We start from the raw sequence: 214,382 nt of genomic DNA on the forward strand, positions 1-214,382 counted from the left end.
TGTGCTTGATCAAGGTCACAGAGTGATTTCATAGCAGAACTCAGGCTAGAAATCAGGTCTTCTGACTCAGAGGCCAGTGCTCTTTTTAGATATTGAGAAAGAATGGAATTTAGCCCAGATTTGTTCTTCAGTCTTTGATTCAAGATTCTGGTAAGACTGCCTGATTTTCAAGACAGTTTAAAAGAGGCAATAAAGAAAGGCCCAGAGCAAGACAGTTTAAAAGAGGCAATAAAGAAAGGCCCAGAGCAAACACCAGCCCCTCTGTGAGACCTTCTCAAATATTCTGGTGAGTTACACACTTTCTGTTCTGTGTGCCCAGGGATTGCTACCAGTGAATCTGATGACATTCATCTTTCACAAGTATACAGGTCTCTACTAGGCTATAAGCTCCTTGAGGGTAGGGATCATCTCTAATTCGTTTTACTATTTCCTCAGCACCCAGCAAAATCTTGTATTTAATTGGCTCACATGAAAGAAAAAAAGAGCAGGGCTGAGACCATCTTCTGCTTAGGAACCAAACCGGGCAGGGAGGTAACTGAGCTCTTGCTCATGGTAATTCTGTCCCATGCTGTGGTGCAGTCATTAGAGGTTCAGACTCTTATTCTGGTCTTACTCTTTCTTGTTCCAAAGAACCACCTAACAAGGAAATAACAAAGACGGTAGTAGCTGCCAAAATTTTAAAAGGGTGATGGACTCCAGACCTACGTAGGCCTCTCAGGCTGCCGTAGAGCAGGGATATGCCTTGACTTAAGTTCAGGACTACAGCACAGTCACATCAGCCTGTGGGCAACAGAGGGCTTTCAACACTGCTCCTTGTGCTTCCCCTGAATTCTGTTACTAAGCAGCTCATAGAAGAGAAACAGGTATTAACCTTGTAATTAGCAGAGTGATAGAAGGCTGAGTCAGGCAGGGTTGGCTGTACTCCAAAGTAAACTCAGGCCAGAAGCTATCTGAGTGTTCCTGCTGGCAAGGACAGATTCAGAAAGTACAAGAACCATGTTCTGCAGTAAATTAATATGCTCTGATTGCCCCAGAACCTACTTTTCTACTGACCACACACCCCATTTCCATTCAAAAGCTATGCTCAGCCGCTACCCTCTCCAGGATGAGATGATGTTAAGCGGTAATTTTCTTTTCCCTTTGGGGTCAGCTACTCAAAAACAAAGGACAGTAACCTTAGTTCAACAAGTATACTCCTAGGAGAGAAACCCAAGTTTCTCCCCTATTAATTTTCAGAATAGGTATAAGAGCATCAGACTAGAGAGGAAACTAACATTTATTAAACATTTATTCTAGTCAGTAGCTGGACATTTTCAGTTAATCCTTACAAGATCCCCCCAGGGTAGTTATTACTGTCCCTATTTTAGAAGACAGATTGAGATTCAGAGAGGTTAGGGAACTTGTCCAAGGTCTTACCCGTAGAAGTGGCAAAACCAGGATTGAACTTAGGTCTGATACTCCATAGGTCATGTTCTTTCTATTATGTGACTATATTCTCCCTTAAAGGAAAGTTTAGGAACCTAGTTTTCTTCAGGCCAATAGGAAATAGAAAGCATCTGAACTAATATAACACTTAGGTCATTTCTAACATGGGACAAAATTACCATCTATAATCTTTCTTTTATTTCCTCAGGCCCATGTGTGAGTTGATTTATATTCTTTCCCAGGACTGTTAGGCACATAGGACCACAATGTCTGTTTGACTTGACTTTCAAGTATACTCTTTTGGTCAGTCCTAATCTAACACAATTTCAGGGTTTCGTGCATTCCACCCATGGAAGAGAATGACACATGGTCTTTCTTGGTAAAGAAGGTGGGGATAGTAGGTAAAAGGGAGTAAGAAACATTAGCTCAACTCCTACTGTATGAGTGATTGGCTATGACTGCCTCTCAGCCTTTGTGAGTGCTATTTGCTCTTCCTGGAACTCCACCCACACTACCTACCTAAATGCTTCCTTGTTTTTCAAGGAAGCTTTCAGGACACTACCATCTATAATCTTTCTTTTATTTCCTCCAGGGTGAATAGAAAGAAATCCTCCCTTTATTTTAATAACACACTGTACACTCTAGTATTTATTATATATATCATAATAGTTTAATTAATCGTCTTCATCACAGTTTGAGCTGGTTATAGGCAAGACCCTTCTCTGAAGATTACTACTTTCAAGAATAGAGGGGTAGGTTCGGATCCCCATACTGGCCAGCTGCCAAAAAAATATTTCCAAAAAAGGAATAGAGGAGTAGACAGGTGCCAAGACAATCTGATGGAGGGAAAGAATGCAGACAGCCCTCCCCAACTTATGATGGTTCAACCTACAATTTTTCAACTTTACGATGGTGGGAAAGCAATACACATTCAGTAGAAACTATACTTCAAGTACCCATACAACCATTCTGTTTTTCACTTTCAGTACAGTATTCAATAAATTACATGAGATATCCAATACTTCACTATAAAATAGACTTTGTGGTAGGTGATTTTGCCCAACTGTAGGCTAAGGTAAGTGTTCTGAGTATGTTTAAGGTAGCCTAAGCTAAGCTATGATGTTTGGTAGGTTAGGTATATTAAATGCATTTTTGACTCATTATATTTTCAACTTGCAATGGGTCCACCAGGATGTAACCCCACCATAAGTCAAGGAGCATCTGTAGTCTTTTCAACAAATGGCTGGAACACTTGGATATTCACATGCAAAAGAATGAAATTGGATCTCTATCTCACACCATATACAAAAGCTAATTCAAAATGGATCATAGACATAAATATAAGAGCTAAAACTAGAGAATGCTTAGAAGAAAACATAGGAGTGAATCTTCATGACCTTAGGGTAAGCAACAGTTTTTTGGATAAGACACCAAAAGCACAAACAAAAAAACAGATAAATTGGATTTCTTCAAAATTAAAAGTGTCTGTGCTTCAAGGATGCCATCAAGAAAAGACAACTCACAGAATAAGAAAAAATATTTGCAAGTTATATATCTGGTAAGGGTCTTGCATCTAAAGTAAAGAACTATTACAACTCGATAATAAAAAGACAAATAACCCAATTAAAAATGGGCAATGGATTTGAATTGGCATTTCTCTAAAGAAGATATACAAATGCCCAATAAGCACATGAAAAGATGCTCAACTTGACTAACCATTAGGGAAACAAAACAAAACAATGGGCTACCACTTCACACATACTAGGATGACTAAAAGATAAAAGACAGACATAACAATTGCTGATAAGGGTGTGGAGAAATTGGAACCACCACACATTGCTGGTGGGATTGTAATATGGTACAGCTACATTGGAAAAGTCAGGCAGTTCCTCAAAATGTTAAACACAGAGTTACCACATGATCAAGCATTCCACTCCTAGATATATACCCATGAGAAATGAAAATGCATGTACACACAAGAATATCTACACAAATTTTTCTAGCATCAATATTTATAACAACCCAAATGCCCATCAACTTATAGATGGATAAACAAAATATGTATATCCATACAATGGAATATTATTTGGCAATAAAAAGGAATGAAGTACTGGTGTGTGCTAGAGCACGGATGAATCTTGAAAACATTATGCTAAGTGAAAGACGTATATTGTATGATTTCATTTATATAAACTTGTTACACTTTCCTCTGTGTAACTGAGATGGAAAAAAGAGAAAGAAAGAATTCACTCAAAGTGCCACCAATGAGGCCTGGAGGAACTGCCACCCACCAGGGGAGCAGCCCCGATTCAAAATCAGCCTTTCTTTTTATTGACAAGACAAGGAAGTTTCGCAAGAAAAATCAGTTGATTCAATCATCAGAGAAGGACATAAAAACAGGCAGTATAAAACTTGTAACAGCAGTAAATTAACAATGTGACATTCCAGAATGTAATTTGTAAAAAGCTAGGTTAATTCACCAACAAACAGCTTGTCCTTAGTAAACATTTTCTTTTCCACATACTTCCTACAGCGATTTTTTTAGCATATTTAAACAGCATTCAAGCAGTTTCCTTAATATATCTTAAGAACAATCAGTAGGTTAAATAGTTAATAATCATTCAAGCCGGAATCAAACCAGGAACCTAAAACAGTCAAAGTACACAATCCCATCCCTAAACAGTGATTAGAATTGATTAGATGCCTTTTGCCAAACTTATCTGTGGACTTTCATCTCCTACTCAAGAGTCTTTTGGCTCATTCATGCATTACCTAAAAATCCTATTCTAAGATCAAAGGAGAATCAAGATTTCTAACCCACTACATTTCCCCCTTTATTATTATTATAAAAATTGGAAGTGATGAGGGAGTCAGAGTCAAAGGTGTTCTGATGAAGAATAGTCAGCATTACTTCAGCTTGATGAGTCTGTTGGAACATGGAACGTAACAGTTTAATCACTATAAGAAAACATAAGATACATAAGACACTAATTCCAGCAATAATCCAAATTCTTATATTTAAACCAGAAAACCAATGGGTAGGATTAAGCCAATGGGCCAAATCATTTAAATGATTAATAGTAATCTTTTGAGCTTCTTCTTGAAGCTGTGTCATTTGTTGTTGAAGTTTGATTATTAAGTTCTGAATATCTCCATGTAAATCAGAATGAAAAGCTCCATGTAAAAGTTTTTTGTACGTCTTTCCATGCAGTGGAGGAATTAAAAGGAATAGAAGTTATACACACAGAGCAATATCCTGCATCACAGTTAAGCTGGCTTCGAGTCCAGAGAGCTTGTTGGTGTTTGCCAATCCAGGTTACGGCTGCCTCTAAGGCATCTAATCTTTGTAAGATTTCTTGGTCAATTTTAGTTTGAGACAGAAATTCAGAAGTTACATTTTGAAAATAATCGTTTACTGTTTGTGCTGTTTGAATAGAATGAGTTAAGGCCATGACTACAGTAGCTGTGGTAGCATTCACAGCCATTATTCCAATTATGGTGGAAGTAATTGAGCTAAAGCAAGGTCATGGGGACACTAATCCCATACAACTGGTATCCTTATAAGAAGAGGAACTTTACACACAGACACACACAGAGGAAAGACCGTGTGAAAACACAGGGAGAAGACAGCCATCTACAAGCCAGGAAGAGAGGCCTCAGAGGAAATCAACCCTGGCAGCACCTTGACTTTGGACTTCCAGAACTGTGAGAAAATAAACTTCAGTTGTTTAAGCTCCCCAGTGTGTGGTACTTTGTTACAGCAGCCCTAAGCAAGCCAATACAGATTTTGGTACCAGGAAATAGGGTTCTGCTGTAACAAATACCTGAAAATGTGGAAGTGGCTTTGGAACTGGGCAATGAGTACAGGCGGGAAGAGTTTTGAGGTGCCTTGAAGAGACTGTTGGTAGAAATATGGACATAAAAGGTGATTCTGGTGAGGGCTGGGAAAGAACAGAGGAGAGCTAGAGAGAAAGCTTCTATCATCTTAAAGAATACACATATCATCATGAACAGAATGTTGGTAGAAACATGAAGAATGTTAAAAGTACTTCTGATGAGATCTCAGACAGAAATGAAGAAAATGTTATTAGAAACTAGAAGGAGGGCCTTGTTATAAAGTTGTAAAGTGGCAAAGAATTGTTATAAAGTGGTTGAATTGTATTCTAGTGTTTTGTGGAAAGAAGAACTTGTAAGTGATGAACTTGAATATTCAGCTGAGGAGATTTCTAAGCAAAGCATTGAAGATGTGTCCTGGTTTCTCCTTGCTGCTTATACTAAAATGTGAGAGGAGAGAGATAAACTGAAAAAATTATTTTTAAGAAAAAAGGAAACAAAACTTGAAGATTTGGAAAATTCTCAGCCTATCCATATTGCAAAAAATGAGAAAGCCTGTTCTGGAGAGAACATCAAGGGTATGGCTGAACAACCTCCTCTAAAAAGATTTCCAATGTGACTCATGGATCCAACCAACCATCTCAGCAAAAGTCAGGAATAGAGATGCATTTGTCCAGGAACATCTGTGGAGGACCCTCTTGTATAATGGCTTAGAACCCTGGGAATTGCATGGGAGGCCAGCCACGTTATTGAGAATTATACCAGCACACATTCTGCCAGTTTGGATTGAAGGGGACAGAAATGGGAAGAAATTGAGGTCGGCTGTCAGACTTTTGGAATTCTGCAGGACTGACCAATAGAGCTATATGGCTGTGAACACGTTATCCTTCAAGAAAAGGGGAGAATGACCCTGAAGGCTATTCAGAGGTCTGTAAGGCTGCCGCTGCCACCTCAAGCCCAGAGGGGCAGGACTGTCTGTACCTCCATTTCAGAGGGTGGGTCCACTTCCAGTGTTTCAGAAGGCAGGTCCATCTCCTTAGTTTCAGCCGGTCAAGCTGCCCCAGGATAGAGGGGTCAGGGCCACTGCCAGGCAGGCCCAGACAACAGAACATCATGCCAAAGAGGATTATACTCAAGCCTTAAAATCAAATGGAATTTGCCCTGCTGGGTTTCAGTCTTGTTTAGGACCCATGACCACCTTCTTCTTTCCAATTTCTCCCTTTTAAAATGGTAATGTCTGTCCTATGCCTGGCCTATTTTGGAAGCAGATAATTCCTTGTCTGGTGTTAAAGATTCACAGCTAGAGAAGAATTTTGCCTCAGGATGAATCATACTTCAAGTCTCGCCCATACCTGATTTAGATGATACTTACATGAGATTTTGGACTTAGAGTTAACGTTCAAATGGGTTGACTTTTGGCACTGTTGGGGTGGAGTGAATGTATTTTGCATTTGAGAAGGACATGAATTTGGGGGGACCAGAGGGTGGGGTATTATGGGCTGAATTGTGCCCTCTCTCCAAATTCAAATGCTAGTCCTAACTCCCAGTACATCAGGATATGACTGTAGTAGGATCTTTAAAGAAGTAATTAAGTTAAAATGAGGTCGGGCCAACCCTGCAACGCACTCGGGAGAGTGCAGCGCTGGGAACACAGCAGCGCTCCCGCCATGGGTTCGGATCCTATACAGGGATGGCTGGTGCGCTCACTGGCTGGTGCGCTCACTGGCTGAGCGCAGTGCGGCCGGTCACCAAAAAGACAAAAAAAAAAAAAAAAAAAAAAAAGGGTTTTCAAGATGGCGGCGGCTGCGGCGGCTGGCGCGGAGTAGCTGAGGTAGAAAAGGTGGCCACTGGGCCTCAGGAGGCCGGGAAACTTGTGGACCTTTCTCTGGCCATCTCTTAAGGGAGGACTGCTGCTGCTGGCCGGTCGTGGGGGCTCAACGCCACTTTGCCCCCGGCAGGAGAGGCTGCCTCATTTACAGGCAACAGCTTTGAAGTGTGGAGCAGGAAAAGAACTGATTCTTAGCTGCAAAAGTGAGTCTTGAAACAGGGAACACGGCGCCAGGGCTGCTGTGGATGCAGCCACGATCCCGGAGGCTGGGGCCGCACTGAAGGCGGCCAGCTGCCCTATCCAGGATTCGAGGTTTCAGGCCGGCATTAAAGAAGACTCCTGGGAGCGCCCGAGCGGCGCCGCGACTGAACAGCCCGAGGCGGCAGCGCCGAGAACACGGAAGGCAACAAACCAGAGACAGAGCAAGCGCCCGACCTGGCACAGCACTGTGAGTGATCCCTGGCACAGCTCTGTTCGGGGGGTGGATGCCCACGCGGCTGCCCGCCTGCACCACCAGGCCACTCACTGCCCCGGTGCTGCCTCCATTTTCCCAGGTGCGGGCAGCTCCGCCCTGCTCGGCCATCACTGAGCCCATTTGCTTGGCCTGGCACGGGGCTTTCCGGACCCTGCCGGCCGACCTCCTCTCCCACTCCCTCCACGGTTCTCTGGCAGGGCTGGGGGTGTGGGGCGTCCCGACCAGTTTTGGGAGGGCTAGGAAGTACGGGCGGGCCGACTGTCACTCCACCACACCCTGGACTCCGGCCCCGGTAAACTTCCTGTTACTGGGAGGCAGATACCATCTCTGCGACCACCAGTTTGGAAAAAAGCCTAACGAATTTCTGGTTGGGAATAGTGTGGTAGGAGAGTTCCCAGGTCCGCTTGAACCTGCCGGAGAGCAGGCTGCAGGCGGGCACTAGACTCGGTTTATACCGGGGGGATACAAAGGTGAACAAGACCCGAGAAAGATCTACACAGTGCTACAAAGGCACCCAGAGAGACTGGTCGTCTGTGCCTAGCAGAAACCTGGTAGACTTCCTGGGCGAGGCGGTGCTGAGCAGGGTCTTGAAGGCCCAGCTGATAGACGAGGGGTGCAGAAGACACGCCCCAACCCAGCACAGTGTGCACAGAGGGGGGAGACGCGCGGCCAAGGAGGCGGAGACTCGACAGAAACCACACACCCGGTGGGGTCGCCACTGCACGATCTAACAGCCTGGGCCAGAGCACACTGAACGGGGAGAAGTCCTGTACAGAAAGTGAAAGCTCAACAGAGATCACACACCCTGTGGTACGTGATCCACCAGCCCAGCAGAGTACAAGCTGACCAGAAAGGTGGATCCCCGGAGAAGCCCAAGACCCGAGGCAACCACACACACAAGACACTAGAGGCCAACTGAGCAGTCACGGCGGGAGCCATACCAAATTGGCAACCACAGCAACATCCTAGTTAGTCATTAGTCTTAAACCGGTGGACTGTGAAACCCCCTGCCACAATGAATAAACACCAAAAAAAAGACACCAGAAATACAAAAAATCAAGAAAGTACACCACCAAAAGTTAATAAATCTCATACTCTAGATCCTATAGAACAAGAAGCCCTTGAAATAACTGATAAGGAATTTCGAGTGATAATTCTAAGGAAACTGAATGAGATACAAGAAAACTCAGCTAGACATCATGATGAAATGAGGAAAAGTATACAGGATCTGAAAGAGGAAATATACAAGGAAATCAATGTCCTGAAAAAAAATGTAGCAGAACTTGCTGAACTGAAGAAGTTATTCAGCGAAATAAAAAACACAACGGAGAGTTTAACCAGCAGGCTTGTCGAAGTTGAAGAGAGAACCTCTGAACTTGAAGATGGGCTGTTTGAAATAACACAAGCAGACAAAAAGAAAGAAAAAAGAATCAAGGACATGGAAGAAAATCTGAGAGAGATATCAGACAACCTCAAGCGCTCAAATATCCGAGTCATGGGTATTCCAGAAGGGGAGGAAAATGGAGATTCCATTGAAAACATATTCAACAAAATAGTGGCAGAAAACTTCCCAGGTATAGGAAAAATCACAGATCTTCAGATCCAGGAAGCTCAACGATCTCCAAACGTATTCAACCCAAAAAGGCCTTCTCCAAGACATGTCATAGTCAAATTGGCAAAACTCAGAGACAAAGAGAGAATCTTAAAAGCTGCAAGAGAGAAGCGTCAAATCACCTATAAGGGAGCCCCAATCAGGTTAACATCAGACTTTTCATCACAAACCCTAAAAGCTAGAAAGGAATGGGATGATATTTTCAAAATACTAAAAGACAAAGATTGCCAGCCAAGAATACTCTACCCTGCAAGGCTATCCTTCCGAAATGAGGGGCAAATAGTATATTTCTCAGACAAACAAAAACTGCGGGAGTTCACTACCACAAGACCACCCTTACAAGAAATCCTCAAGGGAGTACTGGGTTTGGTTCCTGAAAAATAACTACCACTGCCATAAAAACCTAAGAAAAATCTAAACCCGCTAGTACAATAAAAATGGCATTCATGAAGAGAAAACAAGCTAACAAAAACACTATCTACAACCTAAGGAACCAACAAACAAAGAAACCAAACAGTAAATCAGAAAGCAAGGAACAAAAGACACCTAAGACAACCAAACAACCAATAAAATGCTAAGAATAAATCAACACCTTTCAATAACAACTCTTAATGTTAAAGGCTTAAATTCCCCAATTAAAAGACACAGACTGGCTGACTGGATCAAAAAGCAGGACCCAACTATATGCTGCCTACAAGAGACCCACCTCACCCATAAAGATTCACACAGACTAAGAGTAAAAGGATGGAAAAAGATTTACCATGCAAACAGAAAAGAAAAACGAGCTGGAGTGGCTATTCTTATATCTGACAAAATAGACTTTAAACTAAAAACCATAAAAAGAGACAATGAGGGACACTACTTAATGATAAAAGGACTGATCCATCAAGAAGACATAACAATCATAAATATGTACGCACCCAATGTTGGAGCAGCCAGATTTATAAAACAAACTCTATTAGACCTAAAGAAGGAAATAGACACTAATACCATAATAGCAGGGGACCTGAACACTCCACTGTCAATATTAGACAGATCATCTAGGCAAAGAATCAGTAGAGAAACACAAGATCTAAACAAGACTCTAGACCAATTGGAATTGGCAGATATCTACAGAACATTCCACCCAACAACCTCAGAATATTCATTCTTCTCATCAGCACATGGATCATTCTCCAAGATAGATCACATATTAGGTCACAAATCAAGTCTCAATAAATTCAAAAAAATTGGAATTATCCCATGTATCTTCTCAGACCACAATGGATTAAAACTAGAAATTAATAACAAACAAAACTCTGGAAACTATACAAACACATGGAAATTAAACAGCATTCTACTTAATGACATATGGGTCCAAGAAGAAATCAAGCAGGAAATCAAAAAGTTTATTGAAACTAATGAAAACAATGATACATCATACCAAAACCTGTGGGATACTGCAAAAGCAGTATTGAGGGGAAAATTTATTGCATTAAATGCTCACTTCAGAAGAATGGAAAGATGGCAAGTGAACAACCTAACACTTCACCTTAAAGAACTAGAAAAACAAGAACAATCCAATCCTAAAGTTAGCAGACGGAAAGAAATCATTAAGATCAGAGCAGAACTGAATGAAATTGAAAACCAAAAAACAATTCAAAAGATCAACGAATCAAAAAGTTGGTTTTTTGAAAAGATAAATAAAATTGACAAACCATTAGCATGGCTAACAAAAAAAAGAAGAGAGAAGACTCAAATAACAAAAATTAGAAATGAAAAAGGCGATATTACAACTGATTCATCTGAAATACAAGGAATCATTCGAGACTACTATAAACAACTATACGCCAACAAATTTGAAAATCTGGAGGAAATGGATAAATTTCTGGACACACACAAGCTCCCAAAACTGAACCGTGAAGACGTAGAAAATTTGAACAGACCAATAACAATAAAGGAGATTGAAGCTGTTATCAGAAGGCTCCCAACAAAGAAAAGCCCAGGACCAGATGGATTCACAGCAGAATTTTACCAAACATTCAAACAGGAATTGACACCGATTCTTTACAAACTATTCCAAAAGATTGAAACGGACACAAATCTCCCAAACTCATTCTATGAAGGAAACATCATCCTGATACCAAAACCAGGTAAAGATATAACCAAAAAAGAAAACTACAGGCCGATATCCTTGATGAATATAGATGCAAAAATCCTCACTAAAATACTAGCAAACAGAATACAGCAACACATACGAAAAATTATTCATCACGATCAAGTGGGATTCATCCCAGGGATGCAAGGTTGGTTCAACATACGCAAATCAATAAATGTGATACACCATATTAATAAACTCAAACACAAGGACCATATGATCATCTCTATAGATGCTGAAAAAGCATTTGATAAAGTTCAGCACTCATTCATGACAAAGACCCTCTATAAGTTAGGTATAGAGGGAAAGTATCTCAACATAATTAAAGCCATATATGCCAAACCCACTGCCAATATCATCCTGAATGGGGAAAAGCTGAAAGCTTTTCCTTTAAGAACAGGCACTAGACAAGGATGCCCACTCTCACCACTCCTATTCAACATAGTGTTGGAGGTACTAGCCAGAGCAATCAGAGAAGAGAAGGAAATAAAGGGCATCCAGATTGGAAAAGATGAAGTCAAACTGTCCCTGTTTGCAGATGACATGATCCTATATATCGAACAGCCTAAAACCTCTACAAAAAAACTGTTGGAATTGATAAATGATTTCAGCACAGTAGCAGGATACAAAATCAACACACAAAAATCAGTAGCATTTCTTTTCTCCAATAGTGAACATGCAGAAGGAGAAATCAAGAAAGCCTGCCCATTTACAATAGCCACCAAAAAAATAAAATACTTAGGAATTGAGTTAACCAAGGATGTGAAAAATCTCTATAATGAGAACTACAAACCACTGCTGAGAGAAATTAGAGAGGATACAAGAAGATGGAAAGATATTCCATGCTCTTGGATTGGAAGAATCAACATAGTGAAAATGTCCATACTACCCAAAGTGATATACAAATTCAATGCAATCCCCATCAAAATTCCAAAGACATTTTTCTCAGAAATGGAAAAAACTATTCAGACATTTATATGGAACAATAAAAGACCACGAATAGCCAAAGCAATGCTCAGCAAAAAAAATAAAGCTGGAGGCATAACAGTACCTGACTTTAAGCTATACTACAAAGCTATAATAACCAAAACAGTATGGTACTGGCATAAAAACAGACACACTGACCAATGGAATAGAATAGAGAATCCAGAAATCAACCCTCACACTTACTGCCATCTGATCTTTGACAAAGGCACCAAGCCTATTCACTGGGGAAGGGACTGCCTCTTCAGCAAGTGGTGCTGGGATAACTGGATATCGTTATGCAGGAGAATGAAACTAGATCCATACCTCTCACCATATACTAAAATCAACTCAAAATGGATTAAGGATTTAAATATACACCCTGAGACAATAAAACTTCTTAAAGAAAACATAGGGGAAACACTTCAGGAAATAGGACTGGGCACAGACTTCATGAATACGACCCCAAAAGCACGGGCAACCAAAGGAAAAATAAACAAATGGGATTATATCAAACTAAAAAGTTTCTGCACAGCAAAAGAAACAATTAAAAGAGTTAAAAGACAACCAACAGAGTGGGAGAAAATATTTGCAAAATATACATCTGACAAAGGATTAATATCCAGAATATATAAGGAACTCAAACAACTTTACAAGAAGAAAACAAGCAACCCAATTAAAAAATGGGCAAAAGAGCTAAGTAGGCATTTCTCTAAGGAAGATATCCAAATGGCCAACAGACATATGAAAAAATGCTCAACATCACTCAGCATCTGGGAAATGCAAATCAAAACCACATTGAGATACCATCTAACCCCAGTTAGGATGGCTAAAATCCAAAAGACTATGAACGATAAATGCTGGCGAGGCTGCGGAGAAAAAGGAACTCTCATACATTGTTGGTGGGACTGCAAAATGGTGCAGCCTCTATGGAAAATGGTATGGAGGTTCCTTAAACAATTGCAAATAGATCTACCATACGACCCAGCCATCCCACTGTTGGGAATATACCCAGAGGAATGGAAATCATCAAGTCGAAGGTATACCTGTTCCCCAATGTTCATCGCAGCACTCTTTACAATAGCCAAGAGTTGGAACCAGCCCAAATGCCCATCATCCGATGAGTGGATACGGAAAATGTGGTACATCTACACAATGGAATACTACTCAGCTATAAAAACGAATGAAATACTGCCATTTGCAACAACATGGATGGACCTCGAGAGAATTATATTAAGTGAAACAAGTCAGGCACAGAAAGAGAAATACCACATGTTCTCACTTATTGGTGGGAGCTAAAAATTAATATATAAATTCACACACACACATACACACATACACACACAAACCGGGGGGGGGAGAAGATATAACAACCACAATTATTTGAAGTTGATACAACAAACAAACAGAAAGGACATGGTTGGGGGGGAGGGGGGGAGGGGGGGAGGGAGAAGGGAGGGAGGTTTTGGTGATGGGGAGCATTAATCAGCTACAATGTATATCGACAAAATAAAATTAAAAAAAAAAAAAAAAATGAGGTCATTGGGGTGGGCCTGAATTCAAAATGACTGATGTACTTGTAAGAAGATGAACATTGGACACAGGCACACACAGAGGGAAGACCATGTGAAGACACAGGGAGAAGACCATCTACAAGCCAGTGAGAGAGGCCTCAGAATAAATCAACCCTACCATCACCTTGATCTTGGACTTCTAGCCTCCAGAACTATGAGAAAATAAATTTCTGGTGTTTAAGCCCCCCAGTCTGTGGCACTTTGTTACAGTAGCACTAGCACACCAATACATGCAGTATTTCCATATAATAAAATATTATTAAGCCATAAGAAGGAATAAGTAGTGATACATGCTACACATGGATCAACCTTGAAAACATTATACTGACAGAAAGAGCCAGATTACCAACTTCCAGGATCAGCGAAGGTTATTTGTGGAGATTTCCCCACAGTCTTATAAGGTTTCTTCCCATGACCCTCTCTTTCTTCATCTTTCCTCTTCCCCAGCAGCCACACCAGGAAGGTCGAGCTGTGCAGTTTTGGTGGGTACAAGATCTATCCTGGACATGGGAGGCGCTGCGTCAAGACCTAGGGGAAGATTTCTCAATTTCATTATGCAAAATGCAAATCAGCATTCCTTTCCAGGAGAAATCCTTAGCAGATAAACTGGACTGTCCTCGGCAGAAGAGAGCACAAAAAGTGACAGAAGAACTTCAAAAGAAAAAAGCCCAACATCCAGTCAAATTCCAGAGGGCCACCAGCAGCGCACCTATTGCTGATATAATGGCCAAGAGGAATCAGGAATCTGAAGTCAGAAAGACTCAACAAGAACAAGCTATCAGGGCTGCCAAAGAAGCAAAAACAGCTAAGCAAGCATCTAAAAAGACCACAATGGCAGCTAAGGCTCCCACAAAGGCAGCACCTAAGCAAAAGATTGTGAAGCCTGTAAAGGTTTCTGTGCCCTGAGTTGGTGGAAAATGCTAAGTTGGTGGATCAGATTTTTAAATATAGAGCCAACTATAACTCTAGTTTGTGCTGGATTTTTTGCTCCCATAACAGGCTTGTTGATTGTATTAGTCCGTTTTGTGTTGCTATAACAGAATACCTGAGACTGGGTAACTTATAAAGAACAGAGGCTTATTTAGCTTATGATTCTGGGACAGCTGCATCTGGCATGGGCCTCAGGCTGCTTCTGCTCATGGCAGAAAGCAGCAGGCAGCCAGCAGGTACAAGCAGATCACATGGCAAGAAGAAGCAAGAGCGAGAGAGAAGGGAAGTGCCAGGGTCTTTTAAACAACCAGTTTTCTCGGGAACTAATAGAACGAGAACTCACTCACTACCCCCAATGCCCAGGGACAGCATTAATCCATTCATGAGGGATCCGCCCCCATGACTCAAACTGCCACACTGGGCATCAGATTCCCACATGAGTTCTGGGAGGACAATACATCCAAACTCCATCACTGGTCATAGGTGAACTACAAGTTAAGAATTTAAGAGGTGGGAATTTTTTTTTTAAAGTTCATTTCTCAGGAATAATGTCTTCTAATGTAAGCCTCTTAGTTGGAGAGATATTAAGCAAAATGATGTAAAAAGAACTATATGGGTGAACGCTAGTTTTGCTTGGCTGAGTTGTGTAGAGCACATCACACAGACAGCATTGTCTTAACTTTTTGGTTACATGGTTGCAAGTGCTAGGATGTTACATAGATTTATTTAGTACAAGTTGATTATTAAAAGATGCACTTTCCTGCCATTTGTGTTTGCAGAAAGTAAATTTTCTTGTTAAATTTGTTTTTTCCATGACAGAGACACATTCATTTAAAATAGAAACACAAAACAGAAAGAGCCAGTCACAAAAGACCACATACTGTATGATTCAGTTTATGAACTGAAATACAATGCTATAGTAATATAAAGTAGACTGGCGGTTGCTGCTGGGGATGTGGGCTTTCACTTCATAAACAGACATAATAAATAGTGTTCTTTTCCCTTCTAAACTAAGAGGGAATGAATGATGACATAAGGAAGTGAGAAAGGCAGCCTGATCTCTGTTTCTTTCAGGACAAAAGGAGTGTAGGAAGCTGGCTAGACTAGACCAGCATCTCATTACCTCAGCATTATTGACACTTTGGGCCACAGAATTCTTTGTTTTGGGGCTGACCTGTACATTATAAGGTGTTTAGCAATGTCGGTGGTCTCTACCCACTAGATACCAGTAGCAACGCCACCACCTCCCATTGTGACAAACAAAAATAACCTCCTGCTGGAACCACTGGACTACAGAACTGGATTTAAAGGCTTAACCTTGCAATGTGACAAATCTCTGTTTGCCTGAATTTTAATTATGTGGTTTAAGGCAGGGCAGGCGGTGGAGGAACTTGGCACCCTTTCAAAAAAGAAAATGTAGTGCCGGCCCATGGCTCACTCGGGAGAGCGTGGTGCTGACAACACCAAGTCAAGGGTTAAGATCCCCTTACCGGTCATCTTTAAAAAAAAAATAATAATAATAAAAATAAAATGTGCCCATTTGATATCATGTAGTAAAGGAGGAAGTCAGGGCAGTTCCACATAGAATTGCCAGAATTGTCTTTGGCACCATTTTGGTATGATTCCTGCCATTCTTATGGCACCATAACTGCTTCTCTGGATTTAATAAAGTGTTTTGGCATTTTTTTTTTAACTGCATGAGCCTGCGTGTCCTACCCCATAACATATGTTAACTTAGTATATAGCTGTATGATTCCAAACAAGCCAGGGTATGCTGGATAAAAACAGCCCACAAAGCTTAGTGGCTCATTACAGCAGCTTTATTTCTCTGTCATGCCATGTGCTCATCATGGTTGGTCTTGGGTTGTGCTGCATGGCTCTTCATTCTGGTGTGCAGGCTGATGGAGGAGCCACCAGCATGAACAATGACAGTGTGGTAGAGGGAAACGTGTTCAAGGGAGTCTTGATCTTGCAATTACGTGCTTCAGCCCAGACGTTACATATGGCCAGAACTAGTCCCATGACCCCACCCAACCACAAGGGGCCAGGAAATACAGTCACACCACGTGCCTGGAAGAGAGCCAGAAATGCTTAATGAATAGCATTGGATACCTTCAAAGAACTCTTCCATAACGCCTTCCTCAGTCTTATAGTCATATATCCACACACATGTGTACACCCATGTGAGGAACGTTATCATCATTTCACAAAATAGTCATATTGATGTTGGAGGAGAGAGTCTGGAAGGCTCTCAACCCACCCCACCCTCTTACCAGGTTCTTGACTCTGCCACAGGAAAGAATTCAAGAGCAGAGTCATGGTGGAAGATGAAAACAGGTTTAATGTAACAGATAAGAAATGCATATTTCCCAGAGAAAGTATGGTCTAGCTCCAGACACTGAGCAGGGCCCACAGCAAGTTTAATACAAAAGTAAGAAATACACACTTAAAGTTTAGTAGTACAGCATGCAGCCTGGCTCAAGAGAGTGAGCAGCTGCTTGTTGAAAGTAAGCTTGATACAAAAAGAAAGAATACACACTCCACAGGCAAAGTGTGGACTGGCCTCAAGAAAGTAAGCAAGAGACCTACCTTTTGCAGGGATTTAGCTTTTATAGTTTTGCTATCTAAATACTAATATTCAACTAAGGGGGTAGTTCCCTGTTATGTAACATAGACTTGCACATGCTCAGTTGGTCTCCTTTTGGAGTGTGTTCATTGGTCAAATCCTATCACATGTACTGAACATATTCAAGAATATTCTGTGCTCTTTAGCACCTCTAGTGGAAGGTCATTCAGAGGATAAATTCCACTTTAGTGAGCAAGCTCAGCTACCAGCCCCTTGTGGTCTCAACTTCCCCATGTTGGTGCCAAAAATAGGTCTAACTAACAACAGTAACTCTCCTCTTCGGGAGGGCCTAGAGGAGAGGCCTGAGACCATGGGGGGTGGCTTGAAGCCCAGAGCTGTGTCCTGAAACTCAAGCCCAGGGAAACTGAGCACCTCCTATCTCAATATTGTAAGTAGTTTTTCATCTTTCTTGTCTCAGTCAAAAATACCTCAGGGAAAACCTTCCAAGACAGCTGGTATAGCTCTATTCTTTTTAATGGTTACATAATATTCCATGCTAAAGATAAAATACAAATTTTTTAGTCAAAGGTATGAGTGGAACTAAGTAGAAGTCCAGGCTGTCTGTGATATTTGGTGTTCTATATATTTTGTATCCTGTCAACACAAATTGGAAGAGATTGGAAGCCAAGTCCTTCATTCTCATACTGTTGGAGGGTGCTGGTTGCTAAGCCTAGGCACTGAGGAGAAAAATAAAATTCAGTCCCCTTCTTCTGATTCTCCCACACATGTAGATACCTCCTTTCCTTCACCATTCCCACTTTCCCCCTCTAAAATAAGAGGAAATGCATGACTTTTTTTAAAAATCACCTTATCAAGCTTTATTTTCAACTACAATACAGGGAAATAGCATCAACCATAAATTCTCCTTTGCTCTGCACCATTTCCTCGCTCTACTTCTGTGACTCTCCTTTCCCCTTATTTCTTCGTTCCCCACTCTACCTTACTCTTTCCTCCTTCTCTCTTTGTGACACCTACCTTGTCTTTCATTTCAATTACCTCAAATGAGAGAGAAGGAGAGAGTGCACATGTGATTGGGGGAAATGATTAAAAACAAGGAGTAGAGTTTTTCATGATGGCGGCGGCTGCGGCGGCTGGCGCAGAGTAGCTGAGGTGGAAAAGGTGGCCACTGGGCCTCAGGCAGCCAGGAAACTTGTGGACCTTCCTCTCACCATCTCTTAAGGGAGGACTGCTGCTGCTGACCGGTCGTGGGGGGTGACCGCCACTTTGCCCCCGGCAGGAGAGGCTGCCTCATTTACAGGCAACAGCTTTGAAGTGTGGAGCAGGAAAAGAACTGTTTCTTAGCTGCAAAAGCAAGTCTCGAAACAGGGAACACGGCGCCAGGGCTGCTGTGGATGCAGCCAGGATCCCGGAGGCTGGGGCCGCGCTAAAGGCGGCCAGCTGCCCTATTCAGGATTCGAGGTTTCAGGCCGGCATTAAAGAAGATTCCTGGGAGCACCTGAGCCGCGCCGCGACTGAACAGCCCGAGGCGGCAGCGGCCGAGAACTGGGAAAGGCGGCAAACCAGAGACAGAGAGCGAGCACCCGACCTGGCACAGCACTGTGAGTGATCCCTGGCACAGCTCTGTTCGGGGGGTGGATGCCCACGTGGCTCCCGCCTGCACCACCAGGCCACTCACCTCCCGGTGCTGCCTCCATTATCCCAGGTGCAGGCAGCTCCGCCCTGCTCGGCCATCACTGAGCCCTCCCACTTGCTGGCCTGGCGCCGGGCTTTCCGGAGCCTGCGGACCGGTCTCCACTCCCACTCCCTCCGCGGTTCTCTGGCGGGGCTGGTGGTGGGGGGTGTCCCGGGCCAGTGTCGGGAGGGCAAGGAAGTACAGGCGGGCCGACTGTCACTCCACCATACCCTGGACTCTGGCCCCAGGTAAACTCCCTGTTACTGGGAGGCAGATACCATCTCTGCGGCCACCAGTTTGGAAAAAAGCCTAACAAATTTCTGGTTGGGAATAGTGTGGTAGGAGAGTTCCCAGGTCCGCTTGAACCTGCCGGAGACCAGGCTGCAGGTGGGCGCAAGACTCGGTTTATATTGGGGGGATACAAACGTGAACAAGACCCGAGAAAGATCTACATAGTGCTACAAAGGCACCCAGAGAGACCGGTCGTCTGTGCCCAGCAGAAACCTGGTAGACTTCCTGGGCGAGGCAGGGTGCCGAGCAGGGTCTTGAAGGCCCAGCTGATAGACGAGGGGTGCAGAAGGCACACCCCAGCCCAGCACAGTGTGCACAGAGTGGGGAGACGTGCGGCCAGGGAGGCGGAGACTCGACAGAAACCACACACCTGGTGGGGTCGCCACTGCACGATCTAACAGCCTGGGCCAGAGCACATGGAACAGGGAGAAGTCCTGCACAGGAAGTGAAAGCTCAACAGAGATCACACACCCTGTGGTACGTGATCCACCAGCCCAGCAGAGTCCAAGCTGACCAGAAAGGTGGCTCCCCGGAGAAGCCCAAAACCCGAGGAAACCACACACACAAGGCACTAGAGGCCAACTGAGTAGTCACGGAGGGAGCCATACGAAATTGGCAACCACAGCAACATCCTACTTAGTCATTAGTCTCAAACCGGTGAACTGTGAAACCCCCGGCCACAATGAATAAACACCAAAAAAAAGATACCAGAAATACAAAAAATCAAGAAAGTACACCACCAAAAGTTAATAAATCTCAAACTCTAGATCCTATAGAACAAGAAGCCCTTGAAATGACTGACAAGGAATTTCGAGTGATTATTCTAAGGAAACTGAATGAGATACAAGAAAACTCAGCTAGACATCATGATGAAATGAGGAAAAGTATACAGGATCTGAAAGAGGAAATGTACAAGGAAATCAATGTCCTGAAAAAAAATGTAGCAGAACTTGCTGAACTGAAGAAGTTATTCAACGAAATAAAAATCACAACGGAGAGTTTAACCAGCAGGCTTGTCGAAGTTGAAGAGAGAACCTCTGAACTTGAAGATGGGCTGTTTGAAATAACACAAGCAGACAAAAAGAAAGAAAAAAGAATCAAGGACATTGAAGAAAATCTGAGAGAGATATCAGACAACCATAAGCAATCAAATATCCGAGTCATGGGTATTCCAGAAGGGGAGGAAAATGGAGATTCCATTGAAAACATATTCAACAAAATAGTGGCAGAAAACTTCCCAGGTATAGGAAAAATCACAGATCTTCAGATCCAGGAAGCTCAATGATCTCCAAATGTATTCAACCCAAAAAGACCTTCTCCAAGACATGTCATAGTCAAATTGGCAAAACTCAGAGATAAAGAGAGAATCTTAAAAGCTGCAAGAGAGAAGCATCAAATCACCTATAAGGGAGCCCCAATCAGGTTAACATCAGACTTTTCATCACAAACCCTAAAAGCTAGAAAGGAATGGGATGATATTTTCAAAATACTAAAAGACAAAGATTGCCAGCCAAGAATACTCTACCCTGCAAGGCTATCCTTCCGAAATGAGGGGCAAATAGTATATTTCTCAGACAAACAAAAACTGCGGGAGTTCACTACCACACGACCACCCTTACAAGAAATCCTCAAGGGAGTACTGGGTTTGGTTCCTGAAAAATAACTACCACTGCCATAAAAACCCAAGAAAAATCTAAACCCGCTAGTATAATAAAAATGGCATTCATGAAGAGAAAACAAGCTAACAAAAACACTATCTACAACCTAAGGAACCAACAAACACAGAAAACAAACAGTAAATCAGAAAGCAAGGAACAAAAGACACCTAAGACAACCAAACAACCAATAAAATGCTAGGAATAAATCAACACCTTTCAATAACAACTCTTAATGTAAAAGGCTTAAATTCCCCTATTAAAAGACACAGACTGGCTGACTGGATCAAAAAGCAGGACCCAACTATATGCTGCCTTCAAGAGACCCACCTCACCCATAAAGATTCACATAGACTAAGAGTGAAAGGATGGAAAAAGATTTACCATGCAAACAGAAAAGAAAAACGAGCTGGAGTAGCTATTCTTATATCTGACAAAATAGACTTTAAACTAAAAACCATAAAAAGAGACAATGAGGGACACTACTTAATGATAAAAGGACTGATCCATCAAGAAGACATAACAATCATAAATATGTATGCACCCAATGTTGGAGCAGCCAGATTTATAAAACAAACTCTATTAGACCTAAAGAAGGAAATAGACACTAATACCATAATAGCAGGGGACCTGAACACCCCACTGTCAATATTAGACAGATCATCTAGGCAAAGAATCAGTAGAGAAACACAAGATCTAAACAAGACTCTAGGCCAATTGGAATTGGCAGATATCTACAGAACATTCCACCCAACAACCTCAGAATATTCATTCTTCTCAGCAGCACATGGATCATTCTCCAGGACAGATCACATATTAGGTCACAAATCAAGTCTCAATAAATTCAAAAAAATTGGAATTATCCCATGTATCTTCTCAGACCACAGTGGATTAAAACTAGAAATTAATAACAAACGAAACTCTGGAAAATATACAAACACATGGAAATTAAACAGCATTCTACTTAATGACATATGGGTCCAAGAAGAAATCAAGCAGGAAATCAAAAAATTTATTGAAACTAATGAAAACAATGATACATCATACCAAAACCTGTGGGATACTGCAAAAGCAGTATTGAGGGGGAAATTTATTGCATTAAACGCTCACTTCAGAAGAATAGAAAGATGGCAAGTGAACAACCTAACACTTCACCTTAAAGAACTAGAAAAACAAGAACAATCCAAACCTAAAGTTAGCAGACGGAAAGAAATCATTAAGATCAGAGCAGAACTGAATGAAATTGAAAACCAAAAAACAATTCAAAAGATAAACGAATCAAAAAGTTGGTTTTTTGAAAAGATAAATAAAATTGACAAACCATTAGCATGGCTAACAAAAAAAAGAAGAGAGAAGACTCAAATAACAAAAATTAGAAATGAAAAAGGCGATATTACAACTGATTCATCTGAAATACAAGGAATCATTCGAGACTACTTTAAACAACTATACGCCAACAAATTTGAAAATCTGGAGGAAATGGATAAATTTCTGGACACACACAAGCTCCCAAAACTGAACCGTGAAGACGTAGAAAATTTGAACAGACCAATAACAATAAAGGAGATTGAAGCTGTTATCAGAAGGCTCCCAACAAAGAAAAGCCCAGGACCAGATGGATTCACAGCAGAATTTTACCAAACATTCAAACAGGAATTGACACCGATTCTTTACAAACTATTCCAAAAGATTGAAACGGACACAAATCTCCCAAACTCATTCTATGAAGCAAACATCATCCTGATACCAAAACCAGGTAAAAATATAACCAAAAAAGAAAACTACAGGCCAATATCCTTGATGAATATAGATGCAAAAATCCTCACTAAATTACTAGCAAACAGAATACAGCAACACATACGTAAAATTATTCATCACGATCAAGTGGGATTCATCCCAGGGATGCAAGGTTGGTTCAACATACACAAATCAATAAATGTGATACACCATATTAATAAACTCAAACACAAGGACCATATGATCATCTCTATAGATGCTGAAAAAGCATTTGATAAAGTTCAGCACTCATTCATGACAAAGACCCTCTATAAGTTAGGTATAGAGGGAAAGTATCTCAACATAATTAAAGCCATATATGCCAAACCCACAGCCAATATCATCCTGAATGGGGAAAAGCTGAAAGCTTTTCCTTTAAGAACAGGAACTAGACAAGGATGCCCACTCTCACCACTCCTATTCAACATAGTGTTGGAAGTACTAGCCAGAGCAATCAGAGAAGAGAAGGAAATAAAGGGCATCCAGATTGGTAAAGATGAAGTCAAACTGTCCCTGTTTGCAGATGACATGATCCTATATATCGAACAGCCTAAAACCTCTACAAAAAAACTGCTGGAATTGATAAATGATTTCAGCACAGTAGCAGGATACAAAATCAACACACAAAAATCAGTAGCATTTCTTTTCTCCAATAGTGAACATGCAGAAAGAGAAATCAAGAAAGCCTGCCCATTTACAATAGCCACCAAAAAAATAAAATACTTAGGAATTGAGTTAACCAAGGAGGTGAAAAATCTCTATAATGAGAACTACAAACCACTGCTGAGAGAAATTAGAGAGGATACAAGAAGATGGAAAGATATCCCATGCTCTTGGATTGGAAGAATCAACATAGTGAAAATGTCCATACTACCCAAAGTGATATACAAATTCAATGCAATCCCCATCAAAATTCCAAAGACATTTTTCTCAGAAATGGAAAAAACTATCCAGACATTTATATGGAACAATAAAAGACCACGCATAGCCAAAGCAATGCTGAGCAAAAAAAATAAAGCTGGAGGCATAACACTACCTGACTTTAAGCTATACTACAAAGCTATAATAACCAAAACAGTATGGTACTGGCATAAAAACAGACACACTGACCAATGGAATAGAATAGAGAATCCAGAAATCAACCCACACACTTACTGTCAGCTGATCTTTGACAAAGGCACCAAGCCTATTCAGTGGCGAAGGGACTGCCTCTTCAGCAAATGGTGCTGGGATAACTGGATATCCATATGCAGGAGAATGAAACTAGATCCATACCTCTCGCCGTATACTAAAATCAACTCAAAATGGATTAAGGATTTAAATATACACCCTGAAACAATAAAACTTCTTAAAGAAAACATAGGAGAAACACTTCAGGAAATAGGACTGGGCACAGACTTCATGAATACGACCCCAAAAGCACGGGCAACCAAAGGAAAAATAAACAAATGGGATTATATCAAACTAAAAAGCTTCTGCACAGCAAAAGAAACAATTAACAGAGTTAAAAGACAACCAACAGAGTGGGAGAAAATATTTGCAAAATATACATCTGACAAAGGATTAATATCCAGAATATATAAGGAACTCAAACAGCTTTACAAGAAAAAAACAAGCAACCCGATTAAAAAATGGGCAAAAGAGCTAAGTAGGCATTTCTCTAAGGAAGATATACAAATGGCCAACAGACATATGAAAAAATGCTCAACATCACTCAGCATCCGGGAAATGCAAATCAAAACCACATTGAGATACCATCTAACCCCAGTTAGGATGGCTAAAATCCAAAAGACTATGAACGATAAATGTTGGCGAGGCTGCGGAGAAAAAGGAACTCTCATACATTGTTGGTGGGACTGCAAAATGGCGCAGCCTCTATGGAAAATGGTATGGAGGTTCCTCAAACAATTGCAGATAGATCTACCATACGACCCAGCTATCCCACTGTTGGGAATATACCCAGAGGAATGGAAATCATCAAGTCGAAGGTATACCTGTTTCCCAATGTTTATCGCAGCACTCTTTACAATAGCCAAGAGTTGGAACCAGCCCAAATGCCCATCATTGGATGAGTGGATACGGAAAATGTGGTACATCTACACAATGGAATACTACTCAGCTATAAAAACGAATGAAATACTGCCATTTGCAACAACATGGATGGACCTTGAGAGAATTATATTAAGTGAAACAAGTCAGGCACAGAAAGAGAAATACCACATGTTCTCACTTATTGGTGGGAGCTAAAAATTAATATATAAATTCACACACACACACACACACACACACACACACACACACACACAAACCGGGGGGGGGGAAGAAGATATAACAACCACAATTATTTGAAGTTGATACGACAAGCAAACAGAAAGGACATTGTTGGGGGGGAGGGGGGGAGGGAGAAGGGAGGGAGGTTTTGGTGATGGGGAGCAATAATCAGCCACAATGTATATCGACAAAATAAAATTAAAAAAAAAAAAAACTTACAAATGAACAAAAAAAATAATAAATAAATAAATAAATAAAAACAAGGAGTACAAGGAAAATTAGGTCAGACCTTTTACTCAATTATATTCTTTTTCCAATGATCTCCTTAGATATGAAATGAAAAGGAACAGTTGCCTGAACCACCAATCTTCTTGATTGCCAGCTTTAATTTAGAGCTACTTGCTCTCCACATCAATCCTCCCTTCCCACTCCCATCATATCTCATATCCCATCAAATAAGAAACCAGGGAAATTTGTCTTTGTGGAAGTACTTTCTGATGTTTGTTTTCCTATTTGTGGGTTCTTCCTTAGATGGAAAAGTTTTACAGTGTAACAGCCACACCATCTGTGTGTATTAGGGAGCACATCACTTAAGTGTTTCCTTTTTTATTTTATATATATTTTAAATAAATATTTAAATTATTTTTTAAAAGTAGAATTCTCAAGGGCTTACCCTATTTATGTGGAGTTTTCCAAACTATTAGAAGCCTAGATTTTTATTGTTCTATTAGAAGTTAGTTATTGACTTGTTCCTCCTTTTACTAAAACTCACCCATCCTATATCTCTACCATGTGTTCCATAATGTAACTAATCTAATGAACTAATATATTAATTTGTTAATGGAAGAAAAATACCTCCCCTACCACTCTCCCCCACCAAATCAAAGTATTCAGTCTTCCATGTAGCATACATGAATTTCAAAGAAGTTTCTACAGACATGCTGCAGGCCCTACTTTCAACTGATGTGAATTTCAGACCAATTAAAGGGAAGGGTGGAGATTGACAAACTGGTATCAAGTATATAGATGCAAGCAAAGACTCTGCCTTTATTTAAGGAACTGCTTTACAGAAGAATGAGGAAGGGCAGAACGTGGGGAATGCCAGTTAGTCAGTGTACAGTTTTGACACACAATTGCAAAGCTGGTTTTTCTACACCTTTGACTAGGAAAACAAATGAGTACAACAGGCCTGATCTTGAAAGGGACCTATGTTAAACATTAAACACAAATGGAGATTTTTTTTATGTTGATCAAAAGAGTGTTAAAAAGAATGAGAACAGGGCCTTCCAGGTTTGGCAGCAAAAAGAGGTAGGCAATTCTTTTCTGCAAAAAACAAAAAAAGTATAAAACTAAACTAAATTGTCAAAACCCAGCCATTTGGGGGAACTGGAAATTGACTAATGGCAGACAACAAACTGAGAAGCATCTATTCTTGAAAAACTATGAGATCTCCAGGTATGAACAGTAGATCATGGCCTTGTTGCCTGGAATGCTCCCATCACCCTCTACAGTAGTCAGCAACTTAAGTAAAATGGGACTGACCATGAAAACTGTAGCTTTGCTGCCAATGAATGGACTCAATTCAGAGTAATGGTTGGGAGACTGAAAATCCTTGGCTTCACTGGCTAAATGTGTGAATGAATACTTGGGAATTAGTCAGGAAAATCCACAGCTTTGCTAGCCTGATGTTGTACTCACACTTGGGGTAAGCAGAAGATCAACCAGGAATTTAAAAGGGAGGTCCTGGAAATGACAGATTTATAAAAGGTTGAGATAAGAACTCCACATGTCCCCAACTGACTGAGAAACTATGCATATATGGGGGAGACCTGACAGAATCCAGCAAAAAGTTAAAGACAAGGGAGAATTGAATACTGGGCTTCTCCCACCCACACACAGATGGATCAAGAGAGGCTGGAAGCCTTGTAGGCTTGAAGTATTTAAGCAAACCTCTTCCCAAATAATTGGCCAACTACTCTAATTGGCTATGCAAACAAAGAAGTGACCTCTAGGAAGCCAAGCTAAGAAATAAAAAACAAGAATAACAAAACTGAGCAAAGACATCAGCATCTTCACACTGTGTGAGAGACAGATTCCAATTATCCAGACTAAATGTGGTGGGGGAAGGGGTGGGGAACACTTCTTGGAAATATAACACAGATTCCAGAATTGCTGCAATATAATTATCTAAAAAATGTTCAGTTTTCAACCAAAAATTACAAGACATGGAAAGAAACAGTAAAGTGTGACCCAGACAAAAGGGGAAAAAAGCAGAAGTAGAATCCATATCTAAGTAAGCTCAAATGTTGGATTTAGTAGACAAACACTTCAAAGTAGTTGTTTTAAATATGTTTGGAGAAGTAAAGAAAACTGTTCAAGAATTAAAATATGATGAAAATGACTAAGCAAAAGGGAATCTCAATAGAGAAATACAAACTATAAAAAGAATTCAATGGAAATTCTAGAGTTAAAAAGTACAATTACCAAAATTAAGAATTTACTAGATGGACTCAATAGCAGGTAGTGGAATAAATAATAAATTTGAAAATAGACCAATAGAAATGATCCAGTTTGAAGAACAGAGAAAGAGAAAAAACACACACAAACGAACAGCCTCAGAGACACATGGAACAATGTTAAATGTCCCCACATACATGTAATGGCAGCCCCCAAAGGGGGGGGGAGGGATAAGTGATTGAAGAAATAATGGCTGAGGGCCGAGCCTGTGGCGCACTTGGTAGAGTGCTGCGCTGGCAGCGCAGCGACGCTCCCGCCGCAGGTTCGGATCCTATATAGGACTGGCCGGTGCACTCACTGGCTGAGTGCTGGTCACGAAAAAACGACCAAAAAAAAAAAAAAAAAAAAAGAAATAATGGCTGAAAACTTTCCAAGTTTGATGAAAAATATTAAGTTCCAAGAATCTCAACCAAATTTTAAAAACACAAAGAGAACCACACATAGATATAACATCAAACTGTTGAAAGCCAAAGACAATGAGAAAATCTTAAAGCAGCAGCAGAAAAATGAGGCACCACCTATAGGGGAATGACAATATGATTAATTGCTGATTTCTCATCAGTAACACGAAAGGCCAGAAGCCAGTGGAATAACATATTCAAAGTGTTGAAAGGAAAAACTGTCAACCAATTACTCTCCAAAATGAAGATGAAAAAAAGATATTTCCAGACAAGCAAAACTGAAAGAATTCATTGTTAACGGAACTTCCCTACCCTATAAAAAGGGGGAAGGAGACTTCAGCAAGACGGTTGAATACAAACTTTCTACCATCATCCCCGCACAGAAGCATCATTTCAGACAACCATCCACGGACAGGAGTACCTTTGTAGGAGTCCAGGATTCTAGTATGAAAGTTCCAGCATGCTTCTGAATTATAAAATCCAAGAGTACATACACTAAAGTGGGTAAGAAAAATGGTTTTAATTTATGTGCATCATCCCTCCCCCAAGGTGGCCACTTTAGTGTCAAGAGAGACCCTCTCAGCCTGTGATTTTTTCCCATGAGGAAAAGTGAGAGTATAGTGAGTGAGTATCCAGCTCCCCCAGCCACAAGGGACACTACCCAAAAAGACCACTTCTTTCTCACCTGTCCCAGAATACTGAAGTGATCAGCACAGCTAAGTGGCTGGCAGAAGCCAAGAGAAGGGAAGAAAGACTGCAGAACCTATTAACTGTTCCTTCAACTCCATCAGGAAGCCCACTCATGAGCTCCTGTGATGCCCCACTTGTATACCCCTGAAACTGGCCCACAGGCACACTAAATGCTACACACACTCATCCCCAGTCCAGCTCTTCAAGTGTACCCCCTCAGACAGCAAGTGTCTTGGGCAGACAACTGGTTTGACTCTGTAGGATTGGAGGAAGGAAGACAACTTAAGCATTTCTGGATACCACCCTAGGGAAAACAAATGGGAGGTTCTTAGCACTTGACCTGGATTTACAGGATCAAAAGAAGACATGCAATCTTAAGAATTCCTCTACAAGAAAGAACACAGATGTGGAGTGGGCATATTCACAGAAAAGATTTGAGACAGCCTTTGAATCCCTAGCCAAACTGTTTGGTGAAGGTGTTTATCTCCCAAAGATAGTCCATAAAGACTGGAGGAGGTAACTGCTTCAAATGTGAAACAGCAACACAAAACTTCAAGGAACACAAATAAAATCAAGGAACCATGGTACCACCAAAAGAACACAACAATATTCCAGTAACCAACCCCCCAAAAATGAAAATCTACAAATTGCCTGGCAAAGAACTCAAAATAATTGTTTTCAGGAATCTCAGTGAGCTACAAGAAAGCAGACAATTCAAAGAAATCAGAAAAGCAATATAAAAACAAAATGAGAAGTTCAATAAAAAGATACAAATTACGAAAGAGAATCAAACAGACATTTTAAAGCTAAGGAATACCTTGAATGAAATGAAAAATACAGTAGAGAGCATCAGCAGCAGACTTGATTAAGCATTATAAAGAATCTGTAAACTTAAAGACAATTCACTTGAAAATATCCAGTCAGAGGACAAAAAAACTAAAAAAAAAAAAAAAATGAAATGAAGAATGCTTATGAGATTTATAAGACACCATCCAGAAAGCTAACTCTGACATTATAGCAGTTCCAGAGGAGAATGAGAGAAAGGGGATGAAAGCTTACAGAAACAAAGGCTGAAAACTTCCCAAATCTGGGAGGAGATATGGACATCAGTACATGAAGCTTAAAAGTCTCCAATCAGGTTCAACCAAAAGAAGACTACACCAGGATATATTAGAATCAAACTGTCAAAAATCAAAGACAAAGAATATTGGAAACAGCAAGGGGAAAAGGGTTCCTTCTGTACAAAAAACTGCCATAATTCTATCAGCAGATTTCTCAGCAGAATCTTTGCAGACCAGAAGAAAGAAGGATGATATATTCAAAGTGCTGAAAGAAAAGTCTGCCAACCAAAAATAATTTACCTGGCAAAGCTGTACTTTGGAAGTGAAGGAGAGGTTCTGGTGGGTTAGCTCAGTTGGTTAGAGCATGGTGTTGTAACACCAAGAACAAGGGTTTGGCCCCCATAGCAGCCAGTCACAAAAAAGAGAAAGAAAAAGAAAGAAATGAAATGAAATGAAGGAGAGATCAATACTTTCCTAGACAGAAGCCTAGGGAGTTCATCAACACTAAATACGCCTTACAAGGAATGCTAAAGGGCGTTCTTTAAGCTGAAATAAATGGTTGCTAATAAGTAACATGAAAACATATGAAAATACAAAATTCACTGGTAAAAGTAAGCATATAGTCAAATTCAGACTACTCTAATATTGTAATTGTGGTGTGCAAATTAATTATATCCCTAGTATAAGGGTTAAAAGAAAAAATATTTAAAATTACTATATCTATAATAATTATTTAATGGATATGCAATATAAAAATATATAAACTGTGACATCAAATACATAACATGGGGGGAGCAAACATAGAACTTTTATATGCAATTGACACTGTTATTATCAGCTTAAAATAGACTGTTATACTATGAAATGCTTATGTAAGCTTCATGATAACCGCAAAGTAAAAATCCATAGTAGATACACAAAACATAAAGAGAAAAGAATCAAAGCATACCACTAAAGAAAATCATCAGATCACAAAGGAAGACAGCAAGCAAGAAAGAAAAGAACAAAGGATTTACAAAATGGCCTGAAAACAATTAATGAAATGGAAATAGTACGTCCTTACCTCTCAATAATTACATTGAATATAAATGGATTAAATTCTCCAATCTAAAGACACAGAGTGGCTGAATTGATAAGAAAAAAATGAGACCCAAATGTACTGACTACACAAGACTCGCAACAGCTTTAAGAACACACATAGTCTGAAAGTGAAGGGATAGAAAAAGATATTCCATACCAGTAGAGAGCTGGGGTAGCTATACTTACGTCAGATAAAATAGACTTTAAGTCAAAAATTGCAAAAAGAGAAAAAGAAGATTATTATATAATGATAAAGAGGTCAATTCATCAAGAGGATATAACAATTGTAAACATATATGTACCCAACACTAGAGCACCTAAATATATAAAGCAGATACTAATAAATCTAAAGAGAGAAAAAAACAGCAATACAATAATAGTAGGGGACTTCATACCCCACTTTCAACAATGGATAGATCATACAGACAGAAAAATCAATAAGGAAACATAGGATTTGAATACACTTTAGGCCAAATGGACCTAATAGAAACATACAGAACATTCCATCAAACAGCAGCACAATATACATTCTTCTCAAGTGCACAAGGAACATCCAGGACAAACCATATGTTAGGATACTAAACAAGTCTTAACAAATTTAAGAAGATTAAAATCATATCAAGTATCTTTTCTGACCACAATGGTATGAAACTAGGAATCAATAACAGGTGGAAGACTGGAAAAGTCATGAACATGCCCCTGAACAACCCTTGGATCCAAAATTTTTAATGTCCTGAGACAAATAATAGAAACACAACATATCAAAACTTATAGGATGCAGCAAAAACATCCCTAAGAGAGAAATTTATAGCAATAAATGCCTACATGAACGAAAAAAAGTTCTTTAATATTAGCCTAACTTTATTCCTGAAAGAACTTAGAAAAAGAACAAACTAAGCCCAAATCTAGTATAAGAAAGGAAGTTAAAAAGATCACAGTAGAAATAAATGAAATAGACTCTAAAAAATCAATAGAAAAGATCAAAGAAACTGAGTTGGTTTTTTGAATAAATAAGCAAAACTGACAAACCTTTAGCTAGACTAAGAAAAAAAGAGAAGACTCAAATGAAAAAAAAATCAGAAATAAAAGAGGAAAATTACAACTGATACCACAGAAATACAAAGGATCATAAGAGACTATTATGAATAATTATATGCCAACAAATTGGTTTATGTAGAAAAAAGTAGATAAATTCCTAGAAACATATAACCTACGAAGGCTGAATTATGAAGAGATAGAAAACCTGAACAAACCAATAATGAGTAAGGAGATTGAATCAGTCATTTTAAAATCTCCCATCAAAGAAAAGCCCAGTACCTGATGGCTTCATAGCTGAATTCTACCAAATATTTAAAGAAGAACTAATACCAATCCTTCTCAAACTCTTCCAAAAAATTGAAGAGAAGGGAATACTTCCAAACTCATTTTATGAGGCCAACATAATCCTGACACCAAAGTCAGACAAGGACAATACAAGAAGATTACAAGCCAATATCCTTGATAAACATAGATGCAAAAATCCTCAACAAAATACTAGTAAACCAAATTTAACTGCTCATTAAAAGAATCATGCACCATGATTAACTTGATTTTATCCCTAGGATGTACAGAAGTTTCAACTTATTCAAATTAATAAATGTGATACACCACATTAACAGAGTGAAAAACAAAATTCATATGATCATCTCAATAGATGCAGAAAAAGCACTTGACAAAATTCAACATCCTTTCATTATTAAAAGCTATCAATTAGGTATAGAAGGAATATATCTTAACACAATAATAGCCATTTACAAGCCCATAGCTAACATCATACTCAATGGTGAAAAGTTTAAAGCTGTTCTTCGAAAATCAGGAATAAGACAAGGATGCCTACTCTTGCCACTTTTATTCAACATAGTGTTGGAAGTCCTAGCCAGAGAATTTAGGGAGGGGAAATTATAAAGGAGCAATTAGACATCCAAACTGGACGAAGTTAAATTGTCCCTGTTTGCAGACAAAATGATCTTATATATATAAAAACTCCATCAAAAAACTTTTAGAACTAATAAATAGTAAAGTTTCAGGACACAAAATTAACATGTAAAAATCAGTTGTGTTTCTATATACTACCAGTGAACTATCTGAAAAAAAAGTGTTTTAATCTCATTGACAATAACATCCAAAAAAAAATTCATAGGAATAAATTTAACCAAGAGGTGAAAAATCTGTACACTGAAAACTATAAAACTTTCATTGATGAAAGAAATTGAAGAAGACACAAATAAATGGAAAGATATCCTGTGTTCATGGGTCAGAAGAATCATTGTTGTCAAAATCTCAATATCACCCAAAGTGATCTACAAGTTTAATGCAATTCCTATCAAAATTCCAATTTTTCATAGATATAGAAAAAACAATCCTAAAATTTGTATGGAACCACAAAGACTCCAAATAGCTAAAGCAATCTTAGGAACAGGAAGAATAAAGATGGAGGCATCACACTTTCTGATTTTAAATTATATTACAAAGCTGTAGTAATCAAAACAGTTTAGTACTGGCATAAAAACAGACACATAGACCAAGAGAATAGAATAGAAAGCCCAGAAACAGGCTCACCCGTGTAAGTTTGACTAATCTTCTATAAAGGTTCCAAGAACACACAATGGGAAAAGGATAGTCTCTTCAGTAAACGGTGTTGGGACAATTGGAAATCCACATGCAAAAAACAATGAGGTCTGGCTAGATAGCTCAGTTGATGACAGTGTGGTGTTATAACACCATGGTCAAGGGTTCAAATCCCAGTACTGACCAGCCTCCCAAAACAAACAAACATACAAACAAAAACAATGAAATTGGACTTCTACACCATACACAAAAATCTTACACCATACACAAAAATCTTACACCATACACAAAAATCTTACACCATACACAAAAATCTTACACCATACACAAAAATCAACTCAAAATAGATTAAAGACATAAACATAAGACCTAAAACCAAAAACTCTTAGAAGAAAACATAAGGGGAAGCTCCACAACGTTGGTCTTGGCAATGATTTTTAGATAAGACACCAAAAGCACAGGCAACTAAAGCAAAAATGAACAGATGGGATTGCATCAAATGAAAAAGCTCCTGCACAGCAAAGGGAACAATCAACAGAGTGAAAAGACAAACCACAGAATGGGAGAAAATATTTGCAAATCATGTATGTGATAAGAGGTTAATATCCAAAATATACAAGGAATTCCTACAACTCAAGAGCAAATAACAAATAACCCTATTAATAAACAAGCAAAGGACCTGAATAGACATTTCTCCAAAGACAAATAAATAGTCAACAGGTAAATGAAAAAATGCTAGCTATTGCTAATCATCAGGCAAATGTAAATCAAAGCCCCAATAAGATAGCACGTCACATTTTTTGGATGGCTTTTATCAGAAAGTCAAAGGATAACAAATATTGGCATGGATATGGAAAAAGGGAATACTTGTACACAGTTGATGGGAATGTAAATTGGTATAGACATTATGGATAACAGTGTGGAGGTTCCTTGAAAAATTAAATATGGAACTACTATATGATCAAACAATTCCACTTCTGGGTACATATCCAAAGGAAATAACTGTCTCAAAAAGGTATGTGCACTCCCGTGTTCATTATTCACAGCATTGTTCACAACAGCCAAGATATAGAAACAACCTAAGTGTCCATCAATGAATGAACATATAATAAAAATGTGGTATACATACACAATGAGATATTATTCAGCATTAAAAAAAGAAGTAAATCCTGCCATTTGAGACAACATGGATAATCCTGGAAGACGTCATGCTAACTGACATTATGGTTGCTTCAGACAGCAAAATAAACCCTGCATGATCTCACTTACATGTGAAATCTATAAAAGTCAAACTATGAAAACAGAGAGTAGAACAGTGGTTACCAGGGGTTCAGGGGATGGGGAAAATGGGGAGATGTTGGTCAAAGGGTATAAACTTATATCTATAAGATGAATAATTTCTGGAGACCTAATGTACAGCATGGGAACTATTGTTGATAATAATGTAGTATATACTTGAAATTTACTGAGAGTGGATCTTAAGTATTCTCATCATGAAGAAAAAGAAAAGGTAACTATGTGAGGTGATAGATGTGTGAATTAGCTTGATTATGGCAATCTTTTCACAATGTATATGTATATCAAAATATTGCATTGTATATCTTGAACATATACAATAATTACTTGTCAATTATACCTCAATAATGTTGAGAGAAAATGAGATTAGAGTTTTTCAAATAAACAGGAAGAAATAAAGAGCACTGGAAATGGTAAATATGTGATTAAACATGAAAGAACATACATATATTTTTATTCTTTGAAAAAATATAAAATCGTTTAAAGCAATAATTGCAACACTGTTGTTTTATAACCTAGATTTTATATACATATACAATTTCTGCCTTTTTATTGGAATGGTTAATTTAGCCCACCATATATATATATAGTATATTCATAGTAATGGTTTATTTAGTCCATATATATATGAAGGAGTGGGTAAGAAATGGAGCTATTTTGGGACAAAGTTGCTATATTTTATCAGAATTAAGTTAGTATTAACCTAAAGGAGACTGTGGTAACTTAAAGATGTATACTGTTATCCTTACAGCAAACACTAGAGGAAAATTAAAAATGTAGCTAAGAAAATGAAAAGAGGATTAAGATGGTGTAGTGGATTGAGTTATGTCCCCCCAAAACTCACTAAAGCTTGAATTTTGTCTCCCAAGTTTTGTGTTTTAGAAATTTAGTCCCCACTGTGACTGTTAAGAGGGTGGGAAATCCTATTATGGTAATTGAAAGGTGGAGCCTTGAAGAGGTGATTACATTATAGGACCACTGCCATAGTGAATGGATTAAAAATGGTGATCAGGGGTGTGGTTCTGAGGGCTTTAAGAGAAAAGAGAGGAGAGTCTCTCTTTGCTTCAACCATCTTGCAATGTGAGACCCTTGGGTCACTGTCACCAACACCAGATGGACTTTGGACTTCCCAGCCTCAGTAACTGTAAGCAATAAATTTCATTTCTTTTATAAATCACCCAATTCCATGTATTTTGTTATAATCAACAGAAACCGACTAATATAAATGGTATACTAAAATTATTTGTTCTACAAAGAAGGCAGCAGAAAATGAGGAACAGAAGAACAAAAAATGCACGAGAGACAAACAACAAAGAGCAAAACAATAAATGTAAATATAACCACATCAATAATCACATTTATATGAATGGACTAAATAAACCATTCCAATAAAAAGGTAAAGACTGTCAACCATGCATTCTCATGCAGTTTCAAAGAATCTCCCTTTCATGCATATTTTGGGGAATACTAGAGACATTATTAATAGAAGTAAACCAAGAAAGAAAAATAAATGGCATCCAAGAAACAGGGCGTCCAAAATGTAAAAGGCAAAGGAAATTTGGAAGATGGTGCTAAATGTTCCAGGCTGTCTAGTTAGCTCACTGGGTTACAGCATAGTGCTACCACCACCAAGGTCAAGGGTTCAGATCCCCTTACCGGCCAGCACCAAAAAAAAGTGCTGACTCACTTGAATGATGCTAAATGCATCAGGATAACATACAACCAGTTCAGTTTTGGAACAGGAGGAGAGAAGGCTCTGAAAAAGAGGTCTCCGGGAATAAAATAAAACTGATAGGCTATCTGATGTTAAAATGTCTACAATTTAATTTGATAGACATTTGACAGATCTGTTAGCTCTTTTGTGGAAAAACATAGTGATAGGTCTATAGAAAACTAAACAAATAAAAAACAGGGCAACTGTTAACTCCAGAATAAAACAACAATGTTGAAGAAAACATAACCCATAATATACTACTTGGATCAGCATTTATTCATTCCACAAATATTGAGTGTGGTTAGCTCCATGCTATGGTTGCAATGACAAAATAGATCAAATCTCTGTTTTCAAGGGGTTTACATTTTAGTGGATGGACATAAATACCAAGAGAATATAGAAAGAATCAGTTTGTAATACCAGATAATGATTCATACTTTACAGAAAATTTACAAGTATACATGGATTGAAAAGTATACATGGGGCAGGCCTGCTATTTTACATAGTGAGTAGGGGAATTAAATGACATTTTAACAGGAGACCCGAGTAAAGTGAAGGAGAGAACTGTCGGCATCTGTGGGAACACCATTCTAGAAAGAACAGATAGTGCACAGTCTTGAGGCACAAATGGATTATACTCAACTGTTTGAAGGAATGGAAGTGATCCAATGTGGCAGGGGAAGAATGCTGGGAGAGATCAAAGAGGTGGCCCAGGACTAGATCACATAGGACCTTATTGGGCCAGGTAAGGACTTTGGACTTACAGAGCCATAATAATGAAACTAATGATTAAACAAATGAGTATACTGTAACCATGACAATGAAGAGGTGAAGAGGAGGCAAAGGTTGTTAAGAGAGCACTAGGAAATTGGTAGAGATTGCTCGAACGTGATAAATTAACAAACGGCAGCATGCACAAACTACTAGCGTTATGGAAGTAAATACCAGAGGAAACAGCTGGGACAGTTCAAAGTGGCTTCACTAGGCAAGGGATGGAGCATGGAACTGTTGCATTTCATCATAAGCCTTTAATGCTATTTCATTTTTTGAAAACTATAAGCATTTTTTTTAAACCTGTGGAAGTTCTTGATGAAGGATGGGACCCTCAACTGTCAGTGTGTAAGAAGTGAAACAGCCCTGACAATCTAGCCAGCGATTGAACGATGGATCAATGCACAGGGTTGGAATAGGCTGTGCAGATCATAGCGGTCTTTTCTAGCTCACTCTGTCTGTTTGGTGTTGCTGTAACAGAATACCACAGCCTGGGTAATTTTTAAAGAGCAGAAATTCATTTCTCACAGTGCTGGAGGCTAGGAAGTCCAAGACCGAGGTGCTGGCATCTGGTGTCTGGTGAGGGCTGCATCCTCACATGGCAGAAGGAGGAAGGGCAAAAAAGGGGAACCAAGTCCCTCTGCCAAGCTCCTTTGTAAGGACACCTCATCTTACTCATGAGGGAGGAGCTTTCATGGCCTAATCACCTCTTAAAGTCCCCTCCTTTTAATACTATCACATTGGCAGCACCTGAATTTTGGAGGGGACACATTCAGACTATAACAATCATCAACAACTGCTATTTTTCTCCCACCCTACATATTCTTTAAGTCACCTCCCAGGCCACAGGAGAAAATAATCATTTTTCTTCTGAACAAATACTAACAGACATAATTTTGATCCTATAGTCTCATGCTTCTGTATATGGAATAAAAGCAATTCATGCCTGAAATCTTTTTTAGAATTAGGTGATGGTTATATAATTATTTTGATTTTTACAAAATTTGAGTCATAGTGACCATATTCATTTGCATTCAAGTGCCACACCAAGACTCTTATTTTTTAAATTATTTTCAAATTAGATGAAATGGTATCATACTTCCATTTGTATACCTCTAATTATGGTGAGATTTATTATTAATTTGTATTATTTTTTGAATCATTTGTTCATGTCTTTTGCCCATCCTTCTTGGTCTTTTCTAATTAATTTGTAAAGGCTCTCTAATGTAATAGCAATTTACCATATAGCTGCTATGCACATTTTTTCTGATTTGTTGTTTGCCTTTTGATGTTGTTGATATTAAAAATGCTTATGTAGTTGATTGTTTTGGGGTTTTTTTTTTTTTAGTTCCCTCCTTTACATTTATGCTTAGAAAGTTTTCTCTACTCTGAGATCAATAAATATTTACCTATCCTCCTCTTTCCCCACACCAGTGTTTTTATTTTACCCACATTCTAAAAGCCTTACGGCCAGTGGTATTCTCTTAGTCATTTAACTCACTTAACAGACAACACTTCAGTGATATAACATACAGGCTTTATTTTGTATAAGAATGAGGCTGGCTGGTTAACTCGGTTAGAGCACAGCCTTATAACACCAAGGGCACCAAGTTTGGATCCCCATACTGACCAGCCACCACAAACAAAACAAAGAATGAGTTGTTCCTTCTTAATGTGGCTTATAATTTGGAATCCTTGGGTATGTATTGTGTTTCCTGCCAAAAATATACATTTATATGTTTTCTTCACTCAGCCACCTAACAGATGTCCCCTAATTTTTTAGGTGTCCTAAAACCCTGATGGCGAACTTCAAGGGCCACGCTCTCCCAGGGAGTTTCTTCTTGATAGTTGGATTATGGTGGTCCGTGAAGTACCCATTGAAGTACTTTCACCAAAAGGGGAAGAAGAGCCGACTGAATCATCATCACCAGCGTCTTGAGATCATTGAAGCTGCAATCAGGACTTTGTTTTCAGTCACTGGTAAGAGCGAGCTCGTTTGGTCCAGGAAAACGAGCTGGAGTTTTGGTCACACCCAAAACTTTAATCTCCTTTTTGGGCTCTGTGAGACAGATGTTTCCACTGGCAGAGATAACAGGACAAGGATTTCCAGTTGGCCAGTAGGCTGTTTTATCATAATACCCATTATGTGCAGCACTTTATAATATTAATAGCTAATAGCATCTTATATCATAGTGCACTATGAAAAACTATCAAACTATATTTTTTTGCCCTATGAGGACATAGGTATAAAAAGTCATAGGCACAGAACACACACTGTATGAAAAAATATAACACAAATTAGAAAAAAGAACAAATTAAAATAGATTAGACTCATGTGCCTGAGTTATAATACAGTAAACAGAGTTTAGAGTTTTAGAAAAATCGTCTCCTTTTCTCAATTGTCTCTAGAGTCTCAAAGCAGTTAACACCCAACTCATTGGCTTACCCCCCATCCTCAAATCTGCAGCAGTTACAGAGAGGGGGAGTTTATGCTGGAAGGATAGTAAGACGGGCAGTGGTAGAGAACAAAGCCAGGAGAGAGCTGTTGGAGAGATTTTCCTTTACTGCCCACTTCTTACAATATCCACCCCTTCCACTGTTACTTGTCACCCACTCCACTCCACTGGTGGCCCTCAAGGAACAAGCAGTGGCTACAGTCGTAAGTGGGCTTCCTCAGGATCAGCCCGACACATGGGCAGTGAGGGATCTTACTCTGCAGCTGCATTCTGCCACTTGTCATCTTCAGCAGGTTTCTCAGGAGGGAACGAAGCAACAGCAGCAGCTTCTCTTGGAGTAGGCAAAGCTTCCGGGGTTCTGTTTGCCTAGTCCAGCTGAGCTTTCCCACTCACCAGCCACTCAGGAATCTTTCTGGAGCTGAGAAGTGACAGGTTAAAATGGAAAGCATCAACTTTGCCTAAATAAAGCTAGAAAAATATCTGGCCTCTCAGCTGGGTGAAAATAATACTCACTCAACAGCTATCCCTTGAGCTTCTATCACGTAACAGAAACTCACTATTCTAGATACTGGGGACACCATGGGAACCAAGCATGGTCCCTGCTGTCAGAGCTTCCACCCTAGTGTCACTGGGACTTTTCCTGAGTCATTTTCACCAACTCCCTGATCCTTTATACATGAATTCAGAAAGGGGTTGGTTTGAGAAACAGATGTTTAGGGAATAGGGTCCAGAATGTTGTCATGGAGGATGTCTTCTCAGCTTCCCCAAGAACGTTATGGACACCAGGCATGATGGCAAACCTTCTGCCTTTCAAATTGGTGATAGAAGTAGAAGGGTAAGAACAGAGCGCTCCCCTGTGGCACAGCTTCATCTGTTTTCTGGCCAGTCTGTAAAGCTTGCCTCTCCTAAGATACAGAATGGCCGGAAGCACACTGAGGGGCCTGCACCTTCTCCTAGTGTTTTGTTTTTGTTTTTAATGTTTTGTTTTTATTGGTTATGAATATTCTTGGAGTACAAAGCAAATTGTCACCACTCATGCCTAAGATGTGATGGCCCGGTCCATACGGGCAGCATGTCCATTACCACAAATTGTGATTATACCCCATGTCCCCCACCCAATTATCCCCCTTTCCCCACTCCACTTTGTATCCCTAGGTATGTTCTCTCCTTCTGCAAGCTTGGAGAAATTTTTGTTGAGTGAAATAAGCAAAGCACAGAGGGATAAATACCATATGTACTCACTCATAAGAGGGAGCTAAGAGATGAAGGAAAGACCACAATGGTGCATTGGACTTGCAGAGGGATCTCCCAGTATTTTAAACACAGAGCTGGAAGGAAGCCAGAGCTCACAGGGCCCGTGTCTAGCGAAGGCCCTCACCTGATGTCTGCCCTGGCACACACCTGGGAGCTGAGTCCCATTCTTAGGCGTGTACAGGTGTCTTCATCACCAGCATGTCTCTGCTTGGATTCTATTTTCCACCTAATGGTTTCTTCCTGGGGTTTCTTTCACTGCTCACTTGGCAGGGGAGCCCAGATTAGTGTATCATCTACACTCTCACTTAAGTGATGATACCTTGCTTTCATTTCTGCTACTGGACAAATCGCCAGGGACCTGTGTGTGGCTGCACTTCTGTTGCTTCTTTCCCGGCCCCCAACCCCCTAAAAGGAACAAAGGCAAGATGTCTACACAGGTTACTCAGCACTCTATTTTATACTGAAGTAGCTGCACCTGTGGCAGCAAAGTTGGTCTGCTGACCCGTAAGGCCACTGTCACCCATATCTTGACTTCGTTCGTACCTTTGGGTTCATTTTCACTGTCTCCTATTTGTCTTGGAACTACTCTTGCCTTAATTTCCACTCATTTTTTAACGTTTACTCGTAGGTATTTGTGGGGCACAGTGAGTTGTTCCAATGCATGCATGCATATCCTGCGCTCCATCTCATTTCCCTGCAGGGATCCTGGCAGAGCAGTTTGTTCCAGATGGACCCCATCTGCACCTCTACCATGAAAACCACTGGATGAAGTTAATGAATTGGCAGCACAGCACCATGTACCTGTTCTTCGCTGTCTCAGGAATCGTTGATATGCTCACCTATCTGGTCACCCACATTCCTTTGGGGATAGACAAACTGGTTATGGCTGTGTCGATATTCACTGAAGGTAACTTAGTGGAACAGATGGAGGAAAAGAAGAGAGACTGACAAGTTGTATTATGAGGAATCAGAGTATGAAAGACCAGAAATATATAACAACCTTCCCCAGAAAATTCAAATCTCTGGACTTCCAAAAGCTAAGTAGGACTCAGTCCTATGCTCTGGGTGGTCCAGATGACATATTCCATAAAGCAGCCCATGAAAGCTTGAGGCTTTTAGGCAGTTCCCAAGCCCTCTGCTGCCAGCACCCCCTGCTCATGCATGTGCACACACACTCTGAGGCGGGGAGGGAAGGTGTGCACATGTACATGCATACATATAAAAAGTCCCAAAACTGGTTGAATGCCACAATGCAGGAAAGAGAAACTGCATGCCACCCCTCACCCTGGGGCTACTGTCTTGCCTCCATCACAAATCTCAAGAGACCCACCCAGCTGCTGAGAGCTCTCCCAATGACTCGCATTAACTGGGGTATGAAAGAATCCAACCACCTTACTTCTGGACCTCCCAGAAAGTGTTGAAAAAAGAAAGTTGAACAAGGGCAGTGCTGAAGTTCAGTACACACATATGTGATTTGTTACCAATCAGCAACATGTTCCTACACATCCTGAATTGAATCCGACCATGGATTCTGTATTTACATTCTTTGCTGCTTATACTCAAACTTGATCTGCATGTTTGTTGCCTGTAAAGCTAGGTAAACTGACTTCCTAAATGCTGAAGAACCTAGTTTTGAGACAAGTGTGGGAGGAAATTCCAATAATGGGATAAGTCCAGAGTGTCTCCTCTGAAGTAGGAAAAAAGCACATCTCTGATGGCTGTCATTTGGTTTGCGGCAGGTTTTCTCTTCTACTACCACGTTCATAACCGACCGCCACTGGACCAGCACATCCACTCTCTCCTGCTGTTTGCTCTGTTTGGAGGGAGTGCCAGTGTCGCCCTAGAGGTGATCTTCCGGGACAATATTGTGCTGGAACTTTTCCGAACCAGTCTCGCCATTCTTCAAGGAACCTGGTTCTGGCAGGTGATTATTCACATCAGTGCTCCTTGCATAGTCTGACTGAAGAGCACATTGAGCATGTCCAGAAGAGGTCCTGAGGGGAACATGTTGCTGGAAATGGCAGCACCACTGTACCACCCTTCTCCCCACGCCCACCCTTTGACCTGTGTAATTTTATCCATTAATATCCTGCTGATACATTAACAAGCAAAAATCTAGGGAACATATACAGTGAGCAGATAAAGTTATTTCCCAAGCTGCCCTCCCCAGTGGAAGCACTGAGACCTTTTACAGGCTCCACTTCCTAAATTGCTCACTCTGAAATGTGGGCCCTGCAGTTTTGTTTTTAAATGAGCCTATAGTAAAACCAAAATTAACTTAAAGCAGTCTTCCTGTGTGGAAAGGCCTTCCTATGCTAATGGCAGTGCGGGAACTGTGAGGTAGTGGGAAAGTACGAGACACAGTTGGCCTCAGGGAGGCGGCTAGGTCACTTCTCAAGACAACTAACCGTAAGACCAACTTTGTATTACCCACCAGATTGGGTTTGTGCTGTTTCCACCTTTTGGAACCCCTGAATGGGACCAGGAAGATGAGGCAAACATCATGTTCGTCACCATGTGCTTCTGCTGGCACTACTTGGTTGCCATCTGCATTGTGGCCACCAACTACGCTCTTGTCTACTGGTATGTTTGAACGATGACTCGCTTTTTCCTACCTAACCCCTAAGCAGTACTGATTACCTTCCACCACTTAATGATCGCCAACTATGCCAATTTCCCTGCAAGGTATTCTGCACCCGCAGGGGAAGAATCACTACTCTTTTTTGCAAATGATCATGAGGTTTTGCAAAATTAAAGGACCTGTCTGGGTCATAGTAGCCTAATCATTTCAAATGCAGTTCTGACAGATTTTAAGCCTTCGGTGTTATGGGGAAAGTTCTGCATTAGTAATCAGTACTGGGTTTAGTCCCTGCTGTCACTGGTTCACTGTGGCCCCAGCACCTTATTTCTGGACCTGCCCTGCCTACTTCCCACAGAGGTGACAATCAAAAAATACGCCAGAGCAGAAAGTGCTCTTTAGAGGTATACAGATTAATAGCTATGAATTCCTATGCACGTGCTGTGATACAGGCACTTCGGAAAGTTTACACTCTATCATCCCACTTCACCCTCACAGTTTTATAAAGTTTGTACTGTTATCTCTTATAGATGGGGAAACTAAGGCTTCAAAAGGCTGAGTAACTTGCCCAAGGTCATCCAACTAGTAAATGGCAGAGCCCTGGTCTTAACCACAATGCAAGGGTAACTTTTAAGCATATGGTATTACCAGCTCTATTGCTGTTGAGCTGTCCCTATGTTTCTCTCTAGGTCCTTATTTCCCTAGACCTAAAGCAGATACAATTCACTCACAAAAAGACCAAATAGAAGGGAACTCAAGCCAGTTTCTTTGAGTTCTACTGCCCAGTAAGTGAAACTAAACTGGAAGAGACCTAAGTTGCCTCAATAGCAACATTCAGTAATTTTAACCACAAGCCTCTACCTACTGATGAATAAAATACTGTCTGAGAACTCAGATATGCAAACATTCAATCACAATATCTGTTAGAGACATAAAAGAAAATGCTTTAAGAACCAGCAGATGCCTTCACATCCTTGGGTGAAGGAGTAAGAGAATTTTTCTGGCTCACTGGCTCTTATCCTCTGTTACAGCCTTTTGAGTCGGTTGAAGACACATGGAGGAGGAGAAATCATTGGGATTCAGAAGCTGAAGTCGGATGACACTTACCAGACTGCCCTCTTGAGTGGCTCAGATGAGGAATGAGGTCAGGCCATGGAGAGGGCAGAGAAGCCCCTTCCTGTGGAGCCTGAAAAGCTGGAGCAAACGTAGCATATCCCCTCCATTGCTGTGCTTGCTTTGGTCTGCTCTTAAGGTTCTATACATTTGTACCACCTCATTTAATACAAAGTTGGAGGTTCTAAATCAGGAACCTCCACCAAAGTTGGTGTTCAGTGTATCTCGCTATATGGATATCTGAACATAACAATTTAAAGTCTGTGCTGGTGTAGTATCCTTCACAGAGAAAAATGAAGTAATACCTGTAAGCAGCAACCATTTGTCCTAGTGTAAAGAGAAATTAAGACCCTGAAAACCATAAAACAGGAAGTGGTTTCATAAGTAAATCCAGAATATAAATCCAGCAAGAGAATTTACTGCTTCTGATAACAAACCCCTTCTTCTCTCAAGAAAGCAGGTACTTTATTACCAGAAAGATATCAGAATGTAAGTGAATGATGCCTTTATTTTTGAGAAAACAATTCTAACTTATATACTTTTTAAAAGTAAAATAATCTGCAAGCTTTTGTATTTTAAATATTACTTGTTAAAACATTTCCTAACTAATCACACTAGAATACTGCAATACTGCGTTGATAAGTGACAAAATTAGACCAAAGGTGGTTTTTTGGTTTTTTTTTTTCAGTCAGGAAGCTAGTGACCCAGGTGAGAGTTGAAACTCAGATGTTCTGACTCCTCAGAGTTACCCTAACAGATGATCTGAGAAGAAATCTGTATAATGGGGTTGAGAGAAAAATGTCAGGTTATGGGAAAGCCTTGCATTGTAATGTAGCTGAGAGCAACGGATATAAATCTTACAAAGAATATGAATTCTGAATTAGTAATATAAAATCCTGATACTCTAGTCTTGGTTCTGGAACTGTTTGGTTTTTGTTTGTTTTTTAACTTCCTTCAACAAATATCTCTTAAACACTATGCACCAACACTGAAATGGTTGTAAGGATTAGAGATTGTGTTTCCAGCAAGGAGTTTACAGTCCTATGGGAGAGACATGCAGACAGTTGTATACAATGTGATGGGCACTGTGGGAGGTGAGACAGAAAGGGGACTGGAGAAATGGGGAGCTTGCCCGTTCCAAATGTGCCGAAAAAGTACATTCCAGCAGAGGGAGTAGTAGGCACAAAGACAGTGAACGCAGCAAAGAACATGGAGAGTCAAATACATGAAGTTCTATAAACTGACAGAAGTGAGTTAGGACACAGTTGAAGGGTCTCAGGGATCAAATTATACCCTTCATTTGCATAGCATTTTTCAGACTCTGAGACACACTCTACCTCATGCAGTTCCCATAACCGCCTATGATCCAAGTGCGGAAGGTCCTTCTGAGAAGCCGGTCAGCCGGGGGTCACACATCTGCTACGTGGCAGAACCGGTCTTCAGCATCACTCAAAAACCCAGCGCCTCCCTCACCACTGCACCTTGCTACATCACACACGCACTGCAGGAGAGACTACTTACATGCACCATGTGCTCTTTGGGAGGAATGCTGTGCTTGGGTGAAAGGTAACCTCCCATGGTTGGCCAGCCTTTCAGAGCTGAAGTCACAGCTTAGCAATTTCAAATGAGCCACTAAAAGCAGTGATTTGTTATTAGAGAAGAGAACTCCCTTTCAGGATCCACCTTGGTTTGCTGGCTGAATAAGAATGCAAACGTTCATTCGACAAGAAATGGAGGACCTATCACTGGCAGTTAATATGTGTTCTCTCCCTGGGGGCTGGAGGTAGTAGGAAGAAGGAAACTATTCAGTTTTACTTTCATAGAAAAGATCTCTATTTGAGATTTTTTTTCTTTAAAGCAGAATACTTTAAGGTTGTCTTTTCTACAGAGTGAGGGGTTGAGGTGTGAAGATCGGATATAAAATATAAAAATTTATTTTGAATCCCTTTAGATAGCATGGTTTAGGAGACCTCCATGAAGTGCTCAACCCTCTTGTAAACATTCTTAAATGTGGCATTAAAGTAAAAACTGATCACAGTGCTATTCACCAAATCCCACCTCAAATACACCGTCTGAATAATTTTACCAAGCTGTCAACCAGAGGCTCAGGGGCTCAATGGCTGCCACCAGAAGTTCTTCTGGAATGGCTCCCCACAAAACACATGCCACAGCTACCCCTTCTCCAGGAGACCCTGAGGTCAGCATCCAAAGGAAGCAAACATGGTGCAAATCTGGTGCTGTCACTGTGAACGCCTTCAGTGGGGGTCTCCATTCTACATCATTCCGCTGACAGGCTAGGTAGTACCACAATTATACTCACCAGGGAGTCAACCCCACCACCCACCAAAAGCAGACCCATACCTCACAGCCCTGCTCTCCAGGACGTGCACATCTGCGTGCCCAAAGGAGACAGGCAAAGGCAGGGAACTTCAGGAAATCAAAGTGCAGGGTGGGGCTGAGGCTGAAGAACAGAGCTACTTTTATACAATCATTTGTTAAGTAAATTCAGAAGAGGCTTACTTTTAACCAGCAATGAATACCTCAGAAAGGATCTCTCAAATTCTTAACTTTTTCTCATTTAGAAACTGTCACATGGCTTTGCGGGGAAACATGACTCTTGGAAATAACACTGATATGCAAATACCAAAGCATTATAAAGCACAGATGCACTCTCCTTTCCTCTCTCTGCAGCCCCAACCCTTACCCCCACCAGTTGGGCCTGTGCCAGTCCTCTCCGCACCCCTCCAGAGCTCACCCTTACCTCAGCTTACTCCACACCTCCTGACTCAGGCTGTCCCCAGGGACATCACAGCCACCCTCCCCTTAGGAAGGAAGCAGAGGGAACCTGACTTATAATCAGAAGGCTGGATTTATCCCTTGGTTCTCTTTAACTTTCAACTCAGCCTCGCATCTTCTCACAGATACAGGGGGATCACATCTGTTTTACAGAATTGCTTAAGAATTAAATGAAATGTCTGTAAAACCACTGTATAACCAATAAGCTGTTCTAACCCTTCTCTGCTCCTCTGCAACCTGCCTAACCACCCAACTCCAAACTAGGCCATTCCATTCAGTGCCCTCCAGCTCTTCTTCCACACCTAGAACCCACAAAAGATCATCACTAAATGTCCACAAATTAGATACATTTTCAATAATTTGGATACTTTTTAAGAGAGAAAGGGAAGCCCTGTCACTACAGAAAAAGCTTCACCCCGCCCCGCCCCAAGACAAAATAGACATATATTGTTAACAACCAGTGCTTTAATTACTTACTACATTTTAAAATACCATTGTGAGCTCACCCTGTAGCTGACAGAGGCTGAGAAGTGTGAAATGGCTAGGATTAAATGACTTGCAAATCCAGATCTACCTCTTTTGTGGTTGGTACTGCCAGGCAGACAGATCCCTGTCCCTGCACACCCCACTCTTCTCCTGCCATCTCCACTATGGAGCAGGAGTCAGCAAACCTTTTCTTAAAGGGCCATAAAAGAAATAGTTTAGGCTTGAGGACCATACTGTCCTTATGGCAACCGCTCAAGTCTACCTTCTGATAACCTATCCTTCTGCAGGCAGAGATAATACATAAACAAATGCGTCTGGGCTGTTCCAGTAAAACTTTATTTACAAAAACAGGTGACCAGACCCAAGGGCCCAGTTATGATTCCTACTCTGGAGCAAAACAAAATGTATAATCTCTGAACTGCAACAAAGTCTGTGCTGCAAAAGCAGCATCTCTGCTATCATCTTGCTACTCTTGTCCACCAGCCCCGGACTTGCCTGTGAACCTGCTTCCTGAGAAGAACGAAGTCAGCAGGTGAAGGCATGGACCATAATCAAGATCCAACACCCCATCTTTCAGAGGCACTGCCAAACTAGTCCCATTTCAGGGAATCCACACCACCTTCATATGTTTTTTCCCCATCTTATAGCCTCTCGATTACTATGTAGATATCAAGTCAGCCACCGATTCACTAAGATTCTTGCTATTCGCTCATTCTGGTCAAAAGAATAAGTAACGAGTTTACAGGGGCTAAAGCCAGGTTGCTATTTGATAAGGATGTACAATAGGTTCTTTAAAAAAATAAGTTACATAAAATTTTCTGGACACAAAACTCATATCCATACCACTAGTCACGGAGAAGACCAGAAGCTAAAAACACAATCCTCATATACAGCAAGGCTTATTCACTGTGCACTCTGCAACCAAGAAGCTGTCCCTGGGTGTCTCAATCTTGGGAGAGAACTCTGGCTCGTATGACATAACTGTGACCTCCCACAATTTCAACAGAATCTTCTCCTGGATTAGCACAAAGCAGACCTTGAAACCGTGGAATAAACCTTTCTCAGGATGCTCCACTGTGGAGCGTGGCAGCAGAATTCAGGCCACTGTTGTCACCAACCCCCTCCCGGCCTGCCTTAGACAAGCTTAGAGGAATGATGCAACCTCCCTGCTCCCTTCCTTTCAGCTAGAGGGACAGACCAGGTCTGGTCTTTCGTGGAAGCCATCTCACTCTCCTAATCACTGTTGTTCAGGTGCCTGTTTAGGAGATGGAGCCGTGGTGACAACAACAGTGGAGACCGCCTTGGAGGAACCAGAAGCGGTTCCTTGTTGGAGATGGGATGTGGGGACAGTCTGGATGCGCACCTGTTTGCAAAGAGAGAATGTCTGGTCAGCAGATTTCAAGTGGGCTCATTAGTTAAGAACAACAAAGGAAACAGAGAAGCCTGATATGGCCAAGAGTTTGCCTTAGACCTTACCTGTGCAGCCTGACCTTGTTGCTGAAGCTGCTGCAACTGCTGGGCAGTAAGGAAACTAACAGGCTTATTGCCAGCAATGAGCTTAGTACCTGCTGGCATGGTCGTAAGGATGATATTGCGGCCCAACCCGCTAAGGCTGTGGAGGGAAAGCAGGAGTAAGGTATAACAATATTATGGGATATTCTCCCTGGCCCAAATTCAGGCAGTGCTCTGAAAGGCAACAGGGAGGTCTGGTGCCCAGTAAAAATTCCAGCATTCTGGACCGAAATGGAAACCACCTGCTGATACTACCTTTCTTCCAGCTTCTATGCTTCCCATGGTGGGAGGAAAGACAGAGCACAGAAGTCCCCCGGTGCTCTGGATAAAAGGGCCCTAGGCTCCACACCCTGACCAGCAAAAGTAATGAACACACCCCAGACAGGTATGTGCTCCTGGCAAGAAACTCTCCCCCGAGTAGCCTTGGCACACAAGCAGCCCTGATACTGCCAGACTGATTTCACCATGTCCTTTGCCACCATTTCAGTCAGGGCCACAGGAAGCCCTCATCCTCTGAACTGTTTTAGGTTCAGTGCTCAAATGTCAGAGGGAGGCTTCCCTCATACCCACATGAGCCCCATCTCACCAACCCCATCCCAGTACCTCTCACCCCGCTTCCTCGCTTTTCTCCACAGTATGTACCACCGCCCAATATCTTTTTTATTATTTCTCTCTCCACTCTACAATGTAGCATGGATTTTTTGTCTTTTTTAATCACTGCACCTAAAACAGTACTAAGTGCTCAATAAATACTGATGATGAGGACAACAGAGGAGGGTATCAAAGAAGTACCCCACAAAGCCAGCTGCCTTCCCATTCTGCAGTAAGGACTGACCTTACACCTCGTCCCCCCACCTCCAGCCTGAGTTCGTCCCTCCACAACAGTGCAGCACTCACTTGGCTCCGAGGTTGCCTTTGATGATGGGTGCTGTGACCACACCTTTGCCCTTCATTGGCTGGCTAATCACAGAGAGTGGAACTGTGATCCGTGTAGGCAGCTTTCCCTAAAGAGAAAAAGTAATCAGGTTTGGTAGGTTAGGAGGAGACAAGGGAAACCCCAAATGTAAACTACAGGGGGACAAGAACTGAGCAGCAAGCACTATAGACACTTTCAGTCTTCATACCCACCAGGGTCCCAAACATTCCTGAGGTTTGGGCCCACATACCCTAATAAAATGACTCATATACCATAGTTAGGCATCACTTGATCTGTTATCCTCTTTCGTGCTACCTAATGCAGCTGTAATCATATATATTTGCTTTCATCAGGATAAAACCTGCACCTAAATCACACAGGCAAGTGCATGTTCTCTTATGCACAGTCCTGGAGTCTGAGTTCCTAGAGGGTAGAGTCTTACTCATCTCTGTATCCCTATACCTGGCACGGTGCTGGGCATGCAGTATCTATTTGGTGAAATAGATGTGAGGAAAGACAGAGGAACACAAGAGTTAACACAGAAAGTGCATAACTACCGCTTCACTGGAATGCAGGTGCACTGGTGGGGACAAATGGCAGGCACACTGGATCAGGAGCAGGTCACATTCTCCAGGTGCTTTCCATTTCTCCCACAGATAAGAGAGGTTAGCTAGGGAACATTAATAATAAACTCAACCAAGTGAAAAGTCTAACCCCAAAGCTAATAAGGCCTAGGAAGAACAAGAAAAAAACTTAAAATGGCCTAGAGTCTTTGGGACTTCAGAATGGTTAAAACAGGTCACTGCATCACCTGTTTTTAGGCTGCCTGGTTTTAAATGCTTGTTTGGTAATAAAATTCATACATAGTAAAATCATATGTAAACTAAATCTAATTTTTAAAAAAATAATTCAAGAGAGGTGGTTGATAGACTGCTAAGAAAAGGAATCAACCTTCCTATGAGCAGGCAAACCCTAAAGAAGCCGGCGCGCAGCCGCAAGCCACGCTGCAGCTGTGCCCGCACCAGCCTTGTGTGGTTTGCTCACAACCTACAGCTATTAACAGAACTTACGACGTGAAAAGGTAATAGAGCACCTCTGAGATGGAACCTCCACATAGATTTACTTCTTACTTACGTAAGCATGCCTTAGTTGCTTAAAACATCTCAGACCACCAGTATATCAACTGGAATAGTCCCTTCAGGAACCAGCCTAACTAGCTGACTAGACAGGGAAAAAAGCACCATTCAATACTTCCTGCCCCACCCGACGCTCCCCAGCTGTGCTTACCTAGATTGATTAGAATGGGGTAGATGCCACTGGATACTACGCTGCTGTGTCAGGAAAAGGATTCAGCAGAAACAAGTGAATCAAGCAAGCACAGCTTCCTAGTTTCAACTTCTGTAATATGGAAGCCTATATATGTCCTTTTAAACCACTCTATGTCAAGGTTTTTTGATTTGTTTAATTAATGGGTATATCCTTCCTTCATCACTCTGACATTCCAAATTACTGAGGTTTTCCTATGTAGCTTGCTTAAAAACTGAACCTATGTTTTATACTCTCCATGCACACCCCACTATTCAGAACAGGGCTCCTTATCTAGAGGCTAAAAAAATAAACATACGTGTATCCAGAAACACACCTTTGTTGATATGGGGATTTGGCTTATAATAAATGTAGTATTACATGTTAATGGGGAAAGGAAAAATTAGTCAATGATTTGGAATAATTTGAAAACTATGAAATGAGATTCCTACCTCACACCATTCACAAAAATATATATTTTTATCTTGGCTTTTTATTTTTTTGGCATCTGGCCAGTATGGGGATCCAAAGCCTTGACCTTGGTGTCATGACACTGTGCTCTAATCAACTGAGCTAACCAGCCAGCCCACCTTCACAAAAATATATTTCAAATGGATTATCAATTATGCCTTTTTTTAAAACTCAGAATATTTTATGGAAATAAAGGTTAATATCCCACTCGGGTAAGGAAGGCGCAGGTACAAAGCCTAGAAACCATAAAAGATGATGTTGATAGATCTAACCATATAAAATTACAAATACCTTTAGAGCAAAAGGCTCTATATGCAAGGTTAAAATATGACTTGAAAAATATATTTTCTATACATATAGAAAACATCCAGAAGAATTAACATCCAGATAATATAAAGGGCCACCTCAAACAATATGAAAAAGCCAAATATCTCAATAGAAAAGTGGCAAAGACTTATTCACCACTAGAGAGCACATGTCAATCGCCATATAAATGGAAGCTCAACCTCACTCATTATCAGGGAAATGAAACAAAAAGAACTCCCTTTTCACTAGTAAGACAGATACATAAGGTTAAATATATCAGCACTGGTTAGGGCCTGGGTGAAACAGACCTGTTGATGGGAGCATAAGCTGGTATGGCCTTTTGGGTAGCACAATGAGGGTAAACTTCCAACATGTATACTCTGAGACTCATTCTAGCAGTCTCCACTTCAGAAATACTTATGCAAGAACATTCACTGTAGTACTGGTTAACAGTGCAAATGTATCCTTCAACAGCATCTCTTCAATGGATTACTACGATACTATTAAAAAGAAGAGTCAGTTCCTGTGTATGGCCTCGAAAAATCCCCAAGACATTTTTTTGAATAAAGCAGATTCCAGAACAATATATAAAATAAGGTCTCTCAATAGGATTTTTTTCTTTAAACTATGTGTATTTGTATGAAAATGCTCAGGAAAAGGACAAGAAACATAAATACCAAATTACCAGTAGTAATCAGCCCTCATGAAGGGCGATGTGGAGGGTGGGGAAAGAAATTTTATATTTTACTCTGTACTTCTGCACTGTCCTTTAATATTTTATAAGAATGTACGCATATCCTATACTTTTAAAATTGTGTTTCAAAAAACAAAAAAATCTGGGCCAGCTCACTTGGGAGAGGTAGCGCTGGTAGCGCCAAGGCCATGGGTTCGGATCCTACATAGGGATGGCCAGTGCGCTCACCGGCTGAGCGTGGTGCAGACAACACTGTGCTGAGGGTCGCGATCCCCTTACTGGTCAAAAAAAAAAAAAAAAACCAAAAAACTATCAGTTAATAAATCTGTGTCACACGAGATGATACAAACAGGGCTTCTAATTTCTATTCCCAAAAAGAAGTTTTCTGGTTCTTAGGGAATCTCTTGTGTGATGGGAGTTAAACAGCCTTAAGAAGCCTCCCAAACAGAAGGGCTACTCTTTACCACTACTGTTACTCACAGCCTGGGACGTGGACACAACTGTGGTGCTGACAGGGACCTGCCGCACAGTGGGGGCTCCTGTCCCGATGCTGATGGGAGTGCTTGCAACCCCAGAAGCCACAGCCACAGTCTTGGATACAGCAGCATTCATACTGGGCAGGGACACTGCTGAAGTATGGACAGTTCCAGACCCACTGGCCACTGAGGCCCCTTGCTTGGCATGGGCTGCGACTGTGATGGTCTGGCCTGCTTTGGGAGGCATCACTCCCAGGCCCTGCACGATGCGGATTGTGGCAGCTGGTTTTGCTTCTGAAGAAGCCACTGTGTTTTTTCCCTTCTGGTCAGCCACACTCACACCAAGGGCTGGCATCAAGCGGAAAGCTGAACTTGAGGCTTCTGTTGGTTTGAGGTCAGGAGTCACTTTGACCACAGTGGTACCTGTTGGAGCTGACGAAGGGGCACTGGCTGAACTGGCCTTGGCAGAGCTATCAGCTGCATGGACTGGATTGGAAGTGACGTGTAAGGTTGCAGAGATGCCTTTGCCTGTAGTACCGCCTCCTGTCCCGAAGAGATCCTGGGTCAATTTGACTGTGGTAACCTGGGACTTGGCTAATGTGGCCATCATGTCCGGAGTGATTCGCAGAACTGTCTGGCCCTTGGCATCTGTGGTGATGGAAGAGGGTGGCAGGCGCAATACATCCTTACCCTGGATACAGAAGTTAGTGGCTGTGAGTGGGATGCTGTTGCCTGTCTGGGGCTTCACCCCAAGTTGCCCAGTGATGGCCACCTGCATGGGGAGGAAGCAGCATTGATGAAGGGATTCACTGGGCTAAGGGGGTTACACAGTAGAATCAGGCAAACCTCCGTTTCATGGGTGTACGTTTCATACTTTTTTAAAACTTTTTATTCTGAAAAATGGTAAACATTCACAAAAGTAGAAACTAGTATAACAAACCCATTTCTTTTACCCACCTTCAAAAGTTACCACTTATCAATCTTATTTTATCTATCTTTCCCCACTTGGGGAGGGGGAGGAAATTGGAATATTTTAAAGTAAATCCAAGATATATCATTTTACTGATCAATACTTCTGTACACATCTCTAAATCAGAAAAGGACTTTTTAAACTAAAAAAATATATAATCACAATGCTATCATTACTAACATAATTACATCAATATATATTCACATTTCCTCAACTGTCTCAGAAATGTGTTTATAGCTGGGCCAACCTCCACCCTGACAGCAGAAGTGTGGCATGGTGGTCCCGAGCGAGGGCTCTGGAGCCAGACCTGCAGAGTTCATACACCAACTCCTATGTGGGGCCAGTTCGTCCATGAGTAACAGATGCAACCCTTCTAGGCTACTCAGGGCCTCCTCTCCCCGTGGCATGATCAATTTTCTCCCCCTCCCCTGAACCACTGCCACCAGAATGCAAACATTCTGTAACACTTCCCATCCTAAAATACAACCGACCCTGGCCTGACCCCACACCTCCCTCTGCCTCCTTTGCTCCACTCTACATTCCACACCAGCCCCAGTTCGCTGCTCTCTTCAGAAGCAAAATTCATCTAATAATTACCTATACTCCTGCCTCCACTTCCTCACCTTACGTTCTGATGGAGTTTGGATGTATTGTCCTCCGAGAACTCATGTGGAAATTTGATCCCAAGTGTGGCAGTTTGAGTTATGGGTGCAGATCCCTCATGAATGGATTAATGCTCTCCCTGGGGGTGAGGGGCCTGAGTGAGTTCTCATTCTATTAGTTCCCACAAGAGCTGGTTGTTTCAAAGGCCCTGGCACCTCCCCTCTCTCTCTCTCTCTCTCTCTCTCTTGCTTCCTCTCACCATGTGATCTGCTTGTACCCACCGGCTCCCTGCTGCTTTCTACCATGAGCAGAAGCAGCCTGAGGCCTGTGCCAGATGCAGCTGTCCCAGAATTGTAAGCCAAATAAACCTCTTTTCTTTATAAATTACCCTGTCTCAGGTATTTCTGTTATAGCAACACAAAATGGACTAATACACATTCTCTTTTAAACCCATTCCCCAAAAGCCACCAAACCCCTGGACCAGCTACGCCCACTAACTAACTACGGCCAGCAAGTCTCAGCTCTCACATGCCATCACCACACCTGACACAGGTGCTCTCCCTCCTTCATGAGCACACTTCTCTTTGTCTTGCAGTCTCCATGCCTCAATTTTCTTCTGAGAAGCCCAGCCACCCAAGCCCAAAACCTAGGGATCAATCCCAACTCCCTTCCCTCAGACCCATACTCAAGTGACCAGAAAATCACGCTGGCCCTGCCTTCAACTATATCCTGAATGCCACTGCTTCTTGCCACCTCCAAGACTGCTCGTCTAATCGAAGCCAGCACGCCCTCTCACTGGACTACTTGATGCAGCTGCCTCCCAGGCTCCTCTGGTGACATCCTTGTCCCCACACCTCACTCCACCTAGTAGCCAGGGTTTAACTGTAAATCCAAGCAAGTTACCCGGCTCCCCAGCTCCCAGCGGCTCCCCATCACATTCACATTAAAACCCAAGTCCAACATAATCTTGCTCACTAAGCTTCAGCCACATGGTTTTCCTGTTGTTCCTCAAACATACTCCTGACCTGACACAAGACATTTTCACTGGCCATTCCCAGGCCTGGAATGTTTTAACTCCTGAGCTTCCCCACGCGGCACACTGACTTCATTCATCTCTCTTTCAAATGTCATCTCCTCAGAGAGGCCTTCTCCAATCACCCGAGCTAAACAGCACACCACCATTCTCCACCCCTTCCCGTCTGCTGAGGGCCCCAGCATTTATTACCCACACTGGAGGGTCTGTCTGTCTCCCAGCTCTATGAGAATATGAGTTCCACGAAGACAGAGACTTAGCCTGTTTAATACACCACTAAATCCCCAACACTTAACAACAGTGGCACACAAAAGGCACTCAATAAATATTTGTTGAATGGAAAAAAAAGTTAGTTCATTACGTGGTTGCATTTCTTCATCTGTAAAAGGGGGATAACAAAAGTGCCTACGCCACAGTGCTATGAGGATCAGATTATTTAAAATCCATAAAATGCTCAGCACGGTACAGGCAAACAGGAAACTCCTGTATTAGTTGCTATTCTGCCTAACAATTCTCTGAAGTCCACTGACTATCCTTTCATATTCACAACCAACAAAGTACAAACATAGTCTAATTTTACTAGTTGGAAACTGAAAAGCCAATAAAATATGGCCGTAGGAGTAAGACTTTAAATTCATGAAGAGTCTACTCCTAATCCAGAAACTCAACTATTAAATACTGAATTATATGGAAACAAACAAAAGGAATCTCTTCGGCATCTAATGTAAAGGCTGCCTTTGGTGGGAACTCAACTCGAAGTACCTATAAACTCAGTGTCGAAGACAGCAAATCTTGTTTCCATGGGCACCCAGTCTGTTCAAAAGCCTCCCATTCCAGCGGCCGTCTGCTTGAAGACTAAGGAGTCAGAGCCACCTGGAGAGAGCTCCACTTACCTGCTTGATAATGTTCTGTCCTGGGACGTTCTGAATGACGGCAGCCGTGGAGACACTTGGAGCAGAGCTCCCGGGAGAGCTGGTGGCTGGCTTGCTCACAGAGCTGGCTGCGGCGGGGAGACTTGTCACCGAGAGTCCCATCTGCCCAGGTCCAGGCCGCTGCACAGTGGCAGCTGCAGTGTGCGCTTTGACTGGAACAGTGGCCGTTACTGTCTAGCGCAGGGCGTGAGGCCGAGAGCATAATTAGACACTAAGATGAAGCCCAGCACTCCAGGCAGTCTCCCGCATGCTACCCTCAGAAAGTGTTCCTATCAAAGCACTTGCAGCCTAACAGTGCTCGAGGCTCACCACTCCCTAAAACAGACGCTGCATACTCCTTAGATCTGTGTAAACATGTTAATTTTCAGAATGCTTTACGTGTAATATCTCCTTTTATTCCTATCCACTGAGGAGAAATACACCCCTTTTACGGTAAAGGAAACCAAGGCAAAGTGGATCTGAACTATCTCTAAAATCACACAACTAGTTAGTGGTATGGCCAAGACTAGAGGCACAATGGAAGGAGCCTGAGATTCAGATTCACAAGGCCTAGATTTACACCCCACCTGTACCAGGGTCCTAATGTTAGGATCCTGGGTAAATCACTAAACTTCTCTGAAGGTCTGATTCCCAACACATAAAACAAAATATCTAAAAATGCTTATTACCCAGCTTTGAACATTAAATGAGTTGTTTCGATGACCATCACCATCAATAGCAATAACCTACGGCTCCTTGGTCCTTGGCTGGACTCTGTCCGTCTGACTCATCACCCACCTCTGGGACTGCTGGCTGTTTCCCAATGACCTGCAGCTTCTCTGTTTACCTGGGGCACCACTTTGGTCTGTGTGGCAGTGGCTGGAACCCGGATCTGTGGTCCTGCTGGCATCTGTGGCAGTGTCTGTGCTGACCCTGCTGACTGCTGGGGGACAGCAGGAAGGTTGGGCTGGGCCACCACCCGTACCTGTGGTAGTCCAGACGAGCCAGAGTGGCTCACGACCCGGGCAGTGGCCTGAGCATTGGGTGGCGTCTGGCTGGAAGCTGGGGAAAGCTTTGTTCCCAGCTGTGGCATTGTTGGCGAGGACACCAGAAGAACACTATAAGAAAATCAGGGAAAAACAAAAGATAAAAACTTAGGACATGCACATAAAAAGACTTTGGAAAGAAAAAGCTGGAGAAAAAAAAATGGAGATGCTTACCTTGAGCTAGACTTAGCTGGTTCTGAGACAGTGGCAGGGCCACTTTTGTTCACTGACGATACAAGTGGAGGGGAGATCGGGGTGGCAGGCAAGGCCGGCGTAGTGGGGGTTACAGGTGTGACCGGGGTGGGTGGCATGCTGGAGTCACTGAGGCTCATCTGACTCTGCTCGGAAGGGCCACTGCCGAGGACCTTTATGGAGCTCTCCTTGCTACTAGATTTCTAAAAAGGAAGATAAAAGGAAACTCACCTGCTGGTGTCATGAAGTTTCTTGGGGCTCCTGACACACTGAGTTACATGACAGCTGAGTATCCATTCCAAGCTATCTCCATCCCAGAATCCTGAAGGCAGATGCTCTCATGAGGTCACTTACCACCTTGGATGGGGGCTTGGGTTTTTGCTGAAGAGCTTTTCTGGCTTTAGCTGCAGCTGCTTGTGCTTGGTGAATCCGCTCTGTAAACAAGAATGGTAAGCTTCAGCAAGAGTTTAACCTTAGCATACCAAGAAGTGGGGGCTTCATTAAAAACTAAGTCCTTGCTGGTGGGCTGAATCTTGCCTCTACAATCCTGTCCTGCCTGAATGCCAATGAAAAGAATGGAATTGGGGCAGAAAGTCAAAAGCATCCCTAGTCTAGTTGGACATACTACCCGGAGGCCTCACATACCAAACTCTTCCTCGCTCCGGTCACGATGCAGGTAGATCCACAGTTTTCGCCCAATGTCATATTTAACACAAGGGTCTTTTTCATAATGTAGCCGATCCAGGGCACCACTCACTACTGTATTCACCTATGAACCAAAGCAAAGGAAAATGGGACAAGTATGACCCAGATAACAGAAGTTATGTGGACGCTAGAGAAAAATCTCCTGGTACAAGTCACAGCTGATGAACAGATTATATCTCAGCTTAGCTGTGCCCTCCCAAATCATTTGGCAAAACAAGAGATGCTGTAAAATTACTGAGATATTGATCTATTTTCACTGTAATGATGTTGTGAATTAAGTAACTGACCAGCCTTCCCTTTACTATAAACTAAAGGAAACCCTACAGGCAAATGTGTGCTTCACTGACAGCAAGGGCTTTTGGTTATCACTGTACGCATTTTTCAAGATTTTTTTCCCTTCTTCATTCTGGTTTTTAAAAATTTATGTTTTGCTTTCTATTTCCTAATAAGTTCTTAAATCCATTCTGGAACAACGCAAAAGTAATCTCTTCCCCATCCTACCTGAGTGCTGGTGACATCTGGTGCAAGAAACTGAGAATCCTTGAGCAGTTCACAGATCTCTGCCCGTGTGCCTTCTCCATTAGGCAGCCGTGCCGCGGCATCTCGAACTGATGACATCAGAAAATGCAATGTTCAAGAGTCAAGCTGGGCTCCTGCTACAGAACACCATCCCTGACCTGATCTGGTGGGTGGAGCTCACTGGGATTACTACTGTTCCTCTCTCTGCCTGACCAGACTCAGCTTCAGGCGCACACTGCCCTCTAGTGGCTGGCATCTCTGCCACCAGAGTTTCCTATACACTCCACACTTTTAGGCGAGATGGCAGTGAAAGTCCACGTACAGTTTGGAATTCAGAGGGCCCAGAATTCGGGTGAGAAAAAAAACTACATATTTAACTTAAATTTAGCATTTCCTTCAATTATGTGCAAAGGTACCAAACCATATACTGGCAGTGCTGTGATGCTGTAATAGAAATCAGGTATTTTCATGCATTACAGCTATTGAGGCAACTCAAAATAACACTGACATTCATCACTATTTGGAAATGACAGGAGTTATAAGAGCTGCTGTTAGATCTTGTCATTTAATATCATAATAAAAACACATTATTTGTGCACCATAAATTTGTTTTAACATCTTAATAACAATTTCAACATTTTTTTTGTAACTATGCATTTTATTTTATGCATTTAAGAGCATACTTCTTAGTTAAAGGTCACAAAGATTGAGTACGTTTGGTAAACATGATTTGATCACCACATACTGGACACACGTACTGACATTCGATTCTGTACCCCAGAAATATATATAATCACCTATCTTTCAATTAAAAAAAATATTGGGGGGAGGTGATGGATATGTTCACTACTTTGCAGTAATGGCTGGTTTCACAGGTGTCTACATTACCAAACTGTGTCAAACTTATTAGAATGTATATGTTAAATTTGTACAGTTGATTCTGTGTCCATTATTCCACAGGAAAAAATGGGGAAAAACTATATGTGGATGTATATTCTCTGCATATAATGTCTATTATTAATGAGAAACTGAAACTAATTATCACACACACAAAAAACCACAATTCTGAGAAGGGGTCCACGGGTTTCATCAGACTGCTAAAGGGATTCATGGCACACAAAAAAAAGGTTAAAAACCCTCATCTTTAAAGCAATCATAGCCTGGAGGAAGCAAATTCCTACATTCAACCTAACTACTTAGTTGGCCTGTGAGCAATTTCTAAATGAACATAAATGTGAGCCAGGATTTCAGGAAGAAACACTTATTTCCAGCATAAATCTCTGGGGGTAGAATTCCCCTTTTACCTCCCAAATGCCACAGTTTCCAAAAGCTATACCTGACCACCCCAAAGCCAACCCTGGGGAGGAGGGGGGAGGACAGAGTTCACAGTTGATTAGAGAAGAGCTGTGGGGTAAGGGATCCCTGATAACAAGTACATACCACGTACCAAGAGACAGGATGGTGACATAGGCAGGCCGGTCAGAGCGCAGCAGGGAATGTTCCCGAGCCTTGTTAAGTGAGGTCTCCTTGTCAAACACACCCTTCACTGGCCCCACCACAGACTCGAAGCCATGCATGCGAAAGGTGAATGCCTTGTGCGGTTGGCTGTACCTGTAGCGCTCCTACCAAGAGAAAAAGGGAGATGGCTCCTAAGTCAGAATTAGTGAGGTTCTGTCCAGAGCTCCCCTCAATAAAGGGACCAATGTGGAAAAATGAGAACAGGAAGGAAACAGGCAATTCCACTAGGAATACTGAGCCAACCACAGTAGAAAAAGGACAGTCCACAGAGCCAGTCACTGAGCAAAGAAACAAGGAGAAATTATAAATGCATTTTGCTATCTGGAAGAAGAAACCATCTAAGTATTTCTCATTCCCTTACCTCAAGCCACTTCCACCCCCAACAAGCAATCCCAACCAAAAGAATATCTAAGGTGAGGGTATGAACCTCCTCCAAAAATGCAGATGCAAGGTCAGCTCAGAGCGTCTGCATGGCCTCAGAGAAGCACAAAGTTACACTGGCTTCTAGGTATTTCTTACCTGCTCCTGAAAAACCCGTTTCTCCTCACCTGTGCTGGGCCGTACCACATAGTCAGTTCTTCTGGAAAGTAAAGAGTTTTGCATCAGTTCTGTGAGCTAGCATGTGAGCCACAGACCCATCACCCCGTCTTCAGCAACCAGAACCACTCCCTCTGCAACAAGAGAAGTCCCTTCCTAAATATCAATTCTTGCAAAGGTAAAAGGTCCACTTTCCAGCTTCTACCAAGAAATTCCTGTTGGTATTTCCTAAATTACTTGATTCTTAGAAACCTAGAAATGTATAGGTAGGTGGGAAAGAGGCTGACATTTTTACCAACTGTTTTTAATACTACTGCTAAGTAAGCCTAATCTAACAGCAATAACAAATTCAGCCTTAGAGGAACAAAGGACTTCAAATGTGTTACATTAGGGTAGTTTTTCTGCCTCCCAGGGAAAGTACCCAAAACTTGAGTTCTACACCCCTACTATGTGAAGCAACGGTTCTGCCACAATTAGGCTGGGCCCCTGTGCTAGTGTTCAGAAATCTAACTACAGAACCACCCCTGGCTGGAAACAGTAACGTGAAAACATGTGACATAAACAGTCCAGAAGTAGCAGTCAAAGGGTCTAAATTCTAGCCAGGATCCTGTCAGTAACCTTCAGCAGGTCACTTAACCTCAAGCCTCAATTTCTTTATAGATAAAATGAGGAAGTTGGATTAGATGAACCATTCTCAAATGGGAACCCAGGGAGGGGTACACAGAGAAAAAATTATGTCTACCTACAAGGTAGATTACATGTCACTCAGAGACTCTACTGTACAGTCTCCTCTCCCAGTCAAGAGCCCCTTCCACAGGGAACCACTCTTACTGATGGGAGTATGTTACACTTGTCAGGTACGTTGAGGCAGGTTTAGAGTAAGTGGACACCTAGCATATCTAAAGTCCATTACAGCTCTAACATAGTAAGAAATATCACCAAAACCATGGCAGCACCTTAAACCATGGCTACATGGGACACCATCCGCTGTCACAGTATTATACTCACACCCGAGGGACAGGTGTTGTGGCATCTGAGCTGTCTTCATTTTCTTGCTGGAGGAAGGAAAACATTAACAGGTAAATAAACTAAACAGTTCTTGCTAACTTACAGGCTCTGAAAACCCAATGAGTAAGATCTGGTATTTCTTAAAAACCATACCTTACAGAAGGCCTGGTCTTTGGTCTCTAGCCACAGCTGGAAGAGTGCAGCTAATTCCTTTTCATTATCTTGAGAATGGCCTATGAGAGGAACAAAAAGACAAAATGTAAGAAAAAGATCTAAGGTGTTATTCAGAACCCCACCTCCTCTTTACCTGCTATGTCTATACCAGAGAGAGTCTCTATCAGGATCTGTAGCACAGTTCCCTACACAGGCACTGCCCTTCCATTCACTGTCTGCATGGACCACCACTCTTGAATGTCACTGAATTAAATCATTCATTCAGTAGGTATGTGCTGAGCAGCCACTGTGTGCAGACACTGCATGTGAAGGGGGGGGTTCAGTGGGGTCAGTCTCTGCCCTCACGACTTTATAGTCAAGTGAGGAAAGAGCATGTATTAAGTCACTTCTACAAGTGGGAGGTGTCACAAAGTTGCTACGATAGCTTGCAGCAGGGACTTATCCTAGTCTTGTCAGTGAAGAAAGACTTCTGGCTAGCGGGGCACAAAGGCACTCTAGGCACATCAGCCCCATCCATCGCTCTTTTCTCCCTATTCAGCTCAGATCCCAAGTCCGTCATTTGAACAACACTTTTACCTCTGCCCTTCTACCTGTGCAGTGCCCCCACACAGCAGAATTCAAATTCTAAACTACCTATATTCTGCACACTTCAAATAAAGCAGTTGAGGGCCGCCAGGAAAAAACTCTGCACAAACAGGCAAAGAGTGACACGATAAGCGAATGACAATCAGCCTCCCCCTGCCCTCAACGTTGCTGGCAGTCCTCAGGTTGCCGCTGGTGTAGCTCTTTTCCCACACTCCAGAATGACTATTTCCCCACTCTTTTCCAACCTCCCTTCTCGCTAGCAACAGACAACCTCACCTCTCTCACCTCCTACTTATTTTTTTGATGGCTGGCCAGTATGGGCATCCCAACCCTTGACCTTGGTGTTACCAACACCAACACCTACTTTACACAGAAAAGCCAATGGACCAAACTTCCCATGATAAAACCTATAAGCCCACTGCTGTGTATCCATCATTTCCTCCTTTCCTCCTCCTACAAGAAAACTGCCACCTCCTACCAAACAAGGCCAATCCTTCCCCCCTTCTCAGGAATTTATGGTGCATTTTCTCTTCTCTCCCTATTTTCAACTTTTCCTCTGCATTGTACCCTTCCCATCGGCACTTAAACTCGTTCAAGATTTCTTCCATTTAAAAAAATTCCTCTCTTGGCCTAAAGTCCCCCTTACTATCATCCCTTCTCCTATTAAACTTCTAGAAAGAGCTATTTCGAGCCACTGTCCCTTTAACCAGTGGTGCACCGAAAAATGTTTAACTGGCTGCAGGAAAGGGGGCCCTGGCAGCACTTGCAGATTTCGATAGTGTAAGAATATAGCCACGCCCATTCATTTACATACTGTCTACAATGGCTTTGCAAGGGCAGAGTTGAGTAGCTGCAACAGAAAGGATCTGGCTCACGAGCTTAAAATACTTTTCCGGTCCTTTAAGAAACAGTGTGCCAACGCTGGCGTGCCACCTCGGTTGACTCCAGCCACCCGCCTGTCGGGAAGAGCTGCACAGTCAGCTCTCATGAGTCACCTTCAGCTCACACTGTCCTTTACCCTCAGCATTCCGCTAAGGAAACACTCTTACTGAAAACTCTTAATGTCTTCCATGACCATAAACCTTTAGTCTTTCTCCTACTGGCTCTTTTAGGAACAATGCACGTTAACAATCACTCCCCAGTCTTAGGTGCTCCTGTCCCTCACCTTCGAAGACTCAACCACCTCAGGGTTTTCCTCCCCACTCTGTGGTCGCGTCCTCTCCTCATGCTCTCCCTCCACACAGCCTGCTCCTCTGTGAGGTTTCTCCAGGCCCCCTCTTCTCCTCACCTTACCTTTCTCCCTAGGAAACAGCATCACCTATGCCCTTTACAACATACAAGCCAACAACTCCCTAACTTAATTCTCTGGTCTGAATTCTAAATCCACATATCCTACACCAATTCAGCATCTCTACTTAAATATCTCAAAGCAGCTCAAACTCAGCTCGTCCAAAACTAAACTTGTGGCCTTCACCCTCACCCGGTCTAGTCCTCCACAGCTGCCTACCTCGATGAAGGGCCCCTTTCTCCACTTGACACAAATCTAGAGATGCCAGGTCTGACATCACTCTTCCTTTTTACCCGTTCTCTCTTCCTGGGTCCAGATCCATACCATGGCTCACAGGATCGTGCAATCTTTCTCAGTGCATCTCCCCAGCACTCCGACGTGCACAGCTTCCTACACCTGCACACTCCTCCCCTCCGTCTGCCCAGCACACACCTACTCATCAGGGCTCTCTGCTCAAACACTATTCCCTCAGAAAGGGCCTCCCTGCCTCTCCAAACCACATCAATCCCTAATATAGACTCCCATCCTTCCTGGTACTTTTCCTTTACAGAAATGATCAGTTATTGTTTAATTTGAATGAGTATTTGTTCCTTAAACAGACCTTAGGCCCCACGAGGGAGCACGGTGACGTGTACCTTTACACCCTAGCATCTAGCACAGTGCCTGACACCTACAGCTGAATAAATATTATAAGGAATAAATGAATCTGCTGCTTCCATAACCTGCTCTCCATTATATCATCACTAGAGAAAAAAGGATCTGTGAATTTCAATAGAAAACCAACACTGAATTTCCCTCTCATCACTATCACCAGGTGATAGCCACCAAGTTACTTCAGGTGCATGTTATGGCAATTTAAACACTAAGTGGGGCTTTATAAATTAAAACTAAAGACACTGTTCTTTAGAAATAGACTATGTGGGGCTGTCCAACAGCTTGCTGCACATTATCCTCAATAACAAAGCTCATCTGTAAGAAAGAAAAATTGTATTACAAATTAATCCCAAACCATTGGTATGGTCAATATAAACGTTGGTGCTATTATAAAATGCCCGTGCAGATTTAAATTTAGACATCACCAGACTGCACCATAACGAAAAGGGCTATTCCACCTCAGCCTCAGTGAGCCAAAGTCCAACATGTGGGTGGGGGCGGGATGAAACCCATATCTTGAGAATACAAAAGGATTCCTTCACAGAGCAAAATAAGTAAAATCTAATATTGCCTTTTTTGCCAATCTGGTGGACCGTACTGACTGGAAGACATAAGGAGCTTAGGATCTGAGGAAATGAGAAAATGAAGCCTATTGTTAGGAGTAGGTAATATGAATTACTTACCAAGTAATTTCCACTGCTGAGTTTTCTCTTTGAATTCAACAAATGGAGAGAAACTGGAAGGAACAGCTGCAAGAAACAGATCACATCAACAAGCCACACAGGTCAGAGAGTGCTGACCTCACAAGTAACTGGTATCCCTGAGCTCTGAGACAGCTTCTGAATGTTTCACAGCATATCAGGATAGCAGAGACTTCCAAAGCATGGGATTATACAAAGGCATAATGGTTCAGACGAGCAAAGCTGCAGTTTACTATAAGGATTAATTAGACAAAAGGGGGAAAAAATACTGACCCTACATAAAAAAGTACCTTACCTCGGCTTTCTCCAGCAAGATACTGCAGGGCTGGTAACACCAACTCAGCCCAGTTGGGGGCCACAGAGAACCAGCTGTTGAGAGAGCTGGCTGGAGATGACTGCCAATCCAACACTCGCTCCTCTAGCTGAGTGAAAGTAAAGGAAGAACACAGTTAGACTTTTCTTGTACAAGGAAATTCCCCAGATGTGCCACGGCAAGCTGGGTATACTTGTCCAGAGTTTGCCCAAGTTACAAAGCACGTTAGCTGCAGAGCTTTGGGAGGAACCCAATGTTCCACTTCAAGCTATAGACTGTTAAAGATTTTGACAATTTAAAAACTTTGATGTACATCTTACTTTTCCAAAACTCTTACCATAGGAAGGCTAGCCTGACCCTCCAGCAGCAAGATCTCTAACAGAAGAGAGAAAAAGCTGGAAGATATTTCATTGATTCCAAGGCAAGGCTTGAGGTCTTCAAGGGGCCTAATGAGGGAAGAAGAACTTAACAACCAAAAAGACCAAAAACATATCCCCAGATTGGTTCAGGCCCCCCAAGTCTCCTAGCAGTCATAAGAAAGCTCAGGAAAGGAGCACACAATACACTCTCCCCGCAGGATCCCTGGGACTCAGGGCTCACAGGTCCCACACTTCCAGCCAGCTCACAACCAGCCCCAGAAGACTGAGGACAGCCCTCAGCTTAAACTTTCACCCCAAGCATTATGTAAGCTGCTGCTCACTCACTCTTCCTTAATAGCAGGTATTGCCAGTGGAGATGGGGCCTCTGAAAGAGATTGGACTCCTTCAGTATTGTTTAGGGGCTCAGCCAGATCCTCTGCCTCTGATTTGATCGTTTTCATTTTCTTCTTCTTCTTTTCCTCTTTCTCCTTAACCCTTTTTTTGAGGACAGCCAAGTCATATAGAGCTAGGAAGAAAAAACGCCACCTGTCACAGAACTACATTTTCTACAGCAGGAGGTAAGAAGTCTTATCTGCATTCTTTTCCCAAGGTCCACCAGTCAAAGACAAAAACGTCTCTGTAATAAGACATTTAGGTGTTTATTTTTTTCCAACCACTCAATGCATGATTTTTTTTTTTTTGGCAGATGGCCTGTTCAGGGATCCAAACCCTTGACCTTGGTGTTACAACACTCTGTTCTAACCAACTGAGCTAACAGGCCACACCTTCAATGAGTGATTTACAGCTTAATTTTAACATCTATTAAGAGCCGATAATCTATTGTACTGATTTTAAATTTATTTCCCACCTATAAGTCCATAAGAGGCAGTAACAAAACAAAGTCATCAGAAGGAAGGAAGCTGTGGTTTCACTTATTTTTGCCACATGTAGATGGGCTCATGCAATTAACACACAGTCAGGTGATGGCTACCTAGAGGGGACCCACAGTCATTTACCTGCAAGAGAGCCCTTCCTGCCAGCGTTTACTCGAGTCATAATGTCATTGAGGCTCAGGTCCCCTGTCAAAAGGTCCGGGTGATCCTGGATGTGATATTCAGAGATTTGGTTATGGAGGACCAAAAAAGGAGCAAAAACTGGTGGTGATTTTGCCAATTACCTAACAGATACAATTAGATGTTGGGTACACTTGAGGGAATCTTGTTGAATTAAAATTATTCAGAGATAAAAACTATTGCTCTTCATAATGGTGCATAAGACTCCAGTTCCAACCCTTCTATTGTATAGCATTTACAGTTTATTCTGCACTCCTTATCTCAGTCCTCTTCAAACTGTATTAAGTATTATTATATTTTACAAAGTCTGAAAATGGGGCTCAAAAAAATTAACGGATCTGCCCAATATCACAGTAAGTGGAACAGAAAGAGAGAACTCAGTTCTGATATGGAGAAAGTTTTTTTTTAATTTTGTTTTTTGGCAGCAGGCCAGTTCGGGAATCCAAACCCATGTCCTTGGTGTTATAAGGCTTCACTCTAACCAACTGAGCTAACCGGCCAGGCCCAGAACTCCATTCTGACTTCCAATGTGAGAGAGACTCGTCCCACCTCACCTCTCTGCCTCAGACGGGCTGTCTTTTCTTCCTGAAGATATCATCTTTTCAGTCTGGTTTGGCACTACCTTGGTTTGGCAGAGAAGAGTAATGGAAACAGTAAAAAGTGGGAAGAGCACAGGGTCTGACTCTTGGCTCTGCCACTTATCGGCTGTAGGACCAAGAAGAAGCTCCTTAACCTCTCTGAGCACTGGTAAAACAGACATAATGAGTAATATACCAAACAGTGTCCTTGTGAGGATTAAAGCAGACACTATGCTAAGAAGCACTTGTCTCCCATCTTTGATGCTAACTAGCCTCTGGTTGCTCCTGCCCCCTAAATGATAATGAGGTGGAGACTGCCTGAATCTTCCTTGGATAGCCACTCCAGAGATACCAAACTGAAAACCACTGACGCCCCCCCCCCCCCCAAGCTTACTGGTTGATGCTTCCGCTTCTCATGGTGCTTCTTTAACATTATCTTCAGATCACTGTCCCCCAGTTCTATTTTATCTGAGAGAAAATGAACCAAACCACACGGACTAGGTCATTCACTGTCACAATGCTCCAGCTTAAATCTTTCTAGTCACCTCTGACATTCAAAAATAAGATATTTCTCTGAGTTTCCTTGCTGACCCCTGTGTACTACAAGTCCAAAAACCTTGAAACAGTCACAAAATCAACATTTCCATTTTTCTATACATTGGTCAATAACAATGACTTCAGCTACTTAGATGGTCCTAAAACACACTACAGGTTCTTAACATTCTTCTTTGGTTCCTGTTTCAAATAAAAACTCTTCTCCAATGTCATCAACATTCTAGGAAACTGTTACGGCTCTGATTACCTCTTCTGTTCTATTACTGAACTGTCCCTTCTATTTTAAGTTTCTGCTTTCTTTATTCCAAAACCAGCTGATCATGTCATTTTGAGGAAAATTTTCAAAACAAAGGAAAGAAGGCAGGCCTATCTCCAGAGTAAAAAAGTGGAATGGTACGAAAGCCTCTCCACACTGCCTCACTCCAAGGAGCATTGCTGTTTTGCTGGCAGGTGAGAATCTAGTCCCTACCTCCCCCTAAGGGAGTTCTCAGATCTGCTCCAGGACCTCCAGAATGGCAGCAGCATCAGCTCAGTTCTCACCTGCGGTTTTCATGTCCGTGGTTGAAAGCGTGGGCACCACCCTCAGGGGCACCGCAGGACTAGGAGAACGTGCTGGAGAGCTTGGAAGCCACGAGCTGAGATCTTCAAAAGAAAATTTTTCTTGTAAATCCAACGTGGCTGTGGACTCCAATAGGGGAGATTGGGTAAGTGGCCATTTGGATTCAACAAGGCTAAGGCAACAACATGGAGGCCAGTGTTCCACATTCCTTTCTGACCCTTCCCCAGACGAACTGGAGCACACTTATGTCATTTAAACGGCTCTTCCAGGAAGAGAGACTTCAACAGAGTGATGGGGTCGCATTGCAGCAGGCCAACAGTCACTACTACTCTCCTGTAAGGGGAAAAGCAGTTCTCTCAAGTGGCACAATGGGACCAGACAGGCCTACTGTGGAGAGAGCCCTGCCATGCAGGGATTCGTCCAATAGGTTCTCATCTAAACTCGAATGGCACATGAGCACAAGGGTAAAAGGCATGTAGTCACTCCCTCCTGACAGCAAAGCCCCAGCGACCCAAAGACCAAGGGCTTCTGAGTCCCACTATCCACCCCCTCCCTGACAAGACAACGTGCAGGGCTTCTTTGCTGGGGAGATAAATGGCTACCACTGGCTCCAACTGGACAAGCAGCCGGTGTAAATCCAATACCCCAGCTACCTCAAGTGCCCAAGGATACTCACTCTCCTCATCGGATGACAGGGCTGTGTCCCCACACTCCTCCTTCACCTCCCTCAACACCTTCCAGTAGCGCTGCTGCGCTCGCCACTCGCGTTCCTCAGGGCTGCGGGATGGTGAAGGGCGTTTCTGCCGGAAGGGGAGGGCCGGGCCGCTCCGACGGGCCATCTCCAGCAGGCCCTAGGATGAGATCAGATGGGCACACGCCATCATCCACAGCTCCTTCTGGAACAATATGCACTCTACATTTTCTCCTCTTTGGTGTGTAACAAGCTCAATTCCCTTCCTCCAGATCAGAAAGATGCATATATATAAATATGTCCACATAAAAAGGGACTACATTGATTATTACATGGTGAAAAATTCCAAATCTGAGAGCTGAACTGCTCCACCAAGAATAAATATTTACTATACTAAACACCCAAGTATTTCTATACTGAAGCTTAAAGAATCACTTAAAGTCAAAACAACTTTGCCTTGGGGAATTACCAGGCTGGTCCAGACTGAGGGGCCACTGAGCTTGGTGGGTTTACATTAACTGTCACAGCACCCAGAGGCCCGTGCACACTTGCACATCAACTCCAGAGCATCCTAGCTTTCCTTCATAACCCATAACGGATCTGAATTCCATTTTTTATATTGGTAAAATTAAAGCTATTTTATTTATATATATACAATGTTGGGGTTTTTTTGGCAGCTCTCCTATATGGGGATCTGAACCCTTGACCTTGGTATTGTAACACCACACTCTAACTGAGCTAACTGGCCACTATATTTCATCAATTTTAGGAGGCAATTTTTTCTTTTTTTCTTTTCAAGTTTTAACATCTCGACATCGGGGTACATCTTAAAATTGATCATAAGAAAAGATGACATAGCTTGTTGTATCATCCTTAATTGGTAACATTTTTTTCTTAGTAGTAACTTTCATGTTTTGCATCTGAACTTCTTCCTGAAGCCAGGATATCTGTGAGTTCACTGCCAATGTTTTGTACCCAGTTCTCAGCATTACTTACACTCCGGGAAGCAAGAATCTGCTTCAGCAGCCGATGAAAATATTGCTGCTGAGAGTTGAGGTATCGCTTGTACTGTGACTTGAAGCACAGCTGCCGGTACTTGACCACCTCAGGGTTAAAGTGTCCATCTTAAAAAAAATAGAGATACAACTATATATGCAACAGTCTCCAAATATTTAATGAATGTTTAACATGAGGTAAACTCTGTACCACAGAAAGTGAGTATTTAAGAGAACCAAGAGAGAGAACCAAAATTAAAGGATGCTGAAAAGTAATGATGGCTCAGTTAATGCTAATAACCATGATAACCATGGTAATGCAACATAGTTTCCCCTACTCCTGCTCTATCAGAGGAGATACTGAGGTGTACTCCCACCTGAGGCCCCCAAGTGCAGTGAAATAGATCCCTGCCAACCACAGAGAGGAATTCCTCTTTAAACTAATGACTCATCAAAGGAATGAATGCTAATTTTAAACCCTTAAGATAATGAGAGATTTGAAATGACAAGCCTGCTTTCTCCAGTCTTTAGGGGTCGTCAAGCTCTGCAGCTGAACAAAACTCAAGGAAACACGCTGCCCTTGTTGAGGGCCTCCTGCCAAAACAAAGTCACCTCAGAAAGGAGGGAGGAAGAAGCTTCCTCTGTTCCTCTGCATAGAACAGAGAGCAAACTGTGACTTAAGAGTTGTCCCAAACAATTTTGCATCCCCTGATGTAATAATTGATCCAGGCAAGGATCACCAATGGAAGCAGAACCACCGGGTAAAACAAAGTGGGAAATAAGATTATTACATGGTCCTAAAGTATCACCTCACAGATTGCTTCTTAATTATAAAGGAAAAAAGATACCCTTACAATCAAGGTCTGGGAGACACCACTGGAAAAATCAACACCATGTGCCTCCTGAGGTAAAGCACCAGGAAAAATAACATTTCCCACAGTGTCTTGCCAAAAGTAATTAACCCAAATCTAAGCATGAGGAAACAAAAAGACACATTCCCAGAAAGCAGGACACTTTACAATTCAAGTGTCCTGGGCACTTCAAAAATGTCAGTGTCTTGAAAGACCAAAAGAAAGGCAGAGGGCCCTAGATTCAAAGAGCTAAAGACACGTGAGACCCAAACACAACGAATGAACCTTGAACGGATCCTGGATTTAAAAGCAACTATGAAGGATATTTAGAGGACTAAAGTTTGAACATGGAATATTCTATGATATTACTTGCTTAATGTAAAATTTCTTGGGTGTGATAACATGACTGTGACTGTGTGGGAGAATGTCCTTGTTCAGAGATATACACATGAAGTGCTTGGTGGTGAAGTGTCACGTTTTCTGCAGCAAAAAAAAAAAAAGTGTGTATACACACCCGCACAAACATACATGTAATAAAGTAAATGGCAAGTTTAATATTTTTAAAGACTAGTCATAAAGGGCACCTCTGGGATGCTACCAATGTTTTATTTCTTGATCTGGGTAGTGGTTACACAGCTGAATTCATATTATGTATTTTCTATGAAAGTCAATCATATTTTTTGTTGTCTTTTGGTTTTCTTGGCAGCTGGCTGGTACAGGGATCGAACCCTGGACCTTGGTGTTATCCGTATCAAGCTCTAACCAACTGAATTAACTGGCCAGCCCTCAATAAAATTTTCTTTTAAAAAAAGTGGCCTACATAGCAAAGTGTTACACAAAACCACTCTCTGCTGTGTCAGTAACTGTACATGAAAATAAGCAAAATAGAAGAAAGGAGTATCTGCATAAGTGGCTGTGTCCATACCCTCCGCCCCCTCAAAAAAAGAATGCCGAGCTACAGACCTCGGAAAAGCTTCTGGGCAATGTGCAGGGGGTTTCCGAAGCGGAAGTTCTCCCCACTGAACAGGGCCAGGATGAGCTCATTTTGCTGCTCAATGCTGTCTTCAGGAAAGCGAGGCAGAAACCGCTGCAGGTGCTCACGTTGAGAGTCACTTAATACTTCTTGCCATGTTGAAAGGCTGACGACATCAAAGAATATCTCAGGCTACGGAAGTAGCATGAGTAAACAAGAGAAAAATATGTTTTTAAGTTTGTGTGTGTGTAGCAAATTACACATGACATAAAATTTACCCTTTTCACCATTTTTAAATGTACAGTTCTGTGGCTTTAAGTACATTCACATTTGTTGTGCAACCATTGCCACCATCCAAGCTTTTAAGTTTTTGAAACAAACTAAAATTCCAATGATCTTTACTCAATTCTCAAAACTTAGAGATTATTGAAGACTACATAGAAACCACAATCTTATATTTTATATATAAACCAACAGTAAATAATAACCCAGAGGAAAATCTCTGTACAAAGAATCCCATTTGGAAGCCATCTCTGCCTACAAGGATATGATGGTGGACATCTGAATCCAGCTTAAACTCAGAGGCAGGAAAAGATTAACATGTGAGGAGAGAACTTGAGGAGTTGAGATAACCTGCTAAGAGTGAGAAGAAACAGGATGGAGTTCATTTTCAACTCACTAGTTACATATCGGATACCTTCTGTGTGCCAAATACTAAGCTGGACTGGCGTGTATATATATATACATATTGACTTCACACACAAACACGCACACACAGAGTCAGGAGAAGGCAAGAACTGAACAAGCAATTACAACGTAGTTTAAGAACTGCTGATGCATACAGAAATACACATCCCAGACTTATGGTGTCAGAGAACACACACCAGAGAAAGTGACATTTAAGACAGTAGACTGATAACGAAAGGTAAAAAAGATGCTGGGGGAGGCAAGGTAGAAATCCACAGAGCAAAACTATACAAACAAAAGAATTAACACACAAGAAAGAATGGCAGTTACCTTTCAGGGGAATGGAGAAGGGATGATATGGGGAGGGGGATACAGGGGCCTTAAATGGTATTGGTAGCATTCTTAACCTAGGTGGTGGCTACCTGCCTGTTTTATTATTGCTTCAACTGTATTTATATGCATTTTATATACTCTTCTTACATGAGAAACATTTCACTTTTAATTAAAAAACAGTTCAGGCAATGTTTGGCTAGAGTGTGGACAGAGATGGGGAAGCAGTAGACAGTATGGAGAAGCAAAGGATATGTAAACATGTTAAGTAGTTGTGACTTTACCCTGAAGACAATGGAAAGCCACTGAAGAGTTTAAGCAAAAGATAATCCAGAAATGCAACCACCTGCCAGACATCTTTGCATGAATATATCAAAAGCACCTCAGACTCAATGTTCCAGATTTTCTTAGCCTGTAAAGCTGTTTTTGCAAACCATTTTATTCCTAGCATTTAACTCACCATCTGGCACAAAGTAGGTACTTAATAAAACAAGTGTTTGCTGACTAAATGACATAGAGAGATTTCCTTGAGAGAGTATACAAAGAAAACATGGACTGGGAGTACATATACCAACTGCAATACAGTTGTTACTGCAGGTGGGAGGATCAGAGAAGGGCACCAGTAGTGGCTTTCATTTTCTCTACAATGTTTGACATCCTATGAAAGAAGAATTTGAAACAAATGTGACTTAATGAATTATTTACTAAAACTGAGTGTTGCACAGATGAGTGATCAGCGTTTGCCATATTATACTCTATACCTGTATGTATGTTCAAAATACAGCAAAATAAATGAAATATACATTTAAATGAATGTTTTCATCTATATAGTACCTTGTACATACACACAGTAAATGGTAACCACCTTAAAAATAATAATTACACATCTTGCCTGTGAAAGCAGTCAAAAGCATGTGACATCCTACCCCAGGGCTCTCACTTATTTTGACTAGAAGGCTACCATATGGACAGAGATAATATGTTTGGGTTTTGTTTAATGATTCACAATGCGACAAACAATTTTAATGTAAACACATATACAATTCTGCTTTTAAAATATACAACCTTGTTTTTAATTGATGAAAATTATCTTGTTAAAAGTAGGTCTTATATCATATTATCAAGTTATTTTGACCTGTTATTAAACATGCAGAATATAGCTTACACTTTCTTCCCTAATCAAAATATTAAATAGACATTACACTTAAAATAACAAAAGGGTAAGAGATCACTCTGCCTGCAATGTAGAAAACGAAACAAAAGGGAGCACAAAATACTGAAAACTTGAAGAGAGCAGAAAAGGTTTAGAATAGCTGGTATGAGGAAGCGGATGGGAAAATACTGCCATGAAGTGACTACTCACATCCTCCAGAAGGTCCTCAGGCAGACTAACCCTCGTGCCTCCCAGCAGGCAGTCCTCCATAATACGCGTGCCATGGCCATCTCCACATGGACCAAGTTCCAGGGGATCCGTCAGCATGTGGTCCAAGGAATCCATTGTTTATTCCCCACAGGATCTCTACACAAATAGATGCATCTTGAGACAGAAAAGCAGAAATCCCAGATATGGTTGATGCTAACACTCCCCCAGAAAAATATTCCATCTCAAATCTATTCTTACACTTTATTCTTACCCCCTAACTACAGCTAAACAGTCTTCTCCCTCTCTTCCACCACTGCAGTGCTATTGGAATTTAAGTCTTATCTAGTAGGACTCTTTTCCTCAGAATGCTTCCACACTGACTCCTAAATTCATAAATTTCTTATACCTTCATTTTACAGAAGCGTAAAATGACTCAGGGATTAAATGAGGAACAGAACACAGTCCATAATTTAGACTTCCCAGGGCAATAATTTCTCTACTACAACATAATTTCTTTAACAATTTTTTTTAACCAATTAATTCCTTGTTCTTCCACAAAATAAAGTTCACTGAAAATCCACATATGCTAGTAAAGCTCAGATAGAAAGTTACTTTATGAGGGCCTATTAAGTGCCAGGCCTTCAATATAGCTCATTTAATTCTTACAACTGTGCAAGCTAGGATTATTACAACTATTCTACAGATATTAAAACTTAGGATCATAGTGAGTAACTTCTCCAACCCGAGACAATACTGAAACCCAGCTCTGCCAGCCTGCAAACCCATGTTCCTAACACTGCACACAATACCGCTTGTATAAACTCTAAATTTAAATCATGAAAAGGAAGCTTCTCGATATGACTTTATTAGTGCACATAGACTCCTGAGGCTCCAAGCACCTGACCATGACAACCAGTAAAGTCAGTTGCCTCTGCCTTTAGTTGGTGTCTCCAATCTTTATAACCATATAAATTAATGCTATTTTTCTCTTTCTTGGAATAACTGAAAACTGCTGACCACCTTTAGAAAAGTACATACTAAAACATTTTCAGAGAGCATCTCACAAAGCTAATGGCTGGAATCAGGTGTAAAGTTGAAGCCACATAACTGAACAATGCTAACAGGACCACAGGGAGCTTGAACTCAGTCACTCTACAAACATTTACTAAATCTATTGTCTCTAGCTCCTATGCCTACCAAACAGGATAATAAACACAGTAAAATGGAAAGAAAAATGAACCTAACAGTCAAAACACTAGACTTCTAGCCCAAGTCTGCCACTAATTCTGACTGACATTCTGCAAATCTTACCTCACCAGATGCCAATTTCCTTATCTGTAAGATGAAGGGAAGTGGGACCAGGTCCTCCCTGCTGTTATTTTCAATCCTGGGATCCTGCAATGAATAATCTCACGTGAGTGACAGTTTGTACACTGTAGGTATTTCTCATTTCCGAAACTCTTAAACAACAAAGAGCAGACCTGTAATACTGTATCTAAAATGAAGCAACTTTCCACAAAATAATTTCAAGTTCTCTTGAAGAGATTTCAGATCTATGTAAAGATTCAGCAGAAAGATTAGTGTTGAGTCAAGACAGCTGGATGCTCCCCAAGCAACTGTGCCCCATGGCCCTTCAACACATGGTGAAATGACAACATCCTGCATGTGCCTTGAGCCCAAATAACTGAAACAAGTGAAAAAACACATAGCATATGAGTTTAACAAAATTTTAAAACAAGAAAAAAACTAGAAGCAACCTGATGCTTAGAATAAAATAGTCTTAACAAAATTGGCACAGGACAGAGTAACAACTCCAAAGTCGGTGTCCTACCTGACACAGAAGGATCACCTCGATTTACACAACTTGCTCACAAGTTTCAATTATAGAGATGCCCAGCTAAATTTAACCCATTCTAGTGACAACCCCTGCCCTGCCACTATTCTGAACAGGATCTCAAAATGCAAAAAGCAGGCAGCTGCCAGGGAGCCAGAAGCCCGGAAGCCGAGGACTTCTAAGTCTAGGGGGGCGTCCTGGACCTGTTCACTAGACCAGGAAGGCCTCTCCCAATGGCCTTTCCTCCGCACCTGGGCTAACTTTCCCTCCTGGACCCTCCCCAACGCAGAAGCCTTAGATGCTCCTGGAGCAACTCCAAATCCGCCGCCCCTGCAGCCAATCTCTCCCTGCGCGACCCCGCCCCAGCCCAATGCCGGATCCCGCCCCTCTACACTGCTCCTCTCGCCCTCGCCGCCCCCACACGCCGTACCTGACCCTAACCCCCACCCACCAGGGCCGCGTCGCTCTGCCGCCCCTTGCCCACAGAGGTGGCCACCTCGGAGACCCAGCCGCTCCCTCCCTCCACTCCCCCGCGACACTTTAACCCTTTCGCCGCTCCCGGCCCTCCTTCACCTGAACCACAAGCACGGAAGCCTTAACCCGCCCGGCTCCTCCGGCCGCGGGGTCCCGGACGCGCTCGCTCCCGCAAGGCATCCGGGTGCGTGCACGCCCCGGTCTCGGGCGGCGGAAGGGGCGGGACTGCGCGGGGCGGGGCCTGCAGGGTGCTGGGGCGGGGCTGCGGGGGGCGTGGCCTGCAGCGGCGCCAGGCGGGTTTGCGGTGCGCAAGGCTGAGGCCTGGGGATTCCTGTTCCGGGGTGCTGCTGCGTCTCACCTGGTTCGGGAGTTTCTGGAGGGCAGAGACGATGTTGAACTTGTTTGCCTGGACGCGAATTAAGGCTCCAGAGTCCACGAGCGAGTGCAATTACCTAACGTTTACGGAGAGTGTACCCTGCCAGAGGCCCCTATGCTAAGCCTGTCTTTCTATCCACTGTCTTTGCACTGCAGCCGTGAGCTAGGCGCTATTAGTGCTCATTTTGCTTCTGAGGAAATCGCGGTTTCTCCAGGTCCAAGGAGGAGGGCGCGAACCTCAGCCTGTCACCACCCCTCTCCCCCTCCCCCCTCCAAGTATCATTTCTCCCGTCCCCGGGCCCTCGAGGTCCGGAAAGAAAGTACACGAATCAGGGCCGGCCCGAGGCTCACTCGGGAGAGTGCGGTGCTGATAACACCAAGGCCACGGGTTCGGATCCTATATAGGGATGGCCGGTTGCTCACTTGGGAGAGAGTGGTGCTGACAACACCAAGTCAAGAGTTACGATCCCCTTACCGGTCATCTTTAAAAAATAATAATAATAAGTACACGCATCGAAGAAGTACGCTTTAAACTCTATAATGTTCCTCTTGGTAAATATCTAGGTGCCTTTCTTCATTCAGCGTGTTTTATTTAGAACGGCTTCAGACTACTTCCACGTCACTGCCACCAGTCGTGCAGAGACCATCCTCAGTTCTCTCAGTTGGATGGAAACATGTCAGAGAAGCCGGCCGGCCAAGCTAATGCTCCTCCCTTGTTGGAAAATAGAGGTTTCCAAATAAAGCCCAATCCCTGCTCTTCTTTTGGCTCCACGGATGCCTTTAGTTCCATTAGACCGCTGGGAGGTTCTTGAATTAAAAACCAAGTAAAAATGGAACATCATTCCGTAGTTGTCAGCAACATTTCTCTTACCTTGAGACTGTGACCAGACCAAAGAGAAAGAGTCAAAACACTGTACATTATAACTATTTAAAATAGACTTTGTTTTTCAGAGAAGTTTTAGGTTCACAGCAAAATTAGGCGGAAAGATCAGCGATTCCCATATATCCCAGCCCCCACACATGCATAGCCTCTCCCTTTATCAAAATCTCCCACCAGAGAGGTACTTTTCTTTCAGGTGATGAACTTACATTGACACGTCATTATCCACCATTACAGTACAGTACAGAATAGTTTCACTGCCCTACAATAACCTTTGGTCCACCTATTTATACCTCCCTCTACCCTACCCCTGGCAATCACACACGTTTTTATTGTCTCTATGGTTTTACATTTCCAGACTGTCATATGATTGTTATCATACAGTATGTAGCATTTTCAGATTGGTTCCTTTCACTTAGTGATGTGCATTTAAATTTCCTCCATGTCTTTTCATGACTCAATAGCTCATTTCTTTTTAGTGCTGAATAGTATCCATTGTATGGATGTACCACAGTTTTACCTATTCACCAACTGAAGGGTTGATTGCTTCCAAGTGTCAGCAATTATGAATAAAGCTGCTATAAATATACATGTGCAGGTTTTTGCATGGACAGAAGTTTTCAACTCCTTTGGTTAAATACCAAGGAGGGCAATTGCTGGATCATATGGAAAAAGTATGTTTAGTTTTGTAAGAAACTGCCAAACTGCCTTCTAAAGTGGCTATCCCAACTTGCATTCCCACCAGCAATGAATGAGAGTTCCTGTTGCTCCACATCTTTGCCAGCATTTGGCGTTGTCAGTATCCTGAATTTTGGCTATTCTTTTTTTTTCTTTTTTCCCTGACCGGTAAGGGAATTGCAATCCTCGGCAAGGTGTGGTCTGCACCATGCTCAACCAGTGAGCGCACCGGCCATCCCTATACAGGATCCGAACCTGTGGCCTCGGCGCTACCAGCACTGCACTCTCCAGAGTGAGCCACGGGGCCGGCCCTGAATTTTGGCTATTCTAATAAGTGTGTAGTGGTATCTCATATTGTTTTAATCTGCATTTCCCTGATGGCATAAGATGTGGAGCATCTTTTTACATGTGTATTTGCAATCTTGTTGGAGAAAGTAGTCTATAGACACTCATTATTTCCAATTGATTTGTGGTGTTGAGCTCAACTATGTCCTTACTGATTTTCTGCCTGCTGGATCTCTACATTTCTGATGAGGGCTATTAGTTAGTCTCCAACTATAGCACTGGATTCACCTATTTCTCCCTGCAGATCTATCAGTTTTTGCCTCACATATTTACATGCTCTGTTGTTAGGTGCATACACATGAAGGTTTTTTATGTCTTCTTGGAGAATTGACCCTTTTATCATTATTTAATGCCTCTTTTATTCCTGATAACTTTCCTTGCTCTGAAGCCTGCTCTGTCTGAAATTAATATAGCAACCCCTATTTGATTAGTGTTAGCATTGTATACCTTTCTCCATTCATTCATTTCCAATCTATATGTGTCTTTATATTTAAAGGAGGTTTCTGGACCGGCCTGTGGCTCACTTGGAGAGAGTGTGCTGCTGATAACACCAACGCCAAGGGTTTGGATCCCTATATAGGGATAGCCAGTTGGCTTGCTTAAGAGAGCATGGTGCTGACAACACCAAGTCAAGGGTTAGGATCCCCTTACCAGTCGTCTTTTAAAAATAAACAAAAGTGGTTTCTTATAGACAACATATACCTGGGTCTTGTTCTTGATCCACTTGAAAATCTGTCTTAATTGGTGCATTTAGACCATTAATTTTCAAAGTGATTATTGATATTTTTAGATTAATATATACTATATTCATTCCTATTTTCTATTTGTTGCCCTTCTTCTGCTCCTGTTGTTGTCTTCCACTCTATTTTTTGCCTTTTGCGGGTTTTTTTGCTTTTTACAATTTTAATTGAACATTTTGTATGATTCCATTTTCTTTCCTTTCTTAGTAAATCAGTGATACTTCTTTTACTTTTTTTACTGGTTTCCCTAGAATTTACAGTATACACTTGCAATTAATCCAAGTCCATTTTCATTTAACACTATCTCACTTCATGAACAGTATGCATATCTTGTAATAACAAAATAATCCTAATTCCTCCCTCCTGTCCCTTGAATCATTGCTGTCATTCATTTCACCTATACATAAGCATACATACAAGTACATACATAAGCATATATAATCAAATATATTGTTCCTATTATTTTGAACAAACTGCTATGTATTAGATCATTTAAGAATAAAAGCAAAGTTTTTTTCATTCTCAGATGCTCTTCCTTTCTTTTATCATTTTTCTTCTCTCTAAAAAAACTTGTCTTGGGCTGGCTGGTTAGCTCAGTTGGTTAGAGTGCAGTGTTGTAATACCAACATCAAGGGTTCGGATCCCCATACCAGCCAGCCACCAAAACAAAAAACATTTCTCAACATTTCTTGCAAGGCAGGTCTACTGGCAACACATGCCCTCAAATTTTTGTTTGTTGAGAAAGTCCTTACTTCCCCTTCACTTTTGAAGGATAATTTCACAGGCTACAGTATTCTAAGCTAGTTTCTCTCTCTCTCTCTCAGCCCTTATATTTTACTCCACTCTCTCCTTGCTTGCATGATTTCTAAGTCAGATTTTTTGTTCATTTGTTTTGGTTTTTGGTTTTGTTTTGCTTTGTTTTCTTTTGGCATTTATCCTGCTTGGTGTTTCCTGAGTTTCCTGAATATGTGATTTGGTGTTTGATATTAATGTGGGGAAATTATCAGTCATTATTGTTTCAGATATTTCCTCTGTTCCTTTCTATCTTCTCCTCTTGTATTCCCATTATGTGTATTTACACTATTTGAAATTATCTCACAGTTCTTGGATACTGTTCTCTATATATTTTTTCCCCATCTTTTTTGTCTTTCAGTTTTTGATGTTTCTATTGGGATGTCCTCAGGCTCTGAGATTCTTTCCTCAGATGCGTGTAGTCTACTAAAAAGCCTTTCAAAGCTGCTCTTCATTTCTGTTATTTTTGATCTCTAGCATTTGTTTCTGGTTCTTAGGATTTCCATCTTGTGCTTGCATTCCCCATTTGTTCTTGCTTGTTGTCTCCTTTCACCATTAGAGCTCTTTTCATATTAATCACAGTTATTTAAATTCCCAGTCTGAGAATCCCAGCATCCCTGCCATGTCTGATTCTGGTTCTGATGCTTGCTCTGTTTCTTCAAACTGTGTCTTTGCCTTTTAGTATGCCTTGTACTTTCTTCTTGCTAGCCAAACATGATGTACCAGGTAAAAAGGACTTCTGTAAGTAGGCCTTTAGTGATGTGGGGCTAAGGTGTGGGGAGGGGAAGTGTTCTGTAGTCCTATGAGTAAGTTGCAGTCTTCTAGTGAGCCTGTGCCTCCAGGCTTTGAGCTTCACACGTGCTTCTCAGTTTTCCCTCTTAGGTGGGACAGGATGGCTAGAGCTGACTGGAGTTTGGTACATCCCTTCCTCTGGTCAGTTAGGCTCTGCTATAACCTCAGCAGATTAGGCTCTGGTTAAATAGTTTCTCCTGAGGGCTGATCTCATGAGGAAGAGCACAGTGCTCCGGCATATTTCAAAATAGCTCCTTTGTCCCTTCCCCTGCCAGAAGCATGAGGGGATTTTCCTTTCATATTCACTGTGAGAACCTGGTTGAACTCCTGGAAGTAAAACCTACAAAAGTATGAATCCCCCATTTACCCCCAATGACTGGGTCCCATTGGAATTTTCAGTCTCTCAGATTTGTCCACACTGAGCCTGCAGCAATTCATCAATTACAATTCAGGTTTACCTACCCTGGCATTGGTTCCCACAGAGATTTCTGCTCATGGGGTTTTGCTTGTTCAGGAAGTTGTGATTCTCTGTATTCACCTGTCTTTCTCTCCAATTTTGGGGGCAGCAGTATGCCCTGTGAGCTCACTTCTCTGACAGATCCAAAAAAAATTGTTGATTTTTGAGTTTGTTCAGCTTATTACTTGTTATAGGATGGAGTGGTAACTTCCAACCTTCTTACATGCCAGACTGGAAACCAGAAGTTAAGTTGTAATATTTAAGAGAAAAAAATTTAACAATCTCAGTAGCTTTTGTAGCTTCACACATACAAATGAGAAACATGTTTATTAAAAAAAAATATTTATTAATTTTTACACCTGCTGGGTAGCACAAGACTATTAACACTATAACTCACTGAATGTACAATAAATGTTCACATTTAAATAACAGGATAGGGTCAACATGTTCAACCAATGGGTCAGCTTTAGCATCTCATCAAGTGCTTTTTAGCCCTGGATAGCTTAAGAATTCTTTGAAAGAATAATTCCAAGTCAGAAAACAATTCAAGAAGATCAAAACAATAAGTTTTTCCAGAGTAACAGGAATTTTACATGATGAAATGTCTATCTCTGTGGGTACAAATCAAACAGTAAAAATGTAAAATCTATATCCAACCTACTCCAAAATATTCACATTGCACTGAATGAAGTCTACAGCATCAATGTGTCTTGAGAGGCCACAATATAAACATTGGCTACATACATGTTTTCCAGATTGGGTCTTCAGATGACTTATAATCTGCCACCTCTTTAAATCCAAGTCCTTTTGAAAATCTATGACCTTGGAATGAATGTGCAGAATACTTGATCTTAAAGCATTGGTATTTGGCTTGACTGCCACCCACATCTCTGTTAATAATATGTAAATTACTTTTAGAGTCTTTATTCAATGTAAAGACCAAAAAAAAAAAGAAGGGAGAAAAACTTAGAAGGGAAAGAGACAACAAGGCCCTTCTACAGTATTTTCTTCTATGTATTTTAAAACTTGAAATAACTGGCATAAAATGAACATTCCATCCAGTGATAGTTTTCAATTTTAATCAATAAATTATTCCTGAGGGGAGGGGAGCTACTGGTTCAAATTAAAAAGAACCCAACAAGGTCAAATTTAAGTTATAAAAACTAAACTGGACCTTTATAAAAGTCAAATATTCTTTACTAGCAAGTCTTTCTAGAATAGACACTATGATATTTAGAATCATCACATGGTGGGCCTTTGGGAACCAGAGTCCGTATTTTGTGATCAGAGTCAATATTTTCTGTTGGAAACATCGATGTTATCTCTTTGTCACCAAAAATAATGAGTCCCCTTTCAGTTTCAACACATTTATGAAGTAACTTTCACAAGTTCTCTTATCACCCAAATTTTCAGGGATAACTGAATGAAGTCTCAAAAATAAAGTGCAAAATCTATATTTGAATAAATTTATTTCAACAGAATTGTTTTCTTCTCAGAAAGATATATGTACCATAAAGAAGGTACTATATGTATAAATTTATACAACCAGTTTCAACCCAGAAATGTAAATAAATTAGTTAACTTCATTTGAAATGAAGTTAGGTCTTTCTGTTCTCAAGTGATAAATTCTACTATGCAATAATTATTCTAAAAAGGTATTAGTATGTCACAAAAAGTTGTCAAAATATATACTGATCATTGAATTGTTTTATGCGTACAATTGGAATGTACAGTAAAAAGAAGGGAAATATTTTTCCCCACTGAATTCACAGTAAACAAGACTCCCCAATAGAAACACATATAAGAAAAACTATTGTCAAGGTGGTTTTTTTTTTTTTTTTTTTCTCCCAAGACTGGATTTCTTCCAGATCCCTTATAATCACCTTAATGTTTTATAAATGGTCCCCACATTTTTATTTTTCCCGTAAGTGTGTAGTTGGTCATCTTACAAAAAGGTCCAGATGAGTTACAATATGTTTAAATTTAAAAGTGTTAAGAAATAAGGAAGGCCACCTTTCCACCCAACTTTAGAGAATGTTCATTTTAAGACAGCATTGAAAGTACTAAAATACACTGAATACTCTGAGCAAGAGTTAAATGTATACTTGGTAGGAGCAAGGAATTCATCCTTTACCAATGAGTGACAGAGGCAGGACAAGATTTCAGTTCTCTCTCTCACATAGTTTTAGTGATTTTTCTTAGTACCAGTATCTCTTTCTAAATACAATCACAACCAGAGATTGGGAGGCAAAGCTTTAACGTACAGGTTTAAATTCTGCTGATATCCAGCAGCCTTTTCTCTTTCAGGGAGTCCACCTTTGTGGAGTACTAAAGTAAGAACTATTAGAACCTGAGGATCTGACCTAATCTGCTGAGGGCCAGCATCTGTGGAAAGCATTACCAACAGCCCAACAATGGTTTTCCAAAACAGGAAAGTTAAAAAAAACAGCAATAAGAAAAATTTAGATGACAGTATTTCCTTCAGAACATTACTGTCACACTTTCATTTTGTCATTTTTATCTTCTTATTCAGTAGGCTCCCTTTGTTAAATTACTGAAAATTCAAAATTACAAGATAAAACAGTTCTGACCTAATACACATCCATAAAATGCCCCTTCTCCTTTGGTGCCATGACTTGGAATCAGCAAATCCAGGGACCATGGACTTGGAATATCCTTTCTCCACCTTTGGTATGAACACAATACACCATTTAATATTTCCACAAAGGAAAGGTAAGGCTTATCGATGTATTAAAAAACTAACTCAAGAGCTAGGCAAAGTTTCTCCACCTTGAAATCTGTTTTCCCCTGAAAGTCCTCTATTCTGTGACAGAAACCTCAAGGGTTTGAAGAGTCAATTTGGTAAAGATGACCTTGGCAAAACAAACCCCAGTGCATGTATGAGTGCCAGAACTGTCGTTTCCAGACTCTTGAGTGAATAGCAAATCTTAAAAAAAAAGGTGTAAGTGTCACAATCTTTCAGACTTATGAACAAGAAAAGACATGATGTGACTGCTCAATTCTAGCTCAGGGAGAAGGTCATGGTTTAGTAATGTGCACTTCACTGCTTCCGTTTCCATTGGTGGTGGTTGTGATGATGTACTGTGTGGTCTGTTGTTGGCTGGTGCTCTGGGAGTCCAGGGAGTCACTATGTGCAGACGGCTGAACCTGAACTCCACCGGAGAGGGCAGAAGTTTGTTTTTCCTCCAATTCTGGTTGACTTTCTGATAACACATAATGACCCTAGAGCAGGAACAAAAGGATCTTAAAAAATCTGGTGCTGAGAAAATCAACTACACTGTATACTGATAAATTAAAAGAAAAAAAAAAAATCTGGGGCCTAAAAGGGAAGGAGGAGCCACAGGGGATAGGACAAGGGAATATGCAAAGAAATGTTACAAGGGGACATGGCCTCTAAGGGGCATGGTCAAGATCACTGGTTCTCAACTTCAGAATGTCAAAGACCGGCAAAATTAAAAATAATAGTAAATTGTCCCCAAAACTTATTTTGCCAAGGTCATTTAAAACATACTACCATCAAATAGACATTTGAACACTCAAGAGCATAGGAAGGACACAATCTTAGAATAAAGTCCCTTACATTAAATAAATTTAGCTTTATGAAAACTCACACATTGTCTTTATTTTTCCTCATTTTTCCTCTGATCATGGAAACTTCTTCATAGACCAGTAGTTGGCTATTTCATTATGTTAACATTTTTAAAGAAAGAATGTGTCAGTCAGAAGGGGATTGGTCAGCTACAGAGCAGAGGAGAGAAGAAGTCACAGAGGAAAACTCCGGCAGTAGCCTTTCCACACACAATCTAGAGAAAAAGCCATAGCCAGAAACCCATTTGATTCATCTAGGGTCTATGTTCTGAGTGGATACCCACCAAGTAACTTTCTGATTATGATTTGGTTTCCCATGTGGGTCTTCCTCTCGTGGGGAGGGGGCTGGTTCTTAACCTAGGGTCCATTAACCCCTAGGGGTGTGTAACCTCTACAGGTGGACTTCAGAGAACCCATGAACTCTCAAAAACGTACAATACATTTGTGTATAGGTACACTGCAAGGGGGAGGGAGACATCCCTGGCTATAATAAGTTTCTCAAATGAGTCCCTGGCCAAAAAAAGGTAGAGTCAATGGGTCCTAAAGGGAACAGAAAATTCACTGATCATGTCAACATGACTATTCCATTTTACACTAGTTATTGTTTTCATTGTTACTCTGGATTTATACATCTCTCCTAAGTCTAGTTGGTGTGACCCTGCGTGATGAGAAATAAGCAAACTCTCAGAATGCTTTAAAAAAAAAAAATCAACTTTTTGAGGCCACTGGACTACCCCACTGCTCTCAGAGGCCTCTTGGGAAACAGTCTTCCCATGGGAAAATCCCAATATCTCTAGCCACTTAAGAGAATTTTTCTTTTTTCCTCTCTCCCCCCATCAGCTTTATTAAGGTATAATTGAAAAACAAAAACTGAAATGATTAAATCAAGCTAATTAACATATCCATCTCTTCACATACTTACCATTTTTGTGTGTGAGAACATCTAAAATCTACTTTTGTTTTCTTTTTCTTTTTTTTTTTGGAAGCTGGCTGGTATGGGGATCAGAACACTTGACCTTGGTGTTACAACTCTGTGCTCTAACCAACTGAGCTAACTGTCCAGCAATTGGCAATTTTCAAGTGTACAATCCATTACTATTAACTATAGTCATCATGCTGTGCACTAGATCTCCAGAACTTATTCATCCAAGGGCATTTTTCTTACTTTAAATTTACGTACTCTTTCTTCTAACAACTTGGAGGTAGGCCAGAACAAACCAGTGAAGATAAAAACAGAGGTAGTAGATCCAGTCAACATTGTACCTGCCCACCTTAAATATAACAAGGTCATTGATGGCAATGTTTTCCATCCTGGGGTGGCTGAATTGTTTAAAATAGCTCCATAATTAGTTCATTATATTATTCTCTCCCAACCCAGCTGAAGACCAGTAGTCTTGAGGACTTCTGATCTTTCCTAGAAGCACATAAAAAGGTGATCATGTGAATGAATCTAGGAAGTTCATTATAGTTATTAATTGAGTAGATATTTATCGAGCATTTGCTATATCCTAGCCTCCCGGGCTATGCATTAAAGGGTAAAGTGATAAAGACAAGACCCAGCTTTCAAGGAATTCACCATCTACTGTGAGAAACCAAAGAGTAAATAAATCATTAAAAAATAAACTGTGATAAGGGTTATAACATAGCCCCGCAGGGTGGACAAGAGAAACCCAGCCGTCGCACAGCTTACCGGAGTAACAGCCTTCACCTGGCCAGAAGCAACAGGAGTTGCCACACTACTGTCTGTAATCACAAACTGACCTGGGGGAAGTGTCATCATTTGAATCTCAGATGCTGAAAAACAGGAAATATCCATAGTTCAGTGGTCTCAGATTTGAATACAAGTTCTAGAAACAGATACTGAACCAGTGACCACATTCCCCACTGAGACATTTTCCATGGGTTTGCACGCTGCAAGAGTCTTGCGATGATATGATTTCTTGATAGAGAGAAAGCATCTCTGATAAGGACTGATCACGTGAGAAGAGGTTAGGACAGTTATCAAATATCAGGGACAATCAGTGCATCCCCCCCTCAAATGTGGCTTCTGAACAGCCATAAAGACAAATATTCAACAATTTTTTAAAACCTTCCAAACATTTACCTTTTAGATCAATATTTTTATCCTTTATATTCAGATTTGAATTCATGGCCGTGGATGCAACAAATGTACCCACAGTTGCCTAGCAATCACAATTTAATCCAATTTGAATTTTACCACCAATGTTATTAAAGCAAATTAAAAACAAAGTTCACCCCAGCACCCTGCTGATAATCTCTAAGTAATATTTTCTACTAAAAGGAATGAGAGCTTCTTGGAGAAATGGCTGATTCCAGACCTGGGCAGAAAATGTATCAAATGAGCCTGGGATATCTTGTCTTACCAGCACAGAAGATGCTATGAAAGACTGCAGAGCTGTGTGGGAAAGATAAAGGAGCCAGCCTGGAGAGGCTCCTACGAGCCAAAGGTGGGAAAGTCAGAGCATCAATAAGAATAACTACTGCAACAGACTGGAACTCGTCCTATGTTGAAAGTCATGAGCACACAATGACAGTAAGATACACACAGGTACCTCTCGTTTGTCACCTGGGATAACACTAGGAAACAAACACATTATTTTGAAAATTTACAAATAAAGGGGATGAATCAGATATTTAAAGCATTTATCCTGCCTTTCCTGTAGAAACAGTACCTCACAGTAATCTGGTAGTTAAGCTAAAAAAAATTCTCTTTATGGACGTTTTCCAGCTAATCGATGAATAAGAATGATAGAATATTGCAACACTGCAAGCCCTAATGAAATAAAGGAGCTAAGGAATAAATATCAGTGGCTCCTGACATCACAAAAATAGAGACACTACGTTATGCACCTCCTGATGGAAGGACACACACCAGCCGTAAAGTATCTTGGCAGGAAAAACTCAACCTGCTCAAGCCTCTAGATCTAATTGCCAGTCTATAGGAAATAAAAGGGATGGAAGAAAGCATGGTAAATGATAACAGGGGTGCCACCAGCAAAATCCAGAATGTGGGAAACTCCATGGAACAAATGGCCCACTTTCTTCAACACAGAAATTACAACTTAGAGAGAGAATGAACACACATGAGTATATTAAAAAGAACTCAAAAACATAATTGCAATGCATGGCCCTGAAATGGAGCCCAGTTTGAACAAACAGGCTATTAAAAAGTTTCTGAAACAATCACAGAAATATGAACACTGAGTGGGTATTTGAAGTATATCTGAGGGTATTAAAGAATTACTGTCATTTCTTTTTAGGTGTAACAATGTGTTGTGATAATGTTGAGTTGTGTTTTTAAAAAACAGTCTTTTTGTTTTAGAGATACATACTAAAACATTTATGGACAGAATGATATGATGGATTATTAGACAGTGGAGGATGGGAGAGAATGACAGGGTATAAATCAGACAAGGTTGGGCATGAGTTGGTAACTGTTGAAACTGGATAATGGGTACAGGGGCTTCATTATACCATACTCTCTTCTTTTGTATATTTTGAAATTTTTTCCTAATAAAAAATTTCAGTTCCAGAATCTTTTCTTCAAGTTAGAATGCTAGCTCATACTATTATTACCACAGATATCTTCATCATTCCACTTTCTTTCACAGGAATGAAATTGAGTGTAAATATCAGTCTACTTACCAGGATTCTACTGGTATTTACAATGAGTAAGAGGGTCTTTCCCTAACAGGAAACTGGACTCAGCCCTCGTTGTGACCACCAATACTTATGAGAATAGATTGTAAAAATAACTAAATGGTGGAGCTTGAGCCTGACTGTGATATTATGGTATATACATGAGGGTACTTCATGGAAAGATTTGCATTATTTTGCAATTCTACTTTTCTGTGAACTTTTTGAAGTACCCTCATATACTGGTTTTTGTCCACAATTCTTGGCTCCCCAAGGCAGGACTCTGACCTTCCCCTGCCTTTTAGTCTTAGAGCTGGCTGTTAAGAAATTCTTTGACCTACCTTGTCTAATTGTAGGTGATAAGACCCCCATTTCAGGAGGGGCCTTGCCCCACACCTGGGAGGGAGGAAGACTGCATAGAGAGGTCAGAAAGAACCTGAACAGACGGGCCTTGCTGGGTTTCCCTGCCCAGTCTATCAGTATTAGACCACACCCTTTTTGTCCAATAACATTTCTACACAGCTGTCCACGTTTCAATCATGCCTTCATAATGAAGGTCCCATAAAAACCCAAAAGCATAGGATTTGGGGATCTTCCAGATAGATGAACATGTGGAGGTTCCCAGCAGGTGGTATACCTAGGGAGGGCACGGAAGTTCCACATCCCTTTCCCCATACCTTGACCCACATGTTTCTTCATCTGTATCCTTCATAATATCCTTTGTAATAAACCAGTAAATGTGTTTCTCTGAGTTCTGTGAGCTGCTCTAGCAAATTAATCAAACCCAAGGAGTGGTCGTGGGAACCCTAATTTATAGTCAGTCCATCAGAAGCACAGGTAAAATACCTCAGGGCTTTCAATTGACATCAGAAGTGGGGGGCAATACTGGGGAATGAGCCCTCGACCTGTGGGATCTGACGCTGTCTCCAGGTAGTGTTGGAGCGGAACAGGAGGACACCCAGCTGGTGTCCACTGTGGAACTGACTGCTTGCTTGCTGGTGGGGAGAGATCCCCACACTTTTGATGTCAGAAGCATGCTGTCAGAGTCTAGTGGGACAAGCTGAACTGTTTCTGTTCATTGCTGCTCACTGATTCCATAGCAAATCTATGTAACATAGCCAAGGATCAGTCATGACAGATGGGCCCAAAATCAGAAATCAATAGTAGGAGAAAGATGAACACTGACCTTCTGCTTTCTCAGCCCCTATTCCTCCTGGTTGCTACTACTGAGGTCTGTTACATCTATTCCTGTTCCTCTCACACCTTCAGTGACAAAGGTCACATGCTTTCTAGCCCATATCCACGGCTGTCATCGCCACCAAGATGTTGACCTACCCCAACCTCTGGCAGCCAGCCTGTTACTGCTTCTGTGGCACTAATCTCAGGGTTTTGGAATCAACTACTTATATATCTCTTTCCTCCACTAGATGATCATCTCTTTGAGCCAAAGACCATCTTATTAGAAGCAGCAGCACAGTGGGGTGATTTAGAGTGTAAACTCTGGGTTCCAACCCTCCATTTACTAGCTATGTCTCTTGGACAAGTTACTGTGCCTAGATTGCCTTATCTGTAAAATGCAAATAACAACTATACTTATCTCATAGGTTGTTGTGAATACTGAATGTACTTAGTATTAAAATCATTAGGTTTAGAATCATTCCTAGCCTATAATGAGAGCTTAATGAAAGTTGGCTGACAATATTATCGTGTGGTATTACTCATAATAATGTCAGTATTCATCTTTGTATATACCCAGGGTCAAGCACAGTGATTGATATATAAGCATTTAATAAATACTGGTGGAAGAATGAGTCATTCCCATCAACGTATCCTATATCCATCTATTCTACTTAAATTATCATACCTATACTTCTTCCAGCAATATACCTAATGTCTCTGAAAATGTCATATCAAGATGGATCTCTGAGATCAGAACGCTGCCTTGAATTTTGTCATGAAACTCATTCAAGAACATGCACTACAGAATACAGAAAATGGCCACTTGAAATTTTAATCCAAAAATGTTTTGTAAAGCTGATGAAATTACGACACATGGCTGGAGATCACCTACTCATGACTTACACAGCAGTGTCCCGTTTTCTCTTACTTACAATAGCCACGGAAGGAGTTCCAAGCGTTGGGCAGGTATGTGTGTTGTACAGAGGAACTCTGCTGCTGCTGCTGCTGCTGCAGCGCCTGCCCCTGTGTGGAAGAGCTTCCTGGTACACGAGACGGGCTGAGCTCCTGCTGAGCCTGTTGGGCAGAGGGACTCAATGGCTGCCCAGCTACCTAGGGAGAAACAGAAAGTCAGAGTGGGAAATTATGAATTTCCAGTAGAGCTAAAACTTACAAATAACTGAAGGAAATTAAACAGACTAATATGAATTATAACACTGAAAGTCTCACGGCTAAAGTAATAATACAGTCAGCCCTCCATATCTATGGGTTCTGCATCCGTGTATTCAACCACCCCGGATCAAAAATATAATTGTAACTGTACTGAACATGTACAGACTTTTTTATATTCTCATCATTATTCCCTAAACAGTGCAGTATAACAACTATTTACATAGCATTTACATTGTATTAGATATTATAAGTAATCTAGAGGTGATTTAAAGTATATGGGAGGATATGCGTAGGTTAAATGCACATACTATGCCATTTTATATCAGGGACTTAATCATTAAATTTTAGAAACCGAGGGAGGTCCTGGAACCGATCCCCCATGGATACTGAGGGATGACTGTATTTTAAATAAGAATAGAGTTAATGAAAAGCAAACATAACTATGAAATTCTCACTTGTTTTAAAAGGATTCTCTAGAAGAGTATCCAAAAAGTTAATTTCAATAAACTTATTAGAAAGATAAATGAAAGTATAATTACCTACATTATATAAGGTTAAAAAATTTGGGAGGTGAAATGACTTGCCTATGTCACAAAGGTAATCTGGAACACAAATTGAAATAGAACCCAGAAGTCATAATTTCCATTAAATTGCACTCGATAGTCCCTCCCAGTTCGTGGACTTAGGCACAGGTGCACATTCAGACAGCTGGTGCAGACTTACTCCTGACTGCAGGATAAAGCCCACGTTCAATAGCCCACCATTCAAAGCCCTCCGTAATTCAGCTCCAAACTACCTTTCCAACTTTCTTTTCAAACATCATTTCCTATTACTAAACTAAACAGGAAAACTCACAGTTTTCTGCAAATGTACCCCATTTCCCACCTCTTTGTCTTTACTCACAACGTGAGCTTGTTCAGATAACAATGCCTCCCCCATCTACCATGTCGAAACTGTACCCCTCCTTCAACACCTAAATCAAAGACCAATTCTACAAAAATACCCTTGATTCCCTGCTAAACGCAATCTCCCACTCCTCTGAACCCCCACAACTTATCTATATGAGAGTACCTCAAAAGTTCATGGAAAGATTTATATTATCTTTTAATTCTATTTTTCCATGAACTTTTTGAAGTACCTTCATATATCTCAATAAAAGGTTCAATCAAACAAATACAATAATACACAATACACAATAATACTCCACAGAGTCACTGTTCCAAATCACAGAAGCAGCTCAGCAAGTGCATTTAGGATAGGAAGCAAAGGTCAATGTTCTTTCTAGGATATCATATCACAGGGCACGATTCGAACAATAGAAGCTAATAACTTAATGTAAGTGTCCACAATACCAATATAAAAATTGGAGGAAAAGGTAAGGCTTTTTAATTAAGGTCAAAAAATAACGATATCACCTCAATAGCTGAGGAGACTACATCTGATGATAATGTCTTCCACTGCTACTAACTCTCACAGTCCCCAGCTTCATACTGACACCTCTGCATAGTCTACGGGGAAGTGTACCTGGGAGGGTGCCGGGGCTGAGGTGGGGGGCTCAGTCACCTGGATGTGCTGCACCTGGATGGCGTGCTGGGTGTAAGTCTGAGGGTCATGGAGCTGGCCGACGTCCACCGTGGACTGCTGAGACTGGTGAGGGGAGGTGGCCTGGAGGGAGAAAACACAGGCCCAGAGACCAAACACACATTGATCGAGGTTAAGGGAAATCCTTCCAGAGAAAAGGTTCAGTTAAAAACAATATCAGAAGAACAGACAAATCCACTGCTACACTCCCAGAAAGCCCCACACCTAAGCCAAGCTGGCCAAGCACTGAGAAAAGTAGAGTTAACAAAATTAGCCACTAATATTATTAAATTCTGGAAGAGAAGGAGAGAGAGGAATACAGTCCCTAATAATGAGCTGAATGACAAGCTCCCAAAAATCAAAAATCTTTTTCCCTCAAATTTCAGTTAAATTGAATGACCTATCCTTTACCAGTTAAGAGATCAAGAAGAGAATTTGCTTTGAGTTTGCCACTATTAACCCACTAGAAGAGTCGTTCCTAACCTTTTACGTATCACAGACATCTCTGAAAATCTGGCTAAAGTACAGACCCTTTTTCCAGAGCAATGAACATATACATCATGTTTTACAGGCAATTTCAGGGACTCATAGATTCCTCTAAAGCCTGAAGTTAAGAACCTTCCCGTAAGAAAAACAAGATAAAGACTAGTCAGTGATGGTGGTAACTTCCAATGTCCTGTTCCCATGTTAGTTTTTATTTTTCAGAGACCAAATTGTTTCAAAGCAACACTTCTTCATTTGTGCCTTGAGTGTATTTCCTCAGCGTAATTAAATGAAACAATACTTCTGAGAGGATTCCTTCTTTTAACTCCCTAATTAGTAAGAATGAGCTACTCATTATCTGGTAGAGGGAACATAGTTATACCTCTTTACTGAAAAGGTACTGACTGATATTCAGAAAGCAAGTAAAAATTATTCTTTACAACCTCTCACTGATATAAGTCATTCGATGCCCAGGTAGGGTTTTACTAAACTGTCTCATTATCAAGTAGTCAGCCTGGATGTTAAGGATAAGGATTTAAAAGAGGCTCAGAAGGCAGCTCCACTAGTACAGGATGACTTGTATATGCTTGGCCCTAAAATCTGCTGACTACTATAGATGGAAATCTGTTACACTGCTCAGAACAAAGCCTTCATCAGGGTGGGTAGTATATCTTATTTCCACGCAGAAGCCCATTATATAGAGCCCAATTCCAGCTCTGAGAATAGGGTGCTTTTGTTGACTCCAGCTACTGTATTGGCTGACAGCAGGATGGCATTCATAAAGGTAAAGAGAGACAAACATAACACAGTACCGGGGCCACTTGCACCACTTGAAGCTGGATATGCTGAGGTTGCTGGAGACCAGACGCAGACTGTGACACAGGGATATACTGAATTCTCTGGTAGTCTCCTTGTGGCGTTCGGTAATCTGTTGTTAAGGTCTGGGACAGTTCTGTCATTGCTTGGGTTAGCAGGTCTGTTGTCTAGAAAAAAATCACACAGAACACACGAGTTGGTAATACTTGTTTATAGCAATTTCAGTGCTCCTAAATCCTACTAAAATTTAGTTTGTCTCACTGGTGGATCAATGAGCTACACATTAGCCCTGAGCCCAGAGAGAAAAAAATCTGAGGACGAGAAGGTGTCAGAACATGACCTCTATATCCATATCTATATCTGACTGGCTCTGACCCAGTGGAGCTGCCCTAGAGGTTCTGACAATCTTGTAGTGAACAAGCAGCACTGACAATTTTTCACTACCCCTTTTACAGAGAGCTTTGGAAAGTACCAACTAGGAGATCCAATTATATGCATAATGCCCTGTGTGGAAAACTGAAGGATAATGAGCTACATTTGCAGACAACTAAATAACAAGATAGACATGGCTTTGGTACTTAAAGATATGATGGGCACAGAAGGAAACAAAACGCTCTTCCCAGTCATACACTTACCACCACGGTCTCTCCAGTGGCACTATCTGTCGTTAACACAGCTGGGGTGGCACTTATCACAGCTGTTGTCAGTGGTGTATGTATGGTGTTAGGGAGCTGGGCATACTCTGGATGCTTCTTTCGAATGTGTTGGACCATCTTGGTCTGAAGAATTAAGACAAAACCCAAAAATAATTACTAGAATTAATTATTTTCATTTTTTCTTGTATGTAGACCCTTTAAAAATTCCTAAAGTCCTTTATCTTGCGCCTTTAAAAAAAAAAAATCAGAGCAACACCGATGCTATGACTGCACTTCTTAAACTGGACAATGCTATGAAAGGAAAAAAGAGAAGGCTGAAAAGAGAGTAAAAACTCATGGGGCCCTACACCACAGGCAGAGTCCAAATACCTCACAGCATCCCCAACCCCCACTAATACCTGCAGGAATCAATCACAGTCCCCACAGAAAAATGACCCCCTTTGCAAGAACTACCATTACATTATGTTGTGCTTCCATAAACATGAGCTCTAAACTATAAGCACAGAATATTCAAGTGTGAGGCCCTTAGCAGACTGAGGGCAAAGGAGAACAGTCAAGTGTGCAGGCTGTTCATACATGACACTAATCCTGGCGGAGTCCACAGTGCCTCTTCCCATTCTGTGCTTACGGTCCCTGTTTACAGGAACTAAAATCACATCTCTTTTGGCAGCCATCAATTCAGAAGCAGCTATCCTCTCTTACAAGATTCCTTCCACAGTGCGTCGGCCCTCAGATTTAGTCCGATCCTTCCTCATACCTTGCTGCTATACTGTTTGGAGCAGTGAGGGCAGCAGACAGGAGGGGTGGCTATGGTGCCCGTCAGCTGGGTGTGGGTGCTCAGCATGGGGTCTGGCTCTCCAGGACCAGCGGGGCGAAGTTTCCGAATGCTCGGTGGGAGCTCGGCTCCTGGATGGTTCTTCAGAATATGGGCTTTACGCTTGCTGGCACTTTTATAAACCTGCAAATTCAAATGCTTTGCCATGAAAGCAGTACATAGTTCCACATTCTTTCTTAAAGCAAACTATTTAACAATTTCATTATAAGGAAATGAGAAAAAGTGTTCATGTAGTCCAAAATAAAATAGATTAACAGATCAACTAAAGGATAATCAGGATATACCACACATTAGCATAAAAGAATGTAATATAGATATGCTAGGCATCTTCCCTGAACTTACATATTTAAGATAGTAACTGTAAAAATGCCCTTTACCCTAAAGTTCAAAAGGTAGATAAACACACAAAAATAAAATTGTTTTTAAGGCCAGTTTATCCTCTAGCCTGTCTGTGAAGCTCTCATGGGAGGAGATGGAGTTTGGATGTGTTGTCCCCTCCAAAACTCATGCGGAAATTCGATCCCCAATGTGGCAGTGTTGGAAACTGATTGAGTCATGGGGGCAGATCCCTCATGAATGGATTAATGCTCTCCCTGGGGGAGGGGGGACTAATGAGTGAGTTTTCGCTCTATTAGTTCCCGGGAGAGCTCGTTGCTCAAAAAGACCCTAGCTCCTTCTCTCTCTCTCTCTCGCTTTCTCTCTCTTGCTTCCTGTCGCCATGTGATCTGCTTGCACCCGCCGGCTGCCTGCCACTTTCTGCCATGAGTAGAAGCAGCCTGAGGCCCATGCCAGACGCAGCCGTCCCAGAATCGTAAGCCAAATAAATCTCTTTCCTTTATAAATTACCCAGTCTCAGGTAATTCTGTCATAGCAACACAAAACAGACTAAAACAGGAGGTATATAGCTGACTACTAGGAGCCAAAGTATCTTCCAAATGGCAAGTTTAGTAGAAACTAATACCTTCATGTTTAAAAAATATTTCTTACTTTTAAGCTGACATAGCTGTATTATTTAAGAAACAGTAGTACAATAAAACAATAAACGTATATTATCTTTTTTTGTAACTGCACAAAAATAAAGAACAGAATAGTACAAGTAGAATACTCTACCACGAAACTTTTTCACTTCCCACTCTGTCTTCTAGAAACCCAAAATCTGCCATATATTTTACAAGTAAGATGATAAACACGCTCATTTTAGAGCCTAGGAGTTTAAAATGAATTCACAAACTAAGCTCTTGGTAGTAAGTCTCTTCTTTCGTAACAAAGATTACAGAGAGAAAGGACAATGAGCAAAACAGTCAACTAATTCTTAGGGAAAAAAATTTGGCTTAAAATGAGGCTGCATCTCTAGCCCTTTCTTGTCTGAATGGAAAACTACTAAAAGACAGGGATCCATCTGCTAAGAGTCACTGCAACATACTAGCACATATTTATACACGCAGACAAATCAGCTCTAAGCAGGGCTACCACAGTAGCATACCAGTATGGATATTTTCCTTTTACCTTATCACAATACTGACAAAAGTAATCACGGTTGGGTTTGATGATGGGTAGAGTTAACTCTGGCACCTCTTCTATCTTCATGTCTGGGTGCCTCTTTGATAAGTGATTTACCTAATGTGAAAACAAAGGAGAAAAAGAGACCCCATTACAAACAGAAGCTAAACAAATGCCTCTGATAATGATTGCGCAAAGTTGAAATTCTCTCAAGCAATGCTCCAAACCATAAGGTGTTTGGCCAGAACCAGCATCACCAGACTGATCTGACACCAAAGCCTTAACAGTAACAGGAGCTAACAGTACTTCAGCACATAACTGAAGGTGAATTGGGTCACTGTGGATCCCATCAACAATCTTTGACTGAAAGAACTACTGTTGGAAAAAGGAAAATTACACTAGAATAAACTTCTTGGGTGAATTCTCCTGAAGCAAACCTGTCTTTCATGACTTTTTGTCCTAGCCTTACTGAGAACATTGAATGAGATACAAACTAAAGTTCTGAATTTTAAATATTGCTCTGTGACTTTCCAGCTCCTGGCAGAAATATATTCTGCAATTGTTAACAAGGTCAAAATGAGTTGAAAGCAGTGGCTGTCCCCATGTTTCTGCTAACACAGGTTCACATACCCTGCTTTAATGAAAAGCTCCCTTCCTGCTGTTTTATATCTGGAAAAGCGAGGCATTAAAACAGAACAGTCAGAGAGAAGGCAAAAACCCAACCAGAAAGTATATTCAAGAACACAAAAGAGAAGAGGAAAATAAAATAGGAAAAGAGTAAAGATTGCGAAGAGTAAAGAAAAAACTAGTCGTGAAACGTGGTAGAAAAGACCTCTTCCAAGAAGTCTCCTGAGCAGTGGTAAAGAAAGGCAAATGGAGATTGGAAAGGAGAAAACGTCAAACTGGGAACTGTTTGCCTCTGTTTCCTCCACAGCCATTAATAAAAACTACTGACAAATACAGCTGAGCACAGAGTATAACTCAAAAGCCATCATCATCAACAGATATGAGGTGGGTCTGCAAGGCAGAGGAATATACAGCCGTGTGCACTGACCAGCATGCCCCGCCGCCGGAAGCCCATCATGCACAGGCGGCACTTGAACGTGAAGCTGTCATAGTCTGTGGACGTGATGCGAGGCTTGAACGTCTTGGAGCGGCTTATGCGGTCGGCTTTCTTGGCCTCCCTCTCAGGATTATGCATCCTTTGCATGTGTTCCCGCAGTTTGTCTTTTCGCTATTGGGAGAGAATTTTTGAAAAGGGGATGGGGTTGGGAATAGAAATTTTTTAATTGAAGAGATAATTAAAAAAAAATTAATACAAATTAGCCATCACTGCAACCTACTGAGAGGCATCTGAGTTGCTGGAGCGTGGGGACATACAAGGACATGTCAAAAGTGGCTGGGTGTCCATACTACCCAAAGTGATATACAAATTCAATGCAATCCCCATCAAAATTCCAAAGACATTTTTCTCAGAAATGGAAAAAACTATCCAGACATTTATATGGAACAATAAAAGACCACGCATAGCCAAAGCAATGCTGAGCAAAAAAAATAAAGCTGGAGGCATAACACTACCTGACTTTAAGCTATACTACAAAGCTATAATAACCAAAACAGTATGGTACTGGCATAAAAACAGACACACTGATCAATGGAATAGAATAGAGAATCCAGAAATCAACCCATACACTTACTGCCATCTGATCTTTGACAAAGGCACCAAGCCTATTCACTGGGGAAGGGACTGCCTCTTCAGCAAATGGTGCTGGGATAACTGGATATCAATATGCAGGAGAATGAAACTAGATCCATACCTCTCACCATATACTAAAATCAACTCAAAATGGATTAAGGATTTAAATATACACCCTGAAACAATAAAACTTCTTAAAGAAAACATAGGAGAAACACTTCAGGAAATAGGACTGGGCACAGACTTCATGAATACGACCCCAAAAGCACGGGCAACCAAAGGAAAAATAAACAAATGGGATTCTATCAAACTAAAAAGCTTCTGCACAGCAAAAGAAAAAATTAAAAGAGTTAAAAGACAACCAACAGAGTGGGAGAAAATATTTGCAAAATATACATCTGACAAAGGATTAATATCCAGAATATATAAGGAACTCAAACAACTTTGCAAGAAAAAAACAAGCAACCCAATTAAAAAATGGGCAAAAGAGCTAAGTAGACATTTCTCTAAGGAAGATATACAAATGGCCAACAGACATATGAAAAAATGCTCAACATCACTCAGCATCTGGGAACTGCAAATCAAAACCACATTGAGATACCATCTAACCCCAGTTAGGATGGCTAAAATCCAAAAGACTCTGAACGATAAATGCTGGCGAGGTTGCAGAGAAAAAGGAACTCTCATACATTGTTGGTGGGACTGCAAAATGGTGCAGCCTCTATGGAAAATGGTATGGAGGTTCCTCAAACAATTGCAGATAGATCTACCATACGACCCAGCTATCCCACTGTTGGGAATATACCCAGAGGAATGGAAATCATCAAGTCGAAGGTATACCTGTTCCCCAATGTTCATCGCAGCACTCTTTACAATAGCCAAGAGTTGGAACCAGCCCAAATGCCCATCATCAGATGAGTGGATATGGAAAATGTGGTACATCTACACAATGGAATACTACTCAGCTATAAAAACGAATGAAATACTGCCATTTGCAACAACATGGATGGACCTTGAGAGAATTATACTAAGTGAAACAAGTCAGGCACAGAAAGAGAAATACCACATGTTCTCACTTATTGGTGGGAGCTAAAAATTAATATATAAATTCACACACACACACACACACACAAAAACCGGGGGGGGGGGAAGAAGATATAACAACCACAACTACTTGAAGTTGATACGACAAGCAAACAGAAAGGACATTGTTGGGGGGGGGAGGGAGAAGGGAGGGAGGTTTTGGTGATGGGGAGCAATAATCAGCCACAATGTTTATCAACAAAATAAAATTAAAATAAATAAATAAATAAAAAATAAATAAATAAAACACTCCAAATAAGCAAAATAAATAAATAAATAAATAAAAATAAAATAAGAATGAAAGTTAAAAAAAAAAAAAAATGTGGCTGGGAATTACTCTGTCCACTAGTAAATAAGTGCATTCCAATGAGCCTTAGTTTGAAATGAGCAATAAATATGAACAATACATACTGATTTTTGAGAAAAAAGACTGCATTTATGCAGAGGAGATGAAGAAGTTCATAGGATGAGTTTGGCATTGAGAACTATAAGACAAATTGACAATGAATGATGGGTAATACTGGATTCACAAAGCCGTGTGTATACTCAATCCCACACGTTTCAACAAATATGAAGATATTCTTCTAAATCCCAAATGATTTTAAGTAAGAATCTCAAATCATGTGGATTTAAAGCCTCTCATCTTATGGATTTAGAGGTTCTAGTAAACAATTATACCATTCCCTGTGGACAGAGTGTGTGGTCTAGGGGACACAAATGTTCATGTCAGTCCATAGAGAGAAAATTAGGCAGAGCCCATCCTGAATAAAAACAAATTCAAAAAGTGCCAACTCCCTTATCCAGTGAGGCTCTCTGCTCTTGGACATATGACTAAACTGTTACTGGTCTTGTAAAGATTTTGAACTTGTCTGCAAGACCGGTTCTTCCCATCTTTTGGTACAGGGACTTTTTTTTTTTAACCACTTCATTTTTCAGCACAGTTATTCAACAAATATTCTTTGAGTGCCTTCCAAGTATCAGGAGCCATGCTGAGTGCTAAGTGCCGAGTGCTGACGCCTGGCACCCTCACCTGCCTGCTTCTCTGCTACAACACATACGTCCCAAGTGCACTTTCTTCCTATCTCCACCTGCCCTCATTCCTGGAAAGTAGGAGAGAATATCCACAGTTTCTTAGTCTGTAGTAGAATTTGGATTAAGAGTACTACCCTAAATAACTGCATTTCTTTTTAGTGCAGATACAATGATAAAGCTCTGTTGCATTCCCACTTTTTCCTAAACATCCATATTCACTAATTGCCCTCATTTATTCTCTTTAAACAGACCAATTTACCCTAACTGAATCATTACATAAATCCCAAAGCCTAATACTAATACCAATACTGCACTAGGCCATGCATGCAGTGACAGGCATACGTTTACTGAACACCATATCTCCACGAGGCCTTTGTCTCTTCCTGCCTAAGTCTAGCTCCTTAATATCAGTACTGTTTCCGACATCTAGCCTCTAAAGCTACAGATCTCAGCTCCTTACTGTCTGTCCTTCACCCTTTCATCCAGAAGTAAGGTCCTGCCAGTTCTCCCTCAAACATCTGTCTTGAACAGAGCTCACTGCCTCTGCCCAGATCTCAGAAGCCCTCAGCTCCCTTCACCATAAGTCTCAGTACTTGGTCCAACAAGCTGGTTTAACCTACTTCTCCGGCTTCATCTCATCACTGGTCTCTTACCATGCCCTCCACCTGCTCCACCTCCAACCATCTCCTGAATGTAGGATCACCCTGGTCCCTGCTGCTCCCTCTGCTTGGAATGTCTTTACCCCTTCCTCATCCCTTATCCTCTCCCATTCTCTAGCTGGAAATTCTTCCCTACCCTTTAGTGAATTCCAAAGTGTCACCTATCTATGAAGACTCCCCCAAATCTCAGAGCACTTTATTCTCTTCTCTACTATACTGTCAATAATAATTTTTTATCGTACATGTCTAATTTTCCCATTAAACTGTGAGCTCCTTAAAGTCAGAAGGTCCTCCCTTTTCTCTACATATGCTGCCCTCATGGAGCTTACAGTTTGCAGGATGGCCAACAGCAATACCTAAGTGGTAGGACAGGGTTGCCAGCAAAAAGTCCTATAGGAATCCAGAGGAGAAGCACTTAATCCAGGGATCAAGAAATGCCCCATATGAAGTGACATCAAGCAGGTGAAATGACAGAAGAATCTGGAAGTTTATTTCAAGCTCGGGGTTGGAGGGAGAGCAAGTGCAGAGGCCCAAGGAGAGACAAGCGGCCACACAGTGGGTCTAAGTAGCTCAGTACAGCCAGCATGCAAAGTGGAGGTGAGAACTGCAGAGGTCAGCAGGAGCCAGATCTTGTGGTGTCCTTTAAGTGATTAGAACTTTGGAATCTATCTGCATGAAGAGCAATTAAGGGTTTTTCAGAAGGGACATGACATTGGGCCGACCGCGTGGCGCACTCGGGAGAGTGCAGCGCTGGGAGCGCAGCAGTGCTCCCACCGCAGGTTCAGATCCTATATAAGGATGGCCGGTGCGCTCACTGGCTGAACGCCGTATGGCCGGTCACAAAAAGACAAAAAAAAAAAAAAAAAAAAAAAAAAAGAAGGGACATGACATCAGTTTTGTTCTCGAGAAAAATTACTCTGGTTACAGCCTGAAAAAATACATTGAAGGTACATAGTGGTTTTGTGCTGTGTCAACTTGGCTAAGGGGAACTATATTTAAATGGAATCCCCTTCCCAGCATTGTTCCAAGGTAGGCAAGGCCAAGAGAGGAACTCACACCAGACTGGAAGGTGGAATTGGAGTGGCTGCCACCCTGCTCTGAAGGTCACCAAGCCTGGGGTGGCATCAGGTGAAGAGGTGCCAATGGGTTCCACTGATCCTCACTCTCTCCCACTCAGCCACTAGCCCTCTTCCTGACTGCCAACCCTGCTGGACCACACCAGCTCTCCTTCATGGGCCCACCCTAAAGGTGGTAGGGCCTGGGTTCCCAGATTCCCGGGTAAATTCCCATGTGTCCACCTAGACCAGTGCTTCAGAGGGTGCATTAGTGACTTCTCCTTTCAGACCCTTACTTCTCCATCTTCTCCTATAATTAAGTTTAGTCCTATAAGAAATTCCCTTATTTTGTAATACTCATACTGGTTTTGCTTCCCTGATTGAAGCCTATGTAATATATTGGGTGAAGGTAAAGGAGAAAATGAAAGCAGAAAGATTTTATTCTTAGGTGTTAAAATGATATTTGGCATAACATAAAATAGGTTATCAAAAAATGTTGAATGGACAGGATGGATGGATAGCCAAACAGCATCACAAGACAGGAATCCCTTTAGATATAAATCTTTTTTTTTTTAAATTAAGAAACAAAAAAACCTAGACCCACTTATACTTTTCATATTGGAGTTCTCTAGAGTTCTAAATCATGTTTCTATACTAATAAACTTAAAGCTATCAAGATTATTAGCTGTACCACAAAACTTAAGCTTTGAAAATTACCTTCTATTTCTCTGTAAAGCCTTCACATGCTATACAAATACACCCTTAATTTCCCTCCTGAATCCACATCTGATCCTTTTCCAGTTTCTATGATGGTGTAACCTACAATTATATTAAGTAGAATGTCTCTCAAGGACATTTTTTGCAGAATCATTAGATTTCCCAATGAAGCATATTTTATTGTTTTCACATTTATTTACTTAACTGTTATCTCTAAGTCCCCTGCAGGTTTTTCTTTGGCTTCTTCTAAATTCCAAGCAACTTACTGATACTTATTATTTTTTATTTTAATTCTTGAAGTCATTAACATTCTCCTAAGTAGTCTAAACCCTCTCAGTGTTCTTCAGATTTCCCACCTCTGTTAGATGGGACTCCTGCTGCCTGTGAGGTTCAATTACAGGCTCTCAGACTTAATAGGTGCTCAATAAAAATCTCCTCATTTGAATGGTAAGTAAATGTGTTGGTCTCTTAGGAATTCCTCAACAGCAATTTAGTTTCTACTAGTCATTATACATTTGGATTATTTTAGGAGATGCATTTTTATATTTGTTTGGGGATTTTAATTATTTTGAGAAATGAAGTAAGGTAAGCTTTTTCTCTTCATTTTATAACTAAGTCAAACATGAGGCCCAAAGTGCATCTCAAGTCCAGTTCTTCACAAGTAGGTAACAAACTGGTTAAATGAACAGACGTTTATCCTTAGTGTGACATAATTCCAGGGGCCATGAGAACAACTTCAGGCTGCAGTTGGTGTCGTACCTTAAATTGCTTCCCACAGGTCGAACACAGGAAGTCTTTGCGGTCCGAATGCCTGAGCATGTGGAGTCGCAGTTTGTCCGGGCGACAGAAGGCCTTATCACACTCTGTGCACTGGTAGATCTTTTCTGAGTGGAAGCTGCGCACGTGTTTTTTCACCTGGCAGTAAAGACCATGGGAAAACTCAGGGGACTCACACACCAAAAGAAATGACCAAAGGCAGCTTATCAACGCTAGGGGGAGCCAGATGCATTACCACGGATTTTCATCAACCTGGCCGTGTGATCCAATCAGATGTGATAACTGGCCTCAATAACATACCGTCCCTGTCACAAAGAAACAAAACAAGTAGCCAGAAAGCCTTAGAGTCTTAACTCCCCCAGATGACTTGAAGAGTGGAAGAATGAGGGTTTGCTTGGTCAAAGCCCTGATCACTTGGGCCCATTTTTCTTTTTCTTTTTTTTAAGATTAGAAGCAGAGTTCCTTTGAGTTTAAATGAATCATGCTAAAAATTATTTATATGAGAAAAGAAAAAATAATTCTTCCTCACTTTTTTCTGCCTTCAACATGTACAGAAGCAATTTAGTCCCTTTTAGTAATTGATCCTTTTACATCTTCCTATAAAATCAGGTTCTGAAGAATTAAAGACATGAATTAGATGATATAGAAAACATACCCATTTATAAGAATGATAAAATACCAGTGCCATTTCTCCTTAATTGGGACTTATTCCCTTTACTTTTAGATACCTTAAATAAAGGAATATGGTTTCTGAACACTCTTAGCCATGAATATCCAATGAAGAAGAGCTGTGGATAGAAACTAAGTAGTGAGTCATATCACACTATTCCTATTGCTTCATTATTTTTGGAGTTTCTTTTGCCGTTAAGGTCTACCTTAAAGCAACCTTTCTAATTGTGTGAAGTGAGAAAATTTCCAAGACTCTCAACAATAAGAGAACTATGATTAAATCCTAGTCTCCTTTTGCTTTGGTAAAAGAAAAAATATATATATATTTGTATGAGATACTTAGATTTAATTATTCACGACTAGCATATAAAAATATTATTACTTGAAGCCCAAATAAAATCATGGATATTCTGGAATTTATCTTCACCCATTTTGCTCCAACAAAGAATATACTACAGGGGAGGCAGTCAGTGCTTGATACAAAAGTATATTATACATCAACTTCCTCTTTGCTTCCTTCCAAAATGCACGACCTTAGTAAAGCTAGACAAGAAACCACAGTGGTAGGAAGATGTTTCCAGCCCAGGAAACCGGTGTATGTCTTTTATAGACTCCATATATTTCATGAGTAATAAATATTGACAAGGATTAAGAAAGACTTTTTTAAAATTATAAACAGATCTGGGTGTTTATTACTTGCAAATATAATGTAAACATTTAAATGCCAATGTCTGATCTGGACAATGAAGGATCATAATTTTTTGTCTATCAAAGTAGTTTGATTGAAGAAATATTATTCTGAATTGTAAAGTTGTTTCAAAGAAGGGATGAAAAGGCAGGTGCTGGGCAGTCTCAATTTTCCAAAAATCGACGTCTCTTTTACCAAAAGAAGAAAGCAGACAGGGATCTCAGTAGGAGACACTCACCTGGATAAAATCTGGGAACCGTTTCTTACAAGTTGGACAGGTGAAGTAGCCATCATTGATATGAATGGCCACATGATCTTTCAACAAATCAAGGCGATCAAAGGATTCTGGGCAAAAAATGCAAGAGTAAGTCTTCTGATCCGAATGGAGCTTCATGTGGCTCTCCAAGGACGCACTGCTGATGAAGCCCTTGTTACAGAGATCACAGGTCAACGGGCAGTTCCCCTCCCGCCCATGGAAGCGCAAGTGTTGGTCCAGTTTGTCCTTTTCTCGGAAGGCCTTCCCACACTGCAAACATTTGAAAGGCCGGAAGGACTTCCGAATAAACAGATGCTGAAGAGCTGCATTCTGAAAGACACACACAAATGTGATTATTTCATGAGAAAATTTGGAGTGGCTAGTACGTCGCAAGTTTGTAGAGGATGAGAGGATGGTCCCAGCAATCACAGACTTCCCAGAGAAGTTCCCACAGAACTCCAGAACACACATGGTTGAAAGAAGATTTTTCTGAAGACACTGAAAACGAAGCCGTCCCCATAGAAGCTCATCCTGAAAAGACAGAATTTTCTGTGTTTTGTTTTATGTCTATATGTGTGTGTTTTATTTTGAAAGGATTTAGACAACATTCAAAAAGTGTTCCAAATAGACTCGTACATTAAGACAAATCCCAGAGTGGAGTAGGATAAAAATCGAAGATTTGGAGGAAAAGACTTGTGGTAAGTCACGCATGCATGAATGAGGTTGGAGCAAGCCAGCCGAGGTTACTTGCTGCAGTTCTTGAGGAAAGGAATTTGGAGCATTATTAAAATGTTCAGCAAAAAAAAGGTAATAAAAAAAACTGAAGGGTAGTCCTTGCCAGGGGTTGGTGGAAGAGGAAATCACCTTCTTTCGAAGGTGATGTAAACATTCTGTAATTATGTAGTGGTGATGACTGCACAACTTTAGGAATATTCTAAACATTCAAATAAAACTATTTAAAAGGGTAAATATTATGCTACGTGAATTATAGGTCTCAATTTAAGTAGAAGAACTGAAAGGGAAATGAAGGACTCAGGTCGATGTGAATGTTTGTTCATGAAACATAATGCATGAGCACATATCGTAAGTGGAATGTATGCGCTTCATCACTCCCTACTTAGAAAATGCAGAGGACAAGTTCCCAGTGTAGCTAGTTAGTTCTGTTGGTTAGAATGCCATGCTAATAAAGTTAAGCTTCTTGCTTTGTTCCCTGTCTAGACCAGTCAATTTTGCTCTTTGTTCTCAGTCACAGATTGCACTTCTAATGCTGATTAGCCATCTTGTAAATGCATGCAATTGTCATAGCGAACCCAAGTGAGAGGATATGGGTACTTAGCACAAATCCATCACTACTAGAAAAACAACTCATGCTCTACTGAGAGCAGATCAACAGAAGCATCTTTCACACAGAGAATACAGAATCAATATTTTAGTTATGCTGTAATGAAGACTCATTCATAAGTTCCTCAAAACACCCAGGGAAAGATCTAGATAGACACGTGGGGGGAAAATTCTGTCAAAAGTGTACCTGCGAACGTGTGCCTGTGTGGCTATAAGAGAGTAATAATTGAAGGATTGATGGAGACAATGCATTATCTGTGCAATGAAGAAAGTACAGCGAACAACGCTTAAACTCTTAATTTCAAATTACTTATAAGAAGCAACTTCTAAACTAAATTTAATGTGAAATAATCATTTGGGGGGAAAGCAAAATAACTATTTTTGATTTAGTAAATTTCCTTCTCAGGGCTTCTCTAACAGGGCTAGGAGAGACATTTTAAGATGCTACCTACTCATTTATCTTGAGTAGATGAATAGAAATTCTGTTGTCTTCCTGTGTTGACAGGGCTGCATCAAGGAGTACATCGTTTTTCATTCTCCTTTGTCTCTAGATCCCCTTAACAAATTGCTAAGCTCATGGGAGATGCTTAATAATAGTTTGAGAATTAATGAATATATTTCATATGAAACAAAAAAATTATTTCGAGGTATTTTCTGTAGCATCTGCAGAGATCTTTAAGAGTAGGTCTTTTGCAAATCAACTACAGAGCTTGCTTGTACTTCCTCACACTGCTTTGCAGTCACCTAATCTTTTTACTCTCTCTGGATAGATACTTATTTCCATAAAAGTGCTTACTATTGTCTACTTTCAAAACTTTTTGGAAATATTTCAGATAAAAAGATGCCATTCTGAGATTCAGAGATTCAAGATTTAGAGCACTTTTGCCATGTAAGAATCATTTCCTTGGACCGGCCCGTGGCTCACTCGGGAGAGTGTGGTGCTGATAACACCAAGGCCACAGGTTCGGATCCCATATAGGGATGGCCGGTTCGCTCACTGGCTGAGCGTGGTACTAACAACACCAAGCCAAGGGTTGAGATCCCCTTACCGGTCATCTTTTAAATAAAAAAAAAAAAAAAAAAAAAAAAGAATCATTTCCTCTATCCAAGTTCAGGGAAGTTTCCAAGGACAGACACAATGCACAAGAACAGATTTTGGTCCTGCTAAGGATTCCATTTCTCCTTGGGTGCCAAATCCAGAACTCAGTCATATTTTGGTCCATTATGCTAATCAGTCTTCTGTCTTTTCTGATTAACATGAGTACCTTCAGACACTCAATTTAAACTGAGCAGCCAGACACCTGGCTCCACTCTTTTAGTTCTATTGACAAATCTTATCTTTTTAATGTCCATGGAGCCCTGAACATTGTCTAAGTACTTGAGAACTAGACTGTATTTCTCTGATCTAATGACACAAATGTGATCCTCATATACAAGGTAGTAAAAATGCTGAAACTGTTCCCACCCCTTGACCCACTTGCAGGCCATTTCCACACTGAGGCATCTTCTATAGCTCAGAACCATAACTGGTACACATTTCCAGAATAAATCATGAAAAATGGTAGAGGAAGCACGTAGATTCATTACGGTTCTCCTGATCTCTGATTTAGTCAACCACTCCATACTATATGGTACAGCAGCTACTCTAAGAATGCCAAAATAGTATCATTGCTAAATTCTGTAATGCAGGATTCAATTCACATTGCAACAAATTCTGAGACAACAGATTCTTTGCAGACAAAGATCATAAAATGTTTCCACAGTTTGATATTAATAGCTAAAGAAGCCTAAATGATTTATAGATTTTTATACTATCGTGATTCTGATATTAAAAAGAAATTAAACAATCATGTTTGTTTGTTGGTTTTTGGTTTTTTAAACAACTTTTCTTTGGCCTCTATTCTGCCCCGCTTTCAAAGCCTCTGGGAGCTAGGCCTGCCCAACATACCGCACTATCTATTCTTCAACTGGCACCCCATGTGAGGGTCAAGTTAGTGTTTGCGCTGTCTCATAACCAAACCAACCACATTCCCATGTCTGGGCTTCTGATCCTATGGCTACCCTGCTATGGAACAGACTACTACCTTCCTCCAGTCTCTCTTTCAAGGACCAGTCTAAGTCTTACCTCATCCATGAATTATTCCCTGACTCTTCCATCTTTCTTTGGTCTTTCACTCTTCCAAGTTCCTATAGGAATTATAGGCTACACTTTTATAACAGCTAACTGTACCTTATAATACTTTACGTTAGTATTGACTTCCTTTTCAGACTATAAGCTCTTGGAGAACAGAGCTCAAGTGCGAATTCTATTGTGTACATAGCACAGGGCTGAACATATAGTTAAAATGCAATACCATTCCACAGTCATTCAAATTGTTTTAGAGCTGGAAGGGACCTTGGAGATCACTTAGTCCTACCCTTCATTTTGTATATGTGGCATCTGCAGCTCACAATTTACTCATTGATTTGCAAATAAATTATCATTATTCATTAATTTGCATTTACCATAGCAACCAAATTGTGGTTTCCACCAGGATTTAGTAAGTACAGGTTGCAAAGAACAGCAGGTCAGGCAAACACTTAAATAACATTCTGTTATGTGAAACACAGGAAACAAACCTACCTGCAGCTCCAACTGAGCAGGCAGCATTAGAGGAGAGAAAAATAGTTACATTACCAATTGGATTGGAAGACTTCCCTTCAGTTGGTCATTACCAATCTGGATAGAAAAGATGAAAAAATACATAGCCCTACTTTTTAGAATGTGTGACAGGAAAAAACAAAACAGCTCAACTAAGACTAGCCTCCAAAAGCGACATACACATGGCTTTTGCTTTGACACAAGGAACCTTGACCAAAACCAGTAACCCAACTCATTCAAGAAAACCGCTAGACTATGCTTACACATCCACAACTTCACTACACATGAGGGCTTTAGTATATTCCTTTAAAAAATTTAAATCTATTAAGCATTTCTCTGGACTTAGAAAAAAATCAGAATGACCATAGCAGAAAAGACAGTAATTGGGCAAGGGAAAGAAGTACAGGTTGGGAAAGAAAGTAGAAAGATGGGAAACAAAGTAGAAAGATAGTAATTCATAGCTTTTTGCCCTTCTGGCCTATGTTTATGTATGTCTACATGTCCTCTTGGAACAATACCAAAAGTTTTATATGTTTCAATTATAGGACCCTCATAAATGCTGTTTAGCTTCAAGAATTCTTAGAAGCTATTATATGGCTATAAATGTTTAAATGCATTTTTACATGAAGGCATGGACTAGACTATTTTTCAAGGTCCCTTCTAGCCTATAGACAAATAAGAAAACCAAAAGAACCATAAACTAAAATGATCAGCCATCTAGAGATTGTAAAGCCTGGAAAGTTAAACAAAAAGTCTCTTTCATTTACATGTAAAGCACCAGTAAAAGTCTTTATATGCCCAGCTGCCACAAACATGGGTTTTATGTCTGTGTTTTTTGTTAGCACAGACGCTTATCCTATAGAACCATATTGTTTTACACAAGCATCCCCTGCAGTTCCTAACTCCGGATCCGATGCTGTCCATGAAATAACGAGAGAGGAACACATCTGCATTGGGAGTCATGGGAGTCATGGAAGCCCTGCAGCCACGTGATCTAAAGCCAAGACACAGGTGCACAAGTGAGACACTGCCTAGCATGAGACGCGAACCTACAGCCCTACTTCAAGCTATCTCCAGGTGTGTGGATTGTGCCTGCCCTGTCTACTTGAAACACAGGTCCCTTTGCATTGACAAGTAATGTCATTTGCCTATCTCCCCTTGAAAATTGTAGAAAACCAAATTCAGCTACCTAAAATTAACCTGAGGGGTAGGATTAGGCTGGCTTAAAATATAAATAATTAAATCAATTAAATTTACTTATTTCTCCATTTCCAATCTGTGAACTTAGGGATGTGGAAAATTATCCTACTTTGACTATACTAAGTTGCCAGAATCCAGGCATCTGTGTCATTCTAAATTGATGTAATCTAGGACCAGCCCTGCTCACCTGACATAGGACAGAGACACTGAGAAATAGTTAATACAGTACTTTCTTCCAAAATAAGGAGATCAAGCATGTGATAGGCTAGATGCAAAATTTCGAGTAGATGGTGAATAGGTTGGAAAACAGCACCGAAAAAGCTGGCTGATGGAGGAAGATCAGCACCTAGAGGGACGAGCACACTGTCCCCACTTACTCGGATGCGTTTGGCTCTGCGCATGTCATCAGCAGTCAGCGTGCTCTGGGTGGGCCCCACGCTTTCTTCAGGCTGTGGCTGCAGATGCAGGGTGTGAGTTTCTGGTTCACGCTCCAGAGATGACTGGGTTTCCTGTGGCAGCTGAGCGATCGGGATACTGGTCTGTTCAGGTTGATCCAGCCCATTCAGAGTAGCTGGTTCAGCCTCATCAAACTGCTCCTTTGTGGGAAAATGTAGCAAGTCCTGAAATTTGCAATAACCAGGAATTATTTCCCTGCCTAGATAGAGATCAGTACTGGAAGGGATGTTGGCTCAGATTTAGATTTGTTGCTTATTTTTAAATGATTAGATTCATAATACTCAGAAAAAATATTCTCCCTCTGGTTGAGTTAATTAGGTAACTATGCACAGAATGCAAAAACTGTAAGATATTCCAGAGCACTTAACAAGGAAAAGACTGATATGATTCTTCTAGAATATCAATAATTTCAACTGTTTAATTAAACAAAGTCCACCTCTAATATCTCTGGTGAGTTTCAAACCTTTAGGGCAGCAAAGCAGGGTTTTTGTTGTAATCTTTGAAAACACATTCTTTTTGCTGTCCTCCAATCACACTTTATTTTTTTTTTTTTTTATTTATTTTTTTTTTTTTAAGAAATATAACCTCCTGATTTTTGTCTCCTGATCACCTCTTTCTTTTTTTTTTTTTTTTTAATTTATTTATTTATTTATTTATTTTTTTAAATTTTATTTTGTCGATATACATTGTAGCTGATTAATGCTCCCCATCACCAAAACCAATCACACTTTAATTAACATACAGTGAAGCTCTGATATGAAAGGACTCTGAACACTGAAAGGTATTTGTATTTAAATCTCATAAAAGTTCTAATAAGTCCTCTCAATAGACCTCTAAGAAGAGTTCCTTCCCACGCCCCCATACCTGTGTCCCGTCATCACTCTTTTCCCCATTTTCGCTGGTTATTTCCAGGCGGATAAATTTTGGAGGACGCCCTGGCCGTCGACCTGGGCCAAATCGCCTCTTGCCTCGTCCCCTTCCTCTGCCTCTTGTTCTGGGGACAAGAGATTGCGTTACAAACAGCCACAGTTACATAAGACTCCATAACAAATATTTCCCTGAATGATCCTTACTAACTCCAGATTTTTATTTCCTCTCCCTTTATTACTTTCCGTGATGCTTTTCTCTAATGAAAACAATTATTTTGCAAATAGACACTTTCTAAATTTCTCATCTTTGCCTTCTATATGGCCCAAAGAAATGTCTGAAATTATTCTAAAAAGAACTATAAAAATTCAAAGCACTGACAGCGTATTGCTTCTGAAATGATGTGAGAAATGCAGACAGAACAGAACATGCTAAGCCTTAGAGAGTGTTCCTAGGAGGTGATTCCATTCTTTCTCTCTTTCCCCTGGCCTCACCTCATATTCCTTCCAAGAAATGTAGCTAAATTCAAAGAACATCCTTGTTTTACTATAAGCTTCTAGAAGGTCAGAACGCATTTCTAATTCAACGGTTCTATAACATGCCTAATAAACACCAAATAAATTTTATCCCCTTTAATGGATTTCTAACATATAAAAATTCCTTAATAAAACAGACTCAGAGAGTGTGTCTTGGAAACATCTTTTAGAAGATGTGTGTGTGGGAAGTGTATAATATTAATCAGGTCATGATTTATTATTTCACTCATCTATTTCACAATTTAACAAATATTATACCTTTTTTCCAGGAAATTTTAAAAATTCTTTAATGGAATTAAATTTTATGGAAATTTTTTTGTGAAATTTTAAATTTAAATTTCCATAAAATTTTAAATTTTATGGAAAATTCTGAATCTAGACAAATGTAGAGAATAGCATAATGAGCCCAATGTACCCATAATCCAATTTCAACATTTACCAGCTCATGACCAATCTTACTCCATCTATATCCCCACCACTTTCCTACACACATACACATTAGATTATTTTGAAGCAAATCCCAGATATCATTTCACCTATAAATATTTCAGTATGTATCTCCAAATCATAAGGACTCTTGCTTGATATATATATGAGTACTTCAAAAGTTCATGAAAAGATTTATATTATCTTTCAATTCTATTTTTCTACAAACTTTTTGAAGTCCCCTTGTATATATGACCACAGTACCATTATCATACCTAAATGAAACCTGATAGTCACTCAGTATTATTATATCTAGTCAAAGTTCAAATTTTCCTAATTGCCTCAAACTTAACAGTCGGCTAACAAATATTTTGTCTACTGTGTGTCACAAACTGTGCTAGGCACTAAAGATACCAAGTTACATGTGACAGTTTTTACCCTCAGAGGTCTAGTAGAGGCTGCAGGCATGTAAACCAAAAATCACAATACAAAATAAAAAGTGCCACAATAGAGCCATGAACAGAATTTTATGGATACCCAGGAGTGAGTGACTTAAATCTCATTGTGTCCACCACACTCTGACATTTACTCCCATGGTCATATCCTAGACCCTGTCATACTCAATGCGCCTGATACCCCAGTGCCATGCACTGCCCACCATGACACTATCTCCTCGCTCTCTAGCTCACTCCCTCTAGTACTGGACTCAACAGCCCTTCAACCTTGCTAGCATCTCCAGTCAAGTCCTTCCTCCCGCTGTGTGCAGTCCTACATCCCCTTGATGCTTTCTCTCCCCTTCTTCCACAGCATCAGTTCCAAGGTCATTCATTGTAATCACTCCCTTGTATAGGCTCTCAGTTTCCACTCCTACTGCTGCTTTGTTATTCTCTCTGGGATGCATGCACTCGGTGAGACCACAGCCTTGTGTCATCCAGTTCCCTGACCGTGCTGCACTGGCATCCTGCCAGCTGAAGGAAGCTGGAGAAAAACACACAGCCCTGTAGCGACCTCACTTTAATCTCATAACTATGCAACTCCAGTGGGCACTGGAAGTTGCAGACAATTGAACGGTACTCCCCAGAACATTCACTTTCCCACTTTCCTAAACGCCATTTCACACCATCTCCTCTCTTTCCAAACCCTATAAAAGCTGGCAACCCTACACCTGATCTGTCCGTTCAGTACTACCCTATTCCAAACAACCCTCATTCCTCACCTAAACTGTTGCAATAGCCTCTACCTCAATGCCCTGTCTTCACTCTTTACTCTAATACAAGCTGATGTTATTTTTATCCAGAGTGATCTTTTAAAAATACAATTGACATCACAATACTCCCTGATCAGAACCCTCTAAAGACTTCCCATCACACTTAGAATAAAATCCAGATTTCTTACCACTACCATAAGGCCCTCTCTGATCTGGCCCTTCCCTACCACATCCTATATGATTCTCCTCTCATCTCTTTTTTATATAGTGGAATTAAACATATAATTTAGTTTGATAAAAGAATCGTACTGCTGAAAAAGTTTGAAAATCAGAGATGCAAGGGCCGGCCCGTGGCTCACTTGGGAGGGTATAATGGTGATAACACCAAGGCCACGGGTTTCGGATCCCTATATAGGGATAGCCGGCTGGCTCACTTGGGAGAGTGTGGTGCTGACACCACCAAGTCAAGGGTTAAGATCCCCTTACTGGTCATCTTTAAAAAAAAAAAAAAGAAAAGAAAAATCAGAGACACAGATTAGCTGATCATTTCAAAGGTATATGCTACTCAGGAATTTCTATTTTAGAATTTCTAATTAAGGGAGATTTAACAAAAGTGAAAGGATTTCCCATTGGTGGATATTGGTTATGCTGGAAAAGGGATGAATAGTAAATGTGGTTGGGAGAACTGAAAATAACAGACAATTCCCTCATTAGCTGGTGACCTGTCCACACACACACACACACACACGCAGGCACGCACGCACATGCACACACACACGCGTGCGCGGAAAAACTCATTAGTTTATGGGCAATACAGAAATGCTTCTAGAACCTTTAAAAGCTAAGTCTGTGGGCCCTCCCTCATATGTACCTGCTAAACACATCCAGCTTCTCGTCATGAGAATTGAGATGCTGCTGCAACTGCTCCGAGCTTATAAATCGGCGGTTACATTCATAGCAGGGCCAGTTCTTCTCTTGTTCTCGAAGAACTACAGTCACAGGAGAGAAATCATAAAGGCTGATGATCGACAGACACCAAGAAAACTCAACTGCCCACTATCCCACCATTCTCATCTCGCTGTAGCCCACGGAGTTCATAATTAGGCAGTATCTGATATTTGCATTTCTGCTTTGTTACATAATCAAAGATTAAGTTTGGCAGAAAGCTGTATTTTAGGATCCTATTTTCTTTCTTTTTTTTTTTTGTCTTTTTGTGACCGGTAAGGGGATCGCAACCCTTGGCTTGGTGTCGCCCGCACCGCGCTCAGCCAGTGAGCGCACCGGCCATTCCTATAGAGGATCCGAACCCACGGCAGGAGCGCCGCTGCGCTCCCAAGCGCCGCACTCTCCCGAGTGCGCCACAGGGGTCGGCCCTTAGGATCTTATTTTCTGATACATTCACGCAAGACATCAAAGGAACAAACACCCTCACACCACCCTCTCCCACCCCGCCATACACACACACATACAACCCCACCACACTGGAAAGACAGAAAGGACCACAAAGGAGATCCGTATTTGGATAACCTAGTGATTCAGCCCCAGGTTTCATAATCTGAGAGTACATTTTGTCACAAATAGCTTAAAAGTCAATGCCCAACATAATCACTTTAGAAAGATGTTCAGAAGTATCTACGACTGAAATGTTCAGAGATATCTACAGTTTTTGGCTGTTTTGAAGAGTGCTGCTAGGACCATTCTTATACATGTCTTTTAGTGAACATATGTGCACATTTCGTTGAGTGTACATCTAGGAGTAGAATTGCTGGGTCATACACACATATACATATGCATATGTATTGAATATGTGCATACCCTATGATGAAATGTGCACATACGTTCACTAAAAGGCACTCTTCAAAACAGCCAAAAACTGGAAACAATCCTGTTGTAAAATAAAGAATCTGGCTGGCCTTTGGTCTGGTTCCTAGGAGGTAAACTCTAAATGACTGGAATTTCCACAGTGAAAGGAGTATCTTTGGTCTTCATGGTGGGCCCCTCACAATACCTGAGTTTATTCTAATGAGATGACTCGGGGTAGGGGCTGGCCATGCCAGAAAGCCTAACCATGTGACTAGGAGGTTGGGGCTTTGCACCAAATATCAACCCAACCTCCCAGGAGGAGAGGGGAGATTGAGGTCAGTCACATGACCAATGATTCAATCATGGTTTCATAACAATGCCTACATGAAAACTCTGGACACTGAAGCTCTGGTGAGCTGCTATGGTTGGTCATTGTACATCAACGTGCCAGGAGGGTGACACGTCCTGAGGACACAGAAGCTTCATTTTGGGACCCTCCTGAACCTCACCTTATTTTGTTAAGTATAGTACTTTTCTAAGTTCTTTAGGTCATTCTAGTGAATTATCAAATCTGAGGGTACTAGGGACCCCCTAAATTGTAGCTAGTTGGTCAGTTAAGGGTGGCTTGGGAACCACAGAGTTTGTGGCTGGTGTCTGAAGTGAGGGGAGTCTTGTGGAAGACCGCACCCTTAACATGTGAAATTTAACGTAACTCTGGGTAGTTAGTGTCAGAATTGCATTGCACAACCAAACCTACAGTAAAATGGATAAATGAATTGCCATACATTCATACAATAGAATACTACATAGCAGTACTACATAGAATACTACATAGCAATGAGAATGAACAAGTTATAATTATATACAACAATGTGGATGAATCTCACAACTATAATGTTGAGCAAAAAGTACACAAAAAGTATGTATATCACGTAATTCTACTAATGCACAGTTCAGTAACAAGCATATCTCATGTGTGGTACTGGAAGTCGGGAGAATAATTCACTTGGGAGTGAGCAGGAATTATAAGAAGGCACAAAGGAACGTCTGGGGTGCTGGTAATGTTCTACTTCTTGATCTCGATGCAGGTTACACGGGTGTGTTCACTTTGTGAAAATTCATCAAGCTGTATATCTGTGCATCACTCTGTATGTAGGTTATACTTCAGTAACATTTACAGTAAAAACAAAGTCAATGCCTGCCCTGCTGTGTCCTCATAGACGACTAAATCTAGATAGGAAGTACCCTCACATCTAGGTTTTAATCGGGTACTTGGAGGTTTTCATTATATTAAATACTATTTTCCAGCACCCACAAAAGAAATGTAAATCTGTCACTGTAATTTGATCCTAGAATTAAAGGGGGAAGTGTAGCTCTAAAAAACCTACTGGAACATCTTCTGAAATATATTGAGATAGAAAAATTAGAGGCTGCATAAAAATATAATATATACAATTTAAAAATTCATATAGAAAATGTAAAATATAAACATCCAATCACCTTTCCTTTCTTCCTCAGAAATATCATGAATTTTCTGGTTCACAAACTCAGCATAGGAAGCAGCATACCACACCTGCAAGAACCAAGTATAGCATCAAGAACTCAGAGACATCACCAGATGTTGCTTGCATGCTTACATTATTCTTCCCGCTTACATGAAACAATTAGGCCCTTCCACCGCCCATTAAAAAAATCCCCCAGTAACACCCAACTAGCAGATCATCAGTCAGGAAGCTCGTTTGCCAAGAAACCCTGCATGTTCTCTTTTTCCTTTTTTAAAAATTGTTTTTGTTATTAGAACAATTTCACAAGAATTATACTCATAGTCTCTTCAGTTAATCTGTACGTAAACGCAGGTTGTTGCACAGTCGTAATCATAGTGGCTGCCACCAAACAGCTCTTGCTGGCATCACCAGGGACTATTTCCAGTGCTGCCACATTCTCCTGAGTCTCTTCCTCCCTCCTACCCAGCTGGCTGCTGCTTCGCACTCTCCTTGTCTGGCTCTTCCATATGATCATATCTGGCTCTTCCAGGTGATCATATCTATTTCCAACCAACTCTACACCGACTCCCAAGTTAATATCTCCATCCCACACTCTCCATCTGTGCTCCCTCTAAGTACATTTGACTGCCTGCCTGAGATTTTAGATGTCTCAGAAACAGCTGAAACTTAATAAGTCCAGAATGGAATTCCCAATGCTTCCCAACTCACACTCCCACCCCTGCTGATCTTCCCCATCTCAATAAATACCCCACCTTCTGCCCAGTTGTTCAGACTTGAGACCTAAGAAGTTTCTGTGATTTCGCGGTTTGCATCTGTGATCCTTCAGCAACAACTGTTGTTTGCTCAGATATCCTCCTCCTCTGCTTCAGCCACCCAGATGCATGCCAAGACCGTCACTTGCCTGGATTACCACCTGGCCTTCTAGCTAGCCCCCTTTTCCCTGCAATCCACATGGGAGCCAGAGTGGTCCTCTCAAAACACAATCAGATTTTGTTGTGCCAGCAATGGCATCTCATGTCAGACTAATCCTGAAATACTCTAGGATGATCATCCCCAAAGGGCTCCATGATCTCCTCCACCTGGCTAAGCAACCTTAGCCCCCATCATGCTCCCTGATCCTACGGCCCCCTGATCCTATGGCCCTCTGATCCTATGGCCGAGAGGCCTGCCTTCAGCTCCTCAAACGTGCAAGTGCTTTCCCACCCCAAGCCTTTGCCCACCCTGCTGCCGAGCTGGTTCACCCACCCACACTACGTGGTGTCAGGCTCCTCCCCTCCACCCCTGCCCTCACCCTCTGCAGTGCCGGCCCCTTCTCATTCCACAGTTCTCAGCCCAACCATTACCTCTTCAGCAAGGCCTTCCCTGTCCATCGTATCTAAATTGGTCCCTTTCCCATTATTTGCCCTTTTTGCACCATCTGTCTCCTTCATGGCACTTACCCCTATTTGGTATTTTTTGCTTGTTTATACCTTTCTGTCCACTTCCCCTCTAGAATACAAGTTCCCTGAACACAAGGAACCAGCCTGTCTTTTCCTAGTATCTGAAATATAGCAGGAGTTCAATATATTAATCACTATATATATAATCATATATAATTTTTATGGAACATTATTTTAAACACATGGAAATATTTATATAGGAAGACTTCATTTTTAACTGAGGAATAAGAGTCTATAGAATCTGTATTCCATAATTTACTTAACTATGCCCCTGTGGTTGGACTTTTAGGAGGATTATAATTTTGCTGTTACAAATTCTACCCTAATCCATCAATTCCAACATGTATATCTGTTCATATTTTAACAGCTCAGAAATCAGAATGTGTCTCACATTCTATGGCATTCTACAGTCGCTGCCATCATGCAGCTCTTGCTACCAGCTCATTGCTCCTGCACAAACCTGGCCAAGCTCTTCCTACTGTTCTCACCTCATGCCCTTAAGAACCCCATCAGCACTCCATGAGTTGTTAACCCTTGCCAAGCCATGGAAGTAAAGGCCCCCTGGAAATTGCCATTTCCCTCAGAATAAACAAAAGAAATTTCAAAACAATATAAGGCATCCTTCAGGGCCTCTCATTAAGGCATCAAACATCAGAAACTTCCTACTGCCTTGATCAAAAACCACTTAACTTCCAAGGATACATAATTTAATTGAGGAAAAAGACAGGGGAGTTCAGTCAAATGGGAAAGCACATTATCAAAACTTGCAGAAAGGCTATCAGTGGCTTAGGAAAACATCCTGGAGGCAATTATTTTTAAAATACTGCAGCATCATCAACACTCTGATGACACAGAAGATGATACCATACAGAAAAGCACAAATATCCATGACAAAGTAAAACAGTGATTCAGGGAAAAAGAAAAAGACTGCATGCAAAGAAGTTTATACCTTAACTAATTTATTTTGCCTAAGTGTGCCTTTTTGTATATGCACAAGTGTGACGTAATTTCAAAATTATTTCTAAGTAAGTCTAAAATAGCTTCTTCAGTAAGTATAAAATAACCAGTTTTGCTGATGTAAAAAAAAAAAAGCACAATAATATAGCTTAATTGGCAGCATTTTTTTAATTAGTGGTGCATTAAATAATGGTGCACCTTAAAGTCACGGATGTATTAGAGTCAGTGAAATATGGTATTACCAAATTCTAATGTTTCTAGTTCTATCTTTGTTTGTAATTATTTCCTTAGACTAACTTTCAAGGATTTGGTTTACTCAGCCAAGAATATTTTTTCTACATACAGTTGACCCTGCAACAACTCAGAGACTGGGGTGCCAAGCCCTTGTGCAGTTGAAAATCCATGTGTAACTGTTAACTCCCCCAAAATATAACTACTAATAGCCTACTGTTGACCCAAAGCCTTTCCATAACATTAACAATTAACACATGTTTGGTATTTTACACGTATTATATGCTGTATTCTTACAATAAAGTAAGCTAAGAGGAAAGAAACTGTTATTAAGAAAATCAGAAGAAAGAGAAAATATGTTTACAGTACTATGCATATATTTATTGAAAAAACCCATGTATAAGTGGATCCATGCAACTCAAACCCGTGCTGTTCAAGGGTCAACAGTACTTCCAGGAACACTTTGTTAAAGAATGCAATTCTGCAATCAGTGTCCCTATTTTTTTTTAAACCCTCACATTCACTGTACTGTCTGTTTATTTCTGCTAATTTAAATTAACAAAAGTAGTAATTCATAGTTGTTTTAAGGTTTTTTAAATTATCAATGTTGAGAAAAACTTTACATGTTTCTTCACCATTTGTTTCCTCCTCTAAATAAAGTCGATTCCTGGAATGTGTTCATTTGTCCATCGGAGTGCATGAGGCTAGAGGCGTACAACTTGCTCTCAGTTTTCATACTTAAAGCTGTTAATGTGTATGAAAACTATTTGCCCCATTCTGTTGCTTCCTTTTTATCTGTTGTTTTGATTGTTCATTATGCTGAACTATTATATTCTTATTTGTTTCTGTCTGTCTTTACTGTCATAGTTCTATCTACTGGTTTAAAAGAAAATAATCTCCCCTGCACAGTTAAGAAGTATTCATTTCAGTATTTTTCTTACCAAGAATTTATTGGGATAGATGGTGTAAGATATGAATCTCTTTTTACATATTTTACATATGGATTATCTAGCTGATGGTTTCAAAGACAGAGGTTTTGAACAAAATCCAGGACTTTGCTCTCTTCCTAAAGAGGTATCAATTTCTAACTTTTACCACAGTGAGGCGCTGTGCAATTTAGTGTTCGTGGACTGATACAACCACTGCTCACCTATTTTTTTGTTTATATCAAAAAGCTAAAGAGTATTTTGACCTCTTCTTTCAGCCATGTCCCTAACATAAGCTTTATTAAAAAAGAATTTTCTCTTAGGATCACAAAAGAATTTTTATTATGTCACCAAGAGTAAATATTTAGATAATTTTCAAAACAGAGTTATCCCCCCAAAAATATGTTTCGGAAATCAGAAGTCAGCACATAAAATTCTTAGAGTAAAATGAAGCATTCAGATAAAGAAATCTTGCCCAGACATCAGAATTCCATTTTACAAAATCACCTGTTTCCCAACCAATTCTTCGTTACAGTGTGTAAATGAGGTTAAGTGACACCATCTTTAATCCCACCATCACAAACACCAGTCTGCTGCCCAAACCACTACTTGTTACCCCTGAGCCTAAAGCCTTCATATAGGCCTTTGACAAGCACAAAAGCCATATAGTTTTTGTTCTGCTTTATTTACAGGATTATTATAGGTACACAGTACGTAGGAGCTACTCAATAAGTAAATTGCCAGGAAAGGACCATTTTTGTAAGAATCCCACTTTAAGAAAAAAAGAATTAGAAAATGACCTAAACAATCACTGTTGCTAGCAAGCGGCACTGCAGTGCAGCACTGTACCTTCAGTTCCTGCTTGGGCTCCACATTCTTTATCGTAGTATAATACACATGGTGGCCATACTGGTAAGCCACAAGGTTCTGCTCCAGGTGGTTCTGGGCTGGACGCACAAACATCATCCAGTTACAAAGGGTCTCATCAGACAACTCAAACCACAGGTCTTCATGCAAATCTCTGTCTTTTCTGTCCCCTTTATCAAGAGAAACCTGCAATCAAAGAGACAGTAAAAAGCCATACCAAAAAGACAAACAAAACCTTCAATATGTTATGCATTAATGTCATAATATACAAAACATTGCTCCTTAAATTAACCATACATCCTGATTCTTCCTTTTGTATCTAGAAAGATATTGGAATTGTAACTTTCCAAAAATGAAAGGAAAAGGATACTTTCTGAAGCCTCATCTATAGAAGAATTACCTGGTAAAATATAAAAGTTTGGGCTGAGCCCGTGGTGCACTCGGTAGCGTGCTGCGCTAGCAGCGCGGCGACGCTCCCGCCGCGGGTTCGGATCCTATATAAGAATGACCGGTGCACTCCCTGGCTGAGCGCCGGTCACGAAAAAAATAAAAAAATAAAAAATAATAATAATAAAAAATAAAAGTTAACAATCTAATTGCATGGCTTTGGTTAATATTTCGCAAAACTAACACAACAAAAAATGCTATAAATAAGCCAGAAAATGCAAGCACAATACTCTCCAATTCATTACAACTTGCCTCTTTTGGGGATTCAACTGCGTTCATTTATAATATGCAGCCCAGAGACAGATATTTCTCTTTACAAAGTATATTCTTGCTTGCAGATTTTGAGCATTCACCAAAGAAAACCTCCCCATGACAGCGGCTGATTTTTCAAAAAACACATCCCAAATATTCAACCCTTTCTACTGCCCTTTCTTAGTTCCCAGAGTTGCTATCCAAAAAGCAGACAGCAGAGAGTTGGGGAGAAACAAAAACATCAAATGTAAAGAACACAGATCAACATAAATATACCTCAATATACAATGAGCTATTCTGTAATGAAAGCTTGGACAGGACAGACCTGTTTCAAAACTGAAAAGTGGTTTTCATGCAAACATTACTGGCACATAGCAGACTACCTAAAACCACATAATTCTCCTTGTATTACACTCAAAGTTACTGAAAGAAAGAGAAAAAGGCTTTCAAAGCCCCTCTTATGGGCTGAACTGTGTCCCCCTCAAAATTCTTGCTGAAGCCCAAACCTTAGAATGTGACTAGATCTGGAGATAAGGCTTTTAAAGAGGTAATTAAGTTAAAATGAGGTCATTAGGGCGGGCCCTAATCCAGTATAACTGGTCCTTATAAAAAGAGGAGGTTAGCACACATACACACAACAAGCACAGACGAAACATCATGTGAAGTCTTTCCTGCGAAAAGGTGGCCATCTGCAAGCCAAGGAGAGAGGCCTCAGAAGAAACCAGATCTGATCTTGGACTTCCAGCCTCCAGAACTGTGAGAGAATAAATTTCTGTTGTTTAAGCCTCCCAGACTGTCCTATTTTATTATGGCAGCCTGAGCAGACTACTACAGCCCGTAACAACTACCTACCCCACTCAGAACTGCAGTCTCCATTTTATCAATGAGAGAGAAAAAGTTTCCATTTAGAATAAATTAAACCTAGAAAGAAAAATACTAGCAAATGACTGCTATGAAATTGAAATAAGATACTCATGAGAAAGATGAGTACCCCTTGAACTGTTGAAGAACAGGTGTGAACTATGATACAGCATAAATTACCTTTAGATGAATGTAACAGTCCTTCAGTTCAGACCCCCTGACGAGGGGTCCCTCCACAGGGCCAAACTGGGTGCGCTTGGGAATACGCCGTTTGGAGAACACTCCTCCAAGGAACCTGTCTATGTAGAGCACCAGGGGCAGACTCGCTCTTGCTCGAGTGAGCACGGGCCGGTTGGGGATTGGATGCAAGGGGCCATGCTTTGGGCACACGGAAGAATGTGCGTTATTACACTCCTCGCACCCTGCAAAAGAAAGAAGGTCTTCAAAAAAAAACTCCTCCACATGATTTGGTCTCGGGTAAAAAGTTCTGACCTGAAAAGTCCCCAAATCTAAGTTTTCAAGCCAAAATTAAATTATCTTCACCAATGGCACTATCTCTTCAGTTGTAATACATTAGCTTTCACAGACCCATAAAAATCCTGTAATTTTCCTGTAAAATCAGGCAAAATTTGCTTATGCCTGCCAAAACTAATATGTAGGCTGTGACTTTTTTCTCTGCTGGACAGTAATTCAAATAGTGGCCACTAAATTTACAAATCAATTACAACATGTCTGAAAAGAAGAAAAAAGTTTTTTAGGCTAAATATTGCAAAATCTGATGACACTAAATAGGTGAATTTTATAGTATGTAAATTATATCTCAGTAAACCTGTTAGGAAGAACGAACAAACAAACAAAAAACCCTGACAATACCCTTAAATCAAGTTCCTCGAAGGGAGTGTAGAAGCCTCATTACCTGGGCATGCCTAACCCAAACAGAAAATTTGTGGGACAGTTTGAGATTTCAATGCACACTGTCTGACAATAATGCTAAAACAAATGAATTTGACCCCCCATCCTTCGCTCACTTGGATGACACGATCAACCCAGCCCTGACAGGACTCACATTTCCAGCTCACTCCAGGAGGACTCAGTGTACATCAAGCCAGCTACAATCTCTGTTTTCTAGGAGTGCCCATCTGCACACTAACTGCCAGAGCTAGATACGTACAGTCACAGAGGCAAGTGGCTGGACCGCATAGGGGTCACACCCAAGACCCCTTAACATATTTAATTAACCAATCATGTTTTACCCCACTCGGGCTATGTGGTGACCTGATTTAGGAAATACGTGTTTTCAATCCCTACATTTCTCAAATAATGGAGAGCTACTCTGTGTTAATATTTATAAGACTAAGTGACTTTCTGCGCATTTGACTTAGGGGTTGCCTTGAAAACTTATGAATTCAAGGAAAAATAAAATGAGGAAGTTCTTTGTTGGATCACGATTAGACGCAGAGCTGAACACTGGCCCCAAGTGGATGGGTTTTACCAGCACCACATGGAAGGTCCAGGAGAAATGGGGTGAGACGACGAAGTTCTGAATAGCCTCAGTAACTCAAATAAATAGGTAAAAAGTTTGCCATGTGAGCATGAAAATCAATGGAAAGAAACAATGATTTGGGAGGTGGAGGCAGAACCCCTGAGCAGGCAGTCCAGAGAGGCAGTCCAATGCTGTGGCCACCCAAAGGCCCAGCCCTGGAGCCAGACCCTCTCAGTGCATCACATGACCATGGGAGACTGTGAAGAGTGCTAAATGAGTTAAGAGTGTAGGGCACCCGCGCCTGTGATCTAGGAAGCATTTTAAAAGGTTGTTAGGAAAGAAGTAATATGACAAAGCAAACTTGTTAAAGTTGAAAAGGCTGGATCGTCTGGGTTGGGCAAACTTCCATAGTTTGGCAGCTGAAGCTCTGGTACCAGAGAGGCCTAGGCTCAGACAACTGGTCCCCCACACATCCGTTTGGGACCTTGCGCAGGCTGCCCAGCCTCTTCTGAGCTTCAGCGTCCTCCTCAGGAAAATCGGAAGCCAACAGCAGTGTCAGCACCTCCCTCACAGGTCACGTGAGATGCGTGCAGAGCACACAGAGCAGTGTCTGGGACACACAAGGACTCAGAGCCTGTGAACCATGCTCTCACACATACATGCACTCACAAGAAAGGGCACAGCGCTTCCTCTGCAGAGTCCGGGGCCCCACTTACATAAGTCGTGTGGGTCGAAGGGTCGGGGTGGGTCTGGCTCCCAGTCATCCAGATCTGTGTCTTCACCGTCCTCCTCCTCATCCTCCTCTGTATCCTCCTCCTCCTCCTCCTCCTCCTCCTCCTCCTCTTCCTCTTTTGCCTCCAGTCTACCTATAGGCGTCTGCAGAGTTGCCAAAGGGTCGGAACCATCCACACTCTCAATTGAAGGCAGCACCTGGTTATGCACTGGCAACGAGGCCTGGACAAGAGTTCACGGCATGACGTGAGCAGACACGTGCTTTTAGTTAGCTGGTGCACACGCACACACAAAGTACAAGGTTTGGGTGGGATGTACTCTTCACACCAGCTCCCTTCAAAGCCCTGGGGAAAAGATCTTTATCTATACAACATAAGGAGGAGTCTGACTTCATTTTGATGTCTGACTGCTTAAAACCTTGGCCTTCCCTCTGCTGCTTCTGCCCCACATCTGGGCAGGCTGATAAGAAAGCCCAGGTGCTCCCCAATTTGGCACCCATGGGAGATTCACAACCAGCAAGGCCCTGACCACCTGCATCCTGACCCCACTCCTCGAACTCAATAAAACCCAGTCTGCTTTCCTAGCTCTCCAAGCCATTTCACAGCTGCTGGAGAGGCTTGCCCTGTCTCCCCAGAGACTTCAAATATGTAAGCAACAAACCTTTTCATAGCCTCGTGGGGGGTGTGTGTGAGTCTCTACATCTGAACTAAACCTGGGGTGGGGTCCCTCCTGCCTCTTCAGGGTGGTGATGACATAGGGGGCTAATGATTTGACCTATCTCCAACCACATCACTTTTAAAACTAAGCAGGCAATACAACATGTGCTTGGTACAGTTCAATGGCTAACAGCTCTCCTTTGAAACACTTCAGAGAGGCGGAGGTTTTTAAGTAAGAATGAAAGAGATGCCTATTTATTTCATCATGCTGAAGTCAGTCTCCTGCAAATAAGATGAGGTTTGGGTCATGTATTAGGTTAATGCTATCTTATCAAATATACTGGCAGAAAATAAATGGCACCTTAAAAAGTTCTCTTATGGGCTGGCCCGTGGCTCATTTGGGAGAGCATGGTGCTGACAACACCAAGTCAAGGGTTAAGATCCCCTTACAGGTCATCCTAAAAAAAACCAAAAATGTTCTCTTGCCTCCAGTAATATACGTGTTGTGGGGTTATGTGCTACCCTAGATTCCTTTTATTCAATATTATCGCTCCTGCCTAATTAGCACTATAAGGCATACTCAAAAGCCACATACCCCTCCTATTCAATAATTAAGCAAGTTTTTAAAAATGTCCCTCTCTTTTTCTTTATCTTCCCATATGTTGGTTACTTTTTCTCACCAAACTTCTAAACCCTATCATATTCCAGTTTCTCAAGGAACCATCTCTAATGCCTCCTGACTCTCCTCTGCTCTGAACCCCTAGAGCACCTGCAGCCACAGAATTCATCCTGTGACAACATCACTCAGCCTTTGCTTCAACATTTCTTTACCTCGCAAGGTGGCCTGAGTCATTCTGGAACAGTTCTGACAGTTTCTGTGAGTCCAGCTCTCCCTGTACACATTTCCATGCATTGGTTGGAGCCTAGGGATTTTGGTAGAATGAGTCTAACACTTCTGCCACATGAATCAAATACTTGAAGACCCAAAACCCCTAATTCATTCGATTTTTTCTTTTTTTTTTTTGGCAGCTGGCTGGTATGGGGATCAAACCCCTTGAGCTTGATGTTACAACACCACACTCTAACCAACTGGATTCAATTATTCTCATGTGACCAAACTTACAGCTTTCTGATCACCTTGTTGTTTTCACTTATTCCTCCCTAGATTCCATATCTTTATGAATACAGCATCAGACTGCATTAGCATTTATGACAGCCACTGTTCTACTGCAGATCCATCTTGAACTTGCAGATAACTAAAATTCCTGAGTCCTTTTTTCCCCTCATAGAGTGCTATTAAACCATTTCCCTCTCCTCGAGACTTAAATGGCTGATTTTCACTTAAATGGGGGATTTTGCATTTATCTCCATTATATTTCATTTTATTACTTTTATACAGTCTGCCAAGATCTTACAGAATCTTGATTCTGACATCCCACACATTAGCTATCCCTCACAGCCTTGTATCCACCGTCAGACACCACCTACTTTGGTGATGAGTATGCATTTTCACGTGAGTCCATCTTGCTTCTCCAACTGCACCCCAGGGATGTGCAGTGGGCTTTAGAGTCAGACAGATTTGGAGTAAAATCCTGGCCCAGATACTTAGCAAGTTACTAAACTCTAAATCTCAGTTTCATTATCTGTAAAATGGGCACAATAACACATATCTCATAGGTCGTTGCAAGAATTACATGAAACAATATGTATATAAGGCCAGTAGTAGAGTGCCTGGCATTTAGTAAGTACTTAGTATTAATAATAGACTATTATTATCATAAGTTCTTTAGGGACCAAGAAGACATCATATACTTCCTCTACAACTTCAAAAGACTGCTGAGCATGCAGTAGGTGTTCAATGATGATTAGTTTGTGGAAACCTTTTTGGCCCTCTGGGAAAAGACATCGATCCTTTCAGGCATCCTAGAGGAACTCTTTGCTGCTATTCACAGAAACATCCTTTTTCTGTGTGGATCTAAATCTAAGAACTTCTTAAACTCTATAAAGAAACAGTACTGAGTGTGTTTACAGAGCCTGACCTGCTATGGCAGCGTAAGACCATTGCCCAACATTTGAAACACTCAGGCTCCGGAAAGCAGATAAAATCAGCTTCCTCAAATAGCACATGCATGTTTCAACCTGCACTCATTCAATCTGGGAGCCCAGACTTTGGCATGACATTCCATCTCTGTAACTCATGGCCTTTCAGAAAGTTTTACATAGGAGGACAAAATCGTGGGAGACACTTCAGCCTCAGCTTCAATAAAAAGAGAATAAAATGCTCATTAAGGGTGAAGACTCCACAAGGAAAAGAGCAGGAGGCTCTGGCAACGCAGCCGTCTTGCCGCCTCCCATCTGCCTCCTTACCAGATCTTGCAAGGAGGCAACTTCATTCCCACTCCCCATCGCAGAGCACAGTTTACGATGCTGCCCTTTATTCTAAGCCATTCAAAGTTTATGCCAGCATTAGTGATGAATGTAATCACACATTGAACCAACCAAAGTGTATATGTACTTCTACTCCTCATAAATTTCTCATCTCTTTGCAGAGCCAACCAGAAAGACTGAATTCAGCAAGTCAGAGTTATTCCAGTGAAACTGCAATGTACTTTTTTCCCAACAGATGCTGTTAGAAAGACTCTGGTTTGGCAAGGTTACTGCTGGCTTCTTGCCACTGCTGAGAAAGCTGACATTAAAACAGTACCAACAACCTTCACCTCCTCCATGCTGGAATTCTCCTAGAAGACTATGGCAAAGGAAAGGCTTGAATCTTTAAGGACTGATGCTAAAGCAAAGGTTGATCACATACTAGAATCATGCAAACTACTGTTGGAAAGAAATGAAAGGGATGATCACCACCTCTAATCAGATGTTATTTTTAGACAGAATAAACCTTAACACACGGTGGGCATGCATTACGAATTTGTCAAATGAATAAATAATTCAAATTCAACTGACATTTACTGAGTGCTATATTTAAGTTCCTTTGAGGCCAGGTCATCACACAGCTCCTCAGTGGCAGAGGTGAAATTTTAACTTGGACTCTGCACTGCTTTCCCCACTACCTCACAGTGTTCCCTAGGAATTCGGTTTCCTCAAGGACGGTGGCAGAGAAGGTAAACATCACCCGCAACTTGAATACCAGAGCAACAAGGCAACCACACACATGCTCCTGAGGTCATGGCCATGCAGTAAGTAGGTAAGCAATGGGTGCCTGTTTTTCTTAGAGGAAAAAAATAAGAAACAAAGCTATTTTGTTGTGCATTTTGTCATGTCCAATGAAACAAGCAAAAGGAAAAAGAATGTGTTAAACTTATAGTATACTGTCTCCTTCCCACTTAATACTACTCTCTGTAATTATTTCTGAAACTATGTAATACACTTAAGGATACAATTTATCTGAGAAGGGAAATATGAAATTATAATGGACAGCAGCAAACACAACAGAATGCTGTTTGATTCCTACTGAGACCAATTATTAGTGCAGCATATTTTCTTCTCAGTGTGTGGGGAGTCACACCTGTTCATTTTCAGAAGCAAAGAGGAGATCATGCTTCTATGTCTGGAGACCACTGATGCCTTTCTTAAGGACGAGAAAATTCATACAAGAAAAAGGCTTCAAACAGATTTTGCCACCACTAAAAACAATTGCAAGCAGGAACACTTTTTAAGGAAAAAAAAAAAAAAAAGCGGCCATCTGTGTTAAAAACCCTCACTACAATTTTCTATCCAGCATATTTATCCAGGTCACCAAATAAACTAACAACTGCTGCCATGTTGCAGCCAGAAACAAAAACTGTGCTGGTTGAAAGGAAACTGCAATCAACTAAGATGCTAAGCCAACAGTGACACTACCCTGTAATTCCAGGGTTCATGAAGCTATCTGAGTACAACTTTCCTTTTGTACAGAACATGAAACAAGCAGATTGTTTCTGGAGATTGAAGAAGATGAAGGGTCCTTTGAGGTGCAAATGACAACAAAACCTTTCATTAAAACTATGCCTTGATATTAAAACAACAAAATACTATTTTGCCTATCAGATTGACAAAATTTGAAAAGAATGTAAATACCCAATGTGGCAAGGGTGTGTGGAAATGGCATTCTCATACACTGTTGGTGGGAATATCAATTTTTTCAGTATCTAAAAAGCAATTTAGAAAGTCCTATCGATAGGAGTTTCAAGATGGCGGCGGCTGCGGCGGCTGGCGCAGAGTAGCTGAGGTGGAAAAGGTGGCCACTGGGCCTCAGGCAGCCGGGAAACTTGTGGACCTTCCTCTGGCCATCTCTTAAGGGAGGACTGCTGCTGCTGGCCAGTCGTGGGGGCTCAACGCCACTTTGCCCCCGGCAGGAGAGGCTGCCTCATTTACAGGCAACAGCTTTGAAGTGTGGAGCAGGAAAAGAACTGATTCTTAGCTGCAAAAGCGAGTCTCGAAACAGGGAACACGGCGCCAGGGCTGCTGTGGATGCAGCCAGGATCCCGGAGGCTGGGGCCGCACTGAAGGCGGCCAGCTGCCCTATCCAGGATTCGAGGTTTCAGGCCGGCATTAAAGAAGACTCCTGGGAGCGCCCGAGCGGCGCCGCGACTGAACAGCCCAAGTCGGCAGCGCCGAGAACACGGAAGGCAACAAACCAGAGACAGAGCAAGCGCCCGACCTGGCACAGCACTGTGAGTGATCCCTGGCACAGCTCTGTTCGGGGGGTGGATGCCCACGCGGCTCCCCGCCTGCACCACCAGGCCACTCACTGCCCCAGTGCTGCCTCCATTTTCCCAGGTGCGGGCAGCTCCGCCCTGCTCGGCCACCACTGAACCCATTTGCTTGGCCTGGCGCGGGGCTTTCCGGACCCTGCGGGCCGGCCTCCTCTCCCACTCCCTCCACGGTTCTCTGGCAGGGCTGGGGGTGTGGGGCGTCCCGACCAGTTTTGGGAGGGCTAGGAAGTACGGGCGGGCCGACTGTCACTCCACCACACCCTGGACTCCGGCCCCGGTAAACTTCCTGTTACTGGGAGGCAGATACCATCTCTGTGACCACCAGTTTGGAAAAAAGCCTAACGAATTTCTGGTTGGGAATAGTGTGGTAGGAGAGTTCCCAGGTCCGCTTGAACCTGCCGGAGAGCAGGCTGCAGGCGGGCACTAGACTCGGTTTATACCGGGGGGATACAAAGGTGAACAAGACCCGAGAAAGATCTACACAGTGCTACAAAGGCACCCAGAGAGACCGGTCGTCTGTGCCTAGCAGAAACCTGGTAGACTTCCTGGGCGAGGCGGTGCTGAGCAGGGTCTTGAAGGCCCAGCTGATAGACGAGGGGTGCAGAAGACACGCCCCAACCCAGCACAGTGTGCACAGAGGGGGGAGACGTGCGGCCAGGGAGGCGGAGACTCGACAGAAACCACACACCCGGTGGGGTCGCCACTGCACGATCTAACAGCCTGGGCCAGAGCACACGGAACGGGGAGAAGTCCTGTACAGAAAGTGAAAGCTCAACAGAGATCACACACCCTGTGGTATGTGATCCACCAGCCCAGCAGAGTACAAGCTGACCAGAAAGGTGGATCACCGGAGAAGCCCAAGACCCGAGGCAACCACACACACAAGACACTAGAGGCCAACTGAGCAGTCACGGCGGGAGCCATACCAAATTGGCAACCACAGCAACATCCTAGTTAGTCATTAGTCTTAAACCGGTGGACTGTGAAACCCCCTGCCACAATGAATAAACACCAAAAAAAAGACACCAGAAATACAAAAAATCAAGAAAGTACACCACCAAAAGTTAATAAATCTCATACTCTAGATCCTATAGAACAAGAAGCCCTTGAAATAACTGACAAGGAATTTCGAGTGATAATTCTAAGGAAACTGAATGAGATACAAGAAAACTCAGCTAGACATCATGATGAAATGAGGAAAAGTATACAGGATCTGAAAGAGGAAATATACAAGGAAATCAATGTCCTGAAAAAAAATGTAGCAGAACTTGCTGAACTGAAGAAGTTATTCAGCGAAATAAAAAACACAACGGAGAGTTTAACCAGCAGGCTTGTCGAAGTTGAAGAGAGAACCTCTGAACTTGAAGATGGGCTGTTTGAAATAACACAAGCAGACAAAAAGAAAGAAAAAAGAATCAAGGACATGGAAGAAAATCTGAGAGAGATATCAGACAACCTCAAGCGCTCAAATATCCGAGTCAGGGGTATTCCAGAAGGGGAGGAAAATGGAGATTCCATTGAAAACATATTCAACAAAATAGTGGCAGAAAACTTCCCAGGTATAGGAAAAATCACAGATCTTCAGATCCAGGAAGCTCAACGATCTCCAAACGTATTCAACCCAAAAAGGCCTTCTCCAAGACATGTCATAGTCAAATTGGCAAAACTCAGAGACAAAGAGAGAATCTTAAAAGCTGCAAGAGAGAAGCGTCAAATCACCTATAAGGGAGCCCCAATCAGGTTAACGTCAGACTTTTCATCACAAACCCTAAAAGCTAGAAAGGAATGGGATGATATTTTCAAAATACTAAAAGACAAAGATTGCCAGCCAAGAATACTCTACCCTGCAAGGCTATCCTTCCGAAATGAGGGGCAAATAGTATATTTCTCAGACAAACAAAAACTGCGGGAGTTCACTACCACAAGACCACCCTTACAAGAAATCCTCAAGGGAGTACTGGGTTTGGTTCCTGAAAAATAACTACCACTGCCATAAAAACCTAAGAAAAATCTAAACCCGCTAGTACAATAAAAATGGCATTCATGAAGAGAAAACAAGCTAACAAAAACACTATCTACAACCTAAGGAACCAACAAACAAAGAAACCAAACAGTAAATCAGAAAGCAAGGAACAAAAGACACCTAAGACAACCAAACAACCAATAAAATGCTAGGAATAAATCAACACCTTTCAATAACAACTCTTAATGTTAAAGGCTTAAATTCCCCAATTAAAAGACACAGACTGGCTGACTGGATCAAAAAGCAGGACCCAACTATATGCTGCCTTCAAGAGACCCACCTCACCCATAAAGATTCACACAGACTAAGAGTGAAAGGATGGAAAAAGATTTACCATGCAAACAGAAAAGAAAAACGAGCTGGAGTGGCTATTCTTATATCTGACAAAATAGACTTTAAACTAAAAACCATAAAAAGAGACAATGAGGGACACTACTTAATGATAAAAGGACTGATCCATCAAGAAGACATAACAATCATAAATATGTACGCACCCAATGTTGGAGCAGCCAGATTTATAAAACAAACTCTATTAGACCTAAAGAAGGAAATAGACACTAATACCATAATAGCAGGGGACCTGAACACTCCACTGTCAATATTAGACAGATCATCTAGGCAAAGAATCAGTAGAGAAACACAAGATCTAAACAAGACTCTAGACCAATTGGAATTGGCAGATATCTACAGAACATTCCACCCAACAACCTCAGAATATTCATTCTTCTCATCAGCACATGGATCATTCTCCAGGATAGATCACATATTAGGTCACAAATCAAGTCTCAATAAATTCAAAAAAATTGGAATTATCCCATGTATCTTCTCAGACCACAATGGATTAAAACTAGAAATTAATAACAAACAAAACTCTGGAAACTATACAAACACATGGAAATTAAACAGCATTCTACTTAATGACATATGGGTCCAAGAAGAAATCAAGCAGGAAATCAAAAAGTTTATTGAAACTAATGAAAACAATGATACATCATACCAAAACCTGTGCGATACTGCAAAAGCAGTATTGAGGGGAAAATTTATTGCATTAAATGCTCACTTCAGAAGAATGGAAAGATGGCAAGTGAACAACCTAACACTTCACCTTAAAGAACTAGAAAAACAAGAACAATCCAATCCTAAAGTTAGCAGACGGAAAGAAATCATTAAGATCAGAGCAGAACTGAATGAAATTGAAAACCAAAAAACAATTCAAAAGATCAACGAATCAAAAAGTTGGTTTTTTGAAAAGATAAATAAAATTGACAAACCATTAGCATGGCTAACAAAAAAAAGAAGAGAGAAGACTCAAATAACAAAAATTAGAAATGAAAAAGGCGATATTACAACTGATTCATCTGAAATACAAGGAATCATTCGAGACTACTATAAACAACTATACGCCAACAAATTTGAAAATCTGGAGGAAATGGATAAATTTCTGGACACACACAAGCTCCCAAAACTGAACCGTGAAGACGTAGAAAATTTGAACAGACCAATAACAATAAAGGAGATTGAAGCTGTTATCAGAAGGCTCCCAACAAAGAAAAGCCCAGGACCAGATGGATTCACAGCAGAATTTTACCAAACATTCAAAGAGGAATTGACACCGATTCTTTACAAACTATTCCAAAAGATTGAAACGGACGCAAATCTCCCAAACTCATTCTATGAAGCAAACATCATCCTGATACCAAAACCAGGTAAAGATATAACCAAAAAAGAAAACTACAGGCCGATATCCTTGATGAATATAGATGCAAAAATCCTCACTAAAATACTAGCAAACAGAATACAGCAACACATACGAAAAATTATTCATCACGATCAAGTGGGATTCATCCCAGGGATGCAAGGTTGGTTCAACATACGCAAATCAATAAATGTGATACACCATATTAATAAACTCAAACACAAGGACCATATGATCATCTCTATAGATGCTGAAAAAGCATTTGATAAAGTTCAGCACTCATTCATGACAAAGACCCTCTATAAGTTAGGTATAGAGGGAAAGTATCTCAACATAATTAAAGCCATATATGACAAACCCACTGCCAATATCATCCTGAATGGGGAAAAGCTGAAAGCTTTTCCTTTAAGAACAGGCACCAGACAAGGATGCCCACTCTCACCACTCCTATTCAACATAGTGTTGGAAGTACTAGCCAGAGCAATCAGAGAAGAGAAGGAAATAAAGGGCATCCAGATTGGAAAAGATGAAGTCAAACTGTCCCTGTTTGCAGATGACATGATCCTATATATCGAACAGCCTAAAACCTCTACAAAAAAACTGTTGGAATTGATAAATGATTTCAGCACAGTAGCAGGATACAAAATCAACACACAAAAATCAGTAGCATTTCTTTTCTCCAATAGTGAACATGCAGAAGGAGAAATCAAGAAAGCCTGCCCATTTACAATAGCCACCGAAAAAATAAAATACCTAGGAATTGAGTTAACCAAGGAGGTGAAAAATCTCTATAATGAGAACTACAAACCACTGCTGAGAGAAATTAGAGAGGATACAAGAAGATGGAAAGATATTCCATGCTCTTGGATTGGAAGAATCAACATAGTGAAAATGTCCATACTACCCAAAGTGATATACAAATTCAATGCAATCCCCATCAAAATTCCAAAGACATTTTTCTCAGAAATGGAAAAAACTATTCAGACATTTATATGGAAGAATAAAAGACCACGAATAGCCAAAGCAATGCTCAGCAAAAAAAATAAAGCTGGAGGCATAACACTACCTGACTTTAAGCTATACTACAAAGCTATAATAACCAAAACAGTATGGTACTGGCATAAAAACAGACACACTGACCAATGGAATAGAATAGAGAATCCAGAAATCAACCCACACACTTACTGCCATCTGATCTTTGACAAAGGCACCAAGCCTATTCACTGGGGAAGGGACTGCCTCTTCAGCAAGTGGTGCTGGGATAACTGGATATCGATATGCAGGAGAATGAAACTAGATCCATACCTCTCACCGTATACTAAAATCAACTCAAAATGGATTAAGGATTTAAATATACACCCTGAGACAATAAAACTTCTTAAAGAAAACATAGGGGAAACACTTCAGGAAATAGGACTGGGCACAGATTTCATGAATACGACCCCAAAAGCACGGGCAACCAAAGGAGAAATAAACAAATGGGATTATATCAAACTAAAAAGCTTCTGCACAGCAAAAGAAACAATTAAAAGAGTTAAAAGACAACCAACAGAGTGGGAGAAAATATTTGCAAAATATACATCTGACAAAGGATTAATATCCAGAATATATAAGGAACTCAAACAACTTTACAAGAAGAAAACAAGCAACCCAATTAAAAAATGGGCAAAAGAGCTAAGTAGGCATTTCTCTAAGGAAGATATCCAAATGGCCAACAGACATATGAAAAAATGTTCAACATCACTCAGCATCCGGGAAATGCAAATCAAAACCACATTGAGATACCATCTAACCCCAGTTAGGATGGCTAAAATCCAAAAGACTATGAACGATAAATGCTGGCGAGGCTGCGGAGAAAAAGGAACTCTCATACATTGTTGGTGGGACTGCAAAATGGTGCAGCCTCTATGGAAAATGGTATGGAGGTTCCTTAAACAATTGCAAATAGATCTACCATACGACCCAGCCATCCCACTGTTGGGAATATACCCAGAGGAATGGAAATCATCAAGTCGAAGGTATACCTGTTCCCCAATGTTCATCGCAGCACTCTTTACAATAGCCAAGAGTTGGAACCAGCCCAAATGCCCAGCATCAGATGAGTGGATACGGAAAATGTGGTACATCTACACAATGGAATACTACTCAGCTATAAAAACGAATGAAATACTGCCATTTGCAACAACATGGATGGACCTCGAGAGAATTATATTAAGTGAAACAAGTCAGGCACAGAAAGAGAAATACCACATGTTCTCACTTATTGGTGGGAGCTAAAAATTAATATATAAATTCACACACACACATACACACATACACACACAAACGGGGGGGGGGAAGAAGATATAACAACCACAATTATTTGAAGTTGATACAACAAACAAACAGAAAGGACATGGTTGGGGGGGAGGGGGGGAGGGAGAAGGGAGGGAGGTTTTGGTGATGGGGAGCATTAATCAGCTACAATGTATATCGACAAAATAAAATTTAAAAAAAAAAAAAAAAAAAAAAATAGAAAGTCCTATCAAAATAATTTTCCCACTTACAAGGACAAATTTCTAACATGTATCAAATAGAGAGAACAGTATAATAAACTTCACGTACCCAGTGCTCAGCTTCAACAATTATCAACTCACAGCCAATCTTATTTCTTTTTTTTTTTTTTTTTTTTTTTTTTTAAAAGATGACCGGTAAGGGGATCTTAACCCTTGACTTGGTGTTGTCAGCACCACACTCAGCCAGTGAGCGAACCGGCCATCCGTATATGGGATCCGAACCCGGGGCCTTGGTGTTATCAGCACCGCACTCTCCCGAGTGAGCCACGGGCCGGCCCCAGCCAATCTTATTTCAACTAATCTCCCACCCACTTTCTCCCTCACTAGACTACTTTAAAGCAAAACCTAGACATTATACATTTTCATCTGTAAATAGTTCAGTACATACCTCTAAAAGAAAATAGATTTTATATTTTATATATATCACACCTAAAAAAATTAATCATTCCTTAATATTATGAAATATCCAGTTAGTGTCATAATTTCCCCAACTGTCTTAAAAAATTTTTTTACAGTTCATTTGTTCGAATCAGAATCCAAACAAGGTCCACATACTGCATCAGACTGATATGTCCCTGAAGTCTCCTTTAATATATAAGTTACTCTTCTTTTTTTCCCTGGCAATTTACTTGTGAAAGAAATCAGGCTCTTTGTCCTAGAGAGTTTCCCGGAGGCTGAATTTTGCCAATTGCACTTTCGCGTGTCTTTTAACATGTTCCATTCTGTCAACCATGCCGCTCATAAGCTGGCCGCTGAATCTACAGATTTGATCAGATTCAGTTCTTGGGGAAGAATACTTCACACGTGGAAGTACACACCAGGAGGCAGATAATGCATGATTGTCTCTCTTTTAGTTGTTATCACCCTGGTCTATCCATTATAAAGTTCCTCATCAGCTTTTTCCTGATGGTCTCACACTGCTGGTGATAACCATTGCCTAGATCCATATTTCCTCAGGGGATGCAAAATGGTCATATTTCTAAGTCAATCATTCCCTCTTTATTTATTAGTTGAAATGCTTCTCTAAAGAAATTTCCCTCATCAAGTAACTGGTTTCCTGAGTACCTTCAGAGAGAAAGGCTGGATTCTTTACCTTCATTCACCAGTTTTCAGAATAATGTGGTGGTCCCTAGCATCCTCAAAAAATAACCAATGAGTGGGCCGGCCCTGTGGCGCACTCGGGAGAGTGCCGCGCTCGGGAGCGCAGCGGCGTGCGCCGCGGGTTCGGATCCTATATAGGGATGGCCAGTGCGCTCACTGGCTGAGCGCGGTGCCGGCGTGTCGCCAAGGGTTGCGATCCCCTTACCGGTCACAAAAAGACAAAAAAGAATAAATAAATAACCAATCAGTTATTTCTTTTAATACCAGTGTAGACTTGAAATATATTTAAGTACCCCAATCTATTGAAGACATTATCCTTTTCTGTGGGTCAAATTGTCCCATTTTGGCCCCTTCAAGTTACATCTTAAGTTCTTTCCACAGGACGCCAGAACATTTTTTAATAGCTCACTTGCATTCTAAGACAAGATGCTCTAAGCTCATCTTGTATGTTCCCTGCCTCAGAGGTAGAATCAGCCATTGCTCCAGGGAGCCCTGATGCCCTTTACTGGAGAATTGTTTTTAGAAACCACGTGGGGGCATAAGGGATAGTTGCTGCTATTGGATTGATCATTGCAGCTAAATCTCTTCAGCAGCCAGAACTAGAAAACAAGTTCATATATTTACGAGTTCATACTGATATTCCAATTCAAATTTAGGATCTGGGTTTTTATTTAACTTGTTTGATTGTTATTATTGTATCTTTTTTCACTTTCACACAAAAAACTTGGTTCTTAAACAATTTAAAATGTGAATACCTTTTTTTTCTACTATTTCTCTTTGGGTAATTTATCTTAAGGAAATAATCTGATATGATATCCATGATAATAGCAAAAAAAAGAAAAAAGAAAAGAACCTACATGTAAAACAATAGATTGAGAATATAAATAATAGTACACCCTATAATATATTATAATAATCCATTGCTTGCTTGATGGAGTCAATAAATATTCATAGAAATGGGGGGTTGGGGTCAAAAATATACCTATTGCAAAAAATTATTAAAATAAAATAATAATTCTCATTCAAGTATGCAGACCCCACAACATCGCAGTTCACTGCCAGTCAAGAATGAATTCAACCCCAACTTATATAACAAAGGCTCCTAAGATCTCTCTCTGTATCTCACAGGTGATATTAACACAGTTACTGTTCATTGTCCAAATTTTAGAGTAGAAGTATACAGACTATCTACTAAAAAATGAAAAAAAAAAGAAAGTGCTTCCTAATGAAAATTCAATTATTAATCATTCATGGCACTCAGTGGTACAGATAAATAACAGTCACACTAGCTAACATGAAAATAACCCTGTCTGAACTCACGGTCCCTGTAGGTGACACAAACCATGGCGGGTTTCTGTACCTTCCTTATTTATCACTTTCACACCCTTGTGGAAAGAAGGAAGAAGTCCCTCAGTGTCAAACAGGATATATTAGAAATGGGAGTAAAGAGCAAGAAACATTTTTAAAGAAAATCAAGAAGAATCTCAATTTTTCAGAAGCTAGAATAAGGAAGATTGCCACAAAATGTATGTGTAATTTAATCAGGAGTTTTTTTCAATATTTAAAAATACAACAAGAAAACATTTCCGAGTTTCCCAAAAAGACACTTTTAAAACTCATAATTATTCTTTGAAACTTGAACCAATTATCCTGTTTATATGCTTATAAGTTTTAAATTTCCCTGACAACAACCAGTCATGCCAGATCAATGCATCAGGGCCTGCCCAGGGGCCCGAGGCATGGAGAAGGGGACAGAACCTCCCTCCCACAACCAGGCACACTGTGCCAGTGCCTTGGGACCCACTCGGCGACCCAGGGCATGGAACTGGGGATCAGACACTCTCCACAACCAGGCACACTGCCAGCACCACAGAGCAGGCCAAAAACATCTCCTCCATGTGGGTGGTCCACCATAGCTACCACGATAACCATGGCTGCCGCGAAGGTGGATAGATGCCACAACCACCACGCAGATGGTCCGCCAGCCACTGGAGTGAGTTGACACAAGGAGAGTCACCAGCAGAGATAAAGAAAGGAGGAGGAAGTCTGTCTCCACAGAGACCATTTCATAGTGACGGAAGAGGCATCTGCTCTATGATAGTATTGGGGGACCCGATCACGCCTCTCAGCACTGGACAGATCGTTTGGGCAGTAAATCAACAGAGTAACCATTATTCCTTCAGAAGGAGAGAAGAAATCTAGGGTGATTAGAGGAGGGAAGGGGGAGAGAAAGGGGGATGAGGAGGGATTGGACAAGGGGCATAAAGAATAATTACAATTTGTAATAATATATATGCTAGTAATATTGATTTGATCAACATATCTCAATGTTGAAACCCAAAAATATGTATAATCAATTTTGATTCAATAAAAATTAAAATTAAAATAAATTTCCCTGACAAATCACTTTTTTTTTTTTTTTTTTTTTTTTTTTAAAAGATGACCGGTAAGGGGATCTTAACCCTTGACTTGGTGTGGTCAGCACCACGCTCACCCAGTGAGCGAACCGGCCATCCGTATATGGGATCCGAACCCGGGGCCTTGGTGTTATTAGCACCGCACTCTCCCGAGTGAGCCACGGGCCGGCCCCTCAAATCACTTTTTATTACCAGGCTATTCCAATACATACTGACTGGCGGGTGTTAGTATTATGCTGTTTGTTTGTTCTCATTAAAAGAGCTGGAGGACGTTCTTAGTACATAAGAAACAAACATCCAGAGATGGCACAGCACAGAGGGGTAGGGGACATTCTGGAGAACAGTAACATTCACTGTATTATCCCAAACAACCAAATGGCAAAAAGGCAATTGGTTACCTGCTGAGCTGTGGCGGCATCCTGTTGGACATAAGCTACCTGGCCTGGGTCTGTAAACAGAGTCTAGACAAAAAAGAAGAAAAAATTATCAATAGATCTTTAGACAGCCTGCCTACACAGGAAAAATTATCCTACTGCTAAGCACCAATTCTTGGGAGAGCTAACTCCCATTATAGCTAGTAATAATCCTTCATTAATAAAGATGATAAAGATAGTAATCTTACACTTAGCTAAAGCCTTTCATTCAGATGGCTCCAAAGAGACTGTGTAAGCTATCTAACCCAAATGGCTAACATGCTCCATGATTTTACTCTTAAGTAAAGCCCTTCTTGAAGTTGAATGTCACAGCTAATTATAAAGGCATGTCATGAAAACATAAAAGATATGCTGTGAACTAGTGTACACACGTTCACACATAACACTACTCATAGGAGCAGACTTGTGATTAAATGAAAGTGGATGAAGACATACAACATACCAAAGAGCACTGTATAATCAAGGATTACAAATTTTTCAAATATAAATGCATGTTTATTATCAGAAGAGAAGTAGAAGGAAAATAAATTGAACTTAATGTTCCATAGGTTCTTTTTGGATAAAGCCAGTAAAATCATTAAAAAAAAAAAAAAAAAAAAATTTTTAAACTAATCATTATAAACACACAATAAGTTGGGTCACGATGCAGCAAAGCTAACTAGAGAAGGAAAATCTTCGAAATGATTATAGCCATGACAACATGGTTAGTATCTCTAATCACGAAAAATATTCTTTCTTTCAAAGCTTGTAAAAGACTTTAATTTGCCGAAGCCTTTATCAAACCTGTGGGAATAAGAACTATGCTCAAGTTTTGATTCCAGAGGAATGTAACAAGAGTGTCAGCCAGCATCAGATTTCTTAGATTTGACATTAAAAAATTATCGTTAATTCAGACACTTAGTAACATCGTAATCTAAAAGTTGGGTACAGGACATTCTTTACACAAACTATCTGATCTTATTTTAATATAGTTAGAGGACTGAAACTAAGCAGAGGCATTCCAAAAGTACCATCCAAATATTTGATGATTTTCTCTTTATATAGATTTGAAAGGTATTGATTAGGTGGGCCTCGTTTCTTCTTGGGAGTGATTTGAGCCTTGTGTTAAATATTGAATGAGGGCAAATTTTTATTACAAGGATCCTACTATAAAAGTATGGAATTTGTTTTTCAAAAACATATGTTTAAAAGCACTTTATACATTGTAAAGTGCTAACAATAAAAACTGTATATATTAGGGAATATTTGTGTCATGCATTTGTAAGCTAACACTCTAAGTTACTGGCAAAAAAATAAAAGTAGCTATAATTGTACAGCTTTTACCAGTAACCGCCTTTTGTTTCTATGACAGTTCTATAAATCAGTAACTTATTAATAAATAGTAGTTAATAAGCTAATAGGACCCTTTGCTTACACATTTAATTGAAATAATCTGTATGTTTTCACTGAGTCATCTTTGGTTGAGCTATACAGAAGTAGGGCTGGCTGGTTAGCTCACTTGGTTAGAGTGTGGTACTGATAACAAGGTCAAGGGTTCAGATTCCCATACTGGCCAGCTGTCCCCCTGCCAAAAAAAAAAAAACAGAACTAAATGCCATTTTTGGCCTGGTTCTTGATACTTAGGAAAAGTAACAAATTCACAATCTAGTCAATGGTCACTGGGGAGAAGAGCTGATACGAGGCTAGTGCTCTAACTTCTTGTTGCATTTAATTTAAATAAATAAACCATATCTTCCCTCTGCCACGTTGGTTATAAGCTTCTTGAGAGCATAAATCTTACCTATTTTCTGTGTCACCAGCACCTAGCACAATGACTGGCAGAGAGTAAAGAGAGTAAATAAATGGTGAATTAATCAATCAACAAATTATAAATGAATAATCCTTCACATGCCTGCGCAGCTTCCACAGGATGAATGTACACTAGTGTGTGCTCTGGACCATCCACTGAAGTATAAGAGGCACCATCTGCTGTGTACACCACCTGCTGGGGTGGGCGAACCTGGTCATCAGTGTAGACAATCTGAGCCACAGTTCCAGCGTCTGGAACAAAGTGCACCTGGAGCAAAAAGCAGGCAAGTATGTAGCAACTCTCCTGTTAGGACAAAATCAATCACACAAAAAGTCCCTGGCCAACCAAGCACACTTGCATTTCTAAAATATTCCCAATGAAAGAAGAATGGAGATTGATACACCTTCATCTACTGAGTTAGTGACTAGGAGACAGGATCTAAGGACTTTATTGCTGATTTACTGCTTAAGGTTAGAGAACTGACTTAAACTCCCCTTTGCTTCAAATGTTTCATGCAAATAACTCTTTCAGGGAGTAATGAAGGGGTGGTTAATTGATCCTGGAAAAGTGACTGAAGATTCCTGCTTGACAACACTACCAAAATACAAAATACAAATTATTCTGTGATGTGAAAAAATATGTCAAGACTCAAAAGCCAATTGCTCTCCACACATCATAAAAATCCTGTTTTCTAACTAATTGCACCTTTCAGCAGACACATTAAAATAAGGCCACTTTCTTTCCTAGCAGTTCTTTCATACTAAAAGGACATACTGGAGGCATATCAGTTAATGCTTCTGAATCAATGAATGTAATAGAATCCTACCATGCCAGCGAGGTAAAGAAAATCATAATAAAGGGTTCTGGACAACGATTTCAGCTGTCACCAGAGTAAATAATGTTCTATCTCTCAAGACCTAAGGAACTAAAGCAGAAACCGAGTTTCGTAAAATACCTTGAGTGGTCTGCTTCGGAAGACTGAATTCTTGAAGGCTAGAGCTTGGCACACGGCCTGAGGCCTGATATTGAAGGTCTGGAAACAGATGGCCAAAGTACACATTTGGGAGAGAAATAATTTATGTGCTGATATTGAAATGAGGCACTGTTAGGTTGGAATCCTTACTCTTACACCGACTTGGCTTTGGACCTAACTTTTTTATATCAGTTTTCTCCAATGGGGAATAGTAGATCCCAAACACAACATAAAGTAATTTAATCCCCAGAAAGAAGCCTAGCAACCAAATGTAATGAAGCACCACAGAAATACAACAAACTTCCACTTCTATACTAAATGAGTAGTCTGGCTGCTACGTAAATTTAACTTGCCCATGAAGGTAAAGTTTGTATATTGGAAAATAAGCCTCATAACGTATTTGTGCAGTTTTAATTGCTGTAGGATAATTTTGTGACTTTATATCTATTCAATAACATCAAAGCCTTAAACTAGTTTCAGTGAGGGCTGGCCCGTGGCTCACTTGGGAGATAACACCAAGGCCACAGGTTCGGATCCCTATAGAGGGATGGCCAGTTCGCTCACTTGGGAGAGCGTGGTGCTGACAACACCAAGTCAAGGGTTAAGATCCCCTTACTGGTCATCTTAAAAAAACAAACAAACAAACAAAAAAACCCAATGCTTAAAAAAGGAAAAAAACATTTCCTCAAAAGACAATCTATCTAAGCTTTTCCACTTGGTCTTCAACACTCAGATTCTGCTAAGTCAGAACTCCTGGCTAGGAGTAGGAATGATCAGGAGGAAGGGGCACAGTGAGGCCCCTGACCTCAGCTGTCTATTGTCTGGTTACCCACAGACAGGGACACTGGTCACAAACAGTATCACAACCAGATTTTCTTTTGTTTTAGTTTTTAATGGACCGCAGTTTTGTTTATAAACAAAACGCACCATAATATATAGCTGCATGAAAGTTGCTTCAAAATGGTTTCCATGAGAAACAAAACAGCATTCTCAATTATTCTGCTGAAAACATCTCTAGAACTTTTCTTTTTAAGTATTCAGACTGAGGCTTTTAAATCATACCAGATGATCAACTTTATTTATTGTAATATTTATTTTATTGCTTAAATTAAATAAAATTTGCATATTTAAAGTTTCAATGTTAACATCCTGATTTGGATAATAGTACTATGGTTACGTAATTTAAGAAAAAAATAAATTAAAATTGCACACTTACTATAATGCTTAAAAATTAAGTTTTATACTTCGGTCACAAATAGAACATGGCTCCATATGACTGCTGGCTCATCCCATAATTTAAATCCATACCAAAAACGCAGAGGTCTGCCTTTACTAAGAATAGTCAAAAGAACATGCAGCTGGTTCTGATAGCAATTCAAAAGGCAGAGATCATCATGATGCAGCATTTGAAGAAGTGGCTAACCTCCAAAGCTGTTGACTCACAAAGGGACAACTTTCACTTAGAGGTTAACATTCTGAATTTAAAAAGAAAAAAGAAGGCCACTCACTTTATAGATATACCTTGTACTTCATTACACACGAAGAATCAAAATCCTATATTGGGTAACATAAAAGAAACAAACTACAGTTTGAGGTTTTCAGCACCAATAACATAAAATAAAGCAGGGCAGTAAAACAGACAATGACAGTGGTTGCAGAAAAGGCAGAGAAGCCTCTACGTGGTAGTTCAGCTCTTCCAGTTCACAGTGAACCCTGTTGACGGAACATTCAAAGTGCTGAAACATCCCTTATTCCTCATGTACAAGTTCTTCATGTAGCTCCCGCCCTTCTTTAGCTGTCAGCAAACTTTACCCAACTAAAAAACTGCTATCACTAGCAAACTGGAAATGACCACTCTTCACCTGTGCAGCATTCTGTTCATGCTCTGCAGACGTTGGCCACACATGTGAGCTTTCATCTTTGGAATCCATCTTCTCCCTCTTGGACAGCTCCAAGTCAGGGGCACCTATAGCAGCACAGAGTAGAGGACAGTCATCTGTCTACCACACATGTGTTCATGAAGGACAGAAAGAGCTCTCCAAAATGTGCCTGAGAAAACACAGAAAAGGAACCAAGACTTTAAACAGATGAATACCCTTTCATAGATTACAGTTTCAACCACAAAAAGCAAAAAAAAATGCTTTGTTAAAAGGCAACACACCTGGTCAAAAAGGTAAAAATGAAGAAACTATTTGTAATAATAATGTAATGTATTGCATGCTTGCTATGTTCTAGACACTCATGGGGGTGTATAAAATATACATCATGTAATATACATATACATATTGTATATGTATCTATAGAATGTAATCCTCATTAAAAACACTGAAAGTGTTTTTAATTCTCTTAGTTCTCTTGAAGAGAATGAGTTTCCCAGATGCTAAACACAGGCAAGTGATGAGATCAAGCCCAAGTTTGACTGCTGCACAAACCAAGCTCTTTCCTTGCAGACACTGTCTTCCTATACCACCTCTAGTCAAACTGAACAGCAGAATAATAAAAGTCACAAAACGAGGAAAAATGGCAGGCAGAGGGTGCTGAATTTTCTGGGCCACAATTTGGTGCATGCAAATATAAACATTATTTCTCATCTGGTCAGCACAGGAGTGATTAGTGACCAGAACAAAACTTTATTCCTTTCCAAGATAAGCTTTTTAAGGTCATCATTCCTCCCTTTTGATGATGATAAAATGTTGACATTTTTAAAGTCACATGACATTTGTTGTGTTACCAGGACAGCAGCCGCTCCTGATACACCTCCTCCCAATCTCCCATTAAAGTGGCATACATATACCAGAAAAGGTACAACTCGTCACTGAAAGAAAGTGAGCCCAGACATCGGGTACTGTTCAAGCTTTATTAAAGGAAAAGAATCTGCCGGGCTGTGCTGAAAATGGAGGGCAGCACCAGGTGTGGGGGTGGTAGAGCTTATGTAGGGTGCCAAGGGCTGGCTGATATAATCAAGGAGGGGCATTATGCTAATGTGGATCAGGGAGGAGAACTGCGTCCTTGTGGAAGCAAAAGGGGTTTCTGTTTAAGTCAGAAGGCTTCTCAGTAAAGGGAAGTAGGGAGGGGCTAGGTGCTGGAGTGGAAGACAAGGCTGGCGGCTACTTTGTGCTTATTGTGTGCACAATGGCGCCAGTCATGTCCAAAATCCATCAGTCACAACACTTTTAAAGTCAAGGTAAGAAAGACCATTGGCCAAGATCCAGCCAAACTTTTCTCCATTATTAGTGGAAATAAACTGAGAAGCACATTCTTAGACCACACACATGCTCCAAACTGAACCAGAATAAGGCCCAAAGAAGAAAGAAAAGACGCTTGAATACCCAATGTCTGTGCTTAACTCTGAAGTACAGGAACCACCTTGTCCAAACCCCGTGGGAGCCACCTATTGAGCCGCTGAGGAGCCCGTTCCCACTTTGCCTCAACACTGTGATCCCCACCCCGCCCTCCACCGCCTGCCACCATACACACTCGCCCTGTGGACACACTACTCTTCTTACCACCAATCACAGGGCACTTGAAACAATGCCCATGTCCACCAACAGGTAAATGTATAAACAAAGGGGCATGAGGGAACTTTCTGGAGAAATGGGAGTATCCTACATCTTGTATTTGGATCGGGGTGCTGGCTGCATAGGGAACATGTGTCAAAAGTCATCAACCTATTCAATTAACATATGTGTATTTTATCACATGTAAATTGTATCCTAATAAATTTGATTTAAAAAAAAAAAGCCTAACTTCCTTATATAACAGTACTACGTAAACATGTATAAAAAGATATTCAGGGAGAGTTGCATATGGTATGTAAATTATACCTCAAACAAGCTATTATTTAAAAAAACAAAAATATTAAGAAACCTAGGAATAAATGTCACCAATAATCTAAAGATCAAGTGAGGAAAACTACAAAATTACACAAAAGGACATAAAAGTGAACGTGGTTCACTGATTTCAGTAATTATAAAATCATAATGTGTTCTATGTAGGAACACACTTTTTTTTTCAAGTTTTTTATTTTGAAATAATTTCAGACAGAAAAGTTGCAAAAACAGTATAAAGAATCCTGTATTTCTTCACTCAGATTCCCCAAAAGTTGACATTTTACCATGTTCACATTATGACTCTCTCTCTTTCCTTGAACCCTTTGAAAGTCACAGACACAGTGCCCTGCACACTGAATTCTTGGGTCTAATTCCTAGAAACAAGAACATTTTCTTAGAGCCATAGCACTGTTATCAAAATGAGGAAGTTAACAGTGAAACAGTACTATCACCTAATGCACAAAGCTTATTCAAATTTTGTCATTTGCCTAATTAATGTCCTTTATAGCCACAGAAACAGCATTTTTTCTTCTGGCCCGGGATCCAATCTGGTATCGCACAAAGTGCATTTGTTGCCGCGACCCTTTGGGATCCTTCAATCTGAAATAGCCTCCTGCTCTTTCTGAGTCTTCTGTGACCTTGACATTTTTGAAATGCACGGGCCATTTATTTTTCAGAACATCCCTCAATTTGTCTGATGTTTCTTCATGGTTAGATTCAGGATACGTATTTTTAGCAGGAATACCACAAAAGAGATGTTGTGTCATTCCCATAATGGAATTTGAGTTTTGTTTTTTTTTTTCCAATTAGTTTACTGGTTTCACAAATACTCAGTGCATACTATGCCAGGCATCGGAGCACTGCGGGGATCAGGAAGGCATAGTCCATGCCCTCACAAAATGCACACAGCCTAGAGTGTCTTTTCATCTTTGTTCTCCTTTCTAGAAAGGTACTATTTATTTCTTTTAATTTTACTGCTATCTTTTTCTTTTTTTTTTTAAAGATGACCAGTAAGGGGATCCTATCCCTTGACTTGGTATTGTCAGCACCACGCTCTCCCAAGTGAGCCAACCAGCCATCCCTATATCGGGATCCAAACCCCTGGCCTTGGTGTTATCAGCACCACACTCTCCCAACTGAGCCACAGGCCAACCCCTCATATCTTTTTTAATAGGTAGTAAATGCAGATAGCTCAAACTTCAAAAGGCACAAACAGGTGTGGGCAATGTCACTTCTTGGAATCCTCTAGCCACTCCTCAAAAGCCACCTAACATTACCAATTTCAAGCCTTTTCTTACAAAGATATTTCATGCACATGCAAGCAAGCACACATAAACTCTCACCTCTTGAACCACAACTAGAAGCATACCACATGGGGATGTCTCTTCCGCACCTTGTTTGTTCCACACAACATCATGCCTTTTACATTGTTCCATATCCGTGCATATTTTCCTCATTCTTTGTTACAGCTGTGTAAGTTCATTGTATGAATATATCTTAATTTATTTAATCAATTTTGCGTTGATAAATATTTAGGTTATTTCTGATCTTTTGCTATTACCTACAACACTATGAAGAGTAACTTTGGACATACACTGCTTTACACATGTTAGTATCTTGCATTCTTTTGGAGTTTACAGCAGTTAAAGCAGCTGTATGAAAATGAAGTCATTATTAGCTTCTGAAGCCCAATGCCGGCACTCACCACCCTGCCTCAGCATGCGCAGAAGGGTAAGCGCTCTGCTCCACGGAGAGGAAGCAGTTAGAAGAGGCAGAGTGCTCACAAGCCTGGGCTCCGCAGCTGGATTTGGGTAGCAGCTCTGAGATTTAACTGACCTAAGACAAATCACAAAAGTTCTCTAAATTTCTCTTCCATCTCTGTAAAACAGGGATCATAAGGCTATTGAGAGAATGACATAAAATAATGCATGCAAAGTGCTCAGCGCAATGCCTCTTACGTGATAAAAATCATTTATTTTTAAAAGGCACCCAATCATACCGCACTTTGTTTATTTCTCTGCCTCCCCATCTCGACTCTAAGTTCCTTAAGGTCAAGGAACGTGTTCTGTTGACTACTGTCATGGGGCAGGTCCTCGATAATTTTTGTTGAGTGGTTTAAAAATGTCATGGAATGCAACAGAGATAGAGGAAAGGACATCTAATCCAAACGGGGGTGTTTCAGGGATGACCTCTTGAAAAAGAGGAAATGTAAAGGATGAATAGGGGAAAGTAAACAGAAACGGGAAGAGACAGGACAATTATCCCAGACTGAAATATCTTTTTTTCCTAACCTTGCCAGAATAAGGAAGTAGACATTACATGACATAAAATACCAGTAAACTACCTAAGGCAAAGATCAGGGGGGCAGGCTGGGCAGAGAAATAACTACTTAGCAGATGGGGAGCAAAAAAATGGAACAATCTACCCCAGAAAAGCATAGTAGTAAAATTCAGCAGTAAGGATGTGAATTACTGCCCATGATGGCAGTTCCCAATAAATTGAGAATACTGTTAGCAAATAAAAGCCCAGAAGGGTGACAACACTTTAATTCAAAAAGTGTCTGAAATCCAATACAGTGATACAGGATATCCAGTTAATAGTTCTTATTCTTTATGATATGCTTATAAGACTAACTGACCTTCTAGAACTACTAAACTATTCAAAACACCAGTGTGACATTCTGCAATTATTTATCATTTAATAAATTGTTCTGGAAAACTGAATTCTACTACTAACTAAGTAAGCCACTTTAAATCTTCTGGGCATCAGTGTCTTCCTCTGTAAAACAAGAGTATAAAATGGTTTCTGAAGTCTATTCTGGCCTTAAGCTTAGATGGGAAGCAGCAGAGCAGAACAGAAAACTCACAGGGTCTAACTTGGACGTCCTGGCTTCCAGATCGGCTCAACTCCTTACTGGTTACATCACCTTGGCCAAATCACTTAAATTCTGAGACTCAACATCATCGTTTGTAAAATGGAGATAAAAATTACCTCCTAAATTTATTTTGAGGGTTAAATGGTATATGTGACAATTCCAGGTATAAGGCTTAACCCACACCAGGTGTTCAGATACATCAATTTTTGTATTTTATAGACAAGCTATACAGAGCTTTGGAATTTCAAAATCTCCTCATATTTTTTAAAAACTCAATTTATTAACACATGCCCTGTACATGAGCCTCCATTATAGTAAGACTTGTCATATCCATTTTCTTTTTTTATTAATTTTCTTTTTAACTGCACAATTTATAGAGCCCTGTTGATCTCGATGTATAGGAGACGGAAGAATCCTAGGAGCCACTTTAGCACTGTCCAGCAGGCAGGTGCTGACGGGCTCTGGTAAATAGATCTCCTTCCCCTCTGCCCCTTTTTACCTCCTACAGACCTGAGAACAGGAGAACCACAACTACATCTAGTCTAGAAAAGGGCACCCACCTTCCCTCCTTCCCCCATTGTCCAAAAAGAGTTAGAGACTCCATCTCCAGGAAGAGAAGACATGCTTGCATTCTGTCTTTTCTCTAATGATTGACTTTATTCAACAAGTATTTTTTTGAGTACTTTGCATGTGCCAGGCACTGTTCTAGATCCTTAAGACACATCAGTGTATCAAAAAAGAAAAAAATGATCACTGCCTTCCTGAAGCTTCTAGTCTAGTTATTTTTTCATGAACAGTATTATACAGTGGAAAGTGTGAGCTTTATTTAGAATCAGATAAATCTGGGTTCTGGGCTCCCAAATCTACCATGTACTTAGTTGTGATGTTAGTGAGCCACACACTCTGATCCTCAGGATCCCGATTTGAAAATCCAAAGTACCCGTCCTGCATGTTTGTTGTAAGAATTAACTATCTGTGTGTATTTCACCAAGTCTATAATATACTTTTTCCCCACATTTTAACATTTCTGAACTAGGGACCTATTTTACAATCAGTGGCATCTCGCAGTCACTATCATGCAGTTTACAATCAGGATACAAGGTCCCTCCTGGTTTTCATTTCCCATGTTCTATTCTTTCAGCCCCTTCTTTTAAAACCCCTGAGTAAATCTGAGTCTTTGAGATGGTTTTATTCTGGCCATTCTCCCTCAGGTTTACAGGAGAGATGGGTTAGCCTAACATCTCTCCTCAGGTCACCAGTATTACTGAATAAAAGCTCACTTCCATTTTCACCAAAAAAAAAAAAAAAGAAAAAGAAAAGAAAGAAAGAAAAAAGAAAAGGAAAGAAAATGCAGGAGGCTGCATCCCAATCTGGGAAGGGAGCTGTGGACGGGCTTAGGCACTACAGAAAGGGGCATCTGAACACTTGACCTTGGTGTTATAACACCATGCTCTAACTAATTGAGCTAACCAGCCAGCCCTGACATAGAATTTTTCTGTTATTCTCTCCCTGATACTATACTGAGCTCTCTGCACCCATCAGCACTGCAAATAGAAAACACAGCAGACAGCCCAGTGCTGCCCAGCAGTGAGGAAACCTTAAGGCAGCATGAGAGGGCTGGGTAGGGAGTAGAGACCAAGTGCCAGGAGACTGGCTAGCAGCCAGGCACTCTCTCCTCCCACACTCCTCCTCCCCCAGGGCTAGGGCAGAAGCATATTTATACAGCAAGGTTCCTCTAGGGCAAATGGAGTGGCTGGGCCCAGAGACTCTAACCTGGTGTACAAACAATTGCTTATTTGTTTAATCTTTCATCTTTCTCTCAATGAGTATATACCAGCTATATCATGACTTTTGCTGACCTGAGCATAAGCCTTATACAGAAAGTAGCTTCCATTTAAAAGAGTGATACTTGGGCTTGTTTTAAATGAGTTACTATAAATACTACAGCCCTTGGACCAGGAACTTGGATTTGTACATACTTATATTAGAGCAGGCTTTGTAGTCAGACAGCCTGATTTAATATCTTGGACCTGACACTTATAGCTATTGGTAATTTGCTTAATCTCTCTGAGCTCTAGTTTCTTTGTCTATAAGGATAAAGAACCTAAAAATATTAGGTATTTAATAAATAGATAATAATTATAACTAATGTACATAATAACACATTCACATCAAGAAGCAGAAAGGAAACCTTTCTGAACTCATATTTAAGGTGAGATTCTACTTGGTAACTGAAAAAAGTGATTTTACTCTATGTATAGAGAAAACATATTAATTAAGGCAATGAGTTATAAAAAGAGGAAAAGAAAGTTTATGAGGAATCCAATTCTATGGCATAGAAAATAGAATTAGTTCCAGAACTAGAAGAGAAATTCCAGGCCCATAGTTCTCAAATATGCTCAGATGGCAGGGCCCTTGAAGTCACAGAACCATGAAACATTAAGTCATTTGCTTGCATCACAAAATAATAATAGCTAACATTTGTGTAGCACTTACTATGTACCAGGCACGTTCTAAGTGCTTCACAGGTATTGACTCATTTAATCCTCACAATAACTATGAAGTACATGCGTCACACCTACACTTTCAGATGAGAGACAGAGAAAGAGAGAGGTTGGCTTGCCCAGGGTAACAGAGCTGGGAAGCTGGGTGGTGGGGAGAGACAGCTGCAATGTGAGCCTGGGCATCTGGCTGTGGAGCCGTGTGCTTGGCCGCTTATTCTACGCTGCTTCTCATCCACAGACGAAGAGTGCTTGACCTGTGTTACAATCCCAGTATAAAGGATTCCATTAATGAGCTATATAAATCATATGCAACCTCATTTTACTATTTTTTTTAAAAACCTGTTAAATTAAGCAAGATTAGGTACTCCCAAGTTTTCTACCAACTTTTTTACTCCTTGTCCACTTGTCACATCTTGGTGTTGGCTAAAATAATTGGCAGCAATAGCATCAAAGGATTAATGAAATTTTGTGGGATTAAAAATTCAAAATTAAACAAATTCTATTCTTTATTTTTATTTACGTGAAAGAGTACCTTGATCCAGCTTTAGAACACTAGTGTTTTTTGGAGGATAGCTTGAAAACCAATCACCCAGAGCAACTTCTATTTTATAGATGACAAACCCAAGAAGCAGAGAGGTTATACGAATCACTTGGACTCGTACACCAAGTGAAAGACAACACCAAAATCAGAGCCTGAGACTTCCAACGCTCTTACCCATAGGCTACACTGTGGCCATCGGATTGATTGTGGAAAGGATTTAAAGGAGTCTTTAACAAGAGATTCCTGACATGGCATAAAGTTGTTTATCTTAACTTTGTTTTTATTTCTTTAAGCTTATTGTCCTTGACCTCGCAGTTAGAGAAACAGTTGTGAACTTTGTAGCCCAAGTCAAGGAAAACAGCTTTACCAGCTATTGCAATAGTCTAGCAGAATAGAGGCAGGCAGAGTAAGAAAATGGGTAACTCCTAATTTAAGAGCTAATGAGATTTGGGAGGGTAGTGAGCTGGATAAAAAACTTGCTCAAGGCCTTTGAAGGGAGGTCACTCTGCAAGAGATAAGACCTCCCTGTTAAGAAAATATTTTTCACTTTTTCTAGGGACTTTCTCTCTCTTTCATTCTCTTTTTATGTCTTTCTCTTTTGGTCTAAGACAAAAGTTCTAGATACAAATTGGCTCATTAAAAAATACCTGCTTTGAAAATTTTAGAGCTAATCTTATGAGATTGTAAAAACTCACAATAAAAACTATACATCAAAGAAAAGTTTGACGCAGAGAAATGAAGGAGAAAATCAGTGTCATATGGAGGCCCAAATTAGGCAGCCTGCAGAGGTTAAAAAGTGACAAAGATCAAGCAATGTACATTAACAGTTCTATGCAAGTGTTCAAGGTCTGTGAACCAAAAACGATGAATTAAGTCAAGCTACATGGCAGTGAATAAGACTCTGTATAACTGAACTGAGGGAACCAACAAGTTCCCAACAGTGTTAAGATAAAAGGTAGATGAAGACTCTTGTGAAGACTTGATCTGCAAAGTGCATGACTCTTTCTCTAACAGAGGGGTCAAGGACAGTAAGCTTAAAGAAATAAAAACAAAGGTAAGATAAATGGCTTTATGCCATTTAAAGATGCACCAGGCTAGAAGCTTCCCAGCAAGGAGGAGTACAAGACAAGAGACAACTCAGATAGGGATTAATTCCAAATGTTGATTTTAAATTATTTGATGGCATTTTGAATATATATTCCCTTTAAAACTGTTACACACAATGTTTTGACTCCCAGAGTAATAAAAAAGCATATTTACTCATAATTTAACTGAAATAAAATTAATTAAGCTAAAATAAAAATTTAAGCAACCATGTTACAATGTCAATGATTAAACAAAGCTAGAAAATAAAACTAAATGTATTTAAGCAAATCAGTTTCCTGTTTATAAGTTAATCAAAGTGCTTTTCAGGTCTATAATTAAGATGAAATTTAATGATTTTTTTAAAATCATGGTTTAAACAGTGTAAGATAAAAGGTAGAAGACTCGTAAAGATATAAAGGTGAGACTTCTGGATATAGTACTTCCAAACATGGAGCTTGGTGGGACAAATACTCATTGTTTAATTTGACCTTGAACTACAACCTCCCTCTGCCCTTGAGTCAGCTGTACGGTATTCTCATATTCCCACATTCCCAGGGCACTCAGCAGTGCAGAGTGGATAGGTCAGGAGCCACCCTGCCTGGGTTCCAATGCTGGCTCCACCTCAAAGTCAATGGTTGACTTTGTACAAATTACCTAACCTCTCTGCAACTCAATTTTATCATCTGTTATATGGAGACAAGAATAGCATCTACTTCATAGAGCTATAAACAGGATTGAATGAGATAATATTTGCAAAGCACTTAGAACACTAAGTCTAAATTATGGTAAGCACCTTCTATACTAAATGAAAGAAATAATAATCAGGGTCATTTCTGAGACACAAATTTAAGATGACAGAGCAAGAAGAAACTAAGTAGGGGAAAGAGAAGAGGGAATACAAAAGGAAAGAGAAGACGAAAAGCGAGGGAAGCAACAGAGAAACAGAAGGAAAAGAGAATATTCCAGAAGAGAGCAATAACATTAGGAGTAAATGAGATGAGAAGACACAAGGAACAAACGGAGGAAAGTCTAAGAAAGAACGAACTAGGCAAGCACAATAGACAGGGGAGTAAGGAGGAGAAAGCGAGGAAAAAGGAAAAACTAGAGAAAAAATGACCTAGACTGTTCTGAGCTAAGCAGGTAAGAATTAGAAGTGAAAGCAGAACAGTCTAAAAGATTATTCCCATGAGAAAGATTTCCTGAGCTAAAATCAATTGCACAGTCACAGTCAGGGCTGGGGAGGGGACACCTGTTGGGCTCCCATCATTCTCTGACCACTTTAGTACATGAAGGGGAACTGGATAAAATGCCCAGAATGCTGCTCTTAAAAATGCCACAGATGCCATCAGCCGATACAGAGACAAACAAAATGTGGTACATACACACAATGGAATATTATTCAGCCATAGAAAAGAAAGAAAATTCTGGCACACTCTAGAACGTGGATAAGCCTGAGGATACTATGTTAAGTGAAATAATCTAGTCACAAAAGGGCAAATGCTATATGACTCTACTTATATGAGATACCTACAATAGCAAATCCAGAGACAGAAGGAATAGCAGTTACCAGGGGCTGAAGGGAGGGGAGGATGAGGACTTACTGTTTGATGGGGATAGAGTTTCTGTTCAGGATGATAAAAGAGGTCTGAAAATGGATGGTGACAGTTGCACAACACTGTGAACGTACTTAAAATTAATGCCACTGAATTGTACACTCAAAAATAGCTAAATGGTAAATTTTATTTTATGTATATTTTACTACAATAAAAACAATTTTAGATGCCTTAGATGGCCCCAGAAATAATCACCAACCCACTTCCCCATGGTGGATGGGACTTCACTGGGCTCTTTCCTATCACAACCGTGAATAAACCCATGGTCACACAGAGGCAGCTACTCGTCATATTTAAGATGAACCCAGCCTCCCACAGGCCCTTACTCTGCCCAGGCAAATCGACGTTGCTCTCTTCCTGCCCCCAGTGTAATCTCACCCAGCTCAGGTCAAAAGAGCAGGTCTCCAACACACCCTCTTCTGGAATTCCTCCGTGCCAATCAGCTGCTCTTGTAGCAGGGTGGCTACAATATAAAGCACCTTCCAAAGGGCCTGGCACACAACAGGTAAAGAATAAATAGCAGTGATTGTTATTACTGCCAACGTTTTATCAAACCTCAGTCTCACTCTTCCTGCTTCCTAACTTCTATTTAGTTGTGCTGGAGGAATAAAATTTGATCTTGTAACACCTCATCCATATAACTAACCTCTAAGACTTTTGGGGGCTGGGGGGCAGAGATGGAGAGGAAGGAGACTGGAGGGTTAGAAAGGAAGACCTCTGGTGAGTTCACTGATGAGTCCTTTCCTGTTAAAGGCCCAGTCAGCGCAGGCCCCCTGTGGACCTACTTCAACTGCTTCTCTTTCCCCCCCATCTGGGTTTCCTAACCCATGAACTCTCAGGCTCTGGTTCTAGATTTATTTCTTGGATCTCTGGCTCCTGATCTGATTTGCCTTGGATTTCAGTCCACATTTTTTATGCAAGATTTGGGAAACTCCCTGTCCCACTGACCACGCTAGAACCTATCATCAAACCCAGGCTTTTGGTCTGGCATTGTGGCCCCTGGGCACAGCTAAAGGGAAGCCAGTGGGTACAGGGCCAAATGCAGGGACAGAATATGAGGACAGCTAACACAAATGGAGTGCTAGACACTGGTCTAAGCAGTTAGAACTTATCAATTCAGTTAATTAATTTAAGGCCCACAACAACCCAACAAAGTTGTTTAAAACTCATGTCAAGAAAACACAGTACAAGGGCCGGCCTGTGGCTCACTCGGGAGAGAGCGGTGCTGATAACACCAAGGCCACAGGGTCGGATCCTATATAGGGATGGTCGGTTCGCTCACTGGCTGAGCTGGTGCTGACAACACCAAGCCAAGGGTTAAGATCCCCTTACCGGTCATCTTTTGAGAAAAAAAAAAAAAAAAGAAAGAAAGAAAACACAGTACAGAATAATAAACTTGTGCCCTACTCTGAGCAGCTCACGACAACCACATGACAGAGGTGTCACATTAAATTTGAGAGCTCTAAAATGAGACCAAGTAGGGGCCGAGCCCGTGGCGCACTTGGTAGAGTGCTGCGCTGGGAGCTCACTTGGTAGAGTGCTGCGCTGGGAGCTCGGCAACACTCCCGGCCGCGGGTTCGGATCCCATATAGGAATGGCCAGTGCGCTGAGTGCTGGTCACGAAAAAGATAAAATGAGACCAAGTAGAACAAAAATAAAGAGCTTCTATTATGCTCACTCATTTGGAATGGGAAGCAGAGATTTTACATTCAACTGATTTACGGGGACAGTTTAGAACTCAGAAGGAAAGAAAAAAAACTGGACCTTCGTTCCAGATGGTGAACAGGAACTAGCAGCGGAAGTAGCAATGGACAAACAGCAAAATAATACAAATTTCAGCACGAATTCCCCATTTTTGCTGAAAGGGGGAAATCCAAACAATCTATTGCATAAGTTTCTCAATTTTAAAAAGAATTACAACACATTGTTAGCACTGCTGAGAAAAAATGAAAATGAATATTTATAAAAAACAACACCGTAACCCTGCCTAGCAAGGTTTCCCCAGTGACTTCACTGACACCGTTTCATTTGCTGTCCCCGTCGAACCCATGATAGTGCTGACACAGTCTTCTGTCTGCATTTCACAGAGGAGGAGGTGAGCTAGGAGAGAGATGATGTGACCTGCCTCTGCCATGGGATGGCTTAGCCTGAGCCGCCCCGTGACAGCACAGTGCCCCCTTACTGCACCACGGAACCCAGGGAAGCAGCTACTGCAAACCTAGAAGTCAGGGGAGAGTAATGTGACCAAAACAAACGTTTTAAATTTCACTAGAAGTAAAATGAACACAATTTTAGACAGGGTAAATATGCCTAAGGAACTGAAAGTCTCTGAGAAAGTAAATAAGCAGGGAGACCAGGCTTTCATAAAGGATTTCAGCAACAACAAAAAGAGAATAAGCCGATAAGCCTTTGACTAGGTTCCAAACAAATTATTTTTAGTTAACCATTATGAATTTGTAATATTTCTACATAAACAGACAAGTCCAAAGGTAAAGATAAAGAATGAGAAAGTGATAATAATGGGGTGCTCCAGGTATTTCTACTGGGGCCACTTGCATTTAACAATTGTTATACATGTTAACAATGAAGCAACAATGAAATGTTCAAGATCATAGAAAGACTCCTCCAGATAATATCATTTATGCCATTCCCGGGGAGGGGAAGACTCCAGAAAAGCCTTCATAACCTGGGTGAGGAGACAATGGCAGATGAATTTCAAAGCAGCACTTTTGATATCATGAGACTGAGCTATCTGTTACAATCAAAACACTATTGTATAATATCCTAAAAGAAATGCTCTGATTTGTTTCTGGCCATCATCATGGAAGATACTGTGTAACCAGAAGAGAATTGAACCAAGGCTTAAAAACAATAACAGCAACAAAACAGATTAGAAAACACAGGAGACAAAAGCAAACCCAGGGGTGAAGCCCATCAGACAGGTCTGAAATAGTAACCTCTCCATTTCCCTGTTTTGTTGCCCCTCCTGTTGCTACACAGAAATCTTCACACCAGGCAGTAAGTCCCCCTACTTTTCCTGTGCACAAAGGGCTTCAGAGACTATCAACTAAAGGTTTCTTCTATGAAAGAAGTTCTTTTTCCAGTCAGGGTTGTGACTCCTTTCTTCATGCCTCAGAAGAGGCATGCAAGCAAATCTTTCTTCATGTTAACCCAAGAAATGGGGACTTTCTTCCTAGCTCAGATAAGAACTTTTCATTTATCAAAAACACAAGGACTGATCCTCCCATCCCATTTGACAGTTTGTTAACAAAGCATTAGGGCCCCATCAGGTCCCTCAAAAGAGTTCTTAGCATTCACGCAAAGAAACGATAAACCTAGGCCAAGAGACTTGTTGGTAGTCTTAGCCTGACAATCCTACATGAAAATCCTTGAGATTTTCAAAAGGAACCAACACCCAATATGAGTTCTAAAGAATGTTAAACCTTGAAGTTTGCCTTTTCCTTTTGATAAAAAACATGAAGGCAATTTCAAAAAGAAATATGTCAGGAGTTCTCTATTCTACTCTCACAAGATATGTGGAAACCTCAAAGCAGCAGAGTATATATATCACGTGCCTAGAAAAAAGGTAAGCAAATCTTAAGCGTCTGGCTTGAGAGATGTTCTTAAAGTGAATGCATCTGGGTCAAAAAACAGAACACCATCAGCGCCTGAAAGCCTACTGGAGCCCTCTCCCAAGGGGAGTCACCATCTTCCTCCATGACACCTATCCTCTGCAGGCTGCAGAGGGCAGAGCACCGCAATCCCTAGCTACCCAAGGCTGGTCTGCAGTCCCTAAGACTGTAAGACTAGGTCTGCTCCAGGGTTTGACTCCAGGTTTGCAAGGGAGGTTTTGCAAGCCCCTTCTCCTTGGCAAGTCCTGTACTCCAGTTTGTCCCCCTAGCCAACATGAGACTGCCAAAAGCCCTGCCCTCTGTCCAGCTGTGTTTTGTTTAACTTCTTAGCCTATGACCAGCACAGCTCAGTCAGCAAATACCTTGAGGGGAAACCAATGCTGGACTCCAGGCTCATTCCCTGTGCCTTCCCTACCCCTAGGATGTTGGCCCCTCATGTTCTGACTGCCTTAGCAGCCCTTCAACACTAATTTTTATCTTCCCAGCCCCATGAGATTGCCTCAAGCTCTGCAGGCTTCTCTGCCTCTTGGCAGCCCCCTCCTGATCAGCTTCCCAGCCTCTTGTCCCCAAAGATGAGAAAACCTCCCACAGGGAAAAGCAGGTGTGGTAAGCTGAGCTTATTTCAGTGAGTACCTCCTCTCTCCAGGATCTGACCCCTCAAGACGTGGATGCCTTGGTAGAAAACTGAGAGCAATCCTAAAGGTATGACACTATAAAAAACATTTCCTCTTTTACTTATTACTGTGATTATCAAAATGAAAATTTGTGGACACCAGTAATGGGTAGTCCTTGGTAAGAAAAACACCATCATACACCATATGTGCCATGACAAAGTAATCTATAATTTTCTATACGCTCTCTTAAAGACTACTGGCAGAACACAAAATCCATTCATTTAATTATTATGAAATATATCTCCATAGAATATCAATCACCATTTGCATGTGGTTAAGCTGTTTAATGTGCTCCAGAAATAAGAGGAAACAGGCTTTTTCTCATAATCTTTTGGGTTAGTCCTCATAAGACGGATTTTTTTTTGTTTTGTTTACAATGAGCATGGATTACTTTTCAAATAAACTTTCAAAATTCTCACAGTAGGAATGCAAGGTTGGTTCAACATCTAAAAATCAATTAATGTAATATCAGTAGAATAACAAACAAAAACCACATGATCATCTCACTAGACACAGAAAAAACATATGACAAAACCCAACACTCTTACCTGATAAAAACATTCATCAAACTAGGAAGAGAAAGGACATTCCTCAGCCTAATAAAGGGCATCTATAAAAACCCACAGCTAATATTATACTTAATGGTAAAAGACTGAATGCTTTCCCCCTAAGATCAGGAGCAAGACAAGGGTGTCCATTCTTGCTGCTTCTATTCAACATTTTTCTGAAGGTTCTAGCCAAGGCAATTAGGCAAAATGGAGAAATAAAAGGCATCTAGCTTAGAAAGGAAGAAGTAAAATTTTCTCTCTCACAGATGACATGATCTCATACATAGAAAATCCTAAGAAATTCACTAAGAAACTACAAGTGTACTTCAAAAAGTTCGTGGAAAAATAGACTTAAAAGATAATATGAATCTTTCCATGAACTTTTTGAAGTACCTTTCTATTAAAACTAATAAACAGTTCAACAATGTTGCAGAATATAAGATCAATATACAAAAAATCAATTGTATATAGTATTTTTGTATATTTTATTATATTTTCATAAATTTGCAATGAGCAATCCAAAAATTAAGTTAAGAAAACAATCCCATCCATGGTAGAAGCAAAAAGAATAAAATATTTAGAAATAAATTTAACAAAAGAAGTGTAAAACTTATATTCTGAAAACTATAAAACACTGTTGAAAAAAATTAAAGATCTGAATAACTGGGAAAACATCCCCTGTTCACTGGTCAGAAGACTTAACAGTGTTAAGATGGTAATACTCCCCAAACTCATCTTCAGATTCAATGCAATCCTGTCAAAATTCCAGCTGATTTCTCTGCAGAAATTGACAAGCTGATTCTAAAATTTATATGGAATTGCAAGGGACCCAGAACAGTCAAAGATATCCGGAAGACTCACATTCCCAATTTCAAAACTTGAATGCTAAGACACCATTGAACCTTGAAAACATTATGCTAAGTGAAAGAAGCCTGTCACAAAGGACCACATATTACATCTTTTTGTTTGTTTTGTTTTGTTTGGCAGCTGGCCGGTAGGGGGATCCGAACTCATGTCTTTGGTGTTACAAGGCTGCACTTTAACCAACTGAGCTAACCAGCCAGCCATCTACATATTATGTCTCTAAAGTCCAGAACAGGGAAATCTGTAGAGACAGAAAGTAGATTAGTGATTGCTTAAGGCCAGGGGACAGGAAGAGAATGAAGAGAGAGCTAGAGGGCACAGCATTTCTTCTTGAGGTGATGAAAATGTTCTAAAATCGCTTGTGGTGATGGTTGCACATATCTGTGAATACATTAAAAACCATTTAATTGGGAAAAAATCTGACAGTACAGAATTATTTGAAATAAAAACTAAAAGTTATCTTCTCCCACCCAACCCCATTCTCCAGACGGAGATGACGTTTTACTATGTGCCCTTCCACTGTTCTGTCATACACAAACCTAGCACACATAAACTAGCAGTCTTTATGCACACACATGCTCATGCAGAAATGGAACCACACTTTAACTTAACCATATACTGTGGACACCTCTTTAGATACTAAATGTTTTGCAGTAATCTCAACACTTGTAACATGATAGATGTGCCAATCATTTATTTAAACACTCCCAGATGTTGGACATTTTCTTTTTTACCCTCATAAAAAAAGATTTTAAAATATATGTGTGTATTTGTTTATTTATTGATTTACTTATGATGTGGAAAGACATCTATACATTTATACATAAAGAAATGTCTTAGGGAAATAGTAACCCTGGTTAACGCTGAAAAGTTTAATTTGAGTAACTTTCATTTCACATTTTTAGAGCTTTTGATATTTTCTGCATACTTTTCAATAGTATTCAGTCTGTATTTTTTAATAATCAAAAAAGCTATTTTTATTTTGATAAAATACTAAATTGTAATTGTTAATCACTAATGAGCTAATCTTTTGAGAGTTAGCGTAGTACATATAGGAGAGAAGAAGGTTTAGGGAGGAAGAGACAAGTTGAAAGAGATAAAACTGAAGAGACCTCTGTTCCCATTTATTGAGTATGGCACTACAATAAACTATAGGAACAGACTCAAAGCAGCCAAAAGATTAAAGCAATATAAACATTTTTATTGGATGAGATGCTGAAGTCCATCATTATACGACCCTCTTGTGAACTGTTTCCTCCCTGATCCCTCCCATCAACTCCATGCCATTCCCACACTGGAGACAATCCCATGTAGGTACTGACTGATCTCACTTTAAATTCAGAGACACAAATCTCACATGCGCACTCAACACTGGCTACCAAGCCTGCTCCACCTCTGTGTCATGTTTGGGTTCTCCCTCCTCTGCATTTGCTTTCTCCTCCGACGTACCCTCCACCATTCTGACTCTCAGCTGATGACCCCACCTCACACTTCATTGGGAAAACAGACCCACTCAGGCAGGTGTTCCCCCAGCGCCCCCCACCGGCACCCCCCACACTCTGTCCTTTCCCACACTCACTGCTCTCCTGCTATGACAATGGAGGAAATGTCCCCAGTCCTATCAAAGCCCAGCCTCTCCACTTAGGTGGCTCTGGAGCCAGGCCTTCTTAGAGCCTCAGCCCCAGCTCTTCCGCAGCATCAGCATCTCCCTCCCTATAGGAACATCGCACAGCAAACATACACTAGAGAACCTCCTACCTCTACTAACAGAAAAAGTGTGCACTTTTCTAGAGATAAGTTATACTTGGTTTTCCTCTCATCTCTTTGGCAACTCCCTCACAACCTCATTTGCTGGCTTGACCTCTAGAGGTGGCACTGCCTGGGCTCTCTGGGTCTCCTTCTCTTTTTCAGCTTTGTACCCTCCCTAGGCTCATCCAGCCCCCAGGGCTTTGGCAGTGGCTGTCTCCTCTCCCAGGGTGCTTTTCACCAACACTGCCAAGAGTACCTCCGCCTCATTATTCAGATCCCAGGGTCAGTGTTACCTCCTCAGTAGGCCTTTCTGATCATCTTCCCTCACAGGACTCTCCTTTAATCCTCTGCAGAGCATTTACCATCAATTAAGGGAGCACCCTGTATGCACTGTCTGTCCTGCCACTGGAATGCAGCTGCAGGAGGGTGCCACCTCGCCCGACTCCATGAGGGAGGGTCCTCTGCACCTGGAACATGCCTGCACATGCCTGTCCAGAAACGCTTCTGGAATGAACATAGTACACTCTTCTCCTGCCTTAGGAGGGTAATTTTTTACTTAACAAAAACCCTCTTAGGATGAATTCTTATAAATAAAAAATGTATTGCCATTTAAAATGGTGGTATAGGGCCGAGCCTGTGGCGCACTCGGGAGAGTGCGGCGCTGGGAGCGCGGCAACGCTCCCGCCGTGGGTTCGGATCCTATATAGGTAATGGCCAGTGCACTCAGTGGCTGAGTGCCGGTCACGAAAAAGACCAAAATAAATAAATAAATAAATTTTAAAAAATAAAATAAAATGGTGGTATACAACTCCTTCCACAGTGAAGAAGCTAATCACATATATATCGATGTTTATAACTAGACTTTAATGAGCTAGAAAGAAAAAAAAAAAACACTATGGAGGAGGAAAGCAAATTATAGATGACACTATCTAGTACTATAAACCAGCAAATCAGAATCTTCTCAGGGAACCTGAACTCACACTGACTGCACAACCGTAAAGGTACATGGAGCTCAGCTGCTCCCAACTTACACAAAATCAAAAATCAGTCCTTATAAATGCAAAAAATGCACTGGATGCCAAATACAGTATTAAAGGAAATTCCTTGAGAAGTCCAATTCTCTTAACTCAAGGTGCATTATCTTCTCTTTCTTTTGCACCTCTGTTTCTCCTTTTATCGAGGTGTATATCTTGGTGTACAACTATACAGTTTCTGAATATTTTCATATCCATGACCTTGTGCTATTCCCACAACAACACTGTGAGATTCGTTCCAATATGACCACCTCCATTGTACCTAGAGGCACTGGGCTCATGGTGGGTAAAGGCAGGCTCAAGTTGTCATGGTGAATTCCACAGTGGGCCAGGTCTGGGACTAGGATGCAGATCTTCCACCTCCTCGCCCAGTGCCCCCAACCTGCATTGGTTAACGGGAAGGGCAGAGGCTCAGGGTGACCTGAGAGCTGTTGGAAATCACACATAAACAATACTCCCTCATGCAGCAGGCGTGGTGAGTCCTCATGTAATACCTGGCGCCTTAACCTGACCTGTCAGTACCCTCCTGCTGACCGACCTTCCTCCTCCCTCACCTCTAATACCGCTGCATGGCTTTGGGTGGGAAGCACAGACGCTAGCATCAAGGGGCCTAGATTCAGACTTGTCAGCTGCCAGCTGCCAGCTACAAGATGGGGCCTGTTACTTTACTTCTCTCCCTCATCTGTAAAATGGTAACAACAATAACAATAGTTCTGCCCTCTAAGGAAGAACTATGAAATAATGAAGTGAAATGTGAAACAAATTAAGTAAACTTTGCAAATGAAAAACCACTGAAAGTCCTTAATGCCATACCTGGCACATAGGAAACACTCAAAAATGTTCACTGTTGTGGTGGTTGTTGTTAATATAATTATTAACACATGCTAGTAATTTATGCTCATTCCTAGGGTGAAAAGGAATGAGTACAGCCAAATGCAAATAAGCACCTCAGTTTCATGCCTGCTATTGTTAGCAGAATATACTTGAAATGCAAATCATACAGATGTAAACTCTCCATTAATGGTGAAGGTTTGTCCAGCTGGGAAAATTACATCACATTGTAGCTTCAGAATAACAATTGAACATAGTTTTTGTAGCTTCAATTTTAGCAAAACATTAATCTATATCTTTTATTGTTTGGAGAGGTCCAAACGTAATACTAGGCAACAACTTTTATTTTATCTTTATTTTTAGTGACTGGATGGTATGGGGATCTGTCTAGCTACACGACTGTGCCAACTGTCGGGCTCTTTTACCTGCCCATAATCCTGCATCAACTGGGCCAATTGTTGAGCTAGGACTGGGTCTGGAGCTCACAGACCCCTCGAACCCATTCACAGACTGGGTCACAAACCCTTCGCATGCCAGGCTGGGTCACCAGACCCCTTACACGCAGATCTATGAGCTAGGTAACCAGCAAACAGGTCCTTGGAAGCCACAGGTTGGAAAGCATGGCTGCTTGGTGCAGCGGCAGCCACCCACGGCAGTAAACTCCAGCCAAGGTGGCAGCGCTATGCAGGTGCACCAACTCCACCCACACACAACCTGTTCACAGCAAATGCTCAGCAAGATTCTGAACATCTCAGGGGCCCTGACCATTGTCCCAACAGAATCCAAACCTCTTTTTTTTTTTTTCAAAAGATGACCAGTAAGGGGATCTTAACCCTTGACTTGGTGTTGTCAGCACCATGCTCTCCCAGGTGAGCTAAACGGCCATCCCTATATAGGGATCCAAACCCATGGCCTTGGTGTTATCAGCACCACACTCTCCCAAGTGAGCCACGGACTAGCCCTAAGGGATCCAAACCTTTGACCTTGGTGTTATATAATACTGTGCTCTAACCAACTGAGCTAACCAGCCAGCCCAGCAATGGCTTTCATGCCATGTCAACGAACTACACAAAATTGCCTTTGTTGGTGACATTCTGGTTTCCATTACATTCATTTTTGTAGTATATTTTCATCTTCTCAATTACATTCAAAATTCTGATATAGCAGTGGATACTAAGTATTGGTGAGGACGTGGAGGAACTGGAACCCTCATACACTACTGGTAAGAATGTAAAATGGGCAGCCACTTTGGAAAACAGTCTGGCAATTCCTCAAAAGGCCAAACATAAAATTGCCAAATGACCTAGCAATGCCTTGCCAATATTACTCACAGAAAGTTACTCACGAAAGACCACTTATTGAATGATTCTGTTTATATGAAATATGAAGAACAAGTAAATCAAGAGAGACAGAAAATAGACAAGTGGTTGCCTGGGGTCTGGGAAGAGATAGGAAAATTAATGGTGACAGCTAAGGGGTGAGGGGTCTCTTTTGGAGATTATGAAAATGTTCTAAAATTGTGGTGATGGTGACAGTTGCAGATCTCTATAAATATATTAAAGCCATTGAACTGTACACTTTAAATGAGTGAATTGTATGGTGTGTGAATTATATCTCAGTAAAGTTGTTTTTAAGAAAGAAAAAAAATGAGAGTTTAAGTCAATGCGAACTTCCTAGGAAGCAATTTGGCGGTACACATTGAGAATCTTTACATACATACATATATGAAGAGAGAGAGAGAATTTGCTACTAGAAGGGCCGGCCCATGGCTCACTTGGGAGAGTGTGGTGCTGATAACACCAAGGCCACAGGTTCGGATCCCTATATAGGGATGGCTGGTTAGCTCACTTGGGAGAGCGTGATGCTGACAACACCAAGTCAAGGGTTAAGATCCCCTTCCTTACTGGTCATCTTTTTTTAAAAAAAAAAAAAGAATTTGCTAATACCGGAGCATCTCTGATGAAAACATCTTGCGAAAGTTCCAAAGGCAAGAGAAATTGAGGAATGTACATATGTATTGATATTCAAATCTGTACCCTACAAATATATATAATCAATTATGTTTCAAAGAGAAATTGAGGGCATGCTTAGGAACTAGTAACTATGAGAGAGAAAAGCCTCAAACAGTAATTAGGATAGACCTAAAAAAGACCACAGTGAAATTGGAAGAACTTAAACTTCAGTTGGTCTACAGTTCCCAAAGTTATGAAGTGGCTTTACCAGAACCATGAGGGAGTCAGGTGTAAGACAAATTCCAGGGTCTCACCCTTGAAGATTTTGATGCAATCAACTGCAGGTATAGGGAGGAAGTGCAGGAATCCTTGTTTATAAACCTCCCCAGGTGATTATGGTGCCAGCCAAGTCTGGCTAACTCTTGCACAAGGAATGAAAAAATACCTCACTGTGACAGTGATGCTTTTTGAAAAATCATTCTAGAAATATGAGGGACTGATTACAATGAGGCCAAGACTTGCCATTAGTAAGCAGGGGCAAGGATTAGCACTCAGAATTCTTACTACAACTCAGTGATATTAATAGATATTCTGACACAAAACTTCAATGCCCAAAGCCGCTATCTTTTTTTTTTTTTTTTTTTTTTTGGCAGCTGGCCAGGATGGGGATCAGAACCTGTGACCTTGGTATTATAAGGTGGCATTCTAACTGAGCCAGCCAGACAGCCAGCCCTAAGGAATCTCTAAATCTTTCTTCAAAATATGCAGCTTACCAGCTTCTTTAAACTATTTGTGATATTTAAGTCTTAGAACTCTGAAGAGGCTGGGGTGGCGGTGAATTTAGGTGGTCATCATTGACAACCAGATTGCTCTCAGGGGAATTTATTTTCCAGCTTCCCTTCACTTCATGGTAACAAGCAAACCTATACCATACACCTATTGGGATATTTGAATGTAAATATGGATTTATGAGGGACATTTGAAGACCAAGATTGCTGCAAGTGACTCATCAAATAATATCGAGCATTCATGTTTTTCAGCTAAGGATAATGGGTTTACAGAGCGCCAAGCACATTTCCTCCAGCTCTGTTTTAAACAGAAGCATTCATTCACAAGACAACTGGCAGAAATACAATCTGTAGGCCCAGTACACCTGTGCACCAAAAGCTATCTGGCCCACATATCTCAGGCTCTTTGGTTGAATTAGCAATTGCAGTAACTGAGTAGGAGACTATCAGGTGGGTCTTCTGGGGCCGGAAAAGCCTTCCTCACAGATAGTTCTAGGTGGTAAATATAACTCGACAAATCACAAATCCAAGTTGTTAAGATTAAATTCTGGACAATGTATACAGAGGCACAATCTTAAGTAGTAAGCTGTTTCCTCAATAAATTCAAGTGCTTTAAAATGTTTTAACTAGGGAATAGTTTATTAAAACTGCTTATAGAAAATTATTCTGGAGCACAATTTTCTAATTTAACATTATGTACGGAACATAAGAGAAAGCAATGTTACCTGCTCATTCCATTTCAATTCTTGTCACTGAACCATGACACTGACCCAGGCCTAAGAAGCAAATTGATAGTAGTTTGAAGTAATTCTCTTTATATCTAATTCACACCCCCTGTAAGCAAGTCTCACTTGCTTTTCATTTTCAAATTCTCATTTCTCAACCTCAATCCCTTCTTCGCAAAGTTAAATGCAAAACACAACATGGAAAAAAAGTTTTATTAACAAAACAGTGAGCCCAGATAGATGTTATGTTGAGGCAGTTATTACCTTCATAAAAACTATCTTACTAGCTGTAATGCTACATGACTATGCCAGTTATCACATTTGGGCAACTAAAGCCAAAATGTTCAATATTTTAGCTACGCTAAGGTTTCCATTTGTATTGTCTGGGCTAGGGTTCACACCCTTCAAATCCATTATACAGACTGGGTCACCAGACCCCTCAGACGCAGGTCCACACTAGGTAATTGGGAAAGATCCTGGGAGCCATTGGCAGATGACACAAGCTCAGTCTTCGGCAGTGGCAGCGGCTTACAGAAGTCCCAGCAGCAGCAGCAGGTGGTGGCCTCCCCATGCCTCCCTTCCTCCACCCCCCCAGGACATCCCGGGGGTGGGGGGGCCCTATGGATCAGCGCCACTCGTCCTTTATACTCAAGTCCATAACCCAGGATACCTGAGTGCACATGCACAGTTACATTAGACAATAACCAAGGAACACCTGGGCACATGTGCATATTTACATCACATGCTGGGCAAGATTCTGAACATCTGAGGGGCCCTGACCATTTTCCTTCACTTTCCCTGCACTAGCATATAATTAAGACATACCAAATTTCAATCTTCTCCATCTTAATAAAACTATTATTGGTCTAGTATTCAGACTTGTCTTTTACTAGTCAGGACATTTCTTTAATTACTTTCTCAGTACAAAGTAGTGGAAAAATAACATATTCAAAGGCAAGTAAAATTTCCTTATCTTGGCAACTGGAATAATACCACCTATCTCACCTAAGTCACAGGCTCACTGTTAACAAAACGGGATCAGGTTTGTTACAGTACAGTACAATGGTTTAAGGAGTACTGTAAATGTTAATAACTATCTAAATTATGACTACCACAGACTAAGTATTAGATCATGAATGAAGGTATCTTATTTCAAAAAGTCTTCTTTTCAGTTGAAAGACATTTTAATACATTCATTATTAAACAATTGATTTAGGAACAAATATCTCTCAACTATATGCATGGGTTCTCTCTGATGTATCTCACCAGAAAATATGTGTATTTCAACTTAAAATTGGTAGAATTTTAAAACTATGTGATTAGTCTTTTCTCTCACACGGAGAGACAAAATAAAGGCATTCCTGTTTAGAAATCTCTGCCATAACTATTCTTTCCAAACACTTCACTGAACCATTTCATTCAGGTATAGGCTACAACATGTTGGATTTGTTTGCAAATCCACTGAAGGAGCTAAATAAGACCACAAAATTAGAATCCCTTAACAGATGCAGCTCTTTATTTTAAAAATCAGCATAATCATAGTCCATCTGATTCAAAATACGTGCTGTGGAAGTTGAAGGTTACTTGAGGTAAATAACTACTGGAATAGTATTATAATAGCTACTGCCCTTTATTGAACATCTATCACATACCAGATACAGTGAGATATCCTTTAAATACTCCCTCTCAATTGTCTCACCATACCAAGAACAATTACTTGTCCAAGGTCATAGTGCAGATAAGTGGAATTTAAAGCCAAATCCTTTTTACTACAAAGCTTGAACCTCTTGCTTCTTCTGCTGCAACAGCTTTCATCCTAGGCAAAGCTGCCAGGACCCAAGAATGGTTTGGACCTGCTGCTGTCTCCTTAGTCTCCCACCAGCTGATGCAATCACTAGGCAACAATTGTCTCAAAGGAACCACAGGAGGTTGTAATTTACTAAACCCACAAGCAGATTTAATTGAGCAAATTACTTAATAGCCAGAGAGTTGAGATAACTACAAAGCCATAGTAAAGGGCTCCCGCTGTAAAAATTCAAATAATAACTTTTAAAAACACAGAAATACTTGTTAAACGCCTATTCTGTGTTCAGCGTTGTTTTAGGAATTTAGAACACTCTGGATGGAAGATTTTATTAAAATATTCAGCAGGGGGCCGAGCCCGTGGCGCACTGGAGAGAGTGCGGTGGCGACGGGTTCGGATCCTATATAGGAATGGCCGGTGCACTCACTGGCTGAGTACCGGTCACGAAAAAGGCAAAAAAAAAAAAAAATTCAGCAGGGAGGGAAAATACAAATAACATTTACTCACCACTGCTCAAAAAAAAAAAAAAAGCTACCGGCCTGTGTAGAATGTAGCAGCCCTCAAACATTAATTAAATTAATTCATATCATGAAAACAAATTACTTTAAATGTTTTCCAGTTCTCTCACATGTATGCATTTCTCTAACAGTGACATTTTTTACCTTCTTGGTAATTGTTTTCCAAAGTACTTATACTAGTTTATATTCCTACCAGCCAAGTAGAAAGTCTCTATTGCACAACATCCTCAGGACTTGGTATTGCCAACTTTAATTTAGGTGTACAGTGTTACGGCATTGTGGTTGTAATTTGCATTTCCTTGATTATTAACAAGGCTGAACACTTTTTACATGCTTGTTAGACATTTAGATTTCCTTTTCTGAAGTGCCTGTTCAAGCCTTTTGCCCATTATTCTATCAGTGCACACGCATCTTGTTTAAGAAACTCTCCTCTATTTCAACGTCAGCTTTATTGTTCTGCCTTTCATCTGCCATAACTCCTGGGACATAAATCAGGTTTTGGATATGGATGAGACTATTTCTGGACTTCTTATGGTGTTCTATTGATCTATTATTACCAGTTTATCCAATGCCAATATCACTCTGCCTGAATTATAATAGCTCTTCTTGATCTCGAGTTCCCAACTTTTTTTTTTTTTTTTTTTTGTGGCTGGTTGGTGTAGCCAACTTCTCTTTCTATTTCAAGAGTGTTTTGCCTTTTCTTGGGCCTTGGCAAAAACTTTACAATCAGCTTGTCTAGTGTTTTAAAATTTGCTGGGATTACATTAAATCCATAAATCAGTTTCCAGAGGATTGACACATTTATAATACTGAATCTTCCAAACCTTGAAACACTGTGCTCTCCATTTATTTAAGTTTTATTTAAAATCACTCAGTTTTAGAATTTACTCTGTAAATTAACACATATTTTGTTAAACTTGAAATATATGTACTATAGTTTATAACTCTTGAAAACCATGGATTTAAAAAAAGATATTTTGGGGGCTGGCCCGTGGCTCACCTGGGAAAGTGTGGTGCTGATAACAACAGGACCACGGGTTCGGATCCCTATATAGGGATGGCCGGTTAGCTCACTTGGGAGAGCGTGGTGCTGACAACACCAAGTCAAGGGTTAAGATCCCCTTACCAGTCACCTTTTTTAAAAAAAAAAAAGATATTTTTAAAGAGATGTGTGGAAAGGTGCGTTTTTGATGAGATCCCTAGAGCTTGAGATAAGAATATATGAATGTAAATACGAACTTTTTTTTTTAAAAAAATTTTTTTTTTTTGACTGGTAAGGGGATCGCAACCCTTGGCACAGTGTTGTCTGCACCATGCTCAGCCAGTGAACGCACCTGCCACCCCTTTATAGGATCCAAACCCGTGGCCTCGGTGCTACCAGCGCCGCTCTCTCCCGAGTGAGCCACGAGGCCGGCCCCAAACTTTTAAAAAATTTTTAAATGAAACCAAGTTTATCAAAACACAATTACTGCTACATAATTTTAATTCTAGAATTATTGCTTTGTAGCAATAGCAATTCAACAGGTGTACCTGAGAGAACCTGCATGTCACAAAAACAAACGTCCTAAACCATACTGTTCACAGGTCCTTACATTTATCAAATGACGTACTTAAAATCCAAATAATTTTTAATTCATCTACTTCAAGAGACAAAGAACACAGTTGGTTAGAGCATGGTGTTGTAACACCAAGGTCAAGGGTTCGGCCAGCCACCAAAAAAAAAAAAAAAAAAAAAAAAAGGAGGTGAATGCATGACTAATAGACTGAAACCTTGTTAATACATGCACCTTTGCCTGGCACTGAGACCCCAACCTCGTCCAATTTGCTGTCTTCCCACTCTTGTATAATTCACTAAGCTTCTGTCTCCTTTCTTTCATTTGTAAAATTAAACGCTGTTCTGTCAATGTCACGTTAAGGACTAAACGTAAACAGGTGCCTTGGAAAGGTCACTTAAAAAACCAAACACAAAACAATAATAATATCGGAAGGAGGTTATATTAAGGTTGCCTATAATCATGGTTTGTAGCAAGGCTGAAAACAACCATCAATAAATAAATTGGCTTCAAAATCTTTCAGCAATGCTAGGAAAATATTAATATTTGCAAACAAAAATAAGAATTTTGGGAAAAAAAGGAAAGAAAACTTCAGGCATGACTTTGAATGTCTTCATTAAATTCACTCCTTTGTTCCTCAAAACTTTTAGAATACAGTAAGTAAAAGGCATTCTTTTTCTATAATATTCTATATGAGGGTGCTAAAAAACATCTGCAGATTCTGGGAATTTATGATAGGTTTAGGAAGCAAGAAATAAGCACAAATAATTGCAATGCAATACAACATAAAATAAGCACTCAGAAAAATGTTACTAATATTACAAAACAGTACAAAAATCCTTTAGACGTTTAGAGACTAAAATGATCACTCTCAATAAGACGGAGAAGAGCCTCAAGGAGAGATGTGTGGTTTCAGCTTGCTCTAGCAGAGGTTGGCAATCTATAGCCCATGGGTGGCCTGACACCTGTTTTTGTACGGCCTGTGAGCTAAGAATGGTTTTTACATTTTCAAATCGTTGAAAAGACTCGATAAGAATAACATTTCATGATGCTGAAAGTTATATTAATTCAAATCTTAAGGTCGAAAAGTTTTATTGAAACACAGCCATGCTTTCCAGAGGGGAATCATTTAGACAAAGACCATGTGGGCCACTGCAGAGTTAGAGCTGGGTCTGGAGCTCACAGACCCCCTCCAGCCCGTTCACAAACACTTCACATGCAGGTCTATGAGCTAGGTAACCCCGAGCCTTGGGTAAAAGAAAGAATAGTCTTTATTCAGCACACACACGTCTGATACCTAGGCAGTCCAAAGAGAAACTCAGAAACTCACCTGCTACTGGCAAAGCCCAAAGAAAAACTGAACAGCTGCCATCAAGAGTAAACATGTTCTATTTTTAGACATATGCTCTGCCAGCCAGCTCTGCTTTCCAAACTCAAGAACACAGAATAGCAACAAAACTAAAAAGATACATTGGTGTACATGCACACTAACTCCACCCACACACAACTTGCTTACAAGAAATGTCCAGGGAATCTGACTAAATTATTGTATTTTCTCCACACACACAAAGCCAAAAATACTTCTTATCTGGTCTTTTACAAAAAAGTTTATCAACCACTGCTCTAGAAGGATGGACGGGATTTTGGTGGGCAGAACTAGGAGAAGGCAGAGAGGAACAAACAATCCAGCTTGAAAAAATAAAGAGTGGAAACATGAAAGGAAAACCTAGAATATTTCTGGGCCAGTGGGAAGACCAGTTTGGTTGAAGCAGGTGGTCCAAAATAGGTAAACAATTATTGAGCCGTTTAGTATTATGTGCTTTGTTACTGAGCCACCTATAATAGTGTGGTAAGTGATGAACAAGCATCCTCCTCGCAATCTATGAGGTTGGGACTGTTATGAGGTTGGTACTACTATTCGTATTATCCCTATTAATAATTAAAGAACTAGTTAAATAATTTGATAAGGAAACTAAGGCTTACAGAAGTTAAAAAAAACTCGCTCAAGATCACAGCAAGTTGAGCAGAGCAACAAACCTAGGTTCCTTTGCCACAGAACCTATGCTGTTAAATACTACACCCTATCAAACCTCCACACAGGGTAGTTAAAGGAAATCCATCTATAAAGATAAATTAGAACTAAATTGTCCACCTTTTCAAATACAGAAGTAAACACTATATATGGATTTTATCTGTAAGCTATGTGTTTCCAAGTGTGTTTAAAAGGACAATTGTCCCATTAGTTGGTCCAAAGTGCTCCACCTTCAGAATCAAACTATTGTGGCCTTTTTCGAAATCACAGCAGAAAAAATGTGAGCATGATTTTCTCAATTTCAAGTTTCTCCTAGAAATATTGCTTAAACTTCTGAGAAGAGGTAAATTGAAAATCAATGAATAAGCAGCAGACCAAGTTTAGGAAAATTCAGCTGATTATCTTGAGCTCAACTTTTTCTTTTTTTTAACGGATTATGTGCTCACAGATGTCATTTTATTATTTCAAGTTCAAATGATTAATTGAATATATTAATTCAATAACAGTTACCTCAATTATCTGGAAATGGTTTTGAGATTAAGACATTCTTCAAAAGAATAATCAAGAATAATCGTGCTTGGGCCGAGCCCGTGGCGCACTCGGGAGAGTGCGGCGCTGGGAGCACGGCGACGCTCCCGCCGCGGTTTCGGATCCTATATAGGACTGGCCGGTGCACTCACTGGCTGAGTGCCGGTCACGAAAAAGACAAAAAAAAAAAAAAAAAAGAATAATCGTGCTTTTGTGAAAGCTATCATATCACTAAAAAAAATCAGATATAACTGCATGTTAGCAGTATTAGCTGAAACCATAGAAACCTAAATACCTTATGTCATATTGCAACCTAGGAACACCCTACCCCTATCAGACTAAAGCTGAGCTGTTCAACAGAAATGTGTCAGCCACAAATGCAAGCCACATAGTTTTAAATGTTCTAGTAGCCACATTTTGAAAAAGTAAAACAGGTGAAATTAATCATAATACATTTTATTTAACCCAGTCTATCCAACGTATTATCATTTCAACAAGTAATCAGTATTTTAGAAACTGAAGTATATTTTTTTTCATACTAAATCTCAAAATCTGGTGTATGTACTGCACACAGCACTAGCCATATTTCAATAGCCACATGTGGCTACTGGCTACCATATCCGACAGTGTAGATCTAAGCGACAGCTCTTCTAAAGATCACAGCAGGAAAGAGACCAGCTTGTAACATTAGAGAGTTCAACTAAAAAATGAATAACGAACAATAATAGACTGCAGTTAGCAGAGAGTAACCTTTTAGCAATCTCTCTCTGTTTGGAGTTCTTAAGGTATTGTGCAGTATTGACTTTATAACAATTGTTTTCACCACATTTTAACTAGTATTGTTATAATTGTAATTTAGGATTATCCATAACCTCCTTCCTCCCTCTTCATTTCCTCACCTTCCAATTTCCTAAACTATTTCAAAGTTATCCGAAAAGAACCTACTTCCAGGTGCTTTCTATAATCCAAACAAATTTAAAATTAACACAGGCATGGGCAATGGGAAGGCACAGAAGAATCTTGTAAAGGAAATCAAAATAATGTTTTAGAACTAATAGCAAGGTATCATTGTCACAGGAGTTGCAGGAAATAAACTGGAGACTCACAAACGCAGAATGTTCCACACAAGCAAGTATTGAAATAGTGTTACAAAACTGAGAATAAACCCTTACTTAAGCAGCGATTCAAGTAAACATGTAAATGGTTTAATGCCAAAGGAAGAGGAAAGCATCACCAGTGTGTACCAAAATAATAAAGTCAAGAAAATCTTCCCTCTCACCCTCCTGTCCCTGCCCCACCCCCCAGGAGAATGAGTGGGACGAATCTGCAAAGATTTGGTTGTAGCAAACATTTTCCTAACTCTCTGGCTCCTACTAGACACCAAACCAAATATTAAATATGATAAACTTAAATAGTAAACAATGAATTCTGCTTGTGAAAAACAAATTGCTAGACTGGGCACGCCTACATTCTTTGGGGTGTCGTTGGGGTGGGGAAAGACTGTGTATTTTAGTGGCAATAGGTTAAAGTACATCAGCATTCAAGTTTAAAACAAACTCTGACTAAACAATTCAAACACTGGAACAGAAGAATGGTTAATAGTTTGCTTTTACCAAATCATTTTAATCAAGTGAATACGCAGTTACCATTTGTTTACCAGTGCTTAAAATGCAAAATTACTGAGGAAACCAAAATTATAGCTCAGTAGTTCTCTGCCCTTTGATCAGTTCTGCTTGTTATCCAGAAACCTATCCTCATCCATTAGATTATGCTTTTAAAGAATAAAATTAATCAAAATATTATTTTAGTTCAGAGAACTTTACAATGCCCCCCCCCCCTTCAAATAATAAGAGAATCTACTGAAAGTGGCAAACCATCAATGCAGTCTTTAGGCAACTATCTACATTAAAAAAAAAAAAAAAAAAAAAAAAAAAAACTAGATACTACACTACATTACGATGCCAAGTTATTAAAAATGTTTTATATACAGACACAAAAAAGATTTGAAACACACCAATATATCAACAGGGATTATCTCTGGTAATTATACTTTAGGGTTTTTTACTTCTTATGCTGTTTCTATATTCTGTTTTCTACATTGATCATGCATTATTGTTAAAACTTGAAGGAATAAAACAAATTTAGGCAAGTGGAAGTTGAGGCAGTGCCGATCAATTTAGGATTATATTGGATTGACATGCTATCCTTTATACCACCATAAACGCTACATAAAAAGCTGGGGTCCCTGAAGACTGGGACGTTGCCTTATCTATAACAATACTCGATTACATTCTGATGTACGATATATGATGCACTCTTTAATTTGTGGGGAAGGGTGCTAGAAAAACTAAACATGGCTTCTTTGGAAAGAGCAGTTTAGCACCCCTGCAAAACAGAGCATAGCAAAGAGTGGGTGCTCACTCAAATAAATGATGAGTCTTGGTCAATATAAAAAATGTAAACGTTCTAAATGCCACTGAATTGTTCATTTTAAAATGGTTCATTTTGTCAATTTCACCTCAATTTATTTTTTAAAAGTAAACCTAGTAAAGTTACTTTCGAAATACACCAGATTGAAAAAAAAAATATATATATACGACTGAAAAAACATTGCTTTGCCCCCAACCAATCCTTTTTTTTTTTTTTTTTTTTAAATCTCGTTTTCTCAATTCTACAGCAACAAATAAGGGTGGTTCACCAATGTAGAAGCTATGGTGGTTCTGGTGGTGGAGTGGATAGGAGAGTGCAAAAAAATACTATGTAATAATATACCTTCCTGCCTTCAAAGAGCTTACAGCAGCAGTGGAGGGCTAACCACCAACAGCGGAACAGGTCAGAAAAAGAGGCCACAAGACGGTCAGGAGTGATTTTGTTTTTTTTTAATGAAGATAAGTACTGTTGAGTTTAAATTTAGAGATCTTTGGGGGTGATGAGCCGGGCAAGATTTAAAGAGGCGAGAGAACAGAACTAGGGCACGGGCTTGAGCTGGGTGGCTCTCATCACACGTTTAATCCTCCATGACAGCATAAAGCCACCCCTCCTTGTGCTTAATGGTACACAAACACTGCCTGAAAATGGACTGAAATCCAAATAATCCACCCAGAAAGGCTAATGGCGCGGGCACACAAAACTCAACAGCCCTGCGCTCATATGCCTGGAGGGCCGACGGTGACTATGCCATTTTACTCAGTTGCCATTTTACTTAGTAGAGTCCTTAATACCTGGCTACATATTTTAAAACTGCTTAATCAAAGCTGACGATCGGCTAGAGAACTATACACCGCCAACCCGCTCCCTAATGCCGACGGGCTTCGTCACGCCTTTGCACCGCGCCCCGGGCGCAGGCGGACTGGAGCAAGGCCGCGATCCCGACCTCGCCTCCCCGAGCCGCGGTGCCTGCGGGACAGACCCACACTGGCCATCCGCACAGCCCTGCACGCGGGGCCTCCCCGGTCCCGGCGACGCCAACTTGTACATATAGGCCGTGGGACCAGAGGCCGACGGCAGGTGGGCGGCGCGGCCTCCGCAGACAAAGCTGGGCGCCCCACCAGATAGGGCCCGCCGCCGCGCGCACCCGCCGCCCGCCCGGCCAGCCCCGATCTCGAGCCGCGCCGCCACCCCCCGCGCCGGCCCTGGGCACCGGCCGGCGAACACCAGCCCGCCGCACCCCGAACGCCCGCCCAGCCGCCGCTGCCGGAGCGCGCAGGCCGCCCAACTGCTGCCCCGGCCCAACCAACGCGGGCAGGGGAGGAGAGGTGCACGCGGCTGGCGGAGCGTGCGAGCCACCCGGGGGTCGCAGCGGGGAGGCTGCGCGCGGGGAAAGCAGGGGCGAGGAGGCGCCGAAGCCATCGCTGAACGCAGCACCAGGAAGTACTCCCGGAGGGGGATTCGCCCCTTTCCCCTTGGAAGGTGCAGATGGTTTGACCCCCCACCCCGAGTGAGGTGCCTTGTCCCAGCCCCGGCTGGACTGTACCATCGGGCGGTGCCGCCGGGATTTCTTCCCCCCACCACCACCATCAATCCCCCCCCACCCGGGTCCGCGGTCGGTTGGCCCCGGCCGGGCTCTAAGACGCGGAAAGAGCTGGGCGCCATTTTGGGTGGGACTAAGCAAAGACGAAACACTCTCCCAGTCGATGGGGTACTCTGGACCCTGGCTTATCCGGTTCCCTTAATCCTTTAGGTACTTACACGACGTTGGGTGAGGGGAGCTGGAAGATCAGCGGGTCCCCGATCCTCTCTCCCTAGGGGTGATGGAAATCAACCCCCCCCGCCACCTCCAGGTGGTTCTTCCCGCCGCAGAGTGGGAGCAGCATAAAAGGCGGGGCCTCATTAGCATAATCTGCCTGGCAACCTAATCTCGACATTGTGTGATTGGTTAAATTCTGTAAACCCCATGCCGTGCCTAGAAGCGAGAAACGCTGGAGCGAACTGACAGGCCCAGATTTAAGAGTCATGACGAAGATCCTGAGACGCTTATTCAGTCGGCAGAGAAGCCAAAAGGAGATTCACACAATGGCCCAATGGCTGAAGGCCTCTTTATTTCGTGCTCTGCTGTTCATGTAAAATCCAATCGAAGAGCGGGTCTCAGGCGGCGCTCGCCTGCGTTCGTACTCTAAGCCAATCAGAAAGCCCGACTCTGCGCATTCAGGGTCAAGCCCCTCCGAGGGCCTGGCCCGGTGCAGCAGGGATGACGTCCAGCCCCGCCTCGGTGTCCACGGTGAGGAGATTGCCCTGCACGCCGGGGGGCCGGCCGCATCCCCACGCCGCGTGGCTGCGTCCCGGGAAGGCGCCGGGGGATGGCGGGACCCGCGTCCGCCAGTGGGCTTCGCCCCAGCGCGGGTTTGCATCGAATCGGCCTGCCTGCGGAGTGCCAGTGGAGACCGGCAGGGACTCCCCTGGCCCGGGACCCAGCCTCCGGTCTTCCACGGGGCGCCCCGCGGCGCGAGCGCTGCCGTTGCGCCCGCCTTGACCCAGCGGACCTTGTGCGCTCGGGCCCTGCCAAACCCTAGAGCGCTTTCACAGTGTCTCTGCTTTCCACTTTAACGTCCTGGAAAAGGAAATGACTTTCATGTCAAACATCAAGAAGTAGTACTCAGCACTGGCTAACCAATGACTTAGCACATCCGTTTCCTCACCTCAGGTTTCTACATCCTACAGCCCCTTAAAATTGCCTTCTCAAAGGTCAGCTAAGTGCACAGAAACGAGCTCAAGCTTCGGAGCGAGACATCTAGCTCCAACTACCCGCGGATGATATGAGTCGAAGAGACCTTGGACCTTTGGACCTTCAGGGAGCAATTTTCCTGTCAATGATATCTACCCGGCTGCGTCGTTTTGAAGACTAAATGGGATCCTACTTTAAAGTACTGAGTTTACTTCGTACACTGTCTGGAACTTAAATGAGAAGTATTAATGATGATAAAACCTGCAAAATTGCTAAACTATTGGCTAACCAAGAAAAAGAGGGAGAAAGTACAACTAAGCCAAAACCAGAGAATAGAAAACGTCCACAGGGGTAAAAAACTGTAGAACTCATTTGAAACAGTATTCTCTTTACTGTTTTGTTTATTTAAATAAGTGGAAAGAATGGGAGAGACTTACATTTTTAAAAATTCAGACAGTTGACTGCCTTGTAAGCAACTTGATGACTAGGCACTGTCTTTTTCTTCCATAAAAGCCTGTGCAGGCAGCACTGGACTTAGAATAGAGGCTATCAGTAAACACTTGTTTGATTTAATTGAAAGGAAAACGTAAAAGGAGGCCTGAAGAGGCGGACCTTAACATTTATAGTGATAGACACTATTAACTCTTCTCTGGGTGTATAGACATGGAAGCCAGTTGCCTTAAAGATTATATTGGTTCAGAGAGTCACTTTTAGTGTTGTGAGTAGACAAACAATGACAAAGGTTGGACAGGTCCTTCTGTGGCCTTGCAAAACTGCCACTCTCTGTATCCCTTGACCTCTAGAGAGAACCCCTTTTGAGATTTATCATTATTACATCCTCTCTGGTGGATCGGGATGGTCCCAACTGAGGTCTGCTGTGAGAAATGACACCAAGGAACCCAAAAGAGAACTTGTCATGACAAATGAGGCTATATGGACTGGAGAGTCTGAGTTACCCTCATGGAGTTAGAGAAATGTTCTAAAACTTTAAAGTACATTGATATAGACACCATCCCACAGATGTTTTTATTTCAGATCATCTGGAGTGAACCTCAGGAGTCTGCTTTTTATATGGGTTTTTAAGTCAAGTTTTTGATTTACACACGTAGAAGCCACTCATTGTGGTACAGGAGAAGTATTTATTGCATATGTCGTGTGCCACTCACTGTTCTAAACAATGAGGACAGAAGACCAACAAATTCCCTGCTCCCATGGAGCTAACATTCCAGGGGAGGCAGCAGACAGAAATTAGTAAATAATTCCAGGTGATGATAAGTGCTCTAAAGAAAGTAAAGCAGGAAAATGAAAAAGGGAGGGAATGCTGACTATTTAAATAGGATGTCAGAGAAGTTCTCTCTAAAATACTGACATTTAAGCTGAGACATGAATGATGGAAAAACAAAAGCAAAAAAGCCAGCCATGTTAGGATTTTGGAGAACATTCCAGTCTGAGAGAATGGTAAATGTAAAGGCCATGAGGGTTAAAAAAGAAAAAAAAAAAAATAGCATGTACATACTCATCCACTCTTCCATTGAATAAGTATGAGTGCTCACCATATGTCAGGCACCATCCTGGTTGCTTTGGGATTCATCAATTAATACTATAGAACTATAGACAAAAGAAAAAACAACACAAAAATCCATGGCTTTACTGACCTTTCACTCTAACTCATTGAGAAACAGTAAGAAGGCCAGAGTTGCCAGAACACAGGGCAAAGGGTACAGTGATACAAGAAAACATGGGAAAATAGGAAGGGGACAGATCATATAAAGCTTTAAAGACTATGTATTGGAGTTGTTAAGTGCAGTTTAAACTAGTTGCAAGCTTTAATTAAGGGGAGTGACACAATATTTTCTAACACAACTCCGGCTGCTCTAGGGTACTTACTTTGTTTGGGGAGAGGGCAAGAAATGAGAGACAAGGAGTCAGTCACAAAATGCTCTAAGCAAGAAATGATGGTGATCTTGACTAAAATAGGAGTAGTGTAAATGGGGAGAAGTGTATGCCCAGGAGATATATTTTGGAGGTGAAGTCACAGAACTTGCAAACAGATAAGATATGGGACAGGGTAGGGTTGCTGGTGATGACAAGAGAGCGATCAGGAATGACTTATAATGTTGAGACCTGAATGACAAAGTAAAATGTTGATGCCCTTAACTGAGATGGAGAAGACTGGAAGGAAAATGGTTACAAAATTAAGAGTTCTATTGTAGTCACCTTAAGTTTGAAATCTTTTCAAAATCCAGCCAGACACAATGTATAGGCAGTTGGAATTCAAGGGAGAGATCAGGGCTAGAAATACAATTTTGGCAGCAACCATAATAATTATTAAATATTGTCAAGCAAGAATTATCAATGGATGCTAAAACTCGTGGATGCAAATTTGATGCTTTGATATCAACATGGTCTCAAAATATCTCCACAAAAGATAGTTACTAATTACAAAGGGTAAAATGGTAACTTAACAGTATAGAAATTTAGCAGGTACCATCTTAACCTAGTGGTCAAAGTTAAATCCTCTGGTTTAGAATAATAGACATCCTGTGTCTCTATGTATGATGCTCTGAGAAGGATACAACTTCAGTTCTGCGACATGGCTGCCAAAAATTAATAACCTGAGTCTAATTATAAGGAAACAATAGGCAAACCCAAAACTACAAAATAACTGGCCTGTACTCTCCTTAAAAATATTAATGTCATGAAAAACAAAGAAAGCCTGAGGAACTGTTCCAGATTAAAGGAGAATAAAAAGTAGAATAATTGATAATACCATACGAGCCCTGAATTGGATCCTGAACCAGGAAAGAACATTTTTTTATATATATAAATAACATTAGTGGGACAGTTAGTCACATTGGAATAGATCTGTGGTTTAGATAATAATACTGTATAAATGTTAATTTCCTAATTTTGATCATTGTATTGTAGATGTGTAAAAATATATGTTCATGCTTTTAGGACATATACACTGAGTAAAGAGAAAATAGATCTGTGATTTACACTCAACTAGTTCAGAAAAAGAAAAAAATATATATTTATATATATATGTATATGCAAAGAGAGAAACAAAGAAAAATCAAACATGATTAAGATGTGAATATATGGAGAACCTGTGTGATAGGTAAATGGGAATTCTTGTACTACGTTTGCAACTTTCCTGTAAGTTCAAAATACTAAAACAAGATACTAGTCAAAACAAAAACAAGTCAGTCATTTGGCTTCAGGCCTGCACCATGAGGAAAGGGGATGACAGAATGTGGATAGTTTGGATTATGGGTATTTATGAAATGGCAACAGTTTTATTTTAATATTTGAAAGGAAAAGGCTAAAGAATTGAACAGGTAAATTGTTTCTTTTTTTCTTTTTGTTGAACAGGTAAATATTTTAAAATGATTTTTATACTGTATAAAACTGGACATTTACTGTGGAGTAGAATGTAAAATCACGTTTGTTTTTGATAGAAAAGATGACTGCAAAAGAACCTTCTGGTATGGGGTACCTACTTTTGTTTGTGCCCAGACTACCAGTGATTTTTAAGTCACTGTAAAACCAAAGTGTTTTTCCTACTCTCACACACTCACTGAATACAGCACAGAACGCTTCTGTGACCAGATTGTGTGGGCTGGGGCTGGTGAGGGAGGGTTTCCCCACAGTAGACACCAACTGGGTGTCCAATAATTCAATTCCCTTCTGACACCATCTACCTGGAGATAGCGTCAGATCCCACAGGTTGAGGGCTCAGTCCCACATGACTGCCCCCACTTCAGATGCCAATAATAAGTAATTGGTTGTCACCTACACTTCTAACCAAATGGCTATAAATTAGGTCTCCTACTACCCCCTCCTTGGTTTTGACTAACTTGCAAGGACAGCTCACAGAACTCAGAGAAACACTTATTTATGTTTACCGGGTTAGTATAAAGGATATTACAAAGGATACAGATAAACAGCCAAATGGAAGGGATGCATAGGGAAAGGAACATGAGAAGGGGTGTGGAGCTCCCATGCCTTCTCTGCAGGCACCACCCTCCAGGCACCTCCACATGTTTAGTAACCTGGAAGCTCTCCGGACCCTGTCCTTTTGAGTTTCTATGGAGACTTCATTATGTAAGCATGATGGATTACATCATTGGCCATTGGTGATCTGCTCAACCTTCAGCCCCACTCCCTTTCCCGGGGGTTGGGGGGTGGGGCTGAAAGTCCAAAACCTCTAATCATGCCTTGGTCTTTCTGGTGACCAGCCCCCATCCTGAGGCTATCTAGTGGCCCCAGCCACCCATTATCTCATTAGTATACAGAAGGCACTCATCACATCACTCCAAAGACTCCAAGCGTTTTAGGAGATGTGTGCCAGGAACCAGGGGCAGAGATCAAATATATATTTCTTATTATATCATAATATAATAGGCACAAAACTGGATGTCATTTTTAGTTCAAATAGCTATAGTCATGGCCATTGGAGAGAGAATTGTAAAGGAGATCAAGTCATCAAGAAGCCTGGAAAGTTAATCAGAGAGAGAAGCAGTGTGAAAGACTTTGAGTCAAGTTGCATCTTTCTGCACAAAATACAGTCAAGGAAAAAAAACAAAACAAAATGAATGAAATAGAAAACATAGCTACTTCACCTCTGTGAATGTGACTCCATTTGAAAGATTGGACCATAATTTAGATTTCAATCTGATGGAAGCTGTGTAGGAAGGGGTTACTATAAAGAGTACATTCTTCCTACTTTTAGTAATTTCATTTAAGGGTAGTCATTGTGAGAAAAGTCTTCTCTCAGAAATATAATGTCAACAGATACCTGAGAATTGATACGAGAGAAACCATAGCTTAAAAGGAATGTTGGAAAGCATCCAGCCAAAATAAAATCTCCATAACCATAAAAAAAAAAAACTTGGAAGAAACTTATGAATGTGATGAATGTGGGAAAACCTTTAGCCTGAAGCAATACTTCATAGATATGCGTATGAGAAATGAGAAAATGCATATCGGAGAGAAACAACACACATGAGCTCAACATAGTCAAGTGTTCTGCCCCGACCCCCACCCCAAATGTTCTCCCAAATCTCATTCCTCACTCCACATTTAAGAATCATATAGGGGCCAGCCCGTGACTCACTTGGGAGAGTGTGGTGCAGATAACACCAAGGCCACAGGTTCAGATCCCTATATGGGGATGGCTGGTTGGCTCACTTGGGAGAGCATGGTGCTGACACCAAGTCAAGAGTTAAGATCCCCTTACCGGTCATCTTTAAAAAAAAAAAAATCATATAAAAGTGATAAATGTGGAAAAGCTTTCATCTGTAATGGAAAAGTTTATACTTATCGTTCTAGGAAGAAACCTGTTGAATGTGGGAAAGCTTCTCATTAGACACCAAAGGACATACTGAAGAGAACTCCATGCATGTAAGGAAAGGGGAAAGTCCTCAGAGCAAATCCAGTCTCACAGAGCATGAGAAATCCATACAGAATAAGAAACCCCTGAATATAACGAATGCAAAAGTGTCTTCAACTAAAAGCAACATCTCATTAAAGACCAGAACATTCATACTGGAAAGAAACCCTATGAATGTAATGAATGTGGACAATCTTCAGCCAAAAAGAGAACTTCATTATTCATCAGATAATCCATATAAGAAAAAAATCTTATGAATGTAGAAAGTATGAGAAAGCTCTTATTCATAAGTCAAGCCTCATTAGTAACCAGAGAAGTCATACTGGAGATAAACCCTATAAATGTAAGGAAGGTGAGAAAGCACTCAGTGGCAAATCCAATTTCATTAGGCATGAGAAAATTCATATTTGAGGGATGCTCTATAAACACGAGGGTACTTCAAAATATTCATGGAAAAATAGAATTAAGAGATAATACAAATCCTTCCATTAGCTTTTTGAAGTACCCTCATATAAGGAATGTGCAACAATCTTCAGGTATACCTCATTAAGCATTACATATGCATACAGGAGAGACACCCTATGCATGTACAAAGGATGGGAAAGCCTTCTCTTGAATCACGCTGCTTATTGTACATGCAAGAACCCAAAAAGGTCATACTTGTTATGAGTGTAAAATGGGTAGTAAAGCCTTCTCTCAATTTTTAGCCAATGCTTTGCATATGCATATGAGATCCCATATCAATGAAAAAAATTATTACAGTGAACATGGGAAGACTCCCAAACAGAAGTCATGCCACATTAGACACCAGTGAATTCATACTCATTAAAACCTTATGAATACCTTGGATTTAGGAAAGGCTACAGCAGAAATTCATATTTCGTGCACATCAGATAATTCATTTTAAAGCAAAATTCAATTAATGAGAGAAACGCTTAAGCAGCAACTCAAATTTTATAAGATACTAGAGACTTTTAATAAGGAGAAATTTTTAGTCACTCTGAACCTTTTCTGGTTCTGGTGGCTGCCCAATAAAGAATAAAAATAAAAAATAAAAAACTTCCGGGGCATTTTATCAGCACAATAGAAACTGGGTCCAAAAGCCATCACAACATCATTAATGCGAAACTTTTCAAAGCATTCCAATTGAACGTCTGGAACAAGTGATGGATGCTGCTACCCAGCATCTAATTAACACGGTCCTGGAGAGATTAACCATGCAGATAAAAGAAAGAAAAAGAGCATAGAGATTAGAAAAGAAGAAACAAAAGTGTAGGTTTTGGGGATATGATCTGCTACATATGTTATAAAGCTATGTTTATTAAAAAATTTTAAAGCCAGAGTGGAAATCCTGGGAGTAAGCAAGCATCAAAGCTGGCTTTTTTTTTTTTTTTTTGGCATCATCATCCATTTTTATTTATTTGTAATTAAATTCAGTTTCAACTACCCGATTTTGAGTTTGAAGTAACTTCAAAAATTCTTTTTTTGTGGCTGGCCAAACGGATCAAACCCTGGACCTTGAGGTTACCAGCACCATGCTATAACCAACTGACCCAACCGGCCAAAGCTGGCGTTCATGGAGGGATTCTGAAGAATGCTGAGACCCTGCGTTTCTATATAAAATATACAGGGTATGAGGAGGAGGCAGGTGATAACAGTGTTGGCCCCACCCAAAATGGGAAGTATAAAAAAAAAACACTTTCATAACATTGAATTACATAATTAGTGTAAGGGTGAATAGAAATAAACTGTTTTTAAAGAAAGATTCATCAGGAAAACTTGCTTCTCTCAACCAAAGGTCAAACAAAAACATTTTCAGACAAATGAAAATTAAGAGAATTTACCTCCAACTAATTTATCACTAGAGTGAAAACTAAATGAGGCAGAAGTAATATGATCACAGGTGGAAGGTTTGAGATGCAAGAATAAGCTGTGATTTTAGTACAAAGCCTATTAAATTGTCCACTTTAAATGTATGCAGTTTAACGTATGTCAATAATACCTCAATAGTGCTGTTAAAGTTGTTTTGGGATTTCTGAAAATTATAATAGCCAAGAATATTTAAAAATCAGTTAAGAATTTGAAAAGGAGAATTTAATCTCCACTTGTTTATAATATGATTAAGATTTATTCGGGTCTCAAGTTTTTTAGGTGAACATATAAACAAAAAGACTAAAGACTTAAATACAACAATAAAACAATAAAAACAAAAATAAAACAATAAAATTCTTCAAAACCAAGGAGCTGTAATGGAAAAGGAAAAAAAAAAAAGCTATAACAGAGACAATAGGCATATTTTAATTACATGTAAAATAAACACTTTGGCTATGTACACCATAAACAACGTCAATAAGCAATACAGAGCTGGCCAGTTAGCTCACTTGGGAAAGCTTGGTGCTGATAACACCAGGGTCAAGGGTTCAGATCCCCATACCAGCCAGCTGTAAAAAAAATAAACAAACCAAAAAAAATTTTGCTATACAGAGAACAAAGAATAATTTCTTACAAATTTATAAGAGGCAAACAACCCAGTGGTAAAACAAACAAAGGAAAGTGCCAATATGAAGCATTTCATGCAGCATTTTCCATAATGGCATGAAATTGGAAACAGTCAAAAAATCATGGTACATACACACCAAAAAATAGTATGTAGCAATTAATGAGAAAGAACTATAGCTCTATCAGTGGGATTTGAGTGAACAGAACCAGCAGGAGACATCCTGAGGGATTTATTGCAGGGAATTGGCTTACAAGATAGATCCTAGAGGCTGGCTAGGTAAGTCGGAAATCCGCAGGACAGGCCATCAGGAAAGGGAGGCTGGAACTCTCTGGAATGGGCTGAAGCTGCAGTGTATAGGTAGAATTTCTTTTTTCTCGGAAGTCTCAGTTCTGCTCTTAAGGCCTTCCAACTGATTGGATGAGGCCCACTCAGTTTATCTACGATTTTCTCCTTTACTTAAAGTCAATTGGTTACGGACTTTAATTGCATCTACAAAAGACCTTCACAGGAACAGATTAGTGGTCGATGGAATAACCAAGTTGACACAGAAACCCGACCATCACATGTGTAATATTTCATTTTTATAAAGCAAATAACAAGAAAAATCCCTGTATATGTATGTGTGTATATGTGTGTATATATATATGTGCAAATATCTGTATATTTGTGACTGTATATGTAAGACGTGTTGTGCATATGGCTGAGCATGAAAAAAAAATATTTTGTAAGCAGAGGGGCAGGAGAAGAGGAAGAGAATCCAAGCAAAAAAAGAAAAAGACTGCATATGAAAAACATAAAATCCAGGATGTGCAATATGATCACATTTATGGATTTATCAAAAATAATCTATGTGCCTTTAAATATATAAAGAACAATACGTACATTTGAACAGGTATTCAATAGGTGCTAAAAAGTCATTTGATTGAAGAATCCTCATTTCTTGTTCATTTTAAAAAATAAAATCAAAGAGAAGTGGAAGTGTTCTTAAATATATTTTAAAACAATGTCTGTATTAGTCTCCTAGGAACAAATTACCATAAACTGCATGGCTTAAACAATAAACATTTATTCTCTCACAGTTTTGGAATCTAGAAGTCCAAAACCAAGGTATTGGCAAGGCTGCATTCCCTCTGAATATTCTGGGGAAGAATCCTTTCTCGCCTCTTCCTAGCTTCCTGTGACCGTCAGCAATCTTTGGCATTCCTTGGCTTGTCACTTCATTACTCCAATTTCTGTCTGTATCTTTACATGGCTTTCTTCCCTCTGTGTATGTCTTCAAATCTCCCTCTCCTTGTAAAGACAACAATCACTGGGTTTAGGGCCCATACTAATAAAGTATGACCTCATCTTAACTTCATCAATACACCTGCACAGACCCTATTCTCAAATAAGGTCACATTCACAGAGAAGTGGGTGCTACGGTTTGAATAGTCCCTTCAAAACTCATGTTGAGGGCCGGCCTGTGGCTCACTCGGGAGAGTGCGGTGCTGATAACACCAAGGCCACGGGTTTGGATCCCATATAGGGATGGCCGGTTTGCTCACTGGGTGAGCGTGGTGCTGACAACACCAAGTCAAGGGTTAAGATCCCCTTACCGGTCATCTTTAAAAAAAAAAAAAAAAAAAAAAAAACTCATGTTGGAATTTAATAGCCATTGTAATAGTGTTGACAGGTGAGACCTACAAGAGCTGATTAGATAATGAGGGTGGAGCTGTTACTGCGTGAGTAGGTTAGTTATCTCCAAAGTGGGTTCCTGATAAATGGATGAAGTTGGGCCCCCATCCTCTCTGTCTCTTGTACTTGCTTGCCCTTCTGCCTTCTTCATGGGATGACACAGCATGAAGGCCCTTAGCAGATGCCAGCACCATGCTCCTGGACATCCCAGCCTCCACAACCATGAGCCAAATTAACTTCTATTGTTTATAAATTATCCAGTCTGGTATTGTGTTACAGCAGCAGAAAACAGACTGAGGCAGGGGGTTAGCACTTGAATATATCTTTTTTGAGGGATACAATTCATCTACTGCAATATCCTACTTATGATAATTAACTAAAACATTCCCCCCCCCCTTTTTTTTAAAGATGATTGGTAAGGGGATCTTAACCCTTGACTTGGTGTTGTTAGCACCACACTCTCCCAAGTGAGCCAACTGGCCATCCCTATATAGGGATCCGAACCTGTGGCCTTGGTGTTATCAGCACCACACTCTCCCAAGTGAACCATGGGCCAGCCCTTAAAACATTCCCTTTAAAAAGAGATAATAATAATGCCAAATTTATTGCAATTATTTAAAATTGCCCTGGAAGGTCGAACCAATACAATAAAATGTAAACAAAAATAAGAGGTAATTATTGGTTAAAAAAAAAAAGAGAGAGAGAGAAAATAAAATTATCATTATATACAGAAATCCAAAGGAGATGTGTTGGTTGAGTCTGTAAGAGTTTGAATGCTGACCACACAAAAAATGGTTAAATACAAATTAATAATTTTCCCTAAATAGGAACAATAGTCATAGGAAAAAACCATAAAAAATGTGCTTATGGTGAATCCCCCAAGCATTTAGTTCAAGAAATGAGATGTGTGAGATGACTCGAATATTGGAATTGATTTCTAGAGTGCCAGGGGTAGAGGTTTCTGCTCCAGTGTACTCGACCTGCTTCTCCATTTTGCCTGTGATCTGTTCACTTGCCAAGGTTACCGTTGATCCTCTCTGTATTCCTCACTGACATCGGCAAACACAACTGAGTGACCTGTGATTCTCTTTTCTCTGATCACACCCCGCTGGTCTCAAAGTAGTTGGCAGGCAGTAGCCTAGCAGCCCCTGTAGATGCTTTCACTTGTGGCTGAACAGCTAGAGTAGCTGGTTGCTTGTTGTCTATTGGAGAAAGTTGCTTTCTAGGCAGAAGCTGAGAGACGAATTAAATGCAGACCTTTTTTTTCTGGTGGCTGGCCAGTGTGGGGATCCAAACCCCTGACCTTCGTGTTATCAGCACCATGCTCTAAGTGAGCAACTGGCCAGCCCAACTGTTTTAAACAAACCGTGGCCCTTTGCCAACTCCCTGCCCCACACCCTGTTTATGATTAAGCTTCACCTCTAGCTGAACAATGAGCAGAGGAATGACAGAAGAACAGGATGAGGATGAAGAAGAGAGACAACTGTAGGTTTTGAGCCAGTGGTTTGGTTTTCCTTACAAACAAAAGCAGAAAAATAGTACTGGGGAGCAAAACAAAACAAAACAAAAACTTTAGTAGAGTAAGCTATGAAGATATGAATGACTACTTTTCAGAAAGATAGCTCCCAAAAAACATGAAAAAATTCTTCTTGCAAAGAATTCTCACATGTGGGGGCCGGCCCGTGGCTCACTCGGGAGAGTGTGGTGCTGATAACACCAAGGCCACAGGTTCGGATCCTATATAGGGATGGCCGGTTTGCTCATTGGTTGAGCGTGGTGCTGACAACACCAAGTCAAGGATTAAGATCGCCTTACCGGTCATCTTTTTAAAAAAAAAAAAAAAAGAATTCTCACATGTGAAACATTGAGACATCTTTTTTTTTATTTACTTGAATCTTAACTTTTAAAACTCAATGCAGGACAAGGTATTTCTATTTTGAGTAAAACCCCTCTTTTTTATAGTGCTCTACAGTCTGCCGAGCCTTTCACAGGAACAGCCTTATTCGATCCAAGTGGGATTGCAAATACCTGACCAAATGGTAAATGAGGGTGAATCTTATGCTGAGTGGGAGAAAATAGATGGACATTTTTTTTAGAAAACAAAACCCTAAGCCAAATATAGCAAAGATTAAGATCCACAGGAACATTGTTCTGAATATTCATGGGTAATCCATGAATAATCCTCAGAAATAGATATCACTGATGTAAATCAGATGAAAAAATTTGGATGGATTTTTCCAGCATATATGGCAATAACGCCTATGAGAAGACTAAAAAGACAGTGATATTGTTAACAGGGCTATGGATGCATAATTTTAAAGACAGTAAACTAAGTGCTGTCCAAAGAGAAACAATCCTTCTCTGTAATAAGGACCACATTTGTCTGATTATTAAAAGTAGGAGATGGTAAGAAATGAGGGAAAAACTCCATCGCACTTTAATGCCTACTAGGATACTTTATGCTTTGATTTTAAGTTGCTGAAGCTTCCTACTCCTTCTTAGCAAACATAATAAGAGACAAGTCCTGCATAGATTTAAATTTAAGTAAGACCTTTTTTCCTCCTTAACAGTGTTTTTTTATTTACTCTGCTCCTGTGGTCATGGAACGTAAACATTCTCTTAACCGCTCTTCCTGTCATATTAAACCAATGGAGAGCTTGAGAACTAAGCCAGATTCTTTGCTCTCAAGTCTTCTCTTTAAATGTCAATATGGCATCCAATCGCTTTTCATTGTAGTCAAGATGGAATTTTTTGTTTACATTTTAAACATTTTCTCACCAGGTACAAACATTAATTAGTAATGCTTGAAAATGCAATCATTGCTGGTCACTAAGTTTCTAAAAAAAATTTTTTTTTCTTTGTTTCTTCACACAAAAATCTCTCTCTCCCTCCCTCCCACACACAAACATCTCAACTACTCATGTTGTGTCCATGACCTAATCATTCAATCCATTCATATGTGATTTGTTTTAGAAGTGTTCCTCCAGGTTAAAGAAAATAAGACTCAAGCTTTAAAGCTTGAGATTATGAATCCCTCTAAAATTTATACAAAATACTATGTTCAAGTTCAAATGTGCATTTCTTCTGAGGAGAGATTTCATAGTTTCTAGCACATTCTCCAAGGAAACCAAGACCCCATAAACACCAAGAATCACTGTAATTGCTGAATACCAAGGGACTTTGATGTTGAATTCCACACGCTTTCTAAATTGACGGCATCAGTGCTCCCCAAATTTTAATTCAAATATAGATCAGCTGGGGATTCTGCTAAAAAATGCAGACTGTGATTCGAAAGGTCTGGGGTAAGATCTGAGATTCTGCATTTCTAACAAATCTCAAGATGACGATGCTGCTAATGATCCATGGACCACACTTTGAGTAATAGCCAAAAATATATGATTCGCCCAAAGAGGGTGTGCAGAGTTCAGAAAACTTCACCCACTGAGAAGATTCTAATGCTGTATTTGTCAGTACACCCTAATGTCTGGCAAAAACAGACAGCAAATGCTTACAGGCATTGACTTTTGTCACACTTGGAATAAACAGTATATTCATGAGATGAAAAGTTCTACCACTCACCACTATTTAGAGGTCCGAAGCTGATTTTTGCGGATGTCTTACATCCTGGAGACTCTTCCTGTTTTTTGGTTTCTTCCATCCCCGTAATCCATAGATTTGGTTCTGTAGGAGTTCAATAAAATGCTGTCTGTCTCCCAATGCAGACATAGAAATTGATGATGGTCCTGGTCTTTTTTTTTTTTAATGTCATTGTTGTATTATCTTCAACACTGAAATACTGCCTTCTTTTTTTTTATCCTCAGGCATACAAAGCCTGGTTATAAACAGGTTTAGAAATATGTAAAACAAATACATTTTATTCATCTTATATTTTCTTCTCACCTGCTTGCTATGGTTGGCTTACCCAAGATTATTGACACCTATCTGGAAGTTTTGCCAACATCTGAAACTTAACACCAAAAATTTTATTTTATTTTATTTTTTTCGTGACCGGTAAGGGGATCGCACCCCTTGGGGTGGTGTCGTCCGCACCGCGCTCAGTCAGCCAGTGAGCGCACTGGCCATCCCCATATAGGATCCGAACCGGGGCCTCAGCGCTCCCAGCGCCGCACTCTCCCGAGTGAGCCACAGGGTCGGCCCTAACACAAAAAAATTTAAACTAACAATTCCCCTTTCTTATTAATATGTATCTTCCATGGCCCAAAACAACAATTTTGTGATCAAAATCTTTAGATTCTGTTTGACTCTATGTTAAGCTCTACACTTAATCATTTATTAAGTCATTAAGTTATCCTCTCTATTGTTTCCTAGAGATCCAGGATTTCAAATGGGAAAGAGAATAAAGAACTACCCCAGTTTTCCTTCCTCCAGCTCTAACCAAACACAGCAGCCTCCCCTCTGAGACCTGAGGGGCAAAGACGGTCCTCGAGAAGAGACGTCCTTCCTCTCCGGAAGGAAGATGCAGTGTCTGGAGAAGTTATGTTAAGACCATGAAAATGGAAGACAAATGTTAAGAATAGTGAGGAAAGAAGACAGAATGAGCCTGGGTTCTTGGTGAACTCATTGATGGCCTCCTTACTGAATGAAAGAAAAACTCCCTGACTTCTTTAAACTGTTATAACAGGGTTTTCTGTCACATGTAACACAATCCTAACTGATAACATCATTTCACAGAGTCATTGAGAGTATTATGAAGTGTGATAGTGAATATTAAAATGGTTAACACAGGGCTTAGCATATAGGAAACATGCAATAAATGTTAGCAGTTATCATTGCTATTATTAATAGTAGTATTAATTATTATTATTGTTATTCCCCATGGCTTCTTTGTTCTCCCAAATCTGCACAGCAGCTTCTTCCATTCTGCTTCCTTTCCACACCCTTCAGCCAAATAGAGGCACTTGTTACTTTACTTCTAGATTATACTCTAGATCATAATCAACCCACAAAGTATTTGAGCTGTACCTTGCAAGATGAATTATTTTAGACAGGCAGAGAGAAGGGACAAGGGCCTTATTGGTGAGGAAGAAAATGTTGTCAACACAGGTAATTGGTGGGAAGGTAGGAAAGCAGAGTGTAGCAGAAATCCCGTGCTTTTCTGGAGCGTTAGTGGGAGATAAGGTACAAAGATAAATTGGAGCCAGATTGTCGAGGGCCTTCTGTGACTGGCAAAGGACAGACCAAAAAACTTGTAGTACATTTTCCTGTTAAAATTTTAGGGCTTTTTTTTCTTTTTTCTTTTTTTAGAAGGGAAGTAATATAGTTAAAGGAAAGTCAGAATATAATACTCGATTCTTTATCTACTTGGTGGTTGTAGTGGATTGAATTACGTCACCCCAAAACTCACTGAAGCTTGAATTCTGTTCCCCAAGTTTTATGTATTAGAAACCTTGTCCCTACTTTGATTGTTAAGAGGGTGGGAAAACCTATTATGCTAATTGAAAGGTGGAGCCTTAAAGAGGTGATTAGATTGTAGGACCATGCCATAGTGAATGGATTAATAATGGTGGTTATGGGCGTGGTTCTGAGGGCTTTAAAAGGTGATGAGTGCATGAGGACCTAGCTCTCTCTCTCTCTCTGCTCTCTCTGCTCCACCATTTTTGCAATGTGATACTGTGCCGTCACTGTCACCACTACCAAGGCACCAAGACCCTCACCAGATTTATTCTCTGGACTTTGGAGTTCACAGACTCAGAAACTGTAAGCAATAAATTTTGTTTTCTTTATAAGTTACCCAGTTCCGTGTATTTTGTTATAAGCAATGGAAACGGACTAATACAGTGGTGTTATTCATCTTCTTTGGAATTTAGTTTGCTCAACTGTAACATGAAGTCAAAGCAGATGCTGTCAAAGACTCTTGTCATATTCACTGGAAATTATTAAAATGTTCTAACAATACCTAACTAAGCTTGAGTTAAGAGCCTCAAATTCAATATATCTCTGGCCTATTCTTCCATTCATTTATTCTTTCTTTCAAGAAAGTGGATTTATTTTATGCTGCTTTCTTTGCATATGTAGAAACTTGTTTGCTACCTTGTCTTATTGGAAGCCAACCAAGACTACATAGAACCATCAGAATAACTGTCCTCCAATACCTCAGAATCTACAGCAGCAAGCCCAGGCCCACCCTTCCATACCTCTTTGTCAGCCAACCTGGGCCTCTGTCAGCCTCCAGCTTTCTTTCTCTAGCCTTCCACATCTTACACGCGATGCTAGATCCCAAGCTAAGCAGAACATTAAATTACAAATCAAATGTGATATAATAGTAGAAACGGTTTAATAACTAATAAATATATCGTGCTAATTTTTTCGATAGGCTAATTATTTTTCCATTATATTAGCAATGCCAATCACAAAAGAAGATAGAGGAAATATTTTTAAAGAATAAAGAAGTAATAACACCACCATCCAAAGGGAAATTTTTAAACTTTTCTGGATATTTTCTTGCAAGTTTTTTGAGTGGCTTTCACATAGTTGTAATCAATTTGAATATGTAATTTGTTTGAATTAGGGCTCGCTGGTTAGCTCAGTTGGTTAGAGCATGGTATTATAACACCAACATCAAGGGTTCCAATCCATACCAGTCAGCCACCAAAAAAAAAAAATCATTAACTTAATATTATAATATTTTTCATGTTATTACATTGGCTTTCTATAGAACTATTTGATAGCTACATAATACTTTCAATTTATCATGAAATCCTTGACATACAAAAAGATACAAAGAATAATAGAATTTATTCTATTATTATCCATGTATCCCCACAGAGCTTAAGAAATAAGACATTACCAATGCGATTGATGCCCCCTGTGTAACTGTCCTCATTTGCAGCTCCCTCCCTAACATTTGTAAATACTTTCTGAAATTTGTTGATTAGTCAGCCCATGCATTTCTTCATACTTTGACCACATATGTGTGTATCCCTAAGTAATATGTAATATCATTTGCATGTTTCAAACTTAATATAATTAGAATCATACAGCATATATTCTACAATTTGCTTTTATTTCCCTCTCAACATTATGTTGATGGGGGTTGTCCGTATCGATTCATATTTGCTATACCATATTTCATCAAATAAATATACAATAATTTCTCCTCCTTGTCTTCTCCTACAGTTGAATATTTAGGTGGTTTGCAACCATAAATAATGTTTTGACAAATATCTTTCTGCTTACTACATTTATTTTTTTCCTCATTTAGGATTATTCCCTAAGTATAGATCTTAAAAGTGAAATTACCACAGAGCATGAACATTTTTAAGATCCTTGCACATATTGCCACGTGGCTTTTCAAAAGGACTGTATAAATTTTATATTGCACCAGATAGAGATTAGTTCCTTGTTTTATCACATATTCACCAGCTATTGACAGTATTGCTAGTTTTTTCTCTAACTTTGCCTAATTTTCCCAGAAAAAATTGGTATCTTGATTTCTGATGAAGTGAAATTGAATAATTTTTTCCATGTATTTATTAATCTTTTTTTTTTTCTTTTGGCAGCTGGCCGGTAGGGGGATACGAACCCTTGTTCTTTGTGTTACAACACCTCCCTCTAACCAACTGAGCTAACCAGCCAGCCCCACGTTATTTATTAATCATATTACCTCTTCTGTGATCTGTCTTTTCATGCCTTTTGCCCATCAACACTGTTAGAGATAATGTTTTATCTCATCTTAATAGCTTTTTATGTAACATTGTATGAACTCTGTCAAATTTCCTACAAATTTTTTCTACTATTTCTTTGTACATAGTTTAGTTTTTAAATAATGCCTACATAGTACAAATGCAATTAAAGGGTCTGATAATTTTATTATGTTGACTTGCTTATATGGCTGGTTATACACATAATAGGACAATATAACTATAAAATCATTAATAGATCTTTAAATTTACAAAGGTATATGCTAATCTGAAATTGGCTAAATTTCATGATTCTCTTGGTAGTTTTAATTCATTCATTTACCAGAATAGTTTTGATGTAACTATTAAATGTTGACCTCCCTGATATTTATAAAGTGTAAGCAACCTTTAATATCCTATGGAAACCTTTCATTTATGTTTTCTTTATTTTTATGTTTTCTTAAGAAAATAATTAGCAATTCAACTGTAAATGACCATTAAGGCCTTTCAAAGTGCATTTCATTAAATTGTCTGATGTTAGGAAAATTAGCCCTCCGTTACTATTTCTTTATGAATTTCTTCTACTTTGAGGGGTAGCTATTTCTACAACTTTAATATAAAGATTTGATCTCTCAAAGAATGTAAGAGGTATTGAATGAATACGTTCATTCAAGATGGTGGAATGGCTGTCCAGTTAGCTCAGTTGGTTAGAGCATGGTGCTGATAGCACCAAGGTCCAGGGTTCAATCTCTGCACTGCCAGCCATCAAAAAAAAAAAAGGTGATTGAATGAATCAGTGATTCTACTTTGAGAAATAAGGTAAAAATTGGTAGCCATCTATTTTCCATTTTACACCTCCTCTGTTATGAAGAAAGTTCTAGGAATTAGTAGAATTCTCCTTTGAAGCCTTATAGAATTAATATAGCTCTCAACAGGTCAAAGCAACTATCATTCTAACCAGAAGTATTTACTGAACACTTGCTTTATGTGCAGGCCTGAGGCAGACACTAGAAAATATAAGGAGAGTGACTAAATGGTCCTTTCATTTTTTTTTTTTTTTTTTTTTAAAGATGACCGGTAAGGGGATCTTAACCCTTGACTTGGTGTTGTCAGCACCACACTCAGCCAGTGAGCGAAGCGGCCATCCGTATATGGGAACCGAACCCGGGGCCTTGGTGTTAGCAGCACCGCACTCTACTGAGTGAGCCACGGGCCGGCCCTAAATGGTCCTTTCAGATAGAGCAGAAGAGAGGAAGAGAATAGTGAGAAATCAAGCTGCAGGTTGCTGACCAGGTTATAAATGGTCTTTTATGATCTGCTAAAGAATATGGATTTTGTTCCACAGCAATTGACAGCCTTAAAGTTATTATTTTTTTTTTATTTCGGCCATCCTGTAAGTCAGTAGGTATCTTTAAAATATGCAGACATGTTTAGCACAACCTTTGTCATATTTGCAATACCATTAATCTAATTAAGTAATAAAATGTCATTATTTCTCCTTGAATTAAAAAAATGTGTATTACATATTTGCGAACATAATTAATTCCATACAATTACATGTTTTAAAATGCTTAAAATGTCAATCGTTAGTTACATATATTTTACTAAAATAAAGAAAAGGGGACTCAGAATTTTTTTGTAAATGTGTATTAGAAATATAATTCAGGAGGCAGTGTAGAAAACAGGCTGCATAGAGGAGGTGCAGAGGGCGAGTGGCCATTGGGAGACTGATTGCAATAGTCCGGGAGAGATATGAAGGATGTCTGATATTACAAGACATCACGCTACGCACTGCAGGGAATAGGAAGCTGAGCAAGACACAGCCCCCGCCATCAAGGATGAATGAATGAAAATGCCAAACTCCATGCTTGTTTACCCCAACATAGTGTTCCTGGAGACAAGTGATGTAGAAAGATATGAATAAGAGAAGATACATTTTTATTAAAATCTTGCTGAAGATAAAGATTATAGAAAGCAATAATTTTTGCTTGATGTTTTCAATTTGACTACGTCGTCTCCCATTTTTTATATAATCAATTTATACACCCTGCTGTTTGTGTTTTGGCCAATCATACAAAACAAGGCAACGGGAACAATGCAGTCAGCAGTTGCCTGGACTTGTTAGCGGATGTGATTTCAGTAACTACTTGCTGACTCAGAGGCAAGAGGAAAGCAAAAATCTCTCTCCCTGCACTGTGGCCAGCCAAGAGATTACAAGACTGTCATGACCTCTTTATAGTGCCCAGCTTCCTCATTTGCTTTGTCATTCCTTACCCTGGACTGAAGTCTCATTCCATACTTGAAATACATGAGTCATGTAAATCATTTCCGGGGCTTGGTATCCTAGACCAGGTGACAAAAGATCAGACTTTCTTCCTTCCCTGGCCCAAGGCTCCATTCTTCGCCTGATCTCTCCTGTGGCTCCAACAGCAAAGCTACTGCAGCGCCTCCCCCATCCCTGTTAAAGAAAGCAAATACCCAGCACAGAGCTCATCCCATAGGAGAAAAAGAATGGGGTTTGGAGTCAGATAGCATTGAATACTGGTGTTGTCAATGACCTCCTGCAAGTTAGTTAACCTCTTGCAGCTGCAGGTTTCTCACCTCTAAAATGGTGGTTATGACCACACGTATGTTTTCAAAATAATAGATGTACAATGCCTGGCACCTTTATACTTTACTGGTAGGAACATAAAGTGGTGCAGCCCCTTTGGAAAACAGTTTGGCAGTCCCTAAGAAGTTTAACATAAAGTTTCCATACAACCCAGAGATTCTCCTAGGCATCTATCCAAGAGGAATGAAAACATATGTCCATACAAAGACTTGTGTGTGGATGTTCATAGCAGCCTTATTCATGACTGAAAAGCAAAAACATTATGCTAAGTGAAAGAAGCCAGAAAAAAAGATCACACATTGTATGAATCTATTTACATGAGGAAAGGCTAATCTATAGAGACTTGCAGTTTCTATAAGCCTGGGGTGGGGGACAGGGGACAGAGAATGACAGCAGTGGACATGAGGGATTTTCTCAGAGTGATGGAAATACAGTAAAATTGGATTGTGGTGATGGGTGCACAACCGTAGATGTATTAGAAGTTACTGAATAGTTGGTCAGAGCACAGCCTTGTAACACCAAGGCCAAGGGGTCTATTCTCCATATGGGCCAGCCACACAGAAAAAATAATATTTAAAAAATATTTATATATTATTTAAATATATCAATATGTTTTATTCATAAGGAGATATATGTATAAATAAATTATTGAATAGTACACTTAAAATAGTGAAATTTTATGGTATATAAATTATGCGTCAATGCAGATAAAACCGCGTGCAGTGTGTAGTAGAAAAACAGCACTACAGTGAATAGTTCACATTCAGTAAGCACTTACTGGTGAGCAAGCACTGCTTAACACACATCACATGCATTAGTGCAATTTAACTCTTATTTGTAAAGTAGTGTTTCAGCAACTTGTCTTCCAGGTACTACTTTCACTATTTTTTTCAAGACCATGTACCATCTGTACAATTATTAATCTAATATTTTTATTTAATCAGCTTTCTTTTTTAAAAAAAACTTATAAATGAACTTATGTAAGTTTATTTAAAAAAGCATTACATTATTATGGTAAATGGGAAGCTAGGATCATTCACCATAAACAAACTGTGCTGTGAAAATAAGCACAAGGAATGTCAAGTAATCTTGGTTTGTAGGTGGGTGTTGCTAGTACTAGATGTGATCACAACTGGAGACAGAACAGGGAGGTTTTTTGCACTCCCACCTTCCACGCAGTTGAAAACAGTGATACCTTCGTAGGGCTTGTCCTGAGGCAGCCGAGCAGGTGCCTGGAGAGGGGGCTGGGCAGGGAGGGCGGGACGCGCAGCCCGTGGGAAGAAAGGCGGGCAGGCGAGGCCTCGGGGGAGCCCAAGGAGTCTGGATGGGTCACGACCCTACCCGTGACCCCCGGGAATGGGAGCTGCGGGACCGCTGAGGCGGCCAGGCGGGGTGACCCTCCCATGCCTCACCCTGACGGCCGGAGAGGCACGAGCTACAGGGCTGGGGATGGCCTGAAGCCAGCACGGATTTGAAGGTGAGACTAGAATTTTAAACTAGACGGGCTTTTTCTTATAACTAAAAGTGACTAGACATCGATGGAGTCTGCCCAAGAGGTAGTTGAGGAAATCTTCACTTTTCCCCCAATTTAATGGCTTACCAAGAATGTGGGAAATATTGGGAAAGAGTTAAGAGATTGAGCATGGCGAAAGGTGGTAATTAGAGAAAAGGAAACATTTCTTGTTGATACTCCACTTGCTTCAGACTTCAGTAAGTCTGGGTAGAGAGGGATTAAAACAAGTTCAAAAGATCTCACTTTCACACTCTGCCATTCAACTAATACCTATGGCTGTAACACCTGAAATTATCTTCGCTACCTGCTGTATTTGGGGAAACTCTGCTGTGGGGGAAGTGAGGGGCTGCTCTCAGCTCCCCCCTGCGACCCCGGGCTTGCCAGCAGGGCCGCTGCAGGATGTGGGGCAGAAGGACACCGGAGCTGTTCCTCCTCTCCGTCTGTTTTTTCCAAGCTGTGGGCATCCGAGACAAAATTTAGCAACCCTACATACCTGACCAAAATGACTGTTCTTTCTCGATTTTTTCCTCCCTCTCTACATTCCTCATTTGCTCTATCCCCTTACTGATCTTGTGACTCTTGCCTTCCTGTGGTCAGCAAGGGAGAATTCTGCCCAGCCTTGTTTACTCTCGGCGCTGGCCGCTGTTGGGATGGAATGAAACCCTGAGGCCTGGGCTGCCCAAGGCACCCTGGGAGGCGGTACACTGGGCAGAGAAACTTCCACCTGCCAAGGCCAGGTTTGACTTCAGGGTCTGCCTCTTGTTCCCTATTTAGCCTTGGGCTAGTCCTTGAACTTCCTGAGTTATGTTTTTTTATCAGTTAAGTGAGATTAATAATAATACCTGCTTCTCAGGGTTGTTGTGAAGCTCAAATGAGGTAGCAGAAAAATACATGACGAAGAATTCTGCAAAAATGTTTCCTTTTATTAGTGCGGTGGTCGTTTTTGATGTAGCATTTGTTTAAAAATAATATTTGTGGTTAAGATCTGTACAGAAAGCTGGCCAGTTAGCTCGGCCGGTTAGAGCATGGTGCTGATGACACTGAGGTCCAGGGCTCCATCTGTGTACTTACCAGCCCCCCCCCAAAAAAATTTCTGTATATGTGTTTGCACATCTCTCAGAAACATATAATTGAATGAAAAAAGTAATTTGCAAAAGCACATGCAATATAATTCATTGTGAATTTTAAAACACATAAAACAGCACTACATGTTCATGAAAATATACATGTGCAGGAAAATACTTAAAATATGAAAATATACTAAATTCATGCTAACGGTTGCTCCTGGAGAGAATGGGACAATGGGACAGGGGAAGGATACACAGGGACTTCAGCTGGAGCTACAGTGTTTTATTTCTTTTCTTTTTTTTTTTTTAAAAGATGACCGGTAAGGGGATCTTAACCCTTGACTTGGTGTTGTCAGCACCACACTCAGCCAGTGAGCGAACCGGCCATCCCTATATGGGATCCGAACCCGGGGCCTTGGTGTTATCAGCACCGCACTCTACCGAGTGAGCCACGGGCCGGCCCTGGTGTTTTATTTCTTAAAAAAAAAGAAAAAGAAAAGAAATATTTGAAGCAAATACAACGAATTATGAATAAAAGTTCAATCTGAGTGGCAGGCACATGAGTATTTACTATGTTATTTTTTGTGCTTTTCTCTTTAGAAAAAAAAATTGTTCTTAAAAAATGTTTCTGCTCAATGCTGAAAATCTGGAGAAAATAGGAAGGGTAGAGGCAATAATAGCAACAGTAACCTAACTAAAATAACAGAAAAAACCACTATGAACATTTTTTGGTGTACATACTTCCCATCTTTTTTATTCATTTATACATATAAATGTAATTTAAAAACAACTGGGCAACTTTATTTTGTGATACTTAAGTCACCTGCTGGCAGCTGGATTGGGCTACCTTTGGTCTAGGTGTCAAACAGCAGGTCTTATACAGATAAAACCATTCCCACCCCCTGTTATCATTGAAGCTTCTGGTTTATAAACTTGCCCTTTACGAAAGATCTGCTGTGTAGAGTGTAAATATTTAATTTAATCCACATCCACTTAGGCCTGCCTGGTGTTTGTTTTTCATTTATATTTCACTGTGTTACATAATGCCAAATTCATCTGCCAATTCACTCCATTCAGTTTAGGGGAGGAAAAAAAAGCAAAACACTGTAGTTTGTTGGTGTTGTATAGATACCAAATGTTCAGTTGATCAACTACGTTTTCTTCATTATCTACCTGGTTAGAATTTTATATGTGTCCTCCTTCCACCTCAATAATAAATAATGGTATTTTTTTCTTTGCACCCTTCTACTTTTCAGCCACCTACTTCTTTTACTTTGGGTTCAAACTCAGGAGTTGATTAAGAATAAGATTTCAATAATCCACCAGTCAAGAAATTTGGATTTGATCTAATAACTGTGAAAGTCTAGAACCGCACTGTCCAACACAGTAGCCACTAGCTACATGTAGCTACTTAAGTTTAAATTCATTAAAACTAAATAAAATTTAAAATTCAGTTCCTCGGTCACACTAGGCACATTTCAAGTGCTCAGTAGTCACATGTGGCTAGGTGCTACTGTGTTGGTAGCACAGATATAGAACATGTCCCTATCTCACAAAGCACTATTGGTAGTTCTGGTCTGGAATTAGGTGGCAGTAGCTGTGATCATAGCTTTCCAAATTTCCCACTTTCATTTTCTGGGCTTTGAAAAACTTCTGCAGGTGCAACTGTGGATGAGGAATACATGAATGATGAAGACAGAGCTTATCAGAGGCTTCTCCACTCTCCCTAAAGATTGATATTTCTGGTAAGCTCTTTCCTGGCCTATGCCTTTGAGCTGTTGTAAGATCTTCAGATAAAAACCCTGCCAAAAGACAGAAGTAGATCTACCCATCTTAGCCTCATTATGTTTACTTGTGAAAAAGAGAGTTTAAGGATTTGTGGAAAATGTAATAAAGAATCTAGTTTCATCTTTTCACAAATTTCTAGTTAACTGGATCTATATATTTCCTTCTTGGAGAGAAAACTAATGATCAATTAATAGATGCACAGTATGAAGAGCAGGAAATTGGCCAATAGGTTATTAATTGACTCTACAAGGTCAATAAGTAGTTACAGCTCAGAATGACTCCTAGTTTTTTTCATTTTTGTTTTGGTGGCTGGCTGATACAGGTATCAAACTCTGGACCTTAGTGTTAACAGCACCGCACTGTAACCAACTGAACTAACCAGCCAGCCGAATGACTCCTCCTTTTATAGAGGACATGCTCTACTGAAAGACAGAGGAAGGAAATAAGTTAACATCTATTAAGCTTTCAATCAAGGAAAAACAATTAGCAAATGCAATATCTGGTGAATATGTCTTTGCAAAACTCATGACATTTTTCTTACAATTCTCTCCATTGTTTCTCTGTTCTCACCTAGTGCGCTATTTAATTTTTTATTGGTTTCATTCTCCCTCTGGATTTTTCCACTTGGCTCTTACAGAGCGGCTCTGTGGCTATTCTAGAATGACGCAATATACCATTTAAACTTTAAATCACCACATTGTATTAGAACACCTATAAAGTATTATTGTTCCAATTAATAAAAGTATGTCCTTTGCAATAATTGCCTTAGACCATAAGTACAAAGTTAAAAACACTCAGTAAGTTATGTAAAACTATAAAAGCCTTCAGCAGATGACAAATGTGTGCTTTAGGCGGTAAGCCGTTTCAAATAATTTTAAAGCAACCTCCACAAAATGCTGTCTTATGGAGAGGACAGCTGAAGAAAGAGAAATGTTGGCTCAAAGTCTAAAAACAGCCAAAGTAAGGGGTCCATCAGCTTCATCAGGATTGGAGTGGGGAGGAAGTTATGTAAACAAGCGTTTTCTGTGATGACACCTCAGCAGTGTTTGTTCCCTCTTCCGAAGAAGAAGAAACTTGGGAACTGTAAGTAGATGTGCCCTTCCAGGTCTCAGAAGGCTGCAGCACTGCAGAGGGACAACGCCGTCACCAGGGTAACCAAATCTCAAACCACTTGAGTCTTTAATAGACATGGTCAACACTTAAATCTTTCCTTACAGGCAAACAGGCAGCTTGTCCAGACCCCCTAAGACAAGTTTAATCTCACACTTCCAGAGTTTCAGAGGTAATGAAAATAAATCTGATTCATTTTAATTTAATTTTGTGTCTTCCTCTGAATAGTAGGCAAAATTAGCGTGGTGTGCTAACACCACTGGCTTCCCCTCAACTCGCTAGAGGCTAATCATCACTCCCTGTTCCTCTCTTTGCTTCTTTGTGTTAGCAATAATGAACTTGGAAAGGATCTGGGAAGACTCTTTGATTTTAATCAGCCACACAGAGTCACTAGTTAGAAATAATCTCACTTGTTGAATGTGTTATTTAGAGCAATGCTCAGACTGCCTGTGTAAGAATATTCACATGCTTATGAAAAAGCATATTCCTGGGCTCCTTCTAAGATCCGGTGAATCAGAATCTTTGCAGAGATGTGTCAGGAACCTGCATTTTTAATAAGCTTTCTTTGTGATTCTTATGCATGTTAAAATTTAGGATTGAATAATGGAAGATCGAAAAAGGCTTTATATGCCTTTTACCATAAAGAAACAAGATGAGTCAGAAATTCAGCTAAATCTCTAGATCAGAATAAAGAAAAATTAATAATTGAGGAATAACCCAGGACAAAAAAATAGAAGTAGAATTTTAATGCTATAAGTACTTCTAAGGAGTCCAATGACTTGGCAAGCCCTGAGCGATCATATGTTTTTCATTTTTCAAGCAAGTCTCAATTTAAAATATTGTGTTCTAGTGGTTGAGACCAACAGCAAGACTTTATCATCTCTTCAGTTTCATTTCTCATCTGTAAAATAAAAATAGAAATTTCTGCCCTATATACCACATGATGTTTTTATAAAGACGGATAAATGGGGTAATATATGTGAAAGCAGATTGCAAACTCTTAAGTGCTTTACAACCTTTTTTAAGTCCTGGGAGTGGCAAATTGTATCATTCTTTCATTGACTAATTCTTTATCATTTTGGAAAAATCAGTTTCTAATTCAATCTTCTCTTTTGTGAATTAGGGCCATGTCTTGAATCATGAGTGAACTATATTGTGGCACAATCAATTCACTCATTGTTTGTCTTTGCAATTGAGTTAACCATGTAGTAATTTACACTGATTGTGGAGATCCTCAGACAAGATGTGTTACTTAGGGCTTTTCATGAGTGTAGGCACAGTTTAAATCCTCATCTCTCTCACCACTCTTCTTTATATTGTTTCTTTTCTTTTTTGTGGCTCATTCAAATTACCTATTTGTTTTTTTAAATAATTAATACATTTGAAAAAATAAAAAATCAAAAAGTATACAAAGCTGTAAAATAAAAAGTCTCCGCCTCTGTCACCCATCCATCTATTTCCCACCTACCCTTTATACACAACCACTTTTATTGATTTCACATGTATACTTCCAGAGATTATTTTTATTTATACACAAGCATATACAAATATATATAACTCCTCTTTTTACTTTTTAACAACAATAGCATATTATGTACACTGTCCTGTACCTTGCTTGCTTCACTGAACAGTGAATCTTGGAGATCTTTTTGTAATGGAACATAAAGAGTTTCCTCAATCTTTTTTTCATAGCTGCAGTGAATTCCACTGTATAGATTTGTCATTGTTCATTTAAACAGTCATATTAATGAACTTTTAGATGGAATTCAATCTTTTGCTATTATGAATAATGTAACAAATAAACTTGAACATTCATTATTTCCCATTTGCATTAGTATATCTGTAGGGTAAATTTCATATGCCTTATTTTCTAGCCTCTAAGTATTTTGGTTTATTTTTTCTTGAAACTATTCCCAAATTATGTACATATTTCTTCCGTTAGGGAAAACAGAATTATATACAATACTCTAAGAATAATCTTCCTAGTGCTGAATATAGCACGATTGCTTTTCTCTTTTTGTTCTTGCAAATGAGATCTGCCAGAATTGTAAAACATTTTTAAAAAATGGCCTAACCATTCCCCCCAAAAAAGGTTATTAAAAATAATGACCTCATGTTGCTGGAGAATATTAAGTATCTGAGCACTGTGATTTCCAGTTATTTTACTGTCATTTAGCTTTAGACTTTTTTTCTCTTTAGCTTATGTTCTTTATTTTGGTTCCCACCTTCATGGTAGCATTTGATTAAAGTCAAGGCTGCCCAATATACAAGGAAAGCAATTATGAACAGGAAGTAGAATGGGAAAATATTATCTTAAATGTCAAGTATAGATGGTGGGTAAGTGTTCTGATTTAAAATATTTCATCTTATTATCAGATCATATGTCTCAGTTCTAGCTTTAGGAAATACAATCACCATACAAATATAGAATGTCTTTGGCCAGCAAATTTTGGTAGTATAGCCTGTCAGTGTTTAAGGTGTCAGCAACTGATTGAGAATTAACAATTTTCCTTAATGTTGACTAATACTCAATGATTCAAAGTGACTTAATGGCAGGGAGAAATAACGACTAACTTCAAGGATTTTGAGGTGTTTACTTTGCATACGAAAGCCAAATGGCACCAGATTTGTTTTTGATAGTGGGTGGAAAGCCACAAACAGCCCCCCAAATTCATTTAAACTAATTGTCTCACCATGATTTTCTCTATGTCTTAGCTATCCTTTCTTTCCTCTCCTCACTTTCAGACATTCTTTTGCCAGAATTGCTCAAGCAGGGGCAAAATGAACTTTAAAATATCTGTCCTTTCATTTCCTCAAGGGGATGGCAAAAAAAGAGGGTTAGCGGTTTGATAAACTAAGACATAGGTCTTAGACGAAACATAAAGTTTGATGGATGGTTGAGAGGTGACTTTGGTTTTCATCAGACACTTCTGAACTTAAATTAGAATTGACACATAACAGAGCTAGTGATAGAAAACAACAGAACTCAGGATTGAACACCCAAAAAATTTTATAAAGAATGAAGCAAATTGTCTGGCCAGTTAGTTCAGTTGGTTAGAGCATGGTGCTGATAACACCAGGGTCCAGGGTTTGATCCCTGTATTGGCCAGCTGCAAAAACAAAACAAACAACAACAAAAAAGAACTAAACAAATTGGCATATAGATGAAGAATTAGATGGAAAGCCATTCTTTAGCTACTCTCGAAGTCGGGAATCCTTAGGTATGCCTGCACTGCACCCTTTGTCACTGTAAATTCAACCTCATAGATCCTGAAAGCTTCAGCCTTTATCTAGGGCAGCAGCCAAGAGCAAAAGATTAAAAGCATCCACTACAAGAATACTTTGCCTTGTAAGGATGGGTTATTGCCCCATACATCAGTCTTTTTTTTTTTTTAAAAGATGACCGGTAAGGGGATCTTAACCCTCGACTTGGTGTTGTCAGCACCACGCTCAGCCAGTGAGCGAACCGGCCATCCGTATATGGGATCCGAACCCGGGGCCTTGGTGTTATCAGCACCGCACTCTCCCGAGTGAGCCACGGGCCGGCCCCATACATCAGTCTTTATGACTTGGAACTGTTACAATCTTTTTATTTGGTAATGTAAACTTGATCTTGTGATATTCAAGTATTCTCACCTAATTTGTCAGTTTTTTTTTTTAATTTGTCAATTCTTGATATGTGTGCCTTATAGTTTATCTTTACTGTTCTCTGTGCACTTCACTGTAAATAATTTCAAAAATGAAAGGTTGCACATGTAGTCAAATCTCAGTGATGCAAGTAATAGGAATGCATTTTGTAATTACTCGTATAAAACATATTCTGTCTGCCTTTCACAGTTTGCTCCTTTAAGGGCAACCTCTTACTCTTCAATTTCACCCTAAATTCTTTTCAGTATGCATCTGAAAGGAAAAAATAGGATATTTTATCATGTAACTATAATGCACTGTCACATCTAACAAATTCAACAAAATTCTCAAAATGAGTCTTACTTCCATAATATTTTACCATGGCTATTTAATTCAGTGTGTGAACACCAGCAAAGTACAGGTGACCACAACTCTGAATTTCTGAAAAGAGCTGGAGCAAATCTGGCTGATCCAAGATTAGCAATATCTGAAGGCGTGATAGTGGTGTTAGTCACCACATGGTGACGAGTGCCTTGTCTGATTTGCAACCCATCCCAAAAAGGAGTGAAACACAGCTCACTGTAGTAGAGCTGGAAGCAACTCAAGTCTTCCGCAGCTTTCATCATGTGAAATGCAATGAGGGATTTAAAAGCTGATGTTTGAATATGTTTCTGGACTGCTAGATGCAGAACTCTTTTCATCTCAAAATAGTACAGACATCATCAAAAGTCTCTGTACGGCAGGCATCCAGGAGCTGCTTTGAATGCTGCTGACTGTGCTTTTGAGTAGGAGTGCTAGCAAATGTGATCATGAACAAGTCAGGATAGACAGAGCCACATTAAGGGGCCTCCAGAGTTTGGATGCCACGTCACTGTTTGAGTGACAGTAAAGCTACTGAAAATTAGCATATACTTATTTCAAGTTGCCTATGCCTCCAATTCTTCAGAAGGTCCAGGTTGGCTTGAAACACTAAACACATTTTATTTTTGCCCCCTTCTTCACCCCCATCCCCTAGTTATTGATTCGAGGCTGGGTATGTGACCTAAGTTGTTCAACCACAGAATCTCAGGACTCTTGTTGGAAAGCTGGGCAGAAGGTGTCTTTTCTTATGGACAATTTCCTGTGTGGATGTAGGAACTCAAACTGTTGCAAACCACTCACTGTCAACCTGTGGATGAAACTGCCACGTAAGAAGGACCAAGAGAATTACAGAGACCTGAACTGAAATCCTGATTGAAAGCAGCTATGAGCTGTTATCATTTCTTCCCCTAAACTTTCTCTATGACCATAAACAACCAACCACAACTACCTACTGTGCTGTCCTAAGCATGTCTTAAATGCTGTGAGCCGAGCTAAACATGTAAGCACTTTATGCATTATTCTACTTAGTCTTTAAAAGATCCCTGCTTTTTTCAAAAAAGGTGATATTATCCTGTTTTACAAAGAGAGTACTGAGTTTTGATGAAGTTAGGTCATCTAAGGGTACAGTCAGAAATGGTAGAAGCAGGGATTTGAATCCTAAACTTGTCTGAATCTAAAACCCCTGCTTTAACCACCTGCCATCCCACCCTACCTTTTCCTTGGTGTGTATTTCTTCTGTATCCCTCAAGACATTGTGTGGGGCAGTTTCTAACCCCTATGTCACTCACATTTCTACTTCCTCTGCCATGGTTCAGGCTCTCATTGTGTTTCCCCTGGCTTACCGCAATAATCTCCTACTCTCCATTACAGACACTGTAGAAAGGACTTCTGCACAGGGTAGAAACGTGACCCAAACACCTTCAAACTCTTTGATTTAGGGCATCTCAAGCTGAGTTATTTCACATCAACTTTTCTGAAAAGCAAGTACCATGTGGAAATCACCAACAGTACCAACTTCTAGTGTAGGCAGTTCCCAACACTGAGGTTTTTATTTTCATTTTATATTTTCTGCACTGAAGTCAGAAGAAATCATTCAAAGAAGGACCAAACAAGAGCACCAAAAAAGCATCACTATAAGCAGCTGAGAATATAGCTACAGCGCAGAGGCAGAGCAAACCAACAACAGTAGAGGGAATGGGATGGCTTTTTCCAAATAAGACTCAATAAACAATAAATGAAGAAAACTAAAAAGGCAGGGGCACATACAATGGCAACTCCAAAAGCAATTTGCAGCCAGAGGCAGTTTTCCTGCAGAGGTAATGAAGATTAAGATTTGGGGTCACTATTCTGCCCCAGTCTCTTCCAAGCCCCTAATAGGGACCCTAGCAATTTTACATTGTCTTTGAGGGCCTCAAGATTGTATAAGTTTTAGGCTGTACAAAACCAGTTTGGTTCAAGCCTGTAAACCAGTTTACCAGCAAAACAAAACTTAGTATGTGCATAATGTGGTTGAAAGTTTTTTTCAAGCATTTGACTTCAGACACGCTTACATACCCAGATTATAATCAGTTAAACGAATATTATTGTTGGAAACAGAAGAAATTTACATGCATACAGTTTCTTTACCATGTCTAGACCCTACTTTGGCATCAAACAGAGGCTCTATATTGATTTTAAGTACATCATATTTTTGTCTACTTGTTTGATAAAAACAGATCCTTGTTTCAATCTGGATTAGTAGGAGGGAGAAGAAAGCCTTTATGCATTAAATTATTTAAATATTAATTACGTATTCATATGGTAAGAGTGTAAATCATGTGAGGTTAAGCCTGTCCAGCTTCGGCGGCAGACAGATGCAGGAGAGAAAGACGGAGCAGCTGGACAACTTTGTAACTCTTCTTGAGTCACATTTATATAATGGTTTCTCTGTTGATTATCAGAAGTGTGATTTTACAAAATATTACAAAGCCACGTTAAAATGCAAGTAAAAAGAATGGCAAGCCATTGATACATTTTTCATGTATCCATTCAGGGATTGATCAGACTAATATTTTCTGATACTTGGTGGAGAGTTGGTTTAGCATGATGTGATCAGAAGACCTAAGTTTCTGAGTCAGAAAAACCAAGATTCAATCTTCTCTATTAGTACTGGTCTTGGCTATTTTTTTTTTTTTTCCCTTGGTGGCTGGCCGGTATCAGAATCTGAACCCTTGACCTTGGTGTTACCAACACCATGCTTTAAACAACTGAGCTAACCAGCCAGCCCCTGAGTTTGGCTACTGACAAGTTATTGAACGTCTCTGAGCCTCAGTTTCCTTATCTGTAAAATGGGGATAATATTCATCTTACAACTCTGAACTGTTTCTCTTGCACTGTCAGTTTCTCCCCTTCCACCAGAGCCTTCTTATTAGTGACAAACAGCAACAACGCTCTCCATC

The 214,382-nt window shown here is 40.5% G+C and overlaps 3 protein-coding genes and 1 pseudogene across 8 annotated transcripts; 2 read left to right on the forward strand and 2 right to left on the reverse strand.

Moving 5' to 3' along the window:
- The window catches only part of LOC134375906 (large ribosomal subunit protein eL24-like), a 22,623-nt pseudogene extending 7,851 nt beyond the window's left edge, over positions 1-14,772 (forward strand).
- A 24,194-nt stretch (positions 14,773-38,966) lies between these two features.
- On the forward strand, positions 38,967-44,598 carry TMEM45B (transmembrane protein 45B). The gene is made up of 5 exons (XM_063095909.1): positions 38,967-39,147; positions 41,578-41,784; positions 42,617-42,801; positions 43,315-43,460; positions 44,487-44,598. The coding sequence occupies exons 1-5, from the start codon at positions 38,967-38,969 to the stop codon at positions 44,596-44,598; spliced, it is 831 nt and encodes a 276-aa protein (XP_062951979.1).
- A 306-nt stretch (positions 44,599-44,904) lies between these two features.
- NFRKB (nuclear factor related to kappaB binding protein) lies at positions 44,905-77,809 on the reverse strand. Of its 3 annotated transcripts, none has more exons than XM_063093103.1 (27): positions 77,709-77,809; positions 76,613-76,696; positions 75,302-75,457; positions 72,912-73,113; positions 71,099-71,226; positions 70,088-70,262; positions 69,393-69,530; positions 68,692-68,765; positions 67,663-67,747; positions 66,992-67,172; positions 66,625-66,733; positions 66,270-66,396; positions 65,957-66,022; positions 62,726-62,805; positions 62,573-62,619; positions 61,547-61,607; positions 60,957-61,131; positions 59,492-59,598; positions 58,931-59,054; positions 58,640-58,719; positions 58,268-58,488; positions 57,895-58,165; positions 57,030-57,242; positions 53,535-54,302; positions 50,260-50,366; positions 49,327-49,462; positions 44,905-49,213 (listed from the first exon to the last, which is right to left on the reverse strand). In XM_063093103.1, the coding sequence occupies exons 3-27, from the start codon at positions 75,434-75,436 to the stop codon at positions 49,088-49,090; spliced, it is 3,936 nt and encodes a 1,311-aa protein (XP_062949173.1). In that variant the 5' UTR covers positions 75,437-75,457; positions 76,613-76,696; positions 77,709-77,809; the 3' UTR covers positions 44,905-49,087. The 3 variants fall into 3 exon arrangements, with proteins under 3 accessions (XP_062949173.1, XP_062949174.1, XP_062949172.1); XM_063093104.1 differs by having other exon boundaries at positions 69,393-69,494; positions 75,302-75,475; XM_063093102.1 differs by having other exon boundaries at positions 75,302-75,475.
- A 6,466-nt stretch (positions 77,810-84,275) lies between these two features.
- PRDM10 (PR/SET domain 10) lies at positions 84,276-181,421 on the reverse strand. Of its 4 annotated transcripts, none has more exons than XM_063093360.1 (22): positions 181,186-181,421; positions 147,179-147,282; positions 144,446-144,610; positions 142,519-142,581; positions 126,948-127,185; positions 124,929-125,170; positions 123,171-123,374; positions 118,764-118,836; positions 116,332-116,449; positions 113,289-113,418; positions 112,346-112,588; positions 106,769-107,116; positions 105,156-105,311; positions 99,209-99,388; positions 98,161-98,271; positions 96,577-96,777; positions 95,799-95,942; positions 95,160-95,330; positions 93,808-93,948; positions 92,046-92,223; positions 87,968-88,071; positions 84,276-85,911 (listed from the first exon to the last, which is right to left on the reverse strand). In XM_063093360.1, the coding sequence occupies exons 2-22, from the start codon at positions 147,245-147,247 to the stop codon at positions 85,708-85,710; spliced, it is 3,483 nt and encodes a 1,160-aa protein (XP_062949430.1). In that variant the 5' UTR covers positions 147,248-147,282; positions 181,186-181,421; the 3' UTR covers positions 84,276-85,707. The 4 variants fall into 4 exon arrangements, with proteins under 4 accessions (XP_062949430.1, XP_062949432.1, XP_062949429.1 ...); XM_063093362.1 differs by having other exon boundaries at positions 93,847-93,948; positions 147,179-147,365; XM_063093359.1 differs by having other exon boundaries at positions 147,179-147,365.
- Between the last annotated feature and the right edge of the window lie 32,961 nt (positions 181,422-214,382).

Source organism: Cynocephalus volans, chromosome 4 (assembly GCF_027409185.1).
Source record: "Cynocephalus volans isolate mCynVol1 chromosome 4, mCynVol1.pri, whole genome shotgun sequence".
In the NCBI taxonomy this organism is placed as follows: domain Eukaryota; kingdom Metazoa; phylum Chordata; class Mammalia; order Dermoptera; family Cynocephalidae; genus Cynocephalus; species Cynocephalus volans.

What these genes read in the sequence shown, in the direction of transcription:
- TMEM45B (XM_063095909.1), top strand. Translation starts at nt 38,967, where the DNA reads ATGGCGAACTTCAAGGGCCACGCTCTCCCAGGGAGTTTCTTCTTGATA. An exon ending in GACTTTGTTTTCAGTCACTG is followed by an intron (nt 39,148 to 41,577) that starts GTAAGAGCGAGC and finishes ATTTCCCTGCAG; the next exon opens with GGATCCTGGCAGAGCAGTTT. An exon ending in TGTGTCGATATTCACTGAAG is followed by an intron (nt 41,785 to 42,616) that starts GTAACTTAGTGG and finishes GGTTTGCGGCAG; the next exon opens with GTTTTCTCTTCTACTACCAC.
- PRDM10 (XM_063093360.1), bottom strand. Translation starts at nt 147,247, where the DNA reads ATGGATTCCAAAGATGAAAGCTCACATGTGTGGCCAACGTCTGCAGAG. An exon ending in GGTTCCCAGATTTTATCCAG is followed by an intron (nt 105,312 to 106,768) that starts GTGAGTGTCTCC and finishes CTTTACTGCCAG; the next exon opens with GTGAAAAAACACGTGCGCAG. An exon ending in TCCGGCGGCGGGGCATGCTG is followed by an intron (nt 98,272 to 99,208) that starts GTCAGTGCACAC and finishes TTTTCACATTAG; the next exon opens with GTAAATCACTTATCAAAGAG.
- NFRKB (XM_063093103.1), bottom strand. Translation starts at nt 75,436, where the DNA reads ATGGATTCCTTGGACCACATGCTGACGGATCCCCTGGAACTTGGTCCA. An exon ending in GACAGAACATTATCAAGCAG is followed by an intron (nt 54,303 to 57,029) that starts GTAAGTGGAGCT and finishes CTCCCCATGCAG; the next exon opens with GTGGCCATCACTGGGCAACT. An exon ending in AACAAGGTCAGGCTGCACAG is followed by an intron (nt 49,214 to 49,326) that starts GTAAGGTCTAAG and finishes CTTTGCAAACAG; the next exon opens with GTGCGCATCCAGACTGTCCC.